Here is a 280,548-nt window from a genome sequence, read left to right as displayed (position 1 = left end):
CCTGGCACCATCGCCTCCTGAGCCCTCCCAATCCCTCCCCCAGACGGCACTCCCTTCATTGAGAATACACTCTGTCGCGTCACTGCCCACAGACACGGAGAGCGGGGGGGAAGCAGCCCCAGCGTGGCATTTGGCCACTCGCAAGTCTCCAAAGGGTAGACCATAGGAAGAACTTTCCATCTCCCCACAAGCCTCCTCGGCATGCTGATTTCCCTTCATCTCCTCTCCTGGGCGCTTTCTATATTTCATTTTATTTTGGTCGCACATGTTATTTGAAGTTACTATAGCAACGTGCCACCAGCTGGTATGGCATAGTAATGCTGGCATTTAGGTAGCGAGCTGGCAAAGTTGGCTCTCTCTCTCCCTCCCTCCGTGCCCTCATCTCTCTCACCCATGGCAGGTGAGAGGGGGTGTGTGCAGCCCCCAGACTCCCCTCCCTGATACCATTTTGTTGGTTCTCTAGGTAGAAGAAGAAGACAGCCTCTGCCTTGGTTCTGACAGCTCTACACGAGAAGTGTGTGTGTGTGTGTGTGTGTGTGTGTGTGTGTGTGTGTTCGAACAGGTATGTGAGTGTGTACTGAGGCTGTGAAGTAGACGGGTTTCCTGTGCCCTTCCAGAACTACTACAGTGATGTTGCTGTTTCTAATGCATGTGTGGTGGCAGTGACTTGGGGTGCAGTCTGAGTAGATGGCCCTGTGATCCTCTACACAGGGTCCTCTCACAGCTGAGACCCTGCTCCCCGCCATGCTCGCCCAGCCGGGCCCCCCACACCTGGGTTCAGGGACAGAACGGGCCTCTGGTGTCCGAGGCGAGTTTTCTCCTGATGACGGTGCGCGGTCCTCTGCAGCCAAGTGCCTGCCTTGTGCTTATTTTTACACGTTTGACCTAGTTTCGAACCGTGCCTCTCCGTGCTGTGACTCATTAGTCATATTTGAAGCCAGCCGGCCAGGCGCGAGGTGAGCCTGCCTAAACGGTTTGCGCCAGACTCTCGGATTCGATTTCTCCCTGGAACTCAATCTACGGAAGTCCCACAGGCATTCTGTGTGAAGAAGCAATTTCCTCCCCGGGCACCGGGCATGCTGCTTGGGCATGGATGAGTGGCTGCCTCACGCCTGGTAGTAAATATGCCTGGCAGACAAGAGCAGGGGATCCCCCACACCCCAGGTGTCTGGCACAGCACTGGGGCTCTTTGGGGTTGCTGGGGTTGGGGTGGGGGAGTTTGGAGTTGGGGTCCACCAGCGTAAAGTCTGAGCAATGGCGGGGAGCTCAGTGCTGAGGGCAGATGTCCGTCGACCCTCACCCCTGCCCCCAGTCGCTCCCCAAGCCGAGGCCTCGGTGGACGAGGCAGGAGGACTCCCAAAACTGTCCGGGAGACTGTGGAGGCGGAGAACCACGCGGATCAGTTCAGCCATCACCCACCACGGCGTGACAAAGTGGGTGACTGCTTTAAAAATTCAAGTGACAGAGAAGAAGCCTTTACTGAGCCAGCTCCTGAAGCCCGGGTCTATTTCAGGCGCCTCCCGGCCACGTCCCCAGTGATTTCTGGGTGATCCGATGGCAAGTGTGCTAGCCACTGGAGCAGGGTGGGGGGGTTGGAAATTTTAAAAAATGCCCCGAGTCCTCAGTTCCTGCATTTGGGACCAGCCCAATGCAGGTGAGTTGTCCAGGCGTCCAGGGCCCCAGGGCAGATCTGCTCAGAGGCCGGCTTCCGGGTAGTCCTCAGAACAAAGACATTTACACACCTCCGACAAAAGTGATCTCCAGGAGCTCTGAACTCAGCACACGCTCCCTTCCACACGCCTCTCACTCTCCAGCGGGCACCAGAATCCCCACCTAGGAAATTTTTTTCTTTGTAAATGAAGCCTAGAAGTTCCCCCCAAACAAAGCTCCAGAAAGAAAACACAACCTTTCCAAGGTAATGCTGTGCAACTTGAGCTCCCTGAGTGGTTTTGTGCATCTCCTTCTCCTTCCAAATTCAAATCAATCCATTGGAAATAACGAGTTTCCCAGCCCCACGTATTTCGGGCTTCCTGCAGCTCAGACCCAGCTGGACTTGACAGCACACACACACACACACACACACACACACACACACACAGGTCCGGCACAAATTTAAGCCAAGCTTTCAAGGTAAACTGTCATCCAAGAGATGACTGCGTTTTCCCCTCGAACATCATCGATCGCAAAAAAATAAAAATAAAAATGAAATAAAACCAAAGCTCCCGGCATCTCTTACCTGGAAGCAGAGGACTGCCTGCAGAGGAGGCTCCCTCCACACGAGCCCGGCTTTCCACGGCGGCAGAATAACTCCACAAGGAAGGGGAAGGAAGCCCTTTAGACTGTCGTCTTCCCTGTGTGGACGCAAGAAGTGCAGAGGGGCTGCTCACGTAGGAATAAATAAAAGCAGAGTGAAGTAGACAGCAGCCGCTGTAGGGGAAGGGAAGCCCTCTAGCGGCCGCAGGACGAGTTCTTGAAGGAAGGGAGAGCTAGAATGAGAGAGAGGGAGCGCAGCATTCATGCCACGGTCTCTCTGGTCTTCCCGTCCCTGTTCAGCCTGGCCAGCCGAACAAGCAAAATTCAAGCTGGCTTCTTGAAGTTGGTGGCAGCCAGGAGCAGGTAGAAGTGCTCGGCGCAGCCTGCGCAAATGCCCCAGCTCGTGATGGAGGCAGGAGCAGGGCAGGGTTTGGATATGGTAAAGGCAGACGGGCGGCCCGTGGACGGGGCATGGGCACGGGGAGCGCAGCCACGGCCCCCGGAGGCCCTGCCCGGTGCCTGTGCATAGGATACAAGGATGGCCCCTGTGTATGGGGTCAGGGGCAGGGTTCAGGGCCACAAGGCTGATCTAATCCTGCAGGATCCCATGCTGTCAATGCTCTGCTGAGGTCCCCCGCCACTCTAGACCAGGGTGTTGTGTCCCCAGAGCTTGTGGTAAGGCTGGGCGTGCACACTGCCCCCCCATTCCCTCCAACTCCCTAGCAGGAAAAGCAGGAGGCTGAGTTTAGGGGAAAGTTTGATGGGCCACAGGGAACACACAGGGGACGGAGACGCAGACCTGTGGTCTGCCACGGTGTTTATCAAAATTAGTCTCCGCCTGAGCCTGGACCCGGCTTCCCGCCCAGGGCTGTCCCTGTGCAGGCCAGTTCTCTCACAGTCTCCCGCTGACCCTCCCCGTGCATGCAGGGGTTACCTGAGCTTTCTGATCTGCCCAGTCTCGTGGGGGCAGGGGCAGGGGATGGACTGGCATCCCACCTGCAGGGGAGATCTGGAGTGGTGCGTGTGTAGACGACCAGAGCAGGAATGTGCCGTGCTGCTGTGCTCGTGCGGCTCTCCAGGAGGAGGCAGTCAGGGTGGACACCAACTACGACGGGGTTTCCCCCAGCAGTCATCTGCTGTGTGGTTGGTGTGCCTCCGTCTGTACTAGCATTCCTGCACTTCCCATGTCATCCAGTCCCAGGCACACAGTAGGTGCTCAGGTAATCCCTGTGCACTGAGATAGCGGGGGCTGGAAGGCATTTCCTCGGAGAGTAGTCTGGCACGCTGCTCTGGTATGCAGAGATGACCTTCTCTGGACCCCTCTCTGTTCCTGCCCTGGGCAGTGACATCTGTGCTGGCTGAACGTGGGGGAGAGGGAGAAGCTGCATGCCAGGGCCTGTGTCTGCCTGTCATGGGCGCTTTGTTCCTCTCAGAGTCATTTCGTGGCCTGCATGACGGCCATCCTGGACCAGATGGGTGACCAGCACTACTCCTTCTATATCGAGACCTTCCAGACCAGCGCGGACCTGGTGGTGAGTGTGGACGGCCGGCGGGGAGCGGCGGGGGCGGTGGTAGTGAGTGTGGACGGCCGGCGGGGCTGGCCCCGGGGTCAGTGTGGATGGCAGGAGCCAGGGACAGGGAGAGTCTTCCAGGACTGGCCCAGTCATGAGCACACACGTCCTTCCGCCTCTTCTCCATCTCGCTGCACACTTCTTCAGTCCAGTCCGAGCCGGGACCTGACCACCTACCCCGAGGCTGCCTGTGCTGGGGCCAGCTGCCTCCGCTCCAAGGCTCAAGCACATGAGAATTGGAGTCACAGCCTTGGGAGTAAATCCCAGGTTTGCCACTGGCCAGATGCGCGGTGCTGAGCAGGCCAGCTTCTCATCCTTCCTCAGAGGGGGCCTGACACCTGTCCCCCGTGACACCCAGGCGACCTAAGAATCACCATCACCACCACAAGTCATAAACACCCACCACAGCCATCGCCAGTACTTGACTACCTTGCAGACAGTACTCGACAGAACTCGTGGTGGCTGGTGGGGTAGACGTTGGCGTGTGCTGACATGGAGTCTCACCTCGAACGAGCATAATTCCACAAGAAGCAAAGATTACTGGAAAGGAACTGCACCATTTCCAGAAGGTTCCAATTTAGCTTAAAGCAGTGACTCAAATAACATTTCCCCTAGCTTCCTATCCTCTACCATAAGCACATGTGAACCTGCACACACACCAGCACACACCTGCACACGTGACGCACACACACACGTACACATGCCTACACATATGCACACAGCCATGCATGCATGCTCACACACGCACACAGACACATGGTGACCTGCTGTGTGAAAACCAAGGCCTCTTTCCTCGCTGTCCCTCTGAACAAGAGAGAATCCAGAATCACCGAGATGTGGGGCCCGGTGACGTGGGCGTGCCGTGTGACACGTGCGTGTGCCCTCTGTGGTTTCAGGACTTCCTGATGGAGACCTTCATCATGTTCAAGGACTTGATCGGGAAGAATGTGTACCCCAGGGACTGGGTGGCCATGGGCATGGTTCAGAACAGGTGAGCGGCCTCCCTCGGGGCGGCCGGGAGGGCTGACGTGGGCTCCGGGCCCCTGGTGTGCAGAAACGGTGCTGCTGGCTGGTTCTCCTCATCTAGTCTTCACATCCCAGCTAAAATTGTCTAGATCGCCACCGAACCCTCCAGAAGGGAGGGTTCCGCCCAGCACGTCAGCCAGTTTCCTGAAAGGTGTTGAAAGTGACCAAGCTCGTGAAGGGGCCTGTGATGAACAGACGCCTGGTCTCAGGGCTGCAGGACTTCCCAGAGCATCATGGGCTCCTGCAGTTTCTGTGGCCCATGCTGAATTTCAGGGCAGCCTTTTGGGGGCTCCCTGGGGTGCAGGGATGGCATCTGCCCGTGATCAAGGTGCAGAGTTCCACATGGAGGGTCCTGGGCCCCAGAGCCCTTGGCTAGGGGGTTGGGAGATGTGCGGAGAGGCTCCAAGGGAAGAGGAGGCTGGGCCTGGGGTCTGGGCTGGGGGCGAAGCCCTGCAGCATGCTGAGCAGACGCTTGATGCCTTGAGCCAGGCCTGCAGCCCTGAGGAGCTTGGGTTCTTCTCCCTGGCGGCCTCACCCTGTATGGAGAACATGCATAGATAGCAACGGTCCAGCCGCCAGGGAGTCTCCATGAAGGGAGATGGATTCTGAGCCAGACCACGGGGGTAGACATTCAACAGAAAGCCCAGCACCAAGGTCAAGTACCCAGGCTGTGCCGGAAGCACGGGACAACCTGAACTGGGGAGCAAGGCCTGGTGCCCCAGCCAAAGGGCATGCATATCCAGAGAGCCGAGACCCAGCTGTGGGCGGCGGGTCCGTGAGAGTCAGTGAGGGCCACCGTGGGGCCGTCCTGGGGGACCAGGAGCCTCTGCCGTGACCGCACAGGGGTTGGGGCCTGGTGGGGAGCAAGCGGAGGACGCAGCAGTGAGGGAGACACTGAAGGACAAATCGTGCTTGACAACAGCTGTCCAGATGTGCGGCAAGGGGCGGGGGGCGGGGGAGAGACGCTTACAGGAAAGCGTAGGCAAAGTACAAGATGTCCGTGGCTGAGCACCCTCTAGAACGCTGTTCAGAACAGAACAAGCTGAGAAACCACGTGAAGGCCCATCAATAAGAGAGTGATTAAATACACGGCGATGCCGCTGTGTCGCCGCGCTCCTCGGTGACTAAGAGGGATGATGCATGTCTGCCTTCACTGGCGAGAGAGGAGCTCACTAGTGATCCTCGAGTGGGAGAGACGAGCCGCCCTGGGGCCGCACGAAACCCTAGCCGGCATCGATCCCTCGATCACAGCGGTACACACAAGATGTCACCCCCGTGCGGGTGTCCTGGGCCCTTCGCCACGGCGCTCACAGCGTGTGGATGAGGGGTTGCTTGGTCGTCTGGGAGGGGGCGATTTCTCCTTGCGCCCTTGTTCTGATGATCGGTAGGAATTTCCTGTCACGAGCGCCTCACTGTGAGGACTTTAGAAGGAAGTCAAGCAGGCAGCTCCAGGGTGGTTCCGAGACAGGCAGGGCCACGGGTTCCTGTGTGGAAAGGCACGCTGGGACGCGTGCTCTGATGCTCTGGCGATGTCTTCCAGGGTCTTTCTGAGAGCCATCAATAAGTTTGCAGAGATCATGAATCAGAAGTTCCTGGAGCACACACACTTCGAGTTCCAGGTGAGTGGGAGGGCCGGGAGGCTCCGGCATCTCAGGGGTCACTGCTCCCCACCCCCCCAGGAGTGCTAGGACCTAAGGGGCCTCCATGGATGTCCACAAAGGGACGAGAGGCAGCAGAGCCGCACAGCATGGTGAGGCAGAAAGAACCTCACTCGGCACCGCGCTGAAGTGCGCCGAGCGCACGAGGGCGTCCCTGAAAGTCCTTCTCAGTGCCCAGCCACATGTGTGTCTGAGAAGAACTCCAGCCATGCTGAGCGCGATGGCGGTGCTAGAAAGGGTTGTTGAGGGAGTGCAGGCTGCCAGGGAAACGCAGCAGCGACAGTCGCAGCCCGGTGGGCCAGCGAGTAGAGTTTGGGCCGTCCTCTGACGGATTGGTTGAGAGACCGGTGGAGCTCACGCCAGCCAGGGAGCTGCGCCTGCCGGGCTGAACCCCAGCACCCTCCTCATAGCTTTCTCGCAGTGCCAGACAGGGGCCGACGGTCACTGTGGGGCCACTGTGCGGGCCCTGCCTGGGTGAGGGCTCCAATTGGCTAGATGAACAGCATGGCAACTGAGGCTGCACATGGCACGGTTTTGTCCCCCAGCACTGTACCGGCGCCTCCATCAGCGCATTGTGGCGGTCTCAGGAGGTCCTTAGGAAGAAGGGAATCCGTGGACTGACCCCTCGGGCCAGCCTTGCGAGTAGGCGAGTACCCTTTCCCAGTATCTGCCCACTGCCCTGGCTGATTCCCTGACTCAGTTAGGCAAACAACCTCTCTGTGCCTCCGTTTCTTCAACACTGGCTTGAGATACTAGTAGTCGTTATCTGCTTGGGTTGGGGCAAGGATTGCGTGAAATAATCCACATGAAACCCTCACAGTGGTGAGACATACGAGGGGCTTTCTAGATGAGCTCGACACATCATCGTCACCAGCGCCATTCCGTCACACGGTAGGTGCTTTACGTGAGCTCACGTCCCATCCTTATCACTGTCACCACCACCGTCATCACAACAGTGACAGCAGGGCTTGATCCACAGAACGTGGCTCTGGCTGTCACACCCAAACAATTCTGTAGAGCCACCAAGTGACCAGTGGATGACACTAGTGATGCCAGATGCTTAGGGAAAACAGCCTTAGCCCAGGGTCATTTCTCAGCCTCCCCGTGTGAGGATGGATTGTTCTCTCTCTGAGGCCTGGGACACATCTTGTCTCCTCCTTACAGTACATTAATGATGCATTTAATACCAGCGCTGAGCTCCACCGGGCCGGGCTGCTGTGTCCAGGGGCGGGGGCTGTGGGATGAGCCCTCCCATCTCCCAGAGCTGTGATTTTTGTCATCCAAAGGGCAGAAAGCATTGCTCTGTGGCTACCACAGTGTGGGAATGTGGGTGTCTGGGCAGGCCCATGTGTTTGTTCAGAGAAGACTGGGAGAGGATTGAGAATTTGCATTGCCAGAGCCCGGGCTACTACGGCATCACGGTTGCGGGAGTTAGAGGCAGGTTCTGATGGTGGCCCCAGGTTTGTGGGCTGGAAGCTGTGTCCCAGCGCCCATGTCTAGAGGAAGGTTATTTAAGAGGTGGTTAGATCAGATGGGTTCTGCAGGCGGCAGGCCCACTCAGATGCAGCCCTAGACCTCTGCTTTCCCAGCTTCCAACTGCAAGGAACAAATTTCTGTTCTGTGTCAGGTATTCTGTGATGACAGCAGAGTATGAAGTGAGATGTCACCTTATGCTCGGGGATCTTCTTGATGGAAGACTGTGTAAATCCATCTCCTGAAGTCCAAGTGTTCTCAGGAGGCAGAGCCATTATTGAGTGTCTACTTTGTGTGTTTTGACTCAGCCCTGCTCCTGTGGGTTTGGGAAATCTCCATTTCACTGGACTATCCTCTTCTGCTTTTCTGTGCTTCAGAAAAATAGCCGGCTTCTCAGCTAAGATTCATTTAACTGCTGAGTGGGGCAGCAGGGACCCAGAGCCAGGCCTGTCCATTTCCTCCTCCAGAAGAGGATTTACAGTCTGCTGTCATGTAGAACAGGATGCCTTAGAGGGCCAAAATGCTGCTCTGGTCAGCTCTAGGAATCGGCTGGGCCCTTGTGGCCACCAGTCCTGGAAAGGGGCTGAGGGGCAGCCAGTAGTCAGGGAGGCTGGCTGGCTGAGGGAAATCTGCTTCTCTCCCTCTCAGGCAGCTCTCTGATTGGTGCAGAACCTCAGGCAGCTCTCTGATTGGTGCAGAACCTCAGGCAGCTCCCTGATTGGTACAGAGCTCCAGGCAGCTCCCTGATTGGTACAGAGCCCCAGGAATCTCCCTGATTGGTGCAGAACCTCAGGCAGCTCCTTGGTTGGTTCAGAACCTCAGGTAGCTCCCTGATTGGTGCAGAGCCCCAGGCAGCTCCCTGATTGGTGCAGAGCCCCAGGCAGCTCCCTGATTGGTGCAGAACCTCAGGCAGCTCTCTGATTGGTTCAGAACCTCAGGCAGCTCCCTGATTGGTGCTGACATCAGTTTCTCTACTTGGTGTATCCATCACTGTTGAATGCTGGAGGCCTTTTAGACAAAGCTCTGGTCAGCAGCTCAACTTGCAACCCTTTTTGAGCCCACACTGGAGACCCTGTGAAATGAAAGTCTTCCAGATTGTTTCCATTTTGGTCTTTATAATGGAAATGTGACCAGTGATGGACGGATGCGGGGAGGGAGCGAGGGAGAAGAAGGGAGAGAGGAAGAGGGAGAGGGAGAGGGAAGGAGAGAGAGACAGAGAGAGGGGGGGAAGAGAGAGAGAGAGAGAGGGAGGGAGGGGGGAGGGAGGGAGGGAGGGAGAGGGACAGAGAGCGCGCACTGGGGATGAGGGAGAGAAGCCGTGGTCACGTGAGCTGGTCCTGAGGGACTTCTGGCCAAAGCCAGAGCTGCAGGACAGCCGTCGGTCAGCACAGACTCCTGGCCCCAGCCACGAGGAGACAGTTCAGGTATGAGCAGGGCCCTGGGAACGCATATTTGTAACAAGTTCCCAGGTGAGGGAGCTGCAAGTTCTGGAGTAGCATCAAACAAAGGAGGAAAGGGCATAGTGTGCTAAGACAGGACGGGCTCCAGGCTGGCCCTCTGCTCTCAGGTGGACTAGCGAAGCCTTCGGGTCAGGCTGCAAATTCCTGACTCTCCATCCCCACGATAGGACCACAAGTCCAGCACCAGGGTCGAGACGAGAGATTCAACTATAGGAAACAAAAGAGCAGAGCAACAAAAGGCCAGCCCTGGAACCCTGCTCCGCATCCAGTCTTGCTGACTGAGAGGGGACACGGACAGCACCTAGAGAGGTCCACCCATTGTCCTGGTGTTGGCCAGCCTGTGAATTCCAGAGCCAGTGCCCGTTAGAAAACTGCAGAGGCACAATCAAGCTGGTTCCACCTCTGTCTTCCGCTGCCCTCATTCATTATTCACACCAGCCAGTGTTTCCTAGGCCTCCCTACCGGCCATCGCTGACTGTGCCCTCCTCTCTCCTTTCCAGCTGTGGAACAATTATTTTCATCTGGCAGTGGCTTTTATCACTCAGGATTCTCTGCAGTTGGAGCAGTTCTCCCACGCCAAGTACAACAAAATCCTGAGCAAGTAGGTTGTGTTCTTGGATCTCTGGAGGAGAGAGGAGTTCTCCGATGCTTGGAGACACGGCAGGCCTGAGGCCAGTGTTTTTCCTCTTCCTAGGTACGGCGACATGAGGCGATTAATTGGCTTCTCCATTCGTGACATGTGGTACAAGCTCGGTGAGTAGCTAACATGGCCAGAGAGACACTCGCGCACATGCTCACACTCACTTATAACCCCCCCCACTCATACACACACACACACACACACACACACACACACACACACACACACACACACACACCAGAGACCCTTTCACTGATGAGGAGCTCAAAGGGAAGTCACTTGCAGAGTCTGGTTTTCCCTCCACAAAGACAGGAGCTAACCTTGTCCACAGTCCAAATCCTGCTCTGTAAATACGTGCTGGATGGATAGATGAATAGATAAATAAATGTGTGGGTGGGTAGACAATAGATGAATAGATAAGTATGTAGATGCACGATGAGTAGGTAGATAGAAGGATAAATAGGGGATGGATGGAGGGATGCTGGATGGATAGGTGAATGGATGCTGGCTGGCTGGCTGGCTGGATGGGTGGGTGGAAAAATGGATGGATGTTGAATGAATAGAGAGATGATGAGGAATGGGTAGGAGGTAGATGGGTGGATGAGCACAGGGATGGTGGATGGAGGATGGAGGATGGGTGGATGGATGAAAAATGGGTGGATGTTGAATGGATGGATGGATGGATGGATGGATAAATGAAGAAGGGGTGGACGGATGAGTGAATGGATGAGGGAAGGATGGAAGGAGGGACCACAACTGGGGGCAGCAGTGAAGAATGGCCGTTCTAACTCTGACTTGTGGGCTCTCTTCCGCGTCTCTGATGTGCAGTTCTCTGTTCTGGGCGTGGCCGTTGGCTCTCTTCAGTATGACTCTGTCCCAGGTTTAACCTCCAGTACCCAACCTGGACTTTGCCTCCTCCAACCTCTTGGTGTCTGCCAAGTCCAGTGGGTTTTCTGGGCAGCATTGGCAGGCCTGTTTCAGCAAGGCCAGCCACGGGAAGCACGGCACAGTGGACAGATTCTGCGTCTGGTTCTGTGCTGCTGGCAGCGTCCGGCATCCGCAGTGTACAGCTGCTTGGCAGGAAGGTTGTGGGTTGGCTCATAAAGTCCAAGGCTGAGTCTGAGGACCCAGGCATAGAACAGACTGCCATGTCTCTGCCAGGGGCCATGCCCTACCACAGCTCGGAGCCATCGCATGTCTGGGCCCACACAGAGGAAACGTCACGTTGTTGAGGTCAAAGGGCATGACCCGGGAACAGGTGAAGAAGCTACAGGGGCTGCCAACTCCCTGGCCCCATCAGCTGCCCTCCTGGCTCGCTCCTCATCAAAGCTGGATGTGGCCTGTCCACATTTCGGGGGAGGGATAATCTTTGGATAACAGTAGTTGTGACGCTGAGCTGGCCCTGGACTCTAAGATGCCAGCAGCCCTCTGAGTGTGACAACCAGGCTTCTCCTGACACTGACCAATGTCTGCTGGGAGGGAGACCTTATTTGCCCCATTCATCTAGAAAAGCATTCACATCTATTCTTTGTATACATGAGAAATAATTTAGATACCGCGTATTACTGCATAGCAGTAGGAAGGAATAACACGTTGTCGGTACAGACATAGAAGAAGAAAGGTCCAGGGGCAGCACAATTTCCAACATGCGTGGTCTGCTTGCTGCCAGCAGGGACTCATGAGCTACAGTAGCCAGAAAGGTGGTCTCTGGTGTCCTACACGGTGTCTGGTGGTCCGTGTGGTGTCTGATGGTCTCTGTGTGGTGTCTGGTAGTGTGTGTGTGTGGTGTCTGGTGGTCCATGTGGTGTCTGATGGTCTCTGTGTGGTGTCTGGTGGTGTGTGTGTGTGGTGTCTGGTGGTCTGTGTGTGGTGTCTGGTGGTCTGTGTGTGATGTCTGGTAGTGTGTGTGTGCTGTCTGGTGGTGTGTGTGCTGTCTGGTGGTCTGTGTGTGGTGTCTGGTGGTCTGTGTGTAGTCTTTGGTGGTGTGTGTAGTGTCTGGTGGTCTGTGTGTGGTATCTGGTGGTATGTGTGGTATGTGTGTGGTGTCTGGTGGTGTGTGTGTGGTCTCTGGTGTCCTACATGGTGTCTGGTGGTCTATGTGGTGTCTAGTGGTCTCTGTGTGGTGTCTGGTGGTGTGTGTATGGTGTCTGGTGGTCTGTGTGTGGTGTCTGGTGGTATGTGTGTGGTCTCGTGTCCTACATGGTGTCTGATAGTCTATGTGGTGTCTAGTGGTCTGTATGTGGTGTCTAGTGGTGTGTGTGTGGTGTCTGGTGGTCTATGTGGTGTCTAGTGGTCTGTGTGTGGTGTCTGGTGGTGTGTGTGTGGTATCTGGTGGTCTGTGTGTGGTGTCTGGTGGTGTGTGTGTGGTCTCTGATGTCCTATATGGTGTCTGGTGTCTATGTGGTGTCTAGTAGTCTCTGTGTGTCATGTCTGGTGGTGTGTGTGGTGTCTGGTGGTCTATGTGGTGTCTGGTGGTCTCTGTGTGGTGTCTGGTGGTGTGTGTGTGGTGTTTGGTGGTGTATGTGGTGTCTGGTGGTGTGTGTGATGTCTGGTGGTGTGTGTGGTGTCTGGTGGTGTATGTGTGGTGTCTGGTGGTGTGTGTGGTGTCTGGTGGTATGTGTGTGGTATCTGGTGGTGTGTGTGGTGTCTGCTGGTGTGTGTGGTATCTGGTGGTGTGTGTGGTGTCTGGTGGTCTGTGTGTGGTATCTGGTGGTATGTGTGGTGTCTGGTGGTGTGTGTGTGTTCTCTAGTGGTCTGCGTGGTCTCTGGTTGTTTGTTCAAATTCTCTGGTGGTCTGTGGTATCTCGTGGTCTGTGTGGTCTGGTGGTCTGCATGGTCTCTGGTTGTCTGTTCAAAGCCTCTGGTAGTCTGTGGTGTCTCGTGGTCTGTGTGGTCTGGTGGTCTGCATGGTCTCTGGTGGTCTGTGTGGTCTCTGATTATCTGTTCAAAGTCTCTGGTGGTCTGTGGTATCTCGTGGTCTGTGTGGTCTGGTGGTCTGCATGGTCTCTGGTTGTCTGTTCAACGTCTCTGATGGTCTGTGGTATCTCGTGGTCTGTGTGGTCTCTGGTGGTCTCTGGTTGTCTGTACAAAGTCTCTGGTGGTCTGTGATATCTCGTGGTCTGTGTGGTCTGGTGGTCTATGTGGTCTCTGGTTGTCTGTTCAAAGCCTCTGGTGGTCTGTGGTGTCTCGTGGTCTGTGTGGTCTGGTGGTCTGTGTGGTCTAGTGGTCTGCATGGTCTCTGGTTGTCTGTTCAAAGCCTCTGGTGGTCTGTGGTGTCTCGTGGTCTGTGTGGTCTGGTGGTCTGTGTGGTCTGGTGGTCTGCGTGGTCTCTGGTTGTCTATTCAAAGTCTGGTGGTCTGTGTGGTCTGGTGGTCTGCGTGGTCTCTGGTTGTCTGTTCAAAGCCTCTGGTGGTCTGTGGTGTCTCGTGGTCTGTGTGGTCTGGTGGTCTGTGTGGTCTGGTGGTCTGTGTGGTCTCTGGTTGTCTGTTCAAAGTCTCTGGTGGTCTGTGGTATCTCGTGGTCTGTGTGGTCTGGTGGTCTGTGTGGTCTGGTGGTCTGTGTGGTCTCTGGTTGTCTGTTCAAAGCCTCTGGTGGTCTGTGGTGTCTCGTGGTCTGTGGTGTCTCGTGGTCTGTGTGGTCTGGTGGTCTGCGTGGTCTCTGGTTGTCTGTTCAAAGTCTCTGGTGGTCTGTGTGGTCTGGTGGTCTGCATGGTCTCTGGTGGTTTGCATAGTCTGCAGTGCTCTGCGGTGGTCTCTTTTCCCAGCCCCATCTCCCAGGCAGACCTTGCTGTATAGCTGGGCGCCGGGCTTCCTTGGTCCCCTGTGGTCTCTGCAGCTCATTCTTTTGTTCATGCCCTTTCTTGCATTGTCTGGCACACACGCGGTTTTATTCAGATATAGGTTATGTGTTGGCAGGCGTTTCTGTGCTCTAGTTACGCCGATGAATGAAAAGCTCTTACTGAACACCCCACCTGCGCAGACTCCAGCGCCCAGAGCTGGAGCGCCCTTCCCATATCACCTCGCCCCGCATTTTTCAAATGTTTATTTTCTGCTGAGGGCCAATAAAAAATTCATGCACGGTAAGTAAATTGGATGAAACTAGACCTATTCTCATCAAAGTCAGCTGGAGCTCAGAGCCTATTATAATGGGCTCCTCTGAGCTCTGACTTAGACCCCCAGGGATTTGCTGGGGAAGATTCTAGAGCATTGCAGAAAACCATGCCTGACTCCGAAGGATCCCGGTGAGAGGCCAGCCAAGGCAAAGCTGCGAGATCTATCTGAAAAATGAACAAAGTAGCAAATGGGCCGGGGTGTTGCTCAAGCAGTAGAGAGCCTGCCTATCCCGTGTGAGATTCTGAGTTCAACTAGTGCCACCACCATAGAGACAGACAGACACAAAGACACAGACCAAAACAGACAAGGAAAGAGGGGAAAGGTTCCGAGAGCCAGCACATCTATTTATTGCTCATTATCCTTCTTCTTTCTGGGAAGGCAACAAGTGAGCTGGGCAGGCAGTAGCCACCTTGTCACTCCGGGGCAGTCACGTGGAGAGCCATCTTCTGGCTTCTTCAGGAAGAAAAGGAAAGCCCTGGTTTAGCCATGGCAGCCAGATTTCTGTTACACCCCTAACTTAGAAATTGTCTCATGTAGCCCCTGGATTGTATAGGTGACAGGGCAGGGTGAGCCTTGGAGAGGCACAGGACACACTCAAGGTCGACAGCCGTCACTGCCCGTGCAGAGGCCAGGGGACCTCATCCCCACCCCAGGCCCAGCATCCTCACGAGCAGGGAGGCCAGGGGATCCTCCTCATTCCACGCTGACGCCCTCATGAACAGCATTTTCCCCAAGGATATGTGGATTATTTTTTAAGGACCAATGGTGTTTCCCATAATGAGTAAACCACGGAACATGTTCGTTCCTCAAGTTTTGCTTTAACCAGACTCCATCGGGTCCTCGTCGTGAGGATGATTCCATCAAGTTCTTTCCAGGAAAGGCTCCAGCAACTGGTGATTATGCAGAAGCTAATTGCAAGGCTGTGATTGCAGGCTAGAAGATGAGTTAACAGGCTTCCGGAGTGTCTAGACGTGTCTAGACGTGTGTGTGTGTGTGTGTGTGTGTGTGTGTGTGTGTGTGTGTCTGTGTGTGTGTTTGTGTGTGTCTGTGTGTGAGTGTGTGCATGTGTGTGTCTGTGTTCTGTGTGTCTCTGTGTGTGTGTCTGTGTTCTGTGTGTGTGTCTGTGTGTGTGTGTCTGTGTTCTGTGTGTCTGTGTGTGAGTGTGTGCATGTGTGTTTTGGGAGGGAGTGGGGGAAGGAAGGCACCGTGTCGTTGAAGGTCGGGTGTGTGTGTACACGTGTGTGTGCACAAGTGTGTGTGAGCGTGTGTGTTTGGGGAGGGTGTGGGGTAAGGAAGGTACCAGGAAGGTCAGGTGGTGGACACTCAGAGCTTCTTGTGTCTCGGGTCCGGGAAGGTGCCAGTGCAGTGAGAGCTGGAGCGGTGACACTAGGTTCTGCCCGGCGTGTGATGATACACTGCGGAACTGATGGCGCTGGGCCCTTCCCCTCCCCTCCTCCCCCACTCCTCCATCCTCCCCCAGGCTCTGGGTCCAGTGCTGCTGGGACGTCCGGTGGGCCCAGGTGGTGAAATGAGCCGTGGGTCCCGGAAGCTCGGAGGCCACAGGGTCAGTGCCTCCCGGGCAGAGCCTGGCCTCGCTGACCCGGCGCCCTGCCTGGCTGGGCTGTGGTGCTCAGCCCATTAGCCAGCAGTGGATGGACACACGGCGCCCTCCAGCGGACAGTGTGGACCCCGGGCTCTGCTCTGCCCGGGACCCCTGCAGCCCTGTGAGCGCCCTGTGAGCGCCCTGCTCGCTCCCTCCCAGGCCAGAACAAGATCTGCTTCATCCCCGGGCTGGTGGGGCCCCTGCTGGAGATGACGCTCATCCCCGAGGCCGAGCTGCGGAAGGCCACCGTGCCCATCTTCTTTGACATGATGCTGTGCGAGTTCCAGAGGAGCGGGGACTTCAGAAAGGTGAGCCACAGCCCAGTCCCGCTTCCTCCTCTGGCCTCTGCCGGAACTTCCCTGGGGGAGGGCGGCCTGGACCGGGCGCCCCCGCGGGTGGACCGGAGGACGGCCCGGCAGAGGGCATTCCCACGCGGGGAGGCCGGGAGGGTGGCCCAGGCCAGGCTTCCACACACAGGGCTGGATCTGGCTGGGGTTCTGTTGCGCTGGTCACCCACTCACTGACTCACAGGCCCATGGCAAAAGTCTCAGTGACGTCTCCTTCCTGACAGAGCTGTGGTCACGGCCAGCCCTGAACCCAGCGCCCCCCTGTGGTCACGGCCAGCCCCTATGTCACTGCCAGCCCTGACCCTCCTCCACTCCATGGTCCCGGCCAGCCCTGACCCCAGCCTCCCCACTCCGTGGTCAGGGCCAGCCCCGAGCCCAGCACCTGTCAGGATGCACCTGCAGAAATTCTGGCTCTTCCTCCCCTCTGCCCAGCACCCCAGCCCCACTGCCCCATGGCCACGTCCCCCTCCCCTGCCACCTCCTGCAGTGCTCGGCAGGATGCTCCCCACAGAGATTCTGGCTCTTCTCCCTGAGTCACAGGCTCAGGCTCTGCATGGCAGCAGCTGCTCTGCTCTTCTGTGGCACCCTGCAATTTCCCTCCTGGCAGGCTCCTTTGTGACCCCCAGACAAGTGCTTATTTCCCCCTACTGCCCAGGGGACACAGACACCTGTGCCTGCACACATCGGGAGCCACTCCGTGGAGAAGGGCACAGCTCCTCTCCTGAGAGCTGCTTTCCAGGAGGTTCTGCAGGGTTTGACGGGTTATATGACTGACAGTCTGACCACAGGCCTGTGGTAGGCACTGCCTGGCCCGGGACAGGAAGCGTTTGACAGAAGTGGCGATGCTGCGGGCTGGATGGGCCAGCCACTCCTCTGGGCACAGGGACAAGGAAGGACTGGCACTCAGGACAGCCCAGGCCCAGTCCTGTGGGCCCCAGTGATTTCTCTCTGCCCTGCAGAGCATCTCTGAGTGCGGCCGCAGGACCCTGGCACAGCCCTGGTAGTCCTTGGCCCGAGGCCTGGGAGATGTGCCAGACCCCGACAGGGTCTGCGCCAGGGGCTACGCTCCCAGCCTCACCAGTGTCATGTGACTCCATGGACTGGGGGGTGGGGGCTGATGTGGCCGCAGGGGGATGGGGGAGGCGGGAGACGGATGGAGTTTGGTTTGGCATGCCCCCCCATGCCAGCACTCAGTGCAGGAGGTGGGAGCTGCCCCCATCCACAGAGCGGGCCCACACCCCGCCTCCTGACGCTCTGCTCCCCCGCTCCCTCCACAGTTCGAAAACGAGATCATCCTGAAGCTGGACCACGAGGTGGAAGGAGGCCGGGGCGATGAGCAGTTCATGGGGCTGCTGGAGTCCATGTAAGCGGTGGGCCGGGCTTGTGGCGGCCCCCGGAGCCTGCAGGCCCGGGGAGACCTGTGTCCCCCTGGCCTCTGGAAGGAAACGCCGTGTTCTCTGCCACTGTCCTTTAGCTTTTCGTGCTGGCACTCTACTACTTGAGCCATGCCGCTTCCTGCTTGTTTTGCTGGTTAATTGAGGATAAGAGTCCCAAAGCCTTTGGGCTGTCCTGCCTGGGCTGTCTTGGGACCCTGCTCCTCAGAGCTCCACTCTGAAGGGGGCAGGATTACCGGAGGAAGCTGTGTTTGCACCTCGGCACGGGCACCCTCTGTGGACCCCGCACCCCGACCCTGCGGCCGTGCCCTCCGGGGCCACCCCCACACCTCTCTGGTCTTGGTATCCCTTTGCTCAAAAGGGGGTTGTTTTGAAGACTGAGTGATCAGGAAACATCTAGCTCACAGTAAGTGTGCGTTTAACAAATGCACTTCTGTCCCCAGGCCTGGTTCCCGGTGTCTGTCCCTGGCAGCCTGGCATTGCCCTCCCCCCCCCCAGAGAAGCTTTCTCCCAAGGCTTAGGAATATGGATGGTAGAGATAGCTCTGCCTTCCCCAAGCCAAAGGCGAAGCAAACCAAAGGGGCTGAGTGAGACGCTGGGTAAAGGACTTAGCATCGTTTCTCTGTACACTCTCTTCTCTTCGTTGTGTCTCACCAGCAGTTTCTGATGCATGGTAGCCATGCAAATACGTTGGGTGTTCTTATTATCTGCAGGGAGAACAGTGCAGCTTTGGAAGCCCCGAGCCCCCCCCCCCCCCGCTCTGCTCTGTTCCTCCACACTCCCCCCTCAGGCCCCTCAGCCTCAGCTGGCAAAGTGACCCTGCCACAGAGGCCACCGTCTTCTGTGGACACAGGCCTGGAAGGCGCCTTCTGTGGCAGCCGCAGGAAGCCCTGAGCAGCCAGTGGGCTGAGCTCCAGTCCTAAGCCACAGAGTCCACGAGCCCCCACCTACCATCAGCATTCTTCAATCCAGAGTCCGCATTTGATGGAGTAAGAGGCCTCCTCACCTGCCTGCATTCCATGCCTGGGGACGTTCTGAGGTTTTGAGGGGACTAGATAAAAGACAACTTCCAGCAGCACACACCAAAGGCCATGGCCAGACCCTGGAGGCCTCCAGGGCTAAATGCCATAGCTTCTAGGGCTTGCCTGCCACACCCCAGCCCGAGGAGAGGCAGCCAGGCTGGCCTGCAACCTCCCTCCACGAAGGGAAGCGTTGTCTCGACATCCCAGTTCCCACAGCTTTCCCTCGTCACGCTCTGCTGAGGGGCTCCAGGGAGAGAGAGACTGTGTGACCTTGTGTGACCTTGGTAAGGGCCTCCAGCCCGGCACACCGTTCAAGGGGTTTAGAAACCCCTGCCTAGTGTGTTAAACAGGACAGCCAATACCATGGGCTCAGCACAGTTCCCGGAATACAGGGAGTGCTGGATAACGTGTGGGTCATAACATAAGGTGGTTCATTCTCTTCTTTGTGTTTCTTTCCTTAGTCCAACTGGATAGGAAGGAGGGCCTTAATGATTTCTGAGTCCATCACTTCTAGAACAGTGCATAATAATAGATGGATGGATGGATAAGCAGTGGAGGATGAGTAGGGGGGTTAGCAGGATGAGTGGATGAACAGATGGATGGACAGGTAGATGTAGAGTGGATAGGTGGATGGATAGATGGATGGATGGGTAGATAGATGAGTAGGTGGATGATGGATGGATGGGTGGATGGATGGATTAGTAGGGGTAGTGGATGGATGGGTGGTGGGTGGATGGGTTAGCAGGATGAATGGACGGGCGGATGAGTATGGAGATAGTGAATGATTTGTCTTCATCTCACTACTACTCATCTATATGCCACACCTAAAGAATAGAGAAAGGAGGAGAGCAAAGGCTCTCCTCTAAACGTCACTCCCCAAGTGTGGCCAGCAGACAGATGCCCTGACATCGGTGTGAAGCTGGCCATCGAGGCAGAGTCCCCCAGCCCACGCTCAGGCAGGACCACATCCCAGTCTCCAGGGAACCTAAAGACACAAGCAATGAGGCCAACCTGAGGCGGGCATGAGGCCTGGCGAAACTTCCCCAAGGCCTGGTCAGGCTGGGCTGAGGAAGCACCGGCCTGGCCAGCCAGGCTCGGGAGGGAGCCTTCTGTGCTGTCAGGAGGACGGGGCTGGGGCGGACGCGGCAGTCCTACCCGGAGCCAGCACAGCTGTGACTCGGCCAGACAGGTGTAAATCACAGCACCATCTGCCCGGGAGTGGAAGCCAGGAACAGGTGCTCGTCTCAGGGCCGAGATGGATGTGTCTGAGCCCCGCCGTCTTCCAGACGTGCCTCTTGCATCCTGGCATGGCTTTTGGAGCAGTGACCCTCGGGAGACCTTGCTTCTCTCCCCTCTCCCTCTCGAGAGCAATGGGCATCACATAGGCAAACTTGGATTTTTATTCTTGTATTTTCCCATCTTGACAATAGAAAGATCCCAGCTCGCCACCCTGTATGGGTGAATGCATGCGGCTATACAGGAGTGAAAACTGGAGCGCGGTACTGGATACTCTGGATTTTCTGGCTTCTGCTTCCTCCCCTTCCCCGACTTCCCCCCCCCCCTCCCTCAGCTCACACCTCACCCGCCCCGCCCCCCGCAGCCTGATGGAGTGTGCCTCCGAACACCCAGCCATCGCCAAGTCTGTGGAGACCTTCGTGAGCCTGGTGAAGGGGCTGCTGGAGAAGCTGCTGGACTACCGGGGCGTGATGGGGGACGACAGTAAGGACAACCGCATGAGCTGCACGGTGAATCTGCTGGTACGGAGCCCCGGGCAGCCACCACCGGCCATGCCACCCTCCCCGGCCCCGCGGCCACCGCTGGCCAAGCTCTGGGGGTCACAGCTGCTCTTGTGGGGACATCAGGCCAACGTGGCTGGATCCCCAAGCTGCCAGAGGACCCTTGGTGCCTCAGTTTCTGAGCTGGGTGCTCGTCCTAGGATTCTTGAAGCTCATTGGGTCACACATGAGTGGCTGAGGTCACACAGGGTTTGCCCCCCCACAGTGTGGCTCGTAGCCAGCAGGTGCTGCACCCCTCGAGCCACTCTGTCAGCCCTTTGGGCTCTGGTTAGGTTTTTGAAATAGGATCTTCCTTTGGCCGTGGAGCCAGCCAGAACTGCAGTCCTCCCATGTATACCAGTGCCCTGGCTGGGACCCTGTGCACAGGACATCAGGCCAGCCTTTTCTTTTGAGATGGGGTCTCATCAGTGTTTTTACTGCCAGGAAGAAGCCTGGGGCATCCTGGCCTGCTGATCTCAGCTTCCCCTGCAGGGGGAGGTGGGCCGGGGCCCCGTGCCGGCTTGATCCATGATCATTCTGGGGTGAGCGGGCACCCCAGCGCACTGGAGGTAGACTGCCCCGTCTGGAGGTAGACAGCCCGTGGCTGGCCGTGTGCACAGCCCCAGCGGAGATGCCTCGTCCTCACGGCCAGGGCAGCAGCGCTCAGAGCAGCGTCCCCCACAGGCGGTGGATGGATGCCGTGAACTGGGTTTCCCCTTCCGTCTCAGAGTGCCCTGGCGGTAAACTGCCTCCTCTTCTTCCTGCCCGCACCCTGATGCTCTCTCTCTCCTCAGAACTTCTACAAGGACAACAACCGGGAGGAGATGTACATCAGGTGAGGGACTTGCTGCAGAGCCAGCCTGCCCTGCCCTCCTCCTCGCCTCAGCACCCAGAGCTCTCCAGGGCGCCTCAGTGCTCCCCAGTGCTCTCCAGTGATCCTCAGTGCTCCCCAGTGCTCCTCCATGCTCCCCAGTGCTCCTCTGTGATTCCTAGCCGTTGGGCTCCTTCCCGCCTGCCAGCTGGCCCCATCACCATGCCAGCCCTGGCCCTTCCCTCCCCCCTCAGGTACCTGTACAAACTCCGAGACCTCCACCTGGACTGCGACAACTACACCGAGGCAGCCTACACGCTGCTGCTGCACACCTGGCTTCTCAAGGTGCCGTGGGCCTTTGGAATGGGGGGGAAGGGGGCTCCCCACGCCCATCCACATGGCTGGTAGGAGACAGCAGAGGCATGCCAGATGAAGCTAAGCCCTGCGCTCGGGAGCTGGCGGGATTCGCCTGACCAAGGTTCTGAGTGATTGATGTGCAGCACGGTAGCCCCGGGCTTCACAGCAGCCCAGCTGTTGCCCACCAGCCTCAGAGCCGTCCTCCTCCCCAGGGAGACACCCTGAGGACCCAGCCCTCCGGTTCCCCTGGGAACAGCTGGGCCCGGGTTCCCTGGGGGCTGGAGAAAATCCTCATCAACTCCACCACGTGAGCTGCTCGAGTTACATAAGCCCCGTTGCAAAGGGCAGGCGGGGACTGGCAGCTGGCAGTGCCTGGGCATCCATGGCCAGTGGGCGTGGGTGCCCCCGGGTCAGGGCGTGCCTCGCACCCTCTCCGTGCTTTCTCAGAGCCGCCGCTGCCAGGCCCCCTCAGGGTGTGGGGCCCCGGTGCCCAGGCAGCTGTGCCCCGCAGTAACTGAATTGGGGGAGAGAAGAGGCATTTTCTCCCTGGGCACCCTGGGAGGACACGGCGTAACCCTGTGTGTGACCCCGGGTGTGACCCCACGTGCCCTGCGCCCTGCCCGCAGTGGTCAGACGAGCCGTGCACCTCGCTGGTGGTGCAGACGGGCCGGCAGCCCCCGCAGACGCACCGGCAGCTGAAGGAGGCGCTCTACGAGACCATCATTGGCTACTTCGACAAAGGGAAGGTGAGGACGGCCCCGGGCGCGTCCCCACGCCGCCACCCCAATCCACACCACATCCCCACACCGCGTCCCTCAACCACTGCCGAACGTTCCCCATCTAGAAATGAATCAGAGCCACGGGCGCCCACGCGGGGACAGGGCGGGACAGCAGGGCACGGTCCTGGTCCCCGGATCATGAGGGTCCTTGCTCCAGCCCCTGCCCCTCCTGCAGGCCCCATGGCCGAGTGGCTTCCGCCGTGGCCTTCCTCTCCTCTCCACACCTCCCCCTCTGTCCCCGTGAACCCATCCTCTGGGGAGTCGCCAGCATTCCCCTCTCCTGGGAACTCAGGGAGGGCATCGTAGGAGTACTGAGCACAGAGTGGGGGGCTGGGGGAGCACCGAGCACTTGCCCTGGCTGCCGTCTCCCCTCCGCCTCCCACCACTGCCACCACCTCCACCTGGCCTGACCTCCCCCAGCGGGCCCGGTGCCTCTGAACCCTGAGGTTCCGTCTGTCCTGCAGTTCGCTGCCTCTGTCCCCGTCTGCCTCCCCCCCTCCCTGAAGCATGCGATGAGGTAACGTCTGCAGGAGGAGAGGCTGCCGTGTGATTGACAGTGATAAGCCTCTTGAGGGCAGAGACCCGGGGCTCCGGGGCCTCGGCCCCAGCGGGCAGCAGAGCTGAGCTTGCTGTTGGTTTATTGATGGTGCAGTTGGCCCCCTGGGAGAGCCTCCAGGGACGAGGTGAGCTCTGCCCTCCGCCAGGAGGTCAGCACTGCCCGTTCTGGGCCCAGCAGAAAGGCGGGAGCCTGGCTCCCTCTGGGAGCAGTCTGTCTCCTGGGGACATGGCATGCCTGCCACCCTGCGTCGTACAGGAAGGAGCTCGGGTCAGGAGACAGGGTATCTGTCCTAGCACTCTGGAACCCTGAGGAGGCAACACTGAAAGTCCGAGGTGGGAGCTTCTAGAATGAAGCTTGGACTTAGCATGCTCTAGCTCTCCTTCCCTTGAAGGGGGCGGGAGGAGGGGCTCTGGCCGGTGGTTTCCGCCTGGGTCCTGGGACGGCTCTGGCTGTGGCAGCCGTTTGGCACAGACATATGGCACTCACCCTTCTGCCGCGGTCGCAGCCCCTCCCTCTCAGGTGCTCCTGGAGATGGACAGACCTCCAGCCCACCGGCTGCCCACTGCCCACCCCTCCCTGGAAGTGGCTTGGCCTGATCTTGGCTTCTGCCATAGAGGAGAGGAGGGAAAGGAGAGCCTGGTCTCAGGCTCACATTCTCAGCGTATTGTTAAGATGGAGACCTACTAAAACGTTGTGATTAAACCAGACCCTGGTTCACGCCTGTAATCCTGGCTGCTTAGGAGACTGAGATCTGAGGATTGCAGTGCAAAGCCAGTCTGGGTAAAAGTCTAAAAGGCTCTCATCTCTAATCAGTAAAAAAGCCAGAAGTGGAGCTGTGGCTCAAGTGGTGGAGAAAAAAAAAAAAAAAAAAACCCATCTGGGGCAAAAAGAAAGCCCAGGAACGCCATCCAGGCCCTGAGGTGAAGCCCCAGCTCCAGCACACAAAAATAAAAGCTGTCCTCAGCCTGTCCTCATCTCGACCTCCAGTCACCTCCTCCTGCTCCCAGCCCTGTCACCCTATTGACAGACGGGCAGAGGAGGTCGGGCGCTGAACCTCAGGGAAGCAGCTTCCTGGCTCAGCCCAGCTTTCTGGCTCACTTCTTCAGAAAGGGGGGCAGTGCACCCCACCCCACTGCATGCTGGGATCTGAGGGCGGGGGCTGAGTTCCCTGAGCACTGGTCCCTCAGCAGGGGTGGGGTTTCTGGATGCCAGCCCCATCTCAGCCCTGCTCAGCTCAGCAAAGCCCTGGGTGGTTTCCTGGCTCTCTGAACCCCCATTTCTCGCTTCCTGAGTCCGGTGAATTGCGAGCTCCTCTCAGAGTGCCAGGAAGAACGGGAGAGCCTGGCAGGCAGTGCACGCAGAAAGCACCCGGTCCCAGGCAACAGCCATCTTCCCTGCAGAGCGCGCCCTGGCTCTCCCGGGAGCTCTGGCTCCTGTGGGGGGCCGGCCCTGGGCTGGAGCAAGGCCGGCAGCTGGTGGAGAGCTGGGCCAGGCTCCAGCTTCCCCGCAAGGCCTCTGGAGGCTGCTGGCGTCCCTGACCTCTGCCATGTGCCTTTGCTACAGATGTGGGAGGAGGCCATCAGCCTGTGCAAGGAGCTGGCCGAGCAGTACGAGCTGGAGCTCTTTGACTATGAGCTGCTCAGCCGGAACCTGGTAAGGCTGGGCACAGGAGGTGGGCCAGGCCGGTGAGGGCTGGGAAGCAGGAGGGAGAAGAGGGGGCCTGCGGCCCAGCTGCCGCTCACACAACGCGCACCGCCCCGTCGCAATTGAAGCTCCACAAATCACCCAGCAAATTACGTAAAAACACAAATCTGGGCTTAGTGATGAGGAGGGAAGTTACGTGAACATGTGCTCCATCTGGGTGGTCATCATTATGGACACGGAGGCTGGTGAGTCAGGGAGGGAGCCCCAGCCAGCCTGGACACGGTGGGTCCTCAGCCTTTGTGGGGGCCCCGCAGGACCTGGCTGTCCCCTCCCCACTCCCCCTGCATGCATGGATGCATGCACCCCTACACACATGCACCGGTGAGCTCAGACCCCCCAGGACACTTCAGCCCATGGAAGGAGGCCGGCCCAGACCTTTCCAGAACACTACAGCATGAGTGTAGGATGTTAAGAGATGATTGGCAGATTTTTTTCTTGGGGTGATCTTTGAAAATGGACTAAACTGTTGGCATTTCCACTATGTGTCATATGTGATGCCAGAGCACCCATGTCTGTGTGCATACGTGTAGGTGTGTTCAGAGACACGCAGCAATCACTAGATGTTTGCAGACAGGGAGGAGAGCATGCCTTCCTTCCACAGGCAGACACACACCTTGCACCTGCATGGGCACACCTTCCAGATATGTGCATGTCCAGTGTACATGCACACGCACCAATACCGCCCCTCCTGGCACTGGTCTAGCTCCAAGTGGGTTTCCATAGGCCTGTGGGCTGTGTGTCTTTGCACATGTGTGTGCAGGCAGCCAGATGGCTCCAGAGCCATCCGCAGGATGCAGTGAGCACAGGAAACTGCAAACGGTTCCAAGAGATAAGCACGGTCGCTGGTGTGGACGTGAGGCGCGCGTGGTGGAGGCATCGCCAGCCGTGGGACCGCACAAGGCCCGCCTGGAGCAGGGACACGGGGTGCTGGTGGGGCCCCAAGGTGCCCCACTCCTGGCTGGAGGGCCCTCCCGGAGGTGCTGTGGGCTGCGTGGGGCCGGGCAGTCCTCACGGGGTGGGCCACACACCAGGCCATGGCTGTGGGGACGCAGGGCAGGGGCAGTGAGGCGCTCTGTGGGCTGGGTCGGCACCCACACAGTACTGCACCGCTTTCCTGCCAGGTGCAGCAGGCAAAGCTGTATGAAAACATCATGAAGGTCCTGAGGCCCCGGCCAGACTACTTCGCAGTCGGGTACTACGGCCAGGGTTTCCCCTCCTTCCTGCGGGTGAGTCCGGGGGCCTCTGCCTCCACATCTCCCCTGTCCGCTGAGAACCTGCTGTGGACGTGGTGGCTCCACCGTCCCCGCCAGACTCCCACAGCCAGTCCCCATCTCCATCTCCCGTGCCAGCCTTTGTCTGGCTCCATGCAGGGGTCAGGAGACAGAGGAAGCAGGGGCCTTATCCCGACCACACCTGGGCTCTGGTCACTCGGTTACCACACACCTCGGGAGGGCGTCCGGGGTGGGGGTGACCTCACCAGGTGCCTGGACAGCGCCATTTCAACAGGTCTGGAGTGAGCCTGGGAATACGAACTTGAAAGGGCTCTTCGGGAAGGACTGGGGTGCTATCCTATAATCTAATCCCAGCTACCTGGGAAGTAGAGGCAGGGGGATTGCCGAGGCTGTCCAGAGCAAACATGCAGGACTTTGTCTGAGAAACAAGTGAAAGCAAAAGGTTGAGTGGCGTGGTGCAAAGGTAGAGGTCTTGTTTAGTTAGGGTGAGGCCCTGAGTTCAAACCCCAGGGAGGCAAAGAACCAAAGAGCAGGGTGAGGGGGCCCCGGGCTTTGACCCAGGTGAGCCTGCTGGGGAGCACGATTAGTACGTGGCAGATCCAGGCTCAGGGCTGCCACGGTGGTGCAGGGGACACAGAGTACCCGGCACGATTGGTGTTTAGGGCCCAGCATGGCTTTGGGTGGGGCAGCCCGGTGCATTGTGGGAGATGAGGTGGCCTCCAGACCGGTCTGGACCCCTGGGGTCACTCCTCCAGCCCCCACAGCGCCCGGCGCTCTGACGGCCCTGTCTCTGCAGAACAAGATATTCATCTACCGAGGAAAAGAGTACGAGCGCAGAGAAGACTTCCAGATGCAGCTGCTGAGCCAGTTCCCCAACGCAGAGAAGATGAACACGACCGCCGCCCCCGGGGAGGAGGTGCGGGCGGCGCCTGGCCAGTGTATCCTTGCAGGGCCTCCCGGCTGGCCAACCGCGGGCCCGTCTGGAGTGGCCATCGGAAGCGGGGTTGGAGGGGTGGTGGCACGTGTGGATGTCCGGGGCAGGATCCACAGAGCACATTTCCGAGCTGTCCCTTCACCCTACCTGTGACCCCACACCATCCCTCCAAGCAAACGTGACTGTCGGTATTTGGGGAGAGCAGGGTTCCCTCTGCCATTCTCCTGGCCCCCTGTCCAGCCAGCTCCTGCCCGGGCTCAGGCCCTAACTCTGTTCCCACCTCTAGGACATCAGGAGGCTATGGCTTTATTGGGAGAAATGACCTCAATCTGCCACCGTTCTGTGATTTTGAAAGGAAAGCGAATGAGTGCGGCTCAGAGGGAAGACGTTAGTTCCGCCTGGTTCCTGCCCTAATCCCCCTTCTCCACCGTGCCTGGCCCAAAGGAGAGAGAGAGGCAGAGACAGAGACAGAGGGAGGGGGGAGAGGGAGAGGAGGAGGGAGTAGGGGAGACACCTGCACTAGGTCAGTGAGGGATTATGGGGGTGGGCAGTGATTACAGGCATCCCCCATGCCCCAGGGCTGACGCTGGGAGGGGCAGGAAGGTGATGAGCCAAGGGTGAGAGCCAGGCCGGGGGCAGCGTGCCCGGTAACCCCGCTGGGCCGCCCTGCACAGCCACACCTGCAGGCCGATGGGAAGTGGCCACCTTGAAAATGGGGCTGACAGACGCACAGCTGGTCTGACCGGTCTGCTGAGTCTTGATCCAAACATTTTTCTCTGGAGTGATAAATATTCACACGTAACCATTTTCCCGCTGCCTGCCTGCCCTTCCATGGCTGTTTGCAGGAGCGTCCAGTAATAAGCACACGCGGACAAGAGCAAGACCCCGGGTCAGTGCTAAGGCCACCCAGGGGACACGCAGGCACCTAGGCCCATGGCTAGCAAAATCTAATACAGACCTATGCTCCTGAGCTGTCCCCACCGCCCGTCCGGTATGCACGTGAGCCCTTAACTCCCGGACCACAGACATCCAGTGCTTCACTGTTCAGCCCGTCTTGGATGAACACCCCAGGTTCAAGAACAAACCCGTGCCTGACCAGATCATAAAGTAAGGTTGCAGCCCACGAGAAGAGGGGAATGGAGAGGCTGTGGGCCCACTGGGTCATGGGGCATCACTCGGAGCAGGGGGAGGAGGGAGAAGGAGGAGAATCCCAGGGGGTGGTCACACTGGCCAGCTGTCAGCCTTGGGCACCTAGAAGGCCTCGTTGAGCAAGTCTGCTTCCTGAGCCCGAGCAGCCCCACGGTTGACTGTGTCTCCGGGCTGGCAGGTCTGAGGCAGGGCCCTCTACACCCAGTGGGCAGTGTTGGACTCCGGTCAGCAGCCGGGGGCTGGCGCTCCTGACCCGCGCCGCTTCCTTCGTTCAGTTTTTACAAGTCCAACTACGTGCAGAGGTTCCACTACTCGAGGCCAGTGCGCCGGGGCACCGTGGACCCCGACAACGAGTTTGCCGTGAGTGACCCCCGCCCCGGGGGGGCACTGGGGGGTTTCCACAGATGGGATCTTTTGTCTTTCCCCTGCTCCCTCGGATAGAGCCTTGTGTTTTCCCCAGGTTGGGCATGACACTCCCAAGCAGCTGGAGCTGGGTTTATTTTCAATGCATTTGCCTTTTTTTGGGGGGGGAGAGCGGGTCCTGGTACCCAGGACATGCTGCCCCATGAGCCCCTGGGTTCTTGTTTGATTCTTCTTCTCTGGGCCAACCTCAGACTCGCACTCCTCCGGCCTCGCCCAAGTACCCAGGACCGCCGGCGTGTCCCGTGATGCCCAGCCCAGGCTGTGACTCCCTGTAATTTTGAGTCATTGACCTTCTGAGAACACAGCCCCCCCCCCCTCCCCAGACGGTTCACATGGCCCCGTCCCACGCGGTCTCAGCCTCCAGGCTGTGTGTGAGGCCAGCTTAGAACCACGGAGCGGGGTCTAGGGACAGAACTCCTGGAGACAGATGCCTTGCACCACTCTAACAGTCCCCCGCTGTCCCTCCCCGCCCGCCAGTCCATGTGGATTGAGAGGACGTCCTTCCTGACCGCGTACAAGCTACCCGGCATCCTGCGCTGGTTCGAGGTGGTCCACATTTCTCAGGTGAGTGTTGGCACCTGAAGGGCGGGGGGGCAGGGAAGGGTGGGGTGGGGTGGGCTGGGGCAGAGCAGGGAGCACAGTGTGGATACATCTTTCCTCCCTCACTCTGAGCCTGTGCTCTGTAGCCCGGGCTGTTTCCGAGCCACTGTCCTGGGCTCCACACTCCCCTGGCCAGGCTGGGCTGCCATGCCAGGCTACTTACTACTGGCACAAGCACAGTAGCTGCTCAGCCATGGCGGGGTCTGGGCGGGGATGAGTTCTGCCCAGGTAATGGAGGAGCAAACCCTCCCTAGCGCAGACGCCACTGCCCTGCAGGGACTGCCCAGGAGCCAGCCAATGGCCCTGGGTTCCAGGACAACCCTGGACAATGCAGAGGGGAGGGGAGCAGGACTTCGTGGGAATTCCCACCCCAAGCGAAAGTGCCCCAGGGGCTGGCTCTGTTTTTTGTTTGTTTTGGGGTTTCTTTTGTGTGCCCATCCTAGAGTTTGAACTCAGGGCCTGGCCACTGTCCCCGAGCCTTTGTGCTTGACCACTTGAACCATCGCTCCACTTCCAGCTGGAGATTAGATTCTCGCTGATCTTCCTGCGCTGGGCTGGTTTAGAACTCTGATCCTCAGATCTCAGCATCCTGGGATGCCAGGCTACAGACGCCACGGTCTTGTCTGCATGCGTCCACTGAGGCACGCCTGCGTCTTCCCACAGGGCACCATCAGCCCGCTGGAGAATGCCATCGAGACCATGTCCGCCGCCAACGAGAAGATCCTGATGATGGTCAACCAGTACCAGAGCGACCAAAGCCTGCCCATCAACCCGCTCTCCATGCTGCTGAACGGCATTGTGGACCCCGCCGTCATGGGAGGCTTCGCCAAGTACGAGAAGGTGAGGGGCGCCCCCGCCGGTGCCAGACTGCCACCCCATCCCGACCCCCAGGCCCAGCTCCTCGGAGAGTGGTCAGGGCGGACCCAAGTGGACAGACCCCCTCCCCTGCCGTGTGCCCCCAGGCCTTCTTCACGGAAGAGTACGCCAGGGAGCACCCGGCGGACCAGGACAAGCTGAACCGGCTCAAGGACCTGATTGCCTGGCAGGTAGGCAGTGCCCGGCACCAAGCCCGGCCCTCTCTCCCTGTGGAGCAGCCTTCACCCCACAGGCAAACGCTGGGCCTGAGGTTGCCAGCTTTGATGTTAAATTCAGGAGTCGACTTCACAGAGGGGCTCAGACAAAAGTGACCCCCACGTGACCCCCACGTGCCAGCACTCCGATTAGAGGAGGCATAGGCCCTGCCCTCACAATGCCGAGATGGACGCCAGGTCTGGCACATCAGGGAGGCGTTTGTTGGGTTGGTTCCCAGCCCAGGGTCTGCAGCCATGTCAGCTGCCGCCCTAGCCCCCAGAGCTGCCCCCAGAGCTTGCATTCCTTCTAATCATGGTGCCTCTCCTCCGCCCCGTCCATCCCGAGTCCTCGCCTTCCTGCCTCTCCCTGTGTCTCAGAAGTTCTTGTCTGCCTCTGTTATTTGCCTCTGCAGCCTCCTCCTCCTCTTCCTCCTCTTCTTCCTCCTCCTCCTCTCTCCCTTCTCTGCAGAAAACCCAATCAGCCAGATCTCTCCCCTAGTGGCTGCAAAGGAAGCCTGCAGCAGGCAGCCCCCTCCCCGCACAGGCACCCAGAGGAGCCGGGGCTGAGGCCAGCTCGGCTTAGCCAGCCTCTCTCCCTTCTTGCCACTCAGCATGTGTATCCAAGCCAGCTCGTGTGGCGGGGAATTTTGTGACGGGGTGGGGTGGGCGGGGGGAGACTGGGGAGAGGAAAGCATCCAGTGCAGCCTCTTTTCTCAAAATAAGTTAGATTCCTGATTCAGGTTCTTCTCTGCCTCTGCCGAGGTACGCAAGGCGGGACTTCGAAACTGAGCCACCAGCTCTCCAGACACAGAGCTTCCAGATGCATGTTGTGTCTGGAGTTTTTGCTGCTGCTTCTTTTTTTTCTTTTTAATTTAACTCTGTATTTCCCCCAAACCCAAAGTATCTCTAAGGCTTTTCTGTTCTTCTGGGACCCCCACTTGCTTCAGAGGTCACCCCAAAGGCAGCTCTGCACATTGCCTTCTCAGATGCCCCTCGCTGTGGCCTGGGCTGTCCACTGGGCCCTGACACCATATGGCTGTCCTCTGCCGTCAGAGGACGGGCGTGGGCCTCCCTGGACAGCCCGTGCAAAGCCGCCCTTCCCGGGGGAAGCGTTACCAGGTCTTGGGTCCACTCAGGGGCTCCGGGAACAGAGGAGTGAGGGGAGGCCTGGCTGGAGGGCGCACACCTCCGCCCCCTTGTGGCCGCCTTCTGCATAGCTCCCCCACCAGGCCATCCATAGCAGAGGCCACTCAGCCCCACAGGTGGCAAGGCCACGTCCCCCTCCCATCCAGACGCCCTCACCATGGACACCAGCACAGAGACACAGCCCTGCGCATTCCAAGGCAGCCTTCATCACAGCCAAGGCTTTAAGGGGAAGCCACGCTGCCGCTTCTCCACAGACTCGTTCTGCCGGGCGGCCTCTGTCCCGGCAGCAAGGGCAGGCCGGGTCTCACGCCCCATCCGGGCAGACCCCACCCCACAGCTCTGCTGCCTCCCCTGCCTGGAGCAGCTGTGGGTCCTGAGCTCCTCAAGGTCTGGGGAGATTCTCTAGGATGTCTCTGTCCTTGCATCCAGGGCCCCGTTGGTCAGCATCTGAGCCCAGCAGGCTTTGATCAGCGCTGACCCTCAGGCAGGAGGACACCCTGGGGGGGGGACCCGCCTATGCCCGCACTCCCCATGCTCGTGCTTCTCCACAGATCCCCTTCCTGGAAGCCGGGATTAAGATCCATGAGAAAAGGGTGTCCGACAACCTGAGGCCCTTCCATGACCGGATGGCGGAGTGCTTCCAGAGCCTCCGGGTGAAGGTGGAGAGGGAGTACGGCGTCCGGGAGATGGTACGGGCCTTGGGGCTAGAGGTGGGGGCCTCTGTGGGGCCCCTGTGGGCTGGACACAAAGCTGCGGTAGAACCACCAGGGCCTCGCATGGCCACCCAGGTCCCACCAGGTAGGGGGGCTGCATACTTCTGAAGCATCTACTATGTGCCAGGCCTTGGCCTCGCACACGCGGCAGGCAGAGTTCCAGTCCTTGTATTTCCTCTGAGGTAGCCAGGCAGAAAGTGGCTGGAGGCCACATAGCAATGGGTGCCAGCCAATCTGGACCTGAGCCACTGCCTTTGGCCACCAAATTCTGTGACCCAAACTCCTGTTGTGTGTTGACGGGGGCCACAGCCCTGGTCCTTGTGCCATGAGGCACGGCCCAGTACACAAAGGCCTCTCCACTAAACTCCAGACATCAGGCAGGGAAGCCAGGCCCGCACAGGGAAGGCCTCCTCCCCTCCCCCCTCCCCCCCCCAGTGAGAGGCCTGCAGGGCGGCTTTAAAAGTAAATTTCCAAGTCAGAGGGAAAGAGGCCAGGGATGGAGGAGAAGGGGAGAAGAGAAGTAAGAGAAAGAGGACAGGGGAGGGGAAGGTAAGAAAGGAGAGAGGGAGAGGAGGAAGAAGATTGGAAAAAGAGGGAAGACAGGGAGAGAAAAGAGGAAGGAGATGGGAGAGGAGACTAGGAGAGAGAGGGAGAGGAGAAGAAGAGAGGGAAGGGGGAAGAGAGAGAAAGCCAGGTGAGGAGATACAGGTTGGAGAAAAGGGGTAGGGTGGAATGGCTGAGCGCCTGTGGCTCACAGCTGTAATCCTAGCTACTGAGGAATCTGAGATCTGAGGGCCACAGTTCAAAGCCAACCTAGGCAGGAAAGTCTGAGAGACTCTCATCTGCAATTAACCACCAAAACTCAGAGAGAGCACCAAGGACCTGAGTTCTAGCCCCAGGTGTGTGTGTATGTGTGTGTGTGTGTGTGTGAGAGAGAGAGAGACAGACAGACAGAGACAGAGACAGAGACACAGAGGGAGGGAGGGAGAGCACGCCAGCCCTGGCAGGGATCTCGAGGCACAATGAGCCCTCTCTGCTCACGAGGTACGTTACCTGCGATTTCAAGTTCCACTTGCCTTGTGGGATGGTTTATAGGATGCCGCCTGGTCCTGAGGTAGCTGTTGTGGGCTCAAGTCAGGGAGCCCAGACACCGCCCTTCCCCACACCGGGGAAGCCACCTGAGCATCCGGCCAGGACATCGGGGCTTCACCCTGGGTGCTGACAGGCCACCCCACCTCCTTGGAGACAGAGCCCCTGGCAGGGCCCCCCACTGTGTGGCCGGCTCTCAGCCCTGAGCTCCCCGATATCCACACAGTGCTCAGAGAAAGTGCAGGGATTCCAGATGACAACCCTGCAACTACGCAGATCCTGGACCTCAGCCAGGAAGCAGAGCCATGTGCCTGGCCTCCACTTACCTCCTCTGCCCCTGGCAGCTGCCCTCCCACCCTCTTCCTTCTCCCTCCCGCAGCCCGACTTTGAGGACAGAAGGGCCGGCCGCCCCCGGTCCATGCTTCGCTCCTACCGGCAGATGTCGGTCATTTCGCTGGCCTCCATGAACTCTGACTGCAGCACACCGAGCAAGACCAACACTGAGAGGTCAGCCCTGACCCAGACCCCCAACCCTGCCCCAGACCCCAACCCTGCCCCAGACCCCCAGCACTGCCGCAGACACCCACAGCCCTGCCCCAGACCCCCAACCCTGCCCCAGACCCCCAGCCCTGCCCCAGTCCCCCAACCCTGCCCCAGACCCCCAGCCCTTCCCCAGACCCCCAGCCCTGCCCCAGACCCCCAACCCTGCCCCAGTCCCCCACAGCCCTGCTATAGCTGTCCAGCTTTGCCCCAGACCCCCAGCCCTGCCCCACACCTTCTAGACCTGCCCCAGATCCCCACAGCCCTGCCATAGCCGTCCAGCTCTGCCCCAGACCCCCAACCCTGCCCCAGACCCCCAGCCCTGCCCCAGACCCCCAGCCCTGCCCCAGTCCCCCAACCCTGCCCCAGACCCCCAGCCCTTCCCCAGACCCCCAGCCCTGCTCCAGACCCCCAACCCTGCCCCAGACCCCCACAGCCCTGCTATAGCTGTCCAGCTTTGCCCCAGATCCCCACAGCCCTGCCATAGCCATCCAGCTCTGTCCCAGACACCCCTAGCCCTGCCCCAGACCCCCAGCCCTGCCCCAGACCCCCAGTCCTGCCCCAGTCCCCCAACCCTGCCCCAGACCCCCAGCCCTTCCCCAGACCCCCAGCCCTTCCCCAGACCCCCAGCCCTGCCCCAGACCCCCAACCCTGCCCCAGACCCCCAGCTCTGCCCCAGACTCCCAACCCTGCCCCAGACCCCCAACCCTGCCCCAGACCCCCAGCTCTGCCCCAGACCCCCAACCCTGCCCCAGACCCCCAACCCTGCCCCAGACCCCCAACCCTGCCCCAAACCCCCAGCACTGCCGCAGACACCCACAGCCCTGCCCCAGACCCCCAACCCTGCCCCAGACCCCCAACCCTGCCCCAGACCCCCAGCTCTGCCCCAGACCCCCAACCCTGCCCCAGTCCCCCAGCCCTGCCCCAGACCCCCAGCCCTGCCCCAGACCCCCAACCCTTCCCGAGACCCCCAGCACTGCTGCAGACACCCACAGCCCTGCCCCAGACCCCCAGCCCTGCCCCAGACCCCCAGCCCTGCCCCAGTCCCCCAGGCCTGCCCCAGACCCCCAGCCCTGCCCCAAACCCCCAGCCCTGCCCTAGTACCCCAGCCCTGCCCCAGACCCCCAACCCTAACCCATATACCCCCAGCCCTCTCCCACACCCCCAGCCTGCCCCAGACCCCCAACCCTGCCCCAGATACCGCAGCTCTGCCCCAGAACCCCCAGCCCTGCCCCAGAACCCCCAGCTCTGCCCCAGACCCCCAACCCTGCCCCAGACCCCCAACCCTGCCCCAGTCCCCCAACCCTGCCCCAGACCCCCAGCCCTGCCCCAGACCCCCAGCCCTGCCCCAGACCCCCAACCCTGCCCCAGTCCCCCAACCCTGCCCCAGACCCCCAGCCCTGCCCCAGACCCCCAGCTCTGCCCCAGACCCCCAGCCCTGCCCCAGACCCCCAACCCTAACCCATATACCCCCAGCCCTCTCCCACACCCCCAGCCTGCCCCAGACCCCCAACCCTGCCCCAGATACCGCAGCTCTGCCCCAGAACCCCCAGCCCTGCCCCAGAACCCCCAGCTCTGCCCCAGACTCCCAACCCTGCCCCAGACCCCCAACCCTGCCCCAGTCCCCCAACCCTGCCCCAGACCCCCAGCCCTGCCCCAGACCCCCAGCCCTGCCCCAGACCCCCAGCCCTAACCCATATACCCCCAGCCCTCTCCCACACCCCCAGCCTGCCCCAGACCCCCAACCCTGCCCCAGATACCGCAGCTCTGCCCCAGAACCCCCAGCCCTGCCCCAGAACCCCCAGCTCTGCCCCAGACCCCCAACCCTGCCCCAGACCCCCAACCCTGCCCCAGTCCCCCAACCCTGCCCCAGACCCCCAGCCCTGCCCCAGACCCCCAGCCCTGCCCCAGACCCCCAACCCTGCCCCAGTCCCCCAACCCTGCCCCAGACCCCCAGCCCTGCCCCAGACCCCCAGCTCTGCCCCAGACCCCCAACCCTGCCCCAGTCCCCCACAGCCCTGCTATAGCTGTCTAGCTTTGCCCCAGACCCCCAGCCCTGCCCCACACCTTCTAGACCTGCCCCAGATCCCCACAGCCCTGCCATAGCCATCCAGCTCTGCCCCAGACACCCCTAGCCCTGCCCCAGACCCCCAACCCTGCCCCATATACCCCCAGCCCTCTCCCACACCCCTAGCCCTGCCCCAGACCCCCAATCCTGCCCCAGATACCCCAGCTCTGCCCCAGAACCCCCAGCCCTGCCCCAGAACCCCCAGCTCTGCACCAGACCCCCAATCGTGCCCCAGTCCCCCAACCCTGCCCCAGACCCCCAACCCTGCCCCAGGCCCCCAACCCTGCCCCAGGCCCCCCATGCCCCAGCCATCAGCAGTCTGGCATCACACTGGGCAGTCTGGGCTACACCTCCAGCTCACCACAGCCAGAGACTCCCAGGCCAGCCATCCATGAGGAGCAGGGATCACAAGGCCCCCTTCTTCTAGAATGTTCTACCTGGCAAAGGTTCCATCCTCTCCAGGGATCCTCACCTGCCCGTGGTCCACGGACCTCCTCCGTCCCATTGCAGCACAGGGCTGGCCCCCGGGGCCGCTGTCCAGGGCTCTGCCCCAGCCTTTCAGCTGAGCTGTGGTAGGTGCTGGACTTGAATCCAGCGCAATCTGTCTCCGGCGGTCAGCTCTGCTTCCCTGGCCTGCGGCCATTAGCCCAGCTTCTGTACAAGCAAAGCCCTCGGCTCCCCAGATCCCCGTGGCCGTGTGGCAGCTCCTGGGCCCGTGGTCCCTCCCCGGTAACCCTAACGGCCGTCCCCACAGCAGCAGCTTCGACCTGGAGGCCGGACCCCCCCGGACCCCGAAAGCGGAGGGGGAGCCCATCTCCCCAGGGAGCACCCTCCCCGAGGTCAAGCTGCGCCGCTCCAAGAAGAGAGGCAAGCGGAGCAGCGTGGTGCTCGCCGGCGAGAAGCTGGCCGCCGCGTCGGAGCTGAAGCGGGTGAGCTGTGGTGGGGCACTGCGGTGGCAGCTGACCTGTGTGCCCGGGAGCCCCCCGCCCCGCTCTGGGCTCTTCCTTCGTGCCAGGCCCCGGGGCACGGATGGAGGTGGACCTCTCACCACCGTTGAACGATGAGATCTGGCATCGGAGACCCACGCACGGGGCCTGGGACGTGCAGGCCCAGGAGGGAGGGGGCTAATCTCCCCGGGGGCAGGGAGGAGAGGGCCAGCGGGCTCCGCGTGCGGGCACCAGTGGGCCTTGCCCTACCTGTGTGTGGCACGGGGTGGCACCGGGAACGGATGGCGTCAGCTGTGAGCGGAGGCCAGGTCCCCCCAGAGGCTCATGTCCGCCTTGTGGGGCCCACAGCTCTCCAGGAAGCACGGGTTCATGAGCGACACCAACCTCTCGGAGCACGGGGCCATCCCGCCCCAGACCTCCGTCCTCTCCCAAATGAGCTTCGCCAGCCAGTCCATGCCCACCATCCCAGGTCAGTTTGCCCCCTCTCCCTTCCCCTCCTCCCCCTCCTCCCCCCCAGGCTTCTCTCCTGCAGCTGCCCCCCCCACTCCTCTGCCCACTCGCTCAGGCCTGGGTCTTCTCCTTCTCTTGCAGCCCTCACCCTCTCCGTGGCAGGCTCACCCGGGCTGGATGAGGCCAGCACATCCCCGCGGCTCAGCCAGGTTTTCCTCCAGCTCTCAGATGGTGACAAGAAGACACTGAAGAGGAAGAAAGTGAACCAGTTCTTCAAGACCATGGTGAGGGCTGGGGGTGGCGGGGGGGGGGGGGAGGCGGTGAGTGGGCACCGGTATGCATACCAGGCCACTCCCGGGGCTGTGGGGTCAGACATGGCCAGCAATCCTCACAGCACAGTTGCTTTGTGGGCCATCGAGGCTGACCCCAGCCAGCGGGGCCCTGGGACCAGCAGGCGACCATTCCTGCCCACCACTGCCCTCCTGCCCCTGGCTGAGCCGTCCACTTGTACTAAAAAGGCCTTCCAAGCCTGAGGTCCGTCTCCATCTCTGCCCCCCACGTCCAAGGAGGCATTCCCTGGAAAATTCCCAGGCTTGCCGCGAGCATAGAGGCACCTCGAGGAGCACGGCCCCCTCGCCCACCCCTGCTGGAGGAGCCCCAGGGCCCTGAGACCCTGCATGGTCCAGCCCCGTGGGAGCCAGGGTCACAGGAGAGCCGGCTCGGCTTGGGGCGCCGGCCAGCGGGGTCCCCACAGGGTTCAGGTCCCAGCGGGGCTGCTTTCTCTCCCACAAAGCTGGCCAGCAAATCAGCCGAGGAAGGCAAGCTGCCCCCGGACTCGCTGTCCACAGACCTGTGACAGTCCTGCGGCGCGGGGAAGGTTCCAGCAGATGCCAAACCTCCAGGAATGAGAGCACGGTCTCCCTCGGTGGTCCTCAGAAGGCTGGCTGGACCCAGAGCTTGAACAGCCACGAGTCCAGCATTCCTGGGGATCGGGGAGCCAAACCTTGGGTCCCCGGCACAGTCCAACACGCTCCAGACCGTTCTGCGCGTGCTCTCCCCAGCATGCCGGCACCCCTTCCATAACCCAACTTCCTAGGCATACCAGTGAGTTTTTATTTCATTCCCTAAAAGGCCCCAAAGTCCTGAACTACTCTTTCATTTCAACAGTTTTGTACTTTGTTAATGCACCCACTCAGCCTCTTTGTTTGCGGGGGGGGGGGGGAGATTATCTCTAAAGTGTTCCTCTTTCTTACTGACAATAAAAATAATCCCGTGGCTCAGGTAAACCTTGTGGCCTGACTCTGTGGGCTGGCGTTGAGCTCGGGGGGCCACGGGGAAGGGCGGTCACCGAAACCCACCAGACTCACTGACCTGGGTGGTGAGTGCCCAGCCACGGAGGACTCGCTTAGCGCGGGAGGGAGCTCGGCTCTACCCACCCGACCTGGGAGCTTCCCGTAGCCCAGCTCTCCCCGTGTATGGCGAGGGCCCAGGCTGTGGATGCCACTTTCCCCCCGAGGCGTCAGGAACTTTGTCTGTAATGTAAGCTGGCTGCATTTTAAATGCCAGGGGAAGAGGGAGTGGTTCACAGGTCCTACACTCATCCAGCAAGCACGAGGCCCCAAGTTCAAACCCCATGACCACGAAAACCAGCATGCAAAAGCAGAATGGAGAGACAAGCGCCACAAGTGTGGATAAGCAGGGCCACCCGGGGGGCGTTGACCCCTCCAGGACAACACCGTCCAGGCCCCCGCAGGAACCCAGCTCGAGTCTGGCGTGTGTGGGGAGGGGCTGGGGTGACCCCTCCACGCCCGCTTTCCCACGCTCCCACGGCCACGGCCACTCTGCATGGGGGGGGGCTTCGTCCCCCGAGCCTCCTCCTGTCCTCCAGCCCCAAACCCAGCCTGGCACTCCAAGCTCTCTGCATCCTCCTGCTGCTACGGAGGTGGCCACCAGAGGGTGGCCTTGCCCTGTGGTTTGGGTTGGGTCTCTCTTTCTTTTCTTTCTTTCTTTTCTTTCTTTCTTTCTTTCTTTCTTTCTTTCTTTCTTTCTTTCTTTCTTTCTTTTTCAGATTCAAGCACACTAGAAGCTGAAACCAGCATGACAAAGCTCCCCACACCCTGGCCAGGCACCACCCCAACCCCCAACCCCTCCCCAGGCCTCCACCAGGCCTCAGGATGGAGAGTCCCCAAATCCCATGTGGTGGTCCTTGCACACACCTCTGGGACGTGACAGGGACCAGGTTCACTCAGTCCTGGATGAGGACTACGGCAGGACACAGGCAGAACTGTGGTTTCTTGTCTCCACTCTCACGGATGGGGAGACTGAGGTGCACTGAGCTGACAGGTCTCTGATCCTCGGGCTCCTTGTCCCCGCCTGTTTTTACCCCAGACTCCCAGGAGGCAGGAACGCTATCTGTGCCTCACAGGCAGAGAGGACAGCCTGGCTGTCCACCCAGCCAGTGGACCACCGCTGTCTCCTATGCCTGAGGCTCCTGCACCTCCAGTGAGAGCTGCCCTTGACCTTGGTTTGGTGTGGCCCGCGTGCTGGCCTGTCCTGGGCTTCAGAAAGCGAGGCTCCCATCCACTGAGGTCTGGCAGGACCTAAGCCATGGAGCTGGGGTTCAGACCAGGGAAGAGCAGCATGTGGGGGCCGAGCCCAGGGTCTCTGTGCAGCCACAGGGCAGGCCAGCTGCCTCCTGGCTCTCCAGTCCGTCCCCGTCCCTCTCCTCCACCCCTGCTCCTGGCTCTCCAGTCCGTCCCCGTCCCTCTCCTCCACCCCTGCTCCTGGCTCTCCAGGCCGTCCCCGTCCCGCTCCTCCACCCCTGCTCCTGGCTCTCCAGTCCGTCCCCGTCCCTCTCCTCCACCCCTGCTCCTGGCTCTCCAGTCCGTCCCCGTCCCTCTCCTCCACCCCTGCTCCTGGCTCTCCAGTCCGTCCCCGTCCCTCTCCTCCACCCCTGCTCCTGGCTCTCCAGTCCGTCCCCGTCCCTCTCCTCCACCCCTGCTCCTGGCTCTCCAGTCCGTCCCCGTCCCTCTCCTCCACCCCTGCTCCTGGCTCTCCAGTCCGTCCCCGTCCCTCTCCTCCACCCCTGCTCCTGGCTCTCCAGTCCGTCCCCGTCCCGCTCCTCCACCCCTGCTCCTGGCTCTCCAGTCCGTCCCCGTCCCTCTCCTCCACCCCTGCTCCTGGCTCTCCAGTCCGTCCCCGTCCCGCTCCTCCACCCCTGCTCCTGGCTCTCCAGTCCGTCCCCGTCCCGCTCCTCCACCCCTGCTCCTGGCTCTCCAGTCCGTCCCCGTCCCTCTCCTCCACCCCTGCTCCTGGCTCTCCAGTCCGTCCCCGTCCCGCTCCTCCACCCCTGCTCCTGGCTCTCCAGTCCGTCCCCGTCCCGCTCCTCCACCCCTGCTCCTGGCTCTCCAGTCCGTCCCCGTCCCTCTCCTCCACCCCTGCTCCTGGCTCTCCAGTCCGTCCCCGTCCCTCTCCTCCACCCCTGCTCCTGGCTCTCCAGTCCGTCCCCGTCCCTCTCCTCCACCCCTGCTCCTGGCTCTCCAGTCCGTCCCCGTCCCTCTCCTCCACCCCTGCTCCTGGCTCTCCAGTCCGTCCCCGTCCCGCTCCTCCACCCCTGCTCCTGGCTCTCCAGTCCATCCCCGTCCCTCTCCTCTACCCCTGCTCCTGGCTCTCCAGGCCGTCCCCGTCCCGCTCCTCCACCCCTGCTCCTGGCTCTCCAGTCCATCCCCGTCCCTCTCCTCCACCCCTGCTCCTGGCTCTCCAGTCCGTCCCCGTCCCTCTCCTCCACCCCTGCTCCTGGCTCTCCAGGCCGTCCCCGTCCCTCTCCTCCACCCCTGCTCCTGGCTCTCCAGTCCATCCCCGTCCCTCTCCTCCACCCCTGCTCCTGGCTCTCCAGTCCATCCCCGTCCCTCTCCTCTACCCCTGCTCCTGGCTCTCCAGGCCGTCCCCGTCCCGCTCCTCCACCCCTGCTCCTGGCTGTCCAGTCCATCCCCGTCCCTCTCCTCCACCCCTGCTCCTGGCTCTCCAGTCCGTCCCCGTCCCACTCCTCCACCCCCGAGTCCCTGTGCTTTGTGGCCCCATGTTGGCCAGGAAACAGAGCTCCTGCTTGCAAGGTGGCACAGGAACCAAGCAACTAAATGTGAGACCCCACTTCAGAGAGACACCCCAGCCCTGCACCCTTAGGAGACGAGGTCTCTGAAAGAGCCCAGTTTTCTAATTCCTGAAAGGCCAGAGGCAGCCACCCAGCTGTGTGTGCACATCCATCCACTCTGCACCCCTCGAGCTGCCACCTTTCAGCTTACGGGCATCTCCCAAGATAGCAGGATTTCCCTAAGGTAAAGGCCAGCTGAGGAGATGGGCACAGCCAGTGTTGGTGGCTGCCAGGCCAGCGGTATCCAGACACTGGGGACTGTGTCATAGGAGGGTTCTAGCCATACAACCTCACCAGAGCCAGCCCAGCTGCCCAGCTCAGAGGGGAAGACTACCACACCCTCACCGGCCCAGGCAGGGCCTGCTGCAGGCTAGGCTGGCCACCTGTGGGCTGTGGGGAGAGCGGGGAGAGCTGGGCCAGCTGTGTGGGGCAGCCCTGGGCACCGCTCCTGTGAGGCGCAGAGGCCACCCACACCCCAGGACCCCACATAGCAACCTGAGGGGCTCAGGTCAGATGGGGGGACACAGGGTCTGCCTGGCCTTACAGCTGGAGAGAAACGTCAAGGGTCCTCGGTGAGGCCTCAGGCAGTGCCCACCACAGGTCCTCCCTGCCCACCTGGAGCCTGAAGAGAGAGGAGCCAGGCGGGGCAGGGAGGAGAAGATCAAGGAGCCAGGACAGCCTGGCTAGAGCAGAGATGGGGGAGGGGGGCTGCGCCCAGGAAGGGAAGCGGGAATGAAGACAGAGGTAAGAGGCCAGGGGTGAGGCAGGGAAAGCCTGCGAGGAAGTCCTCGGGTGAAGGGGGTGGAGTGGGGTGGGGGATGGGAGGACAGGGGAGGGGGTACGGCCCCCCTGTCACTCTGAGGATCAGCTCTGACCAGCCTGCTTTGGCAGGTGGCAGTGGGGGCCCAGGCCTGCGGGGAGAGGAGGGAGGCTGGCCTGCCGGGCCGCGCCGGCCGCCCCTGGGTGGGGCCACGGGCCAAGCCCTGGGGGTATAAGTCGGAGGCTGGGCCGAGCACCTGGCAGGGCCGGCTGGACGCGGAGCAGAGGGCAGGTGCCAGGCAGGTGCTCAGGCCGGGCCAGCATGAGCTCCTTCGACCTCCCTGTGCCCTCACCCCCCCGCTGCGGCCCCCAGTTCCCCAGCATCGGCCAGGAGCCCCCCGAGACCAACCTTTACTATGAGAACTTCTTCCACACCCAGGGGGTGGCCAGCCCGCAGAGGCCCCCCTCCTTCGAGGGGGCTGGGGAGTACGGGCCCACCCCCAACCCCTACCTGTGGCTCAACGGTCCAGCCGTGACCCCGCCGGCCTACCTGACCGGCCCCAACGCCGGCCCCTTCCTGCCCCAGGCCTACGGCGTGCAGAGGCCGCTGCTGCCGGGCATGGCCGGGCTGGGCGGGGGCGAGCTGGGCTGGCTGCCCCTGCCCTCGCAGGAGGAGCTGATGAAGCTGGTCCGCCCCCCCTACTCCTACTCAGCTCTCATCGCCATGGCCATTCACGGGGCCCCGGACCGGCGCCTCACGCTCAGCCAGATCTACCAGTACGTGGCCGACAACTTCCCCTTCTACAACCGGAGCAAGGCCGGCTGGCAGAACTCCATCCGCCACAACCTGTCCCTCAACGACTGCTTCAAGAAGGTGCCCCGCGACGAGGACGACCCCGGTGAGGGCTGCGGGTGGGGAGGAGACGCACCCGACCTAGGTGAAGGCAAGGGTGAGGAGATGACCGGGCTCGGGACAGGAGACCCCGGTGAGGGGCTGTGTGGGGTGAGGAGGGGGTCAGCCCAGCCACCTGCAGGGGCGAGGCAACTTCACATCCAAACTGTTCTGGAACGTTCTGGCCATGCTGCCTGTCTCCAAGGGGCTGAGGGCCCACGCTGGACAAGGCCGGGGCAGGTCCAGTCCGGGGGCTCTCGTGGGTGGTGGTGGGCTGGGGCCAGGGCAGGTCCGACCCGGGGGCTGCCCCATAGCAGTGGTAGGGTGGCGAGGGCACCCACCTACAGCCCTGACAGCCAGGACAACGGCTCAAGCCCGCTCCAGAGCCCGGCACCAGGGAAATCTGGTGAATGGCATCAGACCAAACCGAGCTGAGACCTGTGCCCAACAACGGCTGGCTGGGCACCGCCCGCCCTCCCGGAGGGGCAGCCCCACCACACCCCAGCACAGATCAAGGCAGCCCTGTCCCCTGTGAGGTCAGATGCCTCGGGGACCCCAGAGGAATACAACCCTCCAGGCTCATTCATCCTCCAGCCCAGGCCAGGTATCCAAGGCCTGGGGTGAGCCAGGGGACCTCAGGAAGAAGAGCCAGGCCTTCCTTCAGGGCCTTCCTCCATTACAAACCCACCCCCGTGGCCCGAAGGATCCTCAGAGAAACCCCGCAGGCCTATTGTTCAGATGAGAAACTGAGGCTCAGATGGGGGCCCACATTTAGGGAGGGTTAATGGGACTTGTTCCCTGGGTTTTCTTTAATTCCAGCAGTGCGGGCAGGCACTCCCCTCCCCCTCCCTCTCCCCCACCCTCCAGCCTTCTTAGTGGACTGACATCCACATCCGGGACCCAGAGCTTCTCTGAGATGGGCTTCAGCAAAATGGTTGCTGAGGCTGCCAGTACGGCTATTCTGGAATCTGTTTTTCAGTCCGGTCTCTTGTCCCCTCTTTCTGCGTCTGTCACCTCCTGTTCTGCTGGTCAGCGCCAGGGAATGGGAGTCCTGTCTCTGCCCTCACCCCCTCACCCCCTCACCCCCTCACCTCCTCCCTTTTCTGTGTGTCAGGCAAAGGGAATTACTGGACTCTGGACCCCAACTGCGAGAAGATGTTCGACAATGGAAATTTCCGAAGGAAGAGGAAGAGAAAATCAGACACAACCTCTGGCTCCAGCACTCTGGCCCCAGAAAAGCCAGAGCCCGGCCTCCTGGCAGGCAGCCCCGAGACCTCCGACCCACAGGAGGTGTTGGACAGCGTCTCCCAGGCTGCCACTGGCTCTCCGGAGAAGCGGGCCTCCCCAGGCCCCCCTGGGCCCCCCTGCCTGGGCAGCTTCCTCTCCGCCATGACGGCCTATGTGAGCGGGGGCCGCCCAGGGCCCACGCCAGGGCCCAGTCCTGAGCCCTCTGACAAGATGGGGCAGAGCTCGCTGGGTTTCAGCTCCTACACCCCCTTGACGGGCCTCGGGGGCCATGGCGGAGGGAATGAGTGGGCCAGCCCGGTACCCGGCAATGCCCTGGCCTATGGAGGCTCTGTCCTCAACCAGTTCAGCCCCCACTTCTTCAACAGCACCAACCCCAACAGCACACTGTACCCCAGGGAGGGCTCCGAGGGCTAGACAGGATGGCCCCAGTCAGGTGGTCACAGCGCGAGGAGGGGCTGGGGGGCTGGGCCGGGCTCTCCCACCCCAATACGGGGGCCCCCAGAGGTCTGGCCTCTTTCTAGAACATTGCTTAAGCCTTGTGTGGATGGCACCTGCGTCCACCCACGGGTCCCGCGGGCCTGCACAGCACAGCGCCGCTGCTGTCCATGTGGATAGCGCCTGCGTCCACCCACGGGTCCCGCAGGCCTGTCTGGTGAGCATGTCTGCAAGCTGGGTGTGGCCAGGGTGCCGGGGCCTGCCCACCCCATCTGCAGTGAGCTTGAGCCTGACACCGAGCAACAGAGGAGTGGTCACTCTTCCAGGGTTGTGCGAACAGGGGAATGCCTGAGCCAGGTCTGGGTAACCCCAAGTTGGGGCCAGAAGAGACTGGAGTGGAGACCTTGACTGCGCAGCCGAGGAAGTCAGATGAGGCGTTGGACACGCCCTGCTGTGTGTCCCATCCATCCACCCTCCCCAGCCCGGGGCTTGTCTCATTCCCATCTCCTTATTCTGCTGCCTCAACTTACCCATGCGCTACCAGACAGCCTGACTCCGGAAGTCCACCCTGGTGATAGCACAGGCCCAGGAAATGCAAAACCGCTCTCCCCGCTCCCCAGAGACCCTTAACAGGGCCGAGGGCCCTGAGGTGCTCACCAGCACCCCGACTGCCGGGCTGCCTGCCCACAAATCCTCGTAAAGCCCAGCTTCCTGTGTGTGTGCCATGGGACGGGGAGCAGACAGGACAGAGGCTTCCAAGAGAAACAGGGCGAGGAAGCGCTTCCTGCTTCTGCCCTGGGAACACGGCGGGGAGGGGGGCAGGGAACCCTCTCCCCTCCTCCCCCGCTCTGTGGGCACAGATGCGGGTTTCGCCCCTTTCTGTGTGCATTTCCCAGGCCCTGACAACGATGTATCGTAGCATGCCCTCAGAGGTGCTTTCCTTATTTCTTTTTAATAATAATAATAATAAAATGTGCAGAAGTCCATGGCCTTTCCTTGTGAGTTTTCTCATGGCTCATCAACCCAGCATGGGGCAGCCTGGAGCTGGGGGCATGCAGGGCACCAGGCAGAGGACGGTGGGGCGCAGTCTCCCTGCCTCATGGGCTGGCCAAAGCCCCTCACTGCAAAGCCCGTGGAAGGGGTGGGTGCATGGAAGAGACACAGCTGCTGAACGCACAACACAAAGCAGGCACTGCCAGGCTCCCCAGACCCTGCAGCCCTCACCGTGGGGCAACCAGCAATCCACCCTCCAGCTGCCCCTGGAAGGGGCAGAGTCCTGCTGGTCAGATGAGAAAACCGCAGGCCAGAGTGGTGGGGTGACGCTCCTGCATGCACAGCCAGCCAGCCAGCCTTGGCCTCCCGTCTCCTGCACGTGGGGGAGGCCACCAGGAGGAGGCAGGAAACCCGCGGGAGGCCTGGAAGCCACCAGAGGCAGTGGAATTTCTGGCTCAGGACGGGCCCTGCGGCCTCAGCTAGCTCTCCACCAGGCCTGGTTCTCGATTTGCTCATCCCAGAGAGCAGGCACCAGACAAACCGCTGCATCTGAGCCTACCCCATGCGTGTCCAAGCACACTGACACGCTTACCACATTAAGAAAAGCAGGTACCTAGTGTCTGACAGCAACATGTAGCAGGGCCGGGCGGGGGCTGAAGATGGGGTGCTTAGGGCTGCTGGGGGTCTGGGAGCTGAGCCCAGCAATCCCAGCATGCCCGAGTGTGTGCTGGGGGCGGTGACCGGAAGGGGCCAGGGTGTTGGGACAGGTGGTGACTTGTGGTGCGATCTGAGAGCCAGTCACCCTGACCACTCACGACTGGAAAGGGACTGCGGGCTGCAGGTGAGCGCCGCCCCTGCTCTGAATGAAAGCGAATGTGGCTGTGGATGGAGGCACACTGAACGAATGACGTCTTGGACAGCCGTTCCGCTTCCAAAGCCGAGGTCCCGGGCCTGGGCACCCCGCCCTGCAGTGGACAGCAAGCTCGCAGGGCTTGGTCTTCTCTAGGGCGGTCAGGTGCCCTGCTGTCCACAAACAACTAGGTTTAACCACATCTGAGTTAACAGAAAGCAGCCAAATCATGAAAGCAACCACTCCTCCACGCCACTCAACGCTGGGACGGGAGGGAGCGCAATGCCTGCACTGCTTCCGCAGCGAGGCAGGTCGTGGGCACGGTCACCACACGCCAGTCCTCTGAAAGGACACAGGTTCCCAGCCTGCCGGGCCTCTTCCCTGCTGGTGACTTCCCTGAGTCACCCAGAGCTGAGCAGTGGGACCAGTGTCAGGATGTCTGCTGGCCGCCGGTGGCAGGCGCTGGCACGTACCTGGCCCAGAGGCGGTGCTGTCACGTGGGTGCCGCGCAACCAGCAGGGCCTTCACAAGGCTGGTTTTAGAGCTGACTTTGGGAAGAATGTATCTTAAGGAACGAAGGCCTGATTGTAGAGATTACAGGAAGAAAAAAGATCCTTCCTCTCCCCCTCCCCCGACCCCCACGGGGACCAGGTACCTGCTCAGCCAGTAGGCAGGTCCAGGGGATGAGGGGACCTCACCTCACGGCATGCCTGCCGTCTCCCCATCCCGGGTGCTCACAACTGGCGTTTGTGGCCGGGCTGCCTGGGTGGCTAAGAGAAGGCTGAGGTGGCCAGTCTGCCGCAGCCCCACAGGTTGCTGCATGGCAACAGCGGTCCGAGCCAGGCCCCGGGACACGTGATTAGAAGCCCACTTTCCTGGGAGCAGGACTTCACCTTAGTCTCCAAGCCCAAGAGAGGACCTCCACGGCAGCCAGCCAAGCAAAGGCCCTGCACCCACACTTGCCAGGCAGGGGCATCTGCACCCTCTGCCTCTTTCCAAGCCTCACACAGAATAAAATGGGGCTTGGGTGACCATCTGAGCAGCCAACCCGAATGCCGCTGCAGAAGGTGGACAGAGTAGGAATCTGGTGGATGCTTAAACTCAGAAGATTTGCCTGCCTCCCTGCTGAATCCCAAATCCTGGGACAACATCCCTCAAGAGACACAAGCCACTGTCTGATTTCTGATTTCACCCCCACGCCGTGAAGTCACTCAGACAACGTTCACTGGGTAAGAGCCAGGAGGGAGAGGCCGTGAGAGGCCTAGGAAAGGCAGAGTCCCTGGAAATAGAGAGGTGGGGCAGGGTGCCATTGCCTCAGTTTCCCTCGAGTGCCAGAGGCAGCAGGGCGCGGGGCAGATGTCAAGAATGCACAGAAGTCCCTCCAAGGCCGCCCCTGAGCACGGCTGATGCTCGCTGGCTTGGAGAAGGAGACCAGAAGCTGAGAGCCACACTACCCAAGAGGAAATTCGAAGGCAGACTTGGAAAGCCAGAGAGGAGTGTGGGATTGGCAGTGTGATCCAGTATTATTCTTTAAGGTAAGGAGGATGAAGAAATTGGCCTTGGCTGAGCCTGGGGTTGCGGGAAGCCGAGTCTTGATCCAGAATTCCTTGGGGACATGTGGTGGAGGGGTGGGGGACGGAATGGGGGAGGGAGGCAGGTCTGAGGGAGAGGGAAGGAGGGAGGGAGGGTGAGAGGGGAGGACAAGAGGTGATGAGGGCGCAGGGACATGGGGTCAAGTGCAGACAGAAAACCATTCCTCCCTCGTCTACTGTACACCTACTGTGCGCCAGGCACGGGGCTAATGCCAGGAGCTCCTGCGTGAGGGGCAGCGCTTGCTGCCCAGTTGGGACAAGGCCGGCCATGAGGGCTGCCAGCGGAGAGGCTGGGTGCACCCCAGGGAGGCAAGCCCAGACCAGGGCGGGCAGAACCGTCTGCAGCTCAGGGTCCTGACCACCGGGTCTGGAGGCCTCAGCACAGCTGCACGGCTGGCACGCAGGGTCAGAGCCTGCAGGCTTTCTGCTCCTGGCACTGTGCCGGTGCCAAGTTCCTTCCGTCTACATGGCCGTGATCTCTGCCCTCTGCTCTCCCCCTACGTCCCTCCTTTTTCTCTACCTCTCTCCATTTTCTCCCCGTGTCCTTTTTCCTTCCTCCCTCTCTTCCTTCCCCTCCCCTGCCTTCCTCTCCCCACCTCCTTTTCCCCACTCTACTTCTTTGGGGAACCATAAACGCTATCGTTTTCAGACTTTGCCGTTTACCTCCACACTGCCCCGGAGAACGTTCTGGCATGCTAGCTGGATTTGTCTCACTCTCCCTTAAATCTCCCTTCAACACTTCATGCTCCGAGGTAAGAATTCTAGTCTGCCTCCGGGGCCGTCCCTGGACCTGCCCTCCCCCCTGCCCTCCCATCCCTGGACCTCTCCTCCCCCTGCCCTCCCATCCCTGGACCTCTCCTCCCCCTGGCCCCCCATCCTTCATCCAGGCAGAGCCTCTGGGATGCCCTGTGAGGAGACCCCAGGACACCCTCACATTTCACTGTTGGCACTCTCAGACCCTCTCCCTGGCACCCCACTGGCCTTCTAGAACTTTCTAGGACAACTGCAGGAAGGGCCTGGGGCTGTTCCTCCAGCTTCGGGCTGTGGCTCAGCTCTAGGAGAAAGTGGAAGGAAGGAACCCAGGTTTGGCCGACCCTGCCCTGTGGGCAGAGCTGGTGCCAGGCTGGCGGGGCGTGCTGGCTGGGCTCCCTTGGCTCCTCTGGGTGGGAGGCTGTTTCTGGGTGTCTCAGCCAACCTGGAACCCGGGTACAACGGCACTGCTGGTAGTGAGTTGGGTGGGAAACCCGGGCATCACCGGAGTGGAGCTGCGAGCTCGGTGGAGGTTCTGGGAGCCGGCCGCAGGGCAGCCTGGAGGGCAGCACTGGCACTGGGTGGCGCTGGCTCCCTCCTCCCGCCAGGCCTGGCCTGGGTTCCAGCCACCGGTGCACAGACAGGGCCTTCACAGGACAGCAGTGCTCAGCAGCTTCTCAGTTCACCCCTGGAGAAACCTGGGGCTCTTAGGTCTGGCCAGGAGGGCTCTGCCGTCACCTCCCACGAGAACCCTTGCCGCTGACGACCACGTCCCGGGCACGGGGCCCTGGTTAGGACGCTCTGACCCACGCAGTCAAAAGCGATGACCTCACCAAGCTTCAGAGAAGCAAATCCAGGAGGCGCCCACTAGCCGCCTGGGGTCTCCCAGCCGAGACCCTGGAAGACAGGAGCCTGGCCTCTGGCTCCTCCTTACCACTGCGCCCCCTGCTGTCACCGCAGCGCGACTGCAGTCACCTGTGAACACGGGGCACTGGGTGGCTGGGTTCCTGCCCCACGGGGAAAGGGAAGCTGGCGGAGACGCGCACGGCCTGTGCAAAGCACTGCTTAGTGGACGCTCACCAAAGGCACACGAAGGGGCTGCACCACGAGTGTGCGTGTTGGTGTGTGTAAATTCTGCCCGAATGAAAAATACACGCAAACTGCATGCTGTTCTCGAAGGGACAGGGCTTGCATTTCCACGCGAGCCCGCCTGGCATCGTATTTTCCCTTGCTGTTAAACACAGAGCCCAGCCCCAAATTTCCTTCTTTCTGCGGTGCTTGTATTCTTCCCAGGGTAGAAATGGGCGGACTCTGGGGCCCATCCTGTCCGCATGCTGCCCCCTCCCGTTTCCTCTCTGAGGGTCGGCACGTTGACCTCACCTCACAACGCCAGGTCATGGTGAGCCGAGCACCACATCTGAAAACAGACGCAGTAACTCAGAACACCGAGCACAGCCGTTCCCGAGAGTCACCCCGCGACCCCACCCTGATCCCCTCACCTCCTCCAAAGGATCGGGTCTCTATAAAGGATGCGCAGAGCCAAGTAGTTGAGTAGGGGAGGCCTTGGGATTGCTGACCGGGGACTGGCTGGCTGGCTCTGGGCTCTTTCGCCTGCTGGCCAGCTGTGTGACCTTGAATACGGCTCTTAACCTCTCTGAAAGGTCCTTGTGAAAGAGGAATATCACCTGTGCTCAGAGCCGAATGGGACTAAACGAGATCAAGCCTGGAAGCCTTAGGCTGGTGCCTGGCATCAGCAGGCCCTCCACAAAGACAGGGCCTTGGTGGGCCTGGGCCCCCGTGCTGCCAGCCCTGCCCCTGCCCTGGATCCGGGGCTCACCACGAGTGCCCCAGAGTGCACGAGGCACAGGAAGGAGCAGCCCCGCTGCAGAGCCATGAGCACTGGAACGCTCTTCTTCCCCAGCCCAGCCAAGCTGCTTCCTTCCCCCTGTCCTCTGGAAAGCCAGCTCTGGGCCCCAGGGCCAAGGGAACAAAAGGATCTAGTCAGCAACCATCCTGTCAGTGTCTGGACCTAGTGCCCAGACCTCAGCAGCCAGAACCTCGTGGCCCTGGCCCAGAAACCTCCGCCCTCCGGCCCTTCCCAGCAGCCTTGCCTGGGCCTCTGGGCCACCTGGGGCCTTGCCCCCCCCAGATGGAATCTCCTCCTGTATCCCGCTTACAGCACCAGAGTCCTCAGCCAGGGACCACCTCTGCACCCCTGCCACACAGTGGAAACCCCAACACAGCCCAGGCACCAGGGCACCAGCAAAGGAAGCAGGGAGATCCGCGGGAAGTGCTCTGGAAAGAACTCGGGATCTATCAGTGCTCTGTGGGGTGGACGGTGGATTTCCCTGGCCAGTCCTCCCACGTTCTGGGGGAGAGAGAGGGAGGAGAGGGAGGGAGGGAGAGAAAGAGGGGCGAGGGAGGGAGGGAGGGAAAGAGAGGGAGGGAGAGAGGGAGAGAGAGAGGGGGGAGGGAGAGAGGGAGGAAAAGAGAGAGAGAGAGAGAGAGAGAGAGAGAGAGAGAGAGAGAGAGAGAGAGAGAGAGAGAGAGAGAGAGAGAGAGAGAGCGCGCGCTGGACGCTCCAAGCTCAAGAGCTTGAGCCTCAGGCAAATGCCTCAGCTCTTCAAGACAGTAGTCATAGCAGCATCCTTTCCTTTTCCTTTTCCTTTTCCTTTTCCTTTTCCTTTTCCTTTCCCTTTTCCTTTTGTTTGCATTGAGTGAGGAAGTGAAGCCGTTCCTCTGGAAGCAGGGCTGGGTGGGACTTTCCTAGTCAGGAGTGAAGTCTAGGCCCCCCGACCCTGCAGCCAGGCCTCTGGAGACAGCGATGTGGAAAGGGCCCGGGGCCTAAGGGGCAGACAAAGATTTCTGCCAGGGTTCTGGACCAGCATGAAGGGGGCCCCGGGCCTGACTGCAGGGGCAGGGGGAGGACTCCTGGGTCCAGGGGCCAGTGTCCATTTCCAAGGCCACATTTCTGGAATTCCTGAGTGACCAGGCCCTTATTACACAAAAATCAACATGCCAAAGGAAAACACTCATTTGAGCCTAAGACTTGGAGTTTTCATTTTCATAATTGGGGCTTCCTGTCCTTGGAGTACAGCCAGAAGGCCGCAGCCGGACAAAGTGCCTCTATGGCAGCCCAGCGGTCCGTGGGGTGGGTGGGGCGGGTGCCTGGCCAGGCGAGCAGGGCTGGCACAGAGGTCACCCGCCCTCCCCTGGGCGCTCGCCTGCCTCCACACCAGGCTGGGGAGGGGGAGGCAGGTCTGAGCCCAAGCGCTCAACTCTGCGGACTCTGCTGCCTACCACCTGCCTGGGTCGTGTGGAGCCCTCGGCTAGGGGTGACTGGACGTGGAGGGGTCATTCATGTCCATGGAGGACGTGGGGGGCCTCTGCCGCCTGGAAGAGCCCCCGCCAGTGCTCAGGGCTGCTCCCAGACCTGCAGCCTCAGGACAGCGCGAGATAAACGCTGCGTCACACTTCCACCTCATGGCGCCCCGATACGGCAGCTGAGTTTACAGCTGTGAACCTCGAACAGGGCACAGGACAGTTTGGACTGACACACCGGGGCCCTGGGGTGTGAGTGGACCCCCCGCCACCCCCCCCCCCGCTGCAACCGCCACCGGGGCTCATTTTCCCGAGGAGAGGAGAGCCGTGGCTGAGTGGGGGGGGAGAGCTGTCACAAGAGCACGTGCTGACTTCAGAGTGGGAAACAAAGGCCACACACGGCAGGCGTGAGCCTGGCCTGGGACAAGTAGGCTGTGGTGGCTAGAAGCATGGCACCCGGGAATTCCTGGTGTGAGTCTGGTACCTGCAGGACCTCGACTCCACGCTTGATTCCCGCATCTAAGTGGTTAATCCCAGGCACTGGCGGGGACCCCGGGGACCCCGCTCCCCAGGCTGGGAGCCTGCCCCACCGTGGCTGGGAACCTCATCCTCACTGGGTTGTATGGCTCTCAGCTGTTGTGCACCAATTCCTCAAACTTCTAGCCCTACCACTGCGTGCACACATGAAGCGGGGGTGTTCTCTGGACAGCAATGGCCCCAACCCGGGGAGCCGAGGTGAGCTCCAGCTCACCCTCCAGTCAAGGGAGAACAGGGAGGACCTGGCCAGGAGACCCAGTCTGCAAGTCACGGGCTTGGGAGGAGATCAGCCGTGCACAGAGACCTCTCCCAGGCGCCATGGAAACGGAGGCCAGCGTGGAAAGGTCCCCTGGCTGGGCTAACAGAATGATTTGGTTAAAAGTTGAGCAGCGTCTCTCCACAACCTCTGCCCGGCCCTCTGTATTTGCATCTGCTTTGAATGGAAATCGTCAGGACCATGCAAACTAGACAGCTCAATTCCTCTTATCAGATGGCTGTGGGAAGCTTAGAGGGTAAGGGGGCAGACACACAGGTCAGGGCCAGAGCCCGGTGACAGGATCTGCGCCCGTCTGGGCAAGCGATAAGCTGCTCTCCATTTCAACCGCCCTTGGCGATGCAGAGACAGCAGGTGCAGAGGCCTGGGGGAGGAGTCAAAGGAATCCCTGTGGCTAAAGACTGGGGGCTCCACAACCCCAAAGGGGGTCCCGGGAGACAACCATCAAGTGCCACTTTGGGAGGTCATGTTTTCTCACAGTACGGGATTTACTGAACGGCGCTTACAAAGACTGCCCACCATGTGGGAAAGGAAATACTATACATACTTATCTGCATTTGCTTTTATATGTGTATTTGCTTATAAGATCATATACAACGTGCAAGTTCTTTCTCTGGGAGAAAAGACTCCACATGGAAATACAAAAGTAAGACAAGATGGAGGAGTCTGGGTGCCCGCTGGCCCACGCAGGGGTCAGCATGAGGGCCTTCCAGCCCTCTCCCCAGGGCAGGGAAGATGGGGAGACAGTCCTCAGGCCTTCTCCTTTCTGTGGAACCCTGAGCTAGGTCCAGGCAGGCTGGGACAAGCAGGATGGGGAGAGCCAAGTACAGCGAGGCCTCAGCCTGCCAGGACTTTGGGAGAGACACAGCCAGGCTCTGACCATTCCCTGCCCAGGTAGACATCTGCACTGTGCTTTCCCTTCCCGCTACTTCGAGGTTCATTTCTCCTTCCTGTAAGTGCACGTAGCAAATCTATTATAATGCCTTACGTTGCCTTTTTGATGAAAATACCATAGGACATCTATTTTATACAAAATTCACTTAGCTGGAATTCCATGGCCAGCTGCTGGGCACTGTAAAGATGAGAAGTAGACATAAAGGGGGGAAAAATCCCCAAATCTACTCACCAGCACACCTAGTCTGTTTCCTTTGCAACGTGCTGAACGTATACAAGAATCGGACCAAAGGGACCAGACAGCCTGGGTGACAGAGGTGATGGAGGACAACGGGGCAGGTGGGACTGTGGCAGAGGGCTTCCTGAGTGGTTAGTGCCACGACTGAGGAATCACGGACTGTGGAAGAGTCCGAGGCTGGAATAAAGAACACCGCCCGTTACCCCCGTATGACGTCCTCACGTGCTGCCCGGGGAGGTGCTCAGTGACCTCTGAGCCCGTCCTCCTTCCACAGGACACAGCGAGAGACTCCAGCTCAGTGAGCCTTGAATACTGACTGCCTGGGGTCAAGGCCGCTGGCCATTGAAAGAGCTGGGATTCGAGCCCTGCTCTCTGAGAGCCAGGTGGCCGTGGGTTTCCTGGGGATTCCGGGCTGAACTGGGGAGCCCACTGCGGGGTTTTCATCTTCACATCCCAGCGCCTCCCGCAGGTTTGCTTCCGGAAATTGCCTGTCATTTCTCAGCCTGTGCTCTGGTTGGAGAGGAAGACCTCTGCCTCTGTGGTCCAGTTTGAACCAGGACAAACCTGTTCATGTCCGGATGGCTTTTCCCAAACCCTCGCTTTGCCTGCCTGCACCAAAGCCCCATGAAGCCTGAGCACGGAAATGTGTCACCCATGTTTATCCAGCTGCTCGGTTGCTGTACACGGGTCTCCAGGAGAAGCCTGCCTTGGCTTAGGAAAGGGGTTGTTCTTAAGAGTTTCCATCTTGAAATCTTTCCAGCGCAGTCCACACTGAGGATGGCACAACTGCAGCAAACATCCCTGCAACCAGCTAGGCGTGTCTCCGCAAGGTTGCCTCCCCCGCCCCCCGCGCCATCGACTGCAATGGCTGGTCTAGTTTTCCACCCTCCCCTTTGCCATCTGAGTCTCAGGGCACTGTGATTGCTGGTGAGCCTTGGGGCCCTGGTTCTCAGAGTGGTGTGGAGCCTGCTGAGCACGGCCTGCAGGGAGGAATTAGGTCCTGGGGCCCATGCCCTGGAAGGAGCTGGTGCTTAGTCCCCAGGAGAGGTGCTGGAGCAGGTGCAAGCCCGGCTGAGTCCCTTGATGGCTTCCACTCTCATGCCACTGCTCCCTCTGGCCCCCGCTTCTCTCATGCATTTGCTCCATGGAGGTGTAGCCAAGGGTCCCTGACTAAAGCCAGAGCCAACACCACCTTCTGAAATGAGATAAACAAGCATCCTTTCTTCAGAAGCACCCAGTTTCTGGCCATTGTTATGGCAGCGTGAAACAGATGAATGCACATCATTTATCAGAATCCCCTGCCCTCCGAACCCTCCTGGGAGTGTGCCAGCCATGAAGCCCGCCTTCTGTTCCACGAGCCCCTCTGTCTCTGGTGACGGAGCCAGGCCCCACCTGCCTCCCCTGTGCTGGCACTCTACCTGTCACAAACACCCTGCGCAGAGCAGTCTCTTCTTTGAAAACCTACCAGGGCTGTAACACCCCTAGCCGGGGACACAGGGGCCCTGAATGTTCCCAGACCTGAGGTTCCTGGGCTCTGTCTTCTGACACAGAGGGTCCGGCAAGCACCCGAGGCCCATGGCTGCCCTGTTCTCTTGCAAACTCTCACTACAGAGTGGTGGCACCGTGCCAAACTGGTTTTGTGTCACTGTTGTAACTGTGCTTGCTGTCATTCTGGCTTCCTATAAACAAGGAGGCTCAGAATCAAAAGAATGTGGTTCATCCAGGATAAGGCGGAAATGCCCCCAGAACTCGGGGCTCTTACTTAAATCCACGTACTGACTGGAGACCCACGCTGTGTGGCTCCACACTCCATCCCCACACCCAGAACATCACTCTCCACAATTTGCCCTCACTGAGTAATTGAAGATGTCGCTTTCTGCTGAGATGAATGCTGGCATTTTACAGATAAAACCTCAAGGCTCAGAGCCCATTCCCACTAATCTTGTTGTATTATCACATCCACTGGGCCAACTCTTCCTTTAAATATGTCAAAAGCACACATCACTTTCTTTGGTTAGACTGGACGTAACTCTTCTTCCTCAGTTAATAATTAGTCACTGGCTTCTCACAGGCAAACACTGTTAAAGTCACAGGATAGAAGGATGGCAGCAAGACAACAAGACCTGGCGTTGTGCATTATTCTCTCCTGCAATCTTACCTCACATAACCTGCAGAGCGATCCCGCTCGCCCCAGGAAACCAGAGCAGGATGCAGACCCGCTTTCCTGCATGGCCACTGAGGGACCAGAGGCCAAGACCCAGGCCACGGCCGCCGACTCCATCACACAGTTCTCAGAGCGATCAGGGCCTGCGTTGACTCCCGTGGGTTGGGGGCCTCACTGGAGGGAAGAACCCCCATGCCCAGATTTGTGGTGGACATAGCCCCCCCCCCCGCCTTGCTTTCCAGCTCCCATCCATCTCATGGAGCTGTCAGATCCCAGAGTCCTGGGGCACAGATAAGAGAAGGCTGTTGGACAGCACTGACATGGTCCATCCCCTCGTCCATCCCTACAGGATGAATGGAAAAGCATCCTAAACCTAGAGAGGGGAGCCCCACGCTCAGAGAACCATAACAACAAGTCACAATGGACAACAAGCCTGTCTGACTATTACCAATAAAGGAAACTAGATAAACAGACAGACAGATGGGCGGAGGGACAAATGATAGATAGATAGATAGATAGATAGATAGATAGATAGATAGATAGATAGACAGATAGATAGATAGATGGGTGGGTGGGTAGGTAGATAGATAGATAGATAGATAGATAGATAGATAGATAGATAGATAGATAGGTAGATAGGTAAATAGATGATAGACTCAGGGCCTTGCACTTGCTAGGCCAGTGTTCCCTCACTAAGGCACAGCTCCAGTTCTCTTAAGCTTTATTTTTCAGATAGGCTCTCCCATTTTGTGTTGTTGTTTTTTGCCGAGGGCCAGCCTCAGGCTTTGTTCTCCCCTCCACACGTCCACATGCAGCTGGGATTACAGACACATGCCACCATGCCTAGCCAGAGGAGACATTGTCTTGATCATTCTGCATGGTAAGTGAACTGATCTTTTCTCAGCAGGAAGACACTGTATCTTCCAAGGCCAGGTTCTAGGCTCTAGGCACCCTTGGAGACATTGTCTAAAGGCCACAGCTTACAAAACATGAGAGGCCTGCCAGGCGCTGTGTACCAGAGCTCAAAATTCTCCAGAGTAGCCATATATAAAATAAATATTATATATAATAATTATATATCATATATGAATATAATTTTATTATTATATAATAATCCCAACTTCTCAGGAGACTGAGATCTAAGGATCACAGTTCAAAACCAGCCTGAGCAGAAAAATTCCCATGAGACTCTTATCTCCAAATAACCACTCAAAAAATGAAATGGTAGAGTACTAGCCTTGAACACAAAGAGGCTCAGGCCCTGGGTTCAAGCCCCACAACCCCCCAAAAAAACTCCAATGATGTATCTCATATTGTTACAGTATCTCACTTCGTTATCTGATCTATTGAATTTATTTGTATTTGGTTATCTGAAACTTGATAGGGAAGCGGGGAAAACCAATATGGGGAGTGGGTGGTGGGTGGGGGGAGGGTAATGGGTACCAAGACATGTGAAAGGGTATCAATGTATGTGAATTAATGCACCTTCTATCTGGCAAATATCATGTAACCCTTTTATTAACTACAATAAAAAATATTTTAAAAAATCTCCAGTGTTTTCTGGCCACCTAAGTGGACATGTCAGCTGTCCAAGACTAGAATAGCTGCAGCTCAGGAGTGCTTCAGAGTGGAGAGACGGTGGCACCTTTGAGTTTTGGTGGCGGTGGTTATGTGTGTTTTAACGTGGAGGTCTGCATGTCCTAGACGGGTGCTCTTCCACTCGAGATCTCCTCCCCAACTCCCCACGTCTGCGGCCTCTGTTACTGACCGGGTAGGGTCTACCCATTCATGGCCAGGGGAAGGCAGGAGGACGACAAGTGCAATTGCAAGCACAGTTGAGCACGAGGAGCGTGCAGGGGCCCTGTGGTGCGACGCCTGGATTGAAAACCCTCAGATCAACACAGCTGGGCTTCCTTCCTGGGTGGGGCCCGCGGTGGCTTTGCAGGCTCCCAGTGGGTGCAGGTTTGTAGGGGATGACCCCGCACCCCAGGGCCATCTGCACGGAGTCCAGGCCCCTCTCTGGTTCCTGGCACATCGCTACACGATTTCTTCCAGCACTGCTTCCTGTCAGCCCTCAGCTCCCGGGGCCCTGCCTCCAGCCTGGGTTCCGTCTGATCTCCCTGCACCTGGCTGTGGCATGGCCTCACACTCAGGGATAGAGTGCAGTGATTTGAGCCTGTCAGGGTCCCAGTGGGCTAAGCGGTGTGGCCGTGGCCCACTGTGGGCACTGAGTGTCTTCTCAGGGTACCCGGATGGAGGGGGTGAAGGAAGAGGCAGGCAGAGCCCAGGGTTCATATTTGAGGAACCCTTGCTCTCTGCTGTGCACCCCCAGCCCTGCTGCAGGAGCCAGTGAGCTCCAGGTAAGTTCCCCTTGAAGCCCCACTCCTGTTTCAGAGGGACATGCCAAGGACGTGCGGTGCTGGGTGAGAACTGACCACACACCTCATGGCAAGAGGCAGTGCTAAGTGCGTGGTGCAGCGAAGCCCCAGCTCTGCCTTCTTCTTCCTCTTCTACCTCGCCCCACCCTGCTTGGTGAACAGGGGCTGCTGGCCTTCGAGCCAGAGGGGCCCAGGACAACCCCTGCCCGGAGTCCTTGCTCTCTGCCCACCCCGGCACCAGGACACAGAGCCCCCACCAGTGAGGGGCTTGGAGGGACCCTCGCTAGCTGGGCCAAGATTCTGACCAACGCAGCAATGACATTAAAACCGGTTCACCTGGCTCTGGAGAGACAAACGGGCCCTTTCAGGAGATAGCGGTCAGGCAAGGTTTCAATTTTTCCTTCCAGATTTTTATTACCTTCTTCTTAAAACATTTATGGCCTGGCTATCTTCCTGCAGCAGTGCCCAGGCAGAGACAGGAGGAGCAGAGGAGCCGAGGCCTGGACGCCTTGGTGGGGGGAAGCTTCCCCTCCCACCTCGCACTGCCTGGCAGCCCTGTGGGGGGACACCCCAGGATGCCTCCTCAAGGAGCCAGGCTGTCCTCCACAGCCCTCCACTGCACAGCCACCGGCAGGAATGGGGGTTCACGGGCTCACACACAGCAGAAGCACAGCAAAGCCTGGCTGGGTCTGCAGCCCCATGCAGCCAGACATGGGGGCCAGGAGAGGGAGAAAGGAGGGAGGGAGGGAGGGAGGGAGGGAGGGAGGGAGGGAAGGAGGGAGGACTCACCGCTGCAGAGCCCTGTGGGAGCAGCATTTCCTTCAAGCCGCCCACCATAGCTGTTTGCACACGAGAAAACCAAGACTCAAAGCTGCATTGTACACGTCGACCTGCTTGCATTATGGGGTACTGGTGGCGGCTGTGGAGAGCCTAAACACACGTAAAGACCATGCCAGGACCACATGCATGGGTGCACACACATATGGACATGCATGCCTGCTGAACAAACACGTGAGTGAGAGGATGGGGAGCCCGAGCGCAAAGCCCCACTGTTGCATGCCTTGCAGAACCCCCACTGAGGCCTGAGCTTTCCAGCTTTTCTAACCAACTGCATCTGCCTGGATGGCTTTCTCCACGTGAAGATTTGTTCTGACTCCAGTGAGAATGTGTCTGGCGGTGCCCTGGCCCCTCTGGGGCCTTGGGCTGGTGGGAGGCCTGCCTGACACCTCAGAGCTACCCCGGACAGGCCATCCCCCAGCCCCACCAAAGAGACCACCCACTGCTTCCCATCAGTGCACCCCAGGAAACAGCCTCCTCAGCCGCCTGCAGCGGGCTGTGCAGTGCCTGGCCTGTGCCGGCTGCTCACAAAGCCTCTGTGGAGTAGTGGGACTGAGAGGGCGTTAGGTGCCAAGGTGCAGGACCTGTGAGCCCTGCCACACAGGAGCCTGGCATACCCTTAGGGCATCTAGTACCTGGCACACCACCCCTGGCACCCAAGACCAGCCCTCAGGGAATCCTGGCATCCATACCCAGGAGAAGGTGCAGCACTGCCTGGAGTTTGTGAGAATAGGAGCTCCCTGGAGCCATTTGACGTGCTCATTGATGGACACTTGGAAAGGAAGCAGGGAGTGCCGTGAGCTGGCCCCGTTCTGAAGGAGCCTCTCCCATGAGACAGCAGCTTCGGGTTCCCTCTTCCTGGTGCTTTCAGATGCGCTCCCTGGGAAAGCCTCGCCAGGGGACGGCCGGGCCCAGGCTTTTCTAACCAAAGAGCGCATCACAGCATCACTGCTTGGAGATGTCCCTCAGGAGACAGCCTGAGGGCGGGGCGAGGGCTGAGGAAGGAGGGGAGCCTGATCCCGTCAAGCGAGGATGGAAGGGCCGAGCGACGTGGCTGGAGAGCGCGGGCCTGCCTCTGTGTTATGGGAAGGTCAGGGTTCCGGGGACCAGGACAGGATGGGGCCCCATCCATGGTGGTAGGAACTTGCTGAATGCCTGTCAGATGAAGAGTGGAAATGACCACTCCTGGGTTACAGCAAAGTGCTGGCTTAATTCCTGAGAGCCTAGAGAGCCAAGGCCAGCCTTATCCTTCTAGGACACACACACACACACACACACACACACACACACACACACACACACACACACACACACCTGCCGAGCCTCAGTTTCTCCACCTGGAAGTAAAAAGCCCCAGGAGGGTATCCTGAGCAGATGTGTGTGAAGCACCCTGGAGGGCGTGTTCCAAGGGTCACAGCTGGTGCAGGTAGTGTCACCTCCAGCCTGCAGAGGGAGAGTGGGGACCGCCCACTCAGTGGACTCCCAGGGTGTGGTCATCTGAGCTGGGGAAGACCTGTTGTCACTGTGACCTTGTCACACACGGACCCTGGCTGGGGTAAGCAGGGTAGAGGAGCCTCAGGGTAGAGGAGCCTCAGGCACCACTGCCGCTGTGACTGCCCTTCCTTGAGCCCCTGGGGCAGAGGGGCTGCCCTGGGCACTGCAGGACATCCCTTCCCAGGCTGTGCCAACCAAACACAAGGGCGCTCTGGGTTGAGAAGACCGGGTTGAAAGCCCAGCTCCCAGGGGCAATCTTTCCCCACATGAGCCCCAGTCCACAATCACGCCAACACCACTGTCGGAAGCCACAGGAGCAGCTGGGCAAGAAGTCCGAGCCCTATGCCAGGTCCTCCACCTGCATGCCACCCGGGAGCCAACTTGCTCTCCCAGGAGCCTGTCCTCATCAGTAGGGTCTCAACATGGCTTCCCAGTTGCCACACCCTCCCTATTTCTCAGCCATCCTGCTGCCACCTCCTCTCCACACCTTCCAGCCGTGCCCGTTCACACCACTAGGGCTGCTCTGGGTCAGTGACTACATGTGGGTTACACCCAAAGGTCTGGAGAGAGGAAAGAATGAGCCGGTGGGCTAACCTGTCTGCCTTCTCCACTTGCCCAGGAAGAAAGCACTGAGTCCCTGGATCCTCAGTGTCCCAGTTTCCAGTTCAGAGCACGCACCCAGCCACCACTCCACATAAGCTTGATGGTACCTGGATAAATGGTCAGACATATGGATGGGATGGATGGATAGATCGGTGGATGGGTGGGTGGGTGGATGGGTGGGTGGATGGATGGATGGGTGGGTGGGTGGATGGATGGATGGATGGGTGGGTGGGTGGGTGGGTGGATGGATGGATGGGTGGGTGGATGGATGGATGGGTGGGTGGGTGGATGGATGGATGGATGGGTGGGTGGGTGGGTGGATGGATGGGTGGGTGGGTGGGTGGATGGGTGGGTGGGTGGGTGGGTGGGTGGATGGGTGGGTGGGTGGATGGGTGGGTGGGTGGGTGGGTGGATGGGTGGGTGGGTGGGTGGGTGGGTGGGTGGGTGGGTGGATGGGTGGGTGGGTGGGTGGGTGGGTGGGTGGATGAGTGGGTGGGTGGATGGGTGGGTGGGTGGGTGGGTGGATGGGTGGGTGGGTGGGTGGGTGGATGGGTGGGTGGGTGGGTGGGTGGGTGGATGGGTGGGTGGGTGGGTGGGTGGATGGGTGGTTGGATGGGTGGATGGGTGGATGGGTGGATGGATGGATGGATGGATGGATGGATGGATGGATGGATGGATGGATGGGTAGATGGATGGGTGGGTGGGTGGGTGGATGGATGAGTGGGTGGATGGATGGATGGATGGATGGGTGGATGGATGGATGGATGGATGGATGGGTGGGTGGGTGGATGGGTGGGTGGGTGGGTGGGTGGGTGGGTGGGTGGGTGGGTGGGTGGATGGGTGGATGGATGGGTGGATGGGTGGGTGGATGGGTGGGTGGGTGGGTGGGTGGGTGGGTGGATGGGTGGGTGGGTGGGTGGGTGGGTGGGTGGATGGATGGGTGGGTGGGTGGGTGGATGGATGGATGGATGGGTGGATGGGTGGATGGATGGATGGATGGGTGGATGGATGGGTGGGTGGGTGGGTGGGTGGATGGGTGGGTGGGTGGGTGGGTGGATGGATGGATGGATGGATGGATGGATGGGTGGGTGGGTGGGTGGATGGTTGGATGGATGGATGGATGGATGGATGGATGGATGGATGGATAGGTGGTTGGGTGACTATGCAGGTCCACCTATGTGCAGTGTTCTAAGCTGGGGATAAAAGCCAGCATCTACTTCAGGAACTACAGCCTTCTTCGGCATGACCAGCTTCCTGTCTCAAGTGGTAAAGCCTTGTAAGAGGAGGATGGGAGTGCTTCTTCCTATTAAGCATCTAAACCCACAGAAGGGATGGCGCAGCAAGAGGATCGCAGGCAGAAGACTGGCTGTCTCTGAAAGCACGCGCTACAGAGAGTAGTTGGAAGAGTCATTTCCGAGATCCTGGCCCTAGAAAGCAGGGATGTCCGATGGCCTTCGTTGTGGAGAATGGGCGGCATTTCGGCGTTGCAGCCTCACTCTACCCGTGGTTTCATTCCAGGGTGGGGATGGGTTTACCCCAGCAGAAGCGGGGGGTGGGGAGGTGGAGAGACTGAGCAGAGCTGTGCCCAGTCCTCTTTTCCACCCCACCCAAGCCCAGGGAGGGGCCGGCCAGCTAGAACATGGGGTCAGGGACAGAGACAGCTGCACCTGTCCAGAGCCAACAGGAATTGTTCCCTGGATTTTCCACGCCGTCGATTCTGAGATCAGGTCTGATTGCCCACGCACTCTGAAGCTGGCCGGAGGCAGAGCGGGGGCACGGGGGAGTGGAGGGTCTGGGGTTGCCTGGAGAGGGGAACTCCAGACATTGGCAGACAGGTACCCCCCAAGCCCTCCCCACCCCCAGCCACACACCAAGAATTCCTGTGCCTGCCCTGGCTAGCAGACAGATCCCAGACCCAGGGGCAGGATCACTAATGCCTGCTGGGTCTTGAGCCAAGAGAGCTGGCAGAGTGAGCATTAGGGCTTCCACTCACAGGCGTACTGGAACCCAGAACTCTTAAGTCAGGCTAAGTGGACAATGCCTGCACAGAGGGGAGCCCTGGCACCCTGAAACACTGCATTTCAGCAGCCCCTGGCTCTTCCAGCACCCCCCTCAAGGTCCCCATGACCTTGGGCTCTCCACCCCCCCCACAGCGTCCCCCTGACCCCGGGCTCTTCCACACCCTCTTGAGCTCACAGGTGCTGTCAGGGGGCTCAGGTCCAGGTCAGGCCTCCAGACACAAGCAGACACTGACTTTTGGTCTGCTGCTGCTGCTCGTGCTCTTGTTACTATCAGATCTCCAATCTTCACAAATTTTCTAGAAAGGCACCAGAGAAGACTCCAGAACAAAACTGACAAAAGCCATAACAGAGTTGGGACATCAGAGTCAAGAGCCCAGCAAACAGCCTTTGCATTCATCTCCTCATTCCACCAACAGAAAGAGCAAGGCTCTGAGAGAGGAAGGCGCTGCCCTGGGACACAGCTCAGCCTGCAGGGCCACCCAGCCCTAGAGCAGTCGCATGTCACCCAGAGGGAGAGTCCTGGCTCTGAAACCCCCGGAGAGGCGTAGAGAGACCCCACCCTGCTTCATGCCCTGTCCCGCTCATCACCACCACCCCACGGCCCTCCCTCCGCCTCCAGCCCAAGCTCCTGGGAAGCTACAGATCCACCTTGCAGGGACTCTGGCCCTTGAACCTCATCTTACACAGGATGTGCAAGAACCCCGGGCTGTGGGGCTCCAGGGACTGGCGAGAGAGCTGCCTGCCCGTTACTGGGCCTCGTCTTCATCTGTGAGGGTCTGTGGATGGCAGGACGGTGCTCACAGGAAAAGGGGGACCCTAACCCAGAAGCTGCCAGCATGTGCAGGGGACGAATACACATGAAGCTCCTCAGGTTCCATTTGAACTGTCGGGAATGGCTGCTATGTCAAACCATGGTGTTAGTTCCAAGCCTCATATGGAATGGGGTTCAGGGCACAGTGCTCTGGCCAACAGTGGCTGCTTCTCCACAGGCTCCCAAACAGGTGTCTGCTGGTCTCTGACACGGATAGGGAAACTGAGGCATCAAGACCCAGGGCTCTAGCTGAGTCAGCGGGGCAGCAGTAGCCTCCCTCACCACCCAGCCCACTCCCTTCCTGGCTGCCATGCGGCTTCTGTCTGCACCCCGCAGGGGTGAGGGGGCCCATTAATTCCTAGGCAAATGGGCTCTGGGCACGCGTGCAGGCAGCAGGTCCCAGGACAGTTCAAACAGGCTTGGACTGCCTGCTGCCCCGTGGCGGCCGGCCCCTGGCCTCTAAATGACGATGCCCAGCACTCGGCTGTTTTCAGGGTAAACAGGGGGAGGAGGGCTGGCGAGGCTGGAGGCAGACAAGCAGCTCTGCCAAGCTAAACAGCGCCAGGGTAGGGACCCCCCCCTCCTCACCCCAGGCCCGAGGCTACTGAGGCCCAGATGGGGGCCAGCTGGGACTGCAGGCTGCTGTCAGCATCAACAGCCCTTGTCATTAGAAAAGGGGTGCTTGGCTTTATCCACCTCCAGGTAACCCCCACCCATGCAGCCTCTGCCAGGGAGACCGCAGGCAGTTAACTCTGGGGGCGAGGGGGGGGACAAGAAATCTGATGGGAGGTCATGGGGGGAAGGGGAGGTACCCAGCCTCCATCTCCATCTCCAGACCCTGGCTGTGTTGAGTCAGTGTGGTGAAATGTACACACACAGAGCCAAAGGACACTGGGGCACCACTCTGGCTCCCTCATGCACCCTGCAGCCCAGGGTCCTTGTGAAGATGGAACCTTAGAGGGTTTTCTTTGTCCAGGAGTGGGGAGTCCTGTGGGCTGCATTTGCATCTGGCTCAGCCTTGAGAGTGTAACTTTAGACACCCTGTGGCTCGTGAAAGGAGGGCATGGATAGCTTCCAGGGGCATTTCTATATCCGCTGAACGTGCTGTGTGCGAGCCCTGGCACCCTCCCACTTGATCTTGGCCTGAGGCGAACAAGCCCCAGATTAAGGCTCAGTGATGAAGCTGGCTCTATCAGCTCTTGGAAGGGTATTTGCATGTGGTCAGAAAAATCTGGAACATGAGAACATCTCTGTCTCTAGAGTGAACTGCAAATGGATGGGTCATCACCACCTTCACTGAAGGGGTTGGGCCCTGGTCCCTGAATACTTTATTACTTTTCTTCAAGATGGCACTTGTTTAGAATAAACAACTCAGAGCAGAATAGAAATGAGTTAAAGGGGCCAAGTTTTCTTTATTTGTGTCCAGCCACAGGCCAACAATACTGATAAGTGGTGGGGGGCCTTCTGTTCCCCCCTTTGGGGTCACAAGAACACACATGTCTCACACAGGAGTGGAGGGAAAGGAGGGCTGCCATTTTCTGAACATGAATTCCGTACTTATTTTTCTTTGAGACAAGATCTCAGGCTGGCCTCAAACTTGAGATCTCCTGTCTCACCCTCCCAAGTGCTGAAGTCAAGGCCCTCTACTCCCGTGTGCACGGGGGGTCAGGCACACCCGTGTCCCTGGCCCCCAGCTCGGAAGGCAGGTGGGAGACACTGTGCCCCGTCGCTGAGTGAGACGGAGTCTCGTGAACCGTCTAGCATTGGCTGACCTTGAACTATGACCCCTCTACCTCGACCTCCTAATGCACATGCATGTATTCTTATAAGGAAATCGCAGCTTAGGTTACTGCTGCTGACAGAACAGGTGATGACACACCCAGGCTGGACTGACCAAAGACCTCGATAAAAGTTGGGGTCTCAGGAGCCCTTCTAGCATTTCCCCCTCCTACACACTGGCTTTGCACGCACGAACAACTCTCTTCTCCTGCTCATATGCATTATTAAATTCTTTCACCGAGCCATGGCCCTGAAGCTCAGATGGGAGACACTTGGGGCATCCCTGGGCCTCAGGCTGACTTGGGAACTGAAGAGCCAGCTCCGCGGTCTGGGTGGAGACGCTGCTGAGCCACACAGGAGACATCTTGTGCAGAGAGACTGAACATCTCTCTGCGTGAGAGGCTGCTGACCCCTGGAACACCTCAAGGCCGTGTGCTGGCCTGGCCAGGCTGTCAATGGCTGCTTCTCCTCTCTGTCAGCTCTCTGGCTACCTGCTGCTCTGAACCAAATGAAAGAAGAGATTGCCCCATTTGGGTCTCAGCAGGCCAGTGACAAGGCCTCCTTCCTGGCCTGTCTCTTACAGGCTGGATGGGCAGCTGAACCTTTGGTGACAAGCCACAGGCCCCACCAACATGCCAGAACGTGGGCAAAGCAGACTTCACCTGCCTCTGTCCAGAAAAACCTGAGGTGCAGATTTTCCTCCCCCATAAAACACACACACAGGCGCGCGCACACACACACACACACACACACACACACACACACACACACACACACACACACACACACACACACAGGTTCTCGGCTGCTAGGCCTGGAAAGACACCCCAGCTGCTTGATGCTCAAATAACTAACTTGAGTAGTGAAGGAATGAAGTCAAGTCAGAGATGCCATGGGAAGAGGCGTGACTGGGGGAGGGGGATGACCGACGTGCTGGAGCAGCCCCAGCATGTCCACGAGGTTCACCTCAGGAGGCTTCCTCTGCCGCTGTGGACACCAGAGGAGGAGCTGTCTGGGAACCACAGTTCTTCACTCCTCCCAGGCAGACACCTGGAGGCAGCAGAGATATCTGCACGTGGGTTTTGCACACGGGTCTACTGCAGGGCTATCCACAGTGGCCAAGCCAAGGAATCAGCCTAGGTACACATCCCAGATGAAGAGCTAGGGACGGTGAGTCACACTCAGCCACAGGATGAGACACAGAAGGAACCAGAGATCCCGCGAAGTAACGGAGCTCAGAGTGTGGTTCTCGGTAAAGGACCTGGCCATGGAGGGGGGTTCTGGGAAGAGGAGGGGGACACACAGGAGGAGCGGGAGCACGAGGCAGCTTCTAGAATGGAGGTGTCTTATATGCATGGATGGGAGTGCTGTTGTGAAACTCACAACTTTGAACCCATGTATGCCAAACCAGAAGCAAAGTGTGGGCAGGGCCTCGGAGCCTGGCCCTCCAGAGGCTCCAGACCCACCAGTGACAGCTCGGCCCCAGAGCTGCCCTAGGCAGAGCCTGGGGCTCTGCCTGGCCGAGGAGGGCAGAGGAAACACTCCCTTGGCCAGATGCTATCCTTGCCCCCCCAGACTATGAATCACCCCAACTGCTGGCCAGCTCTGCCTCTATACACTGACTAGATGGGAGATGGCACCGTGTGAGGGGACTGCAGGAGAGGCCAAGTCCTGATTCAACACCCCTGTGGTTCCTTCACTCCAGCCCATTCCCAGGTCCCCAGATTCCCGGGTCCCCAGAACCCCAGGTCCCTGATCAGGTGGTATGGCTCAGGCCCCCAGGATCCCCAAGCAGGTGACACTGCAGCCAATTCAGAGGCCCTGACCCAGCCCAGGCTTTGCAGCGCTCTGCTGCCTCCCAGAGGCCGCCCGCAGCAGTGCCTCGCTCTGTTAAAGCCGTGCGGGAGCGGGAGGTCTGAGACAGACGGACAGTGGTCCAGAGGTAGCTCGACACTCCGTAGGCCTTGAACCGACATGTGTGTGTGTGGAGGGGGAGTGGCTGGCACGGCGAGGGAGAGGAGGCTCCTTTTGAAGTGGATCAGCCACTGCCATTCATCTCTCTGTAAAACCCACCACCACAAGAGGACAGGTTGCTTCCCTGGCACTGGTTGTGGCTGCCTTTGAAGGAGCCAGGTCCTGGCTCCACTGAGACCTCACTAAATTCTCTGGAACACAGTGGGGACCAGAAGTAATTCACGACACACTTAAAACTTAGGGCCCACAGAGAGATGGGGCTACCTCAAACGGACCTCCTGCGATGACCAGAAGAGGGAAGAAAGGGAAAAGAGACTGGGGATTGGCCGCTGCCTGGGGCACAATGGGGCTTCTGGGGGGGGGGGGAAAGGGGTGCATATTTGATTGTGGAGGCAATTACACCGTGGGTAAGGTTTTGTGTGACACCCTCGTGTGTCCGTGCTTGTGCATTGAACACCAAGTCTTCCACGGTGAGGCTGTGGAGGTTGCTGAAGGAGCTACCATCTTGGGTCCTGGGAGTTTTCAGTCCAGTAGAGAAGACGGCTTCCATGTCACGATGCAGACACACACGGGCCACGCTCCCCGGCCTCTGCTCTCCTCTGCCTCCTCCACCCGCCCGCCTCCGCCGGGTCTGAGCAGCTAAAGGAGCATCCAGCCCAGCCCAGCCATGTTCGTCCCGCGGACACTCCTGCAACCTGTCCCCAGCACCGCTCTGGCCTCTCCACAGGGCGGGGGCCAAGGCAGAAAAGGCCTCACAACTGGTTCTCACACTGAGGCAGCATTCCAGAAGTTTAGGAGGAGCCCCGACACCAAATCAAACGTGGTCTCCTGTCTGTCGCTTTCAACATCCCCAGCCACAGAGCCCCATTTCCTTTCCAAAGGCAACCAGTGAGGTTTCTTGCATGCTCTTCGGGAGTTGCTCATGTGTGATCACTCTGTCCACCCACCTGCCCTTTCCTTTGGCCAGCTGTGTGTTTTCTATGTGGATACACAGCCAGACACGCATCCGTGTGTCCACGTACACGGCTTCTGCCTGCAGAGCAGCTCGGAGGGTCGGGGAGGCAGAGGCCTGGCGATCTGGCCTACGTAACAACATGCTTTGTAACTTTGCCAAGGGGCCTTGTTGCTTGCTGCTTCAGTGTCTCCCTGAATAAAGTGAGGCCCATTACACTTGTGATAAGTGGAGTGGAGGCCACAGAAGGGGGCGTGGAGCCTCTTCTCGTCAGGTGGGGCTGCTCCACTGGGGAGCAGGGTGGGTGGTATGGAGGCGGGGGCAGCAGGCACGAGGAGCGGGTGAGGGTGGGCGGTGTGAGGCGGGGGCAGCAGGCCTGCTGCACCACCCAGCTGAGGCCGTGCCCACATCTGGGGAGAAGGACGCCCCGATTCCGGGTAAACATCACCTGATGCGCGCTGTGGGAGATAAGGTGTTTGCTAAACTTTGGTGGAGGATCTGGGCCGGGGCGGAACCTCCCGCATGACCACGGCCGGGACATCAGCGGCCGGCTGGGACCGGCTGAGGGGACCTCCCGAGTGACCTGACCAAAATACAGGAACCTGCAGGTGGAGCGGGCTCTATTTAGTGTAAATAGAGGTGCCTGCTTGCTGGGGACTGAAGGACAACGGGGTCGTGCTGGGCCGGGGCCGGGGCCTCCGCAGCACCCCACCTCTGTGGGCCCCGCGGGGGTGGCCCCGGGGAGGCCAGCTCTGAGGTAGGCCCGCAGCACATCTGGACTCCTGTGGGGCGTCGGCATCGGATAGCTGCCAAGGGCACCGGGGAAGTGCAGAGGGCTAGCTGCGGTAGGGACCGGAAAATGGCCACTGTTCCCTGGAAGAGCAGAGCTCACTGGACCCTGGAAAGCCCGAGTGGGCCGCAGTGCCCGCCCTCCTCCATGTAGCCCCATCCAGCCAGGGCCCTGGCTGCTCTGCCGGGCTGCGTGGCCACACGCCTGTCCTCCCTCCCTCCAGGTCCCCGTGACAGAAGCATGGTGGACAGGGGTCCCTGGACCTGACCCCCTGGGGGGCAGAGGGGCTGAGGCCTGTGACCCTGGGAGGGAAGGACCTGCTGGTACCCAGGGCCTGGATGCAGGGCCCGGCCCCATCTTGGATTCTTTCCCAATCAGGGTTCCTGCCATGGAGGCAGTAAGAGCTTGCTAAGGCAGGTCTGCAACCCTCTGAACGTTAACACTGGGTCCCCAAACCACCCCAATGCTTAAGCTGAAGAACAGACGCAGGACTGAGCGGAAGGCCCAGCTGGGGCCCGCATGCTGCTGACAGCAACATACGGCAGGTCCCAGAGCTCAAGGGGAGCCTCTGGCTTACGCCACGGGTGGCAGTGCCCCCTCCCAAGAGAACCCAGAGGATGAGGGCATGAGTATCACCAAGGACATCAGACATGGGGTGTGGGGGGTCTCTCTTCCCGGCTCCACCACTGTGTGAGCACAAATGCCCACTCACTGTCGCAGGGCTAGACGCACCTGGGCCTGAAGGGCAGGCATGGTGACTGACCTCCTTCTGAGCTGTCTGTGTTCACACTGTGACCAGTGGTCTTAACAGCCTGACACAGGGCAGGGGTGTGGGGCCCACAGGTCGGGGACGTGGACAGTTCTCTGCTCCCAGATGCCCACCCATCGAGCCTCCTGGAGCACTGAGCCTCTCGTCCACACTGTCAGCTGCCCAGGGGCTGCTGGGATTCCCGTGTGAGGGGAGGCTGCTCAGTGACAGCGGGCCCTCTTGGCCGTGGGGATTCCTCCCTGCCCTCCTTCAGCCAGCAGGTACACCCCACCACCACTCCCCACCACACTCCCCTAGGCTGACCATCCACCAGCTAACACTGCTGCCCGTTCTGAACCCTCCACCCTGCCCCCACTGGCACCAGGCCCAGCCATGGGTGCCGGCTTCCATTCCTGGGACTTAATTATGATTGCACAGTCTCACTACATAGGGCTGTTTTTAAGTAATGGCCCTAATTGAGTGAATTTTAATTAATCGTAATCCGGAGCCTGCCTCAGGTTTCCAAGGATTTGCAGCTTGAGATGAAGAAAGCTGGCTTGTGTTCATGCTCAGATGCCCCCCTTCTGGGCCATCAGCAGATCTGGGCGGGTGACTGCCACCTTCCGTCCCTGTCCACGATAAGCCCCAGGCCCTGGTGAGAGGGAAACAGAAGCCAATGGGACCTGAGGTGGGGACCCTGCGCTGTGGGAGCAAGGCAGCAGCCACCATGAGGAACTGGAGTCTGCCTCCCCACTGTGTGTGAGATGGAAGAGCCAGCCAGGGCCCAGAGCTGGGGCGGTCAGAGGCCCCCCCTCCCCGGGCGGCCAGAGTTCCGGGAGGGCAAACCCAGGCCAGGGCCTTCCAGTGAATACCCATGGAGATGTGAGAAGCCTGGCCAGTGTACCCCAAACCTCGGAAGTTCAAACACTGTGGGGGGGTGGGGGAAGGCCAGTCACATACATGGCAAGAAGAATCTCAAGTTAATTTGCTTTCAAATGAACGTTTTATCCGGCCTTTGCAACCACCTGGGAGCAGGGCTTCAAAAAGCTGTTTAAAAGGAGAGAAAATCATCATATCCCAAACCACCACATGCTAAGGGTCCAAGATCAGGTCTGTGTTTAAAGTAGAAATGAGAATCAACTGGAGACACAGCGCAGAAGTGAGGCCCTGCCATGCACAAGGTCAGCGTGACCACCACGACAGGCAGACCCCAGTGTCACAGTGTCACCTAAGACAAGTCTTGTGTCTGACTGCTGTGTGCATCTCAGGGCTGGGTCGCCCCCCCCCCCCCGCCCACTGCTGTGGAGAAACCCAGCCCCCAACCCTAACAAGGGCCCATGGAGCAGCCGTGGACCTCTCCTGGGGTGTTTCAAGCCAAAGCACCAGGAAATCAGTGCTGGCTCTAAGGCTGCAGCCGGAGTCTGCTCACCGGCTCTGCCCACTCAGCCTTGAATGTCACACCTTGCTCCCCTGCTTGACAGAAAGTGAAGATCTAGACCCCTCCCTCCTCAGGCACACGGAAAGGCCAAGTGCCACGCACATTCTGCATTCTGACGTCTCTGGAGGAAAATGGAAAGGGAAAAACAGCTTTCAGTTACTTCAAAAACAAAAGGGGCAACTTCATTCCCAAATGCCATACTCAAAAGCAGGCATTCAGATGTCTCAGTCTACGTTAGTAGGAAATGGGTGTGAATTTTCATCCCTTTCATGTTCCCCTGCCCGACTGAGAGGACGTGGTGGACAATCAGGGGCTTGCCGCTCAGCAGGCAAGCATTCATGATAAGGAATCCATCCACAGAACCTTTCTGCTTGAAGCCCTGTGCCCAGCTGAGCAGACGGACACTGCCCACAACCACTGACACGCAGGCCTGGCCCAAGGAGTGGCTGGCAACCACTGCCCACAGCCTTCCCAGAATGATGCAGCAGGTTTCCTTCCCCCAGTAACTACAGCAGCACTTGCCGGGCTGACCCTCCCATCCCACGAGCCATGGACCTGGGGCCAACAGCAGCACCTACCTTGAAGGACTCGTCAGAGTCTTAGCGCACATGCTTAGCAGAGTGGGCGCTCAGGGCTGCCCGGGGCTAACAGTGGCCTGTGCTCAGAAGAGCTCGGGTGGCCTAGCGAAGGGTGAGGGGCTCAACTCCTCAGAGCCTCTCTTGAGTCTCTCTCTCTCTCATTCTAGCTTCCGGCCTTCTGCACAGGCAGGAGAGCTTCGGCCCGAGCCCGAGGGAGTGTTGACCACGTCCGGAGGGCCCGGCTGGGCCGTAGGGAGCGCCTTCGAGAAGTGAGAGCTATGCATTTCTCCTGGAAATCCCCGGACACTGTGCACATAGACCCCTCTCCGCAGCTCTCCTCTCTGAAGCTCCCATCTGGCACACAAGCCTGTGTCAGTCCAGGACAAAGGCCCTGGTTTTCCCCAGTAGAGCTGCGTATGCCTCAGCCAGGGGATTTATACCAAGCAATAAAACCCACAGAATGGAGACATGCAAATAGATTGTAGAATATAATATTATCATTGTCAACATAAAAAACTTCCAGTGACTGCCCCCCAAAAGAAAGTATACTATAGTGCCATTTGTTTCAGGGAATGCAAGAAAGGTTTCAACAACTAACAGGGCATGTTTCTGAGCAAAATACGCCCAACTATGATATTAGGACACACACTGTCAGTGGCCACTCGTGTGTCTGTGTTCTGCCAAACAAACGTGTGAATCAAGTGAGAGAAGGTCACTTCCAGCCGGCCCCTCTGAGCCACAGGCCACCACCAACCTCTGTCCACACCAGAAGCAAACAGCAGCAGCGCACTGGGCATGGAGGCAGGCCCCGCCAGGCTGGCATGAGGGTCTAGGCAGCTACTGAGGGGCTTCTGCAGGAAATGATGGCTCTGGAAGGTTGAGATGGCACATGACAGGGGGCCACAGGGAAACCGGGTAGAGGATGTGGTCTCATGAAGGTAGACGGTGTGGACCCCTCTGGCTCTCACACAGTGTGCCCTGACAGCACTGAACTCCCTCACGGGCTAAAGGATATTCACCACAGCCCTCCCTGCCCCCCTGCCCCTGCATGCACACACACACACACACACACACACACACACACACACACACACACACACACACACACACACACCCCAGCTCACAAGGCTAGCACTGGTTGTCGGGGACCTGGCTGAATGATAACTACACATGCTCTTTCACTCACTGGTCTGAAGTCACACCAGATCCACACTCAGCAAGCTGTCATTATCCCACTTCACAGATGGGAGAGGGAAAGCACTGGGTGGGATCCCGTGCCTCCCACGAGGAACACGAGGAAGACTGGAGCTGCTGTGGGAAGCCCCCACAGGCCCCACGCTGGGCACTAGTGCAGAGTGAGCAGGAAGTCCAAGCAGCCACAGAGACCTTGGCCCAGCTGCACCACACATCCCCTTCTCCTGGCAGCTCCTCTGGACAAGTGATGTCCCCACTGAGAGGGGAGGAAGAGACAGCTCTCGGGAACCCACAGCTCATCGCCACAGACAACCCCTGCAGTCCACAAAGGACATGGAAGCCCAGGAGACAGACCAGCATCAGAGGAAGGGACAAGCAGGCCAGCTAGAGGATGGCTAGAAGACAAGGGAATGGGCACAGACGACGGCTAACATTAGGTACAGGACCCAGGGAGGTGACCCTGAGCTGAGACCTGACCCCGAGGAGATCAGGGGGACGGGGCACAGTCCCAGAAGTGTGCATGGTGGCAGGGGGTGGGGCAGAGGCCTCAACTGCTCTGTGGTCACTGACATCACAGTTTCCATGAGGACTCCTCCGTCATGCAGACCTGAGACTCTAATTTCAACCAACAATGACTCACAGCCACCGGCGTGCCCCACGCCCTGCCCATGCCCACGGTGGGGGTTTGTTTGACCAACAGAGAAAAAGATTATTCCAAAATACAGTTGGTGAAAGCTATCCACAGAGAGGGTTTCTCCTTTAAACAGCTCTGGGCTTGGCCATTCCTGCCCGGCCTGGGCGGTGTCTGTGAGGATTTGGTGTCCACAAAGCTGTGTTTCCCTCCCGGAAGCCGGGCCTGGCGTCAGAGGCTGTGCACCGGTGCTCTGCCTGGCAAGCCGGCCTCCTCTACCTCTGTGCACACATGATCCAAACGCAGGCAAACAGTGAGATCAGAAACGCCACATGAGCCAAGCCAGCTGCTCACTTTGGTGCCACTTTGGTGCTTGTTGGTCTTTTGCTGACATGGCAGCGTATTTTACTCTCTGTCTGTGCTGCATTACTATGCCTGCCTGAGCGCTGCTGCTCCGTTTAGCCCAGGGGAAGACAGACTCCAGTGGCGTTGCTTACTTAGTGCTCCAGAGTGCTAGCACCAGGATTTGGACTGAGGGGAGTCTGTTGTCAACTGTTCTCAGCAGATGGGGCGCCTGCTGCTGTGAGGGTGACGAGACCCACAAGGAAGCTCCAGTGAATGGAAAATACCGAGAGGGACGTGGCCATCAGATGGCAAAATCAGAACTAGTCCCTTCAGTTCTGAATGGAAGCCCTGGGTGGATCACAAAGGAGGGCGTCACCTATCATGGGACTGCATTAGGGACAAAGGGGCAGGCAACATCCTCACGTGGTTCAGGAAGAAGTGGTGTGCGTGTGTGTGTGTGTGTGTGTGTTTATGTGCGCGTGTGCATGAGTGAGTGTACACAGGGGTCAAATGTGGCCATGTATCCACAGCAAAGGCATCTAGCGGGCCTAGCTGGATAGGCCGTGGAGGGGGACAGACACACTCAAGGCCAGACAGGATCTGTCTATGGCTGTCTGTGATTCTACCCTGGCCCATCCCACCCTGATTTCTCCAGGCTCAGAGCAGGACTTCTGCCTGAATAAATCCCAGGCTCCTTGCTTTCACAGACTTTGGCAATAGACCGCCGTTCTTCAGACTGTTAAGTTTTATTCCGCACACTCGCGAGCTTCCAAAGCCTTACGTTCACTCTCGGATGCAGGGGCTTGAGCGTGATGATAAGAGTAACAGCAGCCTGAGTGCCCAGAGGGACAGAGGGGCCCCAAGCCACACTGGAGTGCCAGTGCCACTGGAGGGATCAAGAAGCAGAACGCATACTACGTGGACAGTGGGGTGGCTGTGTCCTTCTTCATATTCCCGATTATGAGGACATGCCAGGACCAAGGAGACAATTTCCGTCTGATGAGAACCAGATGTGTTCCAGAAAGCTGCAGTCAGTTTGTGATGTGCATGTTAAAATAACCAAGGCTATACCTCCTCACACCCAGCAAGCACCACCACCCACCCCAGCCAGCCCCTGGAAGAGGCAGGACCCCAGAACGCTGACAGGGTCCCCTGAGCTATCAAGATCCCAGGTCTTATCTCCCCCCCCCCTTTCTCACCCACAAGGGCAAAGGCTGAGAGGCTGAGTGATGGCCCACAAAGAGGGGAAGGACCTCAGCTATATAGACCCTCACCACTCCTGCCCCAAGAAGCTTCCCCTTTGCCCCTCCTCCCAGGCTCCATCCTGGCCTCAGCACCGCTGGCCTGACCAGCTTTATTGGGAAACAGCACCCCCTGCTGTCACTCTTGATTAACTACATAGAGCCAACATGTGCGGGGCCGGGCCAGGCATCTGAAGCCCATTGGCTGCTTGTTCATTTCAAATTAACTTAGTGCTAAGGATCTGGGGAACAGGTGGGGCGCTCAGCCGGCCATGGGAACGAATTGTGTCTGCACTGAGCACACACGGGTGTTTGCTTTTCACCATTCCCTAAACAACACCCTCTAACCACTGTTCACACACAGCACTTGCTCAGCGCTGCCGTTACGAGTCACGTAGTCAGGTGTACAGGGGGACCATGAGGGTAGGTGCAGACACCAGGCCGTGTGACAGGTGGGACTAAACCATCACCTGACTGTGGTGTCTGCAAGGGTTCTGGATCCGGTCCCCTGTGAATACCAGGGTGGCACTGCATGGACAGCGAGCAAATAGGGGAAAAAAGGGGGAGAAGCAAGCATAAATCAACATGTATGTGATTGATAAATCTGAGTCAAGTGGATATTAGTGCACTTCTATTACTGGGAGACAGCTGGCCAAGGAGCACCTAGTAAGAATCACACTCTGGAAGCTTCGTTCAGAATGCCAGCAGCCCTGTTTCTGTGTATGGAAGGAGGCATTCCGCCAAGGGGCAGGGGAGAGAGGAGCCAGGTGATCTTGTTCCTGCATAGACCCTTCTGTTCTACCGTCACAGCACACCTACTGTGAGAGGAGGGGAGGAGGGAGGGACGGAGGGAGGGAGGGGGGAGGGAGGGAGGGAGGGAGGGTGGAAGGAAGGAAGGAAGGAAGGAAGGAAGGAAGGAAGGAAGGAAGGAAGGAAGGAAGGAAGACAGGGAGACAGGCAGGCAGGCAACAAAGGAAAGATAAAACGCTAGATAATGACTAGATCAATGCAGCCGACTCTTGAACAACACAGATTTGAACTGTGACAATTTGAAAAACTCACTGACTAAGAAATAAACGAATTATGTGGCACAGGAATGTTTTAAAGAAGTAGGAATGGCATGAATGCATGAAACACAGAAATCTACATAGCCAGATCTATCCTCACACAGACACAGCGAGGGTCGAGTGCACACACATGTGCCATTTTCAGTGAAGAGCAAAGATACAGAACACAAGCACAAAATGGGGCTGACCCCCGGAAGCTTCATGCCATGCTGCCATGGTAACTGTCGCCCTCCTGCAGCTATGGCCCTGCGCTCACGTGTGCCCCCCTCCCATTAGCATGCGTGCTGTGCCTCCTCTCAGTGTGAGTTCATCCCCACACTGTGAAGAGTGCCCTCTCCAAGTGCTGCAGTATTTTCATCACGTATCACACATGTACAAAACACGTGTTCATCAACTGTGAATGTGACTTGCAAGCTGCTGATGTGAAGTCTGGGATAAGTCAGAAGTTACGCTAGGGATTTTGAATATATGGGGATCTGTACCCCAACACCTGAGTTGTTCAAGGGTCCTCAAAGTGCTGGAGACAAAGGAAGTCGCCTGTGACTCTGTTAGCGTACTAGACAGGTAGTGGTTGAGGATCTTTAACAGCATGCATGCCCACATGACAGCAGCCATTCTCCCCCCCACACTGGTGTCCCTCCCTGCCCCATAGTTTTTAGGGCCTCCTCGAGGAGGAGAAAAACGCTGTGAGGACGACAGACAGAACTCCCAGTGCCAAGCCTGGACCCCACTGTTTGTGACACGATGTTCACAAATGAAGAAACTGACATGCAGGACCATGGCCTACAGAGGAGAGGGCGGGGGCGTGGAGAGTGAGTTGTGTCAGAAACCACGCACATGTGGGTGGCTTCCCACAATGTGAGGACTTACCGAGCGTATATATATTAGCGATGTCAGATTTCTTGGCTGGAATTCAGCAAGGACTGCTGGTTGCACTTGGCAATCGTGTCCACATTAGACCTTAACTACTAACATGAACTTTCAGATGGTACTTCACACAGAAAGGAATGTGGGAACGGATGGAGGATGCTGCAGAGTGGCTAGAAAAGCAGCGCAGAGGCTGTATTTCAGGAAGACACTGAAGCCTAAACAGACAAGGGAGGGAGGGGGCTCCAAGGCCAGGACTGTGCATTGCTTATAAAGTTCCCGGCAGACATGATGGATGAAAACATGCCCTCACGTCGTGAGTTACCATCACAGAAGGCACACTCAGTGCCTTGTCGGCTTTGTCTCATTCGGCCTCACCTTCACAACAACCCCAGGAATTAGGTCTGTGGATTCCCATTTTCAGATGAAAACACTGAGGCTCCGGGAGGTTCGGGGAGGTCCAGAGCTGGTGAGAGAAGAGGTGGGAGTTGGAGAGGGCAGCGCTCACTGGCACCTGCCGTCCACACCAGCGAGAGAGGGTGCTTTCCCCGTGACTCAGGAAAGTGTGCTCTGAAGGCAGAGCAGCGGGGGGCGGGGGGCACTCTGGGACTCTCAGGGTGTGAGCTGGACCTGGTGTGTGCCCAGTGACTGAGTTCTCCTTCCTCAATCACAACACCTCTGGACAGCCATAGCAAGCCACCCCAATCCCTTACAAAGTGCGTGGCCAGGCAAGGACCTTCCCTCCGAGGGAGGCTACAGCCCCCAGCGCCATCCATCCCACTACAGAGTGGACAGAGTTTTGGTGGACATAAAGGAGACCTCTACAGGACAACTGAGGCTCTGACCATCAGCCTCTGTGGGAAGCATCCAGAAACCCAAACGAGCACATGCATGGCGAGCCCTGGCAAGGCTCCCTCCTGGGGCCCACAGCCTCAGCGTTCCACAGTCTGCTGCGGAGCGTCAGTGGGACAGACAGGGGGAAACGTGTGAGGATACATCAGCAAGCTGCAGTCCTCTTGAAGCCGGCATTCTAGAGGGCAGGGAGACAGGCAAAGAGCAGATGCATAATAGATGAAGCAATTACCGGCTATGGTAGGCACTTGGGGGTGGGGTGGGGTGGGGTGGGGATAAACTGGGTGATGGGTCAGAGCACAGGAGAAGTGAGTGCACGAGGCACACCAGAACTGGAGAGGCAGCCTGGCCCGGTGCAGGCAGGACTGGATAAAGCAGAAAGCCGTGGGGCTGGGGGGGGGGGGTAAGCTTTGGCTCTAAATAAGACAGTATCATTTCTACCCCTACAACTAGAGGGGCCACGAGAGCCTGGAACACAGGAGGCCTAGGAGTCCTACTTGACAGAAGTGAGCTGGAAAGAACACTGCCAGCCGGCGACACTGGAAAGAAGCAGGAGCGAGACACAGGCCCACATGTCCAGCAGGCCATTCTTCCCCTGGGCTGCACTGTCCTTCACTTGCTGGCGGAATTTCTCCAGGTGTGGAGCCAGGCTGGGAAGACGAGCTAGCCGGCCGAGGGCACACCAGGCAAGGAAGACACTCAACACAAGCTTCACGTGCACTGGCCTTTACCGCCACCCTGGGGACTCGGCCTGAGCACAAGGAAAAAGCAAGTTAGCGGAGAGTAATGAAGTCTATCTTATTTGCCAGACTGGAGGAACGTCGTCTTTAGAACTGGACAAGTGGCCTGGGGGAGCCCCTTCTCATTCCCAAGCCTGTTTCCTCATTTGCCAAAGGGAGACTGCTGGGTTAAATGGCCGCAGGGTTCCAGGTAAGGCTGGTACCCGAGGGAGAGAGCAAACTTTGCCAGCAGACCCGGTAGCCCAGTCCTCTACAACGGGGACATGGGCACCAAACTTGAGCGGCTCTCAGCTTTACCATCCTCAGTGTCCACCTACCCCACCCAGAGCAATTAAACAACATGTGCAAAAGGCTTAGAGGAGGAAACCCATTCCTGCCTTCAAGCAATGTAACATAAGCGACAAGAGAACAGGGCTCTGCAATAAGACAACATCGGTTTGAAACCGACCAACCAATCAGATGGACAGACAACCAACCAACCAGACAGACAACCAACCAATTAACTAACCAGACAACAAACCAAAAGGGAGTCAGCTCTACCCCTTTCTGGTCAGGGAGCTTGGATCAGTCACTTATTCTAAGCATCAATGTCTACATCTACAGTGTTTTTGCCAAAATCAAGTGCAATAATTTCTACAAGCACTTAGGACATCTTCTTCAAGTACTAACACTCCTCCGCTGTATATAGCATTACAAAGGCTTTCCAGAATGCACTGAGAGTTGTTTTCCTCTATGATGGGATAACACCAAAAAACCTCTCTCCCTACCCTGCCTTGCACTGGGTCGCAGCATCTAAGAAGGCAGAGGAAAAGAACAGACCACCCCACAGCCAGGAGAGCACAGGCGGTCCCAACCTCAGCCGCCCTCAGCTTCTCCAGTCCCCTGGTGTGGCTCCTGTGAAGCCAGAGAACTCTGGTAAGTAGGAAGGAGCTGCCAATGTAAATGAGAGCTCTGAAGAGCTCCTTGGGCTCCTGTTTGGAGCTGGAGTGGGGATGATTGCTTATTGCCTCTGGGGCCAGGCATCACTATGGCAACAAATGACTTAGCAACAAGGCTGGACAGACCCTCCTTTCAGAGAGTTTACATAACAGGAATTGCTTGGGTCCTTTCTGAAAGGTATACTGTAAGGATTTTTTTTCTTGGTCCAGTTTTCTTGAACATTAAGAACATTCGAAGGAGTAATCTTTTTTTCAAAAGCTCAACAATGCAGGGGAAAAGCAATGAGCAGTGACATCAGCATGGAAATGTTAGTGGTATGGCCAGAGGACAGCCATTGTTTTGGTTGCTGTTGTTTTCTGGGAGAGCACTATTCTGAACCTAACATGATAGTTTTGGAGAGGGGAGTCGCAGAAGCGAGAGAGAGAGAGAGAGAGAGAGAGAGAGAGAGAGAGAGAGAGAGAGAGAGAGAGAGAGAGGGAGGGAGGGAGGGAGGGAGGGAGGGAGGGAGGGAGGGAGGGAGGGAGGGAGGGAGGGAGGGAGAGAGAGAGAGAGAGAGAGAGAGAGAGAGGGAGGGAGGGAGGGAGGGAGGGAGGGAGGGGGAGAGAGAGAGAGAGAGAGAGAGAGGGAGGGAGGGAGGGAGGGAGGGGAGAGAGAGAGAGAGAGAGGGAGGGAGGGAGAGAGCGCCCCTTCCAAGCCTTTCTGTGAAAGGCCTGGTGGCTCTCTGGGCTCTCCCAGGCTCCTTGAGGCAGCTTAGATGACCTATCTTGTTTCAAATATTGGTCTGCTGATTCCTGCTCCACCTGCAACCCCCACTGCCCCTCTCAGGAATTCAGGCTTTTGAACACACTGCTTTCTTAGGCCTCCCATCCTTTTTCCATTTTTAATCTGTCAAAGCCATGAATTAAGCAAGAAACAGATCCGATTTATTAATCCCAGTCTGCCGCATGATTGTGCCCAGAGGCTTTGTGACGCATACTGTTAATCATGAAGAATAATAACAATAATAAAAAATAGAGCTTTCGGTTGAACCTGCCTGGAGCGACATCTGTCAGCTTGTGAGGGGCCCTTCCCCCAAGAGCCAACTTCCTCTTTCCTCATTCCAGAATAAACCACAGGAAGAGGAACCAATAAGGGACAGAAATTCAAGGCCAAGATGAGAGAACTTCCAGTCCCTGGCACTTTCTTGGCTAGTCAGGCAACTTTTTAAGCCTTCTTTCCCCAGGAACAAGGAGCGGGCGTGTTAATGTGCAGACATCAAAGTCAAGGCTCACTGGGTCCCTGCTAGGTATATACGGGAACTCCCCCCTCCTTAAACACAAGCATGCTGGGGTCTGGAGAGGTTGTAGGTTCTGGCACTTGAGGACCAGAATCCAATCCTGAACTACTTGGTTCCCAAGCCTGTGTCCTTTCAACCATACTAGGCCACCAAAAATTTTTAGTTCTTGAAAGTCCTTTTGGAGTATTTGGACTCAGACCCACTGTAGCGCTGGTGCAGAATGCTTTCAACAAACCTCAATTCCTAAGGGCTCCCTGCAGAAGGAGCGGAGCGCAGCTTCCCTCTCAGCCAGCACGCTCGGGCTTGCTCTGAGCCCATGGCCCCTCTTCATCTTCGGTGTCCCTTTCCATAGTCTTTCACCTATCTCTGTTCAACCATGCCTGAACACATTAAGTGGAAAGCTCTAGAAACAAGTTGCTACTAGGTGAGACTCCAGGGGGACCCCAAGGTGAAAAGGGACAACAGTCCTGGCAAAATGGCAAAGGAGCCCCACTGCAGGTCTGTCTGCTCAGCCGATGGGAGAGAAAGGGGAAAATGATGCCTCTGGGACGGGGGTTACAGTCTGAGGCTGGAGGGGAGACGTGTCTGTGGAGATGTGGGGAGAGGGCATTCGGCTCCGTCTTGTCTCACCTGTCACCTTGCACAGATACCAGCCTTCCATGTACTCCGTCACCCCACAGCACCACTGCCCAGGCCCTGCCAATTCTGCCTCATTTCCTATCTCTGCATTGCCATCCTCCATGCGCTGTGCTCCAAATGGAATTGTCTGCTCTCTTCCCACCCTCGTCTGTTCCATACCACAACCATAAGCATAACCACATTGACTGCCACCACAGCCACCCCCCACATGTGCAAGACCCCTCTGTAGCTTCAGTGAAGGACAGGAAAGCAGCACAAGCCTAGACACAGCCTAGGGGCCCTGGCATGGCTCCCCTTGTCTGCACTCAGCCAGCTGGCCCCCACTCCCTGTCTTTCAGCCCGCAGGCGCTCCCTCTCAGCCATCCCATCTGCTGGGCTGCCTTATCCTGATGCAGCTCTTCAGACACCTGTCTGGAATGCTTTTTTCTCATCTCAGCCCCAATGTCCTCTCATCAGGGAAGCCCTTCTTAAAAAACAACCCCAGCCACATCTCACATCTCACGCCCCACCTCCATCCTTGCCAGTGTCTAGCTGAAATCTCTCTTGATACACACAGGACCATGTGTGTTGCCCTAAGATTACATCGCCAGACGCTGTCATCTTAGTGTGTACAAGCACACCCTAAAGGTTCATACAGTGAAACTCGCAAAAGATGCACTGCTTGGAAGGTGCACTGTGGCGTGGCGGCATGTGACCGTCCTCGATGGGATCCATGAGCTCCTTTCTGTCTCCTCTGCTGTGCCACGATCTCTCTGCTGGTTACATGCACCACACAGAAGAGATGCTTCCAGAAAGATCTGCTTCAAGGATTAGTCAGAGTGCTTAGGACATGGGAAAGCCCCCTTTCCTTGCCTATAACTCTTTTAATAGTCAAAGATACCAGTTTTTGACTGGCAGGCTGCAGGAGACAGTAGTCTGTAGCTGTCACATCCAAACACTGTCTGGCCTGGCTTCAGGCACCACAGTCAGGGAACAGGCCCAGCGAAGCAGCTGTCTGCCTGGAGTTGTCAGAGCCATACTACCAGACCTGCAATCCATGGCTCATGGTGTGGTGGCAGCATATATGAGGAGAAGGGGAGATGTGCTTTCTTCGGTAGCCATGCTTTGCTTGCCAGTCAGAAGTCTCACTTTCATTTTAATTTTCAGAGCATCTGCCCCCAGAAGCAGCCCATGGTCTGGAATTCATGCCTCTGTGGTATGTTTATGCACTGTGTGTGTGCTTGTAATTGACAAGTTTAAATTCTGGTCATATTTCATTTTTGAGGCAGACACAGGGAGAAGTCCTAGGTGGGAACCCAATCGCAGTGGAAGCGCCACGAGGTAATTGCTGGAGAACTCCTCCAGCGGAGGGCTAAATACTTCCATCCGTGAGCAAAACGATTACACTGACAGCATTCTGAAAAATAATAAAGTCTGCTTAATAAAAAAGAAGCAAAATATCAGTGTTTTTACACATGAAGTAGTAAAACATCCTTCATTTTGGACAGACCCTAAGTCATCTGATTTTTATTCAAATGACGATCCACAGCCAAGATAGTGCCATAATCCTGTCCACTCGGCTGCTCTCTGCCAGCTGCCAGCCTGCTTCTACAGCAGTGCTAGGATCAGAAGACGGATGGAATGAAGGGTTCCCTCAGTCCAGGGTGCTGGGTTTAGTTAGGTTGCTCCAGGCCATTCACTATCCCCCCCCACATACATATATCACAGGAGTGCCCCCCCACCACTACCAAGGGCTCAGAAGGCCCAAAAATGTGGCTTAGTTGGGCATAGAGCTGTACATAGACAGCAGTGCACATCTTGATTTCTGGATGTCCAGGATGCCACAAGAGTGGTGGCCAGTTCCCTTGGCCACTGAACAAAGACATAGTGAGCATTTACTGAGTGTCAGGAACTGTACTTGGCAGAGGCAGAGCTGTGAAGGGAATTGCAGTTCTGCCTGGCTCAGCACCCCCTCGAGACTGTGGCAGAGGGCAAGCTGCCTGCCCCCTGCTACTACCAGGGGCCTAACTCCCAAGCATGCTCCACTCTAATTACGTGAGCATCATTTAGGACTAAGAGGAATTTTCTCCTGGTTCTGGGGTGGGGGGCCAACAATAAGTTTCAGTTGTATTCATGCATTGGAGATCTGCAGGAGACGCCCAGGATGCCAAAAGTCAAGGCTCTGCCAGTGAATGCAGATCTAGAGAGTCTTGCTATAGATGGGCTAAATCTGAGTCTTTGAGGTGGCCCCTAGATCTGTATTTTCACACATCTCTCCTGTATTGCTATGTAATATTCCAGAAGCCCCACTTTAAAGTGATTGGTGTGCCAGGCTGAGAGTGGCCCTGAAGAGATTAAAGCAGAAAGGCTTGGGAATTAAAATAAACTAGGCTGTTGAAAAAACTCACCATTAACATTTGGGTGGATATTCTTCTAAATTTGCTTTTCTTCTCAAATGCACTTGTTTTTCCATAAAACACAATGAACACATGCTCAGTGTAACTGACTTCTGAATGATGCCATTTTTTTCACTGTGTGAGAACTGATTGAAGAGGGCTGAGAGTGGGGATGAGGAGTAAAGTCCACACCGAGATCACACCTTCCAGGATCTCTGCCTTCAATACACAGAGCAGGTATTGTTGGGGATGGATGGTTGACACCGAATTGGAAACATATTTTATTTTGGGATAGAGACAGGTTTCCCTGATTGGTAGATCTCTGGAAATGAACATAACTTGTGCATGAATGTGCCTTGCTAGATAAAAAAACCAAGCACAGAGTTTTCACACAAAAAGACGTGGCAAGCAGCCATGAAGCCACAGTGCTTCGCTGAATGAAGTCTGCGTTTGCCCATCTGCTTGTATCATGGGGATACAGGAGGAGGAGGCGAGCAGAGACACACAGTGAGTGTCCCGGAAACACCGGGAATCCCCGGTACATCCTGGCCTCTGCTTCTCTTAGCTACATATTCTCCAGCTGTTTGCTTTTCTTTTCTCCTGGTTGAAGTTTCCCTTCAGCTTGTATTGCCATCCTCTCTTGCTTCTTGCTTCCTTGTAGAAGAGGAAGTGCAGAAAGCCAGGAACGTCTGGGTGTGTAGGTGTCTTCTTCACCTTCCTGGCCCTGGCCATGCTTTCCAGGTAAGGACTCTGCCTGTGCAGGCTCAGTTTGCTGCCTCCCAAATTCCTGTACTCAGGGGAGCATGTAATGGCACACAGGAAGGTTAATGATGAGGCAGGCAGAGGTCCTCAGACACAGAGTCCAGCATTGTTAGCTCATAAGGAGCAGACAGGGGAGGAAATGAGAGTCCTCAGAGCCAGCAGAAGTAAGAGGATTTATTTCATTTGTTTTCCTGGACTTTATGTCAAGAATCTGTAATAAAGTTAAGTGAGGAATTCATACTCAGGTCCATACACCACTTCATCACCTTGTTCTGGAACAGCTTTTGTCTTTATGGGGTAATTTGCCAGCTTTTTAATCTCTTTTACTTGATTAAAAAGCATCAACAACTGAATCCTGGGTTGGGTTCTAGTAAGGGTATCTGCAAACTTATTAAGGAAGATAGATTTTTTTTTAGGGTCTCAAGCTTTAAGAAGCAGATCATGCTTTTAAAGTTTTATTTTCTTACTAAAATAAAGCAACAAGCAGCCATCATTGCTCCAAGATAATTTCATACAATGCACTATTGTAGTTCATTTTTCTGGATGTTGAACTTTTATTCTCCTAAAATGCTTAGTCTAATAAAATGCAACGTTGATTTCTTTTGTGACTAACAACCCATTTAGCAATGAGCCTTTCCTAACAACAGTGGTGTGGCTCTGTAAGAAGTCATCAGCTAGTGGTGTGGCTCATGCCTGGCATCCTTACTATGCAGAGGGCGGAGATCCCCTCAGGATCACAGTTCAAAGCCAGCCTGGACAGTAAAGTCCAACTGACCAGCAAAGCACCAAAAGTGGAGGTAGAGCACTAGTCTTAAGCACTTAGGGCATGCCCAAACAGTGAGTTCAAGTCCCAGAAGCAGCACCAAAAATAAGTACATAAACAAACTGTCAAAGCCACCCCCGTGTCTCTGCTCAGCCAGCTGGGGAGCTTTCTGCTCACCCTGGACAGGAATGGTGAGGAAGCAGCGCTGCTCTCCACCCTCTCTTGCTGTCTACTTCAGCCCTGTGGTCAATGCTGCTCCCACTCCACAGGGTTTGTGCCCTGGTCATTCTCTTGAGCCCTTTCTGACTCTCCACACCATTCCTGACACTAGTGGGCACTGCTGTCTTGGCTGCTGTGTCCGGCTCAGCTGCTACTTTGATGTTGAATTATGTCTTCTTTAATGAAACAGAAATGGCCACCGGCTGCTGGAGACTCAGACCTATAATCCAAGTTAATTAGGAGGCCATGATCTGGAGTATCACAGTTCTAGGTCAACTTGGGCAGAAATATCTGTGAGACTCCATGTCCAAACCAGCTAGCAAAAACCCAGGCTAGAGGTGTGGCTCAAGTGGTAGAGTGACAGCTATGAGCAAAAATGTCAAGTGAGTGTGGGAGGCTCTGGGTTCAAGCCCATTACTGGCATTAATAAATTAGCTGAAAACAGCAATGCCATAGATAAGGCTGATCTAAAAATCAGCTACGTAATATCAATAAATAATGGTGAAACATATGCTTGATGCCAGCTACCTCGGAGTTACAAATAGTCTGAGGCTAATACCCATACAAAAATTCAAGACTCCATTGGGAAAATAAAATAAAATGGACCCGGGCCCAGTTCAAATAGTAGAGCATTTACCTAGCAAGTGTAAGGCACTAAGTTCAAACACCAGTACCACAGAGAAAATAGTAGAAAAACCAACAATTACACAGACCAAAGTTCTTACCACACACTGGGACAGCTGAAAGGACACTTGCTCTCAGTTCTCCTTTTTTAATCCTCTCTCATCTCTCAGGAAAGGAGCCGGAAGGTGCTCAGCTTACAACAGAGACAAGGCACTCGCCAATATTTATATGAACAATGAAGCCCTGGAACAAAACGGTGACTTGGGTAATTTAGGAATTTCTCTTGGAACTGGGAAGGGCACAGGATGCACACTGAGCATGAAGAAGTCTTAGAAGGAAAGGGGGCTGGGCCTAGTGGTGGTGGTGTGGGGGGAGGTGGGGAGTCATGTCATGCCAGTGGTGCAGGGGGAGTTTCCACGCAGCAGAGCAGACACTAAACAACATGGACTTCTCCTCACAGAATCCTCCCCATAGTGTCCAGAAGAAGATCTCCTCGGGTGCCAGATTGTGCTTAACGCCTCACACCCAGTCAGAACTCCTTTTAACAAGCGTCAGGCTGCCGAGTTCTGTGCCTGGCAGCGAGCTCACCTGATGACTCAAAACACTGCCCTGTTCCCATCGTCTTTGTTTTTCCCCCATTACTCTTGTTTATGTTTTATTCTCTCGACACTGCTGGTAGATGGACTGTAAGTGTGAATGTTAAAGGCAAACTTAAAATATGAAGGCCCTAAGAGTAACAGAAAAAACAAACAAAACCAAAAAGCCCAAGCTGCGGCAGCGACCCCGGCAGAGAGCTCAGCAGTCCCGGCTGATCACCACCTGGAGAAGACCCGACGGGAAGGGAGACCTGCGGGAGCCGGCAGAGCTCGCCGCGGCGGGGGCGCGGCTCCCTGCCGTGCCCCTCCTCTTGTCCAGCGCGGAAGGTAAGCACTGTAAAACGAGTCCCCACCGCGCCGCTGGCTGTCGAGGGCCCGGGCGCCAGGGTCGCGCCTGGCGGCGGGAGGAGGAGGAGACGACGGCTTTCCTAGGCCCTCCGGGCCACGGGCTCCGGGCCGGCGCCAGGCCTCGTCCCCGAGCCAAGCGCAGATGGCCCCCAGGCAGGCCGCCCCGGCTCGCGCGCCCCCCTCCGCTGCAGGAAGGCACGGGGATGCGCCTGGCCGGCCCGGCCCGCACGACGCCCGCAGCCTGACATCCAGAGCCTTCCTTCTCCACGCGCCCAGCCCGGGCCCCTCGGCTCCCACAATTCCACGGGTCGGAGAAGCTGGCCAATCGGACGCGGGCGGCCGGCCGGCGGGCCAATCAGGACGCGGGCCGCAGGGCGCAGGCGCGCTGGCCTCTGCGCGCGGGCCGTTGGAACCCGAGGGCGGCGGCCGCAGGTGGTGCAGGGCGGGCGGGCGCGGCGGGCGCGGCGGGCGGGGAGCCGCGGGGCCTCGTGCGGACGCCATCTTCCGTCGAGGGCGGGCGCCCCGACGGAGGCCCAGGCCTAGGCGGCTGAGCCGCGCGGCCTTCGCCGCAGGAGGTGGGCCCGGCCCGGAGGTGGACGCCGGCTTCCCGCGCGGGCCCGGGCCGGGCTGCGTGCAGGGCCGCGGGCAGGCCGTGGCCGGCCGGCACCCGGACAACGGCAGGTCTCTTTCAGGAGCCCGGAGGCCCCGGGGCGGAGATGTCCGGCGAGCGGGACCTGCGGGACCTGCGGGACCTGCGGGACCTGCGGGACCTGCGGGAGGTGAGGGCTCTCCCGGGATCCGGGCGCTGGCCGCTCACCACGGGTCTTGGGATGGGGTGTGAGCCGACCTCGGCCGTGTCCAGACGACGAGGCACGGGCGGGGACGCCCGCGTGTCAGGCACTTTGCCATCTCCTCGGTGAACCAGGACCAGATCCTAGCGCTTTACCACACGTTGAGGAGTCTGCGATCCCCGTGCCTGAGGCCGCCTCTGTGGATGTGGTCGGGAAGAACTCCAAGTGGAGTTGTTTTCAGTAGGAAAAATATACATGTTAATGGCTTCCTAGGTTAGGATTCCATTTATTAGAACTTCACACTTATTTCAGGTCAGAGATCTCAAATTGTTTTGTTTTTAAAGTACATGTAAATGCTTCTAATTTATACATTGTTTTGTTTTTCTTTAAGAATGAGAGGAGTCATGATACCGTTGACCATAAGCAGAAGGTGGAGACCATAATTGAAAACCTTAAGACAATTTCTAAGGAGGTGAGGAGGATGAAAGGTAGGTATGAAATCACTCAAAACGTTTGCATGTCAGTGTTACATAACAGCTCATTTATGCTCCTGCTGTGATGTTTTCCCCATGAATTAGGATTTCTGTATTAATACGTTGCAGTGTGATGTGAAGTAGACATATAAAGATGAGGATTGACCTAGGAGTTAGCAGACCTGATTCCTACCCTGACTCTAACAAGCTCCTATCAACCTGGACTCTCTTTAAATCTGCTTCTCTTTCTTTAGTACACTATTCTATGGAATACATCTATAAAATTCAGTGTTTTTTTTCATGAATTCCTACTAAGACCCTAAAGTTCATTTTGAATGAAGAATTATAATGTCATTAGATCCCATTTTGATTGTCTAATTATTGTAGTTTGGTAAGTATTTCATGAAATAAAATAGAAATAATATGGTAGACATATTCCTGAAGAGTTGTGTAGGTCACTCAGGAAGTTAGGATGTCAGGGATTTGTAGAACAAGACTAGAAGGAAAACTTCTGGTAAATATAGAGGATTAAATGAACATTCCTCATATCCCCACATCCTCCCCTAAATACTAATGTCCGTGATTAGTAGAATAAAAAGAACAGTCAAGAAGATAGGTCTGGAGAGTTAGTATCCCAGGAGACTTCTAGAAGATACTGCAGCAATGCTTTGGGAAGTCTGAGGAAGTATGATTTCTAACCTCAGTTTTAAAGCTAGTAAACCTTCAATTGGATCATTAGCAAATAGGAACCTTTAGCTCTATAATCCCCTACCTGGGATGTACTCAGGTTCTATTTCACTAAATAAGGCAGCAGACCAAAAGAGAAAAGCATAGGAATTCTGGAATAAGAACACTCCATATCAGCACTCAACCTCCCTTCTCCAATGTCCCAGGTACTCCTTTTATCTAGGGTAATGGAGAAGGTGGTTTGAGAGACATGAGCTGTATCATGGTCCTTAGGAGCTGTCAGTCCAGAGTGAAAAGACACACCTACTAGTAGAGCAAAATATCGCCATTAACTGGCTGGAGTACCTTGCAGGAAGGGGCACCTGGTATGTTACATAAGACGTGTACCTTGCAGGAAGGGGCACCTGGTATGTTACATAAGACGCAGCTTTGAAGAGTTGAGTCACAATGGGGCCCGCTGGAGTTGTGATTTGATCAGTAGTCATCTGGAAACAGCTATTTCAAGACGTAATCCATAGGCACTAGAATACATTTTCTTTCTGTTTTCTCAGAGCATGCTCAGGTACTGCTTTGTGACCTGACAATGCAGCTGGATCAGCCTGTGAAGACAAAACATGTAAAGGAAGCCAAAAAAAACAACAGCTCTGTCTGAATAGTTTCTCCATCAGGGTATTTTATTGTTTCTGACTTGGTTACTGAATGAATTGGATTTACAACTATACTTAATACCATTAAAAGAGTTCTGAATTAACATTTCATATTTCCAAAGGCTGTTTCAAAGCGATTTCAATGTGTTATGATGTGGCTGATTTATTTACCTGTTGGTACAACTATGCATGACATGGGAAGTTTGCCATAGAACCCTTCCTGCTTTTTACTTTAGGACACTGATAAAGAATTACTAGATTAATAATGGATTATAGGCATTTTAAACCAACCAGAACTCCTGTGGTAGTAGGTACCAAACACCAAATACAATCATCTCTAAAGAATCTGGACCTATGACTTAGATTTCATGGTTTCCATAAGCCCATCCACTGTCTGTTGGGCACCTGTGGGCTGGTCTCAGTCTCATCATAGGCTTGCTTTCTCCATCAGGTGTGTAAAAGGAGCTGGATTGGAGGCCGCATCTAGCTTCAGGTTACATTGCCATTGAGGCCCTCCGGAAAGAGACATCCCATGTCTTTCTTAGAGAGGGCCCCTGACTGGCCTGCACCATGTGGCAGTACAGTGTGGGTCCTAAAGCCTTTGGTTAAGAGAAGGGGCCCAGCCAGAAGGCTGAATGGAAATATTACACAATAATCCTTCAAAGGACTTATAACACCCATTTGCAAAGGGTATAAAGAAGGGAGCTATGACAGAGTTGGGGATTTAATAAACACAGAAGCAGGGCTATGGTTTGAACAAGTATCCCCATCAGACCCACAGGTAGGAGGCATGATCCCAAACAAGGCTCTGTTGGGAGATCATGGTACCATCAGAGTGGGCCTGGGGTATAAAGTAGCTGAGGAACGTGACCCTGGAAGGCAAGTGAGGATACTTCCTATCTCTGTTTTTGCTTCTCGGCCACCTTACTAAGGCAAGCAGGCCTCTTCTATGTGTTGTTGTCACGAAGTATTGTGCCACAAAGGCACCGGGGCCATGGATAGTGGACCCAGCACAAGCAGTACTTAATAGGAAAGTGCTCACCTTGTCCTTTTTTTGAGCACTTTCCTTGCTCTTCCAGGGGCCCACATCCCTGGGCCCTAGTGCTGAAGTTGCGCTGTGCTTCCTCAAACCCAGGGATTTGACACCAAAATGTCACCCCTCAGTTTAAAAAGTTTCTTTCCATATTTGTGGATTTCAAACAAAATATCATACGGACTAAATAAAGTTGTTTCAGGAATCAAAACCAGTAAGGCAAAAGGCAATTTTAGTCCTGGGAAGCTATCCCAATATGCATTTATCTTGTCATAAAAAGTACACAGAAACTTCTCCAGCAAAACAGATGGAATAAGAATAAAGCCTCTTAAATGATTGCTGCTGAGGAAATGGTTTTCATAATTTTTAAGTTATAATTAAAAGAATGAATCACCTGTAATCTTAACTACTCAAGAGGCTGAGATCTGAGGATCATTGTTCAAAGCAGACTGGGCAGAAAAACGCCCATGAGACTCTTCTTTCAGTTAACTACCAGCAGAAAAACCAGACATGGTATTTTGGCTTCAAGTGGTAAAGTGAAAAAGCATTCAGTAAAAAAAAAAAAAAAAGCTCTAGGAGAGCATCGAGGCCCTGAGTTCAAGCCTCATGACTGATAAAAAAAATTGCCTGTGAATGACACAAATTTTCCTATTAAAAAAAGTTTTATGTGATATAAAAAACTACTGTCTCAGCATTTAAAGTCTTACCCCAAATTATGTCTGTAGCTCTACTATATTTTGGAAGTGGTATGCAAAAATACCTTTAAAAAAAAGTACTATACACTGTATTTTTTGAAGTACTATAAGTCCTATTACCAGACTGCAGAGTGATCACACCTTTCATGCACTGTGCAACCATTAAAAATAAATTATGAGATATTTGACAGTCTTCAACCATATTTTATGGAAATGGACAAAAGACCCTCTTGTGTTTATGTGTTGAGGATCATCTCAGTCCCGAGTGTTTGTCCAACCACCGAAATCGAGTTTGCTGGGCTGACTGGCTAGAGGCATCCTGCAGCATGGGTCAGTGTGCACTGGTATCTGGAGCCTCGGTTTTTCCCATCGATGAGCAGGAGCGGCATTTTCCGGAAGTAGTCGATGATGTGTGACACCGAGAGGAAGTCCTGTGGGAGTAAGAATAGGTGGTAAGCGCAGTACCCGACAGCAGCAGCCTCACTGGGCCTGCGTTTCCTATCTGTGTGACACACACTATCCAAGGTACAAAAACGGGGGTGGGGGCAAAATAGGTCGAGTCTGGCAAGGGTCTTTAGTAATCTGTGCTACAGAAATTCCCAACAAATCACAGATAAAGGATAACAAAGTACTGATGTACTTGCCTTGAGCTTATTCTGTTTGTTTCTGTTTGGGGTCTCATTTTTTTGTGTCCCTTTACTGCAGCCAGAATAACATGAAGAGGTGCAAGAATCAGGGGATCAACCCCTGTTCACCATGCTGAAGTGCTACCCAAACAGCAAGGCAGAGGTCCTAGGCCCTCTCCTGGGTCTCCTCTACCATGGCCATGCTCACAGGTCTCAGCAGCCCACTCATTGCCTTCATAGTCTAGCCTTATCTGCAACAGCCAAACTATCCTTGTGGGTGGGGGTCAGAAGTCAGGACGGCACCCCAGAGGCCCCACCCACAGGCCCCTCTGCTGTGAAGGCTTATTGGGTATTCCCACACTAGGTCAGAAGAAATCTTGGCAAGCGTGTGCCCAGAGGAGTATTATACCAGAGCCTGTAGCTCAGGCCGCCATGAGCCAAGTGTCTCACCAACACTCCATGGGAGGATCTGGAGAGTGGATACGGGTGCTTTGCTTCTCATTCTGGAAGTGGTCATCCTCAAACAGCATAATGGGGACATGGCTGAGTTGTCACTTTCCCTGGGAAAGCCAGTAATTCTGACTACCATCCCAAAATTTGGCAGAGGTGAGAATACAAACTGTAGCCAAACAGGAAAAATGTCTCCCACAGCTTGTCTCTCTTTACTGAGCCAAACCTCTGGGTTTAACAGGAAACAACCGAGTATCTTACTAATCACCACAGTAAACAACCTAGTTTTCCAGCTTTCCCAGGTGGTATTTTAAATATGTCTTATAAGTACATTAAAATTGCATTAAGATTATAGCATTGATTTCAGTAATAGGACTTGTATTTGACACCATCTAACTGGATGTTTTTAATGCTAATACTAAGGTTTTAAACCACAGCCTGGCACTTGCTCAGCTTACTTCTCTGACACTCAGCCATTTGAGCCATGCCTCCAGCCTTGCTTTTAGCTAGTTATTTGGAGACGGAGTCTTGTGCCTAGCTGCTTTTTGTTTTTGTTTTTGCAGCATGAGTAGGAATGAGAAAATATTGGGGATATCAGACTCCTTCTAAACATCGCATGGCTGCTGCCTATGCCAAAAATTAGACAATGGCCCCAAATCTTACCTAGAAAGCCTCTCCTCATATCAGAGTCACAGGGTCACATCTGGGCTGTGAGGTCCCCATGATTCCACATGGCCTTCCACTGACTGTGCCACGCCAAGAGGGGCGAGGACGACCCCGCACGGGCACCACCCTCACCTTGAAAGCACAGTCTAGGAGTCCGCACACCCTGTCACCCACGGTGCTCACACTGCATTGGGAGTGGGCGGCCTCCACGCTGCTGCACCACCCGTGACTGGATGATGAGGCCCAAGGCCCGCTGTAGGCCCAGGCCTGGACTTCCTGCCTCGCATGGCCAAAGGTAGTATACGTTAGCTTTGCCGAGGAACTGCATCTTACTCCCTTCCTAGTCTTGTTTTCCCTGCACTGGGAGCTATGACCTAGAAACATTTGGCCACCGCCCCCATGCCAGTCATGCTTATATCTGTCATGTTGGATTATTTGGAATACTGGATTTGGACAAAAAGAGAAAGGAAAGGGGAAAGAATCTTATGGTAGAATGGTCACTATCCATCTTTTGGTTTTACTTCCCTGCAGCAGACCAACAAAGGGTTTCACTAATGGTGCTTAACTCTGAAGTTCACAGCATGAACTTGCAGAGACTGCGGAGTGAGGTCCCATGTAGATACTCAGAGAGGCAAGAAGAGGAGAACTTAGGAAACTGTGAGCTTGGAGTTCTTACCTCTTTCCCTCGGAGGCCAGTTCCCAACAAATACACTTGACTGTCCTCTTGGTAACGGATCTGAATGTTGTACACTTTGTCTTTGTAAAGCACCATGAGCACGTACGGGTTGGTGATTGTTTTTCTAGAGCTGTCTCTAACCAGAAAAGTGCCGTCCTAAAAGAGTACACTTGCATCAGAGGAAGCCACAAGGAAAATCAACATTTCTGTCACCTACAGCTCTGGGAAGCTGCAGACCCCCCTGGCTGCGTCAGCTAACACGACGTTCTCAATGGCAACAGACCCCTGGATCACTTGCTTATCAAGAAAGGCTGCATGGATCTGATCAAGGAAATTTCCAGTCAACCTCATAAGTTCTTGATAAAAATAAATCCTTTCTTTTCCTCATAAATAAAACATCAATGGGTAGTTGAGTGGATAAAGGACCCAAAGAAGTAATGACTTTAGTGGTTAACTCACCTTTAGTGAATTAACGCCCCATCTAGCTACAAAATGCACCCCCTTTACAGCCCTCTCATGTCTGCACTCAAGAGTATCATCCGTCATGCACATGAAGCATCAGCAAACCTAGATGTGGACTGTTGTCCTGCCACCATCTCCTGCCAACAGAGCTAGTGCCGTGATCCATCCTGTACTGTCCATTTCCCTTCAGTGAGTCCTCATGAGAGAGGCCACACAGTACCAGTTAGATCCCACCGCCTCTGTGTAGCAGCCAGTAGTGGCCTGCCTTTATTCCTCTTACTCAACATTAGAGCGAGTCAGAATATCTCCTCTGAGAGACTCGGTCTGCGAGCTCGCCATGAACATGCAGAACTTTATATAAAAGGAAAAAAAAGATACAACACATACCTGGTTTATCTTTCTAAGCGCAGCCTCCGCCTCTGGCCGGGTGATGTAAGAAACGTACCACTCTTCCTCTAAGGAATTCTGCAGGTGGAAAGTTCTAGAATGAAGACATTCTGCCCTTCTCCAGATAACTGGAACTAAAGCTTCCAAGAGATTCTTTACATAAGTCTCTACCACAGCCTCACGAGGTGTGGTACATCTGAGTTCTTGACTTGAATAAGAGTCACAGGAATGCGAGACACGGGTAGTTGGTGTCTGTAATCATAGCTAGTCAGGAGGCTGAGATCTGGGTATGAGGATTGCAGTTCGAAGCCAGCCCTGGCAGGAAAGCCCATGAGACTGTTTTCTTCAATTAAGCACCGGAAAATCAAGTGGCATTGTGATTCAAAGTGGCAGAGAGCCTTGAGCAGGAGCTCAAGGACAGCACCCAGCTCTCAAGTTCAAGCCCCATGACTGAACCTCCCCCCCCCCAAAAAAAGTCGCTAGGGCAAACAGGAGCATCTGTGTGAACCACTAGGAGGCCGTGAGCCAAGGAGCCTGGAATCCAGTGGGGACCGTCACTTCCTCAGCCTTGTGTACAGCACTTACTTCATGCCAAGTAGGCGAATTGAGCAATTGAGAGACTACTGTAAGGTCATAAACTAGGAAGCGGTGAAAAGTAGGATTATTTTCTCATTGCTTCATACAAAATATACACTTGCCCCTGGGAGAGCACACAAGAGAAAAAGCTTATTTCCTCTGGTCTGGATCCTCTGTTGTTGGTCTGTTTGTGGGGCTGGGATCCAATGCAAGCCTGGCTTGCTCACCCATCACCCTCTTTCACAACCAATAGAAGAAACAAGCCTAGAAGAATATTAATCATGTGGCTCCTTACCTCTTCTCCTGGGGACAGTGGCTGCAGCTTGCTCGGAGCTGGCAAGGAGAAGTTTTTCCCTTCCGCTCTGGGAGGGGGTCTGTTGCTAAGGCCTTAAGGAACAAGGCAGAAAGCAGTGTACTGCATTAATTAGTGTACTGCAAGTTCAGGTTCACTTCTCTCCTAACACTGCCCCATGCCTTTCTAGCTGTTTCCATAAAGAACATCTCAGGAAGACAAGAGTTCCTAACAAAGGCAGACTGCACTGACAGGGGCAGAGAGCGGGTCTGTGCAGGGAGCCCGTGAACCCCAGCTCATGCACCCCTCTTTCTCTAAGATCCTCTTTGCTCAGTCCCCTGAAATCAGGAAAGGTTTCCTCCTCTTAGGGGAGGTTTGATTGTGCTGACTTTAGTTAGCATGGCAGGGTTTCCATGTTAAAAGAGCCATAAACCACTGAAGAATTCCTTTAGCTGGGACTTTCTGTTCATTGTTCAATCACTCACTCACTCACTCGCTCACTCCACAGAGCTTGTTCAGCACTGCATGTGCTGAACACATCTCCAGGAAGGTACTCTGTGCACAGTCCTTTCCACCCTCTCAGCCACACGGCTGGCAGGTTTTCATCTGCTGTGCTCAGAAGGACCTAGAAGACCACAGCTACACGGCTCCCGCACACCACTGCAGGTTGTGAAGGCCCAGGGTACCAACCTTGGGAGAAGTATGGCGGCAAGGAGGCGCTGTGCGGGAAGCTGCTGCTGTAGGGCAAAAGGGAGGCTGTTAGGGGGGCTGGGGACCAAACCCCTGGCACTGGCAATGACTACGTCCTAGAGCGGGACCCCACCTCCATCTCCTGTCTGCCACTTTCTCCCAGGACTCCTTGCATCTTTTATTCTTGAAAAATGCCACGCAGTTTAGGTGCTATGGGTTAGTTAGCGTGGAGGGAACAGAGGACATCTTCCCTCTCATTCCCCCCATTCTTTCATTCTTATTCTCTCCCTTCTTTCATTCTCAGCCCCTCTCTTTTTCCTTCTCTCCCTTCCCTCCCTCATTCCCACATTTTTGTGGTAGAGAACGTAGGGCCTCACACAAGCTAGGCATGCACTCCACCCTTGAGCCTGCCCCACTGTTTTGTGTTCTGTCCTCAGGTTAGGGTCTTGCCAGCTCAGCACAGGTTTGGCCCCCTGTGAGGTGAGCTCCTCCTGCGCCTGCCTCCCTCTGGGCCTCATTTCCCTCCTGAGCATGCTCTGCCCTCTCGTAGACCATCAGGTTCCACCAGGTTCCAGGCATCGGTGTCACCAATGGCAACATGCCCATTTGTGTGTTTTTCTACAAAAGAGAAATCCACTCCCCAGAGGACTTCTGCCATTCTCCAAACTCGGGAGCCTCAACCTGCAGCCAGCGTTTAAAAGTAACTTTAAACGAGTTTACAGGGCTTCAATCTTGCTGTTCCTTTGTCTTTGACTGGGGGCGGTTGTTGGTTGGTCCCAGGAGTTAAATCAAGTTGGAATTTAAGGAGAGAACCACAAACCTTTCTGTGAAGGATCCAGGGCTGTGGGATGCAGGGAGGGAGTGCTTGGGACTTGGCTTGGCAGACCTTGAGGGGAAAGTGCTGGAATTCAGCAAAAGCGGTGCTGGCTGAGGCAGAGGTCTTTTATGCACTGGGTAGAGAGAAGAAAAAGAGAGTGGAGATGTCAGAATCCAGGCATCCTGGGAGCCCTCCAGAGCTGCTTCACAGGTTGTTTTGTTCTGTTTTGATTATTCTGTGAAAGGCAAATGCCCTTGCCAGCTCATCACCTCAGAACTGACAACTAAGAGGCCATGCATATTGTAAGACATCTCCGTCAAACCATGTACCCCATTTTAATTTTGCCGTTCAAAACCCACACTGTTCTAATGACTCTAACAATTCTCTTTGTTAATCCAACCAAAAAAATCCCATTTTACTTCACTATGCAGCAACAAAACAGAGACATGTCAGTTAGTTTAATAATTCTAACTAACTGGTCCTGTGCTTTTCCCATGTTAAAAGATCCCATTTAAATGCCTGACCCAAAAAATGAGAGGATGACACAGAAGCAGTAAAAAAGATTTTGTAAACCTACCATCATCTTCATCCTGGTAAGAGGAAGAAACAAAAGAATAAGATGTTAGCTTATCATCAAAACATAGTTCCTGAAAGGGTAAACACATTTCTCAATCACAAGAACTAGGCTTTGTTTCCCAGTTATGGTGTGTTGCAATAATTATATGATGAGCACCTCAGAACTTGATAGGTGGTTTATGATTTTCTAATATAAACAGTTATCTGAGGACACTCAAGTTTGACATTCTCTAAGTCATAACAATATTGGCAGTATCTATGACCTTCCCCCATGGATTCATACACAATATTTCACTCCTTCCCCTAGAAGCCCTTAGGAATGCAGTGCCCTCACTTTACAAGTAGAGGTCTATGGTGGGAAAGGCGCCTGCCTCGCCAAGGCTAGCAGAAAGGGCTGCAACCCTTCAGGGAAGCCCAGCCTTCCTCTGGCTCTCTGGGGCCGGGTCCACTTCTCTTAAAACCAGCAAGCTATTATTTATTTATAGTGCATGTGAGCTTCCTCTCATGGCCACCCTACAAACTGTTTTCTTATCTCCTCAGGTAAGAAGTGAGGCTCAGGAGCACATTTGTCTTTGGCCAGGAGACCAAACGGCCAAGTGTAGATGGTTTATTTGGCAGGGAAATAGCAACACTTCCCTCTAATCTTGTGAGGACTCAGGAAGTGCTGCGTAAAGCAAGTTTCCCATCATGGTCGTCTGGCCACAGGTCAGTCCCCAGTCCCTCGCATATAATGTCCAGCCAGCACATGGCACTGTATTGGAGAACTCAGACCTGGATTCAGACTCAGATTGCTATTTAGAACTTGTCCTTTCTGAGCCTCAGTTTCCCTCCCACTAAAAGAGAACCATTTCTGCAAAGTATAGAAAGACAAGAGTCTCAAACCCTGCATTTCCCATGTAGTTTCTAGCAAGTGGAATGATCCATTCTAAATCCAATAGTGCTATTCCCCCCTTTCTTGGGTGGAGAGAGAGTGGACACAGGCCTTGCATACTTCAGTGAGACTCAGCCTCTTGGGCATTCCCCTCTGCTCTCGCCAGCCCCACCCCTGACACTTTCACCTTGCTAATTGTATGGAATGCAATTGGCTCAGCCACCCTGGGGGCTCTCAGAAGAACCAGTTAGCCAGTAAAGCATGGTAGGCTCCTGGGAGCAACACGAGTCATCCAGATTCAAGAACCCACCATGGACTAGGGGCATGGCTCTAGTTCCCTAGAGCACTTGCCTAGCAAACACCAGGCCCTGGGTTCAATCCCCAGCACAGCAACACAAAAAGAGTCCTGCTCTAGGAGATGGACTCTCATGAAGGCCAAGACAGAGTCCTGGTCTCCACAGACCCCTTACCCTAGTTTTCCCATGCCACACGTTGCCAAAATGACATTTCCTACTTACATTCTCTCTTCTGTCTGGTACCCATCCGTGCCTGAAAGGAATTGGAGCAGAGGAAAAGAAATGAGCATCAGGAGTTTCCAGGAGCCAGCCTGAGAACATGTCATCACCCAACTGCCCCGAGAAATCAAGTCCGAGAGGACACGGGGAGCCCCAAGGAGGCATGGGCGCTGGTTCTCTGCAGTCTCCTTCTGTAGCCACCATGCTAACTCTTTAGCTGCTGTTGATTTTAGCTGAAGCAAACAAAGCCTTATGGCCCTATTCTCTATGGGTGTTTGTGCAATGGGAGGGCAGGGGGAGCATGTCACTGCCTGGGAGAGGCCTTGAGGCCACTGTCCTTGATAAAGGAGCCAACCCTGTTGACCTGGCAGCAGCTATCTGAGCACTGAGGGCCTCCATGCTACCTGGGCAAGGAGGGCAGCTGACTGAGATCCTTCTAGGTTCATCCAGCACAGAAGGTGTTGGATGAAGGCCACAGAGATTGTTTGGCACTGAGATGGCCTTGCCCTTTATGGCTGGGGGCTTTCTCTCCACTCCCTAGCTCTGGTCTTCCTTTGAGCCTCATCACAGCTAAGCAAGGCCACCATGACAAATCCTGATGGCTTCTCTTCTGGTGGTGCGATGGCCTAGCACGCGGACTCAGTGTCCTGTCCGTTGTGCAGGTCCCACTTGACTTCCTGGCAAAGTTACGAATACTGGAGCAAATCTCAGCGGGCAGCAGTTATTAAGTACGGCCCTGATGTTGACCTCAAATTTTCTTCTCAATACATCCTGCGTGCTCTCTGTACTGAAAATAATGTTGTCACCAAAGGCACCCTGCGGGCCTTCACTCTGACAGTGCAGGAAAAGCCCAACTCCTTCTGGAAGTCCAAAAATCCAACCCATCTTCCCTCTCCCCTTTCCATCCTTTCTTCCCCCTCACTCCCTGCCTGCTGAAGACAAGTCCACTCCCCTCACGCCTGCTAGAGTCCCACTTTCCCCAGAGACCCTGGCACTTCCCATCTAATCTGCGACTCTAGGACATCCCGTAAGCACAACCACACAGAGGCCACTCATGCCAGAGAGGCCAGCCCCCTCCACGCAGCACCAGGCCACGGTGGCCACGGGCACACCCAGCATGGGAACCACAGGCTAAGGACACCAGACAGGTACTTGGGCAATGGCGGCTTCTTCCCTGCCAGAGGCCGGCCTCGGTCCGGCCTGTCGGTGGTGGGTGGTAATGGCGCCTTCTTGGGCATGTGCTCCCCAGGCGCCCTGTGAGTAGAGAGACCATGTGTCAGACACGAACCGAGCTTTGAAAAGGGGTCCCTTGGCCTCCCAGCACCACCCTGCCTACCTTCCTGCCAGGACCGTGGGCTGCAAGATAGTAAGGCAAGGGACTGGTGAGGAAGGACAAGAGGCAAAACAAACCACCCCAAACCACCACCCAAACCAGACCTGGAAGCCCATTTACCTTGTCGGCAAACGCTGGCCTCTTCCCTGTGAAGGGGAGACAAGCAGGATCTGAGGTTAGGCCTCGAGGAACCTAGAGCTTAGACGAGGTGTCGGGACCCTGAGTCCGGCCCTTGGGAGTTGAAGCAGCAAGGGGCTCGCCAGGTTCCCTCCAGAGCTCAAAAACACTTAGTGGGTTGTTATCAAGAGGACGAAGGTTGCCCCGGATTGTCCATCTCTAACTGGCCAAAGGCATCTTTGCAGCCCCTCTCCATACCAGACACAAGCCACGTCTTCAGGATGGGGTGACCCCGGTTCTGAGTGAACTTTAGACCTGGACAGAGAGGGCTCTGGGAAGATGTTGGTTGGCTGTGCAGTGTGTTTTGTGGGTGGTGGTATTTCTTGAATATGTGTTGGGTCTACTTTTTTTTCCTTTGGTCAGTCCTGGGACTTGAACTCTGGATCTGGGCGTTGTCCCTGAGCTCTTCACCTTGAGGCTCCTGCCCTACCCCTGGACCTGGGCGCTGTCCCTGAGCTCTTCAGCTCAAGACTACCACCCTACCCCTGAGCCACAGCACCACTTCCCCTTTTCTAGTGGTTAATTGGAGATAAGAGTCTCACTGACTCTAGTGCCTGGGCTGGCTTTGAACCTCGATCCTCAGATCTCAGCCTCTTGAGTAGCTAGGATGACAGGCGTGAGCCACCAGCACCCAGCTAGTTCTACTTTTCTGTAACTGCAGATGACATGGGCTCTGTGCCATCAAGGTACAGCTGAGAACTCTGCATTGCTCAGTCGTCTGAGCCGAATCAGCTTTCACCTCATCCAAATATTGCTAACCAGACCAACTGACTTTGCGAAGTTGGGGTGCTCACAGAGGTGGGGGGCAATTCCTACCCCCTCCCACTCCGACCCATCCTTCAGCCTGAATGGTTTCCCTCCAGAAATCTGACTTTTTACATGTATTCCCTCCGCACGCCAGGGGGCTCATGTTAAAATAAGCTTCACCGGAAGAGTTTATTCCTAGTTGGGAGCAAGTGGCTCCACGCCTGTCATCCTAACTACTCAGGAAGTTGAGATGTGAGGATCGCAGTTCCGAGCCAGCCTGGGCAGAAAAGACCCAGTAAGACTCTTCTCTCTAATTAACCACTCAGAAACCAGAAGTGGAGTGGTGGATCAAAGTGGTAGAGCAAGTGCTAGCCTTCAGAAAAGGAGCTCATGGACAACGCCTGGGCTCTGGGTTCAAGTCCCACATGCAGTGTAGCCCAAGATGATTCTGCACCAACCCCAGGTCATACCAACCTGGCATAAAAGCCTCCCTGTCGGGCGGGGCTAGCGAGCGGTCCAGGGGTGGCTTCGTGCTCCTGTCTATGGAAGGGGCCGGCACTGGAGGGAAGAAGACCGAGTGTCTTTAGAGGAGATCGCCTGGCAGGGGGCGGTGGCCAGCGGGCAGGGAGGTTAGAGCCTCAGGCTTACGTTGGTTGGTTTTGTGGTTTCGCGCCCTGCTAGGTTCTTCATGGTTGGCCTGGGGTATGGGGAGTGGCTGAATGAAGGAAAGGGCCAAAGGTGGTGAAGGGTGGTCCAGGCCTCTGCCCTGAAGCCCCAACAGCCTTGCGGTCCCACCCGCACCTCCGCTGGGCAGCAGGCCCTGCCCTGCTCTGTCTGCAGGGCTCTACTGAGTGCAGGGCCTCCCCGCACAGCCCACCAGGGCCTCAAGCCACAGCAGAAGGCACCACCATCCAGCAGGCCCTACCCGAGCTGCCCCGTCCACCCTTCCAGCTGCCCTCTGTTCCTCTCCCACGCCCCATGGCCCACCTCAGGGGCCGCTTGCTCTTCTTGAAAGATGTCAGGCTCCTGCCTGCTGGGACATCCCTGTCCTCCCGCCCGCTCCTCGGGCTCTGGCCAGCAGGGGGGGCAATTCTCCTTTCAAGAGGAGGCAGCCTCCCCTGCCTGCTGTCATTTGGCTCTGGGTTTGTTCTGCAGTTTTCTTCTATTTCAAGCAGTATCACAGGGATGGTATCACAGGGAAGGTTGGAAAGGTTTGTTGTTTTTTTTTTAACTATACAAACCATTTGTTTTGTATACAGTACAAAGAAAGCACCAATAAGTGGCATGATGCACACAGAAACTACCTGTGACTGGGCTTGGTGCAGAATAGCAGCCCCTTACAAAATTAGAATGAGAGAGCCATTGCTCTCTTCTGCTCTGGTGGAAGAAGTGGGGGGGGGTGCGGGCAGGAGGCACCTACCATGTGACTCCGGCTGGCGGGAGGCGGAGGGAGGGCAGCCCCCGTCCTCTGGGGAAGCGCGGGGGGCTGCTGGGAGGCCTTCCCGGTGGCAGGCCGGTCTGCAGAAAAACACACGTGACCAAAGGAGAGGCACGAGCATCAGCATCAGCTGGACAACTTGAAGGGTCTCCAAAGACAGGTGCTGGGCGCAAGGCTGAGTGCTCAGGGGACCCCCAGTCCTCCTCCCCAGCCCCCACCCAGGCTGGAACATGCTCCAACCACAGAACATGGTGAGGCTGGTGGGGGCCCCACAGCAGTGGAAGACACATGGCCCTGCCTTCCCCCTCCTTCCCACCCCACCGTGCTGGTTCCCGAGAGCCCAGCACAAGGGACCTCTTGTGTCACAGGACGGCATTATCAGCCACCACAGGGAGTGCTTTTACACATGGCTGGAAGACATGAACACACGTGTTCTTACACACGCACACACACACACACACACACACACACAGCCACACATGCCAGCACAACAGCAATTAAGTGCTCCTGTCCACCTCCTCCTTAAAGCAGGAGCGAGCTGTGACCCTGTGGTGGGCAGGCCTGCACTGGACTTTGGGAGCCCTACTATCAGCCATGGAGGGGAGGCCGGGCCTCTGCTGGGGAGAGGCGCGGACAAGGCCAGGAGGAGGTGGGAGAACTGGACCTCTGTGTGGCCTGAGGCCGGCACCTCCCCGCCTCACTCCAGTGCCAGCCCCACAGAAGCCATGTTCCTCCAGAAGACTGCTGTGCACTGTGGAGGGAGGTGGTGAGGCCAGCAGAGGAAGGGAGCTGGGGGGAGGATGCGGGGGAGGACGACAGATGAGGAGGGAGTGGGGAAGGACAACAGGAGAGAGGGGAGGACAGAGGAGGGAGGACGGTGGGGGCCGGTGGGGAGGACAGGCAAGGCTGGCGCTCACCGATGTACATGGAGCTTGAGCTGGCCAGGGGCTGGGCGGGCAGGATGGCGCCCTGCAGGGCCTCCTCATCATTGGAGGGCGGGGGCTCATAGTCTGCTTCATCTGCGGGCGCCACCTCCTCCTCAGTTGGGGACTCATAGTCGCCCTGGTCCCCGTCGTCATCATTGTCATCATCAGCGTCATCAGGGCTCTCGTAGTCGTCTTCCTGCCAGCAAAAGCAGGGCCAGGGCTGGAGGGGCGCGGGCCCCGTGGGGCTGTGGCAGCCCCAGCCCAGGTCGTGGGCCCCACGAGCCTGTATAACCACCCCGCCCCGTGGACGTGGGCCCCACGAGCCTGTATATAACAACCCCTCTGTGGACGTGGGCCCCACGAGCCCGTATGTAACAATCCCCCTGTGGACGTGGGCCCTTGCTAGTGAGCACAGGGGCCAGGTTCCACCCCAGCACAAGAACACAAACCAGGGGAGCCGTGTCTGGGAGAGGAGCCCAGCCATACTCACAAAAGACGACCACCCACCATCCTCCTCCTCCTCCTGGCTCTCTGTGGGGGAAGACACGACGGTCAGCACCCACCACGCCCCGGGCAGGCGGCACGGCATTCTGCCCAGCACCTGCAGGCAGGCTGGCGCCTTGGTCCCTGCCCCGAGTGCATCTGGGTCTTTCCGCAGGGACTAGGTTGGGTCTCTGGAGACTCGACCAGGTCTCCAGGACTGATTTGGTCTCAGGGCCTGGACTAGTGAGTGTGTCGGCAACGTGCCAGGAAATGAGGCTACCTCAGCAGGGTCCTTGCCACACTCACGCCTGCCCCCACTTGATGCCACTGTCACGCATGGCCACACATGGCATGAGAGGCCCTGCGCTCCCGGGCCTCGGGAACTGAGTGTGCTGGCCCAGTCCTGGGCTTCGTCCAAGGCTGTCCTTCCAGGCCGCCCAGGGCCCCCAGTTCTCCACAGATCTGCGTCTCTCCTGCTCTCGCTGGGGTCCACACTCTGTTCTGAGAAACAACTGGCTGCCTGGCATGGGAGTAGGGGCATTTACACAACATTCAAGGAAACTCAACGAGCAGACAGAAGTGAGGAGCCCAGCACCTTCTAAAGCCATCGCCTCTCAGCCAGACACCTTACCTCTCTCTTCAGGAAACCGCTGGACGTGGGGTCTGCAAGGCAAAGAGTACAGAGTTAATGGCATGAGTAATGGTGCCAAATGGATTGCACTGTGCCAGTGATACTGAGTTGATGGCACTGAGCTAATAGCACTGAGTCAATAGTCTGAACTCATGGCACTGTGTTGGTGGTACTGTGTGAACAGCAGGTTGACTTAAGACCATGCTCACCCCTCAGCCCAGCCCTGCCGGAGGACTCCCCAGCAGAAGGTGTGACTTGTGTCCATGTTGTTTGGCAACCTGGGTCACGTTGGCCCTCTAGTTCTAGAAACCACCAAAGCCACACTGGTGGCACAATTGGGAGCGTGTGACTGCCTGACGTTGTTCTAGGGGAAGTTCACTCCCCGATGTCTGACTCTGGGGTGGGAGATAAGGCAGGGAGGGGGACCTGCTTGCCTCCTTGGTAAGACCCCTGAGAGAGAGGGTCATCACAGGTCAAATGGAGGGCATGGACGTGTTCCGGGCTTCCTTTGGGGGCCCCACTGGGGCTTGAGTATGCCCTGCCCACTGCCCCCGCTCACCTGCGTGTGAAAATGCTCCTCCTCTCCTCATTCTTGTTGATGTCTTGACTTAACTTACTGAGAATCCTGTAAGATCAGGGCTGGGTGAAGAGGCGGAACCACATCCTCCCAGCCTCCTCCTTCCTGCCACCCCCAAAGTCCGTGACCTGGGAGACCCGGGCCCCCAGGGCCAGCTCCCCCTCCCCACCCTCACTCCTGAGGAGCCTGGGAATGCTGGCCTCTGCCGCACACACGAGTGGGCACAGGCTAGCTCAGAGCCCCTCAGAGGCAGCTCTGCGCACATGGAGCTCTCCCCCTTCTCACCCCCCACCCCAAGCCCGGGAGGTCTAAGGACCTAGACACGGTCTAGTCAACACCTTGTCATTCCGGGGGCTGAGGTCCTGTTCCCAGTCCAGACTCTCCTCACACCTGGAGGAGAGGACTGAGCTGTCACCATCTATTTCCTATGTGTTCTTATCTGCCCCACACTTGCTCCCCATCTGTGCCTATTTCCTCTCCCCCGCCCCAGCCACAAACGGCCTGGATTCTAAAGAAACTGGGGAAAGACGGCAAGTCTCCTGTCCCCAAGCCAGCCGTGGCCTTGGTGCCATGCTGTTCTCGGGTGCTTCCTTCCACCCCTCACCGGGAGCAGGGCCTCGCCAGCCCCCACTGCTCTTCACGCACACACACTGAGGAGGTCCGGGTGCCAGGAACCGAGCTGGCCGCCTGGGGGCACACAGGGCCCACTGCCCTTGGGGCCCAGTGCTGCTAACTAGGGGTACAAGTTCCAGTGGTTGTGAACGGGGCTGGGGGTAGCAAGGCAGGCCGGGGTGGGAGTGGAGGAACAACCCCGCGGGTGAAGGCTGGGCTCTAGAGAGCTCAGACACTGCTTTGGGTCCTGCAAAGGTGCTGACCAGCGCGGGGAATGCTCACCAGTATCTATCAGCCTGGCTGTGAGCCCGCTGGGGCTCTAACTGGGTAAGGAAGGAAATGCCAAACCACAGGCCCCAGAGCAGCAGGAGCTGAGACGGGGGCGGCGGGGTGGCTGGCTGGCGGGCTGGGCCTGTGAGAGCGCAGGGAGCTCAGGGGAGGACAGCTGGTGGGTGGCCGGCCAGCACGGGTGGCAGCTGAGGCCCCCAGCAAAACCTCCAAGAGAGGCCTAGGCAGGCCCTTCACAGTACTCAGCACACAGTGCTCCCTGCTTCCTCTTGAGGTAGCTGTACAGCTACGTGGTGCTGCTTTATAGCTCACCAGGGAAGAGTTAAATCCCAGGAAGTCTGACCTATGACTCCGCCATTTTTCACCCTCGGCTCTCCTATCACCTTTTCACACCTAAAGCCAAGGATTTTCCTTTAATACAGTGTAAACTAGGTCTGCAAAAAGCTATCGAGCCAGCGCGTCCACAGGCAGGCCAGGCTTTCTGGGAAACCAAGGAGAGCTGGCAAGTCCTGGGGCTCTTTGACCTGCTTCTGGGGGCTGTGCTCACTGTACTTAGCTGGTGACGTGGTATTTCAGGCTCCATCCTGGGCAGAGCTCAAGTCTGCGTGCAGTCCATTTACAGGCTTAGTGAGTCAGAAGACACCTCATGGAGAGGAGCACCCCACTGCAGTGGGGGATAAACTCCTGAAGGGGCCTCTTGGGGCCTTCTGACAGGGGAGGCTCCCGCCACAGATCCTTCCGCAGTGGCACCCAGCTCAGCAGCTGGCAGGAATCCTACTTCCCTTCCCTCCCTCCTTACCCCATCTTGTCCTTAACCCTCCTCTTACTTTCCTATACCACATGGACCAGAATATAGCACTGACTCTGTTTACCGCCAGACTACCCCTCTTCCCGTGGGGCAAACTTACGGCATCCTGAGCTTGGGGAACTTCTGAATGTCATTTTCCGTCAGGTTCTGGAATGGAAACAACATGGCAAGCAGGTTACAGCTCACAGGAGGATGGAGGGTGGAGGGCAGAGGGTGGTGAGCCAGACCAGGAGAGGGGCCTGGAGCATAGTATCTCGTGTGTGTGTGTGTGTGTGTGTGTGTGTGTGTGTGTGTGTGTGTGTGTGTGTGTGTGTGTATGTGTGTGTGCGCGTGTGTGTGTGTGCACATGCACGCCTCTAAGTGTGTTCCTCTCTAACCTTTGTCTTTAGAGTGCGCCATGGTGCCCATGGAGAGTCTCAGAAGGTCCCTCCATCAGGGAGTGAGAGTGAGATGATTCATGCAAGCCTATGTCAAAACCCAGGGCCACGTAGGATGCTGAAAGCAAGCACCCACTGTGGGAACCCCAGAAATGAGGAAGCTTGCTTGGGCCTGCAGCTCCTGGGAAAACAGCAAAGTATCCTGGGTGTCAGTGTGTCTGGCCGTCTGGAACTCACCAGAAACCGAGCCCCGTCGATGTGGTACTTCCTCACCGCCTTCTCGCAGTCCTTGTAGTTGAGCTGGGGAGAAGACAAAGACCATGTCAGCCAGGCAGACTCGGCCATGGTCTGCCTGCGGACTGCGGCCAGCCTCCTCTCCCCATCTCACAGGACCACCTGACATGGGGAAACCACTCGCTCCAATGCTCCAGAGAGATACCATCGAGGTCTGCGAAAGGCTGGATCTCTTCTCCTCGAGAAAAGGGGCAGGAGACAGAAGGAACAAACCCCACGCTCTCACTCTCTTGTTCCCCGGACAGGTTCACTCACCATTGTGACGTTCCTAACACTCGGGAAGTTGCCCATTATCACTCACCTTGACAGCCTGACTTTTTACTCTGAACTCCCCTAAAATAATAACCTTAGTACAGCCCAGTAGGGATTAACTCACTTTCAACACTCTGTTATTTAATCGCTCCATATGGCTGGATATAAAGGCCAGTTGGAAAGCTGCTGTTCCATTGGTCCTAATAAAAATGGCTAATCATTTAGCTAGAGATGGGGCTCTCAGCAGTATCACACTAGCCAAGAGAGTGTGAGGCCCTGAGTTCAAACCCCAGCACTGCCAACTGTAAATAAAGAAGTGAATAAACCCAGCACCTAAGGCCATTCCTGTCACTTCACGTGTCACAGGTGGCAGGGTCAGGGGAGTGTCCAAGGAGGACGTCAGCGTCTCTGTCCAGAATGTTCCTTTGCAAACAGCAGCATTATTGATCCAAAGGCAGGAGCACTGTGCAAGAGCCTCCCGGTTTTCCAAAACCAATCGGGAGCTATTTGAAATGATTCACTTTGTCCTCAATGCATTCATATTTGAAATACCACTAAGTCTGAATGAGGAAGTTTTAAATATTTGTCCTTGGAAATCCTGGGTTCTTCCCACAGATGTGGGCCTCCAAGTTTGAGCTAGCTAGTCCTTCTCACCAAACATGTAAAAAAAGTAAGAGTGGTTGCCGTGGCCTCATGGGCTGGAAGGGTGGAAGGAACAGCCCTGAGGTGGTCAGATGCATAGCCTAGCCAGTCTGCAGGGCGGCTTCCTTGCCCGAGCAGGAAGGAGAAAATGTGAAGCCTTAGTTAGACCCCTATGAATCCTGATACCTCACACAGGCGATTTTCTTTCACAGTCACCCTTCTGGGTGACGGCTCCTGACTGTCGTCTGTTGACGAGGAAGCTGAGGCACAGAGGAGTCAGGTCTCTGAAGGAAGGTCACCGAGCCAGCACACAGACAGGTGCCAGCCAGCCAACGTGTCTCACTCCGGAGCTGGGCAGGACGCTGCCCCTGCTGGCCCATCCTTTAAATAACTCATTGGGTTGCCAGGGTCTGTGGTCAGAGGATGAGTGGCCAGGTCCTGAGGCTCTCGGGAGCAGCGATGGGATTTCCACCATCATGATTCCTCTCCGCTTCCTTGTTCCCACCCTCTATCCTTTTACGCCCTGTCCGGAAGGTGGACAAGAGCCCAAGGAGCCCCGTTCAGCGGGGTCCTGATACCATGAGCTCAGCCTCTGCTGCCCTGCTCTGCCCTGGGGCTCACGCCAGTTCTCTAGGTCGCTTCCCAGGCCTCTCTCAAGGCTCCAGGGAAGCTGTGGTGAGGAAGGGTCACCCTTACTGATGTCCCATCCTAGCCCCGTCACCACCTGTGCTGATGTCCTCCAGCCCTGTTCTCATGCCCCTGCCTGCTCTTTCTGTGTCCCTGGGCCATCTTCCTTTCCAGTCTGTCACTGTGCTTGCCCCAGTTCTCCACATCTCAGAGCGTGCACACTGGAACCAGACTGGCTTCGAATCCCACTTTGGCTGCATGTGTTCTCTAGGGACCAGGGCCATGTCACCTCCCTGAGCTGACACTGCAGCGGGGCCCAGGACAGTGCTGAACTCACAGGCTGGTGTGGAGCTTTCGTGAGGTCTGTGCCGTTAACACATCCAACTAGAGGCCAACACACTGGGTCCTTTGCCTCTGCAGAAGACACTGCCAGTATGCGGCGGAGGTCCACTCCGCACGCCCTCAAGAGTGAGGCCTCCACGCCGGCTCTCCTGCCGCTGGCTCTTACACCCCCCACACCCCGTCCAGATCCCACCCTCAATCCAAGTGACAGAAAAGCAGGATTCACCTTCCTGAAGTAGTCTGCGAGGCTATCGGCGTCCCAGGCCAAGACCTCAGAGCGGAAGGGTACGTTCTTCAGGGCCATCACCACTGTCCTGGGAGGCTCGCTGGCTGGGCGGGGGCCCCACACCATGCACAGGTGCACCCCAATCCAGAGCCAGCCCGAGGCTTGGCGCTCCCAGGCCCCCAGCACCCCAGGAACACCCTCTTCTCTGCAGAGCCTAGCAGGCAGTGGCTTCCTCCAGGCACAAATATGGTCTCTTCTCAGAAACGACTCAGCCAGTTTCCTTTACCACTTCCTCTGCTGGCTTCTAAATCAGCAAACAAGGAAGCCCAGTTCTGGGGGGCTTGAAATACACAGACAGACAGGGCTGGCAGCTCCCTACGATCCCAGTGCCCCAGCCACGTGGGAGGGGCAGAGAAAGGGTCTTTACCAGGTCAGCTCGAGGACTTTTCCATGGGGCTCCCAGAACGAGGTCTCCACTCCTCTTCCAGTGGTCCAGGGCTTTGTAGCTAACAATTCTCTTTGATGACAGACCTGAAATACAGACACTCCACCCGTAGTGGATGATGGGAGGAACGGGCCTGGCCGTTCCCTGCTGTCCAGCTTTCTGGCCCTCCCACAGTGCTTCCCATTCCAGGAAGCCTGCAGGTGCCGCTTAACCCAGGGTAGGGTCCTCGGGACGGAGGGCATGGGCACCCAGACTGGACAGTAGGCCTCACTGGCTCTGCACAGTGCCACCTTAGACAAGGGTTGAAAAGCGACATATCCCCATTTCCCTGTCTGCAAAGCCGGGACATACACCTAGGAAGACCCAGCAAGGAGGAGTCTCTGATGGAGTGGACTCTCATTATTCCCAACTTAAAACTCCCTCTGAGGTCCCCCACCCACTATCTAATCCCAACTACTCCTCCTCTCACCATCTACCTGAGCCCAAGAGGCAGGATTGCTGATTTCCTCTCCATCTCAGACCACGGGCACTTCCATAGTCTGAGGAAGCAGAGGGCAGACACAGGGCACCATAGGGCAGGACCTGGGGAGGCCATAAGGACACAGAAGGCTTGGGAAGCTTACCAAGTCTGGTTATTAGGAATCCTTTCTTTAGCAATTACCTCTGTTTCTATGACACAGGACAAGTCATGCTCTCAGCCTCAGTTTCCCCACCATGAGAAGACACAAGTACCTACAGAGCTGTGGGAGGAAGGTCAAATAAAACTGTTTATCATGCATTTCAATGAACATTATTCCCTTTGCTTTCCTTGCTTTAAATAATGATGGTTTACCCCCAGCCAGCATCTTTGTGTGAGAAAATGGCTCGTATCACAGAATGACTCTCAGTCCCCTATTTTGTTTTATTAACATTAGGGACAACAAAATCTCAAACAGTATTGTCCTTGGTGCCTCCGGAGCCTGGTGTGGCAGCCTTAAAGCCTCCTCTGGGCAAAGCTGCATCAGCAGCAAGTGGTGGCCCTGTGAGACACCGACTGCAGGCTCCTGCCCTGGCCTGGGAACAGGGATGCGAGAGTTGTGGGTGCAGAGGAGCACCGAGCTGCTGGGCCACAGACGGCCCAGGTGAGTGTGCTGCTAGAACCTTCTGAGCCAGGCATGTGGGTGGCGGATGGGCTGCACAGGTAGCCTGTGTTCTGCTTCCCTGGGTTTTCCTTCAACATCCAGACTTTGGATTCGAAAGGGGGAAATGGGAGGTTTTCTGAAGAAGCACAAGCTCTGAGTTTCAGAAAGTTCAGGAGCCAGAATGCTGGTGTGCAGCACTGGGAGGCCTTGTAAGGAACAGACAGACAAGGGCGTGCACACACGCATGCACACGCACACGCACACACACACACACACCCCTCCCTGGCCCCAGTCCCACTCCTCCCCAACCCTGACCTCAGGAAGTGGATTTCTCAAAAGGGTGAGCTGGGTATGAGTCACAGGCAATTCCGCTGTGCTCGGGGCACAAGACTTCCTACTGCCTGCTGGGGCAAAGAGGAGTTCCTGAGAAGATGTGGTCCACCTTGGGAAACCCCACTTCTGCAGGCAGCCTGGGGAGGGCGGGGTCCTCCGCAGGCTCTCACAAGCTGTGGGGTGGGTGGGGCTGGGGGCTGCATGGAGTGTCCATGGCATGAGGAGCTAAGGTGGGGGGGTTCATGGGCTGTGCAACATTCTTCCCAGGAGTCCACTGAGGGAGGTCCCGGAGGGAGTGTGGGGTGTGTGTGTGTGTGTGTGTGTGTGTGTGTGCGCGCGCGCGTGCGCACGCAACGGTCAGGTCAGAACTGAAAAGGGAAATAGAGGCTACTGATATTTGGCATCACAGAGGGCGGCTGGGCCTTCAGGAGAAGAAGGCAGGGAGCCACAGGGCCACTTCCTGTGGGGAAGGGCCTCACCCCACTAGCATCTCGGGGCAGCAGTGAAGGGCCTGCTGGGAGGGGCCAGCCTGAATTCACGGACAGAGCCACGGCTCCCTGGAGCGAGGGAGGGGACCTCACCAGAAGGCTGGGCTCCCATTCCTTGCCACACACAAATGACATTTCCCCACCCTCTACCTTCAGGCCACCTGCCATTCTTGACCACAGATGCCTGAGTGACCCTACTGGGGTTCCAGCACCCATCCCTGGAAGCAGGACCTCTCTGAACACCACGGAATCTACCGGAAGTAGAAATATAGTCATTCTCCCAACAAAAACACGTTTCTAGACCCAGAGCAGAGACAGATGGAAACACGACCAGCGTGAGTGTACTCTTAGCAAAGGCTTACTACAAAAGGCACAGGCAATGCTGGCTACTTTGAGGCAGAGGTCAGAGGGTTATGGTTCAATGCCAGACTAGGACAAAACAATGAGTGAAACTACATCTCAACGAACAAATCAGGCACAGTGGTATGTGTCTGTCTCCCAGCCACGGCAGGCACAAGCAGGAGGATGGACAATGTGGTGTATATTTCTAAACAGCTAGAAAGAGTCCACATGGAAGATGATGGGCCTGCTAGTTATGCTAATTGCGCTGGCTTGACCATTGCATGGTGCATGCACTTACTGAACCATCACACTGTACCCCAGAAACAAGAAAGTCATTATGTGTCATAGCTAGATGAAAGTACTCTCAAAGGCACTGCACTGGTGGACCTGGGGCCGAAAGCACTAGAGATGAGGTCAGGCAAGCTTTGTTCTCTTCATAAAACCCCCGACTTTGGGGCATAAGAGCAAATTCAGAGTCCAAGTAGCTGGGCCTAAAAATCAAGACTGTCGCGACTTGCAACGCGGCTGTAGACCCTGCCAGGTCATTCTGTGCCTCTGTTTCCCCAACTGTAAGCATAAGGGAGCTAACAAATCTGTCCTCCCAGTTCTCCTGCGCTCACATGGACCTACCCACACATGTTCACATGCATACATACACACATGCACACACAAACACATGCACATAACACGCTTGTGCGCATGCATGCACACAGTCACATGTGAACAGCTATGGGCCTCTTGTCGTGAGTGCAGCTTTACTCCCCACTAAGCTCAGCACTGAGCACTGAAGCTGGTGGTCTCGTTTGGGCCTCACCACCAACTACCTTGTCTTGTCAGTGTATTTTTACCCCGGGACCAAGACTCAAAAAGACACAGTAACTAACCCAAGGTTAAATGAGGGCTGGAGTCATTGGCTTTTTCATAAAATATTTACTGTTCTCTGTGCGCCAGGCTCTATTCTAGGCATTGGTTTTGTGGTCCAGGAGCTGGACAAGGATTCTGGATGTGGCACAGTCACGTCTAGTTCTGGGAGAGGTGGGCGTCTGTGTGACTCCTGCACTGCAGGTCCAGCCAACACGTACGTCACCTCTGGGGTGGTGGGGCTGTTATATCTGGACACGGGGCAGAGGAGTGAGTGCGTGCAGAGCGCGAGTAAGTCCTGACTTTGCCGTTTCCAGGACCCTCTCTCCTCCCTGGCCTGTGTCTAGACTATGAACTTGGTGGTGAGAAAACTTGTGCATCACAGGCCGTGGAGCGAGCTGAGTGAACGTTGTGGGAACAGCAGGGCTCACAGTCAGCTCTGGCTACCCACGATTCCTGACCCAGAGAGAGCCGCCTCTTCCCAGGCAGAGGCTGCCTCCCCTCGCCTGTCTGGTCCCCTTCGCAACCCAGGTGGGCTGATAGGAAAGGGAGCAGCGTGGGCTCCCTCTAGTGAGGAAGACTGTGCCCTAGACAAGGCGGTCCCTGCAGGCTTCCTCCTTTGTCCTGCGGAGGTGGTGGGGCTGAGCTAATCCTGACCCCAAATGGCTCCTCTGTGTTCCCCCCCCCCCGTAGTAGGAGCCCCTCAGCAGGCTGGAGGTGGCATGCGACCGGAGAAGCTGATACCTCTCCATCTACACGTGCAGGTCTCTGGGGTCTGGTCCTGCCATGCTCCTCTCAGGCTCTCCACTGGAGGTCGTCTCCTCACCATCCCTGCTCTGGACCAAGCCCTGCTTGTGGCTCTTTGCTGGGCCTGCCCACCGCCCACCCTGGCTGTGCGCATGACATGTCTTCAGCCCCTCTCTCCCAGCTCAGTGTCACCTCCTGGAAGTCGCCCCATGGTATTTTGGGAGTCACTTAGAGTCCTAATGATTAGCAGACTCATGCAACCAGATGCCTGGGCTCTGCTGAGCCAGCAAATGTTCCCACGTTCGGGGTTGGGGGAAGACCCTGGTTGACGTCACCTTGAGGGAATCTCATGACTCTCAGGGTCACAGTCTCCTTGTCAGAGTTCTGGGGTTAAAAGGGACAAAGTATGGGTACACACTTTAAAAAGTAGTGAACATGCTGATGCTAGTGTTTTTATTGCTTTTGAAACCCAGACAAAAATGCTAAAAACGTCTTATTGATTAGAACACAAATTACTTTTTTCTGGATCCCCAATATTCTTGGTGCACCCCACTAAGTAGCGGTCCCTCCCACACCCTTTCCCTGATGGGTGGAGATGTGGGGGGTGAGGGGTAGGGGTGGTGTTTAGTCAATCTCTGGTCACTGATTCTCGCTGAATGAGGCCAGATTTTGGGTGCATTTGATTTCCTATATACCTCAGTTTATTTAGCATCAATTCCATATGATTTTGTGATTCATTTTCCCTCCGTTTTCATGAGAGAAGAACTGACAAGTCCCTTGTGTGTGACTGACTTCACGGGATTTGAGGAGGTGGGAGAACTTACTTGATGTAAGACTGGGTCCGATGGCTTGAGGCCAGCCAGCTGCCCTCTCCATTCTGCCACTCACAGACGAGATACTGAAGGCTGTGCACATGGAGGGCTTGGCTCAGCTTGAAGCCTGCGGGGACAATGCAGAAGTAAAAGGCATCGTCATTCTGCAGGCAGAGGTAACATGGCAGGAGAGATATAAATATAAATAAATACATAATATATAAAATTTAATATAGCAATGTAAATAAATATAAATTATAATATGAACATAAATATATATATAAATATAAATAAGGAGGCCCCTTTGCTATGATGAGCTAGATGGAGGTGACACAGTCACCCAATGACATGAACCCAGGCTCACCTCTGCCCAGCCCTTGGCCTCCTCCCTTCCTGCAACGCGCCAGCTTGGCGCTGGGCTTGAGTTCTGCTAACAGTGCAGTTGGTTTTAGCCTCTGAGGCTCTGGGCACAATGACAAGGGCCGGTGACTCGAATGGGTACTGAGCACTGGTCCGTCTGGGAAGCAACACCTGCTCAGCCTCCGCTGCTGGCAGCCGTGCCGTTTCCACCTGCCCATTGAGCCCAGGACTCTGCCTGCCTTCCAGGCCCTCACGTCACTGCCAAGGGTGGCGGAACACTGAAAGGGACTCTTACTCACCTATTACAAGCTTCCTCTGCCACTTCTACGGGTAGATCCATACAGCAATTGTTCTGATGCAGACCTGGAGCTGTCTGGGACTTGACCTTGTGCCTGTGGTCATTCTTCCTCCTTTCCTGAAGAAGGGGGAGACAGTCAGTTTAAAAAATGAAAGGCTCAGCCTTGGAATAAATGAGTTATACAGTCACACATAATATGTGGTTGAAATGAGTCTTTTATCTATTTTCTGCTGCTATAAGAAAATTCTAGAACTGGATTTCATATACAGTTCTAGAAGCCTGAAGTCCAAGGCTGAGAGGCCACCCTCTCCCTGCTTAGGGGGGCTTTGGGCTGTATCATGTGGCCAAGCGCATCACATGGAGAGGCTGAGAAAGCTGCCTGCTCAGGTCCCACCTCCCCCGACAGGGCCACCGATGCCATCAAGGGCATCACCCTCATCAGGCAGTCCAAAGGCCCCACTGAAGGACATGTGGATTTGAAATGATGTTTCCAACACGTCAGGAGCCGCATGCACACTAGCATAGCGGAAATTCAAGTCTGGGGAGAGCCAAGCTCCCACATGCGTTTCTATGTTGGGTGAGGTGCTGAAGGGATCAGGCCAGACGAGCAAGTCAAAGCCAGGAGATATACTGAGTGTTGTTACAGGAGCAGGAAGCACCAGATGCAGGTAGCCTTTCTGGTGCCATAGTAGGGTACAGAAAGGATGACACTTTGATACCAAAGAATAATTTCTAAAACACACAGCAAAGCGGCCTTCCTGGCAGACAGAATGGAGTCCTCTCCAAAACAGAGTGGGTTAGGCTGGTTGAAGCTGGGCCTGACATCCACCAAGTGTATTATTCATCTGGCTCGGGAAGGACAAGGGTTACGGCTAGGAAATGCCACTGGGATTTCCCTTGACTTCACAGCCTCCTGCAGCTTCATTCCTCCTCTTGTCAGCTCCCGGGCCCAATCAGCCCGGCCCCACGGACTTGCTGACAGTTGAGTGCAGAATGTGTGGCAATCCCCTGGCCCGCACCCTGTTCTCAACGCAAATGAGCCTTAGAGCTGCAGCGAAGAGTGCTGACGAATTGCCCAGGCCTCCCAGGCATCATTTGCTCGCAATTATACCAGAAGACACAGCGAACTCCCTGCTGAGAGCGCAGAGCTGGCAATCCTGGAGCAACTCGAAATCCCACTCCCAGGCCCAGGCTCAAGCGGAACTGATTTTTCTGAGGCTTCAAGGAAAAATAAAGTCTGATTTAATTCTTGGGAAATGGGCTTTCTTACCCACCGGTGTAAGCTGGTGTTTAAATGCTAATATTTGGGGCCTGTGGGAGGTTTCATTTGTTTTCTTTCTTAGCAGCAACAGGAATCATTTATTTATGAGAATGCTAGCCTCTGCTTGCTTTACTGAGTTCCTCACCTCCTCTTCCATCCACTGGCTGGAAATGCATAACTGTCTTTCCAGGCAGATCTGATCCTATTTCAGCCTCTAAACATGCTGGCAGCTTCCGTTTCCTTCTTCCCCCTACTTTCCTGGGGTGCCACTCACCCCACTGGTCTGCCTCCCCCCTCCCAGGGTTACTGGGCACCTCCTAAGCCTCCCCTTTCTCTAGAAAATGGGTCTGATACAGTAACACTGGTGCACTCTGTGAGTTTGTTAGTGTTCATGCTGGGTAAAAGAACCCACGCACAACACCCTGGAGACCATCTGGCCAGAGTCACAAATCACAGCCCTGGTTTTATAATGATCCAGACTCCTGCCCAGTCTGACTCCTCTTCTTCGAGGCAGTTGTCTTTGCAGCTGGCCAGAAAACCCTGGGAGGTCTGATCCTGCCAATTCAAAAGCACAGACTGGACACTCTGTCATTATTTGTCTCCAAGTGTTCTGTTCTCTGGAATTGGACTTTATGGATCTGTTGGATGCTGGTCTGAGCATCTATGGAACCCTGAAAACAACTTCTATGCAGGAGCACACCTTGAAGGCCTGATGCATCTCGGTTATTGAGTAAACACCAGAGGAATGAGCAAATGAGTGAAGAAGGTTCTTGGATTTCTGAACAGAACACATCTGGGCAGGCTGGTCAGTGAACACTTGGCCAGGGTTCCCTTCTCCTCTCCACAGTGTATCAGCTCAGACTAAAACATATGTCTGTCTGCCTGCAGGGGCAGGAGCTAAGGCTGGAGGAAGGGGATGTTTTTCTCATAGGCTACCTCCTCCCCACCTCCCTTCAGCAGCAGCTCTCCAGGCCAGCTGTACCAGTGAGTGCCAGCTCCTAGGGTTTTGCTGCATCTGCATCATCGGTGTCATCATCATCATCATCATCATCATCATCATCATCATCATCATCACTCTGAGTTCTCAGCATCACCCTCAGGGCCCCATATTAGAGGTACTAAGGCCAGCGGCAGGCCTGGTTCTCTGCCACCTAGGTTCTAGCAATAAGGATCCCACATCCTTGCCTTTGTCTCCCGCACCGCAAGTCCTGTTTTCTGCATCTATCTCTGTAGTCCTTTTGTGCCATTCCAGCCATCTATGGTCTCCTAGTGCCTGCGTAGGCACTCTCCATAAGAAATTCTCTCTGCCAAACAGATGCTCTGAGGTGGTTAGACAGTGACTGACCTCCCCGCCCCCCGCCCCCGGTCTAGCTGCAGCTCTTTCTGCCTCTCTTCCCACTTTATAACTGTCGCCATAAAGGGAAGTCTTCCACGGCAGGCAAAAGCCTTGGTTATCTACCCACAGTGAGCTGATGATCGCAGCAGACACTCCTTCTTTCCTCCAACACTGAGGCAAAATGTAGTTCCCTATTACTGCCACTCACTTTAATCTTGACCCTGATGGCATGTGAAGCAAATTTGCAGGGATTTTAGACTGCAATGTCAAACAGCTTGGGTTTAAAATTTTGCCTCAGCTCTGTGGCCATCGAGAAGTTACTTTCCTTCTCTGGGAAAGAATAACATAATGATGGCTGCTTCACGGGGCTCAAATAAGGACTTGGTGTGTGGGAATAAGCTTCCTGCACAGAGAAGGAATTCAGTGAGCTGGACTCAGGGAAGGTATTACCGCCACCCTTGTAGGGGTGGCCTCTACACTCTGAAGGCCAGCATGCCTGTCCTCCCTCAGCCTTGCTCACAGAGAAGCCTGTGCCCTCTCCAGGTCCAGGTTCCATCTGGAGCCCCCATCTGCCTGCCCTATTTCCCCACTGTGGAGGCAAGAGGGTTCCAGGAGGCATTTCAGGTGGAAAGATAGCTACGGACCCCAGTCCCTTGGAGAGTGCACATCTGTGGCAGAGGCTGACTAATTAGAAGCCTGCTGATAGTCTAATTTCCCAGTGCTATCAGAACGTTCCTCTGCTCCTTATCTGCCACATAGCCAGTTCCTGGGCAGAGAACAATTTTCTCCTGTGGTCTTTCTTCCCCTGGGATGTTCTTCACACATGCACGACCTTGTCTGTGTGTTGTTGTTGTTGCTGTTGTGGGGGTGGGGGGATGATATTTTGTGGTGTGGTATTTTGGATACTGCTGACCCTCTTTGGACTGGACTGGTTATCTAGGACTGAATACCGACACCTGATGGCCTTTAGACATCAACAAACGTTGCTGCCGTGAGGGAGGTACAACTGGAGCTTGCAGGCTCCGCAGTTTCCAGTGACCACGTCTCGCCTGGTGCGTTCTCGGTGTCTTCTCTCTGCTCTCCCCGTGCCAGCTCTCGTTCCCAGGCCCAGCACGGCCGATGTCGCCCCGCTTCTCTCCCGCTGGAATTCCCCACCGTCACCTGCCCCGGCCCTGAGGGCATGTCCCCGGGGGTGTGGGGGGGGGAGACCAGGGCGGGGTCCTCCTCGGGCTCCTGCAGGGTGAGGGGTGTGTGGACTCGTGGACATTCCTGTCCAGCAGGAGCTGAGATCCTCCTCAGATGGCCATGGGAGTCCAGGCTGGCAGACAGGCCCGCCCTGGAGGAGGTGATGGGAAGTCTGCGCTGCCCTCCCCATCCAGGCTGGCTGACAGGCCCGCCCTGGAGGGGGTCATGGGGGGGTCTGCGCTGCCCTCCCCTCCTCCCGTCCAGGCTGGCTGACAGGCCCGCCCTGGAGGGGGTCATGGGGGGTCTGTGCTGCCCTCCTCGTCCAGGCTGGCGGACAGGCCCACCCTGGAGGGGGTCATGGGGGGTCTGCGCTGCCCTCCCCGCCCTCCCCGTCCAGGCTGGCTGACAGGCCCGCCCTGGAGGGGGTCATGGGGGGTCTGCGCTGCCCTCCCCGCCCTCCCGTCCAGGCTGGCTGACAGGCCCGCCCTGGAGGGGGTCATGGGGGGTCTGCGCTGCCCTCCCCGCCCTCCCGTCCAGGCTGGCTGACAGGCCCGCCCTGGAGGGGGTCATGGGGGTCTGCGCTGCCCTCCCCGTCCTCCCCGTCCAGGCTGGCGGACAGGCCCGCCCTCGAGGGGGTCATGGGGGTCTGCGCTGCCCTCCTCGTCCTCCCCGTCCAGGCTGGCGGACAGGCCCGCCCTCGAGGGGGTCATGGGGGTCTGCGCCGCCCTCCCCGTCCTCCCCGCCCTGGAAGGGGTCATGGGGGTCTGCGCCGCCCTCACCATCCTCCCCGCCCTCGAGGGGGTCATGGGGGTCTGCGCCGCCCTCCCCGTCCTCCTCGTCCTCCCCGTCCAGGCTGGCGGACAGGCCCGCCCTCGAGGGGGTCATGGGGGTCTGCGCCGCCCTCACCATCCTCCCCGCCCTGGAGGGGGTCGTGGGGGTCTGCGCCGCCCTCCCCGTCCTCCCCGTCCCGTATCCTTCCGGATCACGACGGACAGTCCTGACTGACGGCGCGCGGGCCGCCGCCGCGGTTCGGCCGGCCTGGCAGCAAACACTCGAAGCCTGCTCCCGCGCACTTCCCGCCTTTTCGAAGCCTTCCAGAGATGATTGGCATGGGCGTCCGCCACTGATCAGCAAGACCCGCCCTGGATGTGGGCGGGCCTTCCGGCGGGCTGGTGCCCGGATGGAACCGTGGGGAGCACGCGGGAGGCCCGGCGCCTGTCTTCCTGCGGCAGCTGGCGCGGCGCGGCTCAGTCGGTGCCATTTACACGCCTCTTCCTGGCGCTGCCATGGGTGGATGGCCCCGGAAGGACTGAGGAAGACCGGGGAGACAGCAGGCCTCGGCGCCCGAGCCGTCCGAGCCGCAGTGCCCTGGGGGCGGCGGACAGCGCTGAGGGCGCCGCGCACCCGGAGCCCGGGCGGCCAGGAGGCCCACGCCGGAAGGTCGGCGCTCCAGGCCGGCCTGGCAGCAGAGCCCTCGAAACGAGTGCCTCCGGGGGACCAGCAGAATGCCAGACCACGGTGCAGGGTGCCAGTGGAGAGCCAGAACAGCGGGCGGGCACGCAGGGCCTCCACTCACAAAGCCTGCGCCGAGCCCTGTCCAGTGCTGGTGAGGCAGCACAGACCCCTGCCCGGGCTCCGGGGACGGAGGCCGCGCTTGAGCTGCTCCAGGACCTTGCCGGGAGAAGGCAGCCGGAGCTGCAGACGGCCCCTGCCGTGGGGCCAAGGTCGCTGGGCGGGCAGCACAGGCGCTGTCCATCTGTCTGTGTGTCCTCTGCCTTCCTCCAGCTCCCCTCAGCCTGGCCTCTCCGTGATGTGAACCAGGCTGCTCAAAGCTGCCTGCAAACTTTCCATGGAGCGCAGCCAGCCCCGGCTTCCTCCTCGGAGGGGAGGTCTCCCAGATCCCCATCCAGTCAGGAAGAATTGATCCCCCAGATTAACCAGGGAGGCAAGCTCCGGAGAGCCAGTGCAGGAGGCTGTGCGGCTGAGTTTTCTGCCTAGCAGTCCCTCCCTCCAAGTGGAGTATTAATTGCTACATTACCGCTGCCATGTAGGAGAGTCAGCAAGGCTTCAGCTCCTCCCTCCGTGCTCTGCTCAGTTTCACTCACGTCTCCCGCTTCTCTCCAAGTGCCTGGTGCCCCAGCAGTGCCATCCCGGCCCTGGCATCCCAGGTCCTCTTGTGGTGAGGACCTGAGTGGACAGCAAGAGGCGACAGAAAGAAGGGAGCCTTTCTCTTTCAGACTGTGGGCTTGCTGCAGAGGCAGCTGTGCTGTTCCCAGGACCACACTTCTGGGGTGGCACCTATTTCTTGGGGCTCACCCAGGCAGGCTCCCAGGTCCAGGGACCTGCAAAGTGAGAGCCCTCACTTCTGGCTGCCGACGGCAGGGCCTTCACCCTTTTAGTCGCCATGAGCGGTTGCTCCAAAAGATGCAAGCTCGGGTTTGTGAAATTTGCCCAGACCATCTTTAAGCTCATCACTGGGACCCTCAGCAAAGGTAGGGAGACTGGCTTCGAACCTTGTTTCCTGCCTTGGTGCGTCCTGACTCTGGCGTTGCGCCGTGTGGTGAGTGTGGCTGTTGTGGTGTGCCAGAGATTCTGGACTCTAGGATGCAGACCACCGGGTCCTGATGGTCGGTGGGCAGGCACCCTGCCCAAGATCTCAGCCAGCTGCAATTGCCTGGTATTCTGGAAGTGGGGTTGCTGGCGTGAGGCTGATTGGCTGTAGGCAGGCAGAGGAACAGAGCCCATCTCGGAGCACTGAAAGTGCCTTGGCGTGACTGGAGTTTCAAGAAGTTATGCCCGGAGTGTTGTGTGGTGTTGATAAGAGTGATTTGATGCGGTGAGCTGTGAGTAATTCTGCACACCAGATATGCTGGAGGGGGACCAGCAGGAGATGGCCTGGGGCTGGAGCCCACCTTGAACTGGTGAGTCCACAGTCCGGATCAGCTCTGCTTTTGTGTGCCAAGAGCTTGTTTTGGTGGGATTCCAGGTCTTGTGTTTCTGGGTGCCCTGCGCCCTCTGCTTTCGTAGGTGTCTATAGTTCCACATTGCTACTGGTGTCAGTGTCAATTTCCTGCTTCTCCAAAACTGCCCTGGCAGGCAGTTTACACAATTATCTCTCCCAGTGGCTGGGGAGCAGAATTAGGGACACACATGTGTCCTCAGCCCCACACGGGCCAACAGTCCCAGGCAAAAAGGTGGTTAACTTCTCAGGGTCCCCACTGCAGAATCTGTGCCCGGGGACATGGGCAAACTTTAGAGTTGAATTTATAGAGTGACTAGTATCATTATGTGGTTCCGCTGGCCGAAAAGTCTTTAAATATTCATGGCCTCTTTCTGGAAAGATGAGTTCGTAAGGGGGTAAGGGGAGGCACTGGAAGTGGGAGACTGAATACTCAGCAAGGAGGACCACGAACTCCTCTTGTCATTTAAAAAACTTGCAACGGTGCCAGAGGATGTGACCCAGGCCCCCAGCTGCCCAGTGGCCTGGTGTAAATGCAGTGGCAGGTGTAGGTGGGAAATGGTGAGGTTCTTCTTACTTCCTTTCCCAAATTGCTGTTCTTTTCCTGCTACTTTACTGAAAGAGGACACTGTTCTCCACACACCCCCACCCCCTAGGACACCCAGGACCCTGATGTTCAGAGTCAGAATGCCTGGCAAGATTACTGTAGGTCTGGAATGGGGGCACAGAAGGTGAGGAGGGCCCAGTGGCAGCCCTTTCAGGGGCTTCACTTCCTGCAGAAGGAGGTTGAACATAGATTTCATGAAGCAATTCTGTATGGATCTCAAAACAACGTTCTGTCCCAGCCTCACTTTCCAGTACACCAGAAAGCACACAGGCCGGGAGGGAGCAAAGCCAGGTCCCAGCCCTGCCTTGCTACCTGGGAAAGCCACAGCCTCCCGAGCTCCACTTTGTTCATGTGCCCATTGCCTCCTACCTGTCTGCCTCTGAGCACAGTTCTAAGGCCAGTGGGGACTAGAAACCTTGGTGGACTGTGTTGCATTGATTCGATTGCTTCATCAAGAACCAGGGAACAGTGTCAGCAGACGATGACCCAGACCTATCTCCTGCAGGGCTCTTTGATTTTGCTGGCTGCAGATGGGTCTGTTACACTTGAGGCAGTGACAGAGGAGAGAGATTGCAGAAGAATGTTATGCAACAGAAGAGTGAGTCCATAAAGGAAAACAAGCAAGGAAATTTGTATGTGTGGGCAAGAGACACAGGCAAACAGCTAGATGGCTGTTTGGACAGATGAGCATAAACATACTGTCTCTGCACATTTGTCTGTGTTCATTCACTCATGTATTTCCTGAGTACCTCCGCTGTGCTCCAGACTCGTGAATGAGAAGTGTACAGTCTGGTGGGATTCCACCTGGACACCCTGCTGTGTTAAGATGAAGGGAAATGTGGCACCACCGAGCCCAAGTCCTGGGGCAGACCGAGGGTCTCATCAAACCAGGGGTGTGTAAGCTGTGATGGTACATGGAGCAGGGCTGGGCAGGAGGAAGTAAGCTGCACTAGCAAAGGCAGCCACTTTGGAACAGAGGTCTCCACAGCAAAGCTGAGCAGACAGGATGCTCAGAATCCCAGAAACTTCAGATCCACATGGCTAAATGGTTTCACAGGGACGGGCACTGGGGACAGATGGCTACCTGTCCAGCCTCTGACCCGCTCCAGTCCCGAGTTTTCTGTAGGTTTAGGGAGGTGGCACAGGGCAGACACCGGGGGAAGATAGTGTCCTCACTGCATCTGTGCCACAGGCCTCGGCTCCACAGAGAGAACCAAGTGCTTACACTGCCTTGGCTCTGTGCCAGGCATGGACAGGGTCACTGGTGCCCTACCTCACATAGGTGTTTGTTAAATATTTGCTAAGTCAATGATAAGACAGGAACAGGGCTAGTCCGGGAACAGGTCTGAAGAAGCCCAAAGAAAGCGTTGTGGCCTGCGCACCCCCCAAGGTAGGTGTGGAATCCGCTCTTTATGGACACATCTATTGCTTAATGATTTCTGGCCTTCATTGTGATTTCCCTTGTCCCTTATGCATGGCACTGAGTTCTTAGACTTGCAGAGGCCCTGCCTCCAGAGGAGGATTTTCAAGATTAAGAAGGGCAAAGTCTAGTGCACCCTCGTCCTCTTTCTGATTCTGGGAATAAGTTATTTCTTACCAGCTTTGGGAATGTCTGGGGTACAAGGGAGGCTCCAGTCCAGCCTCACTGTGCTATTCTGCCAGTTGCTGGCCCACGGACACCTCCCTTGATGTAGGGAATCTCTGGGGTATAAGGAAGGCTCAACACCATGCTCTCTGTCCTGCCTGCCACTGGCCTGTGACTGCTCTCCTGATCCCAGCAATCCATCTACGATGCCAGGTTTCCACATTTCATTGGCGTCCTGCTGCAGAAGTGAAATCCCTACAGGTGCCTCTTGGCCTGGGTGTTCCCTTCCTGCCCTCACATAGTTTGTGATCCTTGTGATCTGTGACATTCTGTATGAAAGCCTGGGTTCCCCCACGATCTTGAGCTCTGCAAATACAAGGCCCTGTGCCCTGGCTTCCACCCACAGAGTGCCTAGTGTGGACCCTGGCCCATGGAGGTTCCTCAGCGATATGTTCAGTGAATGAAACAGTATTGGCAGACACCGGCCTGAGATGCTGAGATGTCAGGTGCCTGGCATAGCTTTCTGGGAAGCCCTCTGCAACACCTGTCCCACACATGTTCAGCCACAGGAACTTTGTCTTAGAACAGCGGGGGCGTCCAGCCACCTTTACAACTCTGGCAGGTTCATCAGAGCTGTGGAACCAGAAGGACTGTTCAGGAAAGCCACCTGCCATGCAGGGGGCAATGACAAATTCCAGAAGGAAGCCTGGCTTGGGTGAAGGACAAAGCTTTGCAAGGAAAGAGCACCATAGGCCAAGGTTGTACGATAGCCCCACCTCACTCTTAGTGCCCCCATTGGGAGGGGAGAAGGGAGAGGTTTGCCCAAGAGGGGCTCTCCCTTCCTCATCAAGGTAGCTGCAACAAGGGCTCTTCTCATGAGGAGATAGATGTTCAGAGTTTAGGGCACTGAGATCCACGCTGGAGAGTCCAGGAAAGCCTGGCCCCATACCTGGGCTCCAGGGATATGCAGATGAGATGCGTCATCTCACAGAAGATGCCTGCTGGGGAAGAGCCTCCCCCCCACGTCCCCGTCAGCTCACTGTCCTTCAGGGAGGACAGACCAGGATGCTCTCTGGGATCGTCAGGATCTGTGGCAGAGAAGAGAGGGGAATTGGATCCCCAGCATGTGCCTAGCTGCCCTTCTCTGCTGTTCCTCTCCGCCCCCACTTCTCTCCTCTCACCTGGATAACCCTAATTCCAGGCAGGAATAATTTGTTCAGGGCTGCTTTTCCTGGCACTGGCGTGCAGACATCTTATTAACTTTAGGACCACGGGGGAGCGGCTAGTTTGTTCCAAATTAAAAGTAGCTAGAAATAGGCCTCTTGGCAGGTGGGGTGGGGGGGGGACTATGGGCTGTGATACCACAGCAGAGAGGAGCAGAGCAAGCAAGGCCCCAACGGCTCTCCCTCAGTGGTCCCCGCCCTCCCCAGTCTCCTCAGTGTTACAGGAGGTCCCGTGCTCCACGTCCACTGCCGCCCCCAAGGGTGGAGGGGTTGATGTGAGATATCTGGAAGGAAGCAGGTGTTAGGAAAGAAGGCGCAGCTCTGGGCCAGACTTGCATCGGATCCTGCCGGCTGTGGCAGGCAAGCCACTTTGCATCGCAGGCCCGTGTCCTCCTCATACAGCGGGGCCCCGGGGCCGTGTGAGGGAGCACTGGAGCTGGAAGAAGTGGTGCACAGCACCTGGCATTTACCCTCCACCAGAAGTCTCCTCCTCTCCAGTGCCCCAGCTTGGGTTGTAGCCAGAGGGATGAAACTGAGCTGAACAAAACAGGCTCTGTGGGGCTCCCGTGTGCATGTGCTGCCGTGCCCCTGTCAACCCCAGCCTGTCCGTATGGCCGCCATTCCCTTGATCTAGTTGTCAGCACGCTCGTCTGTATCCGCCCTGTGGGAATGTGAGCCTGGCTGCCCTTCACGCTGTGGTAACAGTCCACAGAGCCTCAAGCACCTACACCCTGAGGATTTGGAGCCCCAGGGTGCTTTGCCTGGCTGGCAGCATTAGCATGGGGCCTCCTGGTGCTCTGTTCTGAACTTCTGTGCTGAGATTGACTGCACTGGCCAAAGTGACTGTTACAAGAGGATGTGCAAGCAAGAGCAAGGATCCAGTCCCCGTCCCACAGCAGCTTTCCTCTGCTCTAGCCCTGGGCTGCCTCTGGACAGCAGCCTCCATGCCCATTCACGTAGCCGGCCTTAGGATGCCTCTGCAGACAGCAGATGAAGTCAGGGCATGCATCAATCCCCAACCTGATATCTGAAGGCCCATGGGGAGGAAGCAGATGAGAAAATTGCACAGGGTTTCCAACAGCAGCTGAGAAAAGGTCATTTGCAATGTAGGACTCCCCCATATCCAGAGATCTCCAGTCTGAGGTAGAACAGTCTTCCTCCTTTCTTAGGATGAGGGCAGGAGGACCTGACGACCACAGGATTCCATCTGTGTTCTGGAGTATAAGCAGTGGCAGAGGTCGAGCCAGTCCTGACCTTGAATTCAGTTCCGCACCTCCGCAACCTTTCTTGTGCCTTCAGGATACTGTAACAGAACACCATGACTGGATTGCTCATAAATCCACAGTGCTGGAGGGTGTGAGTCCAACAATGGGGTGGCAGCATGCTTGGGTTCTGCTGACGATCCTCTTCCTATTTCATGGAAGTCATGTTGTGTTCTCCCTGGAGGAAGCAGATGAGCTGGCTACCCCATCTGAAGACTCCATCCACTTGTGAATGGTTTGTCTTCATGGCCTAGGCAACTTGTCAGTCCACATCCAAGCACTACCATGGAGGAAGTCAGAGAGGAGGGAGAGGGACAAAGAATCCATTCCATTGAGCAGGTAGCTTCTCTTCTCTGGGCAACTTGTGTCTTTTTCTCTAACTACTCATTTCAAAGATCCCTTCCGGATTTTGAATTCTGAGATTTAATAGCCATACTTGCAGCAATATTCAAGTACCCATTGTATACAAAACATGGCCCTAAGCCCTCTGCAGTCACTATTTTATTTAACACGATCAAGAGCCCCAGATGTAGAAAGCTCTCTTGAGCCCCATTTTCAGAGACAGAGAACTGAGCTACAGAGAGAGGAAGGCTGTTAAGATTTGGCCAGGAAGGGTTACCCCATGTGTTAAAGGCTGGGTTCAATCACAGAGAGGTGATTGGATCTTAGGGGCTCTGGCCTTATTAGTAGATGGTCCTGATAACTGAGTTATAGTAGGGTTGTGTTGTTGAGAGATGCTTGAAGCTGGAAGGTGGGGCTAGAGGACCACTGGAGGAGTGCCTTTGGAGAAGCATCCCCTTTTCTCTTTCTGCTCCTGGCAACCATGAGATGAGCAGCCTTTCTTTTGTTATGTCTTCTGCCTTGATGTTTGCTGCCTCACTGCAGGTCTGAAAGCTGCAGAGCAGCCAGCACTCGCAGTCCTCTCTTCCTTTAAGTTGTTTTCTTGGGCATTGTGTCACAGCAGTGGGAAAGTGGCTACTATAAAAGTTGTGGCTGGAGCCATCAGCCTGTAAGAGACAGGTAGAAGTGGAAGCTGAGGCTGTCTGCCTCCTCCTTTAGGGTTCATCATCCCCACACCCTAATTCCCACCCATCTTTTCTGTTTCTAAAAATGCGATCTGGGAGAAGGTAATGAAGACAAAACCAATTCTTTCCCTGATGGGCCAACAGGGAACTCAGCCTTGCTTCAGAAATCAAGTTGTCAAGGCCTCCCGTCAGACTGAGGAAACATAATTGAGGGGGCCCTCGGAGGCCTAAGCTACACCTCCAACACCCCATAGCATTGCCCACAGGTTGCCTTCTCCTATCAACAGCACCACGTGTGGAGGAACCGTGGCTGCTGGGTATTCTCCTTATTCTGTTCATGCTCCCTTTGCTGCTGGCCCCTGAGCTGCTAGAGCACGGCCAGGCCCATGTGTGTGGTTCATGGCTCTGTCTATACACTGCAAGCGACCAGTGTACACAGGAAACCTGAAAGAGTGGGTGACACAATGCTGTAGGCCTGGGTGAGGCATCCTGGGCTCCCCTGGCTTCTGACATGAACATCCTAATGAATCAGCTGTGGATACAGGCACCCTGTGGTTGGCATGGAAATGCAATTTAATTTCCAATTAAGCCTGGTTTCAGGGCTATGGGATTTGCCTGTCTCACACTGTGAAGGTGAATCCAGCCAGATCTGCTGTTAGGACAGGTGATGGTTCTCCCATTCAGTTGATTTCCGAGGAAACTGGCCCTTCACCCTTGGCATGGTGACGAGGCAGGGATGCCGTTGCGTTGCCAGCATCGCTCTTCCTCATGAATTAGTGTCATATTTGTACAAGCAAATGAAAACTTCAAAGCAAATGCAGGTGAGTCTGTATGTGGCAGGCTTTTCTTGGCAGTTGGAGTCAAACTCACACTTGAGCCCCACCCCCAGAGCTTTTTGCAGTCATTTGGCTTGGGATGTCATGGTTTGTGAGAGAACCAGTATCAGTGCACGGTCCTCATTTGCAGTCCTCCTGGGAAGCTAGGGTGATGGACATGAACCATGCTGCCCGATTTGTTCATTGTTGTTTACTCAGCCAATTCAAACTGAGATCCTCCCGATCTCTACCTCCTGAGTAGCTGGAATGGCAGGCGTGAGCCACCATGCTGGCCTCTCGGAGCAGAAAACCTTAAAACACAGCACAGTTAGATGTGGATTGAGAGAGAGAGGGAGGGAAGCAGGGCAGTCCTCATTCACGCACTCAAGAAACAAGGCAGAAGTCGCTGATGGGCAGAGTTGGCAGTGGGGAGTCCTCGGAGTTCTCCACAGAGGAAAGTCTGCACAATTGCTTGCTAGGGAGAGAACAAATGTTCCCCTACTAGCACTGCAGCGAGTGCTCCACAGTGCTACTGTGTTACTACTGAGTCAGCAGCCACTGAGGAAGCTGAGATTGTCAAGGTCACAGACAGGCCAGGCCTGAGCTTCCGTCCCTGCAGGCCTCTACTCCAGGACAGATAGAGAAGCAGAGCTGAGAGCGAGTGCAGGAACATCAAGCTGAAGCTGAGCCTCAGAAGAGTCCGTGTGAGAACAAGGCAAGTGCCGGACAAGACCATTTCAGAACGTGCTACCTCCCACAGAGGGAGATCTGAGAACTGGCCTCCGTGCCCCTGTGGCTGGGAAGCTTGTACGGAGTCAGGAGCTCCTTCTGGGCTCTGGCTCCTCTTGATGAGTGGGGCTCTTCTTGGTGACTTGGGGGAATTCAAATTCAAGGATTAGAAAGGACAGGTAGAGGAGACTGAGGGACTGTGGCCAGCCAGCGTAGTCATAGGAAACGTAGCCAAGAAGGTGTCCGCAGCCCAGGTCTTACGAGGATGGTAGAAGAAGACTCCAGAACTGTATGTCAACAAGTGTGCTGTCCGCGCCTGGGAAAATTCCAGAGAGTGGTATTAAACCCACAGCTTGAGAGCACTGGGGAAAGTAAGCAGGAGTCGGTGGGGGAAGGGCGGGTGGTTGAGAAAGTCATGTCAAACCAGTCACTCTTGGTTAGTCTGGGCACTGCCCACATCAGAGGTGCTCAGACTTGGCATCGCCAGACATCCACTGCCACATCACGGGGAGTGGTCGAGAGCCCTCTGAGAGACCAGGCTCTGCAAGAAGGCCCATAGGGCTATCAGGCAAAGCTTTGCCCTTGACCTCTGGGAAACAGATGAAAGAACGGGGTTCTTCTAACAGCGGTTAGGAGTCTGAAGCCATGCCATCTAGATTTAAATCCCCGCTCTTCTATTGGCTGGCTGGATTCAAATCTGAGCTGTGCTGTGGCTGACTCTGTGTTATCCCTGTACCTCAGTTGTCCCATCTATGAAATGGAGATGCCAGTACTTAACCTTAGGGGAGGCTATTAGATGAGCACTAAATGAGCCATATGGGGAAAGGTTTGGCCTAGATCCCAGCACACAGGTTCTCAACAAACGTTAGTTTTTAATATTATTAAGGATGACAGATTCCTGCACAGGGAGTGATTAGCAAAATATATCCCAAAATGGAAAGGCTGCATGTTGGTGTAGTGAGTTGATGCACATTACCATGTAGGAGAGACAGAAATGTGTGTGGGTTTTTCCTCTGACACCAGATAGAGAATCACTTTTTCCTGCTAATACCAGCCAGCTCTGACATGAAGAGGTGCCGTACAATTGAACGCACCTTTGACACTGCCCACAGATGCCACAGGTAGGAGTGCAGTCCCACAGTGGGGTGCTCCAATGACCCCCTCTTTTGTCCAGCTTCCCTCCCCTTCCAGGTTCAGCACTTCACTAGAATGAGCCACAAGAGCTGTAAACGTGCTACTATTATAATAGCCACTCTTTGCTCTGGGAATCAATTCCTGAGACTAGATGGTGCCAAACCTAAGGCAGGCCATGCCTTTCCATGTGTATGTGGATCTAAATGTGTGTGTACCTATGAAAGCTTAATTTATAAATTAGTCTCAGCAAATGATGAACAAAGTGGCTACTAAAGTAGAACAATTGTAAAAATCTACGGTGACAAAAGTCAAGGGATGTAATCTCTCTCTCGTCTTACCATACTGTGCTCACCCTTCTTTCCAGGTGGAAACTTAGCTTCCAGCCCCCTCCTTCTCCCCATCCCCCAGAGGTTGTGTTGGAGAACAGGCCCTGGCTGGACTTCCTCCGGTGTGTCCTACTCCATTTTCTGTTGCTGCACAGGAGTATTGCTTGCTTGTGGTTCTGGAGGCCAGTGAGTCCCAGGGCTGGTGTCTGATGAGCAACTTGTGGTGCATCAGACATGATGAGCGACACGGCAGGGGAGACGGCGCATGAGCCAGCTCACAAAGTCACGGTGCCATTCGGGGCCCCACCCTACAACCTTGTCGAGACCCAGCTCCCTCTGAAAGGCCCCACTCCATGAGCATGTGGATTTGGTATTAGGTTACCAATACATGAACCGATGGAAGACATGTCCAAACTATGGCAGAATGCATTTATCATTGGTTTATTAATTTCAAGCAAAAACTACATTATTTTCCTATTGCTGAAAATTGAGAAAAGATTTGAGGCATGTTTTATGTGCTTTGGCTTCTTTCCTCACACCCCTTTGTTGTTTTGCCTAAGGCATCCCATGTACTAGCAAGATCTGCCTCTGTGCGTCCAGCTGGCTGTAGGTTGATCATATTTAGGGGGAAATTGCATTTTTGCTGAATATGGAAAGACTTTGTTGTCATTAGCCCCCAAGCAATGCGGCATATAGCTATTTACAGGGCATTTATGTTGCCTTACATGTTGCATGATCTAACTTATATGGGAGCACATGAGTGGGTACAGTGCAAATGCCACAACATTTTACATGAGTGGGAATAAGGCAAATACTGCAGTACTTTACATGAGTGGATGCAATGCAGATAATGCAGTATTTTACATTTGTGGGAAAGATGCAAATACTGCAGCATTTTACGTGTATGACTGCAGTGTAAACACCACAGCATTTTACATGGGTCAGTGTGATGGAAATACAGCATTTTAGGCAAATGACTGGACTTCTGTTTGAGGCCTTGGAACTAAACCTCTGCCGATACAAAGAGACAACAGTACTTTTCCATGCTCAGATGAAAACATATGTAATATTCATTGTCCTTTTATGAAAAGCAGTATACAGAACAAGCCCTAGAAATGGGAGCTGCTGTCGTGTTTATTATGGAATTACGTCAAGGGGCTGAGTTTACCAAGGATGGCTACCGGGGTGGGAGAGGCTGGCTGTGAGCCAACTGGCTTAACACAGGCACGGAGGTGATAGTTCTCGTCTTTCCTGGGATAGGCAGTGACAGAGGAGGCAGCAGAGGTACCCAAATAGTCCTGAGTGAGGACAGGTCGTAGAGAGCCTTAAGTGGCCATCCTTATGTCCTCTGAGGCACTGGGGGGGCCATTGCACATTCCTGATTTGGAAATGACTTAATGCAGAGATTTCCCCATGGCCAACGCTGCAGCAGAAGGCAGGACAGAGGGGAGAGGGCAGGGAGAAGGCACGGGCACTCTCGGGAGAGCAGCTCCCCCAGCCCCTGTGACCAGCATGTGTGTGTGGGGGTGACATGGTGCAGAACAGTCATTTCTGGGCTGCCAGGATGGAGAGGGACCGATTGAGCTTCACCATGGCAATGATAAGGAGCCCCCCTGTCAGCAGGAAGGTGGGCCAGAAGAGGGAGAAGAGGAGGGCCTGGGGCCCGTGGAGACGCCGGTACAGAACGCTGCTCCCGTTCTCCTGAGTTGTGGAGAAGCAGTGGAAAACATGGTGCTCGTGGAATCTGGCTCTCACCTTCTCCACGTCGGCCCGGGCCATCTGGTAGTTGTCCAGACTGCCGGGGATGTAGGAGCACTGTGGGGATAAGCCAGGTGCTGCTGGGGGCTTGGGTTCCCCATTTCTCAGGCCCCGGGGGTGAAGGGAGGGAGACTGGCTGTGGACCTGTGTGTGCACTTTACGGTCCCAGAGCTGCCGTGCTATGTGTGGATGTGACATTGGGACCACTGCACAGCTGTCGACTGCATGCAGGCCCTGTCCAGGTCCTGGCTCCACTCTGTTGGGCTACAGGATCTTAGACAAATTGAACCCCCATGCCTTCATCATGTTAATGGGCTGATAGCAGTAGAATCTAGAAATTACCAAGGAAGGCTTTAAATGTGACAGTCTAGGGAGACCAGTGAACCACATGTGTCATAGGATAGATGCACTCTGTATTCAGACTCAGGGCACAAGCCCATGCTCAGTGACCTACTGGCTCATGCAGGCGAGCTCAGTGAGTGAAGCAGATAAGGCAGATTAGATGGCAGGGCTGGTCCAGCACCTGCTCGGGGAGTTGTCAGGGCAGGGGCAGGGCCTGGTGGTAGCAGAAGATAGCTGCATGCAGACTGGCAGTCAATGCCCCCCCCCCCAACAACAGGCACTGTGTCCTCCAGGAGGCCAGTAGCAGCCAGGCCACTGACACATCAGAAGTCAGAATCCCCGGTTCCCAGATGAGCTCTCCCAGTGTAAAACTACTGGCCAAAATTCAGGTGGCGAACTCTGAGGCCTGATCCTTCGTGAGCCAAAGGAAGTAGGGTGGCAGGTCAGGATCTGGCAAGGGTTCCCCAGGCACGAGCACTGTGACCAGCTTTGGGCAGGCAGGGCTCTGATCACTGTTATTAGGATCCTCTGCCCAGCTCGCAAGCTGTGCAGGGACTGCAGGACAGAGAGGCTTTAGTGCTCCCTGCAAGTGTGGACCTCGGATGTTTTCAGGAGTGGAGCCTTGTCCGACCTGCATCAGGGCACCTGCAGGCTGCCTCTCTGCAGTTCCTGCACTCCGAATCACTGAGAAGGCCGGGCAGGGTGGCACTGTCTACACCATAGAGTCAGTCTGTGGACCACTGGCCCTGGCTGAGGCCTGGCCTTATGTTAGACTTTGTTGACAGAGTGGACACTGTACCTGCTGGTTCTGGTCCCGAGTGTCCTCCGTGTGGTACAGCACAGCCCACCTGCCCACGGCAGACACGTTGACCCACAGGCATGGGTACTGGGGCACCTTCTTGCCCTCTAGCTCGTCCTGGTCCCAGATGTTGGTTTCAATCAGGTGGCAGGTGGATTCCTGGGTCCACACACTGCGGGGACCACACATGTCTCAGCCTTGGGATAACACAAAACACCCAACACAGGAGCGAAACACAGGGCCGGGACTCTCATCTGGCTGCCAGCATCCAGCATTAACGGCCCCTGAGTCCCTGGGCCTGGAGATACGGGTCACGGGAGCAGTTTCAGACCTGCTCCGGAGTTAGATACCACCGCTGTGGTGGTTCTCACCCTGGCTTCCACAAGGCTCTGTACCCAAGGAATCAGAATGGCTCGTGCCCTGGCAGGGTTCAACTTGATCCTGTTGAGTGCCTGGGCCCAGGGGGATCTTATCCACATTGTCTTGGTCTCACACAAGTGTACAAGACACCACGTGTGCCAAGGACTTTTCTGGGGCCACACAGGACCAAGGATAGGTCGAGAGTCTCTGAAACTATAATTGCTCCCATAAAAAAGATCAAATATAGAGGGTACTTGATGTGCACAGGGCCAGGACCTGGCAGGAAGGAGGATGATCTGGACATAGCAATGTGCTGGCAGCGCTGGGCTGCTCTGAGCGGTGCCTCGTGGGGGTGAGATTTCAGCCTGGCGGGGCTCCAGGTTGTAAAACTTGAGGACAGCACAGGCCCCAGAGAGGCCAGCAGGCCCGTCACCATGAAAACCATGGTGTGAATCTCCCTCGTGAGAGTGCTGTCAGATGGAAGAGGTTGTCAGCAGCCAGATATGCCCAGAGTAAGGTTGAAGACATGCTGGTGGGGTGAGTGGGGAGCACTTAGTGTCCCCAGAAATCGCGTAGCATTTCTGAAAGAGCAGAGGGGTTGCCATGTCAAGAGATGAGGATCGTGGGATGTTCTCAGAGACTCCTGGACAGAGTTCCAGGGGTGGATGTCAGCTCTGTGCAGATACTTGCTGTCTCCCAGCAAAGCCCCAGCAGGAGCTGGTGACCTCCCCATCCATGGGACATTCCTGGGGGAGGAGAGAGTGCGGCGTGTACAGTGTGCCTCCCACAGTCACACACACTGCAGGGACTGCCGACCCTTGGCTGTGTCTTGTGACAAGGACACCCTTATCTGTCACCACCAAGCCCCACGCCAGCAGGGCTCAGGCCAGCCTGCCCTCCCGCGTGAGCCTGGGAATGAGGCCTGTCTCTGCCTTCCTGCCTGTCCTGAGGGCCTGAGGGTGCCAAGGGGGGTCCCCGCGGAGAGCGGGGCTGGCTGAAGGTCAGTACCTTCTCTGGTAGAGGGGGAGCAGAGTGGTGCCCAGGATGTAGTAGGTGATCACGGCACACACCACCATGGCCACTCCCAGACAGAGCGCGCGCGTCTCTCCCCGCTTCTGGGCCAGCACCAGCTTCTTCCCCATGGCTGCCCCGAGCAGCAGTCATTTCTAGGGCCACAGAGACAAACAAGTGAGACGAGCCCAGGCTTCAGCATTATCCCTGTGAGGTCCACAGGAGCCCCTGTCTGCTCTGAGCATGTCCGCTTCATTCTGCAGGAGGAGCACCTCCCGCTCAGAGAGGTACCCTGGGTAGGTGCAGCAACACCCCTTGGGACATCTGTCTGTCATCCTAGGCCTGTGGATGCTAGTCCAGGTGCCAGCCATGCAGACGTGATTAGGAGTCTCAGATGGGAGCCTGGCTTGGGTCAGGATTGTAGACCCTAATTGCAGCCATTAGAGCCTTTTAAGCAGGATGCTGGTGAGGGCATTACACAGAAGAGGAGACAGAGGTTGGAGAATGGGGCAGCAAGGCAGGGAGTGCCGGCAGCCACCAGGACCTAGAAGGGGACAAGGAGCAAAGGGTCGACCCCCACAGCTCTCTGCAGCCCTGCGGGCATTTTGGTGACCCTATATGCTAGCCTTCAGAACTGTGAGATGCTGACTTTCTGTTCCTCAAGTCATTGAGTTGGTGCTAGTTTACTTTAAGGGCTGCAGGAAACCGTGAACACTCCTTTTCTGAGCCTCTACCTCCACCACTGCCCAAGACTCCCACTCTCCTGCACCAGCCCCTGAGCACTGCCCCCCTGGGTGTCAATCAGACAGACTTTTCCAGACAGGCCTCTCAGTCTGGGTGACCTGGACCCACACCACTGCCCACTGACCCTGCTTGCAGCTTCCCCTGCCTTCTGTTGGCTGCCTTGGATACCAGAAGGCATCTGTGGTTTGATTTTAAGTGATTAGAGTCCAGTTCCTCCCCAAATGCCAGGCCACGGACTCTTGTCTGTGATCCCCATTGTGGGAAAGTTAGCCTGACTCCAGGAAGGATGCCAGCCTGACTGGCCCTTTCCTTCCCTGTCCTCAGAAACCAAGCATATAGCTCTGTCCACCACTGTTCCGTTTCCTTCTGACTCAGAGAGATGGCCCAGCGACACTGGGGACTCTGAGAGGTAGGGATCATCTCCTTTCGAATGGAGACATGGTGGAGTTGTGAGTGGAAAAAAATTCCCCTAAAGGAAAAGATGTGTGCTTACCTTCTTTCTGTCTTTAAGGGAAAGCCATACTCTTTCTACCCGTGCCAGTTAAACCAGAAGTGCACAGGTGAAGCAGTGGAACCCCAGAAAGGACCCTCCTACCCCCTCTCCCCAGGGCACCAGCTGTCACAGAGTTGGGTGGAAAACTTTGCAGGAAGTTGAGACTCACTCGGCATTCCTAGTGAGTACCTCCAGGCCCCGGGGGAAATTTCAGCAATAACAGATTTCAGTGAAGACTCCAGGAACTCCCCAGGGTTGTAGGTGGCTAGGTGTCTGTGGGTTTATGGGTGGATGTGGGAAAGATGGACAAGAACAGAGGGAGGAAGGCAGGCTGGCTGTGGAGAGGGTCACGCACCCTGGTAGGTGGTGACATCCTCTCCCTTAGAAGGACAGGAGCCTGGGGAAGGGGAGCTGGGGTCACAGACAGGGATCCAGTCCTGGGTCCCTGCTAGCGACCATGTGACTGTAACGGGACAATCTCAGCACCGAGCTCCTCCGAGAGCTGTGGTAGAGACCCTATCACACATACCCCTCCCAGCCAGCCAGCAGCCAGCAGCCGACGGGTGAGGTGGGGGCAGAAAGCACGGCTACACTCGCCATGCCCAGCCCTTGTCCCATCCCTCCTCTGGTTCCAGGTGGCAGGGCTCGTCCCCATCTCCACCTGCTGGTCACTCTGGATGCTGAGGACCAAGCCAGTGAGCTCCGTGAGTGACCAGCCACCACCCAGCTGACACCAGCCCAGACACAGCCAGCCCCTCTGGAGCGGAGCGGCATTCTGATGAGCCTCTGGAGGGGAAGGGAGCTCCTCCAGGCTGTTGTCCTGGTCCTCCCTGCTCCAGCCCCCTGGGTATCCTTGACGGCCCTGCCTGTGCTCACAGCCTCCCCCGCCCCAAGTGCTCCCCCGCCCAAGGGCTCTGTACTCACAGCCCCCGCTGCCTGTGGTCCTGGCCGCCGTGAGCAGATGGTTTCTTTCTGCCCAGCTCACCCCCGCCCCCACCCCCCCCCAGAGGCCTTGGCGCTCCAGCAGGAAGTGCAGCCTCCCTGGAGACGCTGGGCTGGGAGGCTGCCTTGGGTCCCATCTGGGCAGAGCCTCCATGCCCAAACATGGACAAATCTGAGCTCACGGCCTCGGGACGCTGCAGCCCTGCCGAGGGCAGCCGCTGCTCCGGCCTCTGCACCTGCACCTCCCACAACCTGTCAGGTGGCAGCAGCGGCAGCAGCAAAACTTTACCCTGGACCAGACCACCCCGGTGTGTTTGGACATGATTCTTCACTCAGTCTTTCCAGGTTGGCAGGGATGCCAGGGATGGGAGTGACTCTCCTTGTGTGTGCAGGGGAGGCAGGGGAGATGAAGCTGGTGAAGGGGTAGGCTTGTTGAGAACCCTGGAATTCCTGTAACCAAGCCCTCCTTTCTCAGGCACCTGCATGCTGTGTGGCCCTGAGAAACTGCTGGCACCTCTCTGGGCCTTTATAGTCTCACTTGTACTATTGGTGCTTTAAAAACTGGCTTTGGCCAGGCACCAGTGGCCGAGTCCCGTGGTCCTAGCCACTCAGGAGGGTGAGATCTGAGATTTGAGGTTCAAAGCCAGCCTGGGCAGGAAAGTCCCTGGGAGACATACATAGTCAATGAATCACTAGAAAACTGGAGGTGGAGCTGTGACACACAGGGGTAGAACACTGGCCTTGAGCAAAAGAGCTCAAAGCCAGAGCCTAGTCCCCGAGTTCAAGCCCCAGGACCGACAAAGATGTAAATAAAAAATAAAATACTTTCTTGGCAAGGGTAATGTTGAGGGTTAGGGTGGGAATTCCAGGCACTTCTTTGAAAGGAAGGCTGAGCTGAAGCAGGGAATGGGGCACTGCCCAGGGTCCACGGCTGCCATGGCTGTAGCAGCCTGTGCAGGAATGGAGCTGAATGGTCTTTTCCTCCAGGAAGGGAAAGCAGCTCCTCCAAGCCACCTCAGAAGCCTCATGTCCCTTGCTCCCCCAGGGAGTGTTTACCACTGCTGGCATTGTGTGACTGGCAGCGCAGGTGAAGGATGGTTTATACTGGGGTGTCTGTCACAAAGCTCTTACCTTCAGCAAACCCTTTTGGTGAGAGGAGTCAGAGCAGGGGGGGACTTCCTGCTTTAGGGGGTGCATGCAGAGGGTATTCACTTCACACTCAGAGCCACCCTCTGTCAATACCTAAGTGGAGGTCATTCAGCCTAGACCATGAGTGGGGTCTGGTTTTGTTTTTGTGTTGTTTTGAGAAATGATATCCCCAAAAGCTACCTGAGATGATAAGTCTCAAAGATGGAGCCTCTCTGTGCTCTGTGTGATGAGATCTCCTGCTGCCCCTGGTCAAGAGGGGTCTAGAGTATCTCCTTCCCCCTGAGTGGAGCTCCACAGTGCCCCAAGGGGGAAAGCTTTGATGGGGTTCTTAGCTGGCTACTCACCCCGGGTCAGCACTCAGCTCTGACGACTCAGGCAAGACTGAACACACTGCCAGGGGCCTGGCTGTGCAGGAGCTACAAGCACAGGGCTGGGTGTGGGGCTCTGAGAGAGGAGGTGGAGGGACTGGCACTCAGCAGCAGAATCTGGTCACGGTACCCTGGTCCCAGGACCAGGGCACTCACGTGGGTGGCCTTCCATGGAGCTCAGGCCCGGGTGGTCTAGTTGAGATGCAAACTGTCCCCGGGCCTCAGTATCTTACCTCTACAATGGAGAATAATGCATTCCCCATCCAGGTTGTGGTGAGGATTCAGAGGGTTAAAGCGCAGAGGCTCCTGGACCAGTGACTGAAGCTAGGAACACTGGGGAGCACGCAGGGTACAGAAGATTGTCCAGATTCGCAGCTAGCCCACGTGGAATCCATTCCTACAAGCTTTGGTCTAAGTTCCAGGGTAACCACCAGATACACAGGCAAGGGGATTGTGAACAGCCAGCCTCACAGGCTGTCACCCAGGAGGGGACAAGCACAGCCGGGTGGCCTGTGCCCTCCTTGTTTAAATAGGCCTGTGGAGAGGGAGTGGCAGCTGCTCCCCAGGCTGACCGCTGAGCCCAGGGTCAGGCAGTGTTAATAAGAATGCTATAAGTGCAAACAATGGCCCATCCCGCAGGCACCGGGCTCTGGTGAGGGAGAGGGAGAAAATTAAACCAGAATGGGAAATGCAAGCAGTTTGGATCAAGATGAAAGGGACAATGTAATGGAGTCTGACTGTCAGCGGAGCTTGAGGTTGGCTCACAACAGGTGCAGCAGCGTGCCAGGAAGGGGCTAGGGCCTCACTCCTGTGTTATTCCTCATAGGCTCTGCCAGTGGCATTGGCAGCTGTCTTGGCAGATTTTCACCCCCTCCCAAAGACTCTGAACTAAGCCCTTCTGTTGCAGACTCTGAAGGGTCCTAACAATGTCAGACCAGCTCTGCCTTCTCTGAGGAATACCAGAGGAAAACCCATTGGGCTTATGGAGTAGATGAAGGGTGGAGCACAGAACAAGGAAGGTACGAGTGGAGGGCCACAGGAACGGCCGCCCATGGGGCCTCTGCCCAGCTCCTCCCCCAGTGCCTCCTTCCACATAGCTTAGCCTCCTTCTATGGCTAGCTTTGTGGGTGTTCTGGACGGGGTCAGTCAGAGAAGCAGACTGTGGTGTGATAGCAGGAAAATGACAGCAGCCATTGTGGAAGGTCCCCAGGCTGAGAAGGAGCTTTTCCCATGGGCTGGTGCAGCCATGAGATCACTGAGGTCCAAGAAGCCAGTGATGAATCCAGGGAGCATTCCTCAGGCTCTCCCAAGAGAAGGAAGAAAGGAGAATGCCCCAGGAGGGGTGTCAGCAGGGACTTGGATCCAACTGTGCAGACCTCTGGTCCAGAGGGGGAGATGCTCTGAAGAACAAGCAAGCCTGGCACACTTGCAGAAATCCTTGCCCAGCTGTCCAGGGAGGGAGTGGAAATCAGAGTCCTATTCCAAGGTGCAATAGGAGCCTCTGACACAGCAGATGGTTCTGAACCCTCCTTTACATAGGCCAAGCTCAGTTTTTAAGTGAGGCACTGGAAGAGATTGCAAGATCTAGCATCTTAGCCATCTCATCATATGATACTTTCATTCCTTATGGAACTGAAGAGTTCCGCACTTTCATATCGAGGATACACTTAGCAGCACAGCTGAATGACTTCTCTTGGGCTTTGAGGCTGCCATTAAGTGAAGCCAGAGTTAGGTAAACACAGCCTTGTGTTAGCATGGCAGTAGAAGGGAAAGCCAAGATGGCAGGCAGTAACAACACAGTGTGGGTTCACTGGACAAAGGACTGATTTGCACCTGAAGTCTGATGGCATGAGATTTCACCATGAAATTTAAAGCAGGCCTGGGCAGGGCCCTTCGTTTCCTCACAGCCCTGCATCTCGCGTGTTTGGCACACATGCTGGCCCTTGCTAGCTGTAGGCAGAAGGCAGAGTGCACTTTTCAGTTGCTCTCCTCTCCTCGCTCCTGGCCTTGGCACACATTGGGGTCATTTCCTGTCATAATGAAACCTTTCTAAACATAGCTGCTCTCAATTACAATGTCACCGAGCTCACGCTGCAGCTGGTACTAGGCAGGACTCCAGGCCTTGAGTCAGAAGAGATGGACTCAACATCCACCCACACCGCTGTCTCGTGGGGCCTCAGCCTCCTTGTCCACAAGGTGGCAGAGTGTTGGGAAGACATGAGAACTCACTGATTGTCACATAAGTGGCGCTGTCAGTGGAGTGAGAGAAGGAGCAACTTTCCTACCCTGGAGCCCCTGCCCCTTCCCAGAGTTCCCAGCGCCAGGGTGACCCCATGTTCCCCTGTGTGGTGAGAGGCCAGAGTGGAGCTCTGTCAGACTATCCTGGGGCAGTTACACTATGCCTGTGGGGGTGTGCATGTGTGGAGCGTGTGATGTGTGTGGAGGGTGTGGTGTGTGACACGTGTGGCCTGTGTACACTGTGTGTGCATGTGTAGTCTGTTCGTGTGGGTGAGTACACATGCACGTGGTATGTGCAGCGTGTGTACATGTGTGTGGCGGGTGTATGCATGTGTGTGCACATGTGTGTAGTGTGTGTTGCTATCTCTTGAGATCCTTGAGCTCTCTGTGCGGAGCCCCCCCACCCCGTCCCTGGTTTCTGTGCGTAGGTAAGTGGCTGGCTCTCTAGGCTCTGCCCCTGCTGGCTGTGTCCTGCTGTGCGACAGAGTGAACCTGGAGGACTCTAGAAAGGAGCCGCTTCCAAGGATTGGGAAATCAACTATGTGCACCAGCACATAGTAGGTGCCTAGTGCATGTCAGTAGTGCATAGTAGGTGAATTTTGAGTAGCCAGCTCAGTTTCTGCCTATTTTTTAATGATTTATAAATGAGTAATCTTTTGCCTTGCTCCAGTATTTCAGAGCAGAACACATGGCCGTCCCCTGTGTAAACTTAGGGACTGGGCCCTGGGGCAGACATTTGGACACGGGCTCTTTTAAACGTATTCCTGCTTTGGCAACAGTTTCCACCCTATGGTCTCTAATGGTGCAGCTCAGGAGAATCTGCCAAATGCTGCTGACATGCTTTTGTGCAGAATAAATACTTCTTTGTCACCATGACAGGAAGCAGTGTTCCCAGTACTGGAGGCTACCTTTTCCCCACCTACCAACCCAGCCAGCCCTGTTCCAAGACAAATGGCCAGGGCAAGAACCTTGAGGCCTCCACAGAGCATGGCCAGGGCGAGAGCCTTGACAGGACGTGGCCAGGGCAAGAACCTTGAGGCCTCCACAGAGCGTGGCCAGGGCGAGGGCCTTGACAGGACGTGGCCAGGGCGAGGGCCTTGAGGCCTCCACAGAGAGTGGCCAGAGCGAGGGCTTTGACAGGACGTGGCCAGGGTGAGAGCCTTGAGGCCTCCACAGAGCGTGGCCAGGGCGAGGGCCTTGACAGGACGTGGCCAGGGTGAGAACCTTGAGGCCTCCACAGAGCGTGGCCAGGGCAAGGGCCTTGACAGGACGTGGTGTGGCCAGGGCGAGAACCTTGAGGCCTCCACAGAGCGTGGCCAGGGCAAGAACCTTGAGGCCTCCACAGAGCGTGGCCAGGGCGAGGGCCTTGACAGGACGTGGCCAGGGTGAGAGCCTTGAGGCCTCCACAGAGCGTGGCCAGGGCGAGGGCCTTGACAGGACGTGGCCAGGGTGAGAGCCTTGAGGCCTCCACAGAGCGTGGCCAGGGTGAGGGCCTTGAGGCCTCACAGGGCGAGAGCCTCTTCCTCCTAGGTGATTCAGCATGGCTGGGACCTTACCTGAGGGCCTCTGACCCCTTGATCCACACCAGCTTTGAGGCTCCAGCTGGGCATTGGTGTGGCCTCAATGTATGGCACTCCAGTGATCTGGCATGTGTTTGGCTTCCTCTGAAGAGCAGGACTCCTGATTTTCACTTTCCCGATTTCTCCACAACAAGCATGTTCAACATCTATAATCAGAAGGAACCTCAATAGAGGCTATTGGCTAGCAGGATCAGTAGTGCTGTCCGGGGGGAGCAGGGGCCTCTCCCTCCCTGACAGCAGGGGCGGCAGCGGCAGCTTTGCTGATCTGCCTGAGCCTCAGCATCAGATCTCCTGCGCCTGGCCTGCGAGGTCACGTTGGCTTGTTCAGGGTCTCCCCTCCCACCTCTGTTTTAGGGACAGTGGCTTGGGGACTCCTGCCTACTGGTTTAGAGACAGCCACGGCTGTGCTACACCTCGCTGGTCCCAGTCCCCGGGATGGAGAAGGAGCCCTCCTCAGCTGCACAGCAGCTCTCCCTTCTACTCCCATGGATCTGTCCTCTCTGTCCCCAGAACAAGGGTCCTTCCTCGCCAGCCTAGTCCACTGGCCCTCTCCCGTCCCATCGCAGCAGCAGATGTCTCCTGAACAGCCACTCTGTACCTTGCCGGACTCCTCGTGCCCGGCACAGCATGGCACTTTAATTTGTGGTACCACCCGTGGCGGGGGGCCCCTGTTTGGACTAGGCAGGTGTAGCTAGGCGTCCAGGCTCTGCTTAGTGGTGTCGGGGCACTGCCCTCTGGTGGCCAACACTTTCCACCTGACAGTCTGGCAGAGTTCTGCTGCTGGGGCTACCCCAGCAACCCATGGAACAAACTCCCACTCCCACTGTCTGCAAGCTTGGCCACACTACTGCTTGCTTGCCAGTCACTGAAATGATAGGGGCTTTGAGAAAGCTTGTTCACAACAACTGTTTAAAAAGCCAGGGTTCTGCTGGATGCAGTGGTGCACCTGTCACCTCAAACGGCACTGGCCGGAGAGCCTTGAGTTGAACGCAGTCCAGAGGTGGGGCTCAGTGGCTGAGCTGGTGCCTAGTGCACCTGGCCCTGGAGCTCACCGACACCGGTCTGCTTCTCAAGGTTGTGGAGGATGGGGTCACACCTGAGGGGAGCTTTAAGCCCAGCTCTGTGTCCATGAAGTAATAGGACGAGGGGACTCAAGAGGTCGTGGGGACTCGGGTGTACCCACAGGTACACACTGCCTGCTTTCTCTCCCTTTCTCCCCCATCCCCTTTACTCAGCCCTTTCTTTTTGTAGCTTTGAGCCAGGATCTCACTTCTACCTTTTTGTCTAGGACAACTTAAACTCTTGATCCTCCATCCTCTGCCTCCTGATTTGCTGGAATTATTAATCTGTGACAACTTGCCTGACCGCAATTTCTTTTCAGTCAGTTTTACATACTTTTAAGAGACAAAGGGATGTGAAAATGAGTATAAGATGTCTGTGCACCGTCATGCAGCTTGAGAAGTAAGATATCCGTGCCACAGAGCTCTGTGCCCGGGCGAGTTTGGTGATGGGACGTGAGAAGACCCTGGTCGGGAGAGTCTTCCTGTCATGGCTCATGGATTCTGGTTGTGACAATATTAGGATTCAAATCGAAAGCAGACCCTCCCTCTTGAGCCAGCATCTCTAAGATGAAAGGCCACCCAGAGACCCCAGCTCTGTGAACACAGGTCCCCGCGATCGCATCAGAGATGCTGTGAATTCAGAGCCTCTCCACCTCCTCCAGGGTCTTCAGATGCTTTATTAACTCTGCTAGATGTGGGTGCTCTATGCTTTCTTTGGGTGACGGGAATTCAGTGCCTCTCCCCTCCCATCTGCAGGCCAGCTGGGGAGCCGGGTGCTGCATAAATGTTTAATTGTGGTACAGTAAAAATATTTGCTTTCAGTCACTGGAAGCTACTGAGCAGAGGTAGGGCTGACTCCTGGAGTTGCCAGACTTCACTCTAATGAGAACAGAAATAAAAGCTGATTAAATCAAACTCCCCACAGTGTAGAACCACTTAAATAAATGTTTCATATTGTTTGTGTGATGCTTTTAAAATGTAACAGCTGCTTATGTAACCATTAGGCTGGACATAAATCATTCATCGCTGTCACCACCATGGTCAGAGCTCAGCTCCTTTGCCTTTGTGAGGCTGGTGCTTCAGCTTCTGGCCCAGGGGCCCAGGCTCTCATCTGACCGTGTGCTAGCAGAAAGCCTGAGTGGGAGGGCTGGTGAGACTGAGGTAGAGAAGCCCCTCTGGGGTCTCTGCAGTGTCCACTGTGGTATGTCTGTATTCCAGTCTGTCGCCAGGGGCATCATTGTTTCCATGGAACAGTGCAAGGCTGCTGGGGCCTGTGGAGGTGCAGTGACCCAAAGTCCATGTGAGAAGTAGGGCTTGTCATCCAGCCTTAGGTCACAGCTCAGGCCTCTTAATAAGTGAGACCAGTGCAGGCAGAACAAATCCCACAGACCAGGAGGCCTGGCCAGTGCAAGAAGAAGAAACCCCAGAGGTCCAAGGATGAGGTACCCTGGGTGAGCAGTGGAGGGTGGGCGGGGTGGACATCAATCTGAACCCCCAAGTGCTGAGCAGCAGCCTGTCCAGAGCCTGTCACCTGTCACCTGTCACTGTCACAGCCTCCTCCTGGCCTCCCTGCCTCCACTCTCACCAGCCTCCACCCATCATTCATGCAGTAACCTGAGCTGTTCACAACTGTAAGTCTGGCTACTCAGAATGCTGAGACCAGGTAGATCAGAGTTCTAGATCCCTCCTTCCAGCTACCTGGAGTAAAAAGGGCTGAGATGTGACTCAAGTTGAACACCTGCCTAACAAGCACAACACCCTGAGTTCAAATCCCAGTGCCACCAAAACTACAAAGGATCCCCACCACTCCTAGGACAAGCCCACACAACCCTCCTTCCCGTTTCTTTTCTGTCTCATTGCCTGGTTGCTTTCTGGAGCTCAGACACGCTGAGGACCTCTGCCCCTTCCCCAGCCCCTCTCCCCCAGCTCACCGTTCTTTCTCTTCATTGCTTCTTTTCTTTATCACTAGAATGCCAGTTCTGCTGTCCCTGGGCACTTGACTGTTGCCCTGGCCTCAGAGTGGTTCTTGGAATGGGGCAAGCGCCCCATGATGTTACATAAACAAAGGAACTAACCCATTACCTTCCTCCCCTGCACCAGGCTGGGGCCACCCTCATCCAGGCGCAGACACGATTCGATGTTGAAAGCCAGTCTGTGCCCCCAGCTCTAAGCCCCAGCCGCCTTCTTGGCCTCTCCAGGTGTCCTAGTTTGGATCTGGGACACGGGCCATGTTCAATCTGTTCCCAGAGCCGGGTGCCCCTGGGGGATGGCAGAACCTTTGAATGGTGGGGCCTGGTGGAGGCAGAGTGAGTTACCGTGAGATCCGCTCTTCCTTCTCCCTCCTGGCGGTAGGCACCTTGTTGCCACACGCTCCACCCGCAGTGTGACTGCTACCACAGTCTAACAGTGGCTGGTCATGGATTCAACCTCCAAAACCATGAGTCAAACCTTAAAAAGATAATCCAGTTGCTACAGTGATGTGGAGGACTGAGGATGGAGGTCCAGGACCCCCGCGTCCCCATGCCTGAGCCCCGCCCCTGACGGCTGTGAGCCTGGGCGTGAGGGGGGGTAGAAACCAGGCTCTTCTCTGAGCTACCAGGCCCCTCACGCCCCGCATGAGCCACTGTTCCTCTGCCCTCCCACAAGGGCTCAGTCCTTGGGTTGTACAGAAGAAGCCAAACTCTCCTCCTGTTCCAGACATGCAGGGCCTCTCCAAGCCCTGTCCCCTTCCTCCTTGGCTCCTGAGGACCTGGGGATGAGGCAGCGCAGTGGCATCTCCCCCTTCCTGAGCTTCAACCACAGTGTCTGCAGCAGTTTGGAGCTGGTGGCCGGATGGATGACCTGTGCAGATGCAGAGGGCCAGCCACCTCTCACCCTTCAGCCTCCATCCTCAGAGCACTCAAAGGCTCAGAGCTCTGTGATTGTCTCTCTGTCTCTCTCTGCTATACACACGCACACACACGCACACACACACACACACACACACACACACACACACACACACGATTGCACGCGCACGCGCACACACGCATATATTTCTAATCTCAGTTACATCAACCCAGCTGTTCTTTCCTCTCCTCCAGCATGGGAGCTTGGCCTTGGCATGCTCTGCCAAGAGTTAGCACTGAGTGACACAGTGACAGACACTAATCCCAGATCTGAGATTGTCCCCTGTGGGGCACTAAGCTAGTGTCCACCGTCCACTGAGACGCGCAGTGCTGCATTGAGCATAGGTGGTGGCGTGGGGCACAGGCTAGGCAGTCTGCAGCGTTGACCTGATTCCCACGCAGGCAGTGCTATAGCAATGGCAGCCCTGCCTCCCTCGCTGAGGAACACTTCCCCTCTGGCCCAGTGGACTGGCAGAGGGCGGAGCTGGGAACAACCTCCCTTCAGCCGCCTGAGCAAGCATAGCCAGCACCCTCCGGGCAGCAGGAAGGACAAATAAGGACAGAGCTGCCACCTGCAGCAGGCAGAGTGGAGCCTCTCCCGGGGAGCAGGAAGGGCCGCCTCCAGTGGGAGCTGGCCTGGACGGCCCTGGCTGAGGCCCCGCAGGGTGGGGAACACCATCTGAAGGCCAGCAATGTGGGCGCTCCCTGACCATCTCCGGGCTGGTCCTGCCCCTCGCCCCTGTCCCCCCCCCCATCCCATCTCACACAGCCCCCTGCACAGCCCTGCCTCCACCTCAGCCACCAGAAAAACGCCAGGACACAAGTCAGGCAGGCCCCTGCGTGGGAGACCCTGCATGGAGTCTGCGGGGTAAAACCCCACCTTTATGGCAGCCCCAGGAGCTCATCACCGCCCGTAGCAGCCGCATCTGTCCCATTCTCCTCTCTCCAACATAGGATTTCTTGGCTTTCTCTGAGACCCAGGGTCCTGTGGAACCCAGGCTGTCCTCAGACTTGGCAGCCTCGCTCTTCCCAGAGCTCAGGCTGGCTGCTCTGCTGCTGTTCCTAAGGCAGGGGCCTCCTGGACCCACATGATGCTTACGCCTGCCTCCCCCCGCCATGTGCCCCAGCACACCCTGCAGGATCTGCCCCACCCGCGGGAGGGGAGGCCAAGCAAGCACACTGTCCCTGCCAGGCCCTCGCTCCCTGCAGGACAGATTCTGGCTCAGGAGATGCTGCCAAGCTGGTTTGTTTAGGCCCCTGGCCTCTTGAGTCAGAGAAAGATTCCAATTAAAGGACTTGAAGAAAGTGGCCTCATTTCACAGGCAATTGGGCTGTGAATGAAGCGAGCATCCAAGCTTCCTAGCTCTGCAGGAAGCGCAGGCCTGCACTGACACTGTGCCCACCCAGGTTCGTCTCCTCCTCTGTGAACGGAGAACCGAGGAACCAGCACAGCTCGCTCTTCCATGCCTGGAGTGGCAGAAATGTCCAGTCATTGCTATTCTCCAAACCCAGACCCAGTCCAGGAAGCAAGGTCATCATCGCAGCCTTCTTGGCACCTCACTGGAATCAAAAAGGAGGCGGCCCCAGGCCTGGGGCTGGCTGCTGCGCTCTCTCAGAGAGGGTCTTTCAGTAAAGCCAGAGCTGCTGGCAGCTCAGTCCCTGGCCAAAGCCCATTCCGTGCTTCACCCTGTGAGTGGGCGTTTAATGGAGGGTTACCCACGACGAAAGGGCTGGTTTCACCAAAACACCAAAGACTGCATACATGACATAATATACAAAGCGTTTAGAAAGACACCCAGCACCCAAGTAGCCTTCAGATGATAAATACTTGTTGAGAGAACTGTCCATCCAGTTTTGCAAAGCTTAGCTCAGAGCCAGGAGTGCATGGGGGTGGGGGTAGGGGTGACGGGGTGTTCTGTTATTTCTGGAAGGTCCCCAGCCTCTGGGAGTGTGCTCAGAGTTCATCTAAGCAGGGCAGTTCAGCTGACGAGGACCAGAGGAACTCAAGCTAGACCTGTTATTTGAAGCTGCCAGGAACTCATTGCAGGAAATTAGAAAGGGGGTTGGCGCATTAGCCCAAGGAACTGGTAGACAAGATGCAGCACACCACCTTTCATAGAGATAACCTTGAACCAGGCTACCTACCTGCATTAACCTCTCCACTTGGTAGACAGAAAATGTCTCTCGAGGAAGGCAGATACCGTTACATGGCCCCACACGTAAATATAAAAAGGTAATTCTCTCTGAAGGAAATGAGTAGGGATTTATAACGGTGTAAAGCAGAGAAAATGAGCCTGATACAAGTTGTCAGGGGTTACTTCTGTGCAGAAATGAGATTTGAGATAGGCTTGGTGGCACACAGCCATAATCCCAGCCCTGGGGAGACTGAGGCAGGAGGATCTACAGGCACTTGAGCTGAGAGTTGAATGCTAAAGGAACACGAGGTAGGAGCAGGGGATGTTTTCAGTGGCCCTTAGTCTGAGAGGAGCAGCTTGAAACTCTAGGGAAACAACCCCATTCTGTGCAGGTCCAGTTAATTCTGGAGGACTCAAGTACCAGTGTTACGGGGAAGAGCAAGTACGAAGCTCACAGGCCTGTGACAGGGCACAGCGCTGAGAGTTCCAGAGTAAACCCAACAGGCTCACTACTCCGTCACCACAGCCATTGGCCTCCCACTGACGACCTGACAGCCTGGGTCTTGCTTTGAAGGAAAGAAGGCAGCCTGCCTGCATTGACTTCCTGCATGTTACATACCATGTGTAAGGTTCCAGTGTGCCCACCTTACATTCACCACCCTTCAGGAAAGTTCCTGTTTTACAGGTGAGGAAACTGAGGCTCAGAGCCTGGCACCAGTTTTCCCAGAGGTTCATAGCTCGCTGAGACAGAGGGGCCCTCTCCCGGGACCATGCTCTCTCCGCTGACCTCTGCACTCTGTCCACGGGGCTGCTGCTGTCATCTCCCACCTGGATGCCCTGTGCTGGCTGTGTTGCTTTTCTGGCCACAGTTCTGTGGAACTTGCCCATCTAGACTACGGCATTTCAGGAGTCAAGAGATCCTGTCTTGGTTTTTGTCTTCAACAACATGGGATTGGGGGTGTGGATTCTGCAGGCCTCTGGAGGTTTCCGGTTGGGACAATGGGATAACAGAAGGAAAGGCTGTGTGCATGTGTGGAGGAGGCGTGGGGAGACTCAGAATAGGAGCAGCCCAGAAGCCTGCAGTGCTTCTCTGCAGGCACATAGAGAATGGAGGGATGAGTGACCTGAGACCAGTGATGGTTTCTAGATGGTCCTCATTGGGTGTTGAGTGGGCTGGGGGACGCCGCGTGGACGAATGAGAGACGAAAGTAAACTGTGAACACGTGTGGTCCCTGGTGGCAGCTGACGCCTCCTGGCGGGGCTGCAGAGCTGTTCAGGGGCAGATGGGGTCCGCCAGCGTGAGAGTGACAGCTTGCAGTTCGCTCCTCAGGCTCACTTTTCCTGGCTATCTAAAGAGGCTGTCCAGGGAAAGGACTGAGGACAGTGCATTTCTTTTGAAAGACATTTCCTCAGTCAGCTGAAAAAGTCATCCTAGTGCCAGAGAAGACGCAGGCGAGAGGACCTGAGGAGGCTGGCAACACCGTAAACTCGGTCCTGAGAGCACATCTCCAGCTCGGCCAGTATAGGTGCCACATTGGGGAGTCATTTTCTGAGCCCCAGCTTTATCTTCAATAAGTTCGTTGGGTTGTATACCCTCCAGCGCCCCCCCCATGTTTGGAAAAGTGGCAATCCTGTGCTTAGCGTTGAAGTGATGCTAGGGGCTCAGGGCTCTTGGAAGAGATGTGAGTGGGCACCGAGCAGAGCGGGCGGGGGTCAGATCCTCAGACAGTCCTCCAGGATTAAGGCCACCAGCGCTGGCGGGGGTCAGATCCTCAGACAGTCCTCCAGGATTAAGGCCACCAGCGCTGGCGAGGGTCAGATCCTCAGACAGTCCTCCAGGATTAAGGCCACCAGCGCTGGCGGGGGTCAGATCCTCAGACAGTCCTCCAGGATTAAGGCCACCAGCGCTAATGGGGGTCAGATCCTCAGACAGTCCTCCAGGATTAAGGCCACCAGTGCTGATGGGGGTCAGATCCTCAGACAGTCCTCCAGGATTAAGGCCACCAGCGCTGGTTGCTGGCCTTGGCCGGCTGCAGCCAGTACCGCTTCTCACCAGCAGAGGGCAATACAGGCCATGGGCCGGCCAGCCCCTGCCCAGCTCCTGCAGTCTGATGGGTTCAGGGACAGCCTGCTCTCCCCTGCAGGCTCTCACATCCTGGACTCCTCACAGACAGGGGGCGCCTGCTCGTCCCAGTTCCCAGAGTCAGTCTTACTGCCTCAAAGCGTCTTGGCAAAGCAGAGAGGAGCCTTGCACTTTTGTTCTGGAATAGGGGATCCCAGCGCCTACAGGCAGCCTGCTGTGGAGCTGTGTCCTTGGCATTTCTCTCCAGAAGGCGTAGGCTCCGGGGAAGGACGGGCCTGTGCTCAGTGCAGAGCCCAGAGTGCAGAAACGGTAGCTGTGTTCAGGGTACACCCCTCACAGATCACCTAGACGCTGCTCTCTGGGCACCAGCCCCTAACTCTTCTCTTTTCCCTTCCTTCCTGTTCTCTTCCAGTGAGCCCACCATCAGCTGAGCCAGGCTGCCTCTGTCCTGGCTCTGAGCCCCTGAGGCCCCCCCTCCATCTGCCCTCCCTACCTCTCCCAGTCCTCCCTGGCCAGCCCTGGAGCTGCTGTCCAGATATTACAGACATTGCAGATCCAGCCTCCAGCCACACTACAAAATGCCAAGGCCAAGGGGGGGCGGTGAGGGGGATATCTGCATTTTCCCACATTCTCCCTCAGTGATTCTGAGGTCCACAGGGTTACAGAGCCCATCGCTGTAGGCCAAGGGATGAGGGAATCGTATTCTAAAACAATTAATTAGAGCAACTGAAAGGGACAGGAGAGCCATTATGCAAATATCTGGCCATCCAGGGCTATTAATTTGCAGGAGCCAGTGTGGGTTGCAGGTAAAAAAGGCTGCATTATGAGGCAGAGTCGGGAGGCTGCATCCCCCAGGGGCCCATCCTGAAGAACAGTGCAGGCTCACTGGCCAGGCCCACGAGTGGCCAGTGGGCCTGCGGGGTCATGGGAGCAGCCAGGGGCCTCAGGTCAGGGATGTGCTGCCCAGCGGTTCTCAATCTCAACATAGAACTCGCTGGAAGCTTCTAGAAACCCATACATGCGTCTGTGCCCTGCCTCTAGGCTACTGCCCGTGCATCTGGGGTACAGTCAGAGAATTTGCATTTTGACAAGTTGCCTAGTGTCGTAAACACTCTCTTCCTTCTGGTTTTTTGGTTTTTGCCTTCTGAAATTTCAGCAGCAACTTCCTGATAGAGGGTATATGAGTTTGCAGGCCCCAGCTTCAGTCAGAGGCCCAGACCAGGCCGAGAGTCATCACTGCCCAACTGCTCTTCCTTGTCCTGGAGCCCCAAGGCCTCACACCACCCACAGCTGCTGTCTCCCCGGGAGAGAAAGAAAAGGTGCATCCTGTCACATACCTCCGAGGACTTGGGCAAAGACTCATTAACTTGCACACTTGTGTACTTAGCATTTCTTTAAGTTTTATGTGACATAGGCACTTTCAGAGAGGAAGTCCCAAAGACACAGAAACTGCGTGTTTGTATCTAATCCACGTGGAGATGAGGGTGTGGGAAGGTCATTGGTCAAAGGACATATTAGTTAGTGGCCGTCAGCCGAGAGAAACTCAGCAAGGCCTGTTAATGTTCCTCCTGACCCTGCGTGCTTGGTCCTCTCCCCCAGTGCAGGGAGGGACCCCTGAAGGAAGGAAGCGTGTCTTAGGCCTGTTCCCGGTCAGGCAGCCACCAAGAGCTGAACCTTCAGCAGGCCCAACAGGCAGTGCAGGACAAACATGTACCCTTAGCAAATGGAGGTGAGGCTTACAGGCTCCCCCCCTCTCCAAGGCCACGATGCAGACCAACCCAGCCCCTCAACACAGAAACCCTGAGGGACAAGCTACACCCAGGTTCGGATAAGCAAGAGTCAGGGAAGACTGCTGCTTCGTGTGTCTGTTGCTAGTAACGTGCTCCCTGATTAAAACCATCTCGGTGCGGCTCTGGTATTTTCTTGTTCTTGTCCAGGGCGTCCAGTTCTGTCTCAAGGCCTGTGGAGTCGTCCATTTATCTCCCAGAGCCAGGAGCAGAGTCAGTGTGCTTGCGTTAGCACTTTGACAAGTTCCCTGGTGTTGTGCACCTGGGCCGGTCAGCCAGACCCCGAGGGGAGCAGATCTGGCCCTTGCCCTCCTCGCGCCTTCCTTCCTTCCTGTTTTTGCTGGAGAGCCGCCTTGCCACATCGTTGAAACCCTGCTCTGAGATGTGAAGAGGTGGGATGGGCTCCCTGTGGTTGCTGTGGTGGAGGATCTGGGAGGCATTGGCCATCTGCAGGGGGTCTGCTCCAGTGAGAGCCCCTGCTCTCACTGCAGGAACCCCTTCCTCGCCTCTGGACCCGGCAAGCAAGAAGATCTCTGCAGACATGGCCTCTGACCGGTCCTCAGCGCTTGGTCTGTGGAGGTGTGCGACTTAAGGCAGGACACAGACCAAGGCAGTTCTGCCTCTGGAAACATGGCTTAAGACCCAGGTGGGGTGGCGGGGGGTGGGGGTGGAGGTGCCTTGGAGCCACTCTGCCCTAGAGGAGGGAGACTGGGGGCAGCCAGCCTTGAAGTGAAGGGGCAGCAGCCATGATGCCGGGCTTGCCCTGCCACTGTGGCCTGTTTCCCTGTTTCCCGTGCACCCCTAGTCATGTCCTTGTGTCCGTACCCCCATCCAGGCAAGCAGGAGAGCGGTGGCAGCGGGAGGCACTCAGGCCTGGGACCAGCCCGAAGTCAGGTCCCCCTCCCCTCCCTCTGCTTCCTGCTTCCCTGCTGCCAGAGGCAGCCGGGAAGGAAACGTTAATTTCACCAATTGCAGCATGCATTAAGCTTGGCAAGCTCGCTGGCAGGCGGGCACAGGTGAGGAACAAGGTATGGGCTGGGCTAAGCGCCAGGCCCGGGCAGCCTTCCAGCCAGGCCCTGTCCCACCTGCTTTGCGGCTCATTCCTGCACACGGTCGGGACAGCCTGGCGAGGGGTGTGGGGGAGGGAAAGTGCTCGCATCTGTCTGCCTGGCACCTCAGGCTGCCTCTTGCTAAGAAAGCGTGGTGCTTGCTGGCATGAGGGGAAGGAAGTCAATTCTGGCCACTCTGCGGGGTCTCAGGGGCCAGGTGCCCAGTGAAGAGGCCAGGAGGAAAGGATGCAGGCCGTGCCTCCTGGAAGGGACCATGAGAGGAGAACCTCCTGACTACTCTTCCAAGAGAGTTTGTAGAGAGAGAGTGGGCAACCGGCAAGGATGGAGTGGACCGGGAAGGAAGTCCCTGCAGTCTCCAAGACAAACCCTGATGGCAGCCGGGAGCCGGCACCTGTGGCCAGAACTGGATGGGATGTGGAAGGGGTGGGGGTGCGGGAGGAAGGGGCCCACATGGCTGTGGTCTGTCCTTCTCCATGGTCCAGGGATAATGCTGGCTGGAGCTGAGGGGCTGTGGGGGAAGGGGCAGCCAGGAAGCAGTTGACTCACCCAGGCTGGAAGAGTTGTGACTGTGCAAAGCTCTGGACCCACCTTCCTGGCTGGAGACTGGGCCAGTCGTGAGGCTTGAACTCTGGGCCCGGGCGCCGCCCTGAGCTCTTCAGCTCAAGGCTAGAGCTCTACCACTTTGTGCCCAGGCTGGCTTTGAACTGCAGTCCTCAGATCTCAGCCTCCTGGGTAGCTAGGGTTATAGGTGTGAGCCACCAGTGCCCGGCTGAAGACTGAATTCTTCAAGCCAAGTACGGCTCATCTCGGCTGCAGGAAGTCAGGGGAGACCCCTGTGCAATGGTGATGGCTTTGGACCCTCAGTGTTTAACAGTGGTGCAGCTGCCTCCATGGATGCAATTGAGCCAAAGAGCATCTGGTGGCGTGAGAGCATGGTGTTCACAGAGGCAGCAAGATCTGGAGACACCTGAGCAGGGCTGGGGACACTTGTCCTCTAGGCAGGGGCTGGGCCCTGAAGGGCCTGCCAGCACCCTCTCCTCCCTCAGAGAGCAGCATCTCTATCCAGGCCCTCAGAATGCCTGGACTCCGCCTCTGCCCTGGCTTTGGGAACTGCACGTATGTGTGACAGCTGGTGATTTCCGTCTGCAGCCTCCGTGTTGTGAGGAATGAGACTTATTTCCTGTAGCTGAACTTTACTTTTCACTTCCAGAAGTGTTCCTTCCACTGCGATTCCAGGCACACAGAGCCAGGAAGGGCTGAGGACGCTGGCAGGGGTGCCATCAGATCTGTTAGCATCTGAGGCTGGCTTCACACAGACCTGTGTCTGACTTGTAGGAAAGCAGAGAAAACAGGGCACCTCTGCTGTGGGGCTTTGTGATTCAGAGAACAGGGGAGCTCCAGGGCGCTGGGAACAAAGGAACCCCTGCAGGAGCGGCTGCTTGGTGCTTTGTGTGCCTCTACTGGGGAGGGCTGGCCTTTGCTCAGGTGTGCCTGCTGCCTCGGGTTCACTGCTTGACTCTTGTATCTCCGTGTGGCAGGTGATCCATGCCGCTTCTTTCCCAGCTAGTAAACCGGGTGGCAGACAGCAGTCGTCTCTGGACCTGCCGAGGGCTGGGTGCCCAGAAAGGACCACAGCCTCTGTTCTCGTGGGAAGTCATGAGTGGGTAGGGGCAGGTTTCTGTGACCTGCACAGGAAGCTGTGGCAAAGGGCCTCTGTCCACTCCAGTGCTTACGGATCTTGCCAGCAGCGGGCCTGTGTGGTGGGCTCCACTGGTTCTGCCAACCCCAACCTGGCCACTTCCAAGCACCCCACGCCTTAAGAAGGGCTTTCCCTTGCCAGGGGCTCCCTGCAAGAGACTGCACAGGGGCCTCCCGTAGGCTGAGCAAGCAGAGGGGCACATCGGGAGAGTCTTAGGGAGGGGAGATGTCATGAGAGCCCCTCATGCATTTGACATGCCCCAAGGGCTTGGTCACTGGCTGGCGGCTTACTTAGGAGGTGGGTAGAGCCTGTCCAAGACATGGCTGGCCAGAGGAAGTCAGGTCTGTGGGGACACTGGCCTGGTGGAAGGGAGGAAGTCAGGTCTCTGGGGATGTGCCCTTGGGGAGCTGTTGGGTGCTGGGTTTCTCTTCCAGGCACTCCCTCACCACATGACCCAGGTGCTTCCCAGCTGCCATTACGTGAGCATCTTCTCCCACCACATGCCCTCTGCACTGCCCACAAAGGCCTCAGCACTCTACCAAGTGGTTCAGCGGGGCCCTCACAGCCTCTGTGGGTCCACTGCGAAGGCGTATGCTCCCCTCTGGGCCCAGAATGGACTTGCCGGGTGTGGACTGAGGCCTCTGAAATGTGAGCCAGTATAAATCTTTCTTTCTAATAAGCTGAATATCTTAGGAATGCAGTCACAGTGACGAAGTTGACAACCGCATATGACTTATTGAACATTGGACAAGTATGGTCCCGATCTGAGAAATTACTCTTTTCTTTCGGGGAAAACAAGCAGCAACACAACCTCCAAACCCCAGCTCTCTCTTCAGAGACTGCTCCCTGGGACCTCAGGGTTGTGTGTCGGCCAGGACCTGAAAGGGCAGACTTGAGTAGCTCTGTTTCTGATCAACATTGTGGGATCACTTGGCCTATAGAGAGCAGAAATGTAGCCCTCTCCTGGCCCCTGGTCCCTTCCTTGGAAGAGGGAGAATTGACGTGGGCCACACAGTAGGAACTTGACCTGTGTCCCTGCATCTGGTTCCTTCATGAAGGCCACAGGCACTGGGGACATCGTTGTTAACTCAGTCATTTTACATGTCAGCAGCTATGACTTGGTAACCCACCCCGTGCCAGGCAGGGGACAAAAGTACTGAGCCTGGGACAGAGCTTTGTCCCGTGGGGGACTTGTCCCAACACCCCCAGGGGACTCCTGAGCCCGTTTTGAGCACTGAGCTCTACAAATACTATTTTTTTTTCCTGTATATTCCTGTGGAAACCTAAATTTATAAACTTGACACAGTGAAAACTTAACAACATAACTAATAACAAACTAGAACAATTATAATTCCATAACCTGTGGACATTACAGGGATGTGCTCTTTTATTTTATTTTATTTATTTATTTATTTATTTTTTTGCCAGTCCTGGGCTTGAGCTCAGGGCCTGAACACTGTCCTTGGACTTTCTCAAGGCTAGAGCTCTACCACTTGAGCCTCGGCACCACTTCCGGCTTTTTTTTTTTTTCTATGTATGTGGTACTGAGGAATCGAACCCGGGTCCTCATGCATGCTAGGCAAGCACTTTAACCACTGGGCCAAACTCCCAGCCGGATGTGCTCTTTTAAACTTCCTCCCCTCTCTCTCAGAATCTTTTGCCACCCTGTACTCAGGCACTTACAGATGGGACAAGCTCTGCTGAAGGGCACTGCCCACTGCATGTGGGCTCTGGAGGGAGTTCGGCAGCTGACATCCACAGTGTGTCTCACCCTAGGACAGGAACAACAGAGCAGGGGCTTGCTTAGTCGTGTTAGATGACTCAGAGCTCGGATGGAAAAGTGTGGGTGACCTTGAAGATTCTCATGATTGAGAAAGACTCGAGCAGCCCTGATGGACCAGAGCCAGCCGTAGCGGCGCAGCTGGCCTTCATGTTTTCCTGTGGAACACAGGCGGTTTCACGGAATGTCACACTGGACAAGGGCATGCTAAGCATGACAAAAACAAGACTGGTGCTTAAGCATGTCTGAAAGGAGACAAAAAAAAAAAAAACCTAGCCCCAGCCACGTGACCAAACATCTCCCTTTGCTTGTGGACCAAAGGTGGTGCTAGCCCTGCACGTCCCCTCCTGCTCTGAGGAGCTTAGGCTACAGATGTAGGTGACTCCTGCTGCCCACCGGACCCACTCACACTGCCAGTGTCACTGGCACAGCCCAGGCCTTGCTGACAGGCGGACGGACGTGTGACAGCTACACTTGGTGGTCTCCTTGACCAGATAGAGACACGCCTGGGAAACATATAAAGCACACCTGCCTTAGCAGACAGCCCTGCGTGTGTTCGAGATGGCTCTCTGGATCCGAAGGCTTCCTGTGCCTGGATTCAACTGACGGCAGATCAGAAGTGGTGTCTGGCCAGGCACTAGTGGTCTACCCGCTAGTCCTGCCCGCTCAGGAGGCTGAGAAGGGAGGTCTGGAGCCAGCCTGGGCAGGTGAATCAACCAGCAAAAAGCCAGAGATGGAAGTGTGGCTCAAGTGGTAGAGCACCAGTTGTGAGCAAAGCCTCAATACCAGTACACAATTGCGCATGTACGATCGTGTGCAGAGTAGCACGCTTGCGCACACATGCACACACACAATTGTGTATGAGTGATCTTGTGCAGACTCTTGTCACTGTTTCCTAAGTAACATAGCACAGCGTTGTCATTGGTCCAGGTCCTTGGTCATCGAAAGATGGTTTACAGCACACAGGAGGACGTGTGTATTTTCTGTGCAGCACTTGAGCCCCCAGAGGAGTCCCGGAACCATTTCTTGGTGTGCACTCCTCAGGGACCATGGTGTTTCCTGTGTGTGCATGTGTGTGTGCACACAGTCTCTCTCAGAGAGATGAAGGATGCAGCGTCGCCGTTCTAGGCATCTCCTGGGCATGTGTAATCTAGGAGGACATCACCGTCGGTGGTGGCACTGCTGGCAGAGGACACCAAGCTGGTGCTCCCCTGCCACTCCCGAGAGCTGACCATGGCTGAGGTTAGTGGCCGTCAGCCAGGCCGTCCCTGCCGGATGGTTTTCCTCCACCGTGACCCCGGGAGCAGGTTCAGGCACAGATGCAGGACGGGGAGAGACGCTGTGGGGACTGGATATTCTCCAGCAGCTGTTGGCTAGTGGCTGATTGTCTGACAGAGTGAGAATGCCAACAGACATTACTTGTGGAGAGTGATTAATTTTCTCCTCTGAATGCTGAGAAAATCTTTATTGACAAGATTAACGTCAAGGTAAGGCCTCATCTCAACCTGCAGCCAGCCACTGATGTGCACGGCAGCAGAAATCCGATGCGAAACTCACATAATAGAGGTGGCCGTGGCACTCTCCAATCACCCTTCATAAATCTCTGCCCGGAATGAGGACTGAGTGGGCTGTGAGGAATGCCTGCGGGGCCAGTGATAGCTCCAGAGAGAGACATTACGCCTGGGCTGGTCTCTGAAGAGAGTTCACTTAGGGACCCCGGTCACAGCTCCCCACTGGCCACGCTGACATCGGAGGCCATAAAATTCTCACCCTTCCCTCTGCCTCTCAGAAAATCAAAATTTCTTTATGACACTTTCAATTGAGTTGTCTCCCACCATTTCTTCCTTCTTCTTTTCTTCTCTTGCCTTCAACCTCTCTCCTGACAAACAAGTGAGCCATTACTCTCTTAGTTATTTATCAGAGTAATTTCTTGATGAAACTGCAAATATAATTGAATTTTCTGAAAGCCGTGAATTCAGATGAGATGACGACAGTGGAAACAGCGTGATTAAGGAATTGTTATTCTCCCCTTGCACGTCATTACCACCCAGAATTCATCACCAGATCACTCGCAGATGGAGTCGCTGAACTATGATTATATCTTAGAAAATGAAAGGGGACAAATCTAAAAAGGCAATAAAACAAATTAGAAGCCTTCTTGAGGGACAGGATTATTACTGATTAAGTATATTTGGCATCAGAAATGCACTCGCACTGTGGCAGTTTAAATTACACACTTGTGCCGTCCACATTTTTGCTGGTCTCCGGATTCTTTGTTATTTTGGTCGTCTAATCACATTCCCCTTCACCCTCCAAATTGACAATTTGAAAGAACATTAGAACTGATCTTTTCTGAAGGAGCATTTGCTCTAGAAATCATTGACACTCAGCCATTAAAAGGATGTCGCTCGGTCACTTAGTTTCCCAATTTAGCTTTAAAACAAAGTTACCGGATTAGGGGAAGTGGCCTCTATTTCAGGGTAACGGTCTTTGTCACTGCTTTCAGTGGGCCATTTAGAGGGGAAGGGGGGGTGGCCGACCCCCGGAGCCACCGGCCCTGAGACAACAGGTTCTTCCCCAGGTGCTCCAGGGAGAGCACCGTATTTCTCCTCCCAGTTTTGGTTGTATTCTAAAAGCAAGGGCCTCCTGTTTGCCAGATGAGTGCTCTAGGGCTGAGCCTTGCCTCTGGCCCTGTTTTTGTCCCGGCTATCTTTAAGATAGTGTTGCGCTTTGGGCCTGGACCAGCCCGGGCACTGAAGAACGTGATCTGAGGATCACGGTTCAAAGCCAGCCTAGAGAGGAGCGTCTGTGAGACTCTTATCTCCAGTTAACCCCTGGAAAACCAGAAGTGGTGCTGTGGCTCAACGTGGTAGAGGACTAGCCTTGAGCAGACAAAACCCAGGGACAGGACCCAGGCCCTGGTTCAGGCCCCAAGACCAACCAAAGAGAAAAAAGAAGAAAGAGCTCAGGGTCATTTTAGATCTCTCTTGAAGATGACGTGGGTATACCTCACAGGGAGAGGACAGGTGAGGGACAGTGCCTCCTTGGATGGCGACTTTATTTGATGCCATGTCCCAAGGGAGGTGAGATCTGCAACAGACCACAGCCAATGTGACAGACATCACTCCCACAGTGAGAATGATTACCTGAACTCACTGCACCCCATGATACCTTTAGAACTCTCCTGAACCCCTTGATCCTGGAGTCTGTGTAACAGTCTTCTGTAGAAGCATCAAGAATCAGTTACTTCATAGATTGTCTGGTTCTTGTACTCCTCTGATGTTGTAATTGTTTTTCTCTTTATTACAGTTTTCAGTAAAGGTTAAATTATGTTTTGGTCAGAAAAACTTGGAGGCAGACATGGCAGCACATACCGAGTTCTGCCAGACAAAAGCAGCAGAAAAGGAGGAAGGAAAGAGGAAGAAAAATCTAGCATGACTATTGTCAGACAAAGTAGACTTTAAAGCAAAAAGCTCTCTGTAGATGAAAAAGACATTTTTTTTGCTGTTGTTGTTGTTTGTAGAGCTTGAACTCAGGGCCTGGGTGCTGTCTCTGGACTTCTTTTGCTCAAGGCTAGTGCTCTACCACTTTGAACCATAGTATCACTTCTACTTTTTGAGCACTTAATTGGAGATAAGAGTCTAACAGGGACTCTCTGCTTGGGCTGGCTTTAATGACAGTCCTCAGATCTCAGCCTTCTGAGTAGCTAGGATTACAGGCATGAGCCACCTATGCTTAGCTGAAAAGAACATTTTATAAACATAAAATGGCAAAATGTCATGAAGATATGACCATTATAAACATATATTCTCCTAACAGTAGAAAAAATACATAGAACAAAATTTAAAGAACAGTTGACCAATATTTAGAAATTTCAATATACAACTGTCAATAATTGGCAGAAAATATTCATAATAATCTCCCTAGAATAAACAAAAGCATGTAATATTTGAATAACATTGTGATCCAGCTAGATCCAACAGATACTGTAGAATAATAGACCTATCGATCACTGCAAACGTTCTTCTCAAATATACATCACTTCGCAGTATAAACCATTTCCTAGTCAATAAAATAGCCTCATTCATTTCATATGATTGAAATTATGCATGATAGTCCCTGAGCTGACCACAGAGAAAAAAAAACCTAGGAAGGACATTTGAAAACTCAAAAATACATGGAAATTAAGCATATGTTCCTAGATAGGTAATTGGTCAAAGAAGAAACCACAGGAAGACGTTTGTGCAATGTAGCTAACTAACACAGTGCTGAGAGGGGCACATGTAGTTGGAAATGCTTTACTGAAACAGAAGAAAAAATAACAAATCAGCACTTGGCTTTCCACCTTCAAACACTGGACAAAGACGAGCAAGTAAGCAGAAGCAAGCAGAAGGAAGGAAGCAATGAGAAGTTCAGGAAACAAAACAGAACAGCCGTGAGGAAAACCAAAACCTCAAAGTATCTCTAATTAATTTACGTTATTGCTATTGTAAAGGTGATATACAGAGGCCTGTAATTATGTAGTCAGGTCATGAGTGTACTTCCTTCCCCTAGAGCCTTCTGTCCTTCACTCATGGATGTCCCATGAGTTTCACTCTCTAAAGAGCTATTTAAAGGTTTGCTCTAAAGATCTTTCACATCTTTAGGTTTATTCCTAGATATTTTATGTTTTTTGAGGCAATTGCAAATGGAGTGCTTTACCTGACTTCCCTTTCTGTTTGTACATTGTCGGCACACAGAAGGGCTGCTGGTTTTCAAGGCTTGATCTATGTTCTGCCCCTTTGCCAGAGTGGCAGATCTGCTGTAGGAGTTTGGGGTGTTAGGTCCGTCAGGGTTCAGGTCATGTCATCTGCAAACAGGGATAGACTTCTTCTTCTTTCCACATGTGGATCCCTTTTACTTCCTATGCTTTCCTTCTTGCTCTAGCCAGGAATTCCAGAACTACATTGAAGAGGAGTGGAGAGAGAGAATTTCCTTAATCTTGTTCCTGATTTTAGGAGAAATGGTTTTAGTGTTTCCTCATTCAGTATGACGTTAGCTGTTGGTTTTTTGTATTCTTTATTATTTTAAGGAATTTTCCTTCCATTTCTAGCTTCTCCAAAGCTTTTAACATGAATGGTGTTGTATTTTGTCAAAGGCTTTCTATGCATCTATTGTGAGATTATCATGTGGTTCTTTGTCTTTGGCTCTGTTGATGTGGTAGATTATATTTATTCATTTGTATGTGTTAATCCAGTCTTGCATCTATGGGATGAGGCCTACTTGGTCATAATGTATGCTTTCTTTTTTATATTTTTTATTGTAATTAATAAAAGGGTTACATGATATTTGCCAGATAGAAGGTGCATTAATTCACATACATTGATACCCTTTCACATGTCTTGGTCCCCATTACCGTCCCCCCACCCCCCATCTTGTTTTCCCCCCAATGTATGCTTTCTTAAATTATTTTCTGGATTCTATTAGCTAGTATGTTGTTGAAGAGATTTGCACCTTTGTTCAGCAGAGAAATTGGTCTGTAGTTCTCATTTTTGTTGGATCCTTAACTGGTTTGGGAATGAGTGTGATATTGTTGGCTACATAGAATGAGTTTGGAACTGGTCTTTCTGTTTCTATTTCACAGAAAATTTTGAAGAGTTCTTGAAAAGCCATAAAATGCAGCAGTGAGTCCATCCAAGGCCTGAGCTTTCCTTTTTGGAAGACTTACTACATCCGCAGTCTCGTGTGTTATTGGCCGGTTTTACTGATTTATATCTTCACAGTTCAATGTTGGCAGTTCGTGTCTAGAAAATTTTCCACTTCTACTAGGTTTTCTTTCTTTCTTGAGCATAGACTTTGGAAGTAGCCCTTTATAATCGTGTGGATTTCTTGGATGTTTGTTGTAATGTTTCCTGTGACATCTCTGATGGTACTGATTTGAGTGTTTCTTCTTGGTCAATTTCGCTAGTGGTTTGTCAATCCATTGATGTCTTTTTTAAAGAAGGTAACCCTTTGTTTCGGTGATTTTATGTATAGTGTTTTTTCTTCATTCATTTCTCCATCTAGTAGTTTGGGGTTTGTACTGTCTTTTTCTAGAAGTTTTAGTTGCATCGTGAGATTATTTACTTGGGCTGCTTCTGTTTTCTTTATGTGTGCACACAGAGCTATGAACTCTCCTCTCAGCACTGCTTTTGTTGTCTCCCGGAGGTTCTGGTTGGATGGCCTGGGAAGGAGGCAGGGGCCGTGGCAGGGGCACCCGTGAGCATCTTCCAGAATTAAGGAGTCAGGTGAGGAGTAGAGTCACATCCCTTCCCAAAAGTCAGTTCTGCTCCGAAGCTATGGTCTTCCTCTACAGTGGCTATGAAAAAGGGGCCTTTCACAGTTATAAATTGTTCTGTTCTATCAGATACTAAGTTGAAATGTTACTATTCTAAAGTGATTACTACAGCCTATAAAGGAGTTTAAGCTTTACCGTCTGTATAAGTTTAATGAATTAGATTTATATCAGTTAAATATTTGAGGTTAGACAACTGAAGTACTTAAAAAGGAATTAAGGTATATTAAGTCTATAAATGGAATTTACAATGTTTGGAGTAATTTAATTAAGCACATTTGTAAATGAGTCAAAACATTTCTCAAAGGTCCCCTTAAAAATGATGGTTAAAATTTGCTAGACTTATAAATAAATAATACGATTTGTAAGCTGAATTTCAAAGCTTATGGAAGAATCTGGGTCTGTATGAATTTGTAACTTTAATAAATCGAACATTAGTTTAAAAAAACAGAGAAAACTTTGGTCAATATGTTAGTTCCCAAGAATTGCCCTCGAGGGCATTGCATCAATCATTTTTATTACTAAAATCCTTGGTTTATGTTGGGCCAAATTCAGCCGGAATCGACTGGGGTAGTAAAGCCCCTGACCGAGTCCTCAGGGTCATTACAGGTTTCTTGAGTATCTCCCCAAAGTGTCTTCGGGCTCACAAGTACAGGCCGTGGGTGTGAAGTGCCAGGGCTCAGGTGGTTCTTGCCGACGGCGACTCTGGCGGGCTCTCCTCTTCCCCTTTCCACGCCCCTCCTGTCACTGGGTTCTGCCCCTGGCCTTCCTGTTGTGTTCTAGCCATCGCTGTCCTTGCATACCAGTTCTCTGACTTGATTTAAGGGTCAAGGCCAACGCTTCTGAGGAATGACTGCCCTCCGGCCGGTCCTGTACCAACACCAATTCCCTCTGCAGCGCTTTCTTCTCCTCCTTCTTAATAAGAGATAGAGATACCAGAGGTTCAAGGATGTGTTTTCTGGTGAGATCCAGGATTCATTATTCAGGTGCCTGGCGGAGGGCAGAATTACCAGCAAAGCAGATGCAGTATTAGATATTCTTGTGTGGGAAATGAAGAGCCATTTAGAGATTGTGGCCCACGGAACTTGCTTTTCTCCGTGGGCTCAGCCTCCCTCACACCCTCGCCCTTTCCTCTACTATACTAAGTAGTCCTCTTGGTTACAAATCTTAGATCCAGTGTCACCTTTTAGGAGACCAAGGGGGCCGTAACTCCCAGCAGGGGTGAGTGATTACGGGCTCTGCTGTGGAGCTGCTCCTGTGTCTGCACCCCACCTGCCGGCGGCCATCCGTGGAAGACATGACCCAGTCCTCAGTTTGAAGCTCCAAAACATGGGTGCGTGCAAATGTCCAATTCTTTGCTGTGCGAATGCAGTAGAGGCATAGTGTAAAAAAAAAAAATCCAAGTAGTGGAATTGCTGTAAGTAACCACGTGTCCAGCCCTAATGCCTGTCCCCTCCCCGTGGAGAGCCCCGTCTGCACCACCAGTGCACTCCAGAGCCCACGGTCTTCCTGCCACCACCGCGTGTCCCGCTCAGGGACCCACAGAGGTGAGCTGCACCCCTCTGCAAGGCCCTGTGTCCTCAGCTGCCATCCAGGAAAAGCCAGGAGGCCGCACCCAGAGGCTTGGGCAGGCCCCTGCCCAGGGGTCCTGAGCCTTCCCGGCTTGCTCCCCCATCCTCTCATCCCGTCCCCCCCCCGCCCCTCTGGGTCCTCCAGCACCCACTCATTTATCACCTTGTGATGAGCTCTGCCAGGGAGGCCATGTCAGGAAATGTCTTGGTGTTCATTTTAATAAAACTTAATTGTGAAGACAGTCTCACCAGTCATAATCCATTTGCCAGCTCATTTCTCACTTCTCTTCTGGAGGACTCCTTGGCAGCCAGGTGGGAGGAGTGCAGGGCTGGGGCGGGAGGACAGCCCTTCTGGGCGAGGCAGGAGAGGGGCCGGGAAGCGGCTTCCCGCCCAGCCCACTTTCCTTGCTCTTCAGATCCAAGGGCTGGGCCCGGCACTGCCAGATGTCTGGAGGGAGGGAGCCTTTGTGAGCCTCAGCTTTCTTCCATGAAAAATGGAAGTTGTTTCAGGTTAAACCTGATGGAGTTGTTGTGAAAGTCAGAGAAAGACTCCAGGATGAGAGCTACCCCGTCTGTTGGGGAACCCCAGCTCCAGGCCTGTGTGGATCGGTGAGGGGAAAGGTAGACGTGGGGCTCCAGTCGTGGCAGGGACACTTTGTGTGCTCCCAGGCACGCTTCTGTAGGAGCTAGCAGCAGTTTATAATAGGCCCTGTGTAGCCCTTCGAGGCCCGGGGAGGGAGGAGGGAAGTTTGCAGTTCTGGAGCTCCTCCATGGAGGAGCCAGGAGTCACCTCTGGCCAGCTCCAGTCTGCTGACTCACTGGGAGGTCTGGCTGGAGAGACAGGAAGGGCCCGGGAGCCCTGGGTCCTAGCCAACACCATGCAGGGTATGGGTGACTCCTGTACCCGAGGGACCCGGTCTCTCCCTCCTCCGTGACTGCCTGTGCTTCCTAGGGCCACGGCATGACCTTGTGGACTGCTGATGCATTGGGTTGAGGCTGGGGTGTAACCTGCAGGCCTGGGCTCTTTAACCGTCAGGTCTGTGACGGTCACAGTGAAGCTGATCACGCCCCAGCACCCGTGTGCAGGGGGCTCATAGAGCCAGAGCGAGCAGACCTTCAGCCTCTGTCCGTCTCCACATTCTCACTCGCTCTCTCAGCCTCACAGACTAAAATTCTCCTCCACCCAGACTCTCCCCCAACTCAAGGCTAACTAGTGAATTATTGTGTCGCTTTTAAAAGCAAAGCATCTGATAACTAGGCTTCAATTTGACCTTGAAGTCGTGGCTTGTGACCGTGGGGTAGTGGTTCTACTTAATGACATGGCTCGGAATTGTAACACTGAGGCGCACTTTTAGACTGATCCTGCTGACATCAGTGCTGGCCGTGAGCCTTCAGCCAGAAGCATGGCTAGCCAGGAAACAGTACGTCACTCCTGACTGTGACACAGGCCTCCATGGTTCTGTGTTCTGGGAAAAGGAAAATACGCTCCTATGTCAGATAGTCCTGTGTGTTACGACAGCGATTCTCAACACAAATGACAAAGCACCAAGACAGTTTTGAGGTGTGAGATCTCTTACTGTATGTAAAGTGCCTCCCTGGTGTGGTGTTGATGGTGGACAGGTTGAGCCTGAGGTGGGGCCGGGTGGATGTGAGTTTCCACTCAACATTCCTTCAAACCTCAAATAAGATAACAAGGCAACACAAGCAAAGTGAAATGAATCACAACAAAATGAATAAAATGAAGCCAAATAAATAAAGTCATAAAATACCCCAGGCCTCAGATATTCCCTGGATTGCCTACCTCCGTAAAGCCACTCTGGGGTTTCATAGGTGCCAGGAGGTAAATATTTCCTTCTGAAAATCTGAGTTGCAATGGCTCTCTCATAGTGTTTAGTCTGTGGATTGTCACTTTACTGTCCCCGTAGCCTGGCGTGGAATCACAAGTAATTATTGCTTGTTAGTTCACTGAACATTGTGAAATGCCACCTCCTACAGAACCCGAGAGAAGTCCTGGTCTCAGGTTGACGTCTCCACGGGTTCCTAAAATAATGCACACTGAAAGGACAAAACCTGCAGCCATGTGCGCGTGGGAGGGGGTGGAGGCAGGCGGAAGGTGGGTTGTCAGGTCCTTTGAGGTCCTCTGTGCCTCCAGGGTGGCTGAATCCTCAGTGCAAGCCAAGAGGGCTGCTGCTGCTGAAGAGCAGAAGCAAAGGCAGCAGTGGCCGGACGGCAGAAGACTTGGCGTGGACCTCGATCCAGGACTCCAGTGGTTGCATTCATTAGGTGTCTTTTGTAAAGGTCCCTGTTTAGCGGTGGCCCCATTGTCAGAATGCTCCCTGTCAGTCACAGACAGAAGCTTCTTTCCAGTGCTGAGCCAGCAGTGCTCAGCTTTCCTGGCCTCAAGACCCTCGTGGGCCTCTGCTGCTCAGGACAGTCTCAGTGGGTGCTGTGCCCTTTTCCTGATGGACAGTTGGTCCGTGGGGGCAGGCTCTCCTCCAAGGGGTCACTGGACGTGATCCCTGGGTCTCAGAACCCCCTGCGTCAGACTCCCAGACGCCAGTCCCCCCTGTGAGAGAAACTGCCAGTGTGCCTGAACTTGTAGAGGAAAACATTGGCATCTTGGCTTCCTTTTAAATAAGACACATTCGTAAGCTATGAACTCCACAGAACATGTTCCTTGTGGGGTATTAGCTTTTGAAATCACAGTGCCCTGGGGCTTTGGAGGTGGTGAGGGTGAATTTTAACCATGGATATGGACAGCTGAACATGTCTTACCAAAACAAACAAAAACAAAAAAACCATGGTGCAGATCCAAGTTTCATGCATGATTCTCAGAGTGGGTAACAGAAAGGAAGGAACCCGAGGCTTGGGGAATTTTAGGTCATTTGTTCCTGAGCATTTTCATGCTGTTCTTTGGACTGGAAGCTGAAGGTAACCTGACAGGAAGGCATCGGAGCAGAAGTGCCCCACTGTGGAGGCCCGGATCCCAGGAAACCCCTCAGCCCCTCCTTTGGCTGCAGAGAGGACAGGGGATTTGATGCCTGGCACACCAGCCCAAGGCATCCAGAAGTAATGGTTTATTACCTCCAGAGGGACCACCTCCTGCTAGTCCAGGCTATGAAAGTAAAAACGCCAGAGTTCTGGTGGCAAAAGGAAATTCCAGATCTCCAGAGATACCTCTCCCCTTCTGCATCAGAGAAATCTGTTTGAATGGTTCCTTTGAGCCTTGAAGTCCTTCTAACCATTGGTGGGAATCTCTGCATTAAAATACACATCCAAGAGCACTGTGTACTCAAGGCAAAAATAATTGCCATTCCCCTCTGCTCTTGCTATTACTACCCATGGGTATAGCTTATTATTTAGCCCATTCACAGGCTCTAAAATTTTGGTTGTGATGTATTGATAGGCTTTTAACCTCCATGGGACTTGTTTCAAGGAGGCCATTCACTCCCAAACTTACGAATCTATTATATGACATTCTATTGACATTCAAGCATGGTGTGCATAAATTATGTCTACACTTATTAAAATCAAGCCCAATAAAATTTCTCAAACTGATAAGCATTGCTTACAAAATTATTTAACCACATTTTCCAATGCTTTTAATTAGAATGGTAAGTTTGATGTGTCAAACTTGTTTAAATATTTCTAATATCTAAAAGGCCATCCAAAACACACACCAAGAATCACTGTGATTGAAAGTAATTCCTGCTCTCCCTGATGCTGCTTTCTACCCTTGTTCATCCTTACCCTTGTTTCTATCCTTTCTCTTTTGCTGCTCTTACTCTTGTTCTTAGGTTTTCTGTTGTTTTCTTGGAGTTAGGATGATAGTTTCTCAGGATTGAGTTGCCAAATCCCCCAGCCTCTCCCAGGAATACAGATTTCTCCAAAACCAAAAGCCGGACAATAGCCTCTGGCCAGCCGGCGTGGGGTGACTGATCTGGACCCAGCACATGCCCACCTTGGCTGGGAAAGCCTCCTGCACAGTGGTTTTACTGTGGCCAGAGGCCCTTCTCAGAATGCCCATTCATCTCCTAGGAGACAGGCCTAAACTCTGCAGTTTGTTAGGCATCAGGCACGTTCTCCCACCACACCATCAGTTCCTTCTTTATGTGTTAGTGTACATGACTCCTCATCTCTATTTTCCCTAAATCCTTAAGACATATTCAAGCAGTACCAAAGAGGAGGGAGAGAATGGAGCTTTCCCTACGTCCCTACTAGATAACCGGAGTCTACTTAATAGCAGAAACGTCAGCCCATATGACACAAACCTGTCATTAAAACTAGTAGGCGTGAAGCTGTACTCTGTTCACCACACACAGCAACTGTTCTCGCTGAGGTGTGCGGAGCCTATGGACCGTCACAGAGTACATGTGTTTTAATTGATTAGTTATCAGTCTTGATTGATACTCTGATCACGAGAAGTTGGCCTAGAAAAGCCTCTTTCTTCCAGCGTCTTTGTTCTTCCAGAACTGCTCTGGGAAACTCTAGTCACAGAAGAGAAGAGACTCCAGGCCCGATCTGATCTTACCTGCCTCCGTCTTCCCTGTCTCTTTTAGTGGAGACAAGTACTATACGTGAAGCCTGGGTATTGGGAGGTACTCAGGAACTGGGGTCAGCATCAAGACTACTGCTGCTGCTGTGCCCACTGCAGCGACCGGGCAGGAAAACTGGGGAGCTGAGGAGATCATGATAGTGCCCCCATTTTAACTTTAGCCTTGCTCAGTCATACCACTCTAATGCGAAAACTTCAAGTAGGTATCTCAAGGACATGCCAGCACCCCTTCTGAGCTGCCATTCATGCTTTATTTTTCTACTCACTCTACTTATAAACAAATGTGTAAACACACTTGAGACTTCTCGTGAATCCTGTCAGTTGACCAGAGGACAAGACTGCGGTCAAGCCTCCTTAATGGAAGATCTGCGGCTAGCATGTCTAGGTCATCCCCGTCAACTTGAGCTCTGTCACCACCCCAGAAGACACATTGACAGCTGCAGTGGTCCAGGTTATCCTGGAGGGACGAAAAGAGAAACGGCTGTGGGACTCTTCTGAGTGGACCACACGTCACATCTGCGTAGCAGTTGCTGCCTCTTACCCTGAGCCTGTCTTCTGCATGAATGTAAAGGGAATTCTTTGAATGCCTGCCATATATGAACTGCTGTCCTGCGGATACAGTGGACACCGCGTTGGGCTGTGTGGTGGGGTGTTTAGCAGTCTGCACTTTGTGCCAACGAGACCAGGCTAGCATTTCCTCTCCTGGTGATCATTAGGCCAACTGAGGACATGATAAACACTTTAAAATAGCAGGAAAGACATTTTCTGCTTGAGATAAACTTTGAGAAAAACATGTACCATGTAGACAGAGCTAGGTGTGGTGATCCTTGGATCCTCCAGTGAGGGATACACTTTGGATCTGAAATGTCCCCCACAGGTCCACACACTGCAGGCGTGGTGCTGTGAGGTGGCAGGGCGTGTGGCTTAGTGAGTGGAACTTGGGCCTCTGGTTGTATGCGTGATGGGGTGCTAGGGCCCTGCCTCCCCTGTTTCTCTCTCTTCACCGCTGATCCCATGAGATGAGCCCTTCCTCTGCATGTGCCCCCACCATGATGCCCTGCCTCACCACAGGCCCGAAGCCAGTGAGGTTGGGTCAGGTGCCCGTCGTTTGAAGTTTAGTAAAAGCAAACCTTTCCCCTTGGCGTTGAGCTATCCCAGCTACGTCCAGGGCTATGGAAAGGAGAGGTGACAGAGTGGCCCCTTCCCTGGCCCACTACCATCCAATCCAGCTCCTGAGAGTCCAGACAAGGGTGGCCTTTTACCAGTGAGGAATCAGCACTTGCTTATAGGCACAGCAACAATAAGCTGGGAATGGCGGCTCAAACCTGTAACCCAATCCTAGATTCTTGGGAGGCAGAGATTAGAGGTCACAGTTCAAGGTCGGCCTGGGCAAGAAGAAGCTCATGAGATTCCACCACAACTAATGGCTGTATTCAGTGGCACCCTGTGGTCCAAGGATGAGGAGGCACAAGGGCTGGCACAGCAGTGGGCCTGCCACCCCAGAGCCCGGGGAAGCACCGTGGAGGATCTCAGCCAGGCCGAGGGGCGTGGCACAGTGCTAGAGCACCTGCCTGGCAAGCACATGGCCTTGAATGCAATGCCTTGTACCACCCGAAAGGAAGAGGGGGGGGACGTTGGGGAGAGAGAGAGAAACCATAATGGTATAGTTTGGGCTAATACATTTTCTTTTTGTGTGTATGGGGGGCATGGGGCTTGAACTCTGGGCGTAGGCGCTGTTCCTGAGCTCTTCAGCTCAAGGCTCCCTCCCTACCCTTGAGCTAAACACCACTTCCTGTTTTCTAGAGGTTAAGTGGAGAAAAGTCTCAGGTCCTTTTGTGCCCGGCTGGCTTTGCACCTTGATCCTCAGTTCTCAGCCTCCCGAGTGCCTAGGATTATAGGCGTGAGCCACCGTGCCAGGCTATGTGCTAATAAATTTTCTAAGAAAAGCATCACAATAAATTATAATCCCAGTGATGACCAAAGCTTGAACCCCTACTGCATGTGACTCCGTAATGCAGCTTTTAAATCAAAAATCTTCACAACAGTCCTGTACAAATGTGACAATGATTTGCTTTCTTCCTTTCTCTGAGGAAACCAAGACTGAAGTAACTAATTTCTGAAGGCTTCCCAGCTGCTGAGTGGCGCAGCCCCAGGCAGGATTGCTGACGTTAGTCTTTTAGGAACCAAAGCCTCCCCCACTCTGCAGGAAAGCCAAGCCCAGGCTGGTTTCTGTGTGGGTTGTGAGACTCGGGCCACTGACTCAACTCCTGCTTCTGCTGCTTGACGGTGGTGCTCAGGCCCTCAGTGCTCTTCTCTGTGTTTCCCTGTCCTCCTTTATGAAAGGGTCCTAGAAATCACTCCATGGAAATCACTCTACAGCGTCAACACTCAGCATCGCCGGATCCAAAGCAGACTTACTGCGTATTCTTGACTGTCAGTGTGAGTGGATTGAGAGACGCCTAGGAGATGCGTGAAGACGCCTCTGAGTGCATCTGGGTGACGTTTCCCGCCGTCCATGGGGAGGGGTGACCAGCTGGGGATAAAGAAGTCAGCCACTCTTGCTGCTGTCCCTGCCTGGGGGCGTTAGACCCCAGACCCCGTATCTCTGTCCTTCTCTCTACCTCCCTGGGTCTAGCTGACTTTCCTTCTCCCTCCACATCTTCTTCCGTTTGCCACCTCTCCTTTACTTGGGGCTGTGCCATAGGGGCTAGAGGGATCTTTCAAACCCCTGCAGGTGTCCTGGCTGACAGAGTAGGGCTGGTGGTCTAGGACTTGAAGAGAATCCTGTTCCTTCCCTCACGCTGCCTCTTCTTCTGCATCTTAGACTCTAGCCCAGACAGCTCAGCTCCAGGCTCAGTGAGAGGCGCGGGCTGGCGGCCCAGCACGGAGGGCTGAGTTCATGGTACCGTACCCCCTTACACCTGCCTGGTACTCCAAGGAGGAGAAAGCAGGGAAGCAGGGAAAGAGTGATTCCAGTCTGGACCACTGCCCAGCCTTGCCCCACAGTACACGCACGTGCGTGCGCACACACACACACACACGCACATGCACACGTGTGTGTACACACCTTGGCATGCCCAGGATGCCTCGGGACCCCCGTGTCACCCGTGACTGTATCGCTGTGGACATGTGGTAGTGTGTGCACGCACAGCCCGTGGTCTGGCTCGTTTGCTCAGTGCTGTAAGTAGAACACAGACTGGATCAGTGTAGCGAGTAGATGAACTGCAACACACTCATTAATCACCACCATGAGCCGTGCGAAATTGCAAGTGCTGTAGTTTCGCAGGCAGACTTTCCGTATAAACAGCACCTGTTTACACCAGGAATAAGCCGCACAGCGACCTCCCTCCACATAGAGGGAGAGCTGCTAAAAACACGGTTTACCTGTCATCAGATTTGTCTGATGCCCTCAGGAGGGGTCAGAAGCCGAGAGGGCTTTACGGGGTCCGCTGTGTGCCCCTGCCAATGAGGTGGCTGTCAGCAAGCCTGAGCACTGAGCAAATAGCATTTCAGCAGGCTTCCTTTCTCCTAGGGTTCTCCGTGTGGCTGAACACAGCAGGCGTGTAGACCGCAAGTACGCATGCTCACTGCTTCATTCCCCCCCCCCTTGTTTATCTCCTGGCAGCTGACTGTGCCCACTTGCAACTTAGAGAGACCAGTGCCCCTCGCTGAGCGCCGCTGGCCCCGAGCGGATCCATCACTCGGGGAAGGCTTCCTGGGGGAGCACCCCCGTGAGTTCAGGAGCCAGCAGGCAAGGGATAGGAATCAGGCAGGCGCGAGCGTGTTGGGAGAAGGAACGTCCACGTGAGCAGGCAGCCAAGGCTCGGTCCCTAAGTCCAGAGATCACGTCAGAGCTTCTAGGAAGGAGTGGCATACGGAGCCAGGCCCGTCTGCCGTGACGGCACCAACCCCACTGGGCATCAGAAGGGGAAGGGGCTCGTTTGTGCTGGACTGGGAGGGGGTGACTGTCCCCAGGTGCCAGGCAGCCGGCTGACCCCGTGACCCGGGAATGGTGATTCAGCCTCCCGGGAGGAGGAGGTGGAGAAGCAGAGCTCCCTCCACGTCCTCCACACTTGCTGCCTGCTAGAAATGGACTGACATTTCCCTCCACAAAGAGCAATCCAGTCTGCACTGAACCGCGGAGGAGAGACGTCTGGAGGCTGCCGGGAGCTGGCCAGGGCAGACACGGGTGTAGCCTGGGCTAATGGCTTTAAACCAGGGCTGGAAACCCTACTCCGACCCTTTCTCCTCTCCCATGGCGCTTCACCCCTGCCTCCTCCTCTTCCTCACCGGGAGCTCCTGGGCAGTGCCTGTGTGGTGTCTTTCCATCACCGGGACAGGACTTGTCCCCATCTGGGAGCGGTCACCAGCATTCCCCTCCCAGAGCCGCTGGAGGCTCAACCAGAAGGCACCCGCTGTAAAGCAGGGCATCTCGCCCGCTCACCCCGCCCTGCCCGAGGTCCTGCGTGCCTCCTGGCGCTGGGTGCCAGCAGGGCCAGAGACCCTGCCCAGGCTCCTGAGGAGTCTCCTGCCCCCCCTCACTGCGAGAGTGGGCACAGCAGCCGCTTCTCTCTGCTCCTCTTGGGCCACTGCCAACATGTTTGAAGAGAAAATGGGTTTTCATTATCCTAGGAAAAATACTCCGGAAGTATCTTCCCATCAACTCCCCATCCTGACGCTGAAGCTGGTGGAAGGGAATTTGAGGATAGGGAATTTGAGAGTTGTCACAAGAGCCCTCTGAGTTGAGAGGTGCCCTCTTGTTCCTGTTCCTCCGAGTAACATAGACTCGTATCAGCCAGCAGGCCCCAGAGTTAGGGTGAGCCCTGACCCTGAGGGGATGGTGAGAGAGCCCTACGCCAGCCAGGAACCCCTGTGACAAAAGCTGAGTGTGAGAGCTGGCCGGTGTGTGCACTCCACAGGGGGTGTGGACTCGGAGATGGAACCTCACCCCTGGGGGACCCCTCTCAGGGGAAGCTGCATGGGTCCCCTGCACCCAACTCGCACTGAAAGTCGTCTTCAGAGTCTGTGATGTTTTCAAAATAAAAATCCGGGTGCTGGTTGACTCATGCCAGTCCTCCTTGCTGCGTGGGAGCTGAAGCTGGGCTCCAGGGTGGCCCACACAGAGAAGTCTGGAGACTCACGCCAGAGTGTGCTTGGCCCCAGCGTGGTGGATGGAGGAGAAGGGAGTCTGCGTCCACACCTGGGCAGGAACAGCGATCCTGTTTCAGTTACCAGTGCAGAAGTGGTCTGGAGGTGGGGCTCAGCAGTGGAACACCTGCCTGTCATTGCAGGGCTCTGAGTTCAAACTCCAGCACGGCCTCCAGGAGCACTGAAGAATGTCGCATGGCCTCCGTTGCTGAACTCTGCAGCTAGGGCTGCAGACCGCCAATCCTTCCCCGCCGGCTCTGGCCTCCGCTGGAGCTCAGGGCCACCTGAGGATGTACAGACTGTGCATCTTTGGGCCTAGCTATTCTAGTCATCCCCTTCCTTGGTGAGACCTTTGCTTCCGGCTGACCTCCCCAGCTCGGCACAGCGGGCTGGAAATGTCTGAAGTTTGTAAAGCTGTGATCCCACACAACCCTTTTCTGTGGATGAGCTGATGTCACACACACAGCATGTGTCCCAGTGATGGCCAGGTGACTCCCCAGATTGCGGCAGGAGACCTCGAGACCTGAGGAAGCTCAAGCTCCTCTTGCTCGTGTAGAGGACTCTCTGCTCCCTCCCATCACAAGCCACAGGTCCGTGGGTTAAGTTACCCACGGCGCTTAGATCTGCTTCCTCCAAAGTCCTTCCGGCAGCTGGTTCGGGAAATCCACAATGGATGTGGAGATGCCCGCACGGGCACTTCTGAGTGTGTCACTGAGGGGCAGAGCTTCAGAGCTTCATCACTCCAGCCCCGTGCAAGCATCTCTGCTCAGACCTGTCTAGTCCTTCCACTGGACTCTCCCTGGTTGGCCTGGACATCTCTTCCCTGAGCTGCTGTCCCCTCTTCTTTGACTGCCATTGGCCTGTCCTCTTGTCTTCTCGTGGTCTCCCTAAAAGCCAGCCTTGTAGCCCACTGTGCCTCCCTCTGCATGCTGGCGCCTCCCAGGAAGGGGTTGAGCGGGGGCCTGGAGGAGGCTGGATGGGCCGTTAGAGCCTAACCTGGAGCTCCCACGGCGTAGATGGCAACTACCTGGGGGCCTGACAGGCAGGTGCAGCTCCTGAGAGGAGCCCAGCCCCAGTCTACAGCTTCCTCCGCCTCCTCCTCCCAGCCTTGGTGACAGGCCCCCCCAGCTCCTCAGGAGACACCATCACTCGCCATCCGTGCTGTGGCTGCACCCTCCTCCCTTCCCTGCCCTCTCCCGGGTATTCAGTCTATAGAAGCAGACTGCTGGGCTGTGCAGTCTCCAAGTTGAAGGCGTAGGCCCTGACCCTCCCGCACCCCCACTGTGCCTGCCCCTCGGCTCCAGAGGCCAATCGCTGCCACCCCAGACAGGACATGGCGCTAGAAGTTACAAGAGCAGCAGGAGGCCTGGGAGCTAGACCACTCACTGTCCACTCAGTGTCTTGGCTGTCCCCTATTACAGCAGTGAAAGAACCTGCTGCGTGGGGTCATTGAACGGCCCACGGGAGACCAGCGTGGGGCAGCGTGTGGTCAGAGGGTGGCTGCTGTTGCTAATGGGATTGTTTCATAACGACGGAGGAGTGAAGCAAGCCGGAAGGGAGCACGCTCAGAGGCAAGTTTGGCATCCATTTCAGAAAGACAAGGCATTTGGAACACATTGCTGAGCTGGCCACTTCAGTTCACCGCCCGCTGAGAACAGAGAATGCCCGAGGCTGCCCTGGCAGCCCAAATCCTGCTGTGCCCCTGCTTCTCCAGCCCTCCCCACCCCGACAGTCGCTTACCTACACTGACCCAGACCCCTGACCTCTCTGAGTCTCCACTTTTCTTCCCCCTGAGTACTTTGGAGGGGACCAGTTAGCAGCCACAGTTCAGGCCAGTTCTCACCGCTTCTGGGGAAGCCCGGATGGTGGAACCAGTTCTTCATCTGAGTCCTCGAGGCAGCGAGACTGCCCAGAGGCCTCGGAGGGGGAAAGGAGAACCCAGCCCAGCCTCCCTCAGCCAGGTGACTGCCGAGCAGTACCCCCAGCCTCGCAGCTGCTTCTCAGAAAGTCCTTGGAATCACTGTGCCTGCTCAAATGTTGGGACAAAGCTCCTGGAGGGGAGGCCGCACACTCAGGAGGGAATGGAGCCCCGTCGCACCCCCCCCACCCCGGGGGGAGGCCCAGCCAGCAGGAGCCCCACGCACCCTGGAGAGCCCATCTCACCATGACTCCCGGAGCGGCTTCCCCTCCCTGGCTCCCTGCACGCTCACAGCAGGATGTGGGTAACTTGCTGTGAGTCTCTGTGGGTGCCTGAACCCCCCCCCCAGCCCCGTGGAGAGGCCCGCAGTGGAGTGTGAAGGAGAACCACCTCGGGTGGTGCAGCTGTGAGGATGCCCCGCAGAGCCTGTGTCCTGACCCCAGGGCCCCAAGCTCCCTGAAAGAACGTGATGGACCTGACAGAGGAGGCCATGCTTGGTAGGCACGGAGGTAGCCTCCTGGGACAAGCACGGAGGCCCCTCCCTCCTGGTCCAGAGGCTGCTGGGTAACAGGGGAGAGGACGGTGTGGTAGGCACAGAAGAGGAGGCGCCACGGCCTTCACCTGCAGAACCCTGGGAAATGGGACAAGACAGCAGCCGGTCTACTGCCGAACTGCATGCAGCCAGCTGCCAGCCCCTTCCTTCCTTCACTCGGTTGAGTCTTTTACTACCAGATGGGGACCTTGAGAACAGATTTCCTGCCCAACAGATGAAGAGCAAGGATGGAAGCCGCATCAAAGGCTGCAGCTTCTTTGTTTTATACTCCAGTAGCTCAGCGTGGCGCGTGGCCTGCAACGGGAAGAATAGTGAGGTTCACCTTGGAGTCCAGGTGACCCTAGGTGTCAGGTGTCACCCAGGGCTTCTGAGCGTCATCTCTCCAAACCAGCCAGCAGCTGCATGAAGGCAGATAAAGCCGGGCGCAGGAAATTTGCCCATCAGTCCCAGTGACACAGCAGAGAGGCACGGTCAGGACCAGAACTTGGGGATGGCCACCTCCAAAACCCAGACTCGGTCACCCTGCTACTTCTGTGGTAGTAGGAATTACCTGGCACCGTGGCTCACACTCCGCAGGAGAGGGTCGTGTTCGTGGCCTCTGGGCAGGGCATGGCTCACCAGGTCTCTTATCAGTCAGGTACAACAGGACGAGAGGGCGACTGAGGGAGGACCCTGGAGCTCTGGCACTTGCTCTCTCCCCATGCTGTTCTCCACTCTGGTTCTGTGAGGCAGGAAGTGGATTCTCTGTCGTGGTCTTACCTCCCCTCCCTCACACACTACCCCACACCCCCCTTCTTGGATGCCCTTCAGGTGCAGCGCACGCATCTTTGTCCCCACGGCAGAATTGGGAATACGCAAGCTCTCACCCAGGCAGAGCATGGTCAAGGGGCCACTGTACCACGAACAGGTGTTGAATGCACGAGTAAACGAGAGAATAAGTGAAGGAACGAATGCATTAATGAGTGCCTTCATGAGTAAATGAGGGACTAAATGAGAGGACGAATGAGGGGAGTAAGAGAGCAAGCAAATGAAGGGCTAAGTCTTCACAGAAAGAATATGCTTTTGAGAGGCAAAGACGATCTAGTTTGTCAGCTGTCCCTTCCTAGCTGGGCTTCGGAGCAAAGAAAATCAATCGATGTGCTGGTGCATGCCTCAGGTTGACTGCAGACCAAGCAGAGCGGATGCAGTTACAGTGGTGAGGCCCAGGGGAGGGAAGGAGCCTTGAGAACCACAGTGGGGGTCAGGCGAAGCCCGTGTGCCATGGCGGCTCCGGCTGCGCTGGAGGAGCTGATCCAGCAGCAGGGACCCTGTCTCTGACTCTCCACCTCACTGCCCAGAGGCCTGCCTTCCCGACTGTAAAACGGGACCTGTGGCCGGCGGGGGAAGGGTTGGAGAAAGTATTGCATGCTGTGTTGGCATGTAATACATATGACTAATCAGGGTCCCTAGCCAAGTTGCAGGCCACCTGTGTCCCCACAGAAAGACGGTGCCAGGTGTCTCTGAGGTGGCTGTGAGCTGGGCGGGCCTGGGTATCGGATGCCATTGTGTGTGGTGGGTGGGGTCTCACAGATGCACCTGTGGGAGTACTGCCGGCCTGGGTCTGTGTGGGCTTGAGGACGTGATTCCCACATGTTTGGGCCACCGTGTCCACGTGTGTTTATGGAGCCATATGTTCGGGGACTGAAGGACAGACACTGCATCTGGGTGGCCTGAAGGACACCACGGGAGGGGGACTGGGCACACCTGGGCTGGGAATCCTCAGGAAGAAACCAGGAAGGTGGTGGTGACACCCCCACAGCACTCAGTCTAGAGAGGGGAACCCCAGCCTCCCCGGAGAAGGCTGGGCCTCACCCGCAGCCGGCAGCCATGAGAGGTTGTGGTCCTGGGCCCTAAGAGGAAGAGCTGGCAGAGAGCTGAGCCAGAGAAAGGGGCCCTGGAAGGGAGGTCAGCGAGGAAAACAAGACCACAGGGAGCGGGCAGAGCCCTCCCCCAAGCCGGGCCCGGCCTGGCCGACCTCAGCCCCCCGCCCCGGCCCCCGGCAGGAGCGGCTCTGTCCCCAGGACCCAGTTCAGTGCAGACCTCCAGGTCCTCCAGGCCAGGGCCACTTTCCCCTCCAGAAATCCCGGCAGCGGGCGGAGTCGAGGGAGATCCCAGCACCTGATGCGGGACCCATGCCTACACACACATCCTCACACGTGCACACACACGTACGCACATGTATACACACATCCACACACATGTATACACACATCCACACATATGTACACACGCACGCACATGCATACACACGTACACACATGCATGCACACATGTATACACACGCACACGTATGCACACACATATACACATACATGCACACACGCATACACACGCACACATGTATGCACGCATGCATACACATGCATGCACACGCACATACGCATACACATATACAGATACATGCACACACACATGTACACACATGCACGCACACACGTATACACACATACACACATATATACACACGTACACATCCACACACATCCACACACATCCACACACATGTACACATGTACACACATCCACACACGTATACACATCCACACACTTGTATACACATCCACACACATCCACACACGTATACACACATCCACATACTTGTATACACACATCTACACACGTACACACATGTACACGCGTACACACACATCCACACACATATACACACATCCACACACATGTACACACGTACACACACATCCACACACTTGTATACACACATCTACACACGTATACACATCCACACACATGTACATACGTACACACACGTATACACATCCGGGCACATATGGCGATCGTGCTGGCTCCCCTGGACTTGTGCACACACACATTCACTCAGGCACACACACTCGTGCACCTTCTCCTCTGGACGGCCCCTGCCCTGGGGCTGCAGGCACCACTCCTCCCGTGGGTGGGAGGACACTGGGGTGGGGAGGGACCCTCCTAGACATCCAGCCCTGCATTGCAGCTGGCGCAGGCAGCAGGCCGGCCCCCGAGCCCACGTCCTCCCCGTCCTCCCCCAGCCCTCAGCCCTGGGACCCGGTCCTCCCAACTCACAGCCCCTGCAGCCCCAACCCGCAGCCCCTGTCCTCAGCCCCTGTGCTACTCTGCCTGCAGCCTCTGTGCGTCCTCGCCCCCCACCTGCTCCCTCTCCTGCTGCTCCCCCTGCCCCCCCGCCCCCCCCCCCGCCCTCCCTCCTGCACCTCTGCCTTCCCCTGCCCCCCTGCCCCCTCCTGCACCCCTGCCTTCCCCTGCGCCCCCACCTTCCCTCCTGCCCCCCCACCTTCCCTCCTGCACCGCTGCCCCCCTCCTGCCCCCCTGCCCCCTCCTGCCCCGCTGCCTTCCCCTGCCCTCCCCGCCCGCGTGGCGGCAGCCCCGCTCCATTCATTCGGGATTGCGCGCCGGCCCCCGCCCAGCCAGCGGGCCGAGGGGAGCGGCGGCCGGGGCGGGCGCAGCCGGGCGGGCGGGCGGGCGGGCGGCGCGCGGCTCCCGCACCCACCGCACCGCGCCGCACGGCAGGCGCGGGGGCTCGGCGGGGCTCGGGGGCGGCGGGGCCGGCCGGACCGGGCCGGGGGAGGAGCCCGAGGCGCCCCGCGCCCCCGGCTGCGAGCCGAGCTTCCCCGGGAGGGGAGGGCAGGGGCGGCCGCGTCGCGCTGCCATGGGGGCCGTCATGGGCACCTTCTCCTCTCTGCAGACCAAACAAAGGCGACCCTCGAAAGGTAAGCGACCCGCGCCCGGAGCCCCGAGACCAGCGCCCCGCGCCCCGAGTCCCGAGCCCCGCGCCCCGAGACCAGCGCCCCAGCCCCGAGCCCGCGCCCCGCGCCCCGAGTCCCGAGCCCCGAGCCCGCGTCCCGCGCCCCCTCCCGAGCCCGCCGGGGAGCCCGGGGACGGCGGGGCGGGGGGGGGGGGCAGCCCGGGCCGAGGCAGGGTGGTCACAGGTGGGGAGGGCTGCCCTGCCTCTCGGGGGGAGGACGTGGCCGGGCCAGCGCCGTGCGTCCCCGCCGTGCGCCCCCCGATCCACACCGGGGACCCCGCCCCCCCCCCCCCCGCCCTCGCCTCTGCAAGCCAAAAGGAACCCGCGGCGCCGGTGTGCGGGCCCGGGACCCGGGACCTGGGGAGCCACGTCCACCCCGCCCGAGCCCAGCGCCGCGTGAGTGCGGGTGGGGAGCCTGGACGCTCCGCTTCTGGCTCCCACGGCCAAGTGCGGCCAGACCCAGCTAACAGGTGGGGCCCGTCCTCCCCAGAGGGCAGGGACCCGGGAGCCCACGCTGGCCAGGCCCCCAGGAGAAGGCGCGGGAGGGCGGACGGGGAGGACCCCGGCCCCCGCAGGCTGAGGTCCGTGTCCGGGTGAGGGCGGAGCTGCCCCCCCCCAGCTCCACAGCAGGCCTGGGGGGAGCCCGGAACAACTCTCAGCCCCAAACCCAGGTCGCACCCCCGCGCCATCTGCCTGGCCACCTGGAGGTCCCAGAGGACTGTGAGACGCAGCCAACTTCTACAGTTCCACCCGTGCTTGCGCCCCTTGGAGAGGCAGTTAAGTGACCTCAGCCTCCGTGTACACAGAGTGGGTAGGAGCCGGCGGGGAGAGTAGGAGTGAGCGGAGGGGGGCCGGCTCACGTCAGACACTGCTGGCCCAGGCCTCTGGGGACCCAGAGGAAGCAGCTGGAAGGACTGAGGACCTGCCAAGCATGGGTTTGGGGCTCTGTGCGCAGATCTGGGGAAGAGTCTGAGCTCAGACCTTACTGACTTTCCCCCTCTCCTCCTCCCCTCCGCCCCAGCTCCTGAAAGCTCCTTGCTTTCTCTCCCAGGACCCTAGAAAGACAGGAGACACCACGGGCGCCTAGCACACTGCTGGCTGACTCCTGTGCACTCTTACTTTACCCGGTCGGTGCTGGTTTGTTTCATTTTCTCTAAGCACTTGTACGGAGGCGTTGTCAGGTACCAAAGCAGTTCACCAACGCCCTCACCCTCCCACTCCTCCCCTGCCCGGCCCTCCCCTCATCTTTCTTAATGTTTCTTGACTTCATTCTGCCCAACCCCTACTCTTCACTCACCTACCGTGGTTGTTTAAAGCTCCTAGAAGGCCAAAGGCCACAGAATGCATCCCTGACCCGAAGCCGGCTGCTTACGGCCTGACACTCAGGCCCTCTGGCTCCGAGTCCAGCTGCCTGGACTCTGCCTCACCCCACCCCACCCATACCCCCATTGGGGTGCACAAGGCCTCCCCCTTGGACCTTCCCTGGGCAGACCACTGGGAATTTGGCAAGAATCACAGCCTGTCCAGTCACCTCCCCGTCCCTGCCTCAGTTTGTGTAAAAAGAAGGAAGTTGTGTTAGACATTTCCTCAGGTTCCTTTGGCCTCTCAGATTCCATGGTTTTTTTTTTTTTTATTACCCCTGTATCTCACCAGTCTGAGATGCCAGGCTCATCTGTAATTAGGTGCAGTCAGAGAGTATGGCTGGGATTTTCAACTCAGGAATCAGTCTCCCTGCTGAGTTCAAATCCAGGCTCTGCCACTGACTAGCTGTGTGACTAAGCCTTGTTTTCCTCAACTGCAAGACAGGGACAGTGGCAGTTATTCTCTTAAAATAGATGCTGTGGCGGGCGCATTGCAGGGACAGTTCAGTGCGGCACCCAGCCCAGGGCCCGCTTCATAACAAGTGTCAGCAAAATTGAGATTCTGTGGGATTTATGGCTCCCTTGCCCGGGGCTTCCGCAGCCCGCGCTGAGGCCACGCTGGCGGGGGGCGGTGCCTTCGAGAGCCTTAGCTGCTCATTTCTGGACTGCTCTTCCCGGCTTGTCCGGCTAGGACCACAGTCAGGCATGGGACGCTGATGGTTTGCTGCAGCCTGTGTGCCCGGTGTTTGTCACTGGTCCTGAAAGCACCTCACCTGCTCCGTGAGCACCCCCAGGGCTTTGGAAATACACGCTGTCTTTCAAATGGGCCAACGATTCTGCATGAAGTCTGCATGAAGCCTAAAGTCCGTGGAGGCCTGTAGAGCTGAGTAAACACAGTCAGGGCCATATCCTGTTCTTTGTGTCTGTTTGTGGTCATTGTGTGTCTTAATTTAAGTACTTAGAAAAGCCCTGCCTTGGGCAAGGGTCTCTGCCTCCCAGTCCAGGGGAGAAGTCCTGTGGGGAAGTGAGGCCGGTTGTGGTGTGGAGGGGGTGGCAGGCATCTCTGGACACAGCATCCCAGCCAGAAGTGGCCGGGTTCCAGCCCTTTCTGATGGAGAGCGGTGTTACTTGAGGAAGGGAGCCGCTTCAGTCTCCACAAGGCCCACTGAGGAGGTGAGCCCCAGGGGAAAGGGACTTCTCCCAACCGAGTCCCTCAACCCTTTCAAGGTGCGCGTTCTTGTGACTCACAAGTCAAGCCTGAAGCTAAGCAAGCAGCAGATGTGTCCACCCCTCCCCACAGGACAAGACAGGCTTCCTGGGGCAGAAAACATGCCCTGGTCCCTCTCTGTCCCCTGCTTGAGTTTGTACACACATAGTAGTCACTCAATAAAACAATGAGGAGACTGTAAACAGTGAGTGGCTGGCTGCTTGCCATTGCGTTGTAGAACTGTGAATCCTGCAGGAAAAGTTAGCCTCCCGCTGGAACCATTACCAGCCCTCTGCCTAGAATGGTTCTGTTCGGTCTGTTGCCTTTGAATCGGCTTTGTCTGTGAAATGTACTGAGTCTGTTTACCGCCCAGCAGGAAAATGCTGAGAGCAGTGCCCCTGCTCCTCTCCCCCACATCCCAGGGGCCCGCACCCAAAACCACACATGCAGCCACTCAGTGCAGTGGCACTCAAGCTGAACAGAAAGAGACGAGGGGGGGGGATGAAAACATAGCCTAAAATCAGTGAGGGGTGAGGTGTTCCCTCTGCTCCCTGGAACAGAACCAAAGCTCACACTCCTGTCCACCTGGCAGGGCTTCACCACGAACGCTCCGTGAGCATCTGGTGAACGCGTGGGCACACACCTTAAGGATGAGTGAAGGAGGAGAGGGTACAGGAAGAGGAGAGGGAGCCGTAGATGAGCAGGCGAATGGAGCGTCACAGGACCAACCGAATGAGTGACAGGAGTTTCTGACTCGGGGCGTGTGTGAGTGCACCGTGGTACCTGCAAATGACCAAGTGTGCAAGTGTACACCGGTACTGACACCTGACGGCGTGTGCGAGGCCGGCCGGAGTGCGTGAGTGCAGGAGGGTACTCCAGTGGCAGAGCGTGCACGGGCACGATGCAGCCCTCAGGGGGGTGAGGGGAGCGTGCAGTGCATCCACAAGTGAGTGCCTCTGCCACGCCTGTCACCGGGTCCAGCTTTGGTGGCTGCCAGGTCTGTGGAGGTGAGGACAGATGGGCCTCTGTGTGTGTGTGTGTGTGTGTGTGTGTGTGTGTGTGTGTGTGTGTGTGTGTGTGCGCGCGCCTGCCTGTGTGCGCACGTGCCCGCAAGATGGCTAGGAGGGACGTGGAACGGTGGAGAAGATGTGAGATCTGAGTGTGCTCCTGGGAGAAGCTCTGTAAGATTCTGCATAATGGCCTAGAGCTGGCACCCCCATTCACCAGGCAGGGAAGATGCTGCATTTAGTAGAAGAGAGACAAGAGAGCAAGAAAGAGACTGGGAGTCCTGGAGCCTAGGAGAAGCTCAGTCCCCTCAGGGCTTCCCTCTTAAGTAGGTCACCTTCTAGAGGTAGCTGTGGTCGGTGCGGGTATTACTTGGGGACCAGCACTTCCTACTTGATTCCTGTTATTCCAGACTGGCTCAGTGCAGTGTGTGTGTGTGTGTGTGTGTGTGTGTGTGTGTCTGTGTGTCTGTGTGTCTGTGTGTCTGTGTGTCTGTGTGTGTCTGTGTCTGTGTCTGTGTGTGTCTCTGTGGCAGGCACCGCACTCCACTCATATCTGGTTGGCAGGAGGACACATAATGGTTAGTACCACATGGTTAAAGTGCAGGGGAGTATTGGAATCTAATGCGCCTTTCTCGGTTCTTAGCTAGAACCCTCTGAGCCTCTGTTCTTTCTCTGTAAAACGAGAACAATGGCAGAGCCTCCATTATAGAACCAGAGTAGGGTGATGTGCAGTGAGCCCAGACTAGGTACTTTCAGCAGTTTGGGGTCTTTTGTTCAGTCCCGGGGGTGGACCCCCTCTGAGACTCCACCTTTGAACTGTGGCCTTGGACTGTCGTATCTACAACCACCAGAACCCTGAACAGTTTTTCTGTTGCCGTCGTGGGAGGTTGTCAACTTCAAGTGCTAAGAAGGGTCCCCAGAGGTGAACAGGCCATCGTGGGCACCTGTGGGGGTCATTGTTGTCAATAATAACAGTGATACCGGTACTAGCTAAAGTGGACCTACCGCTACTCAAACCCAGCACCTCACTCTGGGCTTTCCTCGGTTATGTGACTGGCTTCCACCCTGGAGATCAAGCTGGAAACAGCTCCCATTTTGCAGATGAGGAAACTGAGTCTCTAGGACTGCCCGGCTCCGGGCAGTGGACAGGAGGACAGTAGAGTCACCCCAAAGCCCGACAGAGCCAGAGCCGTTCACTGACTGTGCCAGCTCCTCCCCGCCAGCCACTGCTGGGGACCCTGTCAGCCCAGGTGTACACGTGCTGTGAGAGAAGACCTTCCAGAGAGGCGGGCGCACCTCATTATCCAGGCTGAGCAACCGGGCTGCCTGCAGCTCTGAGCAAACCACGCTTGGCCTGTCTGATCCACCCTGGATCTGTCTCCACTGAAGCTGACGCGCTCAGTGCTTGAATATGAAATGATTGGGGGCAGAAGGCCAATTAGCAAATTCATTAATAGGATTATACATATCTCCTCTGCTCTAATCATTTATGGGAACTAGATTTGTCTGCCTTTGTTGCAGCCGTCACAGCCTGTCAGGGAAGGACCCAGCACGCGTTTAAGCATCTCCGAGTCTTGCAGACTGGCAGACCTTCCCTGTCAGGTGTGGAAAAGGTCCAGAGGGTCAGGGCGGGCTCCGCAGCTTTATCTGTGGATCTGTGCAAAGGAGCCAGATGCAAGAGCCTGCTGTCAGTTTGCAAGTGTGTGGTTGCGCTTCCCCCAGTGCCCTCTCCTTCCCTGGCCGCAAGCTGGCCCAAGTCCAGTTCTGCATATGTATGTGGCACGAAGCCACGAGCAGAGACCTGGATTGCAGCAGGCCAAGCGTGTGAGACACAATGGTCAGCACAAGGAAAGACGGCCATGAAAGTGAGATATCGTGCCTGTTCTCTAGATCTGTGCTGCTCTGCACAGGGTCCCAGACCAGCCGTCCAGCAACACCCAGGGCTTGCTCGAAACGCAGGATCCCAGGTTCCCACTCAGACCCCGGAGAGTCCCCAAGTGCTCAGGGAACGAGGGTCCCCACCAGCTCCAGCAGTGCAGGGCCCTCCTTGGCCCTGGGCGGGGGAAGGGGGGTGCCAGACCCTCTGCCTTGGCCCCAGGAGAGGAGCCGTTGTGATTCCTTGTCAGAGAGCAGCAGTCTCGTGGTGAGGGTGGGGAGACGGTGGTTTTGGTGGTAATGTTGAGTGTCCCTGGTAGAAGGATGGGTGGATTGGAGGCACTCACTCCCCCGTCCACACTGCCTTCTCTGAAGAGGCTTCACAGAAGGGATTCCAGACCCAGGAGCTCAAATGTCCTCATTTGTATTTGACAAAAGCAGGAAGGAATGAGACAAGTCAGCTCATGCCTCAGGTTCCGGCCCTCATCTGCCGTGGGAACTTGCAGCGTATCGTCAGGCCTTCATAAAGGTCTGTGAAATGAAGGGAGAAGCTTGCCAAAGCACGTGGATGCCCTTGGACACGGGGAGAGCTAGGTGTCCTGCCTCTCAGGGCAGCGTGGGTGATGAGGCAGCGGGTCCCGTGGCATAGGAAGGCATTTCCATCAATCCCGGGCTGGCGCGGGCTCTGGTGTTTCTCTGGCAAGTTGGGCTGGTGTATTGGCACTTCCCCGTCCCGGGAACCCCCCAGGCGTCAGACCAGCCTGATTCCCTGCACCTGCCATCCTGCCCAGCTCCAGTCCATGCTGAGGACCAGGGGCAGTGGAAAGAATGGCTTCTTCCACCAGCCCCACGCAGCGTGCCCCCCACCCCACCCCGGCCTCGCTGGGAAACAGGACGAGAAGCGCCCTGGGCTCTAGCGTTGGTTCTCCGCCCCCAGCACCAAAGGGCCACTAGTCCTGGCAGCTGGTCCCCATCCTGGGAGTGCCTTCGAAGCAGCTCCAGTCCCAGTGTGTGCACACCCACCCCTGAGGAGGAGCACTGACCCAGGGCTCCTCGAGGAGAGTGTGGGGAAGAGTGTGAGTGGAGCTGGAACGGGCATCCTCTCCTAGACGGCTCCAGATGAGAGCAAAGGAGAGCGGGGACCAGGGCTGCCTGCAGCCTTGATCTGTCTCTGGAGCTCACAGGCCATAGCCCTAGACTCCTAGAGCACCGTCAAGCAAGGGAAGGACAAGGGAGCCTGAGGGGACAGAGGAACCGGAAGAAAAGGTAAACACGCGGCTGCAGGTAGCCGCTGCCTGCCGGCAAGAGCACTCCAGATGGGGAGAATTAATTGCTTGTTGTCATTTTTGTTGTTGCAGTTATACTTGTTAAGCGATATGGAGGGGACCCAGGTAGAAAGGACTCCAGCAGAGAGACAGGTGGAAGAGGGCATGAAGAGAAAGATGGACAGGACCCGGTCTAGACGTACTCCAGAGCACCACAAAGGGCGGAAATGGAGGCAGGCTTCTCATTCCCTGCTGTATGGTCCTAAGCTCTAAACCACCCAGAGACGCGTGCCACCAGAAGCTGTGCGTTAAAGGGGGATGCTTGCTACATGGCCTCTTCCATTCAGTTACCTCATTTAATGGCCACAGACCCTTGTGAGCCCGAGATAGGACCTCTGTTTTAGAAGTGAAAAACCGGAATCTTGGAGAGGACATGCTGAGGTCATGTAGGCGGAAAGGGCAGGGATAGCGCTGGACCTGGGGCTTGGCTTCCCATCGGCCCAAGACTGCACTGGTACCTGGATGAGGCTCCTGTGACACTGAGGGGATTCCGGGTTCTTGGCTGTGCAGCCAGTCAGAAGGGGTGCCCTGCGGTGCTGGCGCCCACCTGAGCATGCAGGCTGGAGCCTGGCTTGGGTAAATGCCTCCTGCTCCGCAGTGGACACTCACGGAGGGCTGGGAGCCATTGGCTTGTTGTTATAGCTTGATTCTGACTACGGGCTTGAGAAATACACTCGTCTCCTCAGAGGTAGGGGCGTGGGGTCCACCAAGAGCCATCTGGACGTTTACAGTGTCCTCCGTGGGCCATACCAAATCTCCACCGGCGCCCGAGGGGAAGTCCGGTGTCGCCTGCCCTCGTCTGCAGACACCGTTCTAGTCACTAAGGCACATGTTTCTGTCCCTGGCATCTGCCACCACCCTCGCCTGTCACCCGAGGGGAAGCCCGGTGTCGCCTGCCCTCGTCTGCAGACACACCCCATCCATCACCGCCACTTTCCTTACTCGTGGTGTGACCTCAGTGCCCTCCCTCACAGCGCCCCAAGCCAGATCCACAGGAAGCTTCAGAATCCGAAGGCGGATAAAGATTCTTGCACCGCAGTTCTGACCATGTCCACATTTGCAGCCTGTGGTCAGCAGACAGCCTGGCCAGGGCAGTTCTGCCCGCCAGGGGCCCAGCCCTGTGGTCCTCCTGTCCACATTCTCCTATGTGGATGCAGCTGGTGCCGTTAAACGTCCCAGCGCTGTGAGCAGCCCCTGGGAGCTCCCCCCACCCCGAGGAGAGGCCCCGTGTGGGCCCAGGGCACCTGCCGTGGTGGCTTCCACGATGGTCTCCTGATCTGAGTTAATGGGACTGTTCTCCTGACAGATGTGTCCCTGCTGGTGTGCCAGCACGATCAGGCTTTTGAACTGCCACAGCTTGCTGCCAGCAGCTAGGGAACTGCCAAGGTAAATGCCACCTTGTGAGCAGTCTGGGCCGCAGCCAGCGGCCCCTCCCAGGAACAGGCCCAGCCTCTCATGAGGCCTCTGCGACTGCCATGAGGATGGGAGCCATGTTTCCTGACCCATGGGTCACGTCTGCTGCCAGCTGCATGCTGGATATTCTGGCAGCTTCTCCCTGAGCTCTGAAAGAAAGAGGGCAGGACGGAGAGGAAGTGAAAAGGGCAGGATCCAGTGCTTGGAGTGTGCCTGGGACAAAGGAACGTTGGAGCTTTGATGCTGGCATCCACAGTGTGGTGGGAGTCACGCTGACCCTGCCCAAGCCCGGGTAGGAGTTGTAATTACACTGGAAGACCCTAGGCGACCAGCACATTGACCGGCTGCTGACTCCAGGAAACCAGACCCGGCGGTACGGACAGCTTCCCCTGACAGGTGCCCACCTGCTCTCACACAGAATGCCTTGGCTCCCCAGGCTAGGGACTGCCCTCTGATCACACCGAGACAGAGCCAGGCAGAGCAGGCTGGTGGTGGCTGGACTCTTAGGCAGTGATCTAGGAAGCTCTCTGCCAGGCATAATTATTGCATGGATAATTACACAATTCAGAGCCTGCTGCAGAATCCTGGGCATGTGCCAGAACAGAGAGGCAAGTTCTGGGATTGTGGCTGCTCGCCGTCTCTGAGAGGTGACTCTGAAGTGAGTCTACCTGGAAGAAGAGAGGCGGGAAGTCCTCTCCAAGACGGGGGCTCCCCAGGGCCATCACCTCACCCCTGCTCTGTGCTTTCTCCAGGCAGCCCTTTCTTGTAGCATCTGCCCCATTGGCAGCACCTCTTTGCCTCTCCTCGGCCCTCTGTGCTCCAGCGTGCATCTCCAGATGTGTGCTGGGGTGTGCCCAGAGCTGACCAGCTCCTGTCCCCTTCTCTGTCCCTCAGCCCATTCTTTCTTCACAGAGGTCCCAGAGCCCCAGCTCTGGCCCAGGAGCTTGGGTCCCCTTCTCCTGTTCTGTCACAGGCCATGACCGTTGCACTACAGCCACACCTCTAGACTTTTGCTTTTCTTTTCTGCCCCCCCACCCCACCCCGTGCCAGCCGCATCGTGCTCATCTCTGCCATTCCTCTCTCTCTCCTTCTGCCTCTGTTTTGACCAGCCAGAGGCCGGCCTCCCAGGGCCTCCAGAACCATCTGCCCTCAGGCCCATCTGGCTGACGTCCTTCCATGCCTTCCCACCACCCTCAGCACCAACCCCATTGCTTCCCAGCCAGCCCTGCTCCTGACAGGAGCACAGGCACGCATTCCCCTCACCTCCTCCAACACCGTTTGCTGTGCCTGGCAGTTTGACTGTGGAATAGTCAGGTGCAAGAGACTGTCCAGGGCTCTGGAGCCAGACCAAGTGGGTGTGAGCCCTGGCTCCTTCACCGCATGCTCGCGCGACCTTGGGCAAGCTCTGGGCCTCTGTGTTCCCTCCTCTTCTTCCTCCCCCTCCGTGACATCGCCCTAATAATAGAACCCGTCTTGTATGGCTGTCAGAAGGTTCAATGGCATAATTCATGTGAAGCACTCACAATATGAAGAGTGCGTGGTAACTGTTACCAAATGTTTGCAGCATATCCTAAGGTACACACTCAGAAAACGTCAAATCAGAGGGAAAACGAGGTTGGATTTCAACCAGTCCACACTTTCACTTCACAGAGGGAAACGAAGGGGCACGGGAGCTGGCAGGGTCTGCTTTGTGACCAACCCGGAAGAGAGGTGACCCGAGCCCCGCCGTGTGATGGCTGTGTCCAGTCCAGCCGGTGGGGGGAGCAGGCAGTTCCCCCAGGCGCGCTGAGTGCTCACGGAGGTGGAAGGGAATCCTGTATCCTGCAAAGCTCCCGGCTAAGAGCACTGTTCCAGGTCACCCCACAGAGTGGCCTCTGAAACTTGTCAGCTCTCTCCCAGGCCCAGGAGCTTGCCCAGAGCTGCATTCGTGGGCTCAGTGTCTAAAAGCTCGACTGACAAGGGGCCTTGTGTGCCCACAGTCAGGGCAGGGACTGGAGCGGGAGCCTGGCTGGCCAGGCCTGTGGAAGCCCCAGTGTCCAGGGCAGGCTCTTGTCTCTCTGAGGCCCCCTGGCAGGAGGGGCTCCATGTGCAGCCACCTAACCCCAGCGTGCACCAGTTGGACAGCCCTGGGCAAGTGACAGAACCTCCTCGAGCCTCAGTTTCCTCTTCTGTAACGTGAGATACTACCCGTACGTGTTGTGAGCACGAGCAGATGACCTGCAGGCACGGTGGTGATGCTGAGGCTCAGTGCAGGCTCCATGAGCTGCTATTCTAGAGAAAAGGCGCATGACCTTGTACAATAGGCTCCACGACCTTTTAATCTATAAAGGACCCCGAACTTCTAGAAAAGGCTGGTGAATTTCTAGTAAAGGCATTCACTGGGCACTTGCTGTGCTCAGAGGTCCCATGTCCACACAAGCCATGTGCTCTCTCCCTGAAATGATGAGAAGGAAGCTTGCTAAGTAATTCCCGTATGAGCTTTTGCTGGTTGCATTTCTCCTCCAGTTAATTTGGGAGCCCGTGACCTTTCCTGTCGTGTGCTTCTCTGACTCAGACTGCAGCATTGCGGTGCCAGCCAAATGTGTGACAAGCCCCTCTCCCAGGCAAACGCGGGGAGGCGGGAGTCTTCTAAAAGCTTCTGCAACAGGCATGGGGGTGGGGAAAGCATCCGACTAGTCTGACCAGGTGGAAGGGGAAATCAAGAAAAGTAGCTGGCAGGGGCTGGGGTTCCCCGAGTCCTGTGGGGGGGCTCCCCCACTCAGAAGCCACACTGCTGTACCCAGCTTCTGTGTGGAGTCTTCAAGGAGACAGGCCAGAGCTGGCCTGGGTTCTCCGGGGTGTGACATCTCCGAGGTCCATGTAGTTACTTTCAGCCGCTCCGTCTGCTGAGCTGCCATCTGTGGCCACCATGGCTTACATCCCAGTGTGGGTTTGCCAGCCTCTGGGGATCTAACCCACAGCCAGGGAAGAGCGCCTGACCCCCCTCTCCTAGCTGTGTGAGCCGTGTGGCCCAGGCAGACGACCTCATCTGTGAAACTGGTGAGTCTGGTGGCTGTGACACAAGATGCACGTGGGCTAGGAGGGGCACGTGGCCAGGGACGCCCGCTGTGACATGGCCCATCCCGGGGCACACCCTGGGGAAGTGTCATAGCCACCAGACGAGGTGTGCCCTAACAGCAGATGTAAGCTGGAGAGTGGCAGCCTGGAGGCCCCCTGGGAGCGGCTGCAGGAACCCAGTGAGTGTGTGGGGCTCTGGGGGAGACCTCCAGCCACAGCCACTCCTACCCAAGCAGCACAGGAAACTGAGGCTCATTCCTGGTCCATCCCCCGGCCAGGGAGGGAAGAAGGGAAAGAAAGACAAGGAAGAAACGTAGTGTGGAAACCAAGCTTGTTTGGGAATTGGGGTATCTCGGCTGGAGTTTGGGGCGCCCATAAACTCTCCTTGTGCACAAGGAAGGTCCTCTGGTGAAGTCTCCGGGCTCAGCCTCCAGGTCTGAACTGGGGCTGCTGTGAGGATAACAAACGATAGGGAGCGATAGGGACCTCCTGCCAGCTGTGAAAACCCCTGACTCACTCTTGTGAGCCAGACAGACACACCGATGCATGTGCCGTCTGAGTCCACCCGGACCACCGGGTAACAAAGCGCCCTAGACAAGGTCACTTATTTTACAGGCAGGCCTTCACTGGTCACCGTTCGGGAGCTGCGCAGAGCCCGTGTCTGGGGAGGAGTCGCCGCCAGCTGTGCCATGCCAGCGCCTCCCAGGCTCCTCCCCAGCTGCCACCTCCCGCAGGACGGCCCTGCCCCGAGGCCTGCACGCTGGTGTGGCCAGGAGGGGCACGCTCACCTTGAAGACACTTAACTAGTCCAGACGCAAACGTCGACCCACACTGGCCCATGTCCCCGGCTAGCCCGTGCCACCCCGCGCCCCTGAGAAGCTTCTGTGGACCCGTGGCGGGGGGGGGGGAGGGGGGCGGCGCTGTGGGGCCTACTGTGAAAAAGCAAAATTTATCTTCTGTCAATAAAAACAAGGGTGCTCTTTTTTCACTCAAGATAGGAATTATCCGGAATTGTTTAGAGAAAGGGAAGGGTTTAAGACAAAATTGTATTCTCGGACATGGTAGCTTGCTCCATTTTGTTGGGTTCTCTTGGCATGATGTATGAGGACCGTGCAGAATGAAGGTCTCTGAGCTCTGTTGGTTTCCTTGGGTCTCTTCCAGCCATTGATCAGCGATGCCAGCCTTCCCCTGCAGCACCCAAGCCCTGTCACTTTATACTCCGGCTCACTTGTTAATTACCTGAGCTCCACCAGCTCCTCAAACCTCCTGTGGAATTTGCAGACCTCATCAGCTTTCTCTGACTTCCTTCAGCACGTGCCTAGAAACCAGTCACACGAGCATAAGCAAAATACTGAAGACACAGCTTCGCTGCAAAGTAGTTTCATGTTGCAGACTTTCCCTCTCTATCTTCAGCTTACAGTGTCAGATGCTGCCATGTTGTGGTGCTGGGGACTCGGTGACGGGCTGGGAGAAGGGATGTTTGAGGGACTGGGGACTCGGAGCTGGGCTGCCCTGGTGCCAGGCCCGTGCTGTGCTATAGAACCACCTTCCCAGATGCTTTCTGTTTTCTACTATGCTCTTCTTTGTTTCTTCTTTCCTGTCTTTTTATTTCATGGAGCAAATACTTTATCATCGTGTCTTTTTCTAATAATTGGCTTTCTGTGTTACATGCCTGGGTTGTTTCTAGTGGTTATGGTAGAAGTTGTAAATGTACATGTACATGCTTATGTGCTATCGTAATGACCTATAGAGGGGTTAGTTACATGTGTAAGGTAGTGAGTACATTACTTCATGAATTTTTTATTAAAGAATTCATTAACATTGATTTTTACATCATATTTCAAATGACGTATTTAACACAGAAGTGTTCAAGAAGGGAATCTCTAAATACAATCACTGGCACTTAGATTTTAGAACATAATTAAAATTAGGCTGAGGGTTTGTATGTCATAGACACATATTAATCTATGCAATAAAACATTATGTCTATAGAGTCGTAGATTTTTATGTCTATGTAGTTGTGTTTATATTTCCAATTCCTTGTCCATAGCATTGGGTATGTAAATATTGAGTCCTTGTTCTTGTACTGTTTGGATCTAGTAGCCACATATTAAGGATACCAGGCGCCTTTTGTTCTTTAGGTCTTGACTTGTCTCACTCAACAGGATTCGCTCTAGATTCATCCACTTCCCTGCGAATGCCATTATTTTATCTTGTCTGTGGGCTATGTAGAATTCCATTGTGTGTGTATATATATATATATATATACACATATGTATATACCACATTTTGAATATTTTTATAAAGATAATGTCCCTCTGTAGCCCGAGCTGACTTTGGACATGCAGATGCCCCTGGCTCTTGGTTCAGAGCATTAAAACTGGGACCTCTGCTACTTCCTGAACAGTGCAGTGGAGCTCCAGCTCTTCCTCCTCGCTTTGTGTGCTGCTACTCAGCGCTCAATGTCTGCGTATGTTGAAAGCCTCACAGGACGTGGATTCTGTCACCTGGAATAGTCACCTGCTTTTCCGTCAATCTAGATGTTTACTTAGCAGCGTTCTTCATCTCTTACTGTGATCTTGTGCTCTTGCTTTCAGCCTGAGGATTTCCTTTAGTACACTTCTTAGCGTGAGTGATTTTCAGCTCTCCTTAGTCTGAAATTGTTTCTGTTTTGTCTCATTATCATCATACACCATTTTGTCGTGTGTATCTCACTAGCTTTTTTTTGTTTTGGCTGGTCATGGGTCTTGAACTCTGGGCCTGGGCTCTGTCCCTGAGCTCTTCTGTTCAAGGATAGCACTCTACCACTTGAGCCACAGAGTATTGCTAGCTTTTTTTTTTTTTTAACAAATTTCAGCCTTTTAAAGTTGTTTTCTAGGAGACTGTTTTTGTTTTGTTTTGTTTTTTTGCTCTGCCATCCTTCTCCAGCAGTCTGGAGACTGACTGGGACACTGGAGTCATCTGAGGCTCTACCTTTGCCGTTTGCCTCCTTTCCCTTTCTCTCCCTGTGCCTCATGATTCTGACTATACGCCAGGTCTTATGTACAGATGAGCTACCAAGACTCGTATGCACAAATGAAACCCCTTTCCTCTGATAGGGAGGTAGGAAAAAGCCCGATTCTTCCAGTCTAGCTTACGTTCGAGTGCCTGTAGCCTGAGAAAGAGCATCTACCTTTAGTTGGTCCTTCCTATTGGGTAAATCTCCATGAAATTCACTGAGACCCAGCTGGTCTCTGCCTCCTGAGCCCAGAGAGACAGGAGGCCCTGGCTGCCCAGTTCCTGGCTCCTTGCATTTCAGCCTCCTACCTTCCAGTCCTGCCACCAGCCCTGCTTATAAGCTCTGCTTATTTCTGTCCCCTGGGGGCCCGTCTCCACCTGGGCCCACAACAGCCTCAACCCAGGTGTCAAGTAAGAAGACACCCTGCCAGGACCCTCAGTGGCCATTAGCTTTCCAGGAATGACTACTTTTCTGCACTGGGGGCCCACGTAGCCCTCAGTTTCTTGGCCTCCCCAGTGTCTGTTTTTACATGGCTTCTTTTTTTTTGCCGTAGGGAAGCTGACCAGCCATGATCTGCATTGTAACCCAGAGTGAGTTCCTTCTGTTTAAACTAGCAAAGTGGATATTAGTGGCATCCGTTTGTGTGGTCAGAGCCATTTAGAGCTGTGTACATATTCGTTACGTATTTGGTTTTTGAATTTTGCTGATTTCCTGCTGACCATGTTGCATCTTAGTGAACTTCTGGTGTGATCCGGTTGGCGGTATATACTCAGGTTTTATTTGTCTAAAGCCTTTGGTTCCTTCTTTTATTTCTGTGTATGTGGTACTGAGGAATTGAACCCAGAGCTTCTTGCATGCCAGGCAAGGCTTCTACCACTAAGCCACATTCCCAGTCCCTTCTTCTTCTTAATGTATGATTTCACTAAGTACACAGTTGCCAGTAGTCAACACATGGAAAATGGCGTTGTGTGGCTTCTGTTATTCCTGTAGAGAAGAGCGACTTGGCCTGGTGGCCGGGAGTGCCCTCCGCTCTGTCGAGGATTGTGTGTTAACCTCCAGAAACAGCCCTGCGGTCTCCAGACAGAAGGAGCCCCACTCATCCTGCACGTCCCACACGAGTGTTCGCTTTCTGTCTTGGTCTTCTGGCTTGCTTTCTGGATAACTTACCGACCATGTCGCAGTCTTTATTACTTCTCTCCTCAGTTGTGTCTAATTTTCTCTTTATTCATCCCCTCCATTGAGGCTGAAAGTGTTTCATTAATATACCTTTCGTTTATACATGTTCTATATTATTCTCTCACAAATCTGCCTCTGCCCATCCACATGCCAAAGAAAGAATTCCTCCGTGTGTTAAAGCAGTAGATTTAGTCCCTCCCTTACACCCCGATAATGCTCTTGCCGCAGATCTCCTTCTCTTTAAAGAACTGACATCCATGCAACTAAGAATTCTCTGTCTCCTGCCCATATTTAGAAGATAATTAAGGAAATTTCACCGTGCATGGAGCCACTGAACACATGATTTCACCGCATCAGCTCTGTGTCTTGAAACACCGAGCCATGACAACGGTCTCTGTGCCTAACTATGCTTAAGAAATGCTGCGTGCTTGCTGCCTCTCTCCTCCAAGAGAAGTTCATGGAGTACATTACGCATTCAAGGTTCATAGAAATTCTGTAATAAAGAAGCCTATTTGATTTTATTTGGTTTGATGTTTTCAAATCAGATGTGACCGTAGAAATACAAGGAACTAAAATAGTGATAATTCATTTTGGGTAGAATTGGCTACTGTCACAGATACATCTTTGTCAGCAGTGGATATTGAGCAGTGAATTATGGAGAAGCTAAGGTGTGCGCACCCTCCCCGCTGCCTCCCACAGTGGGGGCGCGCTGCAGGAAGGAGGACGGAGACGTGAGAGCGCGGGGCCGTCGGGAGAAGTGTCAGGTCCCAGATCCCGCTGCTGCTCCACGGCTGGACCGCAGCGGTCCAGGACCGTGAGCCCATCACAGGGGCTGCAGAGCCTGCTGACATTAGAACCCCAAGGACTGGGGTTCTTGGTTTTAGAAGAGTCTCCAGAAGCGGGACGGTCCCCGGGAAAGCAGCGAGGCAGTCTCGGGGCTCACAGAGTCTTCTTCTCAAGACCATCCCTGTGCCAGTGTCAGGCTCGCAGCGCGTGTCCAGCAGACGAGGCTGGCGGGAGAAATGACCTAAGGCTGATGGCAGGGATGGGGGTGGTGGTGAGGAGGGTGAGGGTGACAGCCGGTGATAACGATGACAGGAATGTAATCTCCAAGTTCTTTTCACTCAATGCCGGGTTCTGAGGAAACACTCCCCCCCTCGCCTCCCCCCTCCTCCCGCTCACCCCCTGCCCTGGGCGCAGTCACTGTGCCTCAGGCCTGAGCATGCCATGCACTTGCACCCAGCCACGCAGCCCTCCCCCCCCGCTCCCCCCTCCCCCCTTTGCTCCTTTGTCACCTTTGGCAGAGCACTCTGCTCATCTTCCTGCTTCTGAGTCTCTCTGGGGCTCTGGCTGAGTCCACCCCAGAGGGGCTGTGCTGCTCCTGTGCCTGAGCACATCCTGGGGATGGGGCCTGTGGGGAGGGGTCACGCCCTGGGGACGGGGCCGTCCCCCCTGAGAGCCCAGATGTGTAGATGGCACCCACAGTTCCCTTCAGTCTTTAGAGGGCTGAGTTCCAAAGAGAATAACCCTAAGGGCTGGGTCTAGCCCACAGGCCACTTGTGCACGAGCCTCTGAGTAGAACGGGTGGAGGTGGGCAGAATGCCTCTGGTGGGGCCTCCAGGAGGAAGCTGCATCTTGCATGCCAGCTTATCTCAACTCAAGATGTGCTCAGGGTTTATTTTCCGGTTGTCGCCCCAGGATTTCAGTTAAGTCTTGTCTGATGTTGCAGGCGAGCTTACTATTCTGTGGGGATTCAAGGACGTGTCCTGTGTACCAAACAGACAAGGGCAAAGAGAGCTGCAGCTCTTGGGGGCAGAGGCGGTAGACGATGGCTGGAGGAGAGACGGGTTCTCGGCTCGTGGCATGTGTCGGGAGACAGGCTGCACTGCCCAGCCTCAGGACACCCCACGCCTCAGCAGTCTTGAGGATGTGTGTTTCATTTGCCTTAATCACGACAGAAAATTTCTTTGCAGGTGTGTTTCCCAGTTGGGAAATTCTTTTTACGTCCCATCTAATTCCTTCCGCTGCTCACAGAGCCTCATTGGCCTGCTTTGTCTGTTTCTTTCCTGCATTTCTCTTCCTCGTCTCTCCTCACCTCCTTTTCCTCTGCACCACCATGGCACCCGTGAGGAGGGAAGAACTCCCCTCCTCTTGGCTCCGTTTAGGGTGGACTTTTAATCCAGGCGTGTTGCCGAGACCCAGTGCCAGGCTGAGCATTTGCACCAGGTATTTAATTAAACCAGGGATTCCCGAGAGATCTGAGACGCTGCTGGCAAGGCGTGTCTCCACCTCCCAGTGTGACAGGCTGTGTGACTGTCCCCACTGCTGCCGGGCCGGGCCGAGGCGGCATCCCTTCCCTTCCCGTCTCCCTCTGAGAACCAGGTCCCGGCTGCTCCTGGCTGCACAGTTGTGTCGGCCTCCGGGTTGACATGTGCTCAGGGTCTCCCCGGCCTGGGCTCTGAGCACCCGCACACCGGGGTCTCCCCGGCCTGGGCTCTGAGCACCCGCACACCGGGGTCTCCCCGGCCTGGGCTCTGAGCACCCGCACACCGGGGTCTCCCCGGCCTGGGCTCTGAACACCTGCACACCGGGCACAGCTTCTGCTGGATCTGGGGCCGGGGCTGAGGCAGGCACCGTGCACTAGGAAAGGGCACCGTACCACCGCATGCCTGGTGGTCAAGTTGGCATTTCATGCCATATTGCAGATGGGGAAACTGAGGCTCTGAGAGGGCAGGCTGCTCCTAGAGTTCCTGCCGATGGTGCCCTGGAACGGCGTGGCCCCCTCTCAGTGCTCTGGTGAGGGCGGCCTCTTCCCATCTCCCAGGGCCTCCCAGAAGGAGGCATTTCTATATGCCTCCTCATTCTATCTGGGGAAAGCCTAGGGCCACGGCCTGGAGCTCCCCCTGCACAGCCTGGCCCCAGGGCCCGAGTTCTGGGTTAACCCGAGGGCCTTGGTGGGAACATAAAGGAGCATTCTCATGTGTTGACTGTGTGACCTTGACCTCGTCCCTCAGCCCCCGAGAGGCTGAAAAAACAGACAAGCTGCCCAGTGCCCAAGGCCCCTCAGCCACTGTTGGCTGTGTGACCTTGGCCTGCAGTGCTCCAGCCCGAGGCCTCTTCCCTCCACCCTAACACAGTGAGTTTAGGAAACCCGAGCATGTAAAGGGCCGGGCCTGTGGGGAGCATCCACGTGTGGTAGAGGTCCTGGGGGCCTGGCGGCTCTTAGCAGGAGTGCAGGTAAACTGAGTCAAGGACTTTCTCTACAGAGGCAGAGATCACCCCTTCCCTCAGGCTCCTTGTCCTTCACTTGGCACATGTGTCTGTGTCTGCCCCTCCTCCCCTGGGTCTCTCCTCCTCCCCATTCTCCCCTGTGTCTCTTCTCCCCATCCTGCCCTGCATCTCTCCTCCTCCCTGTCCTCCCCTGCATCTCTCCTTCTCCCCATCCTGCCCTGCATCTCTCCTCCTCCCTGTCCTCCCCTGCGTCTCTCCTTCTCCCCATCCTCCCTTGGGTCTCTCCTCTTCCCTGTCCTCCCCTGCATCTCTCCTTCTCCCCATCCTCCCTTGGGTCTCTCCTCCTCCCTGTCCTCCCCTGCGTCTCTCCTCCTCCCCATCCTCCCTTGCGTCTCTCCTCCTCCCTGTCCTCCCCTGCGTCTCTCCTTCTCCCCATCCTCCCTTGGGTCTCTCCTCCTCCCTGTCCTCCCCTGCATCTCTCCTTCTCCCCGTCCTCCCTTGGGTCTCTCCTCCTCCCTGTCCTCCCCTGCGTCTCTCCTCCTCCCCATCCTCCCTTGCGTCTCTCCTCCTCCCCGTCGTCCCCTGTGTCTCTCCTTCCTCCCAGCCTCTCCCTCTCTATAGGTTCCCAGCTGCCCCTTCTCTCTGAAGGGTCCCAGCAAGCAGGGGCCCAATAGCCTGGTCCAGCACCCAGGCCCAGCGTGCAGAGGCCCTGTGGCCTGGCCGGAGTGTCGCCCCACAGTGGGTTGTTTCCAGTGACCAAAGGGCATCCTTAATTAATGTGGGCAGTGATCAGGACAGGAGATGCGGTCTCGCTCCCCAGGGCTGAGATGAAACACCCATAACATTTAATGTGGTGCACTGACATTTAAATGTCAATTAAGAAGTCTGGGCTCTGCCTGGCTGGCTCCTAGACCCAGATGAATGTTCCTGTGCCTGCCTGGGGCCTGCCCTACCGGGGCTATCAGATGACTTGGTGGTCACAGTGACCACGGGGCGGGCGCAGTGTCTGTGGAGTCGAGGCCGTGGCCAGAGCCAGGAAACTCTGGAAGCTTCCTGGAGGGCACACTGTGCAGCTGGGGACAGGTGAGGGGCAGCACGGGCCTCTCTGTCCCTTCCCTCGGGGACATGACTTTCACACTTGCTCCCAGTCTGTGTCAACCCGTTTTCTATTGCCGACAATGCCAGACCACAGTTAGTGAGAAAGGGGCTTGGTTTGGGATCGAGGTTAAAGGTCTGTACTGGGTGGTGACTGATTGCTTCACGTGAGGACAGACAGAGAGACCTGGGCAAGCCAGCGTTTACACCAGACCCTCCCCCAAGAGTCCCCATTGCCCGTGAATCCATTCACCAGCCTTCCTCACCTCTGCAGGGTGGAGGCTCTCTACATCTCAGGGCGGTGGGGGGCTGAACTCTGCATGAGCTGCATGTGGAGGAGTGGTGGCACCCAGAGTGGCTGGTGCAGCCTCCTGACTTGGCTCTGCTCTCCCCAGGGGGCTGGGGCTCTGCTCTCCCAGGGGGTGGGGATCTGTTCTCCCAGGGGGCTGGGGATCTGCTCTCTCCAGGGGGCTGGGGATCTGTTTTCCCAGGGGGCTGGGGATCTGCTCTCTCCAGGGGGCTGGGGATCTGCTCTCTCCAGGAAGCTGGGGATCTGCTCTCCCAGGGGCTGGGGATCTGCTCTCTCCAGGGGGCTGGGGATCTGCTCTCTCCAGGGGACTGGGGATCTGCTCTCACAGGGGTCTGGGGATCTGTTCTCCCCAGGAGGCTGGGGATCTGCTCTCCCCAGGGGGCTGAGGATCTGCTCTCCCCGGGAGCTGGGGATCTGCTCTCCCCAGGGAGCTGGGTATCTGCTCTCCCAGGGGTCTGGGGATCTGCTCTCCCAGAGGGCTGGGGAATCTGTTCTTCCCAGGAAGCTGGGGATCTGCTCTCCCAGGGGCTGGGGATCTGTTCTCCCAGGGGGTGGGGATCTGCTCTCCCCAGGGGGCTGGGAAGCTCCTGAGGTTCCAGCCTGGTGGATCCCACCGACATCCACACTGATTGTTGATCGAGGGGCACAGAGCCTGGGGCAGGGCCAGCCTCCAGGAGTGGGCCACTGGGTGTGTAGCCAGGTCTTGACTGCCCGCAGTACAGCAGGTTTACTGTAGAAACAGAGGCCACAGAAGTGACCAGGACTCTGACCTGCCCCTCCAGGAGTGCATCAGTGGTCAGTACTCAGGTGTGGCTGGAGGTGTGTGGCTCTGGTGCTGAGAAACTGTGTGCCTAACAATCATGAGTCACAGAGCTGAATCCGGTCCTTGAGAGGAGAGGCTGGATGCCTACCCACAGTCAGGAAGGCGTCCTGCGGGCTCACACAAAGCTGACACCCCAAAATGAGCATGCATGTGAAGGCAGAGAGGAGTCTGAGGGTCCAGCCCGGAGCCCAGGCAGCCAGCTGTGACAGGGAGGGGGGGTGGACGGCATGCTGAGATGGGCGTTCTGTACCACATTGCCCTGGGGTTCTGCAGCCAGCACAGGAGCGTGGAGAGGACGGACATGCGCAGTCTGTACCCAGCCTCGTGCCGCTGTTACCAGGCTAGGAAGGAGCCACACTTCCTGGGTAAATGATGACTGCTGTCCTCTCAGGCCCAGCTTCCCCAAGCCCAGCAGGTCCCTGCATGTGCACTTTCTTTACAACAGCTGCCCTGAGACTGGCGCCTGCCGTGTCTCCCAGCCCCGAGCGTAGAGTGTTGCATTTTCTCATAAAAGCCCTTCCAACCAGGGCACATTTGCATTTCATGTTTCCTGGAATCGTGGTGCAGAGAAATCCATCTTCCTGAGCCCAGGGCTCCAAGTGCAGCTGGAGAGCTAAACTCCAGCCGGCAGGAATCGGGCCCTGGAGCAGCACAGCTCAGCTCATGGCACCGGCTGTCCAGTCCCTGCCGTCCTGGACCCCATGTCAGCAGAGAGGCGCCCACCGTCCCCTGCCCTCTTGAAAGGGACCCCCGGGTGTCCAGAACAAGGCGCCCTCACTGCACCCCACCCAAACAGAGATGACTCCCCCGCTGACCCCCTGGAAGTCTTGGTCACTGGGAGAAGATGCCAGAACAACCCAAGGAGCCTGGGGCCTGTGTCCTCCGCTAGCCCTGCCAGAAGCCTCCCCAGTGCTAGTGACCATCTCACCTGAGGATTTGGTGGCCCTGCTGCCTCTCTTGCTCTGGGCCCAGCGGGGAGGGAGGAGGCCAGTGTTGGTCCTGCCTCTGGGCCAGTCAGGTGCCAGTTGAGTGGCCTTGCATCCTGAGCTGCTGTTGAAGGAACCACAGACAGTGAAGCCCAGCCCTCACCTCGAGCGTGGGGCCCCTTCTCAGTCTTGGAGCACTGGTACCACCGGCTCTGCTCTGTCCTCCACAGCTCCACCCCACCACGGCGTCCGCAGCAGGGGATTCCCCCCACGCTGGCATGTCCCGTGTGGCCCTCCCTTCTGTGTTCTCCTTCTTTACACTCTATCTAGATGAACCCAGTGTCTGATAGCAAGTGCTCCTCCCCAGAACCACTTCCCAGCCCTCCCTGCCTCCTTGATCTGAGCCCTGTGGGGAGTGAACGAAGATGCATGCCATGTATTCCAGAAGGCTCAGCGCTCTTCCTACACACACACAGACACACACATATACACACAGACACACACAACACACACACACCACACACACACAGACACACAGACACACACACACCACACAGACACACACACCACACAAACACACACACCACACAAACACACACCACACACACACCACACACACACAGACAACATATACACATCACACACAGACACACATCACACACACACATACAGACACACGACACATACCACACAGACACAGACACACACACAGACACATACCACACAAACACACACACGACACACACAACACACACAGATACACACACACACACAACACCCCTCTGCCACCATCCACCGCACACTCAACTGCAAGGGTTCAGATTACCCAATCTGAGATGCAGCCAAAAACCACTGGGCCTTCTCCTGAATCGTTTTTATTTTGGCATTTTTTATTCCTATAATTATGCAAGCTTTATTCTATGCCCTGTCTATTAGCACAGTAGCAGATGCTAATGACATTTTTAAAAACTGTGCTGGTGTTCTGAATGTGTTTAGAAATTGTAACCCTGCCCCCTTTCTTTTTTACTACTTTACCCCTCCCCAGATGATATTCTTGGGGTGTCCTGGGTAAGTTAAGGGCCTGAAGAGTAGTAAACAGGGACTGAGGGTTTTCATTCCAGCTGCACCTTCCCTGAGGGGCATCCGAGGGTCCTTCTGGTGATGGAAGGTGTCGCTGTCCGTGGTCCTGGCCGCAGTTCCTTTCTGTAGACAAGGAAAAATGTAGACTCCTGATTCTCTCAGTCCCCAAAACCTAGCGAGACACGCTCAGCACAGACCCATGAAGGTGTCTGTTTGAAACCACCTTGCAGAGCTTCCCAACTGGACACAGATGTCACTGAGCTGGGGTTGCAGCTCGCGGGAGGTGACAGTTATAAAACTTCGCAGTTTAGAAGCCTACCTGTGGTTTCCCATTAGTTTGAATGTGATGAGACTTTTTTTCTGTTCACGTGCATGCAAAGCCAAACAGACTCTTTTACCACTGATATTGTATCTCTTTGAAAGATCTAGCCGATTTTTATTAATTTATTCAACAAATATTTTTACTTGAGATTTTTTGTTTCACTGAACAGAGAGCAAACTGCAGCTCAGGAAGGCTGAGAGATTGTTTCTGACTTAGCTTAAGAGAAATCTGCAGGAATTCAACTTGGTTTCCTGCCGCTACATCTCCTGTGCCCTTTTAATCCAACTCTAGGAGGTTCTAGCACAGTAGCCACAAGGCCAGAGCTCCGTGCACAGGCTAGCATGGCCCTCTCTTTTTCCCCCTCCCTCCCCCCATCCCCAAGTGTGGCTGATGATGGAATGAGCATTCAGAGCACGATCCACTCCTCCTGATTCCCACAGAGAGAACACAGCCTCTGCCTGCCAATTAGTGACGCTCGGGTCTCTATTAGTGACAGGGACAGCTTGTTCCAGTCTTGCAGATGCCCTTGTCTGAGAGCAGCCAGGCCAGCACACAGCCCCACTTCTCCCCAGAGTCATTGCAGATGTGACTTAGCATCTCCAGGATTGTTTCAACCAAGAGTCGAGTCAATAACTACTTATTAAACCCCGTGCAAGGCCCTTCAGTAAGCTGGGTGACGGGGATCACTTCAGCCTAAGGGAAATCTGACCCTGGTGGAGAAAGTGGCAGGGAAGAGGGCTTCTAAGACGCTATGTTCTCCTCTAGGCCTTCGCAGCGGTTATTATCATCATCGTGGCTACTGCTGTTGCCATTTTGGTGGTCCCACTGTTTGAACGCAGGTCTCTCACACGCGCTAGGCAGGCAGTCTTGAACCACACCCCCCACAACCCCTGTCTGCCTTTACTGTTACAGATGGGGACCCTCGTGTTTGCAGGGGCCTGCCTCACACTTCTGTCTTCCACCCAGGCCTCCCGGTGAGGTGGACCTGCCAACCACCAGGCCGATCCTGCTGGCTGAGATGGAGCTTTACTAACGTCCACCCAGCTCTGGCCTTGAGCCACCATCCTCCAAGCGTGTAGCTGGCATTACAGGCATGGCTACTGACCCCCAAGTAGATGAAGAAAGAGGCTAACGTGGATAGGACCTGTTACAAGCCAGCCACTTCTGGCTCGTACATAGCCACTCAATTCCATGAACTCATCTGAGGAGGAGTCATGCGATTTGCTTCGTAAGACGCTATTTGTGTACAGAAAACCTAGGCCTTGATTCTAACTCTGCGACTGCTCCCAGTGGGATCTGGTGACCTGAAGATTTTCATCTGCAAACTGGAATCTCTTTTACAGAGTCTGTGGTCAGAAGTAATCAGATAATATGCTCAAGTCTAAAAGTCTCATCTCCGCACAACACGGCGCTGTGTTAAGTTGTCTGAATCATAAGGAAATGAGGAAAGGAGTCTGGTGCAGACAGGGTGTGTGCAGTGGAGTGTAATAGCATGTGCACATGGATGAGGAACATCAAAGCAGCTGTCCTCTGCTAAGTCTCCAGCGAGCTGCGCTAATATTCTCACTTAAGCTGTTAGAGGAGAGGGGGTGTTGCACTGTAGAGAGATGTCCTGTGTCTTCCTGTGGTCACATGATGAAAAGAGGGCAAGGAGGCCTCTCTGGGTGTCCCAGGCCTCCCCCACATCCCATGCCACCTCTCTCCCCTCCAGAAACAAACATGCTCTGTTTCCAGAGACAGTGATGCAAGGACCAGTGTTGGCTTCGCTCGAGGAGACTGGGCTGTGGGGAGGGCAGGGGTTAATCAGGCCCTCGGTTGTCAGAGCAGAACTGTTAATAAGAGTGGAGCACCATGAAATTAATGACCCACCCAGAGCACCTGAGAAACTGAACGGATGATTAAAATGTAAACTGGTTCAGCAGAAGGCAAACAAGCACAAAGGATGAGGAAGAAGGAAGACATGGCAAGGAGAGCAGAAAAGCAAGGAAGCCAAGAGTGCAAAGGCGGGGTCTGTGGCTTAGGCAGTGTGGGCTGCTGCTTCCAGGAAGGCCTGGGAACAGAAGCGATCTGTGCACAGGGTGCTGGGAAGGTGTTCAGAGCTAGTGGCTCTCAGTGGACCATAGTGAAACCACAGGGGAGGATCTGCAGCTGTGACTGTGGATCGTGGTGGAATCACTGGGTAGGATCTGGAGATGTGACTGTGGATCGTGGTGGAATCACTGGGTAGGATCTGGAGATGTGACTGTGGATCGTGGTGGAATCACTGGGTAGGATCTGAAGGATTGACTGTGGACCGTGGTAGAATCACTGGGTAGGATATGGAGGTGTGATTGTGGACTGTGGTGGAATCACTGGGTAGGATCTGGAGGTGTGACTGTGGACCGTGGTGGAATCACTGGGTAGGATCTGGAGATGTGACTGTGGATCGTGGTGGAATCACTGGGTAGGATCTGAAGGATTGACTGTGGACCGTGGTGGAATCACTGGGTAGGATCTGAAGGATTGACTGTGGACCGTGGTAGAATCACTGGGTAGGATATGGAGATGTGACTGTGGATCGTGTTGGAATCACTGGGTAGGATCTGGAGATGTGAGTGTGGACTGTGGTGGAATCACTGGGTAGGATCTGGAGGCGTGACTGTGGATCGTGTGGAATCACTGGGTAGGATCTGGAGATGTGACTGTGGACCGTGGTGCAATCACTGGGTAGGATCTGGGGATGTGACTGTGGACCGTGGTGGAATCACTGGGTAGGATCTGGAGATGTGACTGTGGATCGTGGTGGAATCACTGGGTAGGATCTGGAGGTGTGACTGTGGATCGTGGAGGATTCACTGGGTAGGATCTGGAGGTGTGACTGTGGACCGTGGTGGAATCACTGGGTAGGATCTGGGGATGTGACTGTGGATCGTGGTGGAATCACTGGGTAGGATCTGGGGATGTGACTGTGGATCGTGGTGGAATCACTGGGTAGGATCTGGAGGTGTGACTGTGGACCGTGGTGGAATCACTGGGTAGGATCTGGAGGGGTGACTGTGGATCGTGGTGGATTCACTGGGTAGGATCTGGAGGTGTGACTGTGGACCCTGGTGGAATCATTGAGTAGGATCTGGGGATGTGACTGTGGATCGTGGTGGAATCACGGGGTAAGATCTGGAGATGTGACTGTGGATCGTGGTGGAATCACTGGGTAGGATCTGGAGATGTGACTGTGGATCGTGGTGGAATCACTGGGTAGGATCTGGGGATGTGACTGTGGATCGTGTTGGAATCACTGGGTAGGATCTGGAGATGTGACTGTGGATCGTGGTGGAATCACTGGGTAGGATCTGGATGTGTGACTGTGGACCGTGGTGGAATCACTGGGTAGGATCTGGAGGGGTGACTGTGGATCGTGGGGGAATCACTGGGTAAGATCTAGAGGGGTGACTGTGGGCTGTGGTGGAATCACTGGGTAGGATCTGGATGTGTGACTGTGGACTGTGGTGGAATCACTGGGTAGGATCTGGAGGTGTGACTGTGGACCGTGGTGGAATCACTGGGTAGGATCTGGAGGGGTGACTGTGGATCGTGGTGGAATCATTGGGTAGGATCTGGAGATGTGACTGTGGACTGTGGTGGAATCACTGGGTAGGATCTGGAGGCGTGACTGTGGATCGTGTGGAATCACTGGGTAGGATCTGGAGATGTGACTGTGGACCGTGGTGCAATCACTGGGTAGGATCTGGAGATGTGACTGTGGATCGTGGTGGAATCACTGGGTAGGATCTGGAGATGTGACTGTGGATCGTGGTGGAATCTCTGGGTAGGATCTGGAGGTGTGACTGTGGATCGTGGTGTAATCACTGGGTAGGTTCTACAGGTGTGACTGTGGATCATGGTGGAATCACTGGATAGGATCTCGAGGTGTGACTGGATCATGGTGGAATCACTGGGTAGGATCTGGAGATGTGACTGGATCGTGGTGGAATCACTGGGTAGGATCTGGAGGGGTGACTGTGGGCTGTGGTGGAATCACTGTGTAGGATCTGGAGGTGTGACTGTGGACCGTGGTGGAATCACTGTGTAGGATCTGGAGGTGTGACTGTGGATCGTGGTGGAATCACTGGGTAGGATCTGGAGGTGTGACTGGATCGTGGTGGAATCACTGTGTAGGATCTGGAGGTGTGACTGTGGATCGTGGTGGAATCACTGGGTAGGATCTGGAGGGGTGACTGTGGGCTGTGGTGGCATCACTGGGTAGGGTCTGGAGGTGTGACTGTGGGCTGTGGTGGAATCACTGGGTAGTATCTCGAGGTGTGACTGGATCATGGTGGAATCACTGGGTAGGATCTGGAGATGTGACTGTGGATCGTGGTGGAATCACTGGGTAGGATCTGGAGATGTGACTGTGGATCGTGGTGGAATCACTGGGTAGGATCTGGAGGTGTGACTGTGGATCGTGGAGGATTCACTGGGTAGGATCTGGAGGTGTGACTGTGGATCGTGGAGGAATCACTGGGTAGGATCTGGAGGTGTGACTGTGGATCGTGTTGGAATCACTGGGTAGGATCTGAAGGGGTGACTGTGGATCGTGGTGGAATCACTGGGTAGGATCTGAAGGGGTGACTGGGCTGTGGTGGCATCACTGGGTAGGATCTGGAGATGTGACTGTGGACCGTGGTGGAATCACTGGGTAGGATCTGGAGGTGTGACTGTGGATCGTGGAGGAATCACTGGGTAGGATCTGAAGGGGTGACTGTGGATCGTGGTGGAATCACTGGGTAGGATCTGGAGGTGTGACTGTGGACCGTGGTGGAATCACTGGGTAGGGTCTGGAGGTGTGACTGTGGACTGTGGTGTAGTCACTGGGTAGGATCTGGAGGTGTGACTGTGGACTGTGGTGTAGTCACTGGTTGGATCTGGAGATGTGGACTGTGAGGAGATGAGTGCCTCTTCTCTCGGGTATGTGCTGATAAGGGGCCAGAGGTGGTAGCACCTACCATGCACCAGGGGAATGCCTTCAGCAAAGGGGCCTGGAGTGATGCAGGGAGAAGAAAGGTACAGGAGGTGAGGAGGCCAAACGTCAGGAAGGTTGGATGGGGAGCCAGGTAGGAAAGAGGTCAGACCTGGAGACACGTAGGGAACCACCCTGGGAAGTGCAGACGTGAGTCGTGACTTCAGAGGACCCGAAGCTGGCCAGACCCGAGAGGCGCTCGGGCGAGCTAGCCAGGCAAGGACGAGGGCCTTGGTGAACGCTGACTCCGGCCATCATTGGAGGAGCTTGGAAGCCCCTGTGGAAAGATCCAAAAGTGCCCCAGCTGGTGTCTGCCTGGGGTGTTATTATTTCCTGACCCTCGGTCACTGCACCCCTCCATCTACAACCTTGTCCTGTCTGTGCTCTGCTGCTCAGCTCTGCGCTGGGGGTGGGGGTGGAGGCAGCTCCGGGCCAGAGCCCTAACCAGCCGGGGCACCGACCTTGTCCCCCTCCCCCTGGCCCAGACCGTATCAAACATTAAAAGCTGTGAAACAGGAGGCAGATTTTAAATCATTTTAATCACAGCATTCCTCAGCCCGCTCAAAAGGGCTCCAAGGAATCGATTCACAAGTGATAATTATGACCGTGGCCGTGCTAGGTGGGAGGCGGGCACTGGAGCCCCAGTGGCAGATGGCAGCGCTGGGGGTCCCCACGTGGGCCCCTCTCAGAGAGGCCTCCTGGGAGGGGGCAGGAGGAGGGCCTGCCTGGTTTGGGTTGCATGCAGCCCTGCAGCAACTACTCCAGAGATATTTATCATTAGCTAATTACACGTGAGGGAACTAGAGCTAAACAACGTCAACCTGTGTCCCAGAGCCAGGCCCCAGACCTTCCTGCTCCCTCAGCTCTCACCCCAGACCACTGAAGCCCTGCGCCCACCCTCACCCCTGCGACTGTCTGCTCTTCCTCCCCTCCCTGGTGCCTGCCTCTCTTCTGAAAACAATGGGCTGTAACTGGGCACGCCGCCGAGGGCTGCCCAGCTCCAGCCGAGCCGAGGCTCACTGGACGCCTGACACCCACGGATGTGCATTCTCTCCCATGCCATTTAGCTTCCTGCAGTTCCTTGTCTAGAATAGCTCAGCCTGACCCCCTCTCGGTCACATTGGCTCTTCCCAGAAGCAGCGCTGGCCACTGCTGCTTCCCGCACTGAAACCGCAGTGCTGGCCACCCTTGTGTCCTGCAGTGCCTGCCAGGGCCAGACTGGAGGACAGCCTGGAGGCACCTGGAGGAAGGTGCAGGCCGAGCGGTGGCATTGCCATCTGAAGGGCTGGTCAGCGAAAGCAAACAGGCAAGCCAAGTTGGCCATTTGCATATAAAACAGCAGGAATAGTCTTCAATATCACATGAGACTATGTTTCCCATCATTTTTCTTGAAAAATGCATCCCTTTTGATCTACCTTTCGTTTCCCCTCGTTTTATAGACATAGGAAATCAGAGAGCAGTGTCTCAGCTGTAAGATGAACAGGAGTTCGCACACAGTGATTCCTGACAGCCCAAGGCGCCTACCTGCCCCGTGGGAAGGAGGCGCGGTGGTCAGGCTGCAAGCACAGGTGCAGGGGCCCTGCCACAGCAGGCCAGGAACTGAGGGCAGGTCGCGGAACTTGGCCAGACAAGCTGCAGATAGGCCATGTATGTAATAGATTCTTCCGTTAAATCACACACACCAAATAAACAGCCAGATTAAACATCTGCTCAGAGATTTGGGTTCTTGGGTCTCAACTTATGCACGAGTTTCCTGCTGAATGGAGGATTTTCTCCCAGATGGGCCTTAAACAGAAGCCACCAGATCCTCAGGGCTCACGTGAACCCCAGAGTGTTCATCCCCAGGCTCTGTGCACCCTCCCAAAGCTTCCGTTCCCCAACACGGAAGGGCAGCATCTAAAAACCAGACAGGTGGCACGTAGCCCAAGGCGTGCACAGCGTGCTGAGGTCGCCAGACGCTGGCTCTCCTCTCCTCCTCCTCCTCGTCAGAGCACACGCTTTCCGCTTCTGTGATGAATCGCCTCCTCAGGCCCCACACCTTCTGCATTTTGACTGGAAACAGAGGTATTCATTTGAGGACTTCACTGCCGGGACACACATAAGCGCTGGGGTGGAGCGGAGGCTGTCCTGCGGCATGTCTCCTCCATGCAGCTCTTCTGCACCCTCTGACCCCGCACTCTCAAAACCTCCCTGTCCTCTGAGGGGCTGGAGAGCAAAGGCTCCCACGGCAATGCTTACCATGACTTCACCAATGAGCGCTGTCTGGTGCGGGCTCCTGGAGTGGAACATTACAGATAAGGTTGTTCGGTGGTGACAGGGACACTGATTCTAGGATCTTCACAGATACTTAAATCCCAGGAGGGGCAGGTTTCTTACCAAAGTGATGGCACCTATGGATCACCTGTGCATTCTCTGCAGGAGAATTTTAAGTCCCCTCCAGATGCCTTATAATACTGTGGAGCTATGTGACCAGGGCTTGTGTCAAGGACAAGAAAGAGGGTTTCCTCAGTTATTCTTGTTCAGAAGCTGAGGGTTCCTGTGGATGCCCAGTGGCTTACTCAGGTCTCACAATGCCCTCTGATCCTTGCAGGGCGGGGGACGGGGGGACAAGGAGGCTGGTCGGAGGGTTTTGCAGGGGACGTACAGGCAGAATACACTCAAGGTCATATGGCAGGGGGGACGGAAGCCAAGTTCCCCCACGCCACCCTGACCAAGCCCACCTCATCTTTGCCAGGCTCTCTGGGCAAGCAGTAGATTTGGTTGTTTTCCTACAGTGCTTTAGTGGCAGAGCAGGTTGTACTGCATACTTGTATTATGTGCCTGACATATCCCCGGTGCTGGGGCCGGGGCAGGAGATGCCCTGACCTTCTGAGCAAAGTCCTCGAGCTTCAGCAGCTCTCAGTCCCCCCCCAACATATGCCCCACGCTGTGTGCCCTGAGTCAGGGGTCCAGTCTGTGTGCCGCAGGCTGTGGGCCGCAAGTCATGAGCCCCACTCTGTGTATCAATGCAGGGTTATCAAGCTCAAGCTCATGGAGAGTTCTCCAAGGTCTGTGGAACACCCCGGATAACTAACGGCTTTATTTTGTTGTTGTTGTTGTTGTTGTTGTTATTGTTCATGTAGTAACAGAAGTAATCGAATCCTAGACCATCTGTTTTAACTACTTCCTACCCCTAGACTTAAGCCCACAAACTGCTGGACCAGTCCCCACCCTGATTTTTAATTGTTTCCTCACCTTTGTCATTTCTATTAGCATCAATCAAGGCGTTTCACTTAGCGTACCCATTTGTACATAGTATGTCTTGATGAAGGTCAGAGTTTCCTCCCCCATCATCCTCCCCGCTGCCTCCTCCCCTTCCAATCTCCTTCCCAATCCACTCTCAGCACTATGCTTCCTTCTGTTTTTGCACATGATATACATACATACATACATACATACATGCGTACATACATACGCATGTGCATGCATGTGTGCGTACATACATACGTGATACATGCATGCATACATGCGTATGTACGTACATACATACGGTCACACTCCCTTGCTCATTCATCTGCTGTAGGACATCTGGGTATTTCCATAGCTTGGCGACTGCCCTCCCGTGTGCAGTGTCGCCATGTGCACGGATACGCAGGCGTTTCTCCTTATGTCCTGACTTACACTCCTGTGGAAACACCCAAGAGCGGCATCCCCGGATCTCGGCATCCCCGGATCTCGGCATCCCCGGATCTCGGCATCCCTGGATCTCGGCATCCCCGGATCTCGGCATGTTTTCAGTTTCTGAGGAACTCCCATGCTGCTTTGTGGGGTGGTTGCTAGTTTACAGTTGCTTATCCTCATCAGGCTGCGTTGCTTGTGTTGTTGGTGATTGCCATGCTGACTGGAGTGGAATACAATCTTGATGTCTCTTTGTTTGCCTCTTCCTTATGACCAGGATTATTGAACATTCCTTCCTCTGCTTTTTTGGCGATTGGTACTTCTTCTTTAGAGAAGTATCGGTTCAATTCAGTTGCCTGCTCATCAGTTGGTTTAGTTTCTGAGCTGCCTAGATATTCCGGTTATCCCCTCCCGTGTCAGCTTTGTAGCAGGCCGAGATTTTTCTTTGTTTCTGTAGACTGTCCTTGCACCTGGTGCACACCCTTCTTTGTGGTGCAGGTGCTTTCCCACTGGATGCAATCCTGCCGGTCCTTCTCTTATCTGCTGAGCAACTCCAGTTCTGTTCAGAAAGTTGTGCCTATGTCAGTAAGTTCTAGCATTCTCCCCATTCTTTCCTGTAGGAATCCCAGAGTTTGGGGTTGATGTTATTACAACCTTCTTGCATGGATGCCCCATTTTCACAGCAGTAATCTTTTCTTCAGTGTACATATTGGGTTCCTTTGTCAAAAATCAGATGGCTGTAGCTGAGTGGACACATTTCTGGGTCTTCCAGTCCATTTCATTGGTCCTTGGGTCTGTTTTTGTGCCAGTACCATGCTATTTTTCTTATTATGGTTCTGTAGGATGATTTGAAGTCTGGCGTTGTGACTCTTCCATCATTACTTTTTTTTTCTTTTGCTTGGGATTTCTTTGGCTGTTTGGGGCCTTTTGTGCCTCCCTAATAATTTTAGGATTGGCTTCTCTGTCTTTGTGAAGAACATCGGGATTTTGATGGGTATTGCACTGAATTTGTAGGTCACTTTTGGCAGTAAGCCATGTTCACAATATTCTGCTAGTGCGTGAGTATGGGAGATCTTGCCACCTTCTGTTGTCTTCTTCAATTTCATTCTTCACAGTTTTATAACTTTCACTGTAGAAATCTTTCCCCTCCTAGCTTAGGTTTATTCTTGGGTACATTTTAATGGCTATTGTGAATGGAATTGTTCTCCTAAATTCCCTTCCATCCTGTGCATTGTTGACGTACAGAATAGCTACTGATTTTTGTGCGTTCATTTTTGTATCCTGCTATGCTGACCTATTTTTGTGTGGTCTGCAAGCTGGGAATGATTTTTTGCAGTTTAAATTGCTGAGATGAAAAATATATATCAAAAGAAGTTGAGTACAGTGGCTCACACTTGTGGTCCCAGCTGTTCTAGAGGAAGAGATGGGGGTGGGGGTCTTGGTTCAAGGCAAGCCTGGAGGGAAACGTTCCTCTGAGAACCCACTGTGCAGCTCCACAGCCAGCACCGAGAGTATTAAGAACTGTACATCAGTGTTGCATATGCATATAGGACAGCAGAGCTGAATAGCGGCCCACGAAGGTACAAATATTTGCTGCTTGGCCTTAGCTAGGAAGTGTGTGAACCCTGACCCACGCAACATGATTTCAGTGCCCTATATTCTACTTCCAGTTGAGGTGGGTGTCCTGTTGGTCTTGTTTTTACATTTACTTCCATGGGGAGAGATGAGCAAGGTAGGAAAGACAGGAAGGTGAGTGAGAGGGAGGGAGGGAGAGGAGGGGGACACAGCACAGAGAATGTGAAGCAAAAGAGCGCAGTTCTGTTGTGCCTCCCAAGCAAATAGGAGGAGCGTGTCATCCTAGCACAAGGCAGAGGGACAAGGACATAAAATGTGCAAAACGTGACTGCCATCAGGCTGCATGCCACGATCCATTTCAACCAACCTGTATGAAACTAATGCTGTTAATTTGAAGTTTATGGGTTTTTGCAGTCTTATTGGTGTTTAATTTAGAAACTTGTTTCAGCTTTATAGCTAAATAGTGCTGAAAGCATAAGGATTTTTATACCTAAGTTTTATGCTTGTTCATATTAAGTAACATTATGATGAAAATAATTTAAGTCAACACTTACTGAAAATTTCCCCTTTTCATAAGTGTATATTACTTACATTTAAGCAGGAAAAATGACTATAAGAAATACGAATTGTGGGGCTGGGGTTAGGCAAAGTGGTAGGGCGCCTACCAGCACATGTGAAGCTCTGGGTTCAAGCCCCAGACCTACACACATGCACACACACACACAGTGAGCCCCCTCTCCCCAGTTATGCAGTTTTGCTGGTGGGGTGGCATGTACCTCTTGGACACAGCAGGAACGCGATCAGAGGCCATCTAGGTGATGTAAACAGCATCTTAACAAGACGAGCGGGGGATGGCGGGCTTGCCTGTGATGTCTGCATAGGCAGGAATATCGTGGTGGTCTAAGGCCAGCCCCAGGCAACCAGCCTCAGCCAAAAGTGAGACCCTGTCGGAGAAAGTGACTAAAAGCGGAAAGACTGGAGAAGGTCTCCGAATCCCACACAGCCAGCAAGAGGCCCCGAATGCAAACCCTGGGACCGCAAGGTAAATACAAGCTAGCGTCTGCCTTTAAGAAGCGTGGCCCCTACACCCCCATGTGAAGTGTAGAGAAGAACCACAGGTCCAGTGGGAATGCGTCCTGGACGAGGCCGTCTCGTTCTTCACGGCCACGTTGCTGTGGCTTGGGTATGAGCTCGCCACCGTCGCCATACTAAGGATTGGTCACTAGACTTGGAGCTGTTGGGAGGGCATGGAACCCTGAAGGGGTGGGGCCTGCAAGGGGATTTGGAAGCACTGCTCCTTCCTGTCTCTCTCTTCCTTTCCTGGCTGCCATGAAGTGAGCAGCTTCCTCAGGCCCCCCCGGCCTGGGCCTTGACCCCCAAGATCTTGAGCAAGGTATGCGTGGCCCCCACATTCGCTTCCAGCATCTAGTCCAGTGGCAGGGAGCTGACCACACTCAGTCCTCAGTCTGCCAGGGCCCAAGTGTGCAAGGATGCCTCATGGCACACCCCTGCTCTGCAAGGATGCCTCACGGCACACCCCTGCTCTGCGAGGACTCCTCACGGCACACCCCTGCTCTGCGAGGACTCCTCACGGCACACCCCTGCTCTGCGAGGACTCCTCAAGGCACACCCCTGCTCTGCAAGGATGCCTCACGGCACACCCCTGCTCTGCGAGGACTCCTCACGGCACACCCCTGCTCTGCGAGGACTCCTCACGGCACACCCCTGCTCTGGGAGGCAGCTCCATCCCCCTCCCGGCGCCCCCTGGACAGAGTGAGCAGGCCCCAGCCTCCCATGTGAGGGTGGGTGGGACAGTTCTGCAGCTCGGTTCACCCTCGTAACTCTTACCTGGTTTTGGTGTCATTTTTCCTTCGTTTTACCCAGCTGCATGGGAGTTGGTGTACGTGGAACTCTTTTAATCATCTACTGAGTTCCTCGGTGTGGCATGGACCTGTGCTGTGTAACAGATGGGAAATCACCCCGAGCATAACTCCTTAAACCAACAACAACGGCAAACCCTTCGTTTTGTTCACAAGCCTCAGTACCAAGGCTCCGAGAGCATGTTTAGAAGACATGATTACAAGTGTGAATGCAGCACGGGATTGAGCCTCCTCCCCAGCTGCTTGGACCACTCTCCAATCCCTAACTTCTCCACCAAATTGAGATAAAATAGGGGAAATGAGCCCGGTACCTGGTACACAGAGCAGCCACCCTCGGGGACCTGCGGGACCCTGGAGGTCCCAGGTCTGCAGATGGTAAAGCCCCTGCAGAAGCTGGCACACTTCCCTGTGTGCTGTGACTCAGCTCCAGGATGGGGATGCGGACATCACATACAAGCACATGAAGACGGAGTGGTGGAACCCACAGACGACTTGAACAAGGAGGAGAGAGAAGGGGAGGAATGAGAATACAGGTGAGGGGTGGGTTTGTCCAAAATGCAGTGCAGCTGTGTGGAGAAGGCACAGTAAAACCCTCATGCTGCAAATGAACTCAAAACTCATCATCGAGGTGAGTTGTCATAGCTAATAGAAGGTAAATTCTGTGTAAGTCCTGTATTTTTCACAGGATAATGACAAAGTCTGTGTCAGGGACAGTGGCATTCTCCCGGAGCATTTGGCTCCCCGTGGGTTGAGGGGAGGCCCTCGTGCCCCTGTGAAGACGGGGGTCCCCTCTGCAGCGTGGCCTCTCCCCTCTTCCCTCCTTCATCGTAGTCCTCTGCACTGGCCTGAGACAGCATTCTTCTTGCCTAACGACCTCCCCATAGTTTCTCTTAGAAAACCATTCCATGTGTTCACAAGCATGCGCTCACACACAGGCAGTGAGTCAGGCCTGGCTCGTGGACTATCTTTTCCTAGGAGATGCTTGTTTTCAAAGCCTGGAGCTGCTCTCCAGGGGAGGAGCCCAGCGGGAGTCTTTTGCCAGCCTGAGGTGGAGGGTTGAACCTCCCGTGGTGGTGGCACGAAGTGGAAAGGGCACCATCTGCCCTTCCCGGGAGGGGACTGCCTCCTCGGCTCTGTCCAACGTCCCCTGGGAGTTTCCTGGAAGGCCATCGGCTGGCCCGCTTGGGATGTTAGCACGTCAGGTCCACACGTTGGTGAGAGGTGTAAACACAGACCTGATTTTTTCATTTTAAATGAAGCCAAGCTCACAGCAGATGCCGAGTGACTCAACCTGTCCTCCCGGTTTCGGAGGGAGCGAAGAACAACATGGTGAAATAAAGCAAACAGCACATTTATTGGTTGATAAAATGCTGCTTAGGTCTACCCTGGCATTACACGGTGATTGCTATGCAGCGAACATCTGTTATTAAATCCTGGCTGCTGTTGCCTGGATACATTGAGTGGAAAGCTAGAGCCCATGAGAAGCCCAGTTATGTGTCTGTTGCGTGTGAATGTCAGAGCTCATAGGATGCCTTTGTCTTCATTCTAGCCAAATCTTTTAATGTGGAATGTCTCACTTGTTAATTCTGACTCCCGGCAATGCTGTTTTCATTTGACTCAAATGGGTTAAGGAAACAGAGAGACAGTGTTCCCACCGGTTCTCTTAAGTGATTTTGTTGACAGATTTGGGGAGACGGCCCAGTGCATTTGGAAAAAGTAGGACTTGTGAAAGAGTTCATACCAAATGGACAAGTAGTTCAAACTTTAAGGACCTATCCTGAGGATGTATCGGAACTGAGCACCGGCAGGGAAACGAATGCTTTATGCAGCTTTATTTATAAACAGCACAATAAACGCTGAAATCACCTGGTTGCATGTAACTCAGCTGCAGATGCCAGGCTGTTTCATAGAGCAACGCATTTAGCCAAGATCTCTTGTCAGTCTACACACAGATGGCTATCGGGTCTCATGATACCGCTGGATGCAGGTCCCATCAGAGCAATCAGGACTTCCACTTGATGGGTTTTTTTGTGTGTGTGTTGGGAAACTTCAAACTCCGCTCTGCTAGTTCTTGATAACACATAATAAATCGCGGTAAACTGTAGTCATTCTGTTGTTCCGTAGAACACTGGAACTACACGGCATATCTAACGTATGCTGAGTGCCTTCTTCAGCCTGTCTAGCTCTCTGTCCCCCATCCCACCTCTCTGACCACGCTCCCCTCTACTTCCACAGTGGCCTGCAGTGGCTCTCATGCTGTGACCAGTGGATCCACTGCGTGGTGCGTGTCTGGGTGCAGTGGCTCGCACGCTGCAGTGTGAGTGACAGAGTCTTGATGGTTAATTGCAGTGTGCCTTTCCTCACCCCAGACAAGTCTGATTCAGCATACATGGGAAAGCCCCCCAAATCTGTATTTAAAAAGAAAACATCCCTGCACGTCGATCTGAAGAATGTGATCCATGGATCACAGAGGACCTTGGAGAGGGTGCCAGCACGTTCCCCAAGGACAGCGCCACACAAGCTGCCCCGCAGCCCTGCCTCCTCGCCTTCGGGGTCAGTCCTGGTCCCTGACTCCTCCTGTGCCTCCCCACGCCTGCCCCTGTTACCAAGAGCCTGGTGTTCTTAGCCTTGCACTTGTCCCTACACTGAGTAGCACAGCTGTCCTTACACTTGCTGGCCCAGCCCGGGAATCCATGAAGCCTCTCCCAGCCCTGGGCCCTGCTTCTCAATCAACCCCAGGAGATCCCGCGGGACCCAAAGGCTCCTGATCCTCAGCTCAGCCCCGGATTTGGCTGTGCTTGGCGGTGGGCAGGAAGGCCTCCCGCGCCAGGGCTTAGAGGGACTCAGGAGGAATCAAAGCAAGCCTCCCCTGCTTTCCCCCACCCCCGGCCAGCTTCCTTCCCCTCTGATGCCTGCAGAGTGTGTGGAGGGGGGGCTTTCCCAAGCTCATTACTGGCTTATCGACTTTGCCCCAGTGAGTTCCTAAATACCCTGGGCTGAACAGCTCTAAGTGGGGAAGAATAAAAAGGAGAGTTAAAATAATGAGTGTCCTCCAAGTTCATTGACACGCCTGCTGCCTCTGACAGGCCAGGTTTTAACCTTCTTTGCTCTAAATTTGATTTCAGGAGGCTTTATGGGAAAATGTTGGCCATTAACCTCCTCCAGCCCCTGTCCCCACCACCCCTGGTCCGGTGACACTCTAGAAGTCACACATGGCTCCCATGGAGGACAGGGCCTCCTCTGGAATGCGGGTGGGGACTTGTTCCCGGGGCCCCGTGGCGGGAAGTGCCATCTCTAGGAAGATAGCGGTGCAGCCTGACCTTCTGAGGCGGGGCCGTGGGAGACGACGGGCAGCGCCAGGCCCGCGGGTGAGAGGCGGGCAGCGCCAGGCCGTCGGGTGAGGTTAAACTCCACTCTGGTGTGCGTGCAGCAGCGTTCCTTCTCCTAGCTCATCCACAGTGGGCTGAAGTGCAGATGGGCTGGTAAACTTGAGTATGCACCTTCCCCTGAAGCCACGGCAGAGACAGGAACATGGAGACCAGGTCTCGTGGTTCAGCAAACTTCACCTTCCCCCTTCACCCCCTTTAGGCTATTCAAGGGTTTGTAGTAATGGCTACCCTGAAGCAGACTCAGGAAACTCACAGGCCACCCACCCCAGACGACGGGTGTGAAGCCAGTGTTTGGAGTCTCTTGTTCTCAGAGATGGACCGGCCTCTCCCCAGGTGGAATGGGGGAGGAGGCCCAGAGGGAAGGCCTGAAAAGCCAGGGCAGCCCCTCTCCCCCGCCTTGCACCTTTCAGCTTGCTGCCTCCCTTCCCGGGATCCTGGAGGGCCCAGAGGTGGGAGGTGTGTGGACGCCGCTCATAAGAGCTGAGTGTTGAGGATTGCACGCTGCCTAGGGCTCCGACCTGCTGTGCACTACTGATCAAGTCACAACCCATTGTTTAAAGACCAGTTAAGCAACCAAGGAACTGCTTGAGCACTGAGCTGAGAGTCGGCCCACAGGCCTTCCTGACTCCTGAGGAGTTGCCCAGATGATAAAGATGGAAGCTCACGGGGGGCGCGGGGGTGGTCTTCTGGAAGAGGTCTCACTTCCACACCTGGCCTGCTGTCTCTGCCTTCTCACCTTCGTGAGTTCTCGTCTCTCCTACCCTGGTAACTGCAGCACTCTCCCACCTCCTGCCTGGGGGAGGTCCACAGTCCCTGCTCTTCCAGTCTGTTGCTCGGGGCCCAAAACGTTCTGCCTGGCAAAGGCTCTTGAGGGTGAATGGGCTGAAGGCCTCCCAGCGCTGTCATGGTGTGGCCCACCCGGGCGGGAAGAACCCCAGAATGTGCCTGGTGTGCCCAGAGGACAAAAAGAACCGCTTATTCTCAGGGTGCGCCTTGCCTCCTCTGAGGCTGTGCAGGGGTGAGAGATGAGAGGTTGGAAGGAGACCGGGAGCCCCCCCCCCCAATCTTCCTAACCACGCAGCTCCCTGGGGGAGCAGAGGAACTGCATGGAGAGCCATTCTGATTTTGCGTCTGAACCTGGTGAGGATCGATTAGATCAATTACTGATGTCGGCCATGGGTGCTGGACTGGCCGGAGAACTAAGCCAGCAGGGCTCTGTGCTGATTAAAACCTGGATCACCAGGTACCGGTAAGACAGATGAAAGCCCACACTCTCTGCTCCGAGGCCGGGCGCAGGAAAGGACGCCAGTGGCTGCTCGAGGACCATGGGTTTAACAGGGACAACAAGAGTCCTGGAGAGGGCCCCGGTCGAGTGAGGTGTGGGGGAGAAGCGAGTCGCAGGAGCCTTCGTTCCGGGTGAGGCGGGCACCCAGGACCGTGGTGTGTGTGTGGGGGGGGGGGTGCATTTCCCCACATGCTCCCTGCTTTTCAGCTGAATTTCAGTTTAACTTTCAGCTCCAATCAGTGGTGACAGAGAAACCCATGCTCTCCCTCCCTCTCTCCACATCCTGTCTCCCAGTCCTGCAAGCCCTGCCTGTCCCCTGGGAGACCGGAAGCCCAGAGCAGAGTCCAGAGAGGGCCCTCAGCACGGATATTCTCCCAGCTCTGCACTGAGCTAACCCTCCACGGCGGGATCCCCTGACAACCTGCCAACACGGGAAGACAGATTCAGAAAGACCAACGGTTAACACACAGTTCAAGAGGAAAACGCCATTTAAAAGAAGTCCTTTAAAGGAAACCTGAGTTCCGAGCTTGCTGTCTTCACTGCGTGTCTAATGCAAAGCAGCCATAGGATTCCACGAGGAGAGGGGGGTCCTCACTCCTCCAGAGGGAAACCGAGTCCCCGATCCCGCGGAGGTCACTGGCAAAGGACCTGAGCTCAGGGAGGGAGTGGAGGCATGGAGCTCACGACACACTCGGTGAACTTCCTCCAGGTCCCGGCAGCTCCTCCTTGGTGAGGTCTTTACCAAGGACTGGACCTTCGGTGACCGTGGCGCATCTCACCAGCCCCTTGGCAGAGGCTCCCCCACCTTGGTCAGTGACGTCTGGAGCCACCTGTCATCCGATGGCGTCTCCACCCATTGCCAGGCCACAGCCTCCCAGCCCCGCTGCAGCGATGGCTGTCGGGGGCTGAAGCAGTCAGTGACCCCAGGAACGTCTAAACCCACCTCACAGTGGCACCACGACAGATAGGGTTACAGCTCCTCACAGATAGCCCCCGGGCAGAGGAGGCTGTCCACCAAGTGGCACTGACAGATGCTCACATGCACAAATCTACTTCTCTCAGGAACAGGACTGTCTCCCTGTGTGGTCACCTGTCAGAGAACCACACCCCTGCCTGCCCCACACCCCACGCTCCTGCCTTCAACCCTGCAGTCCACTGTGCAGGCTTTGGCGTCAGATGCATCTGCCTTCCTCTTTTGCTGAACAAGTGGGTAATGTGTGTGTGTGCCTGTGTTCTCTCCTGTGAGTGAGGCAGGGGAATCTGCCCCAGCCTCCCGTGCACCAGAGGAACCTACCCCAGCCTCCTGTGTACCAGGGGAACCTGCCCCAGCCTCCTGTGTACCAGAGGAACCTACCCCAGCCTCCTGTGTACCAGAGGAATCTGCCCCAGCCTCCTGTGTACCAGAGGAACCTACCCCAGCCTCCTGTGTACCAGGGGAATCTGCCCCAGCCTCCTGTGTACCAGGGGAACCTGCCCCAGCCTCCTGTGTACCAGAGGAACCTACCCCAGCCTCCCGTGTACCAGGGGAACCTACCCCAGCCTCCTGTGTACCAGAGGAACCTACCCCAGCCTCCTGTGTACCAGAGGAACCTACCCCAGCCTCCCGTGTACCAGAGGAACCTACCCCAGCCTCCTGTGTACCAGGGGAATCTACCCCAGCCTCCTGTGTACCAGGGGAATCTACCCCAGCCTCCTGTGTACCAAGGGAATCTGCCCCAGCCTCCTGTGTACCAGAGGAACCTACCCCAGCCTCCTGTGTACCAGGGGAACCTACCCCAGCCTCCTGTGTACCAGAGGAACTTACCCCAGCCTCCTGTGTACCAGGGGAACCTACCCCAGCCTCCTGTGTACCAGAGGAACTTACCCCAGCCTCCTGTGTACCAGAGGAATCTGCCCCAGCCTCCTGTGTACCAGAGGAACCTGCCCCAGCCTCCTGTGTACCAGAGGAACCTACCCCAGCCTCCTGTGTACCAGAGGAACCTACCCCAGCCTCCTGTGTACCAAGGGAATCTGCCCCAGCCTCCTGTGTACCAGAGGAACCTACCCCAGCCTCCTGTGTACCAGGGGAACCTACCCCAGCCTCCTGTGTACCAAGGGAATCTACCCCAGCCTCCTGTGTACCAAGGGAATCTGCCCCAGCCTCCTGTGTACCAAGGGAATCTGCCCCAGCCTCCTGTGTACCAGAGGAACCTACCCCAGCCTCCTGTGTACCAGGGGAACCTGCCCCAGCCTCCTGTGTACCAAGGGAATCTGCCCCAGCCTCCTGTGTACCAGAGGAACCTGCCCCAGCCTCCTGTGTACCAGGGGAACCTACCCCAGCCTCCTGTGTACCAAGGGAATCTGCCCCAGCCTCCTGTGTACCAGGGGAACCTACCCCAGCCTCCTGTGTACCAAGGGAATCTGCCCCAGCCTCCTGTGTACCAGGGGAACCTACCCCAGCCTCCTGTGTACCAGAGGAACCTACCCCAGCCTCCTGTGTACCAGAGGAACTTACCCCAGCCTCCTGTGTACCAGGGGAACCTACCCCAGCCTCCTGTGTACCAGAGGAACCTACCCCAGCCTCCTGTGTACCAGGGGAACCTGCCCCAGCCTCCTGTGTACCAGAGGAACTTACCCCAGCCTCCTGTGTACCAGGGGAACCTACCCCAGCCTCCTGTGTACCAGAGGAACCTACCCCAGCCTCCTGTGTACCAGAGGAACCTGCCCCAGCCTCCTGTGTACCAGAGGAACCTACCCCAGCCTCCTGTGTACCAGGGGAACCTGCCCCAGCCTCCTGTGTACCAGAGGAACCTACCCCAGCCTCCTGTGTACCAGAGGAACCTACCCCAGCCTCCTGTGTACCAGGGGAACCTACCCCAGCCTCCTGTGTACCAAGGGAATCTACCCCAGCCTCCTGTGTACCAAGGGAATCTGCCCCAGCCTCCTGTGTACCAAGGGAATCTGCCCCAGCCTCCTGTGTACCAGAGGAACCTACCCCAGCCTCCTGTGTACCAGGGGAACCTGCCCCAGCCTCCTGTGTACCAAGGGAATCTGCCCCAGCCTCCTGTGTACCAGAGGAACCTGCCCCAGCCTCCTGTGTACCAGGGGAACCTACCCCAGCCTCCTGTGTACCAAGGGAATCTGCCCCAGCCTCCTGTGTACCAGGGGAACCTACCCCAGCCTCCTGTGTACCAAGGGAATCTGCCCCAGCCTCCTGTGTACCAGGGGAACCTACCCCAGCCTCCTGTGTACCAGAGGAACCTACCCCAGCCTCCTGTGTACCAGAGGAACTTACCCCAGCCTCCTGTGTACCAGGGGAACCTACCCCAGCCTCCTGTGTACCAGAGGAACCTACCCCAGCCTCCTGTGTACCAGGGGAACCTGCCCCAGCCTCCTGTGTACCAGAGGAACTTACCCCAGCCTCCTGTGTACCAGGGGAACCTACCCCAGCCTCCTGTGTACCAGAGGAACCTACCCCAGCCTCCTGTGTACCAGAGGAACCTGCCCCAGCCTCCTGTGTACCAGAGGAACCTACCCCAGCCTCCTGTGTACCAGGGGAACCTACCCCAGCCTCCTGTGTACCAGGGGAACCTACCCCAGCCTCCTGTGTACCAGGGGAACCTGCCCCAGCCTCCTGTGTACCAAGGGAATCTGCCCCAGCCTCCTGTGTACCAGAGGAACCTGCCCCAGCCTCCTGTGTACCAGGGGAACCTGCCCCAGCCTCCTGTGTACCAAGGGAATCTGCCCCAGCCTCCCGTGCACCAGGGGAATCTGCCCCAGCCTCCTGTGCACCAGGGGAATCTGCCCCAGCCTCCCGTGTACCAGAGGAACCTACCCCAGCCTCCTGTGTACCAGAGGAATCTGCCCCAGCCTCCTGTGTACCAGAGGAACCTGCCCCAGCCTCCTGTGTACCAGAGGAACCTACCCCAGCCTCCTGTGTACCAGAGGAACCTACCCCAGCCTCCTGTGTACCAAGGGAATCTGCCCCAGCCTCCTGTGTACCAGAGGAACCTACCCCAGCCTCCTGTGTACCAGGGGAACCTGCCCCAGCCTCCTGTGTACCAAGGGAATCTGCCCCAGCCTCCTGTGTACCAGAGGAACCTGCCCCAGCCTCCTGTGTACCAGGGGAACCTGCCCCAGCCTCCTGTGTACCAGAGGAACCTGCCCCAGCCTCCTGTGTACCAGAGGAACCTACCCCAGCCTCCTGTGTACCAGGGGAACCTGCCCCAGCCTCCTGTGTACCAGAGGAATCTGCCCCAGCCTCCTGTGTACCAGAGGAACCTGCCCCAGCCTCCTGTGTACCAGGGGAACCTGCCCCAGCCTCCTGTGTACCAGGGGAACCTGCCCCAGCCTCCTGTGTACCAGAGGAACCTGCCCCAGCCTCCTGTGTACCAGGGGAACCTACCCCAGCCTCCTGTGTACCAGGGGAACCTGCCCCAGCCTCCTGTGTACCAGAGGAACCTGCCCCAGCCTCCTGTGTACCAGGGGAACCTGCCCCAGCCTCCTGTGTACCAGGGGAACCTACCCCAGCCTCCTGTGTACCAGGGGAACCTGCCCCAGCCTCCCGTGCACCAGGGGAATCTGCCCCAGCCTCCCGTGTACCAGGGGAATCTACTCCAGCCTCCCGTGTACCAGAGGAATCTACCCCAACCTCCTATGTACCAGGGGAATCTGCCCCAGCCTCCTGTGTACCAGGGGAATCTACCCCAGCCTCCCGTGCACCAGGGGAATCTGCCCCAGCCTCCTGTGTACCAGGGGAACCTGCCCCAGCCTCCTGTGTACCAGGGGAATCTACCCCAGCCTCCTGTGTACCAGGGGAATCCTGGCATCTGTCCCCATGCAGCAGCTTCCTCTGCTTGGCACCATATCATGTTTCATCCATGTTGCTGCACATGTCAAAATTTTCTTCCTTTTTGAAGCTGAATGGGAGCTGGGCTGGTGGTTTCCACCTGTTATCCCAGCTACTCTGGATGGTTGACCCAGGCAAAACGCAGGAGATGGTCTCAAAAGAAGCCTGACCAAACCTCCCGTGGTGTGTGTGTGTGTGGGTGTGTGTGCTCGTGCACGGGTGTGTTTTATCTGCCATGGACACTTAGGTTGCTTTCAGCTCTTGGCTTTTGTGAGTGGTGCAAACATGAACATAGACGTTCCTGCTTTCAGTTCTGGCTATAGACCCAGGAGCAGAACTGTTAGATGCTACAGTATTTCTCTTTAATCAATTTTTTTTTTTGAGAAACTGCTCTCCTGCTTTCCCTAGTGGTTGTACCATTCCCAGCGCAATGCAGGAAGCTGCAGCACATCTGCCCCCCACCCCCCGTCCCCTGTTGCTGTGTGTTCCCCTCCTCACTGTACTGCATGCACCATAAACCATGCTGGTTGACTTATCTGCCCTTGCCCAGTCCTACTCCATACGCAGACCAGATGCCTAGAGGTAATCAGACAACTTCTCCTGCAGTCCTTGACCTGCGGCCCAGCTCTGCTCCATGCTGAAGGAAGGAAGGAAGGCCAGGGCTGACCCAGAGGCTGGAGGGCCCCACCCCGGATCCTGCCACTCTGAGTCTGGACTTCCTAATCTGTGGGATGGGGACAGCGATGGAACTCGCCATGAGATTTTTGGAAAAGGTGAACTACCAGTACACTGTGAGCTAAGGACACATACAAGAAAGGTCTGCAACATAATTCGTGTCTTCTGCTTGCTGAGATAAAATAACTCAGCTACAACTAAAGAAGAAAATTAAAGCCAGCGTAGACTGCAGAAGTGCTTGAGTGCGTGTGTCAGTCATCTCTGGGCCAATTCCGGAGCATCTCGACATGGTTGTTGCCATGGAGAAGGAGTGGGGAGTACCAGACCGGGGCCTCTGGGGAGATCGAGGAAATTGGCTCATTTACCTCAAGTGACTTCATTTGACTGTGTGTACTTTTACATAGTTGAATCTGCTCCGTCTTATGCTGCCTTCGAGAGTACAGCTCGTGGGTCTATATCCAAAGCGGGGAGTGAGTCATTGCCTGCCCTGCACACCTCTGAGCGTTGCTGCTCTGTCACAGCGGCTCTGGGCACAACTATATAGAGATATGCATGTGTGTATATTATACATACGTTATACATTTTATATATATATAGGGACCGGGGATCATATAGAGTGAGATAAGCCGAATATCACACTGAATGGTATACATGCTGTGTGCATACAAGAGAAGGAAAAGAGAATGATGGAGGACAGATAATAGCAAAGGCATGGCGTCTGTGTGAAGAGTCTCAGCGAAAGCTGGCGGACGATGGGAGTTCGTGGGTACTGGGAGTGAAAGTGACTGAGGACTGATTAAACCACAGCTTACTCATGTCTGAACTGCCGTGTTGAAGCACCACTGTACAGTCAGTGCGCGCTGGAAAAGCAAGCACAGGACTGCTGAGAGTCAGGAGCCAGCAGGAGTGGGGGGACCAAGGGAGACGGAATAGAGTAAACAGGGCTGAAGGACGTGTGAAAGTAGGAAAATGAAACCTGGTACAGCAGGGGGAGGGGAGGGAGGGGCATGGTGGAGGGGTGAGGCTGGTGAGCGCAGTGCATGCATTGGCGGCCTGGTCCACAGGTGAGGTGGGGTGGAGAGGTCTCCGAGGAACTCAGGGACCCTGTGCTCCCCTCAGGCTCCCCGAAATGTCCACTGGAAGGAACTGCCTTCCGCTCCCTGTGTCCACGGCACTGATGGAGTTACGGGGGGCGGGGGAGGCACCGTCCATCTCGGTGACAACAAACTCATTCTTCACTATAATTAAAATGTCACTGTGATAAATAATACCATCAACCCCCTTCCACCTACAAATAGCTCTCTGCTATAATTGTTCACATTTGGCTGAATTAGAAGTATTCAAGAGAGAATTTAAGAGGTATTTAGGCAACAAAGATAAATTGGGTGTGTTTTCTGCCCTCCCACAATCCCTCATTAAGTGGGGCTTCATCCCGGCTGGGCGTCTCCCTTCCCTGAGCCCTCAATCACTCTCTCCCCGAGTGGAGGACCAACAGGGACTGCCACGGCAGCGTGGGCACTGAGAGAGATCTTGAGTTTGCATTCTTCCTGGCCGTCCCTGTAGAAAGGGAAGAGGAGGAAGGACCAAGTGGGAAAACGTGGGCCCGCCCACGTGGGGTGGTGTGAGATTGGAGACTGCCCTGCGACATGCAGGGCATACTTCCTGCTCCACAGGTCACGGCTGACCTTGTTGAGGGGCTTTTTTGCCTTTTATGGATGAGTGACCAAGGCCAAGAGCACGACTTTCCCTCAGTGACGTGGCTGGGAGCTGGCAGGGCAGGACCCGAATCCTCAGCAGTGCCCAGGGTATGTGAAGCTCCATGTTCTTGACTCTTTCTGCTTCCATATGGAACGCATAGAGCTGGCCATGGGATGCCAGACCGACACCTGTCAAGAAGTCCGGACGGCACTGTCTTGTAGAGGAAGCACGGCCATTGGCTTCCTCCCTGAAGGAAGATACAGCCACATGGTTAGGAAACACAAACTTCAGAGTCAGGGTGGGGGTTCAAGGACCACCTTGTCAGCATGGTTACCTGTGCTGAGCGTCAGCCTCTGGTCACGTGAAGAGCATGGAACATGGCCGGGGGCCACTTGGAAGGTTAAGTCTCCGTGCACAGTGGGATCCGCGCAGCTGGCTCATCCCTTCTCCCACGAGGTGCCACCCCATCAGAACTCTCCTGAACAGCTCCACAGAGGTTCCACGGGAGTGAGAGCTGCGGCCTGGGGGGCAGAGGTGGCCAGTGTAGGGCGCCGGGGCCGTGGAGGGTGGGGTGTGGGCCCAGGAGAGGCAGTGACGGGACCAGTTGGGTTCTGTTTTCAGGAACAGCCCATGGTCCAGGCTGTGATGGGCGCGGAGTGTGGGGTGACGAGCGAGGTGTGGGCTGTTGAGTCTTCCTACCAGCTCCACCCGTCAAGTGTGGCACTGCTCTGCAGAAAGGCCAGCTGGGACGCACAGCCTACGACAGTGTTGCCACGGCTGCGTGCTGTCACGGTTGGATTTGGAGCAGGCTCTGAGCCCCAGCTCTTACAGCAGGCCCACTGTGGTTCCTCTCCACCACGCGAGCTTGTGCTGTGGGCTGGACAGCAAAGGAAGGCCCTCCAGCGGGCCCCCGGCCGGTGGCACTGGAGTCGAGGACTGGCGTTCCCACGAAGCAGGCAGGCAAAGCCAGGGAGGTGAGCAGCAGGGCAGGGCTGACTGAGCCCTGGCTGAATTCTGGGTTTAGTCCATGGGATCCCTTTCGTGCCACTGCCAGGCTTCATGGGGAAACAAAGGCAGGAGCCATGGAAGGAGCAGGTTCATCTCCATGCTGAGAGGAAAGGCCAGGGTTTGAATCCAGCGGATCGGTCCCCAGCATCTGTGTTCCTAAGTACGTCTGTCTTGCCTTTTCAGAGCAGCCCAAGGTCATCCCTGCGGAGAAAGCATCTGGGAGGGAGTGGGGGGGCTCGGTCCAGGGTGAGGGCCAGGTGCTCACAGCTGAGGCAATGCTGTGACTCAACCCAGGCAGGAAGACCGTGGAGCAGGACTCTCACCCCTCCCAGACGAGGGCTGCCAGCCCTGTCACGGCCCACGGCGGGCAGAGGTCCGTCCTGCGAAGCATCTAATTGAAATCTCATCTCCGAGCTGTATTCCCCAATGCTCTCGCTCCATCTTCGTTTGCAGAGCTCCCCGCCACCCCTGCACGGCCCCCCTCCTCCACCTCTCTTACTGGAGCCATGGATTTTAGAAATGAGATAAATCTGGAAGATAAATGTATTCATGAACCCATAAAGGGGTCGTGAATCACTGGCCCCAATTACTGCCGTCATCCCGACAGGATGAATTTCCTCAAGCAGCGGCTCCTTGTCAGGCGATGCGGGGGGCAGCGCGGTGCCCGATCTCGGCGGCCGATATCATCATCATTCCACACAGGCTGCTTGCTTTCCCAGGCTGCAGCTCACTTTTAATGCTGGACAGAGGGGGGAAATGAGAAAAATGAAGCATTCAAGAGAGGAGGAGAAAAGCACAATGAGCAGCAGCTTTTGCGCCAGGTGGAAGCGAGACAAGATACATGTACCAAGTCCCATGTCCAGACCTGTTTGAGGACTCTGCCAGCGCGGCGGGGTGTCCACAGGAAATGCATGGCTGCCAACGCCCCGTGCCACCAAACCCCTGCCCCGCCTCCCGCCTCCCGGTGACTTGTTTAGCAGCACTTCAAATCAGAACAAATCACCACCAACTAGAGTCCCTCTCTTTCCAGCCCTTCAATCACTCCTAATCAGACTGTGTATTTTAGCAACACAATCTTGCCTGGGCGCGGAGTTCATCCATTTGCCTTCTGCGCCAGCTCGACACCCTTTGAATGGGAGATGAGGGAAGCCACCTGCCTCTCTCTGGTGGTGGGGGAGAGGGAGGGAGGGAGCAGCCAGCCCTCCCTTTGCTCGGCAGATCTGGGTCTGGTGGGTGACAGATCAGGGGAATCGAAGGAACAGAAGGAGAAGGGGTGGGCTGTTCTGCCCACCGTACACCAACCAGGTCCCCAGCCGTGGTCTCTGAGGACAGACTGCCTGGCTTCCAACTCTGCTGGAACTTCCGGACATGAAACCATCTTGGACATTTGCATGTACCGAAACATTCTATATTGCATCATACATACTTGTCAATCAACAAATTCTAAAAGTTTTTCAAAGATTCTAAAAGGCACGAAGCTGGCAGCTTGCATGGCCAATTCCAGAAACCTCACAGGTGATAAGCAAGCGTTCATTGCTTGCCCCTGGGCACAAAGCTGTGGTAGCTGTCTGGCCGGCCTGGGTCGTAAGCTGGCGGCAGTGCCTTTCAGACATGCAGCCCAGGACACGGAGCTAGCAGAGCTCCTGTCGGGGACGGCTGGACTCGCAGCCATGCGGAGGAGAATATGGCTTCTCGAAAATAACATTTGGAAATGATTATGGGCACCGTGGACCAGAACCACCGTCAGCTGCCAGCCATCTCCAGAGACGGCAGGAGGTTGCAGCAGGTAAAGCATCTCTGGGGACCAGCTGGAGATGCTGCAGAACTCAGCCTGGCTTCCATGTCTCCTGAAAACCCAGGGCTGCGGCCAGGGCCCTCTCACCAGCCCGAGCCATTGGCTGGCTCAGGGCATCTCTCAGGACACAAGTTCCCTTAAAAGGTCGTGAGACAGAGAAGGACATGGAAAGCATTTGAGGGCAGGTGAGGCAGAACCCATAAATACTTAAGTAGTGGAAGTTGGCACAGAACTTCACGTTCATTCCACCGTCGGCCCTTCTCCTAAACACCTGCTGGGGACAGACGAGGCCAGCCCTGGAGGCGCCCCCGAGATCGGGACAGACGAGGCCAGCCCTGGAGGCGCCCCTGGGGTCAGGGAAAGGCCCTGGTGTCACCCGTGGACTGGGCACAGAACACTTGGAGAGGAGAAACCCAGCTGGCGTGTAGGGTACAGAAACCGCCACGTAAGGTGGCAGTTGGAGGAGCAAGCTGAGGGCCACACACAGGCTGGGGCCTCCCGCGCGTGTCTGAGACCCCAGCAGCCCACTCAGGCTGACATTCCCGTGGGTTCTCTATCCTCAAGACTGCACTTCAAGGCCCAGCTCCCACACGGCACATGGATAGTCTTTGCTCGTGCCTGTCAGCGGCTCAGGTCCTCCTGTCTCTGCTCCTCAGCTACGAGGGGCTTTCGGGCAGCACAGACCCAGCGTCGGGTCCCGCAGGGCTCTGTGCCCACCGAGGCAGTGCTAACCTGTGGTGATGCAGTGCTGGGCTCAGTGCTTGGTCCATTCTGATGCTCCGTGAGGACAGCTTGGAGCTTGCTCTGTCTTGGGAAGGCATTTTGACTTGAGTATCCACGGATGGGTCACCCAAGTTGTCCCGTGCGACAGTCCCAAGGGACTCAGAGAGCCATGGGCTTCTCATTTTTTTCTCTGTGCTGAGCCCCCGGAGCAGGGTGAGGTTTGCGAAGCACACCGTGGCGCCAGCCTGACCAGGAGTAACTGCTGCTTCCTGCTTCCCATCCTCCACCACCTCGGCCTGCAGTTTTACTCCGGATGAGGCAGGGAGCAGGCGCTGGGGCTGTCGCCCAGGTGCTGATTCTGAGCCGCGAATTCTAGGCTTCCTCTGTGCCCCTCCCCAGGTTCCGTGCTAGGTCACAAGGCCAGTGAGAGGGCTTGTGTGGGCCCCATGAGCTGGGCCAGATCTGAGATGTCCCTGTCACTCCCAGCCTCTGGCTGGGGTTGGTGGGCTCCAGGGTCAGGGGCAGAGTTGGGGGGCGTGGGCTCTGCTCGCACTGCCTGCTCTGGGACATCTTTCTAATGTGCCACGTGCTGAAGAGGCCCTTTGATAAGCACCAAATCCCCTCTCGTTGCCTGGCAACCTGGCTTACAAGTCGTAGCAGGGAAGTAATTTACAGGAATTCGAAGTGTGTTGGGAGGTTGTGTGAGGAGAATTGGTGCAAAGAGGAGCCGCAGTGGCCAAATCACACCTCGAGTGGGAGGCGGAGAAAGGAAAAGCTGCCGGCAGCTCGGTGGCTGCTTTCCACTCTTTCTTTGCTGGTTCCTTACTGACCTCCTGGTGGGACAGGCATGTGCTGGGAGTCCAGGGGGGCCATGCCACCTCCAGGTGCCAGGACTCACACGGACAGACGGTGTGGGAGCTGTGACAGCATGGTGTGCGCAGGGCTGCAGACGTGAGGACTCACGGGGACAGACACTGTGTGGGCCCTCAGGAAGCAACTCTGAACAGAAGGAGGTCTTTCCTCAGTCGTCCGCCTCGCTCCTTCCCTCACTAGAGAGGCCTCCCCTCCCCTCCTGCAGCTCACTTCTCCCCCAATCTGAAGGGGTCCAGGCCGGGCGTGGCTGCGGGCTGTCAGTGGGCAGCATTGCGTGGGCTTCCCTCTCAGTTCCGTGCTTCGGTGGCGATGAGAATCCACCACGCCTAAGCCCACCAGGTCCTCTCAGCCTTTTCCTCTCTCCAGGGCTGCCGGCCCCACGCCTCTGGCCTCGCCCTACCTCAGCCCCTGCTTCCTTCTCTTCCGATTCTCCCAGTCGTGATTTCTGTAAGCAACAGGAGGAAAATTTGACAGCCTATCTTTATTTTTTTTTTTACTAGAAGCAAAGATGTATGGCATAAAATGAGCCATTTCCCTACCAACAATGCTGATTCACGATGGTTTGAGGTGAAGGTTTTTGACTATCGTGTGTGAGAGTGAACCCATATGCTCGTTCTGGTTTGACTTAATAGCATTCAGGAAGTCATACGAGATTTTCAACACATTATTAAAGGCAGTCTGGGTGTAGATCGTGTCACCCAACCGCAGGCTAACACGCGTGTGTCCGTGTGCGTGCCGGGTGGCCTGGCTGGGCCGGGTGCTTGGGAGGGGCGGTGTGGGCTCATTAGTGACCTGTGCCGCTCTGTGGTGACCGTGGGTGTGTGGAGACACACACGTGTAAACCGCGGCGCTGCACCTCTGTGGTGAAGGCTGCGTCCCACGTGTCACACAGTCCTCACCGCCTCTGCCTGGCTCTCGAACCTTCCCAGCATGGGCAGGGAAGCCCCGCTCCCCGCAGCTCCCTTCTGTGCCCGTGGATGAGGCTCGTCACCGCGTAGTCTGCGGGGTTAGGACACACGTGAGGCCAGCCGGCTCCAAACAAGGCGAGTGAGGGCATGTGAAAAGGAGCTCTAAACTGGGGCATCCCCCCGCACCGCCCCTCTCCCAGCAATCCTGAGTGGGACCCGAGTGCCACGGAGCCCCTGGACAGCCTGCCCCGGCCCTGCCGTTCTGCAGGCTGCCACGCTTTCTACACCGACGTGGGTCTGCGGGGAGGGGCCGCCCCTCCTGCCTCCCATCACAGTAGTGAGGGACAGAAGCGAGCCCCTGCCTCGGGCCTGAGAGGCCCGGACTCCAAGCCGGCGGTCAGAGCCGCACAGCCCTGCTGAGGTCTCCTGAGTTTGCGGAAAGTGGACGTGCGCTGGTGTAATGGAGTGGAGCTTGGTTGTCATGGTGTCAGGGCAAGGGACTGCTGGCGGGCCCAGCCTAACCACGTTAGCCTTGGCTTTTAGAGAATGCAGCCCCAGTCATTCAGAGAACAAGGTCTGACCCACGCTGCATCTTCTTTCAGATAAGGGCTGTGTGCTCTGCCCTGCCAGGCTGGCCACCACCGACAAGCCCACCCATCCGTCCCCAGGTCCCCCACGCTGGGAGCAATGTCTCTCCGGGGACTGCGGCAGGAAGCCTTCTTCAGGGCTGAGCTGGAGTCCCATCTGCTCTTCACATTATACTGAGATTTTTCTAGAACTTTGACTGTGGTGCCACTCGCTTGCTGAACACCTACCCTGAGCCGCATGGAATTCTCCCATTACCACGACACTATGTCACCGTGTCTGACCCCCGTGTCCCCAGCCCTGCCTCACAGTCTGCACCTGGCAGCACCTGCTCTGCCCCTGTCCTGCCTCTGCAGAGCCAGCTTCCTTCTCCACCAGCCATGAGAGCCATCTGCCTCTGCTCATCAGTCTGGGGGGTGGGAAGGGGGGAGGCCCATCTCTCCCACAGTCATAACGGCATAACTAACCAGGAGATAAAACAGTCCTGCATTTATTGTATGCCAAGTGTGAACCAAAGGCTTCCCTTGCATTAATTCATTAAATGTCTCCATATCACATTCAACAAATACATTTGTTATCATACAACTAACATCAAACAACTGCGGCAGGAAGAGAAGTCGGTAACAAGGCTGCTTACTGACCCAAAAAGTGCGGGAGTCAAGATTTGAACCCAGGAGATGAGAGAACAGGAAGAAAGGCCAGAGGAAAAGGAGAGTTTGCAGTCAGCCATCTGCAGACAGACGGAGGGGGGGAGAGGGAGAGAATGCCTCCTCTTGTGCATCTCCTGCTGGAAGCCTTCCTTTTGTCCTTGGCCGGTGGTGATGGCTGGACCCCCCCACACCCCGCCAGCGCCATCTTCCCCATCTTCACACTCGTGGCTCCTGCAGGAGTTTGCAGTCCTGTAAGGCTGGGTGTCTGTAGGCTGTGCCCTGCTCAGGGCCTGGAGTACAGTAGGAATGTCACAGAAAGCCACCGTGCCCTGGTGTGGGCCCAGGGCTCCGAAGGTCACCCCCCCCCCCCGTGTGGTGAGCAGAGCAGACGCCATGCAGACGCCACCCAGGCTCCGAGACCACACAATCGCATTAAGGCCAAGGCCCTTACAGGAGCACCAGGGCTTGACAGACAAGCCTGTAATCACATTTTAATGGCCCAAGTTCAATTCCCAATAAATTACTTAAGTTTCTGCGATCTGGGAGCTGGCGTTTCCATTAACACTCCTGATGAATTGTCCGTCCTGGCAGAGACCCGCGGCCGTCTCCATGGCCTTGCCAGCGGCTTGCCCGGGGAAGCCCGTGAGCGGCCTGGGGCGTCCACTACCTGGTGGAGGGGCGCATCTGCCCCTGGCAGTCCACAGGCAGTGACAGCCCTAGAGGGCAGGGCTGTGGCCCCGCCACTGGCCTGAGTACAGATGGCTCCTGGGACCCTGAGGGACGCCCGTCACGTGGCCATGCGGCCAGCCTCCCCCCACCAAGGCGGGAGGACTCTGTCGGCCAAGTGAAGCCTCACCGAGCGGTAGTCACTGTCTGGGCTTATTTAAGATTTGCCTGGGAACCACGTCAGCCTAGAAGAGGGGATGGGATGCTCGGGAGCAGGGCCCCCAAAAGGATGGAGCGGGGAGTCTGGGGCAGAGCCTTGCCCGCCACGCTGACTCCGCTCGGGTTGCTCACATCTCCCGGGCTCTCTTAAAGCCGGGGTTGCATTTGGGATTCGCGAGCCCACGTTCAGAGACCATTGAGGGGCTTCCACTGCCCGTGGAGGGTCGGGAATCCTTGGCTGTTCACTCGTTCATTCCCACACCCGTTCTTTAAGTGTCCTGTGGTAGCTGGGGTGACAGGCGTATGCCACCACACCTGCCCAGCCTTTTACTGGTTGAGATGGACTGTTATTAAGTAATGTCACATTGGCCGGCCTCCAGCCACAGTCCCCACTGCCACCTCCCAGGTAACTAGGGTTGTTGGCAAGAGCTGTCACACCTGGGTGCCTCGAGCACAGGCCATGCCTGGGCGGGGTGGGGGATTCCACAGCCATCGACTGGACGGGTCCAGGGTCCGGAGGGCTGAGCTGGGGTGGACAGAGGCCTCCGGGTGGGCTCTGTGCTGGCAGGACAGCAGAGGAGAAGCAGACCAGTGCAGGATGGGTCCCAGCCCTGTCCGCGGACAGGACACCCGCGGACAGAGGTGGGACAAGCCGTCACGGGGGCTTCACCATCAACCTTGATTTGTGACTCTAGTTACTTTAATTTTCTTTTGTTTTGTAATCTTGTTTTAATTTTGAAATAACTTTATCTGGAGGCATAGCTGGACGGTAGAGCACCTGCCTAGCAGATACAAAGCCCGGAGTTCAAACCTCAGGATGGGCAGAGCGATGCTGGGAGAATTCCACAGGTCTTCAGGGAAGGGTGAGGCAGGGTGGAGTGCCGGCAGTCCCTGGACCGGGCAGGCAGGTGACACCTCGGGACAAGGCGTCAGCCTGGGTCGTGGTGGCCACTAAGTGTCGGGTGGGGAAGGGGGTGGGCAAGGCTTCCAGGCCCAGGACACAGGGCCAGGCAGTGGGAGGAGTTGCATGAAGGAGGAGCGGGAGGTGTGACCTGCCTCTAGGCCACTGTGCACCAGGCCTCTGGCCCCTGCTCATCCCCCATGGTGCGTCTGCTCCCCCCTGGGCCCTCTCTAGCCAGCCTGGGTTGTCAGGAGCCAGCCTTCAAATCACCGGGACCAGGGAGTCCTGCCAGAGACCCGCTCACCCGCCCTCTCCTGAGCCAGTGTCCCCTGCAAAGGGTCCAGTGAGCCCTGTCTGCTGCTGCCTGGGCTGTAACCCAGGCCCTGGGAAGTCCTGCAGGACAGACTGCTCTCTCTTGTAGCCCCAGTGCCTAAAGGAAATAACAAACCCTTCATTTGTGACCTAGCTCCTGTGGCGACTCCAGGGCAGGCAACGTTCTTTCATGGCTCAGTCTCCTCCCCTCAGGGTGACAAGAGAGCAGATTCAAGGAGAAGGGAGCTATGCAGATTTGTGAGCTTGCTTTCCAGGGAGAGGGCTTCGGAATACAAAGTATGTCCGGGGTAGAGAAAGCTGAGGAGCCCCTGGCCGGCTCCAGAGATGGAGCCTTTCCCTTGGTTTCATTTACATAACTGTCCTTGGCAATTTGTCCCAATTTGTCTCATTACAAATGATGTAAACATCCGGCATAATCTCAGGGAAAATGGGATGGTTTAAACGCTGCCTGATTAAAACCCTGGCCGGACGCAGTGACTTGCACACGGCTGGCGGCTCCTGTGAGGATGGGGCTCTGGGCTCGGGGGGCATTGAGACAGAGGTGGCCCCTGGCACTAAGCTTCTGCACACATAGCTGCATCGGGTGTGTGTGTGTGAGAGAGAGAGAGAGAGACAGAGAGACAGAGAAACAGAGAGAGACAGACACAGAGAGAGAGAGAGAGAGAGAGAGAGAGAGAATGAGTTGATGGATGGATGGATGCATGCATGCATGGGTGCATGCATGGGTGAGGAAGGGGCAGGGAAGAAAGAAGGAGTCTGGAACTTTCTCCTGTGCCTCTTTCTGCTGGACAGGTCAGTGTGGCCGAGTCCTAATTCAAGTGGTCACCCACTTGGTCTGTGTGGTCTTAGACCAGGTGGGGCTGAGCCTCTGCCCTGGGCTGTGACTGTGGCTGCCTCGATGGATCCCGATGCAGCCACCACACCACTAACCTCTGAACAATGGAGACCCCGTTCTTGAGCCTGGCCCAGGGCCTGTGCTCCACGCCTGGTTAAAGGGCAGATGCCTAGAGGGCTGGCTCAGGGACGTGTTGCACAGACAACTGTGCATCCTCTGGAACTGCTCGGTCAAGGAAGGGCCAACCCGCCCTGGCTTCCCTTCCCCTCTTCCTCCCCTCCAAACGTGTCCCAGTTTCCATCTGGGAAGTATCCCAGCCAGACTGAGGTGACAGCTGATGGACCCAGGTCTGGATCCTGACGCTGGCCTCCAAGCTGCCTGGTTTACAGCCTCAGGTCTCCCTCTCTGCCTGGAGAGCCGGCCTGGCCTTGCTGGGGTTAAGGGAGCTTTCAGATCAGGGACCCAGAAGAAAGCTTCTTGGATGAAAATGAGTTTTTGGAGGCCCCAGGACCCCCAAAGCAGGCCCGGGACAGGCGTACAAGAGCGGCCAGTCACAGTAGTTTTCTGAGAGCCCAGCTGAAGGAAGTCCAGACACACTGGGTGCAGCCCACAGGAGAAGCAGCATTCAGCAGGGAGGGGTGGTACACAGGTCCCCAGGCCCGGTCCGCCCTGAGCCACCCACCCCTGTGTGGTGAACTGGAGTAGCCCCCTGCCTCTCTGTGCCTTTGCCAGGCAATCCAATGAGCAGGACATGGACACAGCGACAGTGAGGACGTCTCCAGGCTCCACTCGCCATGGCCTCTGCCCACTGTCCTTAGAAACCGGAAATCCTCAACCCTCCGTGTGGGGGTCCCCTCCATCTCCCTTCTCCAGTGCAGAGGAGGGTGAGGGGTCTGTAGAGGGACAGAGAGGAAGAAGAAGGGGCCCAGAGATGTGTCTGCAGGCATCCAGAGCCATGGCATGCAGCCCAAGGTGTGCCCCTCTGCTCTCGGGCTCCTCATCTGGAAATCAGAAATGGAGCATCTAGAATAAACAGAGAATCTGAGTTCCATGTCCAGGGAGGGCTTGGCAGGCCGACATCCACACCACCCTTCCCTGGCCCTGGAGCAGAGAAGGTGGACACGGGGGTCCTGACCCACACAGGCGGGGGTCTCGGAGGTCGTCAGTCCTGGGGGTTCTGACCAGAGCAGCTGTGGGGGCAGAGGGGAAGGGGCTGCAGCATGAGGTGCTGGGTTACGTCAGAGGAGCAGGCCCCCTCCTGGGGACAGGTGGCTCCCCTCACTGACTCCCAGACTCAAGCCAGGAACTGGAGCAGTCTGCACTGCCACCTGGTGTCCAAAGGGGGCATGACGGGCTGGAAGAAGCCAGGGGCCGCCAGCCCTGCCCTGGAGGGGACCGGCCCCAGGCAGGAGGTGCACAGATAAGGAACACAGGATGGTCGGCTGCTGTGAGAGCAAAAACCACAGACATGCCAGGTGGACAGGGTGACCTGTGAAATGTCTGTGGGTGGGTGCCGTGCGGGCAGATGAGCCAGTGCACAGGCCAGAGTCACATCCTTGAGCCCCAAAGGCACAGCAGGATGGGTGCAGGGTTCTTGATGTGTCGCAGAAGAGGCTTGAGCACCCGGGAGCCTGGAGCCAGCCCTGCGTGTGTGTGTGCCCACGCGTGTGTGTGCATTGTGTTTGTGGCTTACTTACCAATAGCTCATAGCATTGTAAAAATCCATCACGAGCCAGGTAATCAGAGAAGCTCAGCCACCATCTGGGTGGTCGGAGCAGCAGACTGCCTCGGTGCTTTCCTTTCTCTTCTGTACTTAAAGAGAGCGAGGCGACTCACTGGAGTGACCTCCCAGGAGTCCCTTCCACTCCTTGTTGTCTTCTGTATCGAGAGAGGCCTTCCCTGACCCTCTCTAATCCGTGGTAGCCAGGATCCCTAACCTGGACCCCTGGAATGCCCACGACACAGCTGTGTCCCGGCGGTCACATCCCCTGCCTCGGTGAGTTCCAGGGCGGGCTCGGCGGCTGTCCGTCTCCCTCGGGCTTTGTCCCTGGCCATGAGGGGACCATGCTTTAGGAGGATCTGACTTTGTTCTGTGGGGAAATCAGAGCTGCTGACTAGTGGAGGGGAAGAGGACTGTGTGACAAGGAAAGGCTCGGGGCAGAGAAGCTGCTGGGCTGGGCAAGAGGCAGTGGGGCCTGGGATCCAGCTGTGGAGGAAGGATTACATAACTTCCATGTCGCACGTCTGCTGGCTGATATGCAAAACCTGACGGTGTGCCCTGACCAGTCTGCACAGCACGGCTCTCGGTGGCCATCCCAGGAGGCGGAGCGCCTGAAGATGGTGGTGGAGTTTTCTGCACCCCCATTAGACCCTTTCCTTTCATCCTGCTCCCCAAAGCAACTCCGGACAAGTTTTGGAGGCCCCCCGTGAGCGGCCTCTTCAGTTTACTCAGGCAGAACTCGAGTACACATGGGGCAGGGCTGAGGGAGCCCCTGCTGGGAAGGCAGTGGGGGCGGGGGAGTGAGTTCCAGCTCTGACCAGCAGAGGGAGGCAGCAGCCCAGCGAAGGCCTGAGGCGGCAGAGGGACTAAGCGAGGTTTCTGCAGGGCCGGGTGCCTGTGCTGTGCATTAGCTTTCCTCCCGTTCTTTGGGACTGAAGGACTGCAGCTCTGGTGTGTAATCCTAACCCTGGGGAGGCCGAGAGAAAGGATCACAGCCCCCCGACAGCCCCTGCCAAAAGCTCATGGGACACCCCACCGCCCATCTCAACCAGCAGCAAAGTGACGCATGCCTGTCATCCAGGCCGCGGCTGGAGGCTGAGAGCAGCCAGGCGGAAGGGGTAGCAGACCTCACCTCAGACTTGTACCATGACGGCACGAGCAGGAGGGCCACGGCCCAGGCAGACCAGGGAGAGTGAGACCCCGTCACAAAGGTAACCCGAACGAGGACGGCATGGAGCGGGGCTCAAGAAATCCAAAAGGAAGCTAGAGCAGAGCCCAAGGCTTGCGGTGGAGAGGCAGGAGGTTCTGAGGGGAACCACGGAGTCTGTGCTCAGGGAGTGCCCAGCTTCCTGGAACACGCAGAATAGAGGAGAAGTCAAAGACCAGACCTTTAACTTACATGACCAAGAACTGGGGGCGGGGCATCAGCCACAGGACTCTGTGTGTGCGTGTGTGTGTGCGTATGTGTGTGGTGTGTGCGTGTGTGGTGTGTATGTGTATGTGTGCACGTGTGTGCACGTGTGTGCATGTGTGTGCATGTATGTGTGTGCGCGCATGTGTGTGTGCACGCGCCTGTGTGTGCGTATGTGTGGTGTGTGCACGTGTGTGCATGTATGTGTGTGCACATGTATGTGCATGTGTGTGCATGTATGTGTGTGTGCATATGTGTGGTGTGTGGTGTGTGTGCATGTGCATGTGTGTGGTGTGCGTGCATGTGTGTGCATGTGCGAATGCATGTGCACATGTGTGAGTGCATGTGTGTGTATGTGCATGTGTATATGTGCGAATGCATGTGCGCGTGTGTGTGCGCGTGCGCGTGTGTGTGTCTCTCTCTGTCTCTCTGTGTGGCTGCACTGGATTTTGAACTCTTGGCCTCAGACTGCCCGGGCAGTGTCTGGTGCCCCCACACAGAGCCCCCGAGGCTCACAGGTCAGATCCCTCCTCTGTGACTCAGCAGCTCGTCCTGGTGTAGGTCAGCTGAGTTGTCCAATCCGCCTTCCCCCAGACTCTGTAGGTGTATAGTGTATTTCACACGTGAAAGCCAGGAGGTTGGCTGGGCCGGCAGGGCCCCATTCCTGCAAGACATCCTGAGCCACTCCACATCTCCCACTTTCCACCCGCGTCCTTCCACACTACTGCTTCGGGGCCCAGGATGGCGGCCAAGAAACTGGTGCCAGGTTGATGGCCACCTGGGAGAATCCGGTGGCAGTGGACTCCAGAAAAGGCTGGGAGGAGATGAGCAGCACTTGTAGATGGTTCACCGTGGAGCAGGGAGCAAGACATGGCAAGAGGGGCTGCTTCTGTCCTCCAAGACAAGGCACACAGCCCGGCGGCTGCCGGAAACAATGAAAGAGTCAGGGAATCCCTAGCCATATATAGAGTGCCAGGAATGCCCGCCAACCCAGGTGTGCCAGGAAGCCACGAGTAGATCTGGCTGAGCTGGCACCTGGAGCCGCCGTCTTGAGTTTCGGGTTTGGGTTCTGTGCCAGTACTCCCTAACCCTAGGACAGTGCTTGGGGTGGGACTGGAGCAAGTGTGACAGCATCATTCTGTCCACACTTCCAGACTGCATGGTGAGAGGGTGCCGGAACCACGCACTCTGTCAGTGTGGAAGAGGAGAGGGGGCTGGCCTCGTCCACCCCCTCCCCAGGGTGCCAGGCAGGCCCTGCAGACGCGGGGAAGTCACTGCCTGAGACCCCACGCACCCCGCTGGAGATCCCTGCAGGAAGGTGGGCTGGCGAGGGCGTCGGACACAACAGCTCAACAGGCAGGGGCTTCTTCCCAGAGATAACCCCTCCACCCTTTCGCTCATTCCTTTTGGCTTGCAGTTGTGCAGAGGATTAAAAATAAATTTGAATGTCAGGCCCATCTTGGTGGATGGTGTTCCCTTCCCTAAACACCAGAGGCGCAGTCTCTCACTGCCTCCTGACAGCCTCCACACTGGGTCCCCGGCCCTCATCCAGTGGCTCTGCCTCCCCGTGCTCAGGGTCCCGGGAAGTACCTTGCAGGCTCCCCTTAGCATCCCTGCCTTTCCCTCCAGTTGGGCTGCTCAAGGTCAAGGTGGAAATGTGCCCGCCCCTGCCTGGCGTGCCTGGACTCCAGGCTGTGCTCACGCGTGCATGTATGCATGCCTGCGTGCGGGAGGGTGGCTGTCACATGTGTTCTCTCTTGCAGGTAAGTCAGGTCCCAGCAGCCGGCAGGCTGCACGATGACACGCTTGACGTTTGGGACAAAGCTCACCACAGTAAGCCACGACTGATTTGCTGTATCTCAGCTCTGCTGGATGGACTGCCGTGCAGGCGTCTGTCCTGAGAGAGATTCCTCTGGGCCTGGAAGGGGGTGGACAAGTCTCGGGGCCCCCAGAGGACTCCTAGCCTTGGCTGGGGCGGTGGAGGATGGCGGTGTGTGGCTGAGATGGGGTGGGGACCTGGCCTGGTGTCTGCATGTGGCTTGTGGTGGGTGGCCTGCTCCCAGGGGGGCGTGGTGTCCCCCACAGGGGCGGACACTGGCTCCGAAGAGCTTTTCCTGGCAGCTGCTCATGGCTGCAGCCCGGTGGCTTGGGCTGCAGCAGTGTGGGGAGCTTCCTGGGACTGTGGGGCCTGCTTGCTCAGAAGGCCCCGTCCACACTGGCGTGCTGCCACAGCCATCTCCAGACGCATGACATCCCCCCAGCCTCGTCCCTCCATCATGCGTCCTGCATCTCCACACGCCCAGGTTCCAGCCAGTGCGAGCACATTTAGACTCGCTCCTGCAATGTGACAGGCTTCCAGGGCCATTCTCTAGGGCATTGAAATGCCAAAGGCGTGAGACACCTGCTGTCAGAGCATCCGCGGTGTGTCACCGCCAGGACCTGGGGTCCCCTCCCCCCACTGTCCCCTCACCAGGACCTGGGCTCTCCTTCCTCCCCTGCCGCCTCCTTGCTCTCCCTCTCCACCATCTTTCTGGCTCAGTTCTTGCCTGCAAGAGAGGTAGGGAAAATATCTACTAGGTGCTGTGCGGATTTCTTTGCTTCGAACCATGGGAGATTGGTGCTGTGCTGGCCAGTCACTGTTCCCTGAGGATGAGGAGCGTGCACTCTTACAAATGGGGTGTGGACGGTGGGTGCCGGGTGATGGGCGTCTCTGGTCTTGCCTTGCTCGGATCTTCCCAGGACCTGGTCCTTCTGGCCTAGGTCTTGGGAAAGGGGCTGGAGCCCCAGGGAGCCGAGGTGCCCGCCCGTCCCGTCCTGAGGAGCTCCACTTGCACCTGGACAGACCCGTCACCGAGGGTGTGCCAGTGGGAAACAGCACCAGAACGGACGTCTGCCATTGCCTGCCTGCATCGTCAGGTGGGGTCACCCGTGAGAGAGCATCTGCCTGGCAGTTCAAGTCCCTGGCTTGGATCCCAGCACCATCACAAAGAACACCCACCAACAGAGTGGCCAGCACGTCTTCCAGTGGCCAGAATCCAGAATCCTGACACCTGCTGGCGAGCATGCAGCACCGCCGGGCCCTGCTCCTGGCCGCGGCATGCAAGGCTGCAGGAGAGCCGGGCTAGCTGCCCCTCTCCCAGCGGGGCGTTTCTGAGGAAGACCCCGGCTGTGGACTCTTGAGAAAATTTAAAAACAGTCGTTCCTGGGGGCAGGCTTGCCTGTGCTCCTGTGTCCACATGGTGTGGCCGTCCCCAAGAAGCTGAGCATGCAACACGGAAGAGGAAGCAATGCAGAGTGTCCCTCCTGACCACCACAGGACACATACAATACCCAGGCGGTGAGATTTGCCCGGAAGGGCACGCTTCCTCTCAGGAGTATGTGGCAGAGTCAGGGCTCTGCTGCTTCCCTGGTGGCACCGCCGAGGGCTGAGTGGGGCTGGAACTGGGCGTGCTCTACTCCCCAGCCACGCTTTGTGTACCCCAAGAAAGGGGCCACCTCCCCCTCACCTGCCATCTTCTCACTCCAGGGGGAGCCCCAGGCAGAGGCCGTTTCTGGCTCACACAACAGCTGTTTCAGGTTTGTGGGGGCTGTGCTCTGCTCTACCCATCACCCCAACCCCTCTGCTCTGGTGGGGCCCTGCCACTGGGGCAGAGAGGGAGGCAGGAGGAGGGAGGAGAGGCCTGGTCTTTCCTCTGCCATGAAAACTCTAGGGAAGAGGCAGGGCAGGGTGTGTGTGCTTGGAACAGAGAAAAGGCCAGATGCTCACAGGAAAGGAGTGGAGGTAAGAAAGCCCCGGAGGACAGAGGACAGGACGCTGGAGGGCCCCTCTGCCCATGCCTGCACAAGCCCCGGAGTCCCAAGGAGAAAGAAAACTGCAAGAGAGAAAGGGGAGTTTCAAGAGCTGCCCAGAGTTAAGTTAGCGTAAACATACAGATTCCTTTACACCTACTGAGATGTAACTTAACTTATACGTACTGTAGTAGTAAAGTCTGAAGTTTGATTTTTTAATTCTCTTTCAGTAGTTGTATAAAGGAGTCGCCTTCCACTGAGCAGTTTATGGATAACTGCTTCTTGATCCGTGTGACCTCGTTTATCCGTCACCCCTCCTCCCCACCCCACCTTCACTTTCTCAGTTTTGTAGTTCGTGCACTGAGATTTTTTCCTCCCTTCTCCCCCACCCTTTGAAACTGTATTCATTTGGACACACAGGAATCAAGGTGCTGGACTGTGGGGGGTGGTTCACATGGCAGCAGATTTGCCTATCAAGCTCAGAGCCATGAGTTCAATCCCCAGTATTGTCCAGCAAGTTAAGGACACAGCTGCCCCCCCAAGAGTGCCTGCACGCCCCTCTTTAATCCTGCCCCCCAGCCTCGCCCGCTGACCCTCCCTCAGAGGCACACTGCTCTCTTCTGGCAGTACAAGTTCTCGGTTTCTTTGGAACTACGGTGTGAGCCTCGAGTGTGTTCTTTCCTGTTGGCTGCTTCCCTGGGGAGGTCACTGGGGGTTCACTGCAGTGACGGGGCAGTGCCCTCTCTGTGGGGTGATCTGGGGTTCACTGCACATGCTGTCCTGTATCTCTGGATGTTCTTGCCATTCCCCCATCTCGGCTGCTTTGGCTCTGGTTTTAGCTGTCCATGCCCAAGTTTTCCACAAATAAAGCCTGCATTCCACTCAGGCAGATGCCTGAGTGTGGAATTTCTGGGTCATAGGATTGATGAATACTGAACTAGCAGAAGAAAAAGAAAAACATGCCAGCCTAGGACTTACCAAAGTATCACCCCATCTTGTGTCCTCGTGTATACATAACCCGGATTCCACCAAAACCTGAAACTTCTGCTCCAAAAGGCATCATTAATGAACTAACACCAGAAAGGGACAGGAAATATTTGCAAAGCAGGTGCCTGATAAAGAACATCTGAACCAGACACCTGCTCACTCCTGGAATCCTAGCTACTCAGGAGGCTGAGATCTGAAGATTTTGGTTCAAAGCCAATAGGACAGAAAAGTCTCTATAAAACTCTTATCTTCAGTTAACCATCATAAAACTAAAAGTGGCTCTGTGGCTTAAAGTGGAAGGACACTAGTCTTGTGCAAAAAGAGCTCAGGGACAGCTCCCAGGCCTCAAGTTCAAGGCCACGACCAACAACCATCCCTGAGATACTCTAAGAGAAAAGCCAACGTGAGTTCCAGGCCCCTCAACCAGGAGGCGAGCAGGACTGAGGATCGTGTCCGCAACACAGGAAAGGTAGGATTCAGAGACAGCACAGGACTCATCAGAACTGGGGACACAGAACCAGAGCTGCCACTGGACAGATGAAAGCCAGGCCTGGCACAGGGCCAGCGTAGGTCCTGCTGTAGCCTGAGATTCCTGAGGTGGATTCTTCCCAAAGTTCTGAAACACTTTCAGCACGTCCTTCTTGAGGTATGTGTACACTGGCACCGGGGCTGCATGACTGGCACGAGTGCCCGAGGCCGGGCTCTGCCCCGCCCACTGCCACGTCCCTCCTCCTCATCCCTCCCCTCACAGGTGCCATCTGGCCAAGGCCCCACCACCCTGAGGCCCTGCCATCTGTAATCTTCTCCTCCCTCCCACTGAGATTTTCTTTTTATGTCTCCGTCCTGGACATTACTTATCCTTTACTTTTAAATATTTGCTTCCGTAAAAAAACAAGTGAACGCGGGGGACAGATTTATAAAGAGTGCTCCTGGAGAGGCGGTGGATTAATTATTCAGCGCCGTCTCCCTTTGTAACTATTTATTGTCTCATATGCATGTATGTGGTGCCGTCACCACAGACCTGGCTGCCCAGCACAGACATAATTTCCAGGGCTGACTCCTTGCCTGGGATGCAGCCATGGTATTGCAATACTATTTTATTCCTGACTGTAACGGCACGTGCCGTTGTTGGGTAATTGTGTTCATGTTTTTAAATGTGAAAAATAATCAAATATAACTTGAAAGAGATTGTACAGTAATTCAAGAGGATATTAAACCACCAGGAAGTTAGTCGGCAAATAAATAGGCATTTGTGGCTGTCAGGGTGAGCGATGGGGAGCTGGCTGGCAGCAGGGGAAGAAGAGAGAACAAGACACAAAGAGGAGGCAGAGCTCAGGCCTGCCCGAGGCGAGCCGTGGTGGGGACACGGGCACGCGGTCACCTGAGATGGCGGACACAGCACACAGGTCACCGAGGACTTTCAGTGTCCTGGCCGGAGCCTCACTGGGTCATCTCTGGAGAGTGAGGGCCCAACATTCACCTCATCATGGTGCCTGCAGCCTGCTGAGCAGTTAGCGCCCGTCCATACACCTGCTCTGCTGACCCCTGAACTTCCCCGGGGAGGAGGCCCTGCCAGCGCATTTGACAGACGGGGAGCCTGGAGTCCAGCGTGGCCAGGCAACGCCTGGGCTCTCCCTGGCCCCCTCTGCACCTCCGATCACCCCTTCAAGACACACAAGACCCACGCCTGGGAGCTTACAGACACGGGCCAGCGAGGTGAAGGATCGCCCAGCAGGCCCAGTGGGGGGGGAGGCACGGCCCTCCAGGAGAGGAGCCCAGCACCTGCTGCTGTGCTTGACCCTGGCATGAGTCTCCTCCCCTTCGTCACCGCCGAGTGTGGACCTCGCAACCACCCCCGGGTCCTGGGCAGCGGCTGCACAGGGAAGTCCGCATCAGGAGCCAAAGGGACATGGCCGCCGCCCACCGCATGCCACCGGCCACTGCCCGCTGCTCACCACTGCCCACTTCACGCTGCCTCCCATGGCACACCCATGTCCACTGCATGCCCTGCCCACTGCACGCTGCTGCGGCCAGAGGGCCTCGAGTAGAGACGGGACCGAGAGTGGCACAGCCTTCATAAGAAGCTGCTCTCTTCCTCCGCCTCCTCCTGCTCCTGCTCCTCCTCCCAGTCCTTCTCCAGCTCCTGCTCCTCTCTGCAGCCTTGCTGGCCTGCCTGCCTCTCCCGAAGCTCCTGCTCTGCCTTCCTCACATACCCCAGTGCCAGGCTTCCTGTCTGCTGGGCCCCTGTGTAGCCTTCTCCTCCAGGGGCAGAGTCGCGGCCGTAACCTGCACACCCTGGTTCTCTTGGCTGGATGTTGCTGAGCACCTTTGTGGCTCCGCACAGAGGGGACCCAAAAGGCAAGATGAGCTCCTGAGAACAAGCCACGCCAGTCACATCCACGGAGGCCGTAAATTCATACGACTCCGGCCGTAATAAACCCGTGCTGTGGTTTTGATGTTGGATATCCATTAGAAGTGGGGAGCACGACTTGAATCTGGGTCATTACGGTAGGAAATCCATATATGTAATCATTTACTCATGAATATTAATGTGCGTAATGAGGGCAAAACATACTACTTGAAACAATACTCTTTCCAGCCACGGCTGGATTTGCACATCCATCTTTCCTGTGCGGACATCGTCCAGCATCCAGGCACAGCGCAAGCCACCTGTGGGGGACCTGGTTCGGTACTGGCTGGCAGACATTACAAAGGTAGCATCTGTGGTGCCTCGGAGTCAGCAGCTCCACATTTAGCTTGCATCCACATTTTCCACTTAATGGTGTGAACAGAAAATTTCCCTATGCTCTTTGCACTAGAGCAAAACCATGTTAACACTTCTGAGCTCTGTTTATGACAGGCACCCTACAGCCACATGCTAATTTGAAATTCAGAACAACTTGGACATGAGCAAGATCAAGTTTGTAGCCTTGCAGCTTATAAAGATAAGGGTATGCCATTAGCCGAGGAGGGATTATGAAATAATGAGTTTGGTCCATCTGGGGTCAGCATACCAAAATGGAATCTGACTGAAATCACCCTGGACGTCTTTTTAAATCATCTTTTAAAATATAACACATGTAAATATGCCAAGCATATCCAACAAAGACATTTTTTTTGTCTCCGACACTCTCAGACATATCTTTTTAGTCGTGCCTTCACTGTAGAAGATGGCTGGAATCTTTGGGGGCCTAGGGGTGGGCAGCCTGCGTTCAGGGCATGCTCCTATTCGTGTGCAGGTCACCTGGCCCGGGGGAAACTCTGTCTACATGGAAACATAGCAGGAGACGAGGCTGGGAGGCCTGGTTAAAAACGGCAGAGCTCAGTTCCTCCCCCACCAGCATCTAACCAACACCATCGGGCACGGGCAGCAGGGCAGGTCACCTGTGTCTGTCTGGATGGGCCGTGGAGGAGCAGGGATCAGAGGAGCCGTGCAGGACCTTCACTCACGAGTCTTGACCAGAGGCGGTGCCCAGGCAAGAGCAGGCACACCACGGCTGGGGCTGCAGCCGAGTTCCACTTGGTGGCCATTCAGGCTCACTGCCTGGTCGAGGCTCACTGTCTGGTCGAGGCTCACTGCCTGGTCGAGGCTCACTGCCCGGCAGAGTTCACTGTGTGACCAAGGCTCACCGCCCGCCGAGGCTCACTGCCTGGCTGAGGCTCACTGCCTGACTGGGATTGCCACCTGATGTCTTCTGAGCTGCTGTTACACACTGTTTGCAATGTGGTACTCTGCTGGGGACAGAGCAGTTGAGTGACAGCATTCCTGCAGTGGTAGGTCACCCTCGGGAGCAGTGCCCTCTCAGACGACCCATCGGTCATCTTGCTCACCGACCCATGGTTTTGCCATGGGGCAGGAAAAGTAAACGGAATGTGCCCAGAAGAAAATCTGTGGGTGGTCGGTGCAACAGCCAAAGGACGAGTGGAGGTGACATGTAGGGGAGAAGAAAGGAGAGGGTGAAGTAGAGCTCAGCCCTGAGCTTGACTTCCCAAAACCACCCGACAGCAGGTTCCTGAGGGGCCCGGCCCAGGGGCAGCTCCCCCGCTCACCGCCAGGCCCACCTGGCCGCCCTGCCCGTGGGCAGTGGCCTCTCCTTTGATCTTTCCTAAGAGCTGGTGGCCTTGGCAGGTCACCGCCTCTGGCGAGGTGTTACAGCACTGTTGGGCTTTGTTCTCTGTGTGGTGGCAAGGTGGCTGTCAGGATGCCCATGAGAATCAGGCAGGAGGACCGGGCGGAGGCCTGGGCAGAGCTCGGGAAGAGGCGCACTGGGAGGTCCTCAGTTAATACGCAGCTCTCTCGGTATTTGTCAGCACCGAGTTGCTACGTTGAGTTAGGCAGAGACCTTAGCCAGGTAAGAGGGATTTGGATCACGTTTCTGAGGCTCTCATCCAAGAGCACATCGCCTTCTTGCTGCATTGGGCCTCCAGGAAGGGCAGCGTGTCACTGGCATGACACACCTGGAAGCACCACGGAGGAGAAGACTGGCTTCTCGCAGGCACCTCAGCAGCACCTCCCACGAGGCCCACCGCCCTCCAGGGCCCACCCCGGGCCACGCCTCCCAACACACCGGCCTCGGGGCCACTCATCCAGCCCTGGGTGGACGCCTCGGAAGTCCTGCCTGCAGCCACGTTTGCTCCGCGCCACAGCACGAGCTGGCCAGCCTGAGCAGAGGTTTTAATCCACCCACACAGCAGTGGAAACGCAAGCCCAAAGCCCCAGAATCCTTTCCTGAAAAGGTCCGATAATAAAGTGGAGCTTTCATTCTCATTAGCGGGGCAATTGATTTAGGGGCCAGGCTCAGTGCGTTATTGACCAGCGCTAATCATTAGAAAATGCCAAGTGAATGAATCTCATAGCCATGAAACCCCGCAAGGCTTGGGGGAGGCCAGGTGGAAACAAGACCCCGGTCCCCTTGAAGTCCGGCAAACTGAGTTATTTTTGAGAACTCTATGACTTTTCTCAGGGATAAAAACAAAAAGACATTTGTTTTCCAAGTACAGGAATGAGGTGAAATGGTTCTAAGATCCTCACTAATGGTGGATGGGACTCCAGGAGTCCTGGGAACTCCAGAAGAAGGTTCCCGGACCCGAGCTGTGCCGGGCTGCCGGGCCCAGGTCCAGCCGCATCCCTTACGGTCGGCACCCTCCTCCCTGAGGTTACCTCGCCCACCAGGTGACCGTACTCGGTTCTCATACCCTCACTGAGAACACCAAGTAAGTTTTCCAGTGTTCAAACAGCAAGAATCACAAGCGGTCACTGGTTTTCCTGTCTCCTCATTCGGGATGCCCTAAGTTGCAAGTAACAAAAGGCTAACCCAAATTCCTTCAAAGGCAATGTATTGGCTCATGTGACAGAGCACCAGAGCCTCATAGGATCTCGCTGTTTCTGATCAGGCTTATCCCCAGACTAGTCACTTGTAACACAGGAATCCAAGCCTCAGACACCCAGGTTAGCCCTAAAATAAAGCACAGGACCTGGATGTGAGGAGGCCAGAGAGCAATGTGTATTTTCCCTGATAATCTTTCAGAAGGAAAGAGTGCCAGAGCATTCAGTTCTGAACTGATGGACTAATCACAGACTGAAAGAGAAGCTCTGTAGCAAGGCTTCTTGCCAGGAGAGGGGCAGAGATAAAGTAAAGCCTGGAAAATGGGAAAGGCATACAGGCCCCAGTTGTTTTCTGTAGCCTCTTGACTTCCCCAATACTGGATGGATGGATGGATGGATGGGTGGATGGATGGTAGGTAGATGGTTGGGTAGACAGTGAGTGGATGGATGGACAGTAGGTGGATGGATGGATGGATGGATGGATGGATGGATGGGTGGATGGATGGATGGATGGTAGGTAGATGGATGGATGGATGGATGGATGGGTGGATGGTAGGTAGATGGTTGGGTAGGCAGTGAGTGGATGGATGGACAGTAGGTGGATGGATGGATGGATGGATGGATGGATGGATGGATGGATGGGTGGATGGATGGATGGACAGCGTTTGGTGATGGGTGGGGTAGACAGACTGGATAAATAGATAGACCAATGGATGACAGATAGGTGGCAGTTCTTCAGCAGAGCATGGAGTGCCACCTTCTGCACAGGTGGCACCATTTTATGATAATATTCTTGGACTTCAGAGAGTTCCGGGTATGGAGGTTTAGCTTTAATTAAAATTTCAGCACAGTGTTAAGTGGCATTTTATTTTAGTTCACAATTAACACTAATGAGACGAGTAGATCACAAACATTCACATTTTGAGAAAGTGAAAAACAGCGTCTGAGCTTGGTGGTTTTCATTTTATCTTCCCCCCTCCTATGCTTAGTTCAATTAAAAGTTTTGAGAAAATATTGCAACTGCACTCCTTGTCTTTGTGGTAATGAACATATTAATTTGAATGTGATGAATACAATATTCCACTGACTTTTTAATTCCCCTATCTACAAAAGTTTAAAATAATGGGCCAATTAAATCAGGAGAGAAAAATGCAAGATTTGCTTCAGGCTCCAGTTTAGCAACTAAAGTTGTAAAAGAACAACGCTATGACGATGTCTCTGGATCAGATTTTGTCCTCTTAGCCATGGCTGACAGACACTAGTGTAGAGTGGACAGATGTGGGACCAGGGCAGAAGATGCTCTATATTGGGGTCAAGAGACTGGCTTTTAGGACAACTTCCATTATTTCCTTAGTAAATATTTCATGAGTAGCTGGATGCATAGATGGATAGATGGCATGAGATGGATGGATGGGTGGATGGATGGATGGATGGGTAGATGGATAGATGGATGGATGGGTGGATGGATGGATGGATGGATGGATAGATGGGTGGATGGTGGATGAATGGATGGCTGGTAGATAGATGAGCCAGATGACTTAAATCTTCATTCTTCCCAAGGTACAAAGTTAAGACTAATATTGAACTCAGTCACCTAAAATCTAGCCTTACTCTCAAGCAGCCAGCTGTGACTAGAGTCACCGAACCACCCATGACAGGGCCATGTATCCTTGTGCTACCCCCAAGGGTGGGGTTCATGGAAGCAGAGGGAATCCTGCTCCTCAGAGGAGGCTGAGAAAACATAGACAGAGGCAGACGGTCAGGTGAGCAGACGCTGGGGAAGGCTGGACTGAGAGCATGTGCGTTGCTGTGACGATGGAGCCCCAAATGCAGAGGTGGGGCAGTGAGTCTGTGAGGTAGACAGGGCCAGAATCAGAGGACCTCGACCAGCAGAGGAAGGTGGCAGCCACAGAAAATACACAGAAAGGTCAGGGGCAGTGAAACGGCCTTGGGAATGCCCTCCGGAGGAGCTTAGCAGAGACCTGCGTGTTTCAAGGGAGCCAGAGACTGCCCCAGGGCTGCCATCAAACGCCTTCCTGCAGTCCCCACCGTCTTCACCAAGGTCTCCAAGGGTGCTCAGTGCAGCTGACCTTGCTCATGCATTGCAGGGAGAATTAATTTCTGGGTGGTGAATTAAAAAAAAAATACAAGATTAAGCAGTGTAATCAGCTGCTTCTGAGAGTTGGAAATGCAATAAATAATAACAGCATTGAGAGCTGTTTTTAATAACTCACCAGTGTAATTTAGCCTTGCTTCTTGGAGCATGTGTAAAATCCGTCAAAATGGATGTAATGGCAAATAGCTCATTGCCAGCCTCTGAAGACAAATATCTTCCCGGGGGGGAGGAGTAGGGAAGAGGAGAACTCTGGGGACCCGGAGGCGAGCAGGGCGCTGGAAGGCAAGTGTCACCCGTCAGACACCACTAATTCGCCGTCGTCGTCTCGTGTGTGGGTGGCAGGTTGTGCTCGTTGGTCCTCAGAGATGGAGCAGGTTAATAACAGGGTACAGTGCAGTGACGCAGAGAGCTGTAGTCTTCAGGAGATGTGTTGTTTTCAGGCCCCACAGAACCTTCACTTGCCAGTCGTCGATGCTCTGATCGCAGGCCGTCCTCGCCTGTCTCATAGCAGGTCCCCCAACCGTGGGTATCTTGGCAGTGTTTGTTTTCCTTGGCTGAGTTACTGCATATTCATGCAACCCTTGGAACTTGTTTTCAGAGTGCTTAATACATTCCGGCCGTTAGGAATCCATTCAGTGGCTCTGCTCTTCTTAGTCCAAGCCGAGACCACACAATGTGTGGGAATGCCGTGGGCCTGAGTTCAAATCCCTGTTCTAGCCCTTACTAGCAGTGACGTTCTGCCCTCACCTACCTGTGGGTGTCTGCCCACACCGTGAGCATGATAACTAGGGTGGCACGTACTATTCAGGGGCCACCTGTCACAACACCACGACCCAGGTGTGTCAGGAGCTCCACAGTCAGGTGGAGAAGCTGAGGCCTTCAGAACTCAAACCCAGAGCCAGTGGACAACTGTCCCAGCCCTGGCACCGGTGCCGCCTGCCTTTAGAGCCACCCGATGAGCCCGCCCCTGGCAGGAGTTTGCACAGTTAGGGCAAGAGCTGACCCAGAGGAGAAACTGTCAATGTCTCTTGAGTCATGGACAGGATTTCTCTCCCTTTGCTGAGTTCTCTCTGGGACGACAAAGCGCCCCTGTCTTTGTCCCAGCTTTCTTTCTGTCCTACCCTGGCCTGGCAGGCCTCAGCCTCGTGGTCCATAAAGGGGGAGGGGGAGCACTCCCATTGGCTGCCGATGGGGATCCTGCCGTGTTCCCCACAGGTCACTTCACCTCCCCGGAAGGAAACCAGGAAGCTCCTCTCCAGTATTCTCCCTGCCTCCCTCCCGCTCCCCACCGTTCGCTCTCTGCACCCCCACCTGACACTCCCCACCCTCCTCCCCTACCCCTTCCCTCCTTGCCCTCCCTCTGGCTGCTCTCTGATCAGCACAAATGTGAAAACTGTGAAGTCTGCCATCAGGTGTTTTTTTTGGCAAACATTTATTAAGAAGCTACAGTGTGCAAAGAGATTTATAAGGGTAAACAGAGCTTTACAACTTGAATTCTAAAGGACTTTTCATACATTCTAACTGTAAAAGCCCAGCCATTCAGTGTGAACGGGCGTTCTGAGCTCAGATGGAGTGAAGGTCTGGGAGAGGAAGGAGAGCAAGGGAGCCACATATCATGACTGCATTATGTAATTATCGTCATTATAAAACTAATTTAAACAAGGCCAGCCTGTGCCCCAAAAGAGCCTCGTTCTGACCGGTGATGGGAGTAATAATGCTTTTTCTCTCAGAACCATAATCCTGTTGCAGTTAAATAATTTGCTCTCTGGTAGAGGTAGAGCTGTGGGATGAAGCTCTGAGGAATTGTTTCATTTCTTCCACACCTTTTAAAGAAAATTCCAAGTGCAAGTATTGATATTATTTTTATACCAACGGTGGCAGCATATTTCAGACATGAGATATCTGCCAAATAAGTGGAGGCTGCGTCCTACTTGGAAGGCAGAGCTGAACGGTTGGTGGTGGGTCCCAGAGCCCACCGCAGAGCCACACGTGGGCAGCGAGTCTGTGGAGGCTGGGGCGAGGGGGTGGTCAGTCATCGGGGTTTGTACATGCACGTGTCATGGGACCACAGGGCCTCTGTGTCCACCTTTGCTTACACAGCAGAGGGCTGCACATGCAGCTGGCTAAACTAGAAATGGAATTTCATGGCCTCTGGGGGGAAAGACACTCAAGCAAAGTTTCAAATCATTCTTGTTTGCCTGAAAGGACTAGACAACTGAGGTTCAAGCACCCGGCAGCTTCTGGGAGGAGTCTTCTGACTACCTCCCCTAAAATGTCCCTCTTCCTTTCCCCAGGTATAAACCTGCCAATAGCGCAAGCCAAGGCCACGTTAGTGAGAACAGTGTCCTGTTTTATGCAGGGCTCGGGTCGACAAGGTGGATGCGTCCCGGTACGGTCTCTCTGGCCATGTCAGTGGTCTGTGAGAGCATGGAGGCTCCCATCCCTGACCCGTGCTGGGATGAGAACGGGGTTGGGCGCAGGACCTGAGCTCTCCACTTCCCTTGGGAGTGAAATGTGGAGTCTGGTCCTTTCTTTTCTGGCTGCACTGTTGAACACAAAGCCCCACTGTTGCTAAGCAAGCACTCTGCTGCTGCCCGGCCCCAGTCCTGTCAGTCTTGCGTGTTGATCCAGCCAGGCCATTTACAGCCCGGCAGAGCTGGGATGATACGCATGTGCACCGAGAATGTCTAGGGTGTGGTTAGGCCTCGCTGGTTGCCAGTGAGGTTACTTTCCTGAGGCACAGCTGCCCTGAAAGTTAGGGGTCGCAGCTGGGAGGGAAACTGTTCCAGAGGTCAAAATTCTTGGTAAGGGGAAAGTGGAAGCTGGGAACATTCCCTCGCCCTGATGCCGTTCATTTTCACAGGAGCCAGGGTAGAGGGGTCTCCTTCTGAGCGCCGGGCTTTGCATCTGATTGATGCCCAGGAATGTGGTACACAGAGTCAAACAGGAAGGGTGGGAATGTGAGCCTGAGGGCCAGGAAGGGAGTGAGACCGGGGTGTCCTTACCGGACCATCATCTGGATCCATGAAGGGAGCAGCCAGGGAAGACCAGAGAACAAAGCACTGGCTTACGGAGACACGGGCGTCGGGGTGCCGTGAGCACACACACTTGGTTTACACACGTACGTCATCAGGAGCGTGCCTTTCCACACGCCGGCAACAGTTCTCAAACTGAGACCGGTGTTGGCTGATGTCTGTTGCAAAGATGAAGCTTGTTCATAAAAGAGGGAAATAGACCTCGTGGATCCGGGCACCGACTGAGTCTCTGACTCCTTAGCTCTACCGCCCCCCTTGCCCTGCTGCCCACAAGTCCCCTGAGGATTCTACTGCAAGAAGACACTAAGGCCTCACAGCATCCTCCCTCCTGGCCCCAGAAGATATTCTTTCTCTGCTGTCCAAGGATCACACATCTCACCTGACACCACCTAATCATTTCTGATGGAGAGATAAAGCTTGAAAACTGAGCTGTGGACTCACCCGCAGGCAGCAGCTTTCCTGGTAACTGTTCATAGGGTCGAAGCAGGGACCACCTGTATTCCAGAACCAGTTTATCTGATCAACCTCAATGAAGGAAAAAAAAAGCGCAATTGATGTCCCCTTGGAAAAATAACAGCTTTCATTCTTGGTCTGCCTAAAATCTGAGGCAGTGTCTTTAAAAGCCAGTGAACACTGGCTCTTCCTCCCTTGCAGTCCTCCAGACAATAAACCATGCGATGTTGCCAATTATGTTACATCAGCTAGCAGATGGTTAGGGGTTGGTTAAACTTTGGAGAAATTACCTTGGGAAAAGAAGGAAATAAAAGCAAAGATTACTACGAAATGTACAGATTGCAGGCTACACGAGAGAGGTGGAAGGGGCGGGGAGGAGCGGAAGGGAGGGAGGAGGAGGGGTGGGGAGAAGCCTGCTCTTACAACAGCTGGAAGGGAGGCTCAGAAGCCTGGCCTCTGCCTCCCATGCCCGTCCTGGATCTCGAGGGATGATGTGGGCAGAAGGCGAGTCCGAGGGTCTACAAACCTTAGGAATCGTAGTGGTCGTGTGCTCGTCCCTGAAGCTCTTGCACTTCCTCGGCCTGATTGACTTGTCAGATGGTAAGCAAACCCTTTCCACAGGAATGTGCTTTCCAGTTTGGGTGGTTGTGACTGAGTTTAGAAAAGGCACTGAAAGTGACAAGTAGCCCAGGCCCAGGAGAATTGCATCCAGCTTGCTGTCATAGCCGGGCAGAGCCGGCGGAGCGCTGTCCGCAGTGCTGAAATGCACACAGGTGAGGAGGAAATGGGCCTGTCCCCAGAATCCCCAGGCTCTCTACCCCCACCCCCTACGCCAGCCCACCCCTCACACAGGGGTGTGCTCTGTACACTCGCTGGTAACAACCAGAGCACCCTGGGTCTTTCTGAAAGTGCCTATTTTATTTTGTATAGAAGTCAAATCATTAGGTGAATAAACTTTTAAGTAGTGTAGAGGCTGGGAAGGTGGCTAAGTGGTAGAGTGCTTGCCTCGCATGCATGAAGCCCTGGGTTCGATTCCTCAGTGCCCCCCCTCCACATATAAGCTGGAGGTGATACTGTGGCCCAAGTGGCAGAGTGATAACGTTGAACAAAAGAAGCTCAAGGACAGTGCCCAAGCCCTGAGCTCAAGCTCCAGGACTGGCAAAAACCAAACAACAAAACAGGAGTTGAGAAGATCATATGGAGGTAAAAACTTGTAAAGTGCAGAGTGCAGAACCTGGCCATTAGAAAACACTGAACAAGTGTCCGTCCTCAGCCGAAATAAGAACTCTTTTCCACAACCACCTCCTCGGCCGCAACTTGAGCTTCTGTTCCTTAATGAGAACGAGGTTAGCCAAACTGGTTAAGATCGCAGAGTTAGCGGTTGGGAGCCTTCCATCTTCTCTCTTCTAGGTATGATCGCATGTGTGGTAGGTTACTATGACTGCAGCTGCCACTGCTCCGTCGAACATCACGTGGGGGAGAAATGGTGCTGGTGGATGCTGTTGGTAGATCACTTTGCATGCTCCATAGACTTGTGTGTGGATGGTTTGGTCTCCAGCTGGTGGTGCCATTGTAGGAGGTGCTGGGGCCTTGAACCCTGGAAACATGCCTTGCCCTAGGGTCCTTTTTTGCCTCGATGCCTCTGTTTCCTGGCTATCATTTAGATACTGGCTCTGGGGGGAAGAAAAGCCCCCTGGAAATGCACAGGAAGTAGCGCTACCTGCAGGCCGGGCACAGCTGGGGGACTGGAAGCCTTGGGCTCCTGAATACTTCCACCCACCCACCCTGCTCACCCCTGCAACCTCCCCTCCTTCCCTTTTCTGCCTCATTCTAAATATTGGTGGAAGCTGTCCTGGGACAATCCCCCTGAGGTCGTAGAGAACATTCCAAGAGCAGGGCAAGTTCTGTAGCTGGCACGTAGCTAGGCAGTAAAAGCTGCCAAGTGTTTGGATTTATGTACAAGCCAATTACCATCCCTGCTTATATAAAGATTCGGAGAATATTTTCAAGCTTCCGTCCGGATCCATGGTGTTCTGGGGAGCCTTGGGTCCTGGTTCAGTGCTAGCTCCCTTCCCTCCCTCACCTCTCCCCGGTCTGTCTAAATTCTGTGAGAGAGCTGAGTTATATTCGGGGGGTTGGGAGGGGGCTTTAAGGCACCTGAATTCCTAGTTTGTGGAGCTTAGGGAGGGGAAACCACATTTTCCCTAATTTCCACTTTAATCAACTATTTCCTTATCCTCTTTGCATACCTAACTTCAGTGCACTGTTTTCTTCAACAAAGGGATTCCTGTCCTTTAGGGGTGCGTGAACACCAGCCCTGAGGTCTTTGGGCTCCCCTCTCCCAGCTGATTAATATGAGGAGACCTGTGGGGCTGCCTGCAGGACTGGCCCCAGAGACCCAAGCCAGTGGGGGGAGCCCACTCCTCCTCAGCTCCCCAGACGCCCTCCCCACTGGGCAGGTGCAGAGGGGACCTCCAGGGAGGTCTCCCCCTCAGGACTTCAATGCAGAAAGCACATGAAGACCTGTTTACATGGAGCCCTGTTTACAATGACTGCTCCCACAGGGACACCCCACTGCTTCCTCTAATCCCTGAAACTGTTCAAATAATGGAGCTTCCCGGCCTCCCCAGAGAGGCATTCACAAGAGCTAATAGAGATAGAATCAAACATTGCTTGATATACATGCCCTAGATTCCCCCAACAGGCGGCCTGCTCTGGTCTAGCCGCAGGTAGACAGTCCTGGGCTGAAGCCGGGTGGAGCAGGCCTGGGTATCGTTAAGCCCCAGCCTTCACCCACTTGGTCTCTCCACCCCACCTCACCCCACCCTGCCCCTGCTGCTAATGACAGCGGGGGGGGGGGAGCAGGCTTCTAGGGCCTCACAGGACCCCCCACACCCAGGTCTCCTCTCCAACCCTCCAGATAAAGCAAGCTTCTACATAAAGCAAGATTTTTTCAAGTTCCCCTGGAGGAGCAGAGAATCCATGCTGAACAGCTCCAGGAATGAGGAAGAGCTTCCCCTCCGCTGTGGGAAGGCCAAGCAGAGCAGCGTAGAAGCCGTGCTTGCCAGTAGTGTAATAATGCATTACCACTTTGCAGAAATGGAGATCTGACCTCTTGCCTACCGGCACCTCCTCGGCTCTCGGGGTCTTAGTTGGCCAGATGGGGAGCAGTCACAGGGCCCAGGATAAGTAGGGAGAGGAAACCCGAAACAACATGCCCAGAGGAGGTTCCTGAAAAACTAACCTAGGTCCGATTTGAAGAAGTTTGGCTTTTCCCTAATTAATAAACTTAATGAAACTTGCAATCACTAGAGGAAATTAATGTAATTTGAAATAGCATAGATTCAAGATGAGTATGGATTGACAAATGATTAATAAACTATAGAGTTGCCCGAGGCTGAAAACGGAAATTAGTGCCCTGGTTGGTCCCCTTGATTTTACTGCAGAAGGAATTGGGGTCCCCAGAGGAACTCACAGTCCAGAATTTGAGATCTGAGCCCAGAACCTGGGTTTCCCACCAAGCTCCCCTTCCTCCAATCCCCTCCCAGGTTAGTGCTTCCTACCCCGAGTTGTCACCCTAAGAGACAGGCCAGCCCATCCCCACAAGGTCCTTTCAGCACAGATCCAGACTGGCACCCAGGCCAGTGTGAACCCGAAATCTAGAACAAATGAGAAGCGGCCTGCGCCCCCAGATGACAGATGCTCAAGGGCAGGATAAGGGACCAAAGTGCTCTCAGATGAAAGACCTCAATTCATCTTCAGGACAGTTTTAATTGGAAACCTTGCCTCGCTGCTGCCCACTTTTTCAGGAGTAATTAGAATGCTAATCTATAAGAAAGATGTCTATTAAAAATAAATTAATAATGGATAGTACTTTTGGCTTATGATTTTGAATAATATGGCCATTCTCTATGAAAGTAAAAATTCATATATTTTTAATAAGTATGACATGTTTTTCAATGAACCCCAGATGGTTCATTTTTATTATCCCATAAGGAGACATTGTGGGCAAAGACCTTGTGAATTGATCAAATGGATCTCTAAGTACGTTCTGAGCATGAAGGGTCACCTCTGTGACGGAGGAGGCAGAGAGCGGGAGATGGCTGCCAAGAGGCCCTCATCCAACAACCTCGCACGAGGGTGAGTGGGGCTCAGACAACCCTGTCACTCAAACCCCAGCAACACAGGAAAGGGAATCCAGCAGAGTCTGGCTAATGTGGACCTGAAATGCATCTTCCCCTGAAAGCTGCTCTTCAACCTTCCTGCTCTGCGTGGAGGGATCCGTCCACTGGCAAAAACTCACGAGCCTGTTGAGCTTTGAGAGCAAATAATTCTGAACAAAGTTGGAGAAGATTAGATTTATAGAATACATGGCTGGTGATGGGCCTTGCAAGACTGACCACCAAGTTAAGTTGGTAATGTGTAACAGTCCCCTCCGCGGGGGACAGGGGACACAGAAACGTGAGCCCACTCCCCACCCCCCCACATCACCGCTGGTCCCCACCACCTCCCCATTGCTAGGGTATCACCCTCTCACTCCTTTTCTCTCAACCCACTCGTGTTCTGCCTCTCTCTCCTCTGTCTCCTCAAAAGCAGTGTCATCTCTCTCCAGATAGTAAGCACTGCCCTATTTTCGACATCAGGTAATAACAGTGGTGAGTATTTGCTCCAGCACGTCAGCAGCACTCAGATTTGAGAGGCACGCGTGGGTGGATGAACAGATGACAGATAGACAGGCAGGCAGATGACGGCTGACCGAGTGTGTGAGCATTTCAGAATTCCACCCCGCCAAGTGTCCAAGCAGACACTTTGCACCCTGTGTGTATGGCAGAGCCCAACCCTCTGGTGCACTCGGGAACCCTAGCCATGCTTCAGCATGGCACCGCAGGCTCAGAAGGCACCCCGCGGACCTCATCTCCTTCTTGAGAATCTGCTCCAGCTCCCACAACTGGCCAGGCGTGGTGCTTTTCCTGTGGCCTCGGGACCAACCCGTTTTTACAAATTATCAACATCTCCCCATTAGCTGCTGCAATATTAAATTGTGTGACTAGAAATGAATGAATAATCCCACGGGCAAGCGAGGGAGACCAAGCAGCGGGATTTAATAACAAGTCCTGCCCTCTCTCCAAGCGGAAGGTCTCTCTAATTAAATATTAAAAATCTATCCACAAAGCAAGAGAAAAAAAAATTGCTTTTTCAGCAGCACAACTCGGAGGGCCTGGAGATCTGGGTGCTGTGGGCAGGACCTCTGGCAGGATGGTCCAGCTACCCACGACCACCACATGGAGAACACCGCTCAGGGCGGCACCTGTGCCACCACGGTCCCGGATTTGGTCTCACTGAAGACCCCGAGACCTGACCAACCACACCCACTGCCCACGTAAGCAACGTGAGGCTCCAACAGGAGCAGCAGCGGCTGCCAGGCCACCAAGTACCAAGACCAGGCCAGCAGGTGCCACCGCCGGGCCAGTGTTCATCTGGGTACCAGTCCCGGGTACTCGAGAGAGCAGTACAGAGCCTTGGGTTCGAATCCAGCCCTGTCATTACTGTGATCGTGGCAGATGACTTCACATCCTTGAGTCTCACCACTCTGGGCTCAGTGGGTAACAGTGTGTGGCTCATGGGGCTTTCATTGGTGGTAAGAGACAGGTACTGGAAGCGCCTGGTGCACGGAAATGCTTCTAGAATGCCAGCCAGTGTTGCAAGCAGTGAGGGCGGATGAAGTCACGAACCCCCACCGTCTCAGGACCCCCCACCCTCCACACACACAGGACGCGGCCATCTGACCACTACCCCAGCCAGGCTGGAGTTTCTCGTCACCAGTCCTCAAGAACCCCTCCCACCCACCCCTTGACAGTGTTTCTGAGGATGGAGGGGTGCTCCAGGTTTGTCCATTAAGTTCTTCACAGTAGCAAACAATCACTGTAGAAATGTATAACACGCACATAAGCAAAAAAAGAAGGTAACAACTGACTGAACCCCTCAGAGATAAACACCGTTCGAATGATTGTCATGTGCTGGAGAGAAGGACAGAAAGACAGAGATAATGGTAAATGTGAGAGAAATGACTGACATAGATGAGATAACATGATAGATATAGATTAATAATAGGCATGTGCTGGGAATTCATATAATTTGATGTGATTTGAAAAGAAAAAAGATCTTCCTGCTTTGTAATACTTTTTTTATTTCTAAGAATTTTTCCACGATGTATTTGGTGTAACCCGCATCTCTGAGCCCAGTCTCATGGTCTCCTGTGTTCCTGAGCTTGGTTTCAACAATTACCACTTCTCGTTCTCAGGTCTAATCTTTCCCTCTTAATCTCAACTAGGGACCTGTGCCCTAAGGTGTCTTGAGATAACTAAAGTAAGAGTAAAGGAGGAAGATCCTGAGAAGCTCTGGAAAGAAAGTCTGACAGTTCTGGGATATTTTTCTCCAGCCTTATAATATTCTCAGTGCCATGAAGTCAGGTCTCCAGCCAAGCCTGATGCATTCACCCTTTGGCATTCTAAACAGGAATTACCGAGCCCTTTGGAATTCTATCTGAAACCTCAAATATCTCAAGTTGTAGGTTTTATTAACTGAGGAGAATCAGATGTTCTTCCTCCTGCCCTCTCTGCACAGAGGTGGGACGGAGTTGAAGGTCTCAGGCCTGTTGGGTTCATGGAGACCTGCTGCTGCAGTGAGCCAGCCAGGAGACGGGAAGCAAAGCCTCCGGCAGAGAGCTAGCCTGCGCAGCCAAGTCTATAGCGTTTAGACAAAGAGGAGGAAGGGGTAGGTAAGATTACCATCAAACTCGATGATGACTAAACTCTCCTACCGGCTTCTCAGAACAAACCTGCTCTTCGTCTGGTTTGCTATCTGCTTTGCTGAAACTGCTAACACCGCTTCCAGCACATGGTGGCCAGGCCAGGTGGGAATACCACACCCCAGTCCCTGGAGGGCCTCAGCTCATTTACTGGTCACTCAGTGATCTACATCATACAGTGACCACCACTTCACAGAGTGACCGCCACGTCATACAGTGACCATGTCACACGGTGACCATGTCATACAGTGACCTCTACATCAAACAGTGACTACCACACCGTGCAGTGATCACCATGTCATCATACAATGACCGCCACGTCACACAGTGACCGCCACGTCACACAGTGATAACTGTGTCACACAGTGACCGCCACATCACACAGTGACCGCCACGTCACACAGTGACCACCATGTCACACAGTGACCGCCACGTCACACAGTGACCACCATGTCACACAGTGACCGCCACGTCACACAGTGACCACCATGTCACACAGTGACCGCCACGTCACACAGTGATAGGCAGAGACTGGAGTGGGCTCAGAAACTTCGCAGCAGAAGCCCCCTCCCCTGGGAGACCGGAGGAGAGGCGTCCTGTCCTCTCCAAGATGAATCTGAGCACCAGTCAGCCCCCCCCCACACCGAACCCACTCTGTGCCTCGTATTTTCTATTTCTGGCCACACCATCTTTTTATTCAAAGTAGATTTAGTGGGACAGAGTCTGCCACAGCCTTAAGGGGTGTCCTCCTGCTCTGGACCCTCCACCACCCAGACGGCAGGGTTTCAGAAGAGCCAGCTTTTCCTCGTTTATGATGGTTTCATCTTCAGTTTTTATTGGCTCTCCGCTGATTCCTCAGGGCTCTCTGGTGGGATGTGAGATGCACTGACATTTATAGAAATCAATACATTAATAAATCACGAAGTTCATAATGTCTGATTTGCTTCTAAATGAGACAGAACTATTATCACCATAAAGTTGCACATAAAATAGGCCCAATTGTGATGTATTGTGTAGTCTAATCAAAGGCATTTGAGTGAATAACCTTTCCCCCAAGAAGGAAACAATCAAAGCTGAATAATTTCATTAATAATTCAAGGTATGTCTGCCCAGGCTTCGTTTATTAAGTGCACAGTTAGGGGGCCTTTGTGCAGAGTCGTAGCGAGGACGTCGCCTCTGCCCCCGGGCAGGCGTGGACATGCTGCCTGACGGCAGGTGGACCTGTCCTGGCCCTCAGTCTTCTTCAGCTAGGACATGGGCCAAACTAGTGAATGCACTGACTGTCTGAGTCCTGAGGGCAGCCACATGAAGCCACGTGAAGACCCTGATGGAGGCCTGCACCAGGTGGTGGGTACTCTGCTCTGTTCACTGAAGCCCCTGTGGGGTCACCTCTGCTACCTGTGGCTGAGACCACTGGTGGCACAGGGTCCAGGGCCCCACTGACAGCTGACCGTGGGTGACGTTGCTTTCATTATGAGAGTCACAAGAGGTCAGGTCATGAGAGACAGAAGTCACGAGAGTCCTTGCCCTTGGCCTGAAGCACCTTTCAAGCCTTCTTCTGCCCCCACCCCTGGCCTCCAGATACATTGTTTTCAATTATTTTCTTTGTTCTGGTCAAAAATATGTAAATATCCTTTAGTCTCAGGTGCAAGGGAGCATCTTGTCTGAGAGCAAAAGTACTGGATCCCATTTGAAAAAAAAAGGTGAAAGGGCTGGGCCAGGGCTAAACTAAAGCGTCCACCTAGAAAGTGGGGGGCCTTACATCCAGCCCCAGTGCTGTGTGTGCACAGGTGCATGCATATGTAAATCCATCACTGATAGTGTCACATAGAAACATCTCTCCTGTGCGCTGCAGTCTGTGCTGTAACTCTGTGACGGCCGCGTGGTGTTTCTGACACCAAATGCCCCCTCTGGGAAGCTTCGGGGACATCTGATGGTCCTGACCCCAACCTCAGCCTCGGGCTCATCTTGATCCCCTTACAGTGAACTGAAATCCCACAGACACTGGAGAATTCTCAAGTCATTTCACCTTGGAGACATCCATCTAATGGCAGTGGCAAAGGATTTTTAAAAATAGAACTCCTGATTTTTCACAACATGTTCAGGACCGAGGTATAAATGAATGAGAAATGTATAAATTCAATTTTGCTTAAAAGGGGCAAGAGGGGTTTCAAGATTAAGAGAACAAATGCTTGGAGCAAAACATGATTTGAGTTTTATTGAACCAAGTAGACTGGGGAAAAAAAATATCTGGAACTCAGAAAAATCTTTATCAGGCTCGGCGCAGGGCTCCTGGGACTGGCAGTGAAGGAGGAGATTCTGAGCTGAGGAGCCAGGCACACTCCCGTGTCCACGTGGGGTTTCCACTCGCCTCAAGCCTTGGCTGCGAGGATGTGAGCATTCAGGTTTGAAGAGCGAACTCCCCGCAACGTCCGTGGGAGCCCTCAGCCCTGATCCAGCGGGCAGTCCTCAGAGGACACCTCATCCACAGCCAGAAGCCTGGCACGTCCCAGGAGAGAAGGAGGAGTCACACTCCAGAACCCCACCCCAAGGCCACTTCCAATGCCTCCACGCTGTGCCGGCGCTGTCGGGCCACTGGAGATACTCTAGTGGATTCTACTGTAGTGGATTCTGCACTCCGGGTGCACATGTCTTTGAACTACTTGCAGCTCTTTAGCTTTCCCTTCGGGTATGGCTTTAACCCCAAGCTGCGACCTTCAACGAGTCGTATGGTCAATATTCTGTGTGATGAGCCACACTTGCAGTTCTGGTGACGTCTTCTTAGCACGTGGGTTACTATGCATCCATGAGGATGCTTCCTGTTTTCCTCTTTTGCTAAATTCCAATCTTGACAAAAATTACTCTTTATAATTTGAAGCCATAGATTTTTTTTTTAGATTATCTTGGTATTCAAGGAAATGGCCAATTGAAGTAAAATGTGGCAGCGTATCAAAACCCTTGAACACAGCGGATGGTGTCAACATGCGTGATGGCACGGGGCCTGTTTCTCAGCGCGGGCGGGCTGGCATAGAGGGGGCTGGCGGTCTACCTGGGCTGCCCGGGAAATCCAAGTCACCCTGGACTACCTGGTGAGGCCTCCAAACCCAGAAATTAGACCCGCCGTGTGGCTCTCCATCCCAGCTGGGTGCAGGGTGTGTGATGAAGCCCTGCTCCGTCACCTCCCAGGCCACAGGGACTTCTGGCTCTTTGTTGTACCAGTCACTGAGAGAGATGGTTTAAAATTTTCCATTGCAATGTGCACCTGTTGTTTTTCTTTTTAGCTGCTACCCCCCCCCCCTCTCTCTTGCTGCCTTGTTAAACATGTTAGAGTTGTTCTGTCTCCCCTGGTTTATATTGGGGCCTCCTCCCCACTCCAGGCAGAGCCTCTGAACTCATTGCCCACTCTACCCCCCACGAGCGTGCCTGGTACCTCTCTACACCCCCAGCATTCCCATTGTGCACTCTGTGGATGCCCCACATGTGTGCCTGGAGCCCACTGTGCTGATATGAGAGAGCAGTACGCATCTGTACGTGCATGCATAGGTGCATGTAGAGGACACACTGCTGGTGAGAACAGGGAGCGTGCGCACATGCACGCACACACACGTGTAGCGGATACATCGTGCTGGTGAGAGTGGGGAGCGTATGCACATGCACACACAAAGGAGACAGTTTGCTGATGGTGGTTGAGGGAGGAAGCCGGCCTGCTAGACCTGCAGCTGCAGACTGCAAGGCAGCAGAGATGGTGGCGGGCCCCAGGGCACTCTTCAATCAAACATGGGCATTTTCCAGGACCCATCCACATCCTGCATCCTCCGCCACACGCCATCCCATCTCCAGACTGCATGACTGCATGGCTGAGGGCATGCTCCGTGCCCCAGGTGGGGACCACCGCTCTTGCTGTGCCCCTGTGGGAAGAGGATGGGAAGGCCGTCTGCACTGCGGGCCAGAGCTCAGTGGTGACCCGAGCACCGTCAGGTGGCCTGTCCAGTGACAGGGGAAATGTGTTTTGCATTTTTGATGAATGGATTTGGTAAAATGTTTTCTTACTTTTTCCTAGACATCGCCTGGTGGTATTACCAGTATCAGAGAGGTAAAAAAGTTTAACTTGCCTTCTTTGGTCACATTACTGAAGAGTTTCTCAATCAAGTGTTTCTTTTGCCAATTAATCTCTCACTGATCTGCTTTCTGTGCTCCTCATGAGCACGCTCGACTTGTATAGAAGTTGGGAATTTTGCATTAAAGATGGAAAAGTCTTTGCTCCTCCTAAGAAACAACCATACTTTCCTTTCCTGGGCAAGCAGGACCTTTGTGGCGCAAGTTCAGTGACTGCGAAGAACACCTGGCCAGCATTTCTATGATTTCTTGTTCCCTTGAGTGGTGACCTTCAGTCTAACTGCATTTTCTGAGGCATATTTCCTTTTCTGTGTGTATTGCTACATTTATTTTCTATGATCAGCCTCAGGTCTGCTGAGCAACCAAGCAAGGTGTATTTAAACAGAAGAAATTGAGGGTGGCTGAGGCAGGGGGCAGCATGCAACTGGAAGATGCCAGGGCCGAAGCCCCAGAATCAAGTGCCCTTGGGCCAGGCCAGCAACACAAATGGACTAAGAGAGCCACCATTTCCCTGGGGGATGTGAGCCCACCCACAGGTCAAACCATCCCACAGCCAAGCAAAACCAGAATTCCATGGCATATAAGAAATATGCAGGACCGGGAGTTTGGCCTAGTGGTTAAAGTGCTTGCCTAGCATGCACGAAGACCCGGGTTCGATTCCTCGGTACCACATAGATAGATAAAAGCCAGAAGTGGTGCTGTGGCTCAAGTGGTAGAGTGCTAGCCTTGAGAAAGTCCAAGGACAGTGCTCAAGCCCTGAGCTCAAGCCCAGGACTGGCAAAAAAAAAAAGAAATATGCAGAAAAAAACACACTAGTGGCCAATGTTCAAAAAATATTGTACTTACCTATGTAAGACATGTATGCATGCATACACATGCCTAAGTGTGAATGGGCATGTATGTGAGGGACACACCCAACTCGGGGTGCAAAGGCACACAGTGAAGCAGGGAATCCTGGACAAAACTTGACCGTTACTGGTTTAGGCCCCAAACGGCAGCAGCAGGCTTTCTTCCAGTATATTGAACCCACAGGTGTGAATTTTCTTGTCCCTGGTGTCATCACAGACTGACAACTAGAGGATGGTGAAAAGCAAAGCAAAATAAAACTGTGGCTCTCAGTTTCCCGGCCCTCCTTATGACACTGCTCAGTCTTGACAGCAGTGCGGCTACACACAGCGCCAAATCCCTCGGCAGTGAAGGCCAGGTCACCTCGGCACAGTGGTCTGACAGTGGATAGCTCAGTGATTACTTTGTGCACGTTTGACAAAGGTGATGGGGTACAAAAGTTTCTGAGTCAGAATTACTTTAAACTTCTGCAAAGAAATTTAGTCACAGAAATCTTCAAGAATAAAATAATACTGCCCAAACCATCTTCAGGCTTGTGGCTAAACCTTGACGGTAGCCCAGACACCGAATCCTCTAGAGCACACATCGCTCTTCTCTCCCATGTACCTTCTGTATATCCTCTTTACTGGGAACATCCCGACGAGCCCCAGGACGCAGGAGGGGCACACAGCAGCCTCCGGCTCTTCGAGGCTCTCAGCACGAGGGCAGTTAGGTGTATGTGCGTGTTGGAAACAGGCCTGTGCTCTCACATGTAAGGCTAGGAGACAGGAACCATTGGATGATTTCTGTCAAAAACAGGAATGAAGGTGGGTGCAGGTAACGCACGCCTGTGGTCCCAGCTGCTTGGGAGACTGAGATCCGAGGAGCCCACTTCAAAGCCAGCCAGGGCTGGAAAGACTGTGAGGTCTGTATCTCCATTTAAGCACCACAAAACCAAAAGTGGAGTTGTGGCTCAAGGGGTAGATCACTGACCTTGAGAGAAAGAGCTCAAGGACAGCGCACAGGCCCTTACTTCAAGCCCCACGACCGACAGAAGAACCAGGAAGGAGTTTAAGATACACAAATTAGTATGTAAACATTCTGCATTAGACTTAGGGGGATTTTCTTCCTTTCCTTCTCTTTTTTTTTTTTTCTTTTCTTTCTGAGAATTGGCCCTTTGATTTACAAAGAAACCTTCAGTGTTTAGGTAATTGCTACTTAACTTATTAGCTACAAACATAACAATAATTAAAGGCTCTGCCAGAATTATGACCACTGGTGGCAACGTTGTGTAAACAGTTTCTTACTTTCATTGAATCATCTGCCCTGCTCTTAGCCAGATGAGGAATCATAAAATCTTACCAAAGCTTTACCTTGGGAATCTGTACAAGATTTTTTTTTTTTAAGTGATGGGTTGCAGAGAAAAACTAGCCCAGCCCTAGGTGGAGAAATGCGGAGGGTTGCACGTGCCTGACGACCTACTGTGCGCGCAGGTGCTCGAGGTCCTCCCTCTCACGGTGTTACGTGGTGTGTGTGCTCATGAGTGCCCCCCCAGACTCTCCACCCCGGGCGTTCTGCGGACTCGTGGACCGGTCCATCTACAATGAGTGTGTACTGCGCCCCGGGCTGTGCCTCACGCTGCACAGCACACCACGGCCCTTGAGGGGTACCCTTCACACCCCCGTTCCCCACAACTGAGAGCCCTTCACCCCTGAGAAGCTCCTGAACTACAAAGTAGTTCTCGTGTCAGTCCTTTCCTAGCGCTTAAAGGACACCTCACAGAGCCCATAAAGCACCAAACTATAAAACCCACCCGGTTCTCAACAGCGGTGTTGAGTATGGCACAGTCTGAACGTTCTGCTGCGATCTCGCCAGCTTGTCCCCCGTCGGCTCCCATGGCAACGCGTGGCGACAGCTTGCCCTGCCTCTGAAACCATTGTCCCTTTGCTGCTGGAGGATGCTTCTAATGCCCTCTGCCCGACGGCTGCACCTCCAGAAGGTTCCAGACAGCGATCTGAACATGCACGAGGATGTTTTGAAAGCGGGGGGAGGGAGGGGGAGTTTTTCTGTGGATGTGCACAGGAGGTGACAGCAGTTAGTGACTGGCAGAAAGGTGGGCTCAAGGCCTAGAGCCATCACAGTCAGGCCCCAGCCGCCCATGGCACTGCAGACGGGGTGGCACGAGGGCCCAGGGGCCACACTCCAGTCCATCTCCTCTGGTTCCAGATAAGATCGAAGATGAGCTGGAGATGGCCATGGTATGCCACCGGCCGGAGGGCCTGGAGCAGCTCGAGGCCCAGACGAACTTCACCAAGCGGGAGCTCCAGGTCCTTTACCGAGGCTTCAAAAACGTAAGCCCCACGTAGACCCGGGAGCCCGCGGAGGCCCACGGCCCTGTCACCTCCCTGGGCGCTCACCCTCCTCCCTCCTGAGGAGCGCCCCAGGTCCCCCGCTCACCCTCCTCCCTCCTGAGGAGCGCCCCAGGTCCCCCGCTCACCCTCCTCCCTCCTGCAGGAGCGCCCCAGGTCCCCCGCTCACCCTCCTCCCTCCTGAGGAGCGACCCAGGTCCCCCGCTCACCCTCCTCCCTCCTGCAGGAGTGCCCCAGCGGCGTGGTCAACGAGGAGACATTCAAGCAGATTTACGCTCAGTTCTTTCCCCACGGAGGTGAGTGACGTCCCCGGGCCCCCCGATGAGGGGCTCCTCGTCCTCCGTCCACCTCTTCTGCCACACGGGAGTTCCGCAAGAAGTCAGCAAGCTACAGAATTCTCTGGAACCTCAGCAGAGAGGAGCTCTGAAAACGGTCCCCACTGGGGCGTCACCGTCTTCTCCCTCCCCCTCCCTCCCCCCTGCTTCTCTAACCGCTTTTGTGTTGGTTGTAGGGAAGCCCGTCCTCCTGTTGGTTTAGTGTCTCCCTGTGTAGCTCGGGGGACAGGCGCACATCTCCCTGGCTGTTGTGTAGCGGGGGTGACGGCACACACCTCCCCATCCGTTGGTTGAGATGGAGTCTTGTGAGATTTTGTCCCAGATGACCTCAAACCATCATCCTCATCTCCGCCTCCCAAGCAGCTAGGACTGCGGCCTTGCTCCAGCCTCTCCTCTCTCTGAGCGACCGTGCCTCCCGCTCCGCAGCCTCTGCCTCCCCCCAGCCCCTACCCCCACCTCCCCTCCGTGTCTTGCAGATGCGAGCACCTATGCACACTACCTCTTCACTGCCTTCGACACCACCCAGGCCGGCTCCGTGAAGTTTGAGGTATGCGTGAGTCCAGCGTCCACCCTGGAGGCCCCTCTCAGTCTTGGGGTTCTGCGGGAAAGTGCTGGGCTCTCAGATGCTCTCAGTGGAAACTGAGAATTGTCCTGGTAGCAAATGTCCCATGAAAACAGCAGGATGGAAGAGCTAGCCTGCTCTTCACACTTAGGAACATGGTTCACCACCATGGTCACCCTACAAGCTGGCCTTGTAGGACTGCCACCGAATTAGAGCAGGGCGCACCGGTGCAGTTCAGAACACTGGTAAGCGGTCCAAGAGGGGTTTGAGCTGAGCAGGGCTCCCCCAGGCTGTGCTCACAGCTGTTAGACTGGACGGCCCACCCTGTCACGAGCACCGGCTCGTGGCAGCCGCGAGGGGCTGTGTCGCCCCGCCTGGAAGCCGGGCACAGCGTCGGCAGCACGGGCAGCGCAGGGCAGGCAGGAGCTGTTCCTGGCAGTACCCAAGGGCCTTTGCGTGAGCACGCCCCCATCCAGCCCGGAGACCCACCTTCTCCCCACCCAGGGCTTCCGTGGTCAGCGGCACTCACGCCTTCTCCATCTTTAGGACTTTGTCACGGCGCTGTCCATTTTACTGAGAGGAACTGTCCATGAGAAACTAAGGTGGACGTTCAACCTGTACGACATCAACAAAGATGGATACATTAACAAGGAGGTGCGTGAACGGCGAGAGGTACCGCCAGGGCCGTGGGGTGAACTCCTCTCCCCTGGGACCCTACGCCATGCAGCTTGGCAGCCACTGGCTCAGGCCAGGGGTGGGGATGGGGAGACACTGCAGGAGGACATACTGCAGGGTGGGGGCGTGGAGAGGCACTGCAGGGTGAGGAGGAGGAGGAGGAGGAGGAGGAGGAGGAGGAGGAGGAGGAGGAGGAGGAGGAGGACAAGGGGACGTGGAGAGGCACTGCAGGGTGAGGAGGAGGAGGAGGAGGAGGAGGAGAAGGGGACGTGGAGAGGCACTGCAGTATGAGGAGGAGGAGGAGGAGGAGGAGGAGGAGGAGGAGGAGGAGGGGACGTGGAGAGGCACTGCAGGGGCCTATAGAGATCTAATCCAAGGCGGAATAGGCTTTCCTCTAATTCCGAGCCATGTCTGGCTTCCCCCCGCCCCGACACGGAGCGGGGGACACGCATGTGGCCCCTGGCAGGGCAGCGCCCTCTGGAGACTCCTGTGGAGAGGGGCGAGGCGTGCACACCGTCACCCTGGCCCTCCGTGGGTCCCCAGGAGATGGTGGACATTGTCAAGGCCATCTACGACATGATGGGGAAGTACACGCACCCCGTGCTCAAGGAGGACACGCCCCGGAGGCACGTGGACGTCTTCTTCCAGGTGGGGGGGCCAGGGGAGGGGGAGCACGGGGAGGGGAGCACGGGGAGGAGGAGCACGGGGAGGGGGAGCACGGGGAAGGGGAGCACGGGGAAGGGGAGCACGGGGAGGGGAGCACGGGGAAGGGGAGCAAGGAGAAGGGGAGCACGGAGAGGAGGAGCAAGGAGAAGGGAAGCACGGAGAGGAGGAGCACAGAGAAGGGGAGCACAGGGAGGAGGAGCACAGAGGAGGGGAGCACGGGGAGGAGGAGCACAGGGAGGAGGAGCACAGAGAAGGGGAGCACAGGGAGGAGGAGCACCCCACGGAGTGTAGGTGGCACAGCTCAGATGCAGACACCCCTGCACAGGCAGAGAAGAGTGCAGTGCTCCCATGTAGAGGAGAAATAGAACCGGCAGCATGGCCCAGCTGTTCCATCTCTCAGTGGGAGTGGGGGGCAGAGGGCCGCGTCAAGGCCGTGCCCGTGCAGTGCCCCCTGCAAGCCAGGGAAGCCATCTCTCTGCCCCCAGAGTCGGTGTGAAGGGGATGGACTCTGTGGAGGCGGGGCCTTGGGGGTTATTAGATCTTGGGGGCTTTGTTCTGGGATGGCTCATGCTGCGGCCTTCCTTCCTGGGGGGAGTGGTCAAAAGGGCCGGCCGGGTCCTCCCTCCCTGATGGCTCCCCAGTGGTCTCCCGCCTTCAAGCACGGTGCTCTGAGCCCCCAGAGCCGTGACCTGCGAGCCCAGTGGGCTCCTCTTCTCAAGTACCAGCCTCGTGTATGTCGTTGCCGTAGCAGAGCAGATGAGGGAAAGGAGGCGGCAGTGTGGCAGGTCCAGTGTGTGTGCGTCAGAGCCCCCCCCCGAGCCTGGCCAGCCAGCGCCGTCGTCGTCCCTCGCAGGGCCAGCAGCAGGCACTGTTGGCAGACTGCTGGTTCCGTTAGCCCTTCCTTCTGTGTCTTTCAGAAAATGGACAAAAATAAGGATGGCATCGTGACGTTGGAGGAATTCCTTGAATCCTGCCAGGAGGTAAGGAGAGGCGTGGGTGTAACACCCCCAAGTCTGGAGGTGTGGGACAAGAACCTGCCGTACCTGTCCCTTCGTGGCAGAGCCCACAAGCACAGCACCCACACCAGCCCGAGGTCCTCCATCTCCGCTCCTCCACTGGCCTGTGGCCATCTCGCCCCAAGCAGGACAGAGCAGACAGCCCACGTCCACGTCTGGAGGGACAGAGCAGAAACGTAACAGCTTCCCAGGCGGGGGCAGTGCGCCCTCCACCTGCCGCTGGCTTTGCTCCTTCTGCGCTCTCTTGCCAGGCCACAAGGAAGCAGCTGGGGGAAAACCCTCCAGCTCGCTTCTCAAAGGCTACGGAGTGCGGTTCTGAAGCCAGGCGAGCTGGCTGTGCTCTTCCCGCAGGAGCCTCGCCCCAGCCCTCTTGCTTGTGTTTGGTTTTGAGACGTGGTCCTGATAACTTAAAATTTCCTAGAGAAAATGGCAGGCAGGCTCACAGAACTTCAGGACACACTCTTCCAAACATGTAAGGGAGAGATGACACCGATGCCACAGCCCCAGAGAGAGTATGGCGAGCAGGGGACAGTGTGCCACCCAGCTTGTAAGGCCATCATGATCCGGTGTGGACGTCTGCAAGGCCCATTTAACACTCGAGAACTAGGTGGCTTGGGCTGGGAAGGGGGCTCCGCGGTAGGTGCTTGCTGAGCATGCATGAAGCCCTGGGTTCGATTCCTGTGGACCACACACACAGAAAAAGTCAGAACCGGCGCGGTGGCTCGAGCGGTAGAGCGCTAGCCTTGAGCACAGAGCGCTCGGGACGTTAGGCGGCGGCAGGGAGCTCGCCCGCCCTCCCAGCCTTTCCCGAGGCCCGAGCCCGGAGGAGCTTCCTGCCTGGACCTGGCCAGGCCCCCCTCGCCAGCTCCCATGTGCGCTTTCAGACAGGAAAGCCACCCCGAGCTGTCCACACGGGACGCCAGGGCGGCCGTGCGAGACCTGGGGGAGCCCCGACCAGCCTGTCCCCCCTCCCTCCCCAGGACGACAACATCGTGAGGTCTCTGCAGCTGTTCCAGAACGTGATGTGACCGCGGGCAGCGCGGCCTCAGAGACCTGCACCGGGCCGGCGCCCTGCTCCCACCTTACCACCGGCTCTCGGGACAGAAAACACCTTTTACACTTGGAAAACTTTCTAGGAAACCCAGCGCCGCGTGGCTCCGTTTCTGCCACCCTTCCCTCCTCCCTTCTCGAGAGAGACGAGCCGGAATCCCGGTCTGTCTCAGAAGCATGCCCGTCTCCCCGCCGCTGCCCGGCCCTGCCGAAGCCCCTCTGCGGCGCTGGCTCCGGGTGCCCGGCCCTCGCTCCCGCCCGAGCCCGCTGCCCCTGCGTCTAGCGGGCCTGCGAGTCCACACACACACGTCCTCTGACCACCTCCACGTCGGTGTCCCTGTGGCTCTCCCTGCGGTGGGAGGAGAGGGCGCCGTGGAAGCGTCAGCCCAGGGTCCAGGACGGGAAGGGGCACCGTGGACCCAGGCATCGAGCATGGCCTTCTCTGATGCCCCAACCGGCCCGTCTCGTGTGTGCAGAGGCAAAGCTCACGATCCCCCTTCCAGCATCCCAGCCCGGCGTGCCCGTCCCTCCAGGTCCCCCAAGGGCGCCCCCCCCACGCCCAGGCTGCATGTCCTTCCCAGGAAGTCCAGATCCTGCACCCTGCTGTCATTTTATACCACGGTCCAGCCAATAAACACAACTACTTCTTACACCCCGTGGTTCCTGCCGGGCTCCACTGCACGCTCGCACATCTCCTTTCCACGGGGGTCAGCGGCGCCAGTCAAAAGCCTCAGATGCCACAACTGCCTCCTGGTGGAGGGAAGGAAGCCTGTGCAGGGGCCCCATGCTCCCTCCCCCGCTCCTCACCCCGTGCTCCCCTCCCCCACTCCTCACCCCGTGCTCCCTCCCCCGCTCCTCACCCCGTGGTGCTCCCCTCCTCTGCTCCTCACCCCGTAGTGCTCCCTCCCCTGCTCCTCACCCCGTGCTCCCCTCCTCTGCTCCTCACCCCGTAGTGCTCCCTCCCCTGCTCCTCACCCCGTGGTGCTCCCCTCCCCTGCTCCTCACCCCGTGCTCCCCTCCTCTGCTCCTCACCCCGTAGTGCTCCCTCCCCTGCTCCTCACCCCGTGGTGCTCCCCTCCCCTGCTCCTCACCCCGTGGTGCTCCCCTCCCCTGCTCCTCACCCCGTGCTCCCTCCCCCGCTCCTCACCCCGTGCTCCCCTCCCCCACTCCTCACCCCGTGGTGCTCCCTCCCCCGCTCCTCACCCCGTGCTCCCCTCCCCCACTCCTCACCCCGTGGTGCTCCCTCCCCCGCTCCTCACCCCGTGGTGCTCCCTCCCCCACTCCTTACCCCATGCTCCCCTCCCCTGCTCCTCACCCCGTGGTGCTCCCTCCCCCGCTCCTCACCCCATGCTCCCCTCCCCTGCTCCTCACCCCGTGGTGCTCCCCTCTGCTCCTCACCCCATGCTCCCCTCCCCTGCTCCTCACCCCGTGGTGCTCCCCTCCTCTGCTCCTCACCCCGTGGTGCTCCCTCCTCTGCTCAGAGCCATCCAGCACTCTGGCACAAGAGGGACAAAGCATGGAGTCAAACCAAGTCTGTAGAAATCTGATGGGACCCTGGTGCAGCCAGTCAGCCAGCTGAGCAAGCCCAGGATGCAAAAATCCGCTGCGGTCCTTGTGTTAGGAAGGAGCGATCAGAAATGGACGTTACTGCCAGGCTAGGGTGACGTCACAATTTAGTTTGCAGTTAAATACACGATCCTCATCTCAACACCACCAAAAACAGAAATTAAAAGAACACTATCACAGCAGCATTGAAAACACTAAATCCTCAGGGACAAAGGTGACACGCTAAACTTTATAACTTACTGATCTATGCATCAAACATAACGAAACATTTAAATAAACAGAATGTTCCTAGATCAGAAAACTTGGTTTTGGAGCGATATCTGTTTTCCCAAATTATCTCTAAAACCAGCAGGGTCTGATTTTTAGAACTGATAAAGCTGGTTCTCAACTGCACATGAAAATGAAAGGTTTACTAACATAGCCCAAAGAACGTGGGGAGAGAAGAGCAGACGTGCAAGACGGCCACTGTTTAATTCCAAAGTATTTTTTTTTTTGCTTTTGTTTTGGTTTCAGACAGCTTTTGCTAAGCAGCCCATTCGCATGCATATATTTGACATGGAATTTACATCCAGAATCATCAGAACTCAATAATAAGAGAAAAAACGTTCTGGAAAGAACAATGGGTTGGACCAGCACATCTAAAAAGAATAGATGCCTGAGACGAGACTCCAGAAGACACATCAGGGAGAGGGACGGGAGGGCGGGACCTACCGCGGCACCACTAAGCAGCCAGCTACACTGAGGCGGTCAGGTGAGCTGCTCTGAGGAAGGGAGGTGATTTGGTTCCTTACAAAGCTCCGCCTCCACCTCTTACAAGGAAGCCACCGTGCCTGTGCACAGGTGTCACCGTGACTTCTTTTTATTTATTCATTTTGTGTGGGTCATGGGGTTTGAACTCCGGGCCTGGGCCCTGTCCCTGGCTCTTCAGCTCAAGGCTACCCTGCTACCCCTTGAGCCACAGCCCCACTTCCCATTTTCTAGTGGTTAATTGGAGATCAGAGTCTCATATTCTTTAGTGTCCACGCTGGCTTTGAACCGAGATCCTCAGATCTCAGTCCTGAGTAGCTAGGATGACAGGAGTGAGCCACCCCCACCATAGCAGCTTCTTTTAAACAGCCACAAAAGGAAAATAACTCATTTTTCTACAATTTGTGAATGCATGAACAAGACAATGGCATAGCCACACAGTAAAATATTATCCAGAACTAAGAAAAACGGACAAATTCCAATTAACTGAGTGCAAGGATTCAAACAAATAGGAAATGTGCCCTGTTGATTCCATGAGTGGGGAGGTGGAGGAAATGGCACTTGGTCCACAGCAACAGAAAGCAGAAGGCGCCCTGGATAGAAAGAAAGCAGAGGCCAGGAAAAGTAGAGCTGCGCAGTGACAGATGTGTTTGTGATCTTGACAAGGTGATGCACTTTGAATACAAGTAGAGTACCAGCCAGTGATATAAAGTTACTTAAATCTTGGGTCTGGAGAGGCCAGGAGTTTGGCCTAGTGGTTAAAGTGCTTGCCTAGCATGCATGAAGACCCGGATTCGATTCCTCGGTACCACATACATAGAAAAAAGCCTGAAGTGGTGCTGAGGCTCAAGTGGTAGAGCTCTAGCCTTGAGAAAGTGCAAGGACAGTGCTCGGGCCCTGAGCTCAAGCCCAGGACTGTCAAAATAAAATTGTGTCTAGAACTGGCATGGTGGCTCACGCCTGTCATCCTAGCTGTCAGGAGGCTGAGATCTGAGGATCATGGTTTGAAGTCAGCCTAGCCAGGAAAGTCCATGTGACTCATCCACAATAAACCTCCAAAACAAAGCCAGAAGTGAAGCTGTGGCTCAGGCAATAGAGCCTAGCCTTGAGGAAACAAAGGAGCTCGGGAACAGTGCCCAAGCCCTGAGTTTAACCCCAGGTTGTCCTCTCTAAGCCCTTGGGGGAGACACCAACCTCTCTAAGGCCTGGGGGAAGACACCATCCTCTCTAAGGCCTGGGGGAAGACACCATCCTCTCTAAGGCCTGGCAGGGGGAGGGGAGACACCATCCTCTCTAAGGCCTGGGGTGGGGGGAGACACTGTCTTCTCTAAGGCCTGGGGGAACACCATCCTCTCTAAGGCCCCAGTGGGGTTGGGAGAAAGGACAGAAAATTCAGAGCCCTTGCCACAGCCCATCCCCTCTATTGGCTACTGGGGGACTGAGCTGTTCCATGCCTGCCAAGCCTGGGAGGAGGGAGGACAGGAAGGAGGGAGGACAGGGAGGGCAGGTGCAGGAGGAAGGTGGCATCAGGGATCTGATCTCGGGATGCAGAGCACGCTCTTACCACCAGATGGCGCCAACCGCCGGGGACTCGAGGATCAGGAGCGTGCTCTGGATCAGGGCTGCACTCGGGGTCCAGAGCGCTGGGGCTCGAGCCACGCACTCCCCCACGTGGGGTCAGTGATGCCCTGTCCACCACCTCTCCTTAGACCTGGACACTGAGGCTCCCTCCTCCCCCAGGGAGGGGCCAAGCCCAGCCCTGGAGATGGAGAATTCAACAGCAAGGCCAGTACTACAGGAAGACCCTGCTGTGCCAGGACAAGTGGGGTCCGTGTGTCTGGGCCCCGGTGGCTCGGTGGTGGCCAGAGCTGGGGCAGAAGGACAGCTGTTCTTAGAGCTCACTTCCTGCTGAGAACTGAAAAGTGACCCCCACATCACCGGCACCCCAGCCCCAAGTTTCTGTTCCTAGCTGAAGGACAGGCCATTGGGGGAGGGGGCCGTGGGGTCCCTCAGACCACAAGGACAAAGGCAAGGGCCCCGCTCCCTCTACCCAGTGGCCTGGCGGGGGGGGGGGGGGTCCTTTACAGGCCTGGTTTTCATCAAAACCTAAGCTGAAGATAAGGTTCTCAGGGTTGCTGCAAGGTAGGGGCGGTGGGTGTTTACAGCCCTGGCAAGCTTCAAGTGCTGGGTGAGTATTCTTTACTGAGTGTGGGTTTTGTCAGAAAGAGGGAAACCTGTCCACTCTGGAATCTTCCCTGGGGTAAGAGGCTCAGGGTGGGGAGCCTGGCTCAGAAGTCAGCAGAGGT

General features: G+C 55.7%; 6 protein-coding genes across 8 annotated transcripts in view; 4 read left to right on the top strand and 2 right to left on the bottom strand.

Annotated features, from left to right (window-relative positions):
* Nucleotides 1-38,174, top strand: part of Dock2 (dedicator of cytokinesis 2) — a 145,190-nt gene extending 107,016 nt beyond the window's left edge. Inside the window, 25 exon segments of the mRNA XM_090320794.1 lie at nt 3,687-3,785; nt 4,721-4,815; nt 6,391-6,469; nt 9,942-10,042; nt 10,136-10,194; nt 15,956-16,104; nt 17,421-17,506; nt 20,160-20,316; nt 21,129-21,169; nt 21,400-21,490; nt 22,129-22,248; nt 24,404-24,493; nt 25,666-25,770; nt 26,573-26,714; nt 27,736-27,817; nt 28,135-28,219; nt 28,760-28,846; nt 29,546-29,722; nt 29,845-29,928; nt 31,650-31,787; nt 33,280-33,407; nt 36,263-36,437; nt 36,804-36,924; nt 37,047-37,189; nt 37,699-38,174. Of these exon segments, the coding sequence (XP_090176920.1) occupies nt 3,687-3,785; nt 4,721-4,815; nt 6,391-6,469; nt 9,942-10,042; nt 10,136-10,194; nt 15,956-16,104; nt 17,421-17,506; nt 20,160-20,316; nt 21,129-21,169; nt 21,400-21,490; nt 22,129-22,248; nt 24,404-24,493; nt 25,666-25,770; nt 26,573-26,714; nt 27,736-27,817; nt 28,135-28,219; nt 28,760-28,846; nt 29,546-29,722; nt 29,845-29,928; nt 31,650-31,787; nt 33,280-33,407; nt 36,263-36,437; nt 36,804-36,924; nt 37,047-37,189; nt 37,699-37,761 (2,697 nt within the window). The 3' untranslated portion in view covers nt 37,762-38,174.
* A 3,962-nt stretch (nt 38,175-42,136) lies between these two features.
* Nucleotides 42,137-44,422, top strand: Foxi1 (forkhead box I1). The gene is made up of 2 exons (XM_090320801.1): nt 42,137-42,713; nt 43,821-44,422. The coding sequence occupies exons 1-2, from the start codon at nt 42,137-42,139 to the stop codon at nt 44,366-44,368; spliced, it is 1,125 nt and encodes a 374-aa protein (XP_090176927.1). The 3' UTR covers nt 44,369-44,422.
* Nucleotides 44,423-87,618: 43,196 nt separating this feature from the next.
* C29H5orf58 (chromosome 29 C5orf58 homolog) lies at nt 87,619-90,585 on the top strand. Its single transcript, XM_090320793.1, has 4 exons — nt 87,619-87,625; nt 87,768-87,862; nt 89,066-89,162; nt 90,386-90,585. Exons 1-4 carry the CDS (start codon nt 87,619-87,621, stop codon nt 90,484-90,486), a joined length of 300 nt encoding a protein of 99 aa, XP_090176919.1. The 3' UTR covers nt 90,487-90,585.
* A 1,912-nt stretch (nt 90,586-92,497) lies between these two features.
* Lcp2 (lymphocyte cytosolic protein 2) lies at nt 92,498-111,765 on the bottom strand. Its single transcript, XM_090321263.1, has 23 exons — nt 111,700-111,765; nt 111,021-111,124; nt 110,594-110,897; nt 108,448-108,510; nt 107,934-107,980; nt 106,108-106,173; nt 105,549-105,580; nt 104,925-104,965; nt 104,426-104,630; nt 103,491-103,588; nt 102,719-102,785; nt 102,545-102,628; nt 101,267-101,292; nt 101,150-101,169; nt 100,966-101,067; nt 99,817-99,847; nt 98,429-98,441; nt 97,855-97,984; nt 97,035-97,081; nt 96,348-96,439; nt 95,477-95,554; nt 94,628-94,783; nt 92,498-92,640 (listed from the first exon to the last, which is right to left on the bottom strand). The coding sequence occupies exons 3-23, from the start codon at nt 110,717-110,719 to the stop codon at nt 92,518-92,520; spliced, it is 1,647 nt and encodes a 548-aa protein (XP_090177389.1). The 5' UTR covers nt 110,720-110,897; nt 111,021-111,124; nt 111,700-111,765; the 3' UTR covers nt 92,498-92,517.
* Nucleotides 111,766-122,327: 10,562 nt separating this feature from the next.
* Nucleotides 122,328-276,438, top strand: Kcnip1 (potassium voltage-gated channel interacting protein 1). 3 transcript variants are annotated; one of them, XM_090321302.1, is made up of 9 exons: nt 181,798-181,950; nt 268,376-268,408; nt 271,483-271,607; nt 271,852-271,921; nt 272,437-272,507; nt 273,069-273,176; nt 273,741-273,845; nt 274,781-274,843; nt 275,860-276,438. In XM_090321302.1, exons 1-9 carry the CDS (start codon nt 181,890-181,892, stop codon nt 275,905-275,907), a joined length of 684 nt encoding a protein of 227 aa, XP_090177428.1. In that variant the 5' UTR covers nt 181,798-181,889; the 3' UTR covers nt 275,908-276,438. The 3 variants fall into 3 exon arrangements, with proteins under 3 accessions (XP_090177429.1, XP_090177428.1, XP_090177430.1); XM_090321303.1 differs by lacking the exons at nt 181,798-181,950; nt 268,376-268,408 and adding an exon at nt 122,328-122,674; XM_090321304.1 differs by lacking the exon at nt 268,376-268,408 and having other exon boundaries at nt 181,799-181,950.
* On the bottom strand, nt 132,281-138,351 carry Kcnmb1 (potassium calcium-activated channel subfamily M regulatory beta subunit 1). The gene is made up of 4 exons (XM_090320763.1): nt 138,279-138,351; nt 136,115-136,272; nt 134,747-134,918; nt 132,281-133,662 (listed from the first exon to the last, which is right to left on the bottom strand). The coding sequence occupies exons 2-4, from the start codon at nt 136,246-136,248 to the stop codon at nt 133,393-133,395; spliced, it is 576 nt and encodes a 191-aa protein (XP_090176889.1). The 5' UTR covers nt 136,249-136,272; nt 138,279-138,351; the 3' UTR covers nt 132,281-133,392.
* Nucleotides 276,439-280,548: the final 4,110 nt, after the last annotated feature.

Source organism: Megascapheus bottae, chromosome 29, assembly GCF_031878675.1.
Source record: "Megascapheus bottae isolate mThoBot1 chromosome 29, mThoBot2.hap1, whole genome shotgun sequence".
Classification (NCBI taxonomy): domain Eukaryota; kingdom Metazoa; phylum Chordata; class Mammalia; order Rodentia; family Geomyidae; genus Megascapheus; species Megascapheus bottae.
Note: the sequence above shows the minus strand (reverse complement) of the source record. Positions and strands in the feature narration are given on the sequence as shown.

Excerpts from the sequence above, each read along its gene's own strand:
- C29H5orf58 (XM_090320793.1), top strand. Across the intron at positions 87,863-89,065 it reads CCTCTTGTCCAGCGCGGAAG|AATGAGAGGAGTCATGATAC; the intron begins GTAAGCACTGTA and ends TTTTTCTTTAAG. Across the intron at positions 89,163-90,385 it reads GGAGGTGAGGAGGATGAAAG|AGCATGCTCAGGTACTGCTT; the intron begins GTAGGTATGAAA and ends CTGTTTTCTCAG.
- Kcnmb1 (XM_090320763.1), bottom strand. The coding sequence starts at position 136,248 with ATGGGGAAGAAGCTGGTGCTGGCCCAGAAGCGGGGAGAGACGCGCGCG. Across the intron at positions 134,919-136,114 it reads CTCCCCCTCTACCAGAGAAG|TGTGTGGACCCAGGAATCCA; the intron begins GTACTGACCTTC and ends TGGTCCCCGCAG. Across the intron at positions 133,663-134,746 it reads CTCGGGACCAGAACCAGCAG|TGCTCCTACATCCCCGGCAG; the intron begins GTACAGTGTCCA and ends TTATCCCCACAG.
- Lcp2 (XM_090321263.1), bottom strand. The coding sequence starts at position 110,719 with ATGGTGTGGGGCCCCCGCCCAGCCAGCGAGCCTCCCAGGACAGTGGTG. Across the intron at positions 105,581-106,107 it reads AGGAGCATTTTCACACGCAG|ACCCCACGTCCAGCGGTTTC; the intron begins GTGAGCGGGGGC and ends TTTGCCTTGCAG. Across the intron at positions 104,631-104,924 it reads ATGGTGGGTGGTCGTCTTTT|GAAGACGACTACGAGAGCCC; the intron begins GTGAGTATGGCT and ends TTTTGCTGGCAG.
- Foxi1 (XM_090320801.1), top strand. The coding sequence starts at position 42,137 with ATGAGCTCCTTCGACCTCCCTGTGCCCTCACCCCCCCGCTGCGGCCCC. Across the intron at positions 42,714-43,820 it reads CCGCGACGAGGACGACCCCG|GCAAAGGGAATTACTGGACT; the intron begins GTGAGGGCTGCG and ends TCTGTGTGTCAG.
- Kcnip1 (XM_090321302.1), top strand. The coding sequence starts at position 181,890 with ATGGGGGCCGTCATGGGCACCTTCTCCTCTCTGCAGACCAAACAAAGG. Across the intron at positions 272,508-273,068 it reads CCGGCTCCGTGAAGTTTGAG|GACTTTGTCACGGCGCTGTC; the intron begins GTATGCGTGAGT and ends CTCCATCTTTAG. Across the intron at positions 274,844-275,859 it reads TCCTTGAATCCTGCCAGGAG|GACGACAACATCGTGAGGTC; the intron begins GTAAGGAGAGGC and ends CTCCCTCCCCAG.